The sequence below is a fragment of the Dipodomys spectabilis genome, unplaced genomic scaffold (assembly GCF_019054845.1).
Source record: "Dipodomys spectabilis isolate Male_0828 unplaced genomic scaffold, ASM1905484v1 ptg000174l, whole genome shotgun sequence".
In the NCBI taxonomy this organism is placed as follows: Eukaryota; Metazoa; Chordata; class Mammalia; order Rodentia; family Heteromyidae; genus Dipodomys; species Dipodomys spectabilis.
Window position 1 is genome coordinate 6,135,073 of NW_024870851.1, and position 288,358 is coordinate 6,423,430.

General features: G+C 40.1%; 2 protein-coding genes across 2 annotated transcripts; one reads left to right on the forward strand and one right to left on the reverse strand.

Annotated features, from left to right (window-relative positions):
* Window positions 1–33,352: 33,352 nt before the first annotated feature.
* On the forward strand, window positions 33,353–226,655 carry Lrp2 (LDL receptor related protein 2). Its single transcript, XM_042694053.1, has 79 exons — window positions 33,353–33,582; window positions 64,502–64,609; window positions 65,828–65,950; window positions 70,260–70,376; window positions 85,763–85,873; window positions 86,089–86,202; window positions 87,302–87,418; window positions 89,824–89,976; window positions 92,031–92,150; window positions 95,615–95,743; window positions 97,980–98,149; window positions 99,109–99,332; window positions 101,179–101,385; window positions 103,090–103,292; window positions 104,806–104,946; window positions 105,953–106,156; window positions 110,108–110,300; window positions 112,562–112,687; window positions 113,786–113,916; window positions 117,678–117,815; window positions 118,450–118,731; window positions 120,441–120,683; window positions 121,874–121,993; window positions 122,098–122,214; window positions 123,589–123,966; window positions 125,082–125,330; window positions 126,806–127,017; window positions 127,884–128,068; window positions 129,004–129,232; window positions 130,745–130,922; window positions 132,954–133,082; window positions 144,078–144,244; window positions 144,324–144,467; window positions 148,801–148,910; window positions 150,651–150,828; window positions 152,832–153,045; window positions 154,188–154,427; window positions 155,974–156,162; window positions 158,918–159,838; window positions 159,980–160,145; window positions 160,492–160,650; window positions 162,797–163,086; window positions 164,226–164,429; window positions 165,819–166,061; window positions 170,414–170,539; window positions 172,322–172,444; window positions 175,107–175,238; window positions 178,381–178,582; window positions 181,862–182,157; window positions 183,252–183,768; window positions 187,108–187,260; window positions 187,987–188,157; window positions 189,695–189,918; window positions 191,697–191,874; window positions 193,000–193,196; window positions 194,411–194,656; window positions 195,315–195,443; window positions 196,805–196,924; window positions 198,340–198,456; window positions 199,483–199,599; window positions 200,271–200,408; window positions 201,551–201,673; window positions 203,072–203,200; window positions 204,543–204,674; window positions 205,944–206,075; window positions 208,037–208,180; window positions 209,984–210,149; window positions 210,759–210,887; window positions 212,565–212,785; window positions 213,552–213,728; window positions 214,551–214,670; window positions 217,465–217,555; window positions 218,140–218,207; window positions 219,189–219,306; window positions 219,793–219,922; window positions 220,910–221,011; window positions 222,456–222,563; window positions 224,918–224,989; window positions 225,153–226,655. The coding sequence occupies exons 1-79, from the start codon at window positions 33,504–33,506 to the stop codon at window positions 225,312–225,314; spliced, it is 13,965 nt and encodes a 4,654-aa protein (XP_042549987.1). The 5' UTR covers window positions 33,353–33,503; the 3' UTR covers window positions 225,315–226,655.
* Window positions 226,656–250,563: 23,908 nt separating this feature from the next.
* Window positions 250,564–273,645, reverse strand: Dhrs9 (dehydrogenase/reductase 9). The gene is made up of 6 exons (XM_042694153.1): window positions 273,642–273,645; window positions 272,797–272,808; window positions 258,710–259,037; window positions 257,334–257,592; window positions 253,959–254,122; window positions 250,564–250,868 (listed from the first exon to the last, which is right to left on the reverse strand). The coding sequence occupies exons 3-6, from the start codon at window positions 259,020–259,022 to the stop codon at window positions 250,645–250,647; spliced, it is 960 nt and encodes a 319-aa protein (XP_042550087.1). The 5' UTR covers window positions 259,023–259,037; window positions 272,797–272,808; window positions 273,642–273,645; the 3' UTR covers window positions 250,564–250,644.
* Window positions 273,646–288,358: the final 14,713 nt, after the last annotated feature.

Sequence of the window (288,358 nt, forward strand, 5' to 3'; positions counted from 1 at the left end):
TCCAATTAACCAGCAAAAGGACAAAAAGTAGGCATGGCTCAAGTGGTGGTACAGTACCAGCCTAGAGTGAAAAAGCAGGTCTGGAACATGAGGTCCTCAGCTTAAGTCTCAGTACAAAAAACCAAACAAAACAAAAATGAATAAACCATAACAAGAGCATAAAATCATGTATAGGATAGACCACTTTTCTCTTTAAAAAAAGTTTACTTAAGCCTGTGTATGAATGTGTGTGTGTGTGTGTGTGTGTGTGTGTGTGTGTGTGTGTGTACACTTACATATGAAGGCAGGAGACTGAGGATATAACATAAGCCTAACATAAGCCCTGGATTTAATTCCCAGCACTGAAATAATAATAAAAAGTCTATGCATTGGATAGGTTACATGGACATGTAAAACCTTGAGGTGTCACATTTTACCCACATTCAAAGAAGAATGGAAACAAGTGGGGTTAGGACAGAGGTTAATCTTTTTAAATGGTCATATTTAATGTGGCAACTTAGTCTTTGAATGCTTTTCTTCAAAACTGGAAAATTTGTTTAAGAAATGTAGTAGATAAAAATCTACCCCCTGGGAATCTTGCTCATAGGGTATGGAAAATAACAGCGGGCTTCTGGTTTTTGCCATAAGCTCAGAGTAGACAAGCTTGTCCCCTCTTTGGTCACTGTATAACCTTTTTCTGTGTCTTTATCTGATCTTCTTTTGACCTTAGGCAGTAAAGGGGATGATAAGTCCTCCTTGGGCCTTGAAATACCTCCTAGGTGGATGGAGGAGGGGCAGAGGTATCAGAGATAGCGCTGAATTGAACAGAACTATTGCAGTGGCTCGGCCTGTCTTTGTGCTTGTCTTTGCAGTGTGGAAACCATGCATGTGTGAAGCAGGTCCAAACTTTTTTTTTTTTTTCCTTGAAATGAATGTTAGCACAGGAGGGAGTGGGAATTAATGGATTTTTATCAAAAACTACGAGGAGGAGGCTGCATGCTATTGATGTAGAACTGACCACAGCCTACCATCTAGCTCTCTCATTCTTTGATCTGCTGCCACAGGCTCCACCTTTAAAAGTTGTAATTAAGCTTAAGCAGAGCATGGCCACCAGAGTAAAATGTGGCTTTTGCAATTTCATAGACATCTGCATATAAAAATTACTTGTAGAAAATTGGGTCTATTTGATGCTTAAAATAGTTCTTGCTTTCTAGAAATAGCAGAGTTCTTTCTAGAAATAGCAGAGTTCTGGGCCTGGGAAGTTGGCTCAGTGGTATAGCACTTGCCTTGCATGGCTGAGGCCCTGGGTTCAGTTCCTCAGCACCACATAAGCAAAAAAGAAAAAAGCCGGAAGTGGCGCTGTGGCTCAAGTGGTAGAGTGCTAGCCTTGAGCTGAAGAGCTGAAGGACAGTGCCCAGGCCCAGAGTTCAGGCCTCACGACTGGACTCAAAAAAAAAAAAAAGAAAGTTTTATTTGGGCTGGGAAGGTGGCTCAGTGGTAGAGCACTTGCTTTGCATGCATGAGGCCCTGGGTTCGATTCCTCAGCACCACATAAGCAAAAAAATAAAAAGCCAGAAGTGGCGCTGTGGCTCAAGTGGTAGAGTGCTAGCCTTGAGCTGAAGAGCTGAGGGACAGCACCCAGGCCCAGAGTTCAGACCCCATGACCGGACCCAAAAAAAAAAAAAGAAGTATCAAAGTTCCACATTCCCATTAACTGGCCACTTTAAAAATAGGATTCTTGGGCTGGGAAGGTGGATCAGTGTTAGAATGGTTGCCTTGCATGCATGAGGCCCTGGGTTTGATTCCTCAGCATCGCATGAGCAGAAAAAAGCTGGAAGTGGCGCTGTAGCTCAAGTGGTAGAGCATTAGCTTTGAGCTAAAGAGCTGAGGGACAGCGCCCAGCAGAGTTCAGGCCCCATGACCAACAATGAATAAACAAACAAACAGACAAACAAACAGGACTCTCAGGCACTGGTGGCTCATGCCTATAATCCTAGCTACTCAGGAGGCTGAGAGCTGAGGATTGAAGTTGGAAGCCACCCTAGGCAGGAAAGCCTGTGAGATGCTTACCTCTAATTAGCCATTAAAAAGCTGAAAGTGGAGCTGAGGCACCCATGGTAGTGTGCTAGCGTTGAGCCAAAAAACTAAGAGATAGCACCTAGGCCCTGAATTCAAGCCCCAGTAGCCTTCTCCTCCCCCACCCCATAACACATCTCTATATCTATCTATCTGTCTATCTATCTATCTATCTATCTATCTATATCTATATCTCTATCTATATATATGTACACATCTATAAGTACATGAATATATTGGCATACAGAATTGTTCAAAAAGTTTTTTAAATGTATTGGAAATACCATTTATTTTCCTGTCTTTTTTCTGGCTAGAATAGAAAAACCATTATTATTTTTCATGGATTGGCTGATTTTAGGAATGAAAACTGCACTTGAAGCATTGGGAAGTAAGAAGAGCATTAGTGTCTATGTTTAGTTGGTTCATACAATCATTCCCTGCCTTTTGCTTTCTGTCTGAGTTGTGCTGAGTCCTAGCTCTCAAGGCAGACCAGACACCTATGAGTCAATGACGCTAGACAGACATTTCAGGAGCAAACACCTGGAGACACTAGTTATTAGTGTGCATTAGACGGAATAAATAAAATTGAGACACAAATATTGGCTTCTTTGAGACCCAGAGATTACTATTAAACCTCTTTTTTCCCCCATAGAGTGATTTTTAGGAAACTTCTTTAAAAAAAAAAAAAAAAGTAATCCACCCCCTTAACAGGGTATCCATTGACTAGATCCCGGAACTTCTACTCCCAGTCCTCATCCACATTCCAGCCCTATCTCTAGTTCAGAGATCTGAGAACCAGAGTTCAAGAGAGATGTTAGAAAATAGGAATTTTTCTTTTTCCTTTTTGCTGTAATGCAACCTGAGGGCTTTTCATTTAAGTTGTCATTCTTAGAGGGAAACAAAACTTACCTCTGGTCCTGATAATGCTTCTTTGGTCGGGGCAGATAAGACAGCTTTTGCCTTGAAGGAATGAGGTGATTGTGATTTCATTTTACACTGCTTTAGTGAATTTGCTGTCAAAGGAACTTTGTATACATTTCCTATAAGATCTATATTTGCAATAAGTGGTATACATTATTCTTATATGCTACCCCTTGTCATCAAGGCATAAAAAATCTTCTTTAAGATCATTAAAGGTTATCTTTTATGGTGTATATGAAGTGAGACTCTTACTAATTAATGAGCTGATGTTTTGCTCCTAAGGAGGACTTGTGAACATTGCCCTTTCTTTCACTGTGTGGTTTAGAAGTTCATTTACTTGTACCTAAACTAACTGTTACCTATCAGAAATGGAAAGATAAGAATATCAAATGAATCTCCTGTTCTTTTTCTTTGAAACTATTTGCACAGTTTAACTGCTAAGTTTTGTTCTACACAAAGTTCTTTTAAAACAATATCAGCAAGTAAACTTATTGCCAATATTTAGAAAGTGGATTGTTGCTCATAAGAAAACAGATTTCAAGTATGTGCTGATGGCTCATGCCTGAAATCCTTCGAAGGCTGAGGATTGCCATTCAAAGTCAGCCTGGGGAAGGAAAGTCTGTGAAACTCTTATCTCCAATAAACTACTCAGAAAAAGCTGGAAGTGGTGTTGTGGCTCAAGTGGTAGAATGCTAGCCTTAAGCGCAAAGAGGCTCAGAGACAGCACCCAGGCCCTAAGTTCATGCCCCAGGAATGGCACAAAAAAAAAAAAAGTAACAAAAGGGTCTCCTTGGCACAGGCTGAAATTTTCTTAATTGAGACCTGGAAACACAACAAATCAAAGAAAGGTTGGACAAATGGGATTGCATGAAGCTGCAGAGCTTCTGCATGGCAAAGGACATAGCTAGCAAGATCAATAGAAAGCCCATGGATTGGGAGAAGATCTTCACTAGCCATACAATGGACAAAGGTCTCATATCTAAAATACACTTGGAACTCAAAAAATTAAATCAACAACAAATCCTCAAAGAAACAAATGCTCAATAAATTAGTGGGCTAAAGACTTAAAGAGAAACTTCTCTGAAGAGGAAATAAGAATGGCCAATACACACATGAAGAAATGCTCAACCTCTCTAGCCATGCAAATCAAAACAACATTGAGATTCCACCTCACCCCAGTTAGAATAGCTATAATCAAAAACTCTAATAACAACAGATGCTGGAGGGGATGTGGCCAGAAGGGAACCTTACTGCATTGTTGGTGGGAGTGTAAACTTGTTCAACCACTTTGGAAAGTAGTATGGATGTTCCTCAAAAGACTTCACATAGAGCTCCCCTATGACCCAGCAATCCCACTTTTGGGCATTTACCCAAATGCTCACAAACAAGGCCATAAACATAAACATAGCACAGCTATGTTTATTGCAGCATTATTTACTATATCTAAGATCTAGAACCAACCCAGATGCCCCTCAGTAGATGAATGGATGAAGAAAATGTGGTATATATGTACAATGGAATTCTATGCCTCCATCAGAAAGAATGACATTGCCCCATTTGTTAGAAAATGGAAAAAACTTGGAAAAAATTATATTAAGTGAAGTAAGCCAGGCCTAAAGAAGCATAGGTCCCATGGTTTCCCTTATTTGCAATAACTAGTACATGTGTAGGACAAATAGAAAAGGTCAAAAGCTATGTACATATGACCATATAAGATGATGTTAAGTGAAATGAACCCCAAGATAGGGACACAAATATTTTTTTCTTGCTTGCTATTGTTTTGAATATATTTATAATGTACCAGGTGATTTTTTTTTTGTTTCTTTGTATGTTCCTCCCCCATGGTATAACCCCTGTTTTCACTGCATTTGATGTTGGTTTCCTGCATCTTGTATATACACTTCTTTTAATTCTGGGAGGGGAAGGGAAAAAACAAAATGCTTAAATAAGGATACAGGTTGACCTGTAACAATGAGATGCATAAGATGCTATGTTGAAAATGAACTTTACAACTTTGGTTGGGGGGGGGGGGTAATTGTGGAGGTGGGAGGGAAGGGATGGTAGGGGAAAAACAAAGGAGGAGGCAACAATACTGGATAGGAAATGTACTCATGTCCTTGCTCATGTAACTATAATCCCTCTGTACAGTATTTTTACAATAAAAAATGTACAAAAAATTTAAAAAACTCTTAAAGTCATATACATCCCCCCCCCCACACACACAAAGTAACAAAACAAAACAAAACAAAGAAACCCATTAGGAGAACTGGATGTCCTATGATTCACTTCTTCTGGTACAATAATTAGCAAATGTTGAGTAGTACCCAATTATACAGTAGGACAATGTAGATTTTTATCTTAAATATGACCCATATTAACTCATTCATGCTAGATTGAATTCAGCCTAGATTAAATTTGAGATTCCTGTGATTGAGGGATTAGGTTGAGGACAATATAAGACTGAAGAGAGCAAAAACATGTCTGGTGCTGTACCCCAAAGCTAGAACAACCTCAGAGCTTTGTGGTAAGGAGTCTAGACTTTGGATCAGATGGATCCTGGCAACCTGCTGCGCCATTTACTGTGTCTTGAAACCTGGGGAGAATTGCGCAAAATGGTCTTAAACTGCTTCCTCTTGTTTAACCAAAGCTAACATCAGCTCCCTCAGAGAAGAGATGGAGAGGTATCTGAGCGATTGTTTCCAGGATTAAAAGTTTCTCTAATTAAGGAGGGGAGGGTGGGAGTTGGGCAGGTGGGAGAGGGAAGGGATCATGGGAGAAAAACAAAGGAAGGGGTAACAATGTTTGACAAGGAATGTACTTATTACCTTACTCATGTAACTGTAATCCCTCTGAACAGTATCTTTACAATAAAATAAAATAAAGACCCTAGTTACTTTACAGAAGAACCTTTACTAAGATTCTAACCAGAAGGATGCATTTACAGATTTTAGACATGTATTCAATGTTAGTCGTATTATTCAGTTAGCAATAATCAGTTAAGTAATTTAGGATTGTTCCATTTAATCTCAGAGTCAGAATTTTAAACCATTTCCTCTTTGATACAATTCTTCCGTGAGAGGCACAGTTGTGGCTTTCTGGCTGAATAAAGCTTCCTATGGTGTTTGCCTGGGTTTTTGCATTCATTGTATCTATGCTTAGAAGTCACCAGAACTTTAGAGGTCTTTCTGGAGTGGACAATCAGAGAAATTTTTAAAAAGTAAAACCTCAATCTAAACTGCAGGGAAGGACTAAAAATCCTTTTTTTATGGAAGCACAGATAGGGTTAAATCAATTTGCTTGGAAAATAGAATTGACTTCTGTAACTTCGAGGTGCTTTTTCTCCTTACCTTGGAAACATAGAAGTCTTAACATTATTTTCTTGGCTGTACTGAGCTTTGCCAAAAGAAATCATAAATAGGGCTGGGAAGGTGGCTCAGTGGTAGAGCGCTTGCCTTGCATGCATGAGACCCTGGGTTCGATTCCTCAGTACCACATAAGCAAAAAGAAAAAAGCCAGAAGTGGCGCTTTAGCTCAAGTGGTAGAGCACTAGCCTTGAGCTGAAGAGCTGAGGGACAGCGCCCAGGCCCAGAGTTCAGGCCCACTACCGGAACCCCCCCAAAAAAAGTAAAACAAAAAAACAAAAAAATAACAACCAAAAAGAAATCATAAATAGGAAACAATTTTGTTGTTGTTGTTGGTCATGAGGCTTGAACTCTGGTCCTGGGCACTTTCCCTCAGCTCTTCAAGGTTAGCATTCTACCACTTGAGCTACAGGGCCGCTTCTGGTTTTCTGAGTGGTTTATTGGAGATAAGAGTCTCAAGGACTTTCCTGCCTGAACTGGCTTTGAACTGAGATCCTTAGATCTTAGCCTCCTGAGTAGCCAGGATTATAGGCATGAGCCACCAGTACCTGGTAGGAAACACTTAATGTTTTCTAGGACAATGGAACCCCGACTATGGACATAAAGACCTGACTGTTAAGCAGAAAAAAAGAAGATAGGAGGATGTTTCCACAGAAGCCCCAAAGACATAATTATTAATTAATTAATTAATTTTACAATCCATTCTGACACAGTGTAGGAAAGCATTTGAAGCCAGTGGAGTTGCTGGCTGTGGGGGCTTCCTTTTTCATCAGAATCAATCTGAAAACTCAAATAAGTATAATACTTCATAAGTCAAGATAGTGAAACAGTCATGGAAGAGGTTTGAAATTAGACGTGGTATCAAGCCTGATAAGTACAAATCCTCAATATTTGTGTTTTGCTGTTCTTTATTTGTTTGTTTTGCAGTGTTGGGGCTTGAACCTATGGCCTTATAGTTATCTTTCATAATATAGTTCTAACCAGGTATAATCCTAGCTACTGAGGATGCTGAGATCTGAGGATCCCAGTTCAAAGCCAGCCTGGGCAGGAAAGTCCATGAGACTCTTTTTTTTTTTTTTTTTGGATCCGATTGTGGGGCCTGAACTCTGGGCCTGGGCTCTCTCCCTTAGGCTCTTCAGCTCAAGACTAGCACTCTACCACTTGAGCCACAGCACCACTTCTGGCTTTTTTCTTTTTTGCTTATGTGGTGCTGAGGAATCGAACCCAGGGCCTCATGCATGCAAGGCAAGCGCTCTACCACTGATCCACCTTCCCAGCACTGAGACTCTTATCTCTAATAAACCACTCAGAAAATAGGAAGTGACACTGTGGCTCAAGTGGTAGAGTGCTAGCCTTGAGCTGAAGAGCTGAAAGAAAGCACCTAGGCCCAGAGTTCAAGCCCTATGACTGACAATAATAATATAGCGCTAGCCTCTTTATCACCTAAGAATGTGATAGGAATAGCTAGGAATGTGGCTTAGTGGTAGTTTGTTTGCCTTGCATGCATGAAACCCTGGGTTCAATTCCTCAGTACCACATAAATAGAAAAAGCCAGAAGTGGCACTGTGGCTCAAGTGGTAAGTGTTAGCCTTGAGCAAAAGAAGATCAGGGACAGAGCCTGAGCCCTGATTTCAAGCCACAGGACTGGTAAAAAAAAAAAAAAATTATGTATTTGTTTCTGCTGTGCTGAGGATAGAACCCCAAGGCCTGAACACATGCTAGCCAAGTACATTATCACTGAACTCTATCCCTAGCCCTTGGCTTTTGGAGATGGGGATCACTTTGTAGCATAGGCTGGCCTTGAACTTATAATTCTCCTATCTTAGCCTCCCAAGTGCTTGTGTTAGAGGCTAACACTTGCTGAATGCTAATACTTAAAAAAATCCCTTTGTAGAAAAACCCTGTTATCATTCCCATTTAGTGGCTGCATACAGCAAGTCACATAGAGGTTACAAACCCAGGTTTTGTTGTCATGGTTTCACAACTGAGGACATGGAGCTGTAATTTGTAGCTGGTTAATGGTGACAGAGAGGGGCACTGATTGTGAGGTGTACCCAACTTTCCCATTGGTGGAGCTGCACAACCATCTTTGCCAACAAACCCTGAAGCCCTGTATATTTTCATGTATACAAAGGCAGCCACAAGAGCTAAACCTTTCCTTTTCTAACTTCCTTCATGGTTTACCTAGTAAAACAGTTACCTTAATCATCTCAGGGTCCAAGGGTTGCAACTTTGGTTTTTTTCCCTAAGAGTTGCTTTTCTGGGAAGTCTGCTAAGTAAGAAAACATCTCGGCAAAAGGAGTAAAAAATTGACTACTCAGTGACCATCAAGTTGTGAGGCTCACAACCTTTGGACCACTGACATAGGTCATCTATTTTGGCAGTTATCTAGCATTTCTGGGGACCAGCACATTCTTAGGAACTGCCTTTTAAGCCACCAGACATGCAAATAGACTGAATGTCCTAAAATACAGTCATAAAATGTAGACTATTTTGTGTGTGTTCGTGTGTGTGTGTGTGTGTGTGTGTGTGTGTGTGTGTGTTTGCGTGGGTGGAGACAGAGTGGTATGTCTGGAAAATAAAATCTTAAAATCATAAAATAAATGTCATGTGCATCATCATGCTCCTTAGTCAAAGATTTTGTTGTTGTTGTTGATTCTAAGGATCATACCCACGGCCTTGTATGTATTAGCTAAGTGCTTGTCCATGTAACCATGCATCAAATTCCAGATGAGAGTGTTGAGTGAGAATTACTATATTTAGGCCAGGTGCCAGTGGCTCATGCCTGTAATCCTAACTACTCAGGAGGCTGAGATCTGAGGATCATGGTTCAAAGCCACCCGGGCAGGAAAAGTCATAAACTCTTCTCTCCAATAAACCACCAGAAAATTGGAAGTGGTGCTGTGGCTCAAGTGGTAGAGCACTCTCGTTAAGCTGAAGAGCTGAGGGACAGCGCCCAAGCCCCAAAAAGTTACTATATTTAAAATTGGTGGTTATTTACATTCTTTCCATCAATAATTCATATTTTTTTGTTTTTTTAAGGTGGTATGATTTGAACCCGTTCAAGTGTATACTCCACATTACCCTAATAAATCCTTTAACAATTTTTTAATGTTTTTTATTGTGAAAATACTGTACAGAGGGGTTACAGTTACATGAGCAAGGTAATGAGTACCTTTCTTATCAAGCATTGTTGCCTCCTCCTTTGTTTTTCCCCTACCATCCCTTCCCTCCTACTTCCACAACTACACTTCCCTCCTCCTCCTCCCCTCCCCCTGACCCTCATTACCTCTCCTACCCCCCACCATCCCCCCTCCCCGCCTAAATTGTAAAGTTCATTGTTCAACAGTGTCTTGTACATTTCATTGTTACAATGGGTCAACCTATATCTCTATTTAAACATTTTTGTTTTTTCTCTTCCCCTCCCCAAATTATACTGACATCAATAAAGGTGATACACAAAGGGGTTACAGTTATATAAGTCAGGTAAAGATTTCTTTTTGGACAATGTCACCCATTCCCTCATTCTCTCCCAGTCTAATAAATCCTTCTGATTGTAGAATTGGACCTTTTATTTTATTTTGTTTTATTTTATATATTTTTGTGCCAATACAGGCCTTGAACTTGGCCTTAGGATCTCACATGGTGTTTTCCCCTCAAGGCCAACTCTCTACCACTAGAGCCACACCTCTACTTCTGACTTGTTGGTGGTTAATTAGAGATGAGAGTCTAATAGATTTTTCTGCCTGGGCTGGCTTTGAACCTTGATCCTCAGATTTCAGCATCCTGAGAAGTTAGGATTACAGGATTTGAGCCACCAAATCTGGTTTACTCTTTCCTTTGGGTCAAACTCTCTCCTTTGTTTAGTCTTTTCTGAATCATTGTGTACTGAAACTCTTTCTCTCTGCCAAGAACCAGCTATGTGATGCTGTCTTTGGTCACACTGTTCTTTGCAGTCCCTCCTGACATTCAGAACATGAGTGTACTCAGACTTGGTGTACTTGCCTCAGGCAGGATGGCAAAAACATCTTGTAGTTGTCACCCACATGATGTTCACCCTGCTCTGCCTAAAGTGCTGGTATTTACACATACATTTCCCTTCACCTTCTTGGTCAGGGTCTGTTTATGGCCTCATAGTAAATATTTCAGACTGTGTACTCTGTCCATTCTCTGTTGTAGCTTGAGAACAGCCACAGTTAGGATAGAAACAAATGGACATAGCTGTACTCAGTAAGACTTGATTGTTAAACACTAAAATCTGAATTTCACATAAAATTCAGTGACATTATGTCAATTCAGTTCAACTTTCACCACTCCTTTCCATTTTCAGAATTTTCATCATCCCAAATGGAAACGAGACATGTATTAAGCAATGATTTGTTACCTCCTTCCTTACAGAGCCTAGTAAGCACCTTGCTATCTTTTATCTCTCTGAGTTTACTTATTCTGTATTTCTCATGTAAGCAGAATAATTTAATAGTTTTCTCCCTCCATCTGACTTATCATAATGCTTTTATGATTTATCCATGTTGTAGCACATCTCAGACCTTCATTCCTCTTATGTTTGAGTAATAGCCCATTGTACATAGATACCACATTCTGTTGGTCCGTTCATCTGTTCATGGACACAGGCTATTTCTACCTTTCAGTGATTGCAGTACTGAAATGAATTTTGGTGTACAGCATTTTTTTTTCAGTTGTGGGGCTTGAACTCTGGGCTTTGGCTCTTCAGCTTGAGGTGAGTGCTCTACCACTTGTGCTACAGAGCCACTTCTGGTTTTCTGGTGGTTAGTTGGAGATAAAAGCCTCACAGACTTTCCTGCCCTGGGCTGGCTTTGAACCATGATCCTTGGATTTCAGCCTCTTGAGTAGCTAGGATTATAGGCATGAGCCACTGGTGCCCAACTACACAGCATTTTTTGAGTTCCAACCTTCAATTCTTTTTGCTTTTATTCCCAGGAGTAGAATTGCTCAATCATCATCATCTATGTTTTGTATTTTAAGAATCCACAGAGCTGTTTTCCACAGTGGTTGCACCATTTGGTGGTATTCCCATCAGTACAAAAGTTCCTAGCCAACACTTTCTGTTTTGTATTTCCTATGATTATCCTACTATATATGAGGTTATATTCATTGTGTGTGTGTGTGTGTGTGTGTGTGTGTGTTTTGCCAGTCTTGTGGTTTGAATTCAGAGCCTAGGCACTGTCCCTGAGCTTCTTTTGCTCAAGGCTAGCACTCTACCACCTGAGCCACAGTGCCACTTCCAGCTTTTTCTGTTTATGGGGTACTAAGGAATAGAACCCAGGGCTTTGTGCATGCAAGGCAAGCACTCTACCACTAAGCCACATTCACAGTCTCATTGTGGTTTTGAGTTGCATTCCACTAATGACATTTTGCATTTTTTCATGTAATTTGTCATTTATTGTGTGTGTATATATGTATATATGTGTGTATATTTATGTATACATATGTGTGCACACACACACACACAGACACACACACAGAAGGATCTATTCAAGGTTTTTCCTCCCTAGTTCATATTTTTAAATTTGGTTGCTTTTTATTTTTAAGTTGTAGTTCTTATATATTTTGCAGTCTAGACCTTTATCAAAGATACAATTTGCAAGTGTAGGTTGCTGTTCACTGGTCATTCTCTTGTTCGTTTTGCAGTGCTGGGGTTAGAATTCAGGGCCTCATGCATGCCAGGTAAGTGCTCTACTATTGAGCTAATTTATCACCCTTACATAGAAGTTTTAAAATTTGGATAAGGTCTGATTTCACATTTTTTTATGTGCCTTTGGTGTCATAATTTAGAAACAGTTGTAAATTGAAAAATCACAGAGATTGGGACTGGGAAGGTGGCTCAGTGATAGAGTGCTTGCCTTGCATGCATGAGGCCCTGGGTTTGATTCCCCAGCACCACATAAGCAAAAAGGAAAAAAGCCAGAAGTGGCGCTGTGGCTCAAGTGGTAGAGCGCTAGCCTTGAGCTGAAGAGCTGAGGGACAGCGCCCAGGCCCAGAGTTCAGGCCCCACAACCGGACACACACACACACACAAAATCACAGAGATTTACTCCTGCATTTTTTTGTTGTTGTTTTGGTCAGTTGTGGGGCTTGAACTCTGGGCTTGGGAGCTGTCCCTGAGCTCTTCATTTCAAGGTGAGTGCTCTACTACTCGGGCCACAGTGCCACTTCCAGTTTTCTGGTGGTTAATTGGAGATAAGAGTCTCACAGACTTTCTTGCCTGGCCTAGCTTTGAACCATGATTCTCAGATCTCAGCCTCATGAGTAGCTAGGACTACAGGTGTGAGCCACCAGCACCCAGCTTCTTTCTTTTTTTTTAATAAAAGGTATTTTTTTGAAACAGTCCAATTATGTAGCCCAACTTGTCTGGAACTTTTGATTCTCCTGTCTTAGCTACCTTGAATGCTGGGATTACAGATGGGCAACATGCCCAGTATGCCTATGTTTTCCCTTCCCTCCCCTCCCCTCCTCTCTCACTTTTTCTCCTTTTTAAGATAGATGTATATAGCCTAGTTTGGCTTTCAACTTATGATCCTTCTGTCTCAGCTTCCTCAAAGCTGGGATTACAGATGCATATCACCATGTCCAGCCTCTAAACTCATTTCTTAAAAGTTATTATGAAGAGAAAAATAATGCTTGAGCTGGGCACTGGTGGCTCACACCTGTAATCCTAGCTACTCAGGAGGCTGAGATCTGAGGATCAAGGTTCAAAGCCAGCCTGGAGAAGGAAAGTCCGTGATACTCTTACCTCTAACAAACCACCAGAAAACCAGAAGTGGCAATTTGGTTCAAGTGGTAGAGTGCTAGCCTTGAGCTGAAGAGCTCAGTGCCAGTTCAAGCCCGTGATCGACAAAAGTTAATAAATAAATACATACATATAATGATGCTTGCTTGCTTGCTTGCTTGCTTGATTGATTTGGGTCCGGTCATGGGGCCTGAACTCGGCCTGGGCGCTGTCCCTCAGCTCTTCAGCTCAAGGCTAGCATTCTACCACTTGAGCCACAGCGCCACTTCCGTTTTTTTTTCTTTTTTCTTTTTTTTTTTGGGGTCCGGTCGTGGGGCCTAAACTCTGGGCCTGGGCACTGTCCCTCAGCTCTTCAGCTCAAGGCTAGTGCTCTACCACTTGAGCCACAGCGCCACTTCCGGCTTTTTTCTTTTTTGCTTATGTGGTGCTGGGGAATCGAACCCACGGCCTCGAGCACGCAAGGCAGGTGCTCTACCACTGAGCCACCTTCCCAGCCCTTTTCTTTTTTCTTATGTGATGCTGAGCAATTGAACCCAGGGCCTTGAGCATGCAAGGCAAGTGCTCTACCACTAAGCCACCTTCCCAGCCCCTTATTTTTTATTTTTGTTGGTCCTGGAGCTGGAACGCAGGGCCTGGGCACTGTCCCTGAACCAATTTGTACTCAAGGCTAGCACTCTACCACTTGAGCCCCAGCGTCATTTCTGGCTTTTTCTGTTTATGTGGTACCCAGGAATCAAACTCAGGAAACTCAGGATTTTATGCATGCTAGACAAGCACTCTACCACTAAGCCACATTCCCAGCCCAGTGCTTGATGTTTTTAATTTGCTGATGTTTTACATTTGTGAGAAATACAACATGACAAGTTTTATAAAAGGCAAATAAAGTTGTGATTTAAAGTTTTAATTTGTATGGCCCTAGGGTTTTTTTGTTTTTATTATTATTTATTTGTTCATGCCAGTACTGGGGCTTGAACTCAGGGCTTCATGCTCTTGCTTAATTTTTTTCTCTCAAGGTTCGTGCTCTACCCTCTTGAAAGCATGCTTCCCTTTCTAGCTTTTCTCATATAGTTGTATTTTAACAAGACAGAACTACAGAGAGAAGCTTCCTTGGCCAGGGAGTGAAGAGAGAAACCCAGATGAAAACCAGCCAACTCCCAGGCAGGGGAGAGAAAGATAGTCAGTATGGAAAATACTGTTCTTTTTATTCATCTACCTACTTAAAGGGACTGTGCTGGGAGAAGAGACTTCTTTGTAAAAGCTATTTTATAAAGCACTTCCAACTTTCCAGTTTGAGAGACACTAAGGATTTCCTCTGTAGAGAGTTATGTATGCAGTAAGTCACTTGTCAAGAGCTACTTGTTTGAAACTTCTCTGTCACTTTACTTACACCACACTCAGAGAGCATAATGGCAGAGGGCTATGTCTTCTGCCCTCTGCTCATCTAAATGCTGTTAATTGTACATGGTACTTTGCTTTTACTCTAATTAAAACAACTTTCTATTTAGCTTAATTTGCCTTTCAAGTTGAAACATTCTTAGGGTTAAATACTACTTTTTAGTTGTTATCTTCATGTTGACAAAATGAACAAATTTTAAAAGAGTAGAGGCAAGTTTATATTTATGATGGGTCATCCAAATGTTGTCTTGTAATATATTCAAGTACAATAGGGATTTTTGAGATTTCTGTGTTATTATAAAGCTTCCATAGTATTAGAGTGTTCTGTAATCCTTGGGCAGAATTTACAGTTTTAGGTGAAAAATTAGAATTTTGGGAAACTTAAATTTGGCTATTTGGTTCTTTCTTTACTTATTTCTATTTTCATTTATTATTATTATTATTACTACTACTACTATCATTGTCAATCATAGGACTTGAACTCAAGGCTTGGATGCTGTCCTTGAACTTTTTTTTTGCCAGTCCTGGGTCTTAAACTCTGGGCCTGGCCACTGTCCTTGAGCTTCTTTTGCTCAAGGCTAGCTAGTATTCTATCACTTGAGTTTTTTCTGTTTATATGGTACTGAGGAATCGAACCCAAGGCTTCATGCATGCAAGGCAAGTACTCTACCACTAAACCACATTCCCAGCCCCATGTCCTTGAACTTTTGTGCTCAAGACTACCACTTTGAGCCACAGCTCCACTTTCAGTTTGGGAGTGGTTAATTGGAGATAAGAATCTCACAGACTGTCCTGCCGGGGCTGGCTTCGAACACTGATCCTCAAATCTCAGCCTCTTGAGTAGCTAGAATTATTGGCGTGAGCCACCAGCACCCAGCTTATGTGTTTTTTTTTATTGTTAGTATGAAGGAGAGTGACACAGAGAGTGACAGTTATATATGTTAGGTAATGATACATTTCTTTTTGAACAATGTCACTCCTTCTCTCTCAGTTTTTCCCTCCTGTTCCCAACCCCATTTGATTCTTGACAATAATGAAATATATAAAGAAATTGGTTAATTTGGTGGCAATATTAAGAAATATGATTTAAAAATATTAGAAGGTGAAATATATCAACATTTAGAGGAACTAAATATTTTCCAAATGACCAATGCAGATGTTATAAAAATCCAAGAGTAAAAGACAAGCCAAAAGCTTTTGAAGGAATTGAGGTTGAAAAGAGTATTGATATGGTTTCAGATCCCATATTGCAATTAGCTTTTAACACTCACTTAATGACATCTGGTACCACATTAGAGAATAGCCACAATTATTCCAAAAATACATTTAAACATTTAAAATAGGAAACAACTGTTTAAAGGCATTGTAACTATAAGGCACCTAGCACATGAGAGACAAAGTTCCAAGAGGAAGGAAGAGTTATTTCCTCAAGGAATTTTGAATTTGTAAATTACCTTTCACTACATCTCGAGTAAAGTATATGTCAAGATACTAAAAAGTCAATCAGATTTTTGGTGAGATAAACACTGGAGTTCAGAGTCTACAAGGAAGAGAAGTTCTGGAGAACAGAACTTCCTTTCCCACTGAGATACTGAAGGAAAATCCTAGCAGTAATAGCAAAGCAGAAATAGTGGAGCTCTCTAAAAAGCTGAAATCCAGGGCTGGAGTATAGCTTATTGATGGGGTGTTTGCCACCATGTGCAAGTCCCTGGGTTTAATCCCCAGCATAGAAAAAAAAATCCAATCTTGTGACTACTCTCATTGAATCAAGGGTCTGTCTTTATTTCAGCTGCCTACTTAAAGAAAAAGAAACTCTCACTCCAGAAGATAGAATTATCCACAGCCTACATAATTTTTCATATGCAGTATAAATTACAGAAAACCACCAAGTTTCTGGTCTTGGTGGCAAATGCCAGTCATTCTAGCACTTAGAAAACTGAGGCAGGAGAATTGCCAGTTCTAGGTCAGCTTGGGCTACAGAGTACATTTCAGGGAAATCTTTGCTACATAGTCAGACGCAGTCTGAAAAATAAAAGTTAGTAGGCACATCAGGAGCTAGAATGAAATGCCTGAACACTAAGAGAAACTATAGGCAATCCATATATTAGTTATTAGGTACAGACTGTAATATAATCATGATTGACCTGTGCAAAAATAAATGACACAATGAAGGAGTTCACAAGAGAACTGATCTCTCTTAAAAAAAAGATTTGAGTAGAAATTTTGGAACTGAAAGCATGATGATTAAAATAAAAATTTAATAGGTTGGATTAACAATGTATAAAACTCCAAGTAAGTAGAAAAAGGATATAATAAAAAGAGATTATTAACGGTATACAAAACAAAAATATGGATACTAAATGATGATTAGTAGAAGTAGGAAGAAAGAATTTTGAAAGATTTTATTATCAAGAAATAGTAGGAGGCTTAGTGATAGAGTGCTTGCCTAGCATGCATGAAGCCCTAGGTTTGTTATTTTTTGGGTCCGGTCGTGGGACCTGGACACTGGGCCTGGATGCTGTCCCTCAGCTCTTCAGCTCAAGGCTAGCACTCTACCACTTGAGCCACAGCGCCACTCCCAGCTTTTTTCTTTTTGCTTATGTGGTGCTGAGGAATCGAACCCAGGGCCTCATGCATGCAAGGCAAGCACTCTACCACTGAGCCACCTTCCCAGCCCGAAGCCATAGGTTTGATTTCATAGTAGCACATAAACAGAAAAGGCCAGAAGTGGTGCTGTGTCTCAAGTGGTAGAGCTCTAGTCTTGAACACAGAGAGGCTCAGGGACAGAGCCCAGGTCCTGAGTTTGAGCCCCAGAACTGGCAAAAAAAAGAAAGAAAGAAAGAAAGAAAGAAAGAAAGAAAGAAAGAAAGAAAGAAAGGAAAGGAGGAAGGAAGGAAGGAAGAAAGAAAGAAAGAAAAGAAAAGAAAAGAAAGAAATAGTACGAGCCCAGTGTTGGTGGTTCATACTTGTAATCCTAGCTACTCAGGGGGCTGAGATCTGAGGATTTCTGTTTGAGGTCAACCTGGGCAGAAAAGTTCATGAGACACTTATCTCTAATTAATAAGCACACACAAAAAAGCTGAAAGTAGAGATGTGTCTCAAGTGGCAGAATGCCAACCTTAACTGAAAAAGTAAAGCAAGAGACTAAAGCCCCGAGTTCAACACACACACACACACACACACACACACACACACACACACACAGAAATAATAGGGTTGGGCTTTAAAACAGATCCCAGTATTGACAAAGAAAAACCAAAAAAATGATAATTGTTTGGAAAGATAGAACTCTGACTTAAATATTTTATAATGTACAAATATTTCAAAATACCATGTGGTATTCCATTAGTATGTATGACTCCCCACCTCTCCCCATCCCCAAGTACTGAGGATTGAACTTACACTTGCTAAGTAGGCACTCAATCACTAGAACCATACTTTCACTCTTCTTTTCTTTTTCCTTTCCATATAGAGGGAGAAGTGATTTTTCCTTATTTAAATCCATAGGTCCTCTGAGTAGGAGTTTGTCTTTGCTGATCAGATTAAGTTCAATTTCTAGGTCTGCTATGAACTAGCTGTACAATACTGGGGAAAACAATTTAAAATCTCTGCACTCAGTTTTCTTATCTATTAAAATCGGAATAGCTACAAAACCTATTACTTAAGAAGTAAGTGAGAATAGTTCGGACTTTGGTGGCTCATGCCTGTAATCACAGCTACTCAGGAGGCTGAGATCTGAAGATCGCAATTCAAAGCCACTTGGGGCAGGAAAGTCTGTGAGACTCTTATCTCCAATAAACCACTGAGAAAATGGCAAGTGGTATTGTGGCTCAAGTGGTAGAGCACTTGCCTTGAGCTGAAGAGTTGAGGGACAGTGCCCAGGACCAGAGTTCAAGCCCCATGACCACCACCACCACCATCAACAATAACAACAACAAAAAGAAATAAGTGAGAATTAAATAGGATCTGTGTGTGTGGCATGCAGTAGACATGACATAAATGTTACCTTTCCTACTGTTTCATAGATATATATTTTTCTAGTGGGGTGCTTCTGTATTTTTTAAAGAAATTAATTTTCGGGCTGGGAAGGCGGCTCAGTGGTAGAGCGCTTGCCTTGCATGCATGAGGCCCTGGGTTCGATTCCTCAGTACCACATAAGCAAAAAGAAAAAAGCCGGAAGTGGCGCTGTGGCTCAAGTGGTAGAGTGCTAGCCTTGAGCTGAAGAGCTGAGGGACAGCGCCCAGCCCCAGAGTTCAGGCCCCATGACCGGACCCCAAAAAAAAAAAGAGTTCTCAATGGCTAACCCTGGAATAAATTGGGCAATAAACAATATGGTGTGGCCATGCACTAATGGTTCATGGGCCTATAATCCTAGCTACTGTGGAGGCTGAGATCTGAGGATTGCTTTCAAAGCAAAGCGTCAGAAGTTGAGGTGCGGCTCAAGTGGTACAGTGCCAGCTTTAAGTGAAAAAGTTAGGGGACAGCACCTGGGTTCTGAGTTCAAGCCCCAGTACTGGCACGCAAACCAAAACCAAAACCAATAAAACAATGTATTGGTTATAAGCCACATTACAAAATAAATATATGATTCTATATTTATATAGATAAATGATCAAACACATTGGAGCAAATGGACAAAATTACCTTTTAAGCAGCTTTAAAAGTGTGGACTGTACCACATAGTGATTCATCTAGAATATAGACTATAAAAGGGGACAAGAAATGACCCTATAACAGAGAAGTCTGACAAACACTCCTTTGCCAAGTGCTTAAGGTTAACATCAACTTGTCAAAAGTCATGATTTAGCATAAGTCACACTGGTATGTACCCTTGACACCATGCACTTAACTCCTGTGGTCTTGCTCCCCAAACCCATCACCCCAGTCTAGCCATGAGAAAAATGTCAGACTAATCCCAATGGAGGGACATTGTATAAAATACTTGAGCCTGGTGGGGGTGGCTCGTACCTGTAATCCTAGCTACCCAGGAGGCTGAGATCTGAGGATCAAGGATCGAAGCCAGCCCTAGCAGGAAAGTCCACGAGACTCTTATCTCCAATAAACCACTAGAAAACCGGAAGTGGCGTTGTAGCTCAAGTGGTAGAGCTCTCGCCTTAAGCTGAAGAGTGCATGGACAGCGCCCAGGCCCAGAGTTCAAGCCCCACGACCGACGACAACAACAACAACAACAACAACAATACAACTTGAGCAGTACACCTCAAAACTGTTATGTCATCAAAGGCAATGAATGCCTAAGAAACTGTCAATCAAAGGAGAACGTAAAGAGACAGGATGACTAAAGGGAATGTAGTGTCTTAGATGGCATCCTGGAATAGAAGAATACCATTGGGTTTAAAAACTAAGGAAATCAGGGACTGGGAAGGTGGCTCAGTGGTAGAGCGCTTGCCTTGCATGCATGAGGCCCTAGGTTTGATTCCTCAGCACCACATAAGCAAAAAGAAAAAAGCTGGAAGTGGCGCTGTGGCTCAAGTGGTAGAGCACTAGCCTTGAGCTGAAGAGCTGAGGGACAGCGCCCAGGCCCAGAGTTCAGGCCCCACGACTGGACCCAAAAAACAAAAAAACCTAAGGAAATCTGAATATGGACCCTAGTTAAATAATGGAATGGCTCACTAATTATGAGGAATGAACTATTCTAATGGATGATATTAATGGTAGGTTAAGCTGGACGAGGAATATATAAAAATTATTTATACTATCTTGGCAATTTTTCAGTAAATAGAGTCTACATTTTTTTAAAGTTTATTTAGAAAAACATGCCTTTGAGGAGTGTAATTTATTGGGGAGATATGAATTCAACTAAAGTATTTATATCTTTTTTTTTTTTTGTCGGTCATGGGGCTTGAACTCTGGGCCTGGGCGCTGTCCCTCAGCTCAAGGCGAGCGCTCTACCACTTGAGCTACAGCGCCACTTCCAAGTATTTATATCTTGAGGGGAGAATCCTCCTGCTGTAAATATGTTTGGTAGAAGAATATTATTGAAAAGAGAGCCTGTCTGGAAGAGATGGTGGTTTTCTCAACAAAGGAGGAAATATTTGGGCTGGGGTTTGAGGAAAAAAATAGCCACTCTACTGAAGAGAAGAGAAAGAAGTACTTTTTAAATTTAGTTTGCATTTAAACAACACAAAATTGTGAGAACAACACCGTTTTGTTTTTTTTTTTCACTGTGGGAACAACACCATTTCTTTTTTCTTTTTCCTCTTTGGTGGTTTTGGGGTCTGAACTCAGAACTTGTGCTTACTAACCAAGGGATCTGTCATTTGAACAATGCCCCTACCTTTCCTACTTCAAAATGCATCTTGGGATATGTCTCATCTTTTTTTTTTTGGTCCGTAGTGGGGCCTGAACTCTGCGCCTGGGTGCTGTCCCTGAGCTCTTCAGCTCAAGGCTAGCTCTCTACCACTTGAGCCACAATACCAATTCCAGCTTTTTCTGCTTATGTGGTACTTAGGAATCAAACCCAGGGATTGATGCATTCTAAGCAAGCATTTTACCACTAAGACACATTCCCAGCCCTCATCTTAATGTCTGTTTTTTATTGTTGTTGTTGTTGTTTGTTTTATTTTACATAGGGTCTTGCTAGATGGTACTTAGGTGCTGGTCCAAAACTCAAGGGCTCAAGTGATCCTCTTGCCTCAGTGTTTTTAATAGTAGACTACAGGTATGTACCTTTCCAATCTGTCTCTTTCTTTTTGTTGGGTTTTGATTTCTAGAATTATGGTGCATTTCTCACTAAAGTTTCTAGTTATTACAATCACGAGAGTTCAAGATGGAGCTGAATAGTAGAGAACTGCCTAGCATATATGAGGCCCTCTCAATCTCCAACACAGTAAAAAATAAAAGCAAAGTACAAAAATAAGAGGATGACTGCACTGGTGGCTCATGCCTGTAATCCTAGCTACTCAGGAGGCTGAATTGAGAATCATGGTTCAAAGCCAGCCCCGGCGGGAAAATCTGTGAGATTCTTATCTCCAGCAAACAACGCAGAAAAAGCTGAAAGTGGCACAGTTGTTCAAGTGGTAGAGAGTTAACTTCAATCACAAAGAGGCTCAAGGAGGTGCCCAAGCCCTGAGTTCAAGCCCCAGGACTACCCCAAAATAAATAAATAAATAACTTAAATTACATTAAATAAAGGAAAAAAGAAAAAAAAGCAAAAAAGGATAAATTAATTCTTTGGTTTTAACTCAAAGATTTTGTTGTCAAATTCATAAAGATTTTGTTTTATTTCAGGATTTCTTGAACTTCTTGAACTTCTTGAACTTTTGGGCAGCTGGGCACCCGTGGCTCACGCCTGTAATCCTAGCTACTCAGGAGGCTGAGATCTGAGGATCACAGTTCAAAGCCAACTAAGGTGGGAAAGTCTGGGAGACTCTTGTCTCCAATTAACCACCAGAAAACTAGAAGTGGCACTGTGGCTCAAGTGGTAGAGTGCTAGCCTTGAACTGAAGAGCTCAGCGACAGTGCCTAAGCCCAGAGTTCAAGCCCTACAACCCACCAAAAACAAACAAACAAACAAACAAAAAGGTGCAGAGCTGGGTGCTAGTGACTCACACCTGCAATCCTAGCTACCTAGGAGGCTGAGATCTGAGGATCACAATTTGAAGTCATCCTTTTTGGAAAAGTCCACGAGATTCTTATCTTCTATTAATCACCAAAAAGCCAGAAGTTATGCTGGTAGCATGCTAACCTTGAGCACAGAAGCTCAGGGACAGTGCCTGATTTTAAACTCTAGCCAGCACAAATAAAATAAAAAAACTATTGGGGGTCTGGGAATGTGGCTTAGTGGTAGAGTGCTTACATAGTATGCATGGAACCCTGAGTTTGATTCCTCAGTACCACATAAACAGAAAAAGCTGGATGTGGTGCTGTGGCTCAAGTTGTAAAGTGCTAGCGAAGGAAGCTCAAGAACAGTGCCCAGGCCCTGAGTTCAAGCCCCAGGATTGGCAAAACAAACAAACAAACAAGTAAATAAATAAAATGAGGCAACACCATTTGTTAGGAAATGGAAAGACTTGGAAAAAATTATATTAAGTGAAGTAAGCCAGGCACAAAGAAACTTAAGTCCCATGGTTTCCCTTATTTGCAATAACTAGTATATATCTGAGACAAGCAGAAAACATCAGATAAGATGATGTTAAGTGAAATGAACCCCAAGATAGGGACACAAGTGATTTTTTTTTTCTTTTCTTTTCTATTTTTTTTTTGGGGGTCCGGTCATGGGGCCTGAACTCTGGGCCTGGGCGCTGTCCCTCAGCTCTTCAGCTCAAGGCTAGCGCTCTACCACTTGAGCCACAGCGCCACTTCTGGCTTTTTTCTTTTTGCTTATGTGGTGCTGAGGAATCGAACCTAGGACCTCATGCATGCAAGGCGAGCGCTCTACCACTGAGCCACCTTCCCAGCCCTGTGATTTTTTCTTTCTTGCTATTGTTTCTAATGTATTTATAAGGAACCACATGATTTTTTTTTTTGTTGCTCTGTATGTCCCTCCCCCACTGTATAACCCCTGTTTTCATTGTATTTGATGTTGGTATAATTTGGGGAGGGGAAGGGAAAAAAACAAATTGTTTAAATAGGGATACAGGTGAACCCATTGCAACAATGAGATGTATAAGACGCTATGTCAAAAAATGAACTTTACAGTTTAGGCAGGAGGTGGGAGTGGGGGTGGGGAATGTAGCCGTGGAGATGGGAGGGAAGGGATGGTAGGGGAAAAACAAAGGAGGAGGCAACAATGCTTGATAAGAAATGTACTCATTACCTTGCTCATGTGATTGTAACCCCTCCGTATAGTATTTTCACAATAAAAAACTTATTAAAAAAATGGGGCAGCCAATGCTCTTTGAGGGCATGTTTTATCATTGTAACATGTTTAGTAGCATCCTTGGCCATTACCCACTGGATAATAGTACACCCTCTACCCACTATGAGTCCCCCCATGTGTCTCCCTTCTTTTTTTTTGTACTGGTCCTAGGACTTGAACTCAGGGCCTGGAAGCTGTCCCTTGGTTTTTTTCTTTGCTTAAGGCTAGTCTTCTACCACTTGAGCCACAGCTCCACTTTTGACTTTTTGGTGTTTAACTGAAAATAAGAATCTCATGGACTTTCCTGCCTAGGCTGGCTTCAAACTGTGATCCTCAGATTTCAGCCTCCTGAGTAGTGAAAATTAACAGGGGTGAGCCACCTGTGCTCAGCTCTCCTGCCTCTTATGACAACTAAAAATGTATCAATATTGCCACATGCTTCTGGAGACATGAGAGAAATACTGCTGAGTTTTAGTGCACATTGCAGTTCATTGAGGTCCTAAAGGCAAGCGTTGGTTGCCAAGGAGAACTGATAACCCTCTGAGGACGCTTCTGCGGGCACTCATGATCTTAAGATCGCTTCAGCCCAAGTTGTTCCTTCAAAATTTAGTACAATATTAGAACTTATTTGTGTTGGAATGCCAAAAAATTAAGTGGAGGAGTATTTTGCAGTGATTTTGATGCTTTATTTCACATTTATTCAATCCCAAAATATTTATTGAGGACCTGCCATGTATTGGGTTCCATGCCATGTTTGCAGATTTGGTGTTTAACAACTTGGATCTAGCTCTGTTGCCAAGATCCTTGGCTCAGTTTTGTTGTAAGCCCCAGATCCAAGAACACTGAAGAGTGGATTTACATGAAATGGTAGGATTTTTTTCCTCCCTCCCTCCCTCCCTCCTTCCCTCTCTCCATTCCTTCCCTTCCTTCCCTTCCTTCTCTTCCTTCCTTTCCTTCCCTTCCCTTCCCTTCCTCCCTCCCTCCCTCCCTCCCTCCCTTCCTTCCTTCCTTCCTACCACTGGGGCTTGAACTCAGGGCCTGGTTGTTGTCCCTTAGCCTTGTTTCACTCAAGGTTAGCACTACCGCTTGAACCAGAGCTCGGCTTCTGCTTTATGATGGTTAATTGGACCTTACTGCCTGCGCTGACTTTGAACCACAAGCCTCAGATCTCAGTATCCTGAGTAGACTAGATTACAAGTGAGAGCCACCAGGGCTTGACTATCACAGAGTTTTCTATAATCTCCAACCCTTTCACAATCTCTGAGATAAGAAAGAGAGAGACTGGTACTCCTGGAATCCTACAGGCTTCTGGTCATTGACACTCATTATCAAGGTAGATAATTTCGCTGATCCCTACCTACAGAAACTGCTCGCAAGAGAGGAATTTAGAAGCAGAAAAGCTAATCATTTTGACCTTGATACTCTATTCCTACCTTTCCTCGCTACGTACTATGAAGTCTTTCTGTACAGGTGTGGACTCCAGCTTGCAGAATTGGTCAGATCAGGACTTTTGTGTTTGTCTCAGCCCCTGGTAATGCCCAGGAATTCCTGTGATGGTGTCTTTTAATCTTGTCTTTAAACAATTTCTTTTCTCATTTTATTCAACTTATTTTCAATCAGTGAGACTTGTTAGTCGCTGCTGTTTCCCTAAATCTTTGCCAGGATTTTTCCTATGACTTCATTCACAAATCAAGAAGTTTCAGTTGTCATATTAGACCTACAGTTTTCATTTTTGGTGCAGAAATTATGGCTAGTAGAAAGCTGTCCCTTTCGGTATTTGTGAGGCTTTCTTAGCTATGGTAATCCACCAGGAACATGCAGCTAACCAATAGCTCAGGACTGTTTCTGAGACTGACAAGTTGAAAGTTACTAGGCAAACATGCCATAAATTCTTTGGCTGTTAGTAGATGAGCTACCTATGATGTCTTCTCTTTAGACACTCTTAGTTGTTGCTGTTGTTGTTAGGGATTGAATCCAAGGTTTTGGACATGTTAAGCCTTTTTTTATTTTCTTGTCAGTTGTGAGGGCTTGAACTCAGGCTTGAGCTCTTTTGTTCAAGACTAGTGCTCTACCACTTTGAGTGCCACTTCTGGTTTTCTCATGGTTGATTAGACATAAGAGTCTCACAGACTTTCCTGCCTGGGCTGGCTTTGAACTGTGGTCCTCAAATCTCAGCCTCCTGAGTAGCTAGGATTACAGGTCTGAGCCACCAGTGCCCTGCAAGCCTGAGTTTTTTTTGTTGGTACTTTTGTTGTTGTTGTTTGGCTGTTTTGAGAAAAGGTCTTGCTACTTGACTCAGGGTGGTGTGTGCTGGTCCCATGGCTTGAACTCATGGCCTGGGTGCTGTCCTTGAGCTTCTTTGCTCAAGGCTGGTGCTCTAACACTTAAGCCACAGCTCCATTTTTCTACTTTTCTGGTAGTTAATTGAAGATAAAAGTCTCAAGGGCTTTTGGCTTTCCTACCCTGGCTGGCTTTGAACTGTGGTCCTCAGACCTCAGCCTCTTGAGTGAGCTACCAGTGTCTGACTGGTTTTGAAATGGTTCTCTTCCTGCATAGGCCTCCCAAATGATAAAATTACAGATGTGTGTCTCCATACCTTGGCCATTTTTGGAACTTTTTTTGGATTCAGCCTGGGTGTGTTTTACAAGGGGCACAAATCCACTCAAGCTCACTGAAGCAAGAGGAGGACTTTTGTAAGGATCCACTTGGTTATGAACTAAAACCTGGAGAGCTACCAGCAGGTTATGCAAACTATGAACCTATCTCTCTTGGTTAGGGCTCTTAATTAATGCCTTTAAGGCTGGAGATGAAGATAGTACATTTGCAGAACCCTGTGAAGTGTGGATGAACTGTCATGTGAGGTGTGGGAGGTAGACAAGGGCCAGGTCATGCAGGGGCTCAGATCTGAGCTGAAATTTTTTGGAATTTATTGTAGAAAACAATGGGAAAATATTGAAGAGTTATAATCAGGAAAGTGATGCAATCTGCTAAATGATTACAAAAATATGGTTTTGGCTATAGTGATGGAAGGCCAGGGAAAGTCAGGTGTGCTGGGCTGAGGGAAGTAGAGAGCCCTGGGGACATCTTCGATTTCTGATAATATCCTTTAGTGTTATTTTTAACCCCTATTGCAAGACCTACCTCAGGATTATGTGTTGCGTGGAGTTGTGATATCTCTAAGCACTTTCTCAAGCCTTTCTTTGTCATTTACAATCTTTTTTTTAATGTGTGTGTGCGTGCCAGACTGAGGCCATACTTGAGGCCAACTCAAGACCTGGGTGTTGTCCCTTAGCTTTTGTGTAAAGGCTGGTGCTCTACCCCTGAGCCATAGCTCTACGTCCAGCATTTTGGTAATTAGAGATAAGAGTCTCTGACAGATAGCTTTTGTTATTGCTGTTTTTGCATCTATATATTTTTATTAGCATACATTTGATGTACAGGGGATTATTGTAATATTTCTATGTATGCATCAAATGTATTGTTGCACTTACTTTGAACTCTGATCCTCAGATTTCAGCCTCCTGAGCAGCTAGGATTACAAGCATGAGGCAGTTTCCTGGCTTTTACAACCGTTTTTGAAGAATATAAGTTGGCTATTTCCCAGAATGTCCCTCAGTTTGGATGTTCTATAAAATGAGAAAAGATAGGTTTGTCTGATTTTGTTGTTGTTGTTATAGTTGTTGGTTGTGGGGCTTGAACTCTGGATCTGGGCACTGTCCCTCAGCTCCTCAGCTCAAGGTTAGCGCTCTACCTCTTGTGCACAGCAACACTCCCAGTTTTCTGGTAGTTTATTGGAGGTAAAGGTCTCATGGACTTACCTGCCCAAGCTGGCTTTGAACTTCAATCCTCACCTCTTAGCCTCCTCAGTAGTCAGTAGTTAGGATTACAGGTGTGAGCCACTGGCACCTGGCTTTTTTTTTTTTCCTGTGGTGGGGCTTGAACTCAGTGCCTGGGTGCTGTCCCTAAGCTCTTTTGCTCAGAGTTCCACTTCTGGTTTTCTGGTAGTTAAATGGAGGTAAGAGTCTCATGGATTTTTTTCTGTGTGGGCTGGCTTTAAACTGTGTTCCTCAGATCTCAGCCTCCTGAGCAGCTAGAATTTCAGGCATGAGCCATTAGTGTCCAGCTTGATTTTTTTTCATAATTAGGTTTAGATTATGTATCTTTTTTCTTCAAGTCTAAAAAAAAAGGAAGCTGGGCCTTGGTGGCTCATGCCTGTAATCTTAGTTATTCAGGAGACTGAGATCTGAGGATTGTGGTTCAAAACCAACCCGGGCAGGAACGTCTGTGAGACTCTTCAATGGCCACTCAAAAACCTGGAAGTGGTGCTGTGGCTCAAGTGGTAGAGTGCTAGCCTTGGGCTGAAGATCTCAGGGACAGTGCCCAGTCCCAGAGTTCAAGCCCCACAACCTACAAAAAACAAAAACAAAATAAAAAAACACTAAGTTTGGCTTTGAACTTCAATGTTTTTATCTTAGCTTCCTGAGTCTTAGAACTATAGGCTGATAGCACTATGCCTATTTAGATTGTGCATGCCTATCAGGAATATCACAGAAAGGTACCTGGGCCCATTGCTGTGTGTGTCATATTAGGACGCATATGATGTCAGTTTGTCTTGTATTCACTTTGTTAAGCTACCTTTGGTTCCTTGGTCAATGTAGTGTCTATTGTGTTGGTCATATTTCTGGCTTCCGTAAGGGTAATGTTTTAACATCTAGCCCACTTACAGGTATTAGGCATACCTCGTTCTGGATCTGCTAACAAACTTGCATCACTTTACCTTGACTTCTTGCCTGGTTTTTTATTTTTTAATTTAATTTTTAATTGTTTTTATAAAGGTGATATATAGAGGAGTTACATTACGTAAGTCAAGTAAAGAGTACATTTCTTTTTGGACAATATCACTCCTTCCCTTGCTCTCTCCATTTTCCCCTCTCATCTCCACTCACAAGTTGTATAGTTGGTTTTCAACATAGTGTCTAGTGAGTATTACTGCTGCATTTGTTCACCCTTTTCCTGCCTGTTTTTCAAATACAAATTTAGTCTATTGTAATTCTGCTTACTCTGCCATGTCTGTCCCCTCCCATGGAAAGTACAGTAAAGACATCTATTGTGATTTCTCCCTTTTGCAACTTCTGCCTTCCTATGTGGTCCTCTATGGCATGATGCATTCTGTTTCTCAGGATCTGTATCATTTATTATATTCTTTAATTTTTTCATTGTACTTGTCACTTTTTAATTTTCTTCTTCTTCTTTTTTTGTGTGTGGGGGGTCCGGTCGTGGGACCTGAACGCTGGGCCTGGACGCTGTCCCTCAGCTCTTCAGCTCAAGGCTAGAGCTCTACCACTTGAGCCACAGCGCCACTTCCGGCTTTTTTCTTTTTGCTTATGTGGTGCTAAGGAATGGAATCCCAGGGCCTCAGGCAGGCAAGGCAAGCGCTCTACCACTGAGCCACCTTCCCAGCCCACTTTTTAATTTTCCTTCTGTGATCTTTCCAGGTCTGACAGTCCAGAACTTCTTTGGTCAGTTGTTTGCAGTCATTGGAACGCTCTGGTGGATGTAGCTTGAGACTTGGGTAAAGATGGAGGGATTGTGGAGATGTTTGCACCTGAGAGCAGATCTGAAGCTGGCTGCACTGTGCACTTGCTAGGGACTGTTAGCAGCATGGTGACTTAGTGGTTCTTTGGCATCTCCTGGGTTTTTTGTCTAGCCCCTTTCCATCATCTGTAGGGACAGCCATGTTTGTCTATACTGTATCTTCACCATCAACTATATTTTCAATGGCGGTTTTCTTTTGATTTGTTATTTTTACCATGATTAAGCAGAAATAGAACCTATTAAAACACTTGCCAAGTTTCACTACTTATCATTCTTCTTTAGCTGGGTGTTGGTGGCTCATGCCTAGAATCCTAGGTACTTAAAAGACATGAGGATCACAGTTGAAAGCCAGTCCAGACAAAAAGTCTGTGAGACTCTTGTTTTCAATTAACTAGCAAGCTGAAAGTGGAGTATGGTTCAAGTGGTAAAATGCTAGCCATGAGCAAAAAAGCCAAGTGAAGGAGTGAGTGTCTCAGTTTGAGCCCCAATACTCTCTCTCTCACACGTTACTCTTCTCTCTCTCTTTTTTTTGGTCCGTCATGGGGCTTGAACTCTGGGTCTGAGCATTGTCCCTCAGCTCTTCAGCTCAAGGCTAGCGTTCTACCACTTGAGCCACAGCACCACTTCTGGATTTCTGATGGTTTATTGGAGATAAGTGTTTCATGGCTTTTCCTGCCCAGGCTGGCTTTGAACCACGATCCTCAGATCTCAGCCTCCAGAGTAGCTAGTATTATGGTATGAGCCACCAGTGCCTGGCTCTTCTCTCTTTTTTTAAGTAAAGATACCTCAAACTCTTTTGCCTGAGATATGTATGAGAGATATATTTTGAAAGGAGCTGAAGGTATGATTCAAATAATAGAGTACCTGCCTAAAGCATTTGATGCCCTGAGTTCAATACCCAATAGTGCCCCCAAAAAAGAATGAAGAAAAAAGACAGAAATGTATTTTACATGGTGATACATATTACCATATATATATGAACTCATGGAACTAATAGTTTTATGAAACAATACATAAGTTTTTCACATGAAGGTTATTTTGCTTTCTATTCTGTTCTATCACATTTGAAAGTAATTCTTAGCCTTGGTTTCATAACTTTGTAATGGAGAGACTTATCTAGGATTTCCCAGATATAAGTGACAGACATCACTTTGAATCATCTAGTTGCTGAATGGAAAATAGATAGCAGGCTAAAATTGACCTGAGGATTCGTTATAAGGATAATTCTGGTGAGAGAGATTGGTAACTGACAATAAGGTTGAGAAAAGTGGGTAGATCTGAAGCAGTGAATCACAGAATCTCATGCTGGTTGCATGTGGTTGTAGAGAAAAGAGTGAGGAGTCATGTTTCAGGTTTGGCATCTGGAGTGGATGGTGGTGCTGCTTCCTGAGACACAGAAGCTTTGCAGTTCAGGCTCCAGCTGCTAAGATAGAGGTATAGGGACACTAGATCAGAGCTGAGCTGTGGATAGTTGGGTGTGTAGCACTTAGGAAGAAAATCAGGGTTGGATTATTAAAACAAACACATGGAGATTTTTACCGCTTTATGGCCACTATAAGAAGCGTGAAACTTGTTCATGACAGACACAAAAGGTTTTGATGGCAGAAGTCTGTCACCTCAACTGATCTAAATGATAAGTTTGAGGCTAGTTTGAGCAAAATTAGACAAACCTATTTAAAAAACAAACTAATAACCAAAAGACTTGGGTGTGTTACTCAAGTGGTAGATTATCAAATGTAATTTCCTGGCTTCAATTTCTAGTACTGTAACAACAACAACAAAAAGTATTTCCAGTAATTTGATGTTGAGATGAGGAGGTTAAATAATATAGGTGAGAAAAATTTATCAAGGGAGCTGATTAACACAAATTGCTACAAAGAATTTAACTTTGTCTCATGTTCTCTTGTTCCTTTTGGTTGACTGTTCTTTAATATGTGTGTATGGAGAGAGAAAGAGGAAACACCATGCAATTACACGTTTGTATTACAGAGTGACTTAACGATGCTGGCCTAAATGACAGCTCCCTTGGTTTGGGCTTTCTCAGATGTTGGTCCATAGACTTAATCCTCTCAAATCTAGATGCTCAATCTAAATAAAATACGTGTATGGGGTGTTAACAAGAGCCACGGATTTGGGATCACTTTGAGAAAATGTTCTGTTTTAATCATGTGTATGTGTGTGTGTGTGTGTGTGTGTGTGATAAAGAGTGCTAAGGATGGATCACACTCTTAGTGGTCCTCTATCCCCACCCTCTTCTGATCTCCTCTTTTCTCCCCTTTCCCCCTTCTGCGTTATTCTGGGATTAACCGTGGGGTCGGCCCCATACACAAACGCAGCTGGCTCACACGCTCAGACTGAGCCCCGCTGTGCAACCTCGTCAGGAATTCCAGTAAGTTGGCAACACTGGAGCACAAAGACAACAACAATGAGGAAAACCCTTCAGTGCAGAAAGGAATGTTTGTAGCCCCGACTGCTACAGTGAAAGGACACACACACACATTCACACACACACGCACACACACACACACACACACACACAAATGCACGCTCGCGCCTGCGCACCCACACCGCGCACCGACCAAGCCCAGCCCCTCTTACACACGCGGTCCTCTCTCCCACCTGCCGGCCCAGGGCTGGCGCGCACCTCCTGGGCCTGGCGGCTTCTTTGTAACTCGGAGGTGCAGGGACGCCCAGTGATTCTGCAGCTTGGCCCCAGTGGGCATTGGTTCAGCCTGACCCCGGCGCGGTCTCGTACCATCGCCCTGGCCTCTGGCCGCCTGGAGCCCGCATAAATCACTGGAGTGCAGCGTCGGCCCCCTCACCGCTCCCCTCCTCCCACCCAGGCCGTCCCCTTCCCTCCCCAGCTCCCTCCAACCCTCGGGTCCCCAGCCCTCCCCCTTCTCGGCGCCGCACAGCAGGAGGCAAGGAAGGGTTCCAGTGCCTGTGGCCAGGTCACACGACTCTGGATCGCGCCCCCCCCCTTTCAAAAGTCCTTCCACATCGTGTTCTTTTTTTTTTAAAGTCAGCTCTCTCTCTCTCTCTCTCTCTCTCTCTCTCTCTCTCTCTCTCTCTCTCTCTCTCTCGTTTTCCCAAAGAAACACCTGTCCCTAAAAACTAAAGCCCATCAAAGCCACACAGTCTGGATGTTTGGAGCCCTCTGAGTCCCAGACTGTGGGTGATCGGGACAGAGGGGTTCTAGTAACTGGCAGGTGGTGTCCCCTGAAGAGGGGGGGGGGTAGTGGGACCTGGTCCGGGGACCACGTGGGTGTAGGTTTGCCGCCTCCACGCGTCACAGCCCAGTTGCCTGCGCTGGGGGTGGGGTGGGGGTGGGAGGAGGAGGAGGTTGGGTTTAGGACTGCAGGACTCGCCGTCCCAGACTGAGGCTAGCTTTCAGGGGCGGGGGCGGAAGATTCTGGGACCTCGGGCTCCTATAGAGCGCCTAGCAGCCCTCGGTTTTCCCCAGCGCGCGGGGACTCGTGTGAGGGGACGATCAGCCTCATACACTGGGGAGTCCGTCCCCGCCAGCCCGCGCAACAAGTCTCCAAAGAAGGAACCCGCCGCTAACTTTAAACCACTTGTAGCACTGGCGCCACAGAGACGCTCATGCTTTAATTTTTGAAACTTTTATTTCTTACAATAACACTTTTAAGAAGCGCGATCTAACCATGACACCTGTGAAGCTAAGCAAGTGAAACCTCGTCTCTTCCTCAATGTTCCAAACACCTCTCCAACTTGGAAAAAACACCACCCAACCAAGCAGTCTGAACTCGATTAGGAAAAGCAGGGGCTCAAAAGAGCCAAGACAGGGAATGAATGGGACAGATTTCTCCAGTCCGAGAAATCCTGCGCTCCCATCCTTGTCTCCTCTCCTCTTTCCTTCTGTCTTGTTTTTTTGCCTCTCTTTCCTCTTTCCATCTGTTCCTCCTCCCAGCCTCTACGCTTGACGTTTCCTTTCTGCATTCCTTCCCACGGCTCACTTGGTTTGTACGAGTGTGTCGGTGGGAGATTTCACGTGGATTGCCCGGCCCACTTCTGTTTGGGGACAAATTCTGCGGAGAGCCGAGGGCAGCGCGCGCCTGTCAGTCAAGATTTCCATGAGGCTGGAATGTGGGTGAATGAGGAGTGTGTGTGTGTGTGTGTGTGTGTGTGTGTGTGTGCAGGCGTGAGTGAGCGTGGGAGAATGTCAGTGTGTGCCGGGGAGGAGCGTGCGCTCTTGTAGCATTGCACAAGTGTGCGAGCGTGTGGAGGGCGCGCGTGTGAGCGCGCATGAGTTCGGGTGCCCACTCCTCCCCGCGCAGCGAAGTGCAGGGGGCGGGCCAGGCGGCAGGGGGCCTGCCCCGCTGGATTCCCGCATGCTAGTTCCGGGGCGGTCGGGTCTAAAGGGCTTTATGCACGGTCTGGAGGGTGGGGACTGGCGCTGCTAGAAAACGGGTTGCCTCAGGCGTCGGGGCAGCCTTTTCGCCACTAGGAGGGAGCTGCGGCACGGACGGGAAGGAGTCGCCGGGAGTGGAGACGCTGCCTGGTCTGTGTGCGGCGCGCGCGCCCACCTCCCGGGGAAGGAACGGCGAGGCCGGGGACAGTCGTGGTGATGGGGCGCCGGGCGGCGGCGGTGGCTGGTACGCTGCTGCTGGCGCTCGCCGCCAGCCTAGTGCCGGTCCGAGGCCAAGGTAAGCAACCAGTGGCTGGAGCCCTGCGCGCAGCGCGCCCGGTGGGGGTTGAGTCCACGGGCCGGCGGAGAGCGAGGCAGCGTGGGGCGGTGGCGTGGGAGCGCTCTGGCGGCCCCGTGAGCGGAGGTCAGCAGCGCCCCTTCTGCGTTCGCCCGGGAACCCAGCAGTCTCCAATTTGGAAACGCAATCCCGTGCGATTGCGTGACAGCGCACCCCACGGAGAGTCGCGTCTTTGTCCCCACGCGGGCTTGTTCCGACCCCTCACGGAAAGCCCTGTGGGCTGGAACCCGGAGGACGCGGAGCTTCCCGCGCAGGGCTGCAGCCTCGGCCGGCGGCCCGCGGGCCCGGCCCGGCGCTCCGCTCCTCCGCGTGGCCGGAGCGCAGCGCTCCACCTGCAGCGCCCCGCCGGCACGTCGGCTGGCGCGCCCGGGCGCGGGCGCCGGGCACCCCTCCCACCTCCGGCGAAACTTGGTCTCTCGGTGACCCCCAAGAGACCGCATCTCACGACACAGATCCTTTGCCAGCCCAGATAAGGCCAGGAGATGGGATTGGTTCAGAGAGCTGCTGATAGACTGGAGACTTTTTCTCGAAGGGTTTTCCTTTCCACCCCGGAGTGGAGGCTTTTGTGTTGATGAATGGGGCCCGTTTGCTCCGCCAGAGTTTGGGAGTTCGAATGCAGAAAGTTTCTAGTGTGACTTTAAGCTCTCTTTCACGTTGTCGGAGGCAGATTTTACAGAAACAGACGATAGGGACAGAGAGGAACAAGCGGGGGGGGGGGGGGGAGCCTGCAAGAAAGGGAAAGACAATCTTCAACTAAGTAGAAAGGAATGGAGAGAGTGAGCAAAGAGGGGAAGAGCAGGAAAGGGCGAGTGAGCGGGTGAGAGGAGGGAGGGAGGGAGGAGGAGAGGAGAGAGGGAGAGGAGAGAGAAAGAGATGGACAGAGAGAGAGAGAGAGAGAGAGAGAGAGAGAGAGAGAGACCCGGCGCGCGCGCGAGACCGGGAGAGGCCCGGGATGAATGGGCCGGGCGCAGGGAACCTGCGGGCTCTCTCCCTGGCTTTGCGTTGCTAGGTAGCGGCCGGGAGCTGCGTGTGACCCACCACCAGACAGACAGAGAGGACGCTGCTGCCACCGCGGTGACTAATCTGTCTGTGGGGACGGAGGAGTCCCCCCTTTCCCCTCCTGCTCTTTCCCGTCGAACAACTTAATTGCCCTACAATAAAAATGAAACCCCTATTGTTGCAGGATTAGCCAAAGCAATAAATTGATTTCCCTGGATCACACTTTGGGCTTGACTGGGGTGGTGGTGGTGGTGGTGGTGGTGGACGGTGGAAGTCCGGGCTTGTGGAGAAGAGAGGGGAAGGCTTGTGGATGGGCCGAGGTGCCATGTATTCAAATGGTTAATCTGCTTTCTTTCTCAATTCTTAGCATAAGCGCCTTACAGGGAATCAAGTAAGTAATTATACGGCAACTCCTAGCAGCACCCATTTCAGACTTCCTGGGAAGTTCAGGAAAGGCCAACAAACTCTGCCTGTCGGGAAGGGGGGTGGGCGTTGTGGGGGAAGGCAGGGTTTCTTGGAGCACCTTTCCTTAGTGCTGGAAACACGGAGAGAGGGTTTTGTTATTGGTGGGGGTCGCCCAGTGCTCAGGGGTCTACATGTCTGTAAACCACCCAGATCTTAATATCTACCTGTAAAATCCTGGTCATATTTAGCACATTATATACCTGTATCTAGAATGTTTCTGTCACTTGGAAAAAGAAAATCTTGCAAGACAGATGTGGAACTGTGGCTCAAGCAGTAAAGTGCTAGCCTTAAGTGAAAAACCTAAGGGGCAGTGCCTAAGCCCTGAGTTCAAACCCAAGTACTGCAACCAAAAAACAAAAAGTTTCTGAAAAAAAAGATAGCTGTTTATGTAGCAGGTAGTTTACCTTATATGGAAAAGACCCACTTGCGTAGTAACATGGGCAACCTGACATTTCTGGTGGAGCAGGAGGGAGAAAGAACTCACTTCAAAGGGATATTATGAAGATTAAACACATGGGACCTGCCATGTTGAAAGGGTATGCTATGTCATTATTACCATCCGTGTTATTACAAATTATTACATAGAATGGGATATCTCTGGATGTAAACCACCAAGACTAGCCTACTGGTTATTTAGTAACTGGACTATTAACCCAGGGAAAGAATGTGTGTTTAGGTGACACAGGGACATCTGTAGATGCACGTGTTTTATATGGTTTTTAATTTGTTCTACAACATATTTCAATTTAATGGTTTATTGAGAACTTTTCTGAAGCAAGTACTCTTATCCCAATGTTACAGATAGGAAAAGCAGAGGTACAGAATATTTTATCCAGGTCATACAGCCAGAAAATGGCAGAGGTCTGAGGAGCCTAAGGAATTCTAACCCTAGAGTCCTTAATATAACTGCTACCTAGTGTAGTACTCTCTCTCTCTCTCTCTCTCTCTCTCTCTCTCTCTCTTGCTCTCTCTCACACACACACGCACACATACATTAGAAATGTCTTTTCCATATAAGGTAAATTACCTGCTGCTTAACTGCATATTTTTTCAGAAACTCTGTGTGTGTATGTGTGCGTGTGTGTGTGCGTGTGTGTGTGTGTGTGTGTGTGTGTGTGTGTGTGTGTGAGAGAGACTATATGGCTTGAATTCAGGACCTCAGGACCTTAGGCACTGTACTTTAGCTTTTTCACTCAGGGCTAATACTTTACCACTGGAGCCACAGTTCCATGTCTGGCTTTTTGGTGGTTAATTGGAGATAAGAGTCTCATAAACTTTCCTGTCCAGGCTGGGTTTGAACTGTGATAATCAGATCTTAGCCTCTGAGTAGCTAGGATTACAACCATGAGCCACTGGTGCCCAGCTTTTTTTTTTTTCTGAGACCCTTCAAAAACCTAAATCCACATATGGCATTTGTATGTCTCAGTGTGGTATGCTGAGATCTTTTACTTATCCTATGAAGTAAAATATGATGAAATTGCAAATGTTTTTAGTAAAATTTGGCTTACTTTTTTGGTCTGTCACGGGGCTTGAACTCAGGGCCTGGGCACTTTAATTGAAGGTAAGAGTCTCACAGGTTTTCCTGACGGGGTCTGGCTCTGAACTGCGATCCTCAGATCTCAGATTCCTCAATAACTAAGACTACAGGTGTGAGCCACTGGCACCCTGCAAGTGTTCTTTTGATTATTTATTAATTTTTATTATTATAAAGATGATGTACAGAGGGGTTGCCATTTCATAGGTCAAGTAATGAGTATATTTCTTTTTGGACACTGTCACCTCCTTCCTTCATCTCTCCCAGTTTTTCCCTTCTAATACGCCCCTCCCCTACAAGTTGTTCAGTTCATTTTCAACACAGTATCTAGTAAGTACCACTGCTGAATTTGTTCACCCTTTGTTCCTCATTTCTATACCCCTTAACCCCCACAAAAACAGATAAATGAACAAACAAGACAAACTGAAAAGAAAAAAAAAAACACTTCTTGTTTCCTGCTTCGATTGGCTTCAAAGCATGATCCTCAGATCTCAGCATCCTGAGTAGGCCTGAGCCACTTGCTCCTGGCATGGATCAAATTTTTAATGATACAGTTGACATAAAGATATCCCAGGATATTTTATGAGTATAAAGACATGAATTATGTCAAGTACTTAGCCTGCTGGGAAGCATATATACAGCAAAATTAGCTAGTTACTGTTTTAGTTATCTTTATGGACACTGACAGTAGCTTAGCCTTTTGCTTACTGTTCATATTTCAAAGGTACATAGAAGTCTTCGTCAAGCACTTTTTTTTACTAGCAGGTCTTTGAGGAATTCAGAATGTACTCTTGATTTTGTTTTCAAGAAATTAGTATTGACCTTAAAGTTACATTTTTTGATCTAATAACATTTTGGTTATGTGTTTACGGAGTAGCAATAAGGTTTATCATGATCACATCTTGGAGTGGAGTTTCTATTTAAAAAGGACTGTGGGAACAATGTAAACATGTGGCATTCTTGACCCTGAGCATCTCTAGGACCACTCTGATGCTTTCTATTTCAGAGTTGCCTTCTATTTTTCTGTTCCCTTCAATCACTGTCCCTTTTAATAGAAACGGTAATAGAAACTTAGATATCAGTTTGTCTGCGTCTATTATTTTAAGATCATCAGTTAATTCTGAGGAAATTAACTTCTGGGAAGGCCTGAAAGCTCTGAAAGGGAAAGGGATTGAATACCTTGCCAAGGGTATAAAGTCTGAAGTAGAAGTAAAATCTAATTCTGAGTCTCTCATTCCTAGTCCACGCAGTGGCTCACATTTAGACGCGTGTCCTCTGAATGTCCTCTCTGTCCTTGTTCTGGTAGATGTCTAGATTCCTTTCTGGTGATCCTGACTTATCAGATGAGGTAAAGTATGTCAAGTAGTAGATGATCTTAGCGAATCCTTAAAAAAAATTGGATGTGCTTCTTATCTCAGGCCTAAGAGGAATTCTGTGATAGGTCAATCTAGTCACGTGCCAATGCTTTCAGCTAGGTCTGGAATTTGCCTAGTAGACCAACTACCAGAGATTATACCCTTTACCACCCTCAAAGACCATGCCCTCTATCCAGTTTTCAAATTGATGGGCCATTCCTGAAGAACTTTGTGGTTTTTAGTATACACCGCTGGAGAATTAGGCTTTATCTTCTTCAAGGTAATTAGTAGATGGTGGTTAATTACTGTCCATGTTCTCTATGCACGTAGTCATAAACATTTTATTATATATTTTCATTAAAGTTTAAAAAACATTGATGTCAAGAGCCTAAATGTATATCCTGTGTTACTAAAATCATAATGTTACATTGACTTTGGGGTGCCTGTTAAGTGCTAGTAGCTAGATCAGGGTAATTAGAAAGTAAAGGGTGATTACAAAAGATTTTATTATTTAACCTAGTTATTGTAGTTTTGGGGATAAAATCCAGGCCCTTATGAATGGGAGGCAAGCTCTCTACTCTGACCTAAATTCCCAGCCTACAAACGATAATAAATTGAAAGAGATTCTGTCTGCATGAACATTAAATGACTAAAAAGGAACTAACTGTGGAGCCCTATTTTAGAATGAGGGAAATGAATTATATCCTATTCCCCGCCCCCTCCCCCCCCTAGTCCTGGAGCTTGAACTCAGTGCCCTGGAGCTGTCCCTGAGCTTTTTTGCTCAAGGCTAGCGCTCTAGCCTCAACTCCACTTCTGGCTTTTTGGTGAGGAGTTGGAGATAAGAGTCTTCTGGACTTTCCTGCTGAGTAGATTCTGGCCAGGATTATCAGATCTCACCTTCCAGGATAGCTAGGGTTATAGCCTGAGACACTGCTATATCCTACTTTTTGATCTTGATCTTGAGGAATGTATACTACCATCTTGTATATTCCAAAGCTTTTTATAGTACTGAGTTCCTACAGTGTGCTGGTGAGCAGTAGTTCTAGTACTACAGAAAGGCAGAGGAGGGTGTGAACCCTCAGAGGAGTCTGGAATCCCACTTTGCTCTTGATTTTAGACAGAACCCATATACTATGTCACTGGCATGAGAAAAATTTAACAAGTTTCAAGATCAAAATTTTGGACTTCTTGTAAATGATCAAGTTAGTGGTTTTAAAATGTCAAGAACGTTTCTTTGGTATCTTAAATGTTCCCTAGAAGTCCTTGTATATGTTTGCTAAATAGACCTGTATTTGGTGGTACTAAGATTTGAATTCAGGATCTTGCACTTGCTAGATAGGCACTGTACCATTCAGCCACCTTCCCAGCCCCCTAAATAATTTCTTGACAACTCAGCATTATGAGAGGAAGGGGAATTTCTCAAGATCCGCAATCCTGGAATAATTCAATGAATTAAAGGGAGTAAAGTTCTAGACACATGAAGATAAAAAGACGTGGTTGATCTGTGTTAATGGCAGCATTGTGCAACCTTAAATTTAGAAGAGGAAAAGGAAGGATTAATAGAAGATTTATTTGGAGCCTAAAGGTTTTTTATTTGAAGTAGGTCTTTGTGATAAATAGGCAAGTTCTAGAAAATGAACTGAGAGAAATCAGGAGCAGGAGCTCTTGAGTCCATATCATTTTCCTGCGACATCTAGAACTTTATTCCTTTTTTTTTTTCTTTTTGTCAGTTGTGGGGCTTGAACTCTGGGCCTGAGTACTGTCCCTGAGCTCTTCAGCTCCAGGCAAGTGCTCTCCACTTGAGCCATAGTGCCACTTCCAGTTTTCTAGTGGTTTATTGGAGATAAGAGTCTCATGGACTTTTCTGTCTGGGCTGGCTTTGAACCATGTTCCTCAGATCTCAGCCTCCTGAGTAGCTAGGATTACAGGCATGAGCCACCAGTGCACGCCCTTTGCTCCTTTTCTAACTTACTTGATTCCCTTGTTTATGTATCTAAGATTTCATCCCTTTTCCAAGTGCTTGATCTTTGCCTAGAGACAAAGAGGTAAAGAAGAGAAAGTTTGGAGACAGGTTAAGATGCTTCTATGGAGCACATCTAGGAGCTTAATCTTCCATTAATGATAGAACAGGTTTTTTCATCCTTTACTGAATTAATTCAGAATATCAGAAAAAAATGCATTCTCTACCAATGATTACTTTGTTCTTCTTTAATTTAAATCTTGTTTCTAATAACAGGTGCTGAGAAAATGGAACCATTATCATTTCTAAAATAGGATGGTTAATTTATATTTGCTCACCTCTGGTGTAGTATAGCATGACATGTGATGAAAGAAATATGTCTCTTCTCTCAGAAGATGACAGAATAGACAATATGAAATTTCATGTTGAAATCTCAATACTTTTGGTCATTAGCTCTCAGATCATACTTGTCCCCAAGGTTATAGGAAACTGAGAAATGAATAAAAGTAGGAAATGTAATTCCTATTCTATGCATTAAAAAATTAAGCCACTGTTGCCAAGGATATAAGCTTTATTGCTTCTTTTAGGTTTATATAGTCTCAGCCAATAACACATAATTCCTCTAAACTTTGAAAATAAGCTTTTATTCACTTATCTATTGAAATATATTTGGTGACAGTATATCTGTTTTTGAGGGCCTAATGGGTATTTAGGAATCCTGAAAAGAAAAAAAGGAAGAGGACTGTAGCTACAATTTTGTTATATTATATATATATATATATTTTGGTGCTTGGCACTATAATCTTAGTTACTAAGGTGGTGAGATTTGAGGATCACAGTTTGAAGCCAGCCTGGGCAGGAAGTGGTGTGGCTCAGGTGGTACTGTGCTAACCTTGAGCACAAAGAGGCTCAGAGACAGACCTGAGGTCAAGCCCCCGGTCTGGTAAAAAAAAAATAAAATTAATTTTTTTGGTATTTTCACATAAAAATATGGAAATATCCTGTCATGGTGTCAGAGATAGACATACCACTTCGGATCCAAATCTTTGGTTTTTCAACTCAGCATGGAGAAACTTTTCTCAGTAAAGTCTGAAAAAATTTAAATCCTTCATTGCTTAAGGAAATACTTAAATTCTGTTCGATTTTAAGAATGGAAATATTTTATACCAGGAGTAGTAGTTCACATCTGTAATCCCAGAACTCAAGAGACTGAAGCAAGAGGATCATGAGTTCACGATCAGCCTGGGTTACTGTGACCCTATCTCAAAGAAAAAATAAAGCTAATCAAAAAATTGAAATAATATATATGAAATATATCAATTATACCCACAATTTAAACTTGTTAAAGGGGAGTTAAAAAAGCTAGCCTATACTTTGACACTGGTTTACTTTTAATGTAGGGAAGAGTGTGGAGGACCCTTTTTGTTTCAAGAAACAAAAAATAGAAAACCCAACTCAAATTGGCTTAAACAATACAGGCTATTTCTTGGCCCATGAAAGTGCAAAATCCTGAAGGCAAGTGGAGTTCAGGTGAGTTACAGTCAGGGTTTCCAGTTTCCTTCTTTCTTTGTATTTTTCTTGACTCCCTTCTCCTTGCTGAATTTTAGCTTTGTTTCTGTAGTTTTCCATAGGATTGTAATATGGCTGCCAGGGCAAATAGGGCTTACACGTTTCCTTGATCGTATCTGGGGGATTCAGCTTTACAAAGGGTTCAGTTTGGTTCTTAAAAGCATTGTTTCATCATAATAACTTGGAATGTTACAGTTTCTAAAGTCCTTGGATGACTGTCAGTCAGCTTTCCAAACTTGGCATAGCCAATAATTACCTGGAGAGTTTTATAAAGTATATAAATTCTTAGGCCATAACCCATAAATACTAAGTCAGGAATATGGTTAATCTATATTTTGAAGAGCTCCCAGAGGATGCATAGTTTGGGAACAACCAATTCTGGGTAGCCCCTCTCATGTTTTTGGTTTATAAATGGAGATGAACTGACATCACTGCATTCCTTCCTGTGACTAAGTGTCAAATTTTGCCTTCCTTTTATATAGGGAAGTTACAAGGAAAACTCAGTCTCTTTCTAATCTCAGGATGGCAAGAAGCTGTAGCCTGTTCCTGCTCATCTCTTCTGGCGACGATAGATCCTAAAGCGCTATCGCTGATTGTGTCTTTTGTAGATTTTGCTCTTTCTCTAGACATCCTTGAAGCCTTCTTTGCACTTTAGGGGGTTATGACTATTGAAGGTCTTCTACCTTTCTTACCCGAGTCAGGAATTTATCACTAGCGTCTAGAGCTAGTTTATAGTTGGAATGAGTGTATTGCAAAACTCTCTAGCTCATTTCCTTTATACCCTAAACTTAATCTCTGTTGACCTCCCTGGGACTTAAACTCCCCTGATCCTATTACCCCTTCACCATCCTAATCATTTATTTACTTCCTCAGCTTATATTTTATGGCCTATTGTTAAAATTACTTCCTATTGTCAGCAACTTGGCCCCTTTAACTTACATATTGTGCTCTGTAAAACTCTTGGTTAATACTCATCTGCAATGTTTTTCCACAGAATGGCTAAACAATATAAAAAACTATGCTAAGTATTCTGACTTTCCTAACTTGAAATTCATGAAATGAAAGCCAGCAGCCACCAATGACCTGTAATCCTAGCTACTCAGGAGGCTAAGCTGCGTGGATTGAGGCTGGAAGCCAGCCGAGATTGGAAAGTCTGCAAGATCTATCTCCAATTAACCAGCAAAAAGCAGGAAGTAGAATTGTGGCTCAAGTGGTAGAGCACTGGTATTGAGTAAAAAAGCCAAGTGAGAATGTGAAGCACTTAGTTCAAGCCCCAGTAGTAGCAACAAACAGTCATTTTTGGATTTGCTTCCACACTAGGCCATTCAGTTTCCTGCTTCCCTGTTTCTCCTCGAATTTCTAAGAAGTTCTGCTCAGATATTGATTTTTCTTTTATAGCGGTGCAAATAGAAACATTGAAGAGAGGATATAAGCTCTCATGACTCCCAGCATCATGTGTCCTTCACTGCAGTCTGTCTTTCTTCAGTGTTCTAGAAGAACTTGGCCATGCTCTTACATTCAAAACTCGCTCATATTCTAGATTCCATCTTCCCTATCTCTCAGTATGTTTCCTCTGTGTTTTACAAATCCCCTCTTTCTCCCTTTTAGGTACCAGCACAGTTTTTCTAGTCTTCTTTATAGAAACTTTGTGTGTGTGTGTGTGTGTGTGTGTGTGTGTGTGTGTGTGTGTGTGAGAGAGAGAGAGAGAGAGAGAGAGAGAGAGAGAGGGAGAGGGAGAGACAGAGACGAGACAGAGAGTGTCCTGGTGCTTGAGCCACAGCACCACTTCTGGCTTTTCTGTTTCTGTGGTACTGAGGAATCGAACCCAGGGCTTCATGCATACTAGGCAAGCACTCTACCATTAAGCCACTTTCCTAGCCTACAGTAACATGTTGATAGGCTTGGCAATATCTTCTGCCCTTTGCCTCCAATTTTTCCTCAATCAATGCTCTTCAGGATTTCAGGATTTTTTTTTTTTTGAGGGTCCGGTAGTAGGGTCTGAACTCTGGGCCTGGGCGCTGTCCCTCAGCTCTTCAGCTCAAGGCTAGCAGTCTACCACTTGAGCCACAGCGCCACTTCCGGCTTTTTTCTGCTTATGTGGTGCTGAGGAATCGAACCCAGGGCCTCATGCATGCGAGGCAAACACTCTACCACTGAGCCAACTTCCCAGCCCTATTTTTGACTTTTTATCAAAGTCTCTAATGACCTCCATGTTGTTAAATCCAAGGATTCATGTTCATGTCTGTTCTCTTTATATTTTTGTGGTGCTGGAAACTGCACTCTGGGCCTTGTACAGAACAGGCAAATGTAGGCAAGTGCTAGACTAGCTCTGGTCTTATTTAGCTAGTGAGCTTGACTGGACATAGTGTATCCTGTCCTGTTTCATGAAACAGTTCATTTGGTTTCCAAGAAACTACCTTTCTTTCTGCCTTCCTTCCTTTCTTGTTGGCCCCTCCTTATTATCTCCTTGGAATCCTTTGCCTGTTTCTATCTCCCTAACCTGTTTTCTGCTGTAAATACTCGACTTCTTTGGTAGCTTCATTCAGTCCCCTGGTTTTAAATACTATCAATATGGTGAGAAATTTCAAATTTAGGAATCTAGTCCAGACCACTGTTGAGCTACCCACTTGACATATCCACTTAGTTGTCTGATAGTCCCCTTAAACTTAACAGATTCAGAGTTGGACTCCTGATCTCCACTAAAGCCCTAAATCTGCTTTCTATGTGGAATTCCTTATCTCAGTGATGGCTGCTCCAATCCCACTCAGGCTCCAAACCTTTGATTCTGTGTTGACTCTTCTTTTTCTTTTCAACCCCAATATCTAATCTACCGGAAAATCCCAATGTTAGAGTTGGGTGTGGTGATGCACACGTGTAATCTTAGCACTTCAGAGGCAGAGACAAGAGGATCACAAAGTTCAAGACTAATCTGGGCTGCATTGTGAAATCCTGCCTGCCCCCCCCACAAAAAAGGCCGTGGATGTGGTTCAAAAGATAGAATGCCTGGTCAACAAGCTTGAGGCCCCTGAGTTCAACCCACTGTACTGCTAAATACCAACCAACTAAACAACAGCAAAACAACAAAGAAAGAAAAATAAAAGAAAAAAATAGAATGAAGGAAAAGGATAATAAACTACTACCACAAACAACAAAAAAGGTCAATCTTGAAAATACACAGTCAAATCTGTTTTATTTATTTTTATCATTTGGAGGGCTTAAACTCAGGGCCTGGGATCTGTTCCTGAGCTCTTTTGCTCAAGACTAGAGCGCTACCACTTTGAGCTGCAGTGCCACTTCCAGTTTTTGAGTGGTTAGTTAGAGATAAGAGTCTCACGGGGACTTTTCTGCCTAGGCTGGCTTCAAACTGTGATCCTCAGATCTTGGTTTCCTGAGTACCTAGGATTATAGACATGAGTCACCGGTGCCCAGCTGAGTCCAATCTTATAAAAAAATGTATTTTTAAAATTTTTAATCAATTAATCAATCGATTAATTAATTAATATTTTAAACCAATTTTATCTCCATTATATGGTCCAAGTGACCACTATGTCTTGTCTGGATTATTGTTCTTATGGTCATCTGCTTCTCTCTTTCTTTCTGTCTGCTTCCACTGGTAACTATAGAAAGAAAGCCTCTTCTAACATCACAACCTTTCACTGCTTTAAAACTCCATTGGCAGCTGCTCCAGAGGCTCACGCCTGTAATCCTAGCTACTCAGGAGGCTGAGGCTATGATCTGAGGATCACAGTTCAAGGCCATCCTGGGCAGGAAGGTCTATGAGACTCTTATCTCCAGTTAACCACCAAAAACTGGAAGTGGCTGGCTCAAGTGCTAGGGTGCTTGCCTTGAGCTGAAGAGCTGAGGGACAGCGCCCAGGCCCAGAGTGCATGCCCCACAACCAACCAACGAAACAAAACCAACAAACCAAAAAGCTCCATTGGCTTCTGTTACATACCAGTTGAGTGGTCCAGAAGCAGACACTGAGAATGTAAGTGAAGTATAAGACATTTATTAATGTCAATGCCTGTGCAAGGAGAGAGTAAAGAGGGCTGGCAGAAGAAAACTTGAACTGTGATAAGACGTTGGGAAATCTAGTTGAGGCTGTGGAATAAGAGCTGGCTGTCTTGATTCAGGTTGAAATGGCCTTGCTCAGTCACTGGACATGGCTGCGGCTTTCTCCAGCAGAGACAGATCCTAAAGGAGCTGATTGTAGGTGACTATCTTCCTCTGCAGGTTGAAGAGGAACCCTAGTGGTGCCTCTCTACTTTCTCATTTCATAAATCCAAGTCCTACAAGATTCTCCCTGTCTGGCTTCTACACTACCTCCCAGACCTCACCTCCTTTTCTTTTCCCCTGCTCACATGCTCCAGGCACTGTTGCCCTAACGTGATGAGTGTTTCCAGGCCTCTGTACTTCCTTCTCTCTTCTTGAATGCTCTTGGCTCTGCATATCTTATTTGTTTTACCTCCTGCAAATCTTTGCTTATAGGTCATCTTCTCTCATTCTTTGCTGATTTCTTTTCTTTCCTCCTCCTCCTCTTCTTCCTCCTTCTTCTTCTTTAAAAATACCTCTTACCATCTGACATTAGGTGTATTAAGTTACATACGTATTATTTATTATTATTTTTTGGAGGGTCTTGAATTTAGGGCCTTGCACCTTTTGTTAACTGTTTTGCTCAAGGTTGGCTCTCTACCACTTGAGCCACATCTCCACTTCTGGCTTTTTGTTAGATAATTGGAAATAAGAGTTGGGGATTTGTCTGATTTTGAATCTTAATTCTCAGGTCTCAGCCTTCTGAGTAGTTAGGAATACAGACATGAGCCATAATTGTCTCCCATTGTCTTAACTTCTTCCATGAGGCAGGGATTTTAATCTTATTCATTGCTGTATCCTTAGGATATTAACTAGGACAAAATAAGGTTGAGTGAATGAATGCATAGATGCCTATATTGATTTTAAGAAGACACAATCTCCTAGCATTTGGGAGGCTGAGGCAGGAGGATTACAAGTTTGAGTCTTAGCCTGTGCTACATAGCAAGACTCTGTCTGAAAGTAAAATATAAAAAAAGGGCTGGGAGTATATTGCAGATGTAGAATACTTGGCATCCTCATCATCCTTATGTGTGTAGTATTGGCAGTTCTAAATTCCCCCAGCCCCCTGGAGGCCCATCAGGATCTGATGGAGAAAAAAAGAAAATTGCTGTCTCTATCCAAGCAAGTGGCTTAGCAACGCTGTTTCTTTCCATTTGACTGTCCTCTTCTCTCCCTCCTTGCCCACCCCTACTGGTGAGCCCCGACGTGTTTGAGAGTAGCCGTATCTGTATCTGTCTTTTTAACTTCTCTCTCAGACCCTTGGTAACCCTCAGAATTCCCCAGTACATAGAGAACGGGTTATTCTGCTGTTTTTAAATCCCAGATTTTATACAGTAGCTCTTATAAAAAGATAAGCCGGAGTTTTTCCACATTATATTTGTGGACTGCCATTCTGTATTTAAACAGAACACAAAAGAAAGCTGTCTGAGACCACTGCACAGTGAAAACAGCCTGGATGAGACAAAAGGCCCTCTTTGAAGAGAGAGTGGCTTCCCAACTCAGGGAGGCCTTGAGACCCAGGACGGAGGTGGGAAGACCCTCCCATGTCCAGTCAGGACATTCATGAGTCTTGTTCCTGATGAATGAAGGAAAAATGGGTCCAACCAAAGGGCCTCAGGTTACTGAAAAAGGCCCGTTAGGTGCTTGTGCTATGGGCTGTTTTTCTTGATTCAGTTCCTCTTCTTTTGAGGACTCTAGTAAATAAGTTTGAGACAGAGGGATGGCTGAGTTACATGCATGCTCATGTAGAGAAGTTGGAGGAATGAATGAAAAGAATAATGACTGCAATTTTTAGTGTCTTCTCTGAACCCGGCCTAGATAGTCCTAAGTGTGTTTGAGGTATTAGTTCACCTGCTTTATCAACAGTACAACTTTTTCTGGGTAAAATACCAATGCAAAAACAGGTAGGGTCTTTGCTCAAAGGCATTCAGTTACTAAATGGTAGAAACAAGGTTTGAACTCAGAACCCTAGTTTGTGTTTGATGTTGCCCTGGTAAGTAGAAGGATTCCTTTGTACATGATCAAATAAACCCTTGATAAATGCTAAAACCCTTCCTTATGATAAAGTTACTCATCTTAGAGGCTGGTACCGTCTCAGCTCAGCCTTGGGACATTTTAGTGCCACTTTCAGAAGTTCTTTAATTCTTTCATCATATATTGATGGAGACCTTATGCTCCAGCCATGATATAGCTAGATACTGTGAGTATAATGTTTCCCTTGACATAGACCTTGTCCTATACAGCTTCATTTTGAAAAGAGTTCATTTCTCCTTCAACCTCACCTTCTTTTCTATTCTCTTTAGTACAGACTGATTTTTTTTCCTGCTGTGTTGCTCCTAAACTACCATGATATTATCTAGGAACACCATTTTCTCCTTAATTACACAGCTTTTAATTCAAAACACCCATATCAGAGAGTTCTATTTAAGGTTTAGTAAGGGATAGCAGAGACATAGAGATTTTCAAGGGATTTTCTTGCTTGATGTTGGTAGGAAAAAATTCAAAGTTCTCTTATATGAAGTGGTAGAAGAAGATAATGTACAACCAAATGAGAAAAGTCTCTCTGCACCCCCGAGGAGGCTGTTCTTGTGGGTTCAAAGACGTTATCTCTTCCTTGCCAAACACGTTTAAAGGTCTCCTGGCTCCATAGCATCTGTCTCTGTGGTCAGAGGTCTGTTCTGTCATCATTAAAGCTAGTTCTTCAGAGGAAGTCATTGGTTCTTTCTGAAACCTCTGGTTACAAAGCATAAATGTTTTCTGTAGCAGGGAAAACTCATTGGTTGAACTAGTAATTCATAATAATTGTCAGAAGAAGGCTCGGAGGGAATAGGACTCAAGCTGGGAGAAGGAGAGGTGGTGCCCACCGGTAACAGTGAGCATTCAGGAGGCTGAGAAGAGGATCTTGAGTTCCATGTCAACCTGGGCTATGTAATGTGATCCTGGAAAGAGAGAAGAGGAGGGGGGGAGGGAGGGGGAGGGAGAGACAAAGTTGGTATGTTTTGATAGTGTCTAAGAAATTTTTTAAAAGCCTAATAAGCAAAAAGGCACACACATAATTCTGAGTCAATTGTTAAATGCTTAACTGAAAAGTGGCTAATGGCTTTTGCAACAAAATTCTGGATGTTTTTTTCTAGCTCACTTCTGACATGAAAAATTTACTTCTTTAATATTTGGTGCAGTGAGGTGTTGAAAGAATTTGCTAAGTAATCACTGGAAGTTGAGAATCTAGTGAAAAACAAAATTCACAGCTTAAAAATTGAACCTACTAACTGGAAGGCAGTGAAAGTTTGATTCTCCCTGCTGTAAATAATTAAACCAACAAAAGCACACATGGTGTCAAGAGAAACTCCTTACTAAGAAGGATGCATTTGCAGTGGACTTGTGCACTTCTCTGCAAAGAAATGTCATCAGAGAGGTCTTTAACTGTAGATTCCATGTGCAATAAAAACCCACTGTAATCTAGATTAGTTTTTCAAGCATTTAGATGTGATTAAAGGAGAGAAGAAGAGAATGTAGAGGGACAAAGTTTTACTAAGGCCTTAACACTCTTTAGGAGGTCTAAGTGATTTGTCAAAGTGACCTGGAACTTTGGTCTCTTCCAGAGCTTTTCTGCTTCATGAACACATCAGCAGATCAAAGACAGCGGGCTCTATTTGTGTACAATAGAGCCACTAATTGAGAATTGGATGGACTGGACACATATAGGATGTATTTCTGATTTTTTCCCCCTAACGCTGCTAATTTTCTTACCTCCCCCTGTCATTTTTGTAGTGGTGGTATGGTGGTGGTGGTGGTTGGGGTTGACTTTAATTTTTCTAAATGTGAAGTAGAGGATTCGATGTTACAGTTTTCATAGAGGAAGGCTCTGAGTATTAATATTTGATATTTATTAATTTACCTATTTCTTTATGAGAAATGATCTTGCTATGTATACAACCCAGGTTGGCCTTACACTCATGATCCTCCTGCTTCAGTCTCCTGATGGCCAAGATTATAGCTTGTTACAACATGCCTAGATGAGTATTGGCACTTACAAAGTGTGTTGATTTATAAAGGAAACATGTAATTGACATGTCTGTGTACATTTTATAATAAAAAGTGTGTTTTTTTTGGTACTGGGGATTGAACCCAGGACATATCATTTATGCCCCAATGAACACCTATTTCTAGGTGTTGTATTTATTTGTATAATCATCACAATCAGGATTAGAACAATTCAACCTCCATCAAATATCCTGTGCCATTCCTTTATGCTTTTAAAGTTTTCTTTTTAGAAAACTCACTTTCTCATATGAAAGTTCCAATGACTTTCATTTGTTCATTTTCATTCAAGAAGTATTTCTTGCTCATTTTTGAGGCAACTCAAAATGACACAGTTGGTGAGGGTGCGTAGTTGGCTTTCTTTTATTATAACAGAGGGGATCCCCTACCTCCCCCTCCCAAGTGATGGCAGCTCTTTCAGAATAGCTACATAAGAAATGTTGCTTGTTGCTAGATTGGAATCTGCAAAGAAAACACACTCAACTATCTCCTTTGAAAGGAAGGACAGAGGTTTATTTTTTATTTAACAATTTACCCCTTGACACCTGGGAAATGATTAGTTGATGTTTTCAAAGAAGATTAAGTCAGTGTGGTTCATTAACTGTGGTAATCAGCTGACTTGAATCAATTAACTCTTTGTTAACAATTTCCATTAAATTTGTAAATAAATTAGTAAATTGCACCCTTAAGATTAAAGGCTACTTGCTGATTTATTTTGTTGATGACAAATTAGAGATAGTTTTTCTTTTCATCTCATACCCTCCCTGCCAGCCTTACGCTAATAAGGAGAATACTAAAGCCAATTTTAGTTTGAGAGTGACACTTGAGGATAATGTCTAATATATGGTTTTAAAGAAAAGTTGGACTTCAAGACTCCTTGCTTCTTCATTTCAGCCTGTTTTGAAAGAAAGACTTAGGAGAATGAAACTTTTTTTTTTCTTTTTCTTTTTTTTTTTTTTTGGGTCCGGTCGTGGGGCCTGAACTCTGGGCCTGGGCGCCGTCCTCAGCTCTTCAGCTCAATGCTGGCACTCTACCACTTGAGCCACAGTGCCACTTTTGGTCTTCTGAGTGGTTTATTGGAGATAAGAGTCTCACGGGCTTTCCTGCTGGAGCTGGCTTTGAGCTGTGATTCTCAGATCTCAGCCTCCTGAGTAGCGAGGATTACAGGTGTGAGCCACCAGTGCCTGACAGTTGATATTTTATTATGTGTATTTTCTAGTATAATTTATTACTACAACCATTACTTTTTTCAGCATTAAAATACCAAGATTCTATTTTAATGCATGTTTAGAATTTTATAATTGTAATGGTAACAAAAGTTTTTTTTTACTTTAACTTACGATACTAAAAACATAGATTAGGGAAAATCTGTAAAATACAGATTAGCAAAATATTAGGAAATCTATGCTCCTTTTAAAATTTCTGTTTTGGACAGTGGCTGCAAATAAACCGGATTTTCTTTAAGCTGCTACTAATATTTGGGCAACAAAAATTCTCCATATTTGGGCCGAAGCAGAGCATCACTTATCATAAGTAGGTATCAGTTGGTGACAATATAATGTTGATTCAGTGTCAACAAGCCTCTGAGTTGTTTTGCGTCATTACAACCCCATTATAACACTACGTGATGACATTTATAGTGCCTGAAGTGATTTGGAGGCCTATAAATGCCATCAGAACCCAGGCATGACAAGGCAGGGCCAAAAGACTCAGTACAACAGATAACCTGCCTGGCAGATAGGTCCTAAAGTTGTCTTTGCTTAGTCTGTGATGATTAGCTCAGTGGAAGAAATACAAGAAGTTTAGTATTGTTCTACCATAAGACTTTGCAAATACAGGGGCTGGGAAGGTAGCTCAGTGGTAGAGCACTTGCCTTGCATGCCTGAGGCCCTGGGTTCGATTCCTCAGCACCACATAAGCAAAAAGAAAAAAAGCCAGAAGTGGTGCTGTGGTTCAAGTGGTAGAGCGCTAGCATTGAGCTGAAGAGCTGAGGGACAGCTCCCAGGCCCAGAGTTCAGGCCTCATGACCGGACCCAAAACAAAACAAAACAAAAGACTTTGCAAATACAAACTAACAAAATCAGCTTTAGCTTTACCTGTGAAATTAAAAATTGTGATCAGGGTTTGGGGTCTAATTCAGTAGTAGAGAGCTTGTCTAGCAAGCTCTACTCAGGCTCTATATACCCAGCATCACACATACAAAAAATCATGATTGTACTTATTCACATATTGCAAAATTTTGATTTATAGAATCAAATGTTCTCTTGTAGCCAACCCTTCTTTTCTTTTCTCCCTTCCACTCGCTTCTCGCTTCCCACCTCTTTTCCTTCCTTCTTTCTGCTTCCAGGCTTTAGTTTACTAGATGATTGGTTAAAGTTTTGTTCAGGAGAAGTACCTAAAGCGTATTGGTGGAAATCTTTTGGCACCCTTGCTATGCAATATTTCTTTGTTCTGTTTTTTCATTGCTGGAGGTTGAACCCAGGGCTTGGCACATGCTAGGCAAACTTCTACTTATGAGTTACACTCCCAGCCCTTTTGATTTCTTTAACTAATTAATAGATAAATTAATTTTTATTAATGTGTTGTACAGAAGGGCTACTGTTTCATAAGACAAGTAATGAGTACATTTCTTTTTTGGACAATGTCACCCCCCACCCTTTTTTTTTTTTCTTATCCTGAACTCTGATCCTTGGCGCTGTCCCTGAGATCCTTTCACTCAACCACTTGAGCCACAGTGCTACTTCCAGCTTTTTCTGTGATTAATTGGAGATACGAGTCTCTCGGGCTTTCCTGCTTGGGCTGGCTTTGAACTGTAATTCTCAGATCTCAGCCTCCTGAGTAGCTAGGATTACAGGTGTGAGCCAACAACAGGAAAAAAAAATCCCTTGTTTCCATTTCTTGGAGTTCATTTCAATAAATAGTATTTTAAATGCTCAGAGAAGTAACACCTTTGAGTTTCTCCCCTAGGGTATCCTCCTTTAGTCTGTTTGTGTGTAGATGCCTAGAGTCTTCTATGGACTATTATGTATATTTATACTATAGATCTAGTTTCCACATAAGAGAGAAAACACATGTCATTTGTATGAGCTTGGCTTACCTCATTTAGCATGATTTGTTTTAGGTCTATCCATTTTCTGCAAAAGACATAATCTTATTCTTTCTAATGGATGAGTAAAAGTCCATTTTATATATATATATATATAGCACTTTATTTTCATGCACTTCTGTCATAGGGTATCTGGGCTGTTTCTATAACTTGGCTATTGTAAATAATTTAGCAATGCACATGGATGTGCAAGTGTTTTTATTGTATCCTGGCTTGTGGGGTTCTGGGTAGAAGCCCAGGAGTGTTATGGCTGGGTCATAGGGAAGTTCTATGTTAAGTTTTTTTTTTTTAAGTAACTTCCAAACTGCCTTCCAGAGTGGTTGTAGTAGTTTACATTCCCACCAATAGTGCATAGGGTTCCATTTTCCCCACAGCCCTACCAGCATTTACTGTTGTTTGAGTTCTTGATATTGGCCATTCTAACTGGGGTGAGATGGGATCTCAGTTGTTTTGGTTTGCATTTCCTTTATGGTCAGAGATGTTTGATGTGTCTATTTGCCATTCTTACTTCTTCTGAGAAGTTTCTCTTAAGCTTCTTTGCCCATTTATTAATTAGTTTGTTCATTTTGGGGGAGGTGTTGGTTTTTTGAGCTCCTTGCATATTTTGGATAGTAGGCTTTTATTGGATGTATTGCTAGTGAAAATCTTCTCCCAGTCTGTTGGCTGTCTTTCTAGTTTAGTAGCTATGTCCTTTGCTGTGCAAAAACTTATTTTCATTCAATCCCTTCTGTCAAGTCTCTCTCCTATTTGCTATGTCCCTGGGACTAAAAAAATTCTACCTATGCTATAACTTCTAATATTTCTCCTACTCCATCTTTTAAAAATTATTTATTTGAAAATGCTAAAACCAGAGAGATTCCAGTTACATAAGTCAGGAAAAGAGTACATTTCCTTTTGGACAATGTCACCCTTTCCTTGGCTATCTCCTTGTTTTTCCCTCCAACTCTATCTTGCAGTAGTTTCAAAGTTTCTGGTCTGATGTTGGGTCTTTGATCCACGTTGAGTTAATACTGGTTCATGGTGACAAATAGGAATACAATTTTAGGGATGCTTAGGTTTCCCAACACTGATTATTGAAGAGGCTATCTTTTTTTTCTCCTTACCATATATCTTTGGCTTTTTTGTTAAATACCAAATAACTGTAGATATATGACTTTATTTCTGAGTCTTCTAGTCTATTCCATTGATCTTCTGGCCTGTTTTTTTGTTCCAAGCTGTTTTTGTTATTATAGCTCTATAATAGAGGTTGAGGTTTGGGACTGTGATACCACAGCAATGCATTTTTTTTTTTTTTTGCCTAGAATTTCTTTGTTGTTCCGTATGAATTTTTGGATTGTTTTCTCTGTCTCAGTGAAGAACATCAATGGGGTTTTGATAGGGATTATGTTAAATTTGTAGATCATCTTTAGCAGTATAGCTATTTTCACAATATTAATTCTACCTATCCATGAACATAAGAGGTCTTTATATTTCCTGATGTCTTCTATAACTTCTTTCTTCTGATTTTTATAATTTTCACTATAGAGATCTTTGCTTCTCTGGTTAGGTTTATTACTAAATATTCTATTTTTGTTTTTTGAGGCTTTTGCAAATGGAATTGTGTCCCTAATTTCCCTCTTTGCTTTTACACTGTTAGTATACAGAAAGGCTTCTGATTTTTATGGGTTGATTTTTGTATGCTGCTATTGTGCCAAAGTTATTGATCAGTTCTACGAGCTTAGGGATGGAGTCTCTTGGGTCCTTGAGATATAAGATCATACCATCTATAAATAGGGATAGTTTGATTTCTTCTTTTTCTATGCGAATCCCTTTTATGTCCTTCTCTTGCTTGGAGCTAGGAGCTCCAGAATTATATTGAAAAGTAGTGGAGAAAGTGTGGACATCCTTGCATTGTTTTTGATTTTAGAAGAAATGGTTCTAGTTTTTCACCATTTAGTGTAATGTTTGCCGTTGATCTGTTATATAGCTTTTATTATTTTGAGGTATCTCCCTTCTGTTCCTAGCCTCTCCAGAACTTTCAACATGAATGAGTGTCAGGTTTTGTCAAAGGCCTTTTCTGTAACTATTGAGATGGTCATGCGGTTTCTTGCCTTTGGTTCTGTTAATGTGTTTTTTGATTTAAATATATGATCACACTATACGATTTCTATTGATTGGTTGTTGAATTCCATTGGCTAGTATTTTATTAAAGAGTTTTGCATTTATGTTCATCAGAAAGAGTGGTCTATACTGGGTCTTTACATGGTTTTTGGATGAGTGTAGTCCTGGCATTATAAGGACTGGCAAAAAAATGTGCTTGATCTTTCCATTTCTATTGCATGGAAATGTTTGAGGAGTATTGATTGGTGTTAATTTGTCTTTAAAGGTCTTGTAGAATTAAGCTGTGAATCTATCAGGACCTGGATATTTTCTTGCTGGATGCCTTACTTTCTTGATCTCATTGTTTGATATAGGTCTGTTTAAGTGGTTTATATCTTTTTGGTTCAGCTTAGGCAGCTTGAATGTCTGTAGAAATTCATCCATTTCCTCTAGATTTTCCATCTTACTTGTGTATAGTTTTTGAAAGAAGTCCCTCATAACCTTTTGAGAATGTTTATCATCTCTAGTTTTGTCCATTTGAATCATTTCTCTCTTTTTTTTGAGGGGGGGTGTCAACTTAGCTAAGGGTCTGTAAATTTTATTAATTTTCTCAGAGAACCAGTTTTTGTTTTGTTGATTCTATGTTTATTTTATTTTTGAGATAGGATCTCATTGCTACCTTTGTCCTGACTAGTGTTAAAGTCATGATCCTCTTGCTTCTGCTTTCTTGAGTGGCTGGGATTATAGGCCTGTATCATCACAACTGGCTTGCACAGTATTTCTTAAGATTTGAAGAAAGTTCTTACTTTGTTGACAGAAACCATGATGATCATAGCTAAAATGTCACTTTTCAGTCATAAATATGCATACTTCACTATTCTCCTAACAAACGAACTATTGATAAGCTCTATGTTTATGTAACTAACAATGTAATGTAATGATCCCTTCCAGAAGTATTAATACTAATGATGGTCATCAGAGTTATTTTATTGGTGTTGAAGCTTCTGTTGCATCGGTGTAACTTTTGCATACACACATGTACTTATATACATATATATATATATGTATCTTCTTCTGAAAATATACACAGACTGGGAAGTAACTTAGCTCCAAGCATGTGATTTTTGACTTTTAAACATACATAGAAATTATATAGTAGTCTAGTTTGGATTTGAGTCATAGCTAAATAGATATGTTGCTCTTTAGTACCATCTTGAAGTTAGGGTACAACATACTGGATATAATTTAAACCAAATTTGGGGCACAAGATGCTCAGTCTTATTAAAATTTAAGCTTCTGGAGAGTGATTGTAACCTTGAAACCTCTCATTTCTGCTCTCTTTCTCTCTCTTGTTCTGTTGCCTCTTTTTTCTCTTTTCATGTCTTTAGAGCTTGTTGTGTAAGCATTGTGACATAAGAACCAAATAAGACCCAAATAGAATAGAGTCAAGAGAGAAGGAATGCAGCAAGGTGTTCATTTGACTCGGCCAAAAGATCTTAAAGAAATTAGTGACTGTGGTGACTTTCATATCTACCAATTGAAAGTCAAATACCTTCTCCTTTACTGCTGTAGTCATAATTTGCAGTGTCAGCCATGGCTTATTTGCTAGTCAGGTGATATCATCTATTAAGATGACCAAAGTAACAGTGATGCCTGTGCTGTGACAATGTCATGTCAGTTTCACTTATAGTTCAACACCTGGGTCTAATGATTCAGAAAACCTGTGGTTAAACACTGCGGCTTGTGCTGAGAGCTGGCCTGTTGTATCATTTAAGCCCTTAGGCAAGAAAGCTCCCTGCCCGGAAATGTGTGAAGTCATAAATTTCTTGTGAGCATCTTTTTTTTTTTTTTTGTGCTTTAGTCCATTCAACCGTTTCCCCAATAATTTCCATTGCTGTAATCAAAAAAGACATATTGGAATCTTTTGGGTGGTTGAGATTGGAAATCAATTTTCAAATGGGAGGTGATTTACAGTTTTAGTATGGAGCATGAGAAATCATGAAGTGTTGAAGGGCTTTTTCCTCTTTTCTGAAGTAGTTTGATTCATTGGGTCCTTATTTATCAGGGCAGGCAGACCATCTTAAATTGTCTTCTGTTTAGATAGTGTTCTTTTCAACAACCTATAAGTGTAACTCTTGTGCCATTAAAGATGTAAATAACCAGTTAGTCTCTAACAGGGGTTGGGATGGGGTGGGGAAGGTTTGGGCTTAGCTTTAGGGGGAGTCTTTCTATACGACCTAGCATTTCCTGGGTGACTTAGGAGATAAAGCACAGCCCCGCATGAATAATTCACAGTAAGCACATAACTGCATATTAATGCAGTTTCAGTGCTTTGGTAGTTGCTGGAAGGAAGTTTCATTGCTGAGTATTAATGGTAACATCTTGGAGAGTCTTTTGAATGGGGCATGTGAGGGATTGTAAATTTATAATTAATTTTGTGAGTGGATATGATTAGCATGAAGAGGATAAAACTTAACCGATTGGTATGATTTTCTTCCGATGATTTTATGAACAGAAGAGGACTGCGTGACAAAGATGGTGTATTTATGGCTTTGTTTGTCATAGCCATAGTCCTTTTGCATTAATCAACTGCTTGAGGATTTTCAGCTTGTTTTCGCCTCTTGAATGGGGAGCATTCCAGGGCATTGCAGGCCTCCCTGGAACTTAGATTCTTTATCAGGCTCCCAGGGTAGTTCATTTGAAGTTGCTGGTACCAGTGGCTGGCTGCAGCATGATATTGCTCAATTCTAAGTCCTCTTATTGATGGGTAGAAAAGATTGAATTGCTGTTTAAGAAATTTTATGATCATAGGAAGGGAACAATTTAGTATAGGAGGTTTTTCTTAGATGATCCCTTTCGTGTGCTTAAGACACTTTGAACTCTTGACTGTTCAAGCTACTTAGAGGTTATGAGTTGGTCTTCACTGGGGATGGTAGCAACATCTTCGTGAGTGTATGGCCATATACAGGAGTGCTTTTTATTGTCACAGTGATGGGGGTGGGAGAGGGGAAGGAGAGCCAGGGGTGCTCCACATTCTGCTTTGCTTATTACAGTTCTACACAGTAAGTAACTATCCAAATGCCCACAGAACCCTGAGAAACATGATTCTGCTTATAGATAGTTTGTGTAGTACAAACAGCCTGACTTACAGAGGCAGGAGCTTCTCAATGAAAAACAAGCAGTATATAAGGGACCAGTGAATGGGAGAAAGGCAGGTTCCTGGGGGTTAAATGAACACAGAGAAGAATAGACTGGTTATGGAAGATGATAACTTCACTTCCTTCCAAGAGCATATAGAGACCATGCACAGAATGCGTCTTATTATTCTGCTGGCTTTTGGTCATTGAAAAGGCAGTATTTGAGTAAACAGTCTATCTGGCTGTCTGAATCCTATGGACGGGATGCACATTTAGCTTGGAGTGGATGGTGGGCAAATATCACTAGGGCTTGGGTGGTGGTACTCCGTGGAACCTGTTGGCAATATGCCATACAAGTGGAGGCTCGGATCAGGCCTGGGGGAATAGCAGGGGGATGCCAGGCAAGCTAAATCTCTGCTAGCAGCCTTTTGGGAAATCACCCTTCAGCCTACTCCCTGGCTCATGCTGCGGGCCAGGTCTTGGGGAGTGAAGCAGAGCTCTATGTCTCTCTCATGGTAACTGTCTGTGTGCTAGTTCAGGCTTTCTCTACCCAGAGTAGCCTTAGTTTGAACATAATTTCTGGCAAAGATGACTATTCTTTCACACCTTTGATGGTATCATTTAAATTAGTTAATTGGTTTTTTTTTTTTTTTGAGACAGGGTCTCATCTGTAGCTCTGGCTGTCCTCAAATTAGGAACCTTTTTGCTTCTGCCTCCCAAGGTCTGGGACTACAAGTGTGTCACCCAGCTTGGCAATGTTGATGTTGTCATTCTTTTGCTAGGCTTTTTCATCTTCTCAGCCTAGTTGCCCTAGTTTGCTAGATGTTCCCTTTGCTGGGGCCATAGAGGCCTGCTCACAATACCTTCACCCATGCTGAGCTATCCTTCTGATCCCACCTTACCCATTCAAGGAGTATGGGGCCACATTAGAAGAAAGCCAAGCAAGCACTGAAAAATCCTCAAGGGGAAGAAAGTGACCCTCTTTTCATCTACCCAAGTGCTGCTCATTCACAAATTCCTAGCATTGTCCTCCTTTACTCCAGCTGAGGTACTAGCCACACCATCTCCTGCAATTTTAGTTAATTCTAGGTATGTCTGGTTAAAAACCTACTACCATCAGGGGCTAGGAAGGTGGCTCAGTGGTAGAGCGCTTGCCTTGCATGCATGAGGCCCTGGGTTCGACTCCTCAGCACCACATAAGCAAAAAAAAAAAAAAAAAAGAAAAAAGCTGGAGGTGGCGCTGTGGCTCAAGTGGTAGAGCGTTAGTCTTGAGCTGACGAGCTGAGGGACAGTGTCCAGGCCCAGAGTTCAGGCCCCACGACCCAACCCTTCCCCCCCCCCCCCCCCAAACAAAACAAAACCTACTACCATCAGGCACAGCTTTGGAGCCAGACTGCTTAGGGGGTGGATCCCTGTTCCAGTATCTACTAGCTGTGAGATTTGTCTGTGAAATGGTTATGAATCCTGTCTGATCAAGTCCATGGAAATGATGTAGAACATCGCTGGCAAGTTCTGGATGAATGGGAGCGTGTCATTTGTTGCATGGAAAGCAGGATGATGAAGAAGCCTACAGGGACGAGAACCTCACAGGTTCTATATCTGAAGTGGAGTAACATCTTCATTGTTGTGGTTCTGAGGGAAGTAGATTATCACCGAGGCTCAGTTTCCCCTCCCATTACATAAGGATGACTCATTCTTTGTGTAGTTCTACATGGATATACATAAAACTTAGTTTAATATTGGCTCATAGTCGAAACACAATAGATAACAACTTTAGTTGCTGCATAGGGGTTTAATCAATAATGCCTAAGTAACTTTTCTTCCTGTAAAGTATAAGCTTTATGAGAAAAAGGGACCATATTTTAACTAACACAAGTACTGTTCAAACTTTTCCATGAAGTAAAAATGGAAGGATCACTACCAAACATACTTTATAAAGCAAGTGTTACAGTCAGCTCCAAGCCAGGTAGGAATCCAAACTAAAAAGAGAACTATAGACCAATCTCTAGGATGAATGTACATGCAAAGCTCCTTAATAAAATGTTTACCAACAGAATTCAACAACTAGACAAAAAACATACATTATGATCAAGCAGGTTTTATCTCAGAGGTGCAAGGCTGGTTTAATATACATAAGCCAATAAACATACATCACATTAACAGAACCAAAGACAAGAATCACATTGTACTTCCCTATGACCCAGAATATTACGTCAGGATACAGTAAATACACTTGCACATCCATGTTCATTTCTGCACTATTCAAAATACCCCAATTATAGAAATAGTCCAGATGCCTTAGAGTTGATGGTTCTCAGCTTCCTGAGTAGCTAGGATTACAATCATGAGCCAATGTTTCTCTGCTAGAATCATTTATTTTTGGGGGGTCCGATCGTGGGGCCTGAACTCTGGGTCTGGGCACTGTCCCTCAGCTCTTCAGCTCAAGGCTAGCACTCTACCACTTGAGCCACAGCGCCACTTCCGGCTTTTTCTTTTTGCTGATGTGGTGCTGAGGAATCGAACCCAGGGCCTCAGGCATGCAAGGCAAGCACTCTACCACTGAGCCAACTTCCCAGCCCCTCATTTATTTTATTTTATTTTATATTTTTGGTTGTGGGGCTTGAACTCTAGGCCTGAGCCCTGTCCCTCAGCAATTCAGCTCAAGGTGAACACTCTACCACTTGAGCCACAGCACCACTTCTGGTTTTCTGGTGGTTATTTGGAGATAAGAGTCTCATGGACTTCCCTGCTCGGGCTGGCTTTGAACCGTGATCCTTAGATCTCAGCTTCCTGAGTAGCTAGGATTAAAGGCATGAGCCACCAGCACCTGGAAAGAAATATATTTTTAATATTTTTTTGCTCTTAACAAAATATTACAAGCTCTGATAAAACAGTCTAATGATTTGTAGACTGGATAAAAATATGAGCTAATTTTAGCCCCCCTTTGGTAATCTGTTATCAAATCAGATAGAGAAGATATTCCATAGAAGTGAGCTATTCAATCCAGCACTGTTCCCTGCCTTGGACACAAGCTGCTGCTCCCTCCTCTTAGCACTTGCTGTTACCCTCATAGCTTATCTTAACATGTTCTTAGTCCAATACTGGAAACATGGGATATGGCCGTTTATAAAAAAAGATTATCCCAACCCTCCTTAAAAAAATGCATTTGATCTGGGCTCTGGTGGCTCACACCTGTAATCTTATTAGGAGGTTGAGATCTGAGGATCAAAGTTTGAAATCATCCGGGTTAGGAAAGTGTTTAATCACCAAAAAGTTGGAAGTAGAGCTGTAGCTCAAGTGGTAGAGCAAAGAAATTAAGAGACAGTGCCAAGGCTCTGAGCTCAAGTCCCAGTACTGGCATACACATACAAAATTACATTTGAGCTCTATAAGGTTTGGGAAACTATTGACATAAATTTTTTGGAAGGGATCAAAACTCGTGTATTTCTAATTTCATTTGTTGCTTTCATTGTCAGAATTTTTCTAGAGCTCAAGTTTTTTTAAGTGCCATATCAGTTGCTGAGTATTTTATTCTCCATTCAAAGTCTGAATGAGATGGATTCCATATCCGTCTGTCCAATGAATGAGCTCAGTCAAAATTGATACATAGTAAGTTTGGAAAATAAATCAAATTTTTACATTCAGTCTAGAGTTTAGTAGAAGAGAAAATTATTCTAGAGAAAAAGATCACTAGGTCAATGTGGTACAGATGCTGGCATAGAACTGGCAGGTGAAAATCCCTGCTTTCACTTTCTTGCTGATTGATTTTGGGAAAGTTACTGAACTGCTTTCTGCCTCAATTTCTGTGTTTGTAAAAAGTTTATAAGAGTGACATCTATCTCATAGGCTTTTGCTATGAGGATTGATAGTAACCGTTACAAGATTTCGGAGTAAAAACTACTTATTTAAAACACTACTTATTTAAAAAGCTATTTATTTAAAGCAGAAAATAATATATATCTAAACCAATTGAAATCAAAGCCACCTGCAGTCGTTATCAGATTCAACTTAGACCTTTTGACTATTTTTTTTTTAAACAGCACATAGTTTCTTTATAATAGAATGAATGATAAGCTTCTGACATCAGTTGTGGCTGGTTGCTGAGAGGCCACCCAGTAATGATAAAATAGCTGTTTGTTTTTTCTGGGGAGATATTTCCAAACAGTGGTCATTTAGGAGTTCTAACAGGCATGGAAGTTACCATGGAAAAGGTAAAGCTGACAAATGAATGATCATGGATCTCTTGATAAATTGAGTCAACTGGATATGATGCATGATTTTAGATAATGGAGTGATTGAGAAATAAACGGAAAATCAGTGCCTATAAAGAGTTACTTAACACAGCATTTTCCATCAGTTTCAGTTGTGTGTGTGTGTGTGTGTGTGTGTGTGATTTAAATAACTGGCATTGAGGTGTTTTAGAAATAGTTTTTGGGTCTGTATTTCATGCTCTTTTCATGATATATTTATAATGTATGATATATTTATAGTGTATGCTGCAAATAATATTTTAACAAAACAACCTGCCCCCTCAATCTGATTTGCAAATATAAGTTGCTTAAGAATTGACAATAATTGTATGTATTTTTCAAAGAAGGCAGTATAGTGTCCTGAGAATTGTCTTCTAGAAACTTAGTTTCTAAGTTTGTGCTGTTTTTTTTTCTTGCAGCAATATGAAGTATTTTTAAAATAAGAAGACTGTTCTTCACAGTTGTTATAATTTTTCAATCAGAACTGGTTAGATATTAAGGGAGACAAATGTGTTACATTGGCTTACTAACAATAGGCCTCATTGATAAAAGTGATTTAATGTATGTTGTGTTAATAGCTTAACCTCTGAAGCCCCTAATCTCCCATGGAAATATTGCTTTGTAGAACAAAATCCAATGAGAAGTTCTGGGATTCCAGAGTGAATTTGTACATTCCTTAGGGGCATTTTTGCAAGGGAGGTTGTTGTGTTTTAAAGGTAGTTGATAAGAGACCTGCACCACCAACCCCAGACCCGCACCACCAACCACCATCCTGCATTAGTCTATAGAAGGTATTTGGGTGTATGTACTCCTGTACCAGCCGGTACCACCATTTAGCCAAGTGAAGTTTCTGACCATTTGCAGCATACATTATAAATCAGGATGTCACTACCAGACAATCAGATTTGAGCATTCCGTGAACAAAGTAGCCTATATTTCCTAGGAATAGATCACTTCACTATGTTTATGTCACGCTGTCCATATGCCTGCATTTACACAAGTCAGGGTAACACATTGTTTATTTATTCTAGGAGTAGGTAAGTGATCTGTATATTTACCTAATTTGGGGTTCATTAGCCAAAAATTGAAGTGGGCAATTTAGCATGATTACTTTTATGGGGAGGAGAAGATAAAATTATTCTTCCAACTCTTGAAAGTGATTCCTCTATCCCTTGGGTTTGTGAAGCGATAATTTTGAGTCTTCTCCAAGTTGGGCTGGGGTTGGCTGTTCTCAAAAGAAATTTCCTATTTGGCACATAATGCGTGGGGAAGATTGCTGGCCAGATATATGCGGAAGCTTAGAGGATTTCCAACTGTCAAACGAGACCTCAGGAGAGACCCAGGAAAATAGCAGGATATGTTTGTTGAGTGAATGAAGTTAAGTGATACTCTTTCCAGTGACATGGGGGGTGTCCCTGCCACTTGGGGAATGTGATAATTTTAGGGCTAAGTTTGTACAGTCTAGTTAGTTGTTAAAAAATTGGTTTTGCTTTAAAATATATTTTCATGCTGGAGATATATTTTGGTAGCATACATAATTTAGAAAAATAATACAATAAAATATTTTTATTTGTGGAAATGACCTATTAGATTTGACATAGAAAATTGATGTTTCTCTTATTGTATATTTAGGGAGCTTGTAATTTTTTTTTTGATTTGGGTTTTTTTTTAAACAGTATTTTTTTTTTTCATCTTTTCTTTTTTGGTACTGGGGATCGAACACAGGACGTTGAACTTGCTAGGCAAGTGCTTTGCCACTGATCTACATCCCAGCCCTGTATTTTTTTTTTTTTTTTTTTTTAGCTATAAGTATTATTGTGATGAAAATATTTATAGTACTTAAACCTTTGTCAGTCCTGTGGTTAGAAAATTTTAGTTCTTGGTGCCTTTTATTTTCTTTTTCTAAGTAAAAATACCAAAACAAATACCTAGAGGTAAAATAAATCAAATAAATCATTGCTTTCTCCATTGGCCCATCAAGGTATCCTCTAACCTACTGTGCATGTAAATGACCTTTGTGGACACTGTCCCCTTCCCTCATGCTCTCCCAGTTTTTCCCTCCCATTCCCAGTAAATGACCTTCTTAAATTCTACTTAAATCTCAACAAATATTTTTATGTAATCATTATGAAAAATGTTTTTCTAATTTTTTAAACGATGTGCTTGCCTTTATTTATTGAAATCGTTTTTCATTTCTTCCCCAGGGTTTGAATTTCCTTCGTGAAATATTTGACGTTTTCTGAACTGTCATTCTATTTCTTGGGTGTTACAGAATGTGACAGTGGGCATTTTCGCTGTGGAAACGGACGTTGCATCCCTGCTGCCTGGAGGTGCGATGGGACCAGAGACTGCTTGGATGATACAGATGAAATTGGCTGCCGTAAGTAGGGATGAGCCAGAGCAAGGTCTGCTTCGGGTAACCTAAGTGTCGGGATTTCAGCAGTATCCAGTAGAGCTGGGAGTGCAGTCCAGAGCTGGACTCAGTTCTTTTGAGATTTATGGGAGTGAATAGACAGATGATGGCATCAATAATAATTTCACTCCCTTTTGAGAGAAAGGCTCAGGTTTCTTTTTGTTTTTTGTTTTGGGTCGGTTGTGGGGCCTGAACTCTGGGCCTGGGTGCTGTCCCTCAGCGCTTCAGCTCAAGGCTAGGGCTCTACCAGTTGAGCCACAGTACCACGTCTGGTTTTCTGGTGGTTTATTGGAGATAAGAGTCTCACAGACTTTCCTGCCCGGGCTGGCTCAGATCTCAGCCTCTTGAGTAGCTAGGATTATAGGCAGGAGCACCATCACCTGGCTAGGGGCTCCATTTTTTTTTTAATCAGTATCTTTCTTACCCTCACCCTATCTGTCATTGGCTGTTACTGATTATTCACTCTGGAAAATTTCTGAGAAGGCAAATGTAATTCTTACCTTTGCTCTTGTATAAACAAGGTTTTTGTCCTTGGCTTTCTTTCAAAAAATTTTTTTTTCTTTTCTTTTACTTTCCTTTTTTCCTCCCTTCCCTTCCTTTCCTGGTCCTTCTTTTCTCTGCTCTTTTCTTCTTTCTTTTTCTTGTCTCAGTAATAACATAATGCCAGTGTCAGTAATGATAGCAACTACCATTGCATAGCACTTTTACTGACATTTAACTTAAATTTTTAATAACAAACCATGAATTGAATACAATTCATTTATGATACAAATATTAAGATTCAGAGAAGTTGCTAAGGATCCTAAGGTAAGTAAATTGTGGAAATAGTAAACATTTGCCATGTTTCCAAATCTCGTGGATTTTTCCACTTTTGCAGGATACTCACATTTAATTTTTTATTTAGAAATATAATTGAATAATTTGTCCTTATTTTGTAGCCATACATTTATCTTTTATTCTCAGTGTGTGTGTTTTTTTTAATACTGCTCTGGATCCTTAGTTTGTTTTGATGCCATGACTGAGACTTATCTGACAGTAAATTTTTAGCAGACTCTACTGGAAAGGTTGTTGACTATTTGCTTTCATGTACATTGAGCAGGAACTGACATTCACTTTTTGGAAGCACTGTGATGGTATGAAGGCACAGTCATTTGCCATAATAGGTCCTGTTTTGGTCTGTTTTAGCCCACTCTTCCTGCCAGACGGGCTATTTCATGTGTCAGGATGATGGAAGCTGCATCCCTCACTCTTGGGTGTGTGACCAAGAGGATGACTGTACGGATGGCTCAGATGAACATCAGCATTGCCGTGAGTGTTTCTAGAGGAATCCTCCTCCTCCCCTTCCTCCTCCTCTGCTTCCTCCTCCTCTCCCGTCCTTCCCCCTCCCCTCCCTCTCCTCCTCCTCCCCCTTTTCCTCCTCCTTCTTCTTCTTCTTATTCGGCTTGAACTCTGGGCCTGGGAGCTGTCTGTCAGCTCTTCAGCTCAAGGAGAGTGCTCTACCATTTGAATCACAGCACCACTTCTGGTTTTCTGGGGGTTAATTGGAGATAAGAGTCTCACGGACTTTCATTCCCTAGCTGGCTTTGAACCGTGATTCTCAGATCTCAGCCTCCTGAGTAGCTAGGATTACAGATATGAGCCACCAGCACCCAGCGATGCTTTTGTTCTTGGGGCTCCAAAAATCTCACATGTCATAAGTTCTGTATTTTGAGATGGTTCTTCATGAATGCTCACCTGGGCCTTATGGATGAGGGAAGCTACGTATATTAGCCATCTCATTCAGAGCTTGGATCATGCTAGAAGTGTGTACCCACAGGTTCCAAACTGGGAGAGGTCCCTACTTGTTTGGGTGATGTTATGCTCAAGAAAGAAAACAAAATATTTCCTGGTGATGGGGTCTTCATCCATGTGGCTCTCTGCTCCATGTCTCCCTTTGCTCCTGTGCATTCTGCATTCAGACTGTCCATCCCTTCTCCCTCACCGCTCAACTGTCTTTCAAAAAAAAGGGAAGATAAAAAGGTGTGTTTGCAGATGGAGTGGAAGTAGGAGAGGGTAGGAGGCTCTGTGGGAGGCATTGTTGGTTTCTTCAAAAAGAGAATGCAGTAGTGTGGCTGGCTCTTGGCAAGTGCTTCATTCAGAGTACTCTCCAAGGGTAATGTTGCCATCTTTAAGATTTCACTGGCCCTCTGTGGGCTTATGCAACCCAAGTTTGTGCTCAGGGCCCAGATACTTGACTCTGGTATTATTAAAATGCATTTGTATAAATGACAGGAAAGGTAGTGGATACATCCAATGAAAGGATTTCACAGTTTGTGCTCTGGAACCCAGGCTGGAAACTTGGAAGCAATTCCTGATTCTATCAATTTTACTTTACTATCTATCTAGTCTTCTCTGTCACTGCTTGGTTTAATCACCAGCTTCTATCTGGTTTGCTTTATAAACATGTTGAAACTTAGCTTTCCTTTTTCATTTATGCTAATCATTCCATGTCAGCATCTCTCATCTGGGTGTCTGTAGCAGGGTCTGGACTGGTCCCCCTTCTTGTCCTCCTGGCTTGTTCAGGGTCTTCCTGACACTGATGCTGGAAAGATCCATCTCAAGCCCTTTGCCACCTCTAATCCAGGAGAAAAGTTCTGACTTCCTAATACACTTTACAATGGCTGCTGCTTATTTTTTTCCCATGGCATCCTCTGACCATTTCTGTCCTGAAATGTCCATTTTGAGGTCCAGATTGCTTACAGTTCCTTCTTCCAGTCTTTTGTTTCTGTGAGTGCTGCCTGGGTGCTCATTGCTAGGGGGAGGTGTCACCTCCTCAAGGAAATTGTCCCTGTCCCTTGCTCCTATCCCACAGAGAATGGGCCCCATGATACTGTTTCTGTAATTCCTATGTAGCTATGATACACTTCCATAATGGCTTTCTAATTATTCTCGCTTCTCCTCCAGAAGACTGTGAGCAACTTGAGGGGAAAAATATGTATTGTCTTCTTCTATTTTTGAGAAAGAGTCTGGCTGTGGAGCCCAAGCTGCTGGTGTACTTGGGATCCTTGTGCCTCAGTCTCCTGAGTGTAACAACAGGTGTTGAACTGTTTGACTCTTCTTCATCTTTAGGTTTCTATTGTTGGTGTACTGGTGGCACCTAGAATACCCTGAACAGATGTTTGCATAATGAATGAATAAATAAATGTCAGTTTTAGATTGGTTGATGGAATTATAGAAATTTACCTGGCCTTTTGTAACATTTGAATGAGCTTTTAATTGTTCCATTATAAACCTAATTGGAGATAAGAGTCTCATTCTCACTGGCTTTCCTGCCTGGGCTCTTGATCCTCAGATCTCAGCTTTCTGAGTATCTGGGACTAGAGGCGTGAGCAACCAGTGTCCCAGTCTTCTCATATTTTGTTTAAGACCACTCATGACAGGAATAAAAGGATGTTCTTTCGTTTTTGTGGAAATTGGCAATACATATTTTGATGAATTATATAGCAATTAAATGAGGAGGTATCTTTTGAACCTTCTTCATAAAATTTTGTCTCTGCCATGTGCAGAATTTAGACACTTAGTTCCTTTTAGAAGAGTCCACCTATTCTGTACTCACCATAAAAGTAAAATTGAGCCCATAGGTATATACTAGGAGAAAATAGGGAATCATAATATGAAAATATAAGAAATAGGAAGACTGGAAAAGTTTTATTTTCTATTCAAGAATTTTAAAATCACAATCAAACAAATGGATGGAAGAGACAAAGTGACAAGAAAGATAGAATTAAGCAAGTATAGAGGGATGTTTAAAATATTTTATGGGTCACATGATCATATTAATATTTGAATATTCAAGCACAAACTTTACAGCAGTCATTCTCATACAGTTTTGTGTGTGTGTGTGTGTATGTGTGTGTGTGTGTGTGTGTGTGTATGTGTGTATGTGTATGTGTGTGTGCATGTGCCAATCCTTGGGCTTGAACTCAGAGCCTGGGTGCTGTCTCTGAGTTTTTTGCTCAAGGCTGGTATTCTATCAGTTGAGACACAGCTCCACTTCCAACTTTTTTCATGCTTAATTGGAGTTAAGAGTCTCACAGACTTCCCTGCCTGGGCTGGCTTCAAATCCACAGATCTCAGCCTCCTAAGTAGCTAGGATTACAGCCATGAGCCACGGGAACCCAACTTTTCTTTTATCTTTTAGGAAGGTTTTTCTTGTTTAGCTTTCATGCCACATCACTTAACAGATGAATTTTTTTTTTTACTCCAGAAAACCAAGTTTTGCTAAACCTTATTTCTTTAGTATCTACAAAGTTCTACAAAAATGCAGAGGAACACATTTTTTTTCCATCAAAGATTATATTCTTCTTTAAAATGCCTCTCTCCTCTCTCTTTTTGCTGATCCTGGGGTTAGAATTCTGGGCCTGGGCATTGTTCTTGAGTTTTTTCACCAAAGGCTAGCACTCTACCACTTAGGCCATAGCTCCAGTTCTGCATTTTTGTGGCTAATTAGAGAAAAAAGTCGTACAGCTGGCTTTGAACCATGATCATCAGATCTCATCCTCTTGAGTAGCTAGGATTATAGTCATGAGCCACCAGCACCTGGCCTCTTCTATTATGTGCGATCTCTCTCTCTCTCTCTGTATTATTATTATTATTTTTTTTGCTGGTCCTGGAGCTTAACTCAGGGTTTGGGTTCTGTCCCTGAGCCTTTCTGTGCTCAAAGCCAGTGCTCTACCACTTGAGCCATAGTGCCACTTCCTGCTTTTTTTGTTTATGTGGTACTGGGGAATTGAACTCAGGACTTTATGCATGCTAGGCAAGCACTCTTCCACTAAGACACATTTCGAATCCTTTCTCTCTCTTAAAAATATTCTTTTATTGTTATTACTAAGGTGTTATACAGAGTGGTTACCATTTCATAAGCACTTCTCTTTTTTATGTGGACAATTAAAAGAATGATAGGATACTGTTATGAAGTTGAAGTATTTCCTGCTTCAGATTTGCAAAATAGTTTTCCTATGATGCTTGTAGGTATCAACTCATCTGATTGTCTTTTTCCAGAGGCTCATGTGATGAATTGTTAAAGCTTATCTGTATAGAATATAGAATATAAATATCCATAAAGAATATAGAATATCCATATAGAATAAAGTCATGCTTTGTGGCACATGATCAATGTTACAGAGTTTATAAAATAGAGAATGCAATAAAGGAAAAAAACCATGCATTCTCAAATTCCTGCCATTCAGGAATAACCAGTTATCACTTTGGCAAGTGTTCTTGTTTAGACAAGGCTTTGAAGGAAGTCAGTGGTGCTTCTCCACCTTGGTTGATACCCGTCTTATGTCATTCATTGTCCTTGCCATACATCGTTCTAACACATATTAAACATAGTGAAATTGTCTACCTTATCATGTTGGGCATTTTGGTTCTGTAATTTTGTTTTTGCTTTTTTAATGTCTGCTCAGCTTGGTGGTAGCTGGTTGCTGCATCTAACGCCATGAACTTTATGTTCAATATATGCTCTGTTCACCTTTGCTTTCCACATCTTCGTTCATACTTGGTAATCATCAATAGATTAGTCTGTGTCAGGCAGCAATTATAAACTAAGTGCTGTTTTTTCTTCCTCCCCTCACAGCTGGGGTAACCTGTTCAAGTCATCAGCTGACATGCTCCAATGGTCAGTGTATCCCGAGAGAGTATAGATGTGACCATGTGAGAGACTGCTCCGACGGATCAGATGAGAAAGACTGCCGTGAGTCCCTCCTCTCTGTCCTTGTGCTCTTATTTAATTTCACCCTTGTCCTTTGGCATTTTAATCAATTTGTTAGATTTGTTGATGGACAAAAATGCTTACAATATGCCCCTTGTTGTTGAAATCTCTTGGCAGATTCTTTTGTGGATTAGCGGTGATGTTCTGATAGGGGTCTATTTTTAACCAGACATTCTAAGTTTGTTCTGACTTACAGAACATCAAATTTGAAGTAAGAAATTGTTCACATTAATAGAGAATTCCCCAAACAAAGGTCATTGAATATATGGACTACAGGATTTAGTTTGGCTGATGTTAATTTTCATTACATTGCTATGGGAAGTTTCTAGGTAAAAAATCCTCATAATTCTTATTCTTGTGGGTTCAGATTACTTTTGGAAAATGTTACATTTTGAAAGTGGCTTTCCTGGACTGAAGATATAGCATGATGGTAGAACATTTGCCTAACAGGCTTAAGACTTTGGGTTCAATTTACAGCACTGCCAATAAACAAAAACAAAAAAAGGTAACTAGCTTTCTAAGCGATTGCCACAAAATAATACATACAAGATGGATGCCTGTAATCCTAGCTACTCAGGAGGCTGAGATCTGAGGATCATGGTTTGAAGCCAGCCTGGGCAGGAAACTGCGAGACTCTTATCTCCAATAAACTTTCAGAAGTAGCTGGAAGTGGTGCTGTGGCTCAAGTAGTAGAGCACTATCCTTGAGCAAAAAGAAGCTCAGGGATAGCGTCTAGGCCCCAAGACCAGTATTAAAAAAAATATACATCAGACTGTCTGTATAATATATAAATATAACTAATAAAAATGTGGAATTATGGTGCATTATAAACTAACACGTTAGTAAGGAGGAACCTATCTCTCAAGGCTTATGTAAACCTAATAGAACACAGAAACTAGCCTACTTCTCAGTCTAGTAGTTTTTCTAATTCTGTCTTTAATCTCGGAAATAACTCAGTTTCCCTTGAAAGGCTATCATTTATGGATTTATTTGCAATTTCCATAGGTATTTTTCCCTGACATTTCTTTTGGCTTAAAACCACATTTCCAAAGATTTGTTTTTCCTTTGCTGTTGTTTATGCTTTAAATATCAAGGAGTTTTTGTAGTATTCCAATAACTGGTGAACAGAATTTGTTCCTCCAACTGATTTTAGATTATAGTCTTAGCCTATTATTATGGGATACAACCTCTTTGTTTGATAATTTTGATTTCATTTTAGTTCTTTGGGCTGTCCTTAAATTCTCCCCTTTGGGGAGGAAGCTACAATGCTTGATAAGAAATGTACTCATTATCTTGCCCATGTAATTGTAACCCCTCTGTACAGTATTTTCACAATAAAATAAAATAAAATAAAATTCTCCCCTTTGGTCCAAATGATATATTTTATTCCTCTTCATGAATGCACCACCTTGTATAATTTTAATGAAATGTTTCAGGTTGGGAGCTGACCCATTCTGCAGTTTTCTTGGGTGGGGAGCTGGTACTGGAACTAGAACTCAAGACCACAACCCTTTCATGACTTTTGCCACTCAAGGCTGGTGCTCTACCACTTGAGCTATGTCTCGATTCTGGCAGTTTTGGCCTATCAGTTGGAAATAGCTTTACTGCTTAGGATTGCTTTGAACTACAATCTTCAGGTCTCAGCTTCCTGCATACTAGGCATGAGCCCCTGGCACCTGGCTCCTATTCTGTATTGTTAATGGAAGGAAAGTTTGCATTGTAAAAAGCAAAAGCATGTGCCTACATGGATTCAGATTCATGCTGCAGCCATACCATTACCATTGCTTGTACATTTGTATTTTATTGAATTTTTTTCTGGAATACTGGGGATCCAGTATGGTAGGCAAATGTTCATTCACTGAGCCATACCCCACCCTATACTTTTGCAATTGAAAGACAAAAACTTCTCTAGTCTTTCCCCTTTGCATGGTATTTTATTCATTTACTTATTCATTCATTCATTGATTTATTCTTTGAGAGCAAGTATAGGCTATTTGTCTTTCCATTTCCCATAAAAGAGTTCTTGGTATAGTTATATTCTGGGATGATTTCCATCATACATGCTCTCTTTTGAAAGAGATATGGTGAGAGAGCATTCATAGACAACACTGGCAATTGTAGAGAAGGCAGTATGTGTCTAGAGACTACATGTGTCATTGAAATGAAGAAAATAATTTGGATTAACAGTGGTGATAAATGATATGTTTTATATCATTTTGTAATTTCAGACCATCATATAAATTCCCCTTATCTTTATTAGAGTGCTGTATGAGAATAATGGGAGAGGCACTATTATACTCTCTTATAAATGCAGAAACTAAGCCCGGCACCAGTGGCTCATGACTGTAACACTAGCTACTTAGGAGGTTGAGATCTGAGGATTGTAGTTTGAAGCCAGCCTGGGCAGGAAAGTTCATGAGACTTTCTCTATGATGTCCATGAGACATCTCCAATTAACTATTAAAAAAGCCAGAAATGGAGATGTGGCATAAGTGGTAGAGTACTAGCCTTGGGCAAAAAAGCTCAGGAATAGTGCCCAAACTCTGAGTTCAAGCCCCAGGAGTGGCACAAGAAGGAAAGGAAGGAAGGAAGAAAAAAGGAAGGGAGAAAGAATTCAACGGCTGTAGACTGGCTTGTTCAGGATTGTATGGCAGAGCCAGGACACAGAATGTCTTTTGATCCTAAACTGTTCATCATGAAGGATTTTATTTACAGAAGGGGAAAGACCTATACCGGGTGCCAGTTTAACAGAGCACTAGAGGCTTGTGCCACCAGCCAACAGGCTGTGTCTTTATCCCTTACTTACAAGTGGATAAAAACGAATGTTTTATTGCAAATGCAGTGGAACAGAAGGTTGGGGAATGAAAGGCAGCTGAAATGCACTACTTGGAACTCTTCCATTTAAGCTCTCTGCAGCCAAGTCTAAAGCTGCTAGTACCATGCCTTCTGATTTAGCCAGTGGATCTTCTGGAACACATCTGGCAGGATAAGAGCCTACAGTAGCCATGATAAAAGAGAATGATAGGAAGCAACTGAGCTTTATAAAAAAAAAAATCTGAGTAAGAATCTTTAATAAAAATTTTTATTGAATTTTTTACTTTTGGTATAAGTAAGTGGTGAAATCAGGATTCCTTAAGGAAAGGAGCCAGATTTATAGCTCATTGTTTTTAAAATGATCAAGTTTTGCAAACTTTTGGGTTTATTGAGGCCCCAAAATGAATTTCACACATGTCAGAGACTTTACAATGAAGTTTTCTATTTATTGTTGATTATTGACGGATTGATTGAGGTTTGAACTCAGGACCTTCCTCATCCCTGCTAGATACCACTTGAGTCACACTCCATTTGCAATGAATTATTTTTCACTGTTTCCCTCAGCCATATTTATTTGTTGCTATGTTTTATTTTGGATGAGTATTGTGGAATGCTCATAAATCAGAGGAAATTGAGAAAACAGCTCTTCAGATTTCCTTGTTAGGGCTTAGATCTGGTCATAGCCAGATATGTACAAGGATATGAATGGGGGCTGGAAGTGTGGCTCAGTTGGTAGAGTACTAGCCAAGGGTGATAGAATGAGGTACTGAATTCAAGTCCCATTCTCTGAAAAAGAAAAAAAGAAAAGAAAAAGATTAAGGAAAAGACATGAATGGCCAAAGTTCTTAGAAAGCGACAATAGGAAGGGGACAGGCTGACCCTATTTTGTTTCCTCTCTTTGTCCATAGCACTTGTAAAACCCAGGAAAGGGAACTTTTACTCACCCAGCCCCAACCATGCTCTTATTCACTTTCCACATGAGCACTATGAATAGTGTAATAGACACCCTACTTTATAGAGATTAATCACCAATTAAAAAAAAAGCAGTCCTGAGGGACATGATACCTTTCTTCTAAAATAGATTAGGAGCCAGAATTTTAACCTAGATTTAAATTACCTGCCCTCCAGATATATACTTTAGTATTTATTTATTTTCTTTTTTTGAAACAAGTCCTCCTTCCCCTCCCCCGCCATCAGCCTCTCACAGGCTGGGCTCAAATTCCTGACCCTTTGGAGTGCTGAGATTACAGACGTGAGCTACCATACCTGACAGTATTTTTCTTTACCCATGGAAGTTTATTAAGTATTTTTTGCCTAAAGTTTATTTAAGTGCTTTATTGCTTTAAAAATTATGGCTTAATTTTTATTATGGAAAGTTTTTAACCTATATAAGAGAAGTTGATATTTTATGATCTCATTTACCTAAGTCTATTTATTCTTCTCCATTATTTTGAAATAATTCTCAAAAATAATTTTATCTGAAAATATTTTAATAGTTTATGACCCAGCAATCCCACTTCTGGGCATTTACCCCCAATGATCACAAACAAGATACTAAAACTACCAGCATAAGTTTATCATAGCATTATTCACCATAGCTAAGGTATGTAACCAACCCAGATGCCCCTCAGTAGATAAATGATCAAGAAAATGTATATATATATATATATATATATATATATATATATATATACACACACACATATATATGTATTTCTGTATGATGGAATTCTATGCTTCCATCAGAAAGAATGACATCACCCCATTTGTTAGGAAATGGAAAGACTTGACAAAAATCCTATTAAGTGAAATAAGCCAGACTCAAAGAAATATAGGTCCCATGGTTTCTCTCATTTACAATGGTTAGTATATGTCTAGGATAATCTTATCAGATGAGCAGAAAAACCCCAAATCTATGTACATATGACCATATAAGATGATGCTAAGCAAAATGAACCCCAACATGTAGATACAAGAGGTTATTCTTTGTTGATATTGTGATTTTTTTTGTATGTTCTTCCTTCTATGGTGTATCCCTGTTGTCACTGTATTTGATTTTGGTACCCTGCATCTTGTATATACGTTTGTCTAGTTTGGGGAGGGGAAAGGGAATAACAAAATGCTAAAACAGGATGCTAAAATAGGATGACCCATTGCAACAATGATACTCATAAGACACTATGTTGGAAATGAACTTTACAGCTTTGGGGGGGGTGGTGAGGAGTGGGAAGGTGGGGGAGGAAAGGGAGAGTAGGAGAAAAAAAAAGGAAAGGATAACAATGCTTGAAATGTACTCATTACCTTATGTAACTGTAACCCTTCTGTATAGCATCTTTTCAATAAAATAAAATTAAAAAATATTTTAATATTTTCCCTAGAATGTAAGGACCAAAGCATAACTACAATATCATAACATCATGCCTAAAATTAAATTCTATTCTTTAAAAGAATTATATATCCAAATCAGATTTTTTTGGCCATTGTTTTGGGTTTGCATTTGATTGTCAATGTTATTGATTGGTCATTTATTTAGAAAAATTGTTCTTCATAGTTGTTAGACTTATTAAGTTAAAATGTAAGGTTAGGGCTGGAGACATGGCTCAGGTGACGGACATCAGCCTGTGAGTGGAAAATGTCAGATCCAGAGTTCAAGTCCTGATCCTGGGGTGGAGGGGAAGGGCAAGCTGGGAGCTGGTAGCTCACATGTCCGTAATCTTATCTACTCAGGGGGTTGAGATCAGGATTGTGGTTCAAAGCTAGTCTGGGCAGAAAAATCCATGAGACTCTTATCTCCAAGTAACCAGCAAAAAGCAGGAAGTAGAGGTATGGCTTAAGTTGTCAAGCACCGGCCCTGAGTGGAAAAAGCTAAGCAAGAGATTGAGGCTCTGAGTTCAAGACCCCTCCCCCATCCGTGCACACACACACACAAAATGTTAGGTGCACAGTTGTATTTGAATTTCACATAAACAGCAAACCCTTTAGAGTATAATATTCCCAAATAGTACGTAAGTGTATCTGAAAACTCTTCTCCTACCCTGAGGTTATAAAAATATTTATTTGTCAAGGCTATAGCACATTACAGCTTCACTTAGTTTTTTTTTCAGTACTGTTTTTTTCTCTTTTTATTATTACTGTCTTCCAATAGTTGTACAGAGGCTGTAGTTTAACCTATCCGTTTAGGTGTGCCATGCATCTTGATCAGTTACCCTCTCTATCATTCTCCCTCACCCTGCTCATCTATTCCATCCCCATTTGTCTCTTCAAGATTCCCAGTTCTATCTTCACATGTCTACATTGACTATTACAACTGAGCTCTCCCTCCATTCATCTCTATTCATTCGCGCTCATGTGCTTAGCTGCCACTCTCCTCAGTTTAAAGCTGTTCCAAGCTTTTTGCTACTCGATGGTGAAAAATCTAACCAGCTTCTAAAAATTTCTCAAGTGTCTTGCTACTACTTTGGCAACCTGATTATTTAATTAAAAATCTAAACAAAACCTTTCTGTTGGAATTGGTAAATATAGCCCATAGGACTTTTAATTTGTAGATTTTGATCTTTCTTTCAGTTCAGTTCTTTGCCTTTTGCAATTTATTTGGTGGAAAAAAACAAGATCGCTTGTGTATTTGTGTGTGTGCATGTATTGGGGCTTGAACTCGGACCTCAAGCTTTTGCTTTTTGCGTATAGCTGGCACTCTACCACTTGAGCTGAATTTTTACTTTTAGCTTTTTTCCTGATTAATTAGAGATCAGGGAGTCTTGGATTTGTCTGCCTCCTCTGGCTTCTAACCAAGATCCTCAGATCGCAGCCTTTTAAGTAGCTGAGATTATAGGTGTGAGACACTAGCACTCAGCCAGCTCACTGGTTTTATAGTTTCCCACAGTAAGGGTTTTGCTTGTGGCATCTTCTGATACTCTTTTTTTTTTTTTGGATCCAGTCGTGGTGCCTGAACTCTGGTCCTGGGCGCTGTCCCTCAGCTCTTCAGCTCAAGGCTAGCGCTCTACCACTTGAGCCACAGCGCCACTTCCGGCTTTTTTCTTTTTTGCTTAATGTGGCGCTGAGGAATCGAACCCAGGGCCTCATGCATGCAAGGCAAGCACTCTACCACTGAGCCACCTTCCCAGCCCTCTTCTGATATTAACACGTTCTTCTCCCTTGTATTTCCTAGAAGTTAGTTAGATCTAAAGCAGGGGTTTTCACCTTTGTCACTAATGACATTTGGGACTAGATAATTCTTACTCTGCAGGGCTGTCTTACACATAGTGGGGTACCATTTATACACCAAAAGTCAGTAACACATCTCAGCTCAGACAACCCAAAATGTCTTCAAAACATTGTCAACTGTCCTGGGAGTAAAATCACTCTCTTTCTGCTTCTGTTGAGGGTGAGAGTAATCTAGAGGGTGGGTAGATGCTTGGATATCATTGAGGGGTGTTCATGAAGGCAATGAAACTTTATGTATTAGGGTGTGTGCCTCCTTCAGGATGCATTCTCTGCCTGGCCATCTTCTCTGTGCTGTTAGTGGCCATCAATGGTCATTGTTGAGATCTACTTTGTCATAGTACTACTTAGCTATTTAACTCTCACTTTCGACATAGCGGCTGGTACAGAGTGCTGGGAAGACAGATGTGAGCCACTACCCCCAGCTTCAAATTCATTTCAAAGATAATTTTTGATGATCAAGGGTTAGCTGAGACATGACCAGAAACTATGATACTTCACTCAGTTGTTATTACAATTTTGGTATACAGGAATAATCATTATGTGTGGGCGAACTTAGAATCAGCTTTGAATATAACTTTTGATTCTCTGTTTCTTAGAAATTTGCTGCAGAAATGAACACTAATACATCATGTACCTAGAAACTAAGTACAGATAGTAACAGATATTGGAGAAGCTCCAGAGAACTCTCTCCCTCCTCTCCTCAGTATTTGAAGGGATTATGAAGCTTGACCCTGTAATTTGTAACGTTGCCTGTCAGACCAGATCCCTAGGTTTATGGTCCCTACTCTCTCAAGCTTCTAAAATCAGAACATTGAGCTCCAAGACAGAGCACCTTGTGTCGGTTCCAGGAATTCCTTTCCAGAACAAAGAATGGTGTGTGAGTCTTCTCAGGGAGGTGGTAAGAGAATGAATGGTTGTGATAGTAGGGAAGGTCCCAAGAAGAAAATTATCTTCGAAATAAATTTGGGAAGTGGGTGTGGTGGCTCACTCCTGTAATCTCAACTCTTGGGAAGCCTGGGTTAAGAGGCTAGTTTGTCAATTTATGGAGATCTTGTTTAAAAGAAAAAAAAAAGCCTAAGTTAATTAAGAATAAATCAGTTGAGAGATTCTTATGTCTGACCTTTTTGCCTGCTTTGTTCTCATATACTTAAAGAACGTTAGAAGTATTTTGGAATGAATATATACATTAAAAGTTGTGCCACAAATTTAAGCTCATTTTCTCCCCCTGTGCTATTTCACCCATTAATCTGGTCATCAGAAACATCTGTAAACATCTTGTCAACTAAGTTGATTTTTGTTTTTTTAAATTTATTTAAAGGAACAGAGATTCAAAAGGGCAGGCCATTTTACTTCTAATGGGATTTAGCATCAAGGAAAATCCAGTCATGCAGAGTCTAAGATAAACATCGGAACAATGCAGCAATTATGGGCCATTCAATTAATATATCCAAGTGACTTTCAGTTGCTCAAAAATAGTCCAGTTCTGTTTTTTTTTTTTTTTTTTGTTTCTTCTTCAGTGAAGTAAAAAGATGATGTTTGATTGAGTGGGGATGAGAATGGTTTTGGGGTGGGCAAAATGATCGCTAATTATCCTTGCCTTGCCAATGCCTTGCCACGGGCCTTTGTTACTCCAGGAATGCCAGAGAAAGGGTAAAATCCTGCCACAATGGAGGCTTTCTTGCTGGTAATCAGCAGTGTTTGGTCTGCCTGCTACTGAGGCTGCTTTGTCCCTGGAGTTTCATTTCTACTGACTTTCTGTTCTTTAGAATTTAAACATTTTCCTTTATATATCTCACTGTGGCAACCCCAACGGGGGGCACCATTGGAAGAAGGGTCCGGAAGGTGGCTGAAGTCACTGTGTGCACTGTGGGAGACTCGTGGAGAACACATTGCTTTTTAAACTCGATTCCACACTTGCGCTGCCCAAAGAGCCTTGATCCTGTGAGCCGGCTGCATGTAGTTTAGTGCTCCCACAGTGGAGCCCCAAAACCTGGCACCAAGAGAGGGGGAAAAAAATCTCTTTTGTTTAGTCTTTGTCATATAAGCACTTTATAAATAGCTTCTGTCTTTCAAACGTTTGGAAGATCACTCTCAGCTTCTGCCCTATTTCTTTCCTGATTCACAATACAGATATATAAAATCTCCCTTAACAACTGTCTCCATTTACTCTCCTCACCCATATCCCCTTTTTTTTCTTGTTTCTTTTTATTTGAGATGAAAGGATGGGGTCTCACTAAATTTCTCAGGCTGCGTTTGAATTTGTGATCCTCCTGTTTCAGCCTCTGGAGTATCTGGGATTATAGGTGTATACTACTGTGCCTGCCTTGTCTTTTCTTTCAGACAACAGTCCTTTATTTTCACCAGCTTCCTGTGAACATTCTTGTCAGTGTCACCAATGACTGCCATTTTGCTATACCTAATGGTTCTTGTTCAAATAGCACCATACTGGAGAGCTAACCCCCACTCCATTGCTTTTCATCATTTTACCCTGATTTATTTCAGTAATGTTTTCCCCTCATGTAATATTTATTTTAGTCTCCGCTATTCCATCTCCGTTAACAAAAGATAAAAGTTCCATAACTACAGAATTTTTATTCCATGAATTATATTTCTTTATCTCTAGAACCTCACACACTTGTGTGAAATAGCTTTTTATTTTTTGGGAATGATTTTTAAGTCTATAGGAAATTCTATTTCACTTGTAATTTTTTTCTCTTTTTCTCTCCTCACCCCCCTGGGGCCAGTCCTGGGGCTTGAACTCAGGGCCTAAGCAGTGTCCCTGAGGTTCTTTGGCTCAAGGCTCGCATTCTACCACTTGAGCAACAGTGCTACTTCTGGCCTTTTCTCTTTATGTGGTACTGAGGAATTGAGCCCAGGGCTTCATGCATGCTAGGCAAGCACTCTAACACTAAGCCATATTCCCAGCCTTGAGACAAGATCTTGCCATATAGCATAGGCTGGCATTAAACTCATTATGCAGTATAGGCTAGACTTCAACTCTTTGGCTTTTTTGTTTATTTTTTAAATTTTGTTTTGCTTTTTGGTTGTGAAGCTTAAACTCCCAGCATGGGTTATCCCTGAGCTCTTTTTGTTCAAGGCTAGAGCTATACTGCATTGAGCCACAGCCTCTACTTCTAGTGTTCTGATGGTTAATTGGAGATAAGAGTTTCAGGAAATTTCCTGGCAGGGCTGTCTTTGAACCATGATCCTCAGATCTCAGCCTCTTGAGTAGTTAGGATTACGGACATGAGCCATTAGCATCTGGCTCCAGCTCATTCTTTTTTTTGGATCCGGTCATGGGGCCTGAATTCTGGGCCTGGGCGCTGTCCCTCAGCTCTTCAGCTCAAGGCTAGCGCTCTACCACTTGAGCCACAGCGCCACTTCCAGCTTTTTTCTTTTTTGCTTATGTGGTGCTGAGGAATCGAACCCAGGGCCTCATGCATGCAAGGCAAGCGCTCTACCACTGAGCTACCTTCCCAGCCCCTCCAGCTCATTCTTAAAGGCAATTTTTTTTAACAGCATAAATTATATGAAACAGTGTCATTATGATATTTACACACATATACAAATATAACATATTTTGATCAAATTCTAGACTCTAACTGCTGATGCAGTCACCTCAACCTCTAGAGTACTGGATTACAGGAATGTACCACCATTCTTGGCTTTGGCATATCTCTTAGCACATATCTAGGAAGTCAGATTTGAATAACAAACATTGAATAGAATACTGTATTAACTGAGAAGAAGGCAACACTGTCACTGTCTGGTTCTTAGCAACATTTAGTAGTAAAGTGTTTATGTGCAAATTTCCAGCAAAGGGTCTTGTCACACTATTTCTAGTTATTGGAAGGAGGCCAATTTTATCATCTGGGATACAGCTGGTTCTCCTGTCTCTTTTTACAAGACTTGCCTCTTTATTCTTCCCAAACAACTTGGGAGATAGGACTGGGACCAAGGTATTTGTATCATTCCCTCAAGTGACAGCATGAAGCTCCCATAACACCTTCTACAGCTAACCAGTGATATTAAATATGGTGTGTATTATAAACATTTATTCCTCTGGTGCATTTGATACATCATTTTTCCATCTTGTTTCTTGTTTACCCCTGTGTCAGAAAATTTATATTGGCTTTTTAAGTTTTAATTTTCTTTTTTGGTTGTTGCTTTAATTTGGAACTATACCAGTCTCAATCTACTGTTTACTTATTGGTTGTAGCTCTGTACATGGAAAGAAGGAGGGATTCTAAATCCAAGACCTTAGGAGCAGTGCTTTAGGTTACAGTCTATCTAAGATCTAGCCTCTGCAGATAGAATCCAGATAGGAATTTGGGGCTTAACACTCAGATCTTACAAAGGGACCTGTATAAAAGGATAAGGAGGACTAGATAACACATTGTGTTTCCCCTTTGGTCTTGGCTTCCTGAAAGTGGCTCAGAACAAATTTGACCTTCGTTCAATTCTTCTAGTCTATGGGGTGATTATGCTTTCTTTCTCTTTGCAAGGTGCAGATTACATATTTTCATTTTATAAACCTCATCATATATACCTTTTATTGAAGGTCATTTCAAATTGTATTTAGAAAGATACAAGAACATTCCTTTATTGTTCTTTTGTGTGTATCACTCTGCTCCCTGGGTGTTGGTTCTTTCTGGGGCTTAAATTGAGGTGGTTGGAGTTGGGCTGGGGAGTGGCAAGCTGCTACTTTATGGCCTGTTTTATTGACTCTCTTGTTTGTCTTGGTCCCTCTTTTGAAAGTTGGGATTCCTAACAGAGTTTCTTCTGGACTACCTAAATTGTTTCAGATTGACATCTTTTGTAGAATGCACCATATGGTTCAGAAATCTAGAGAGTTGCCTTCTTCTGGAGTTGGCCTCACCGCTGTAGGCTTCCCAGAGTGCAGAAGACGCTGACTGGATGAAAGAAAGCAGCTTTCCCCCTTTTCATATTTTTTCTGCAGTGTTTTCCGTCTCCATTTCACTTAATACTACTCTTTCTTTGACAATTTTTTGCTTCTTCCTCCTTCCTTCCCTTAGAAGGAGCCTCGAAGAATTCTGAGGGTCATGTGAGTTTTTAAGGTGGTTAGGAATGAGGTGTGGAGCTAGATTGCTTGAATTTGAACTTTATCTCTTCACTTCACAGTCCTTTAGCCCAGTTTTTTCAAATTCCTTAACCTGTTGGTGCCCCAGGCTCTTCAACTATATGACAGAAATAATCATAGTGTTTGCCTCATGAGGTAGTTATAAAGATGGAAGATACTCATGCATATTGAACATTCTGACATTATTGTGATGTATACTTTTCAATATATTATTGATTTCTTATTGATTGCTTTGTTAGCAATGGGTATTAGTGTTAACTAAGGGATGGCAGCCAAACTTTTTCTGGGAAATCATGGCATTGACTGGATGAACCTTTCTGAGAGCCAGATTAAGAAACTTGATTGAAGATGACTCTTGGACTTTGAAAAGCTCCTGGTATCTGGGCTGCTTTTGTCTATCAGTAACTTTGTTTTCTGTGCAATCTTGGGCTTCAGTTTCTTAGTCTATGATTAAGATGCTTTCTTTTTATACTGTTTGCTTTCTTTTATCCATTTTTATCATTGTGAGAAAAGAACATACTTACAGTATGTATGGCAAGATAATAAAGAATAGTGTCCTCTATTAGTATCTTACTTAGCTGTAAATGATTTCCATTCTGGTTGGTTTACTGGGACCTCAAACTACATTCCTCTGTTTTCCTCCTTGATTAAATAAACAGGACTATTGTGTGAAACTTACCACTACCATGAATTATTAGCAGAGATCACATTTTCCAAATCTTCAAACACCAATCTTTGTATATTTGGAGGCAGCTCTCCTTTTGGCAGGAACAAGCAAGTTTAGAACTGGAAGATATTAAGTAGAAGCAAGGAATGGTATGTGGACTGGTGTCTCACATTTTTGTGGCCGATAAAGATGAAAGGTTGCAGCCTGAGTTACTAGGTGCTTGTCAATCTTCTCCTTGGAGCGAATAGTCTCCTTCATGTCCTTTTGCATAGTTTCCTGTCATGTTTCATTTTCCTCACGCTTATAATCCTGCAGGACATTGACCCACATAGTAGATTTGGTCTATCTAGTTATATAGTTAAACCCAGGATCGCCAAGCAACTAGGCCCCCTGAACAAGATTATTTTAGCTTTCTCCCAATGGGAAGCTCATAGGATGGTGACTCCCCCCCACTTGCCCCCACCCCTGGATTACATCGAAACTCCTTAATGGCTTTAGCAGAGGAAGTGGTGGGGCTATTCATTTCTTCCTTTTCTCAGAGTGAGCAATTAGAATGGATCCCTCTGTGTGGATCTCCAAAGGGGGGAAAACATTTGATTTCCAAACAGTTTCAGTGTTTAGTGAAGATTTCAGTATAGTGTTTCCTATGGCTTTGCACCTCTGGGGATACAGGAGTTGAGGGGGTCCTCTACTGATGGAGAGAGAATCATAATCATTGTGGATAGAGACAAGAAGTCCAGGGTGACCATATAATACCTCCCTGATGACAGCAAGCTGGTCTTGGTGTTTTTTTTTTTTTTTTTTAATCCCTATTTTGTATGCACACACACACACACACACACACACACACACACACACAATTATCTTTAAGTAATTGTACAAAAGAGTTACTATTTAACACAGCAATTTATGAATACAATGCATCTTGATTAATGTCACCCCTTTCAACATTCTCACCCCTACCTCTCCTGTGTCTTTTTGAAGGAAGGAGCTGTCAGTAAACTTTTACTTGAGTCAGTGGATGCTGATTTATTGCTGAAGAAGGCAAGAGCTCTGTCCAGCACAACTCATAACTTACCCAGATCCCTCCTGGTTAGAACAACCACCTCTGTGGTAGCCACAATCTTAGCCCCTGTAAATTTCCCCTTGACAGCTAGCTTATCTAAGGCAGAGAGCTGCATTTTCTAAGATTTTTTTTTCTCTGCTTGCTGCTGTTCTTGAAAGGCTAGTTACCATACTGATTCCAGGAGCTGTATGGGGGTAGGGAATTGCTTGTTGGCCTCACCTGGTTTTTTGCATCCTCTTGAAGGCAGAATTAATAAACAGTGGAGTAACCAGTATAAAAGAACTTTGGCAAAGCTGAGCTTTTCCATGCTAGCGATGATATTGAGCACTAGCTTCTTTGGAACTATTATAAAATAAAGTTCAGAAAAATGCAATATTTTAGTCAGCACTTAAAAATATCTTCCATTTCGTTTATGTTTGATTCTATTTGTTTGCTATTCTTTTTGTTGTTGTTGTTTAAATGTTTTTATTTGGTGCCTGTCCTGGGGCTCAAACTCAGGACATAAGCACTGAACTTGAGCTTCTTTGCTCAAGGCCGGTGCTCCTCTACTTAAGCCACAGCTCCACTTATAGCTTTTTGGTGGTTGATTGGAGATAAGAGTCTCATAGACTTCCTGTCCAGTCTGGCTTTGAACCATGATTCTCAGACCTCTGTGATTACAAGTGTGAGCTACTGGCACCCAGCAAGTTTGCTATTCTTTTTTTTTTTTTTTTATTGTGAAACTACTGTACAGAGGAGTTACAATTACATGGGCAAGATAATGAGTAAATAAGTACATTTCTTATCAAGCATTGTTGGCTCCTCCTTTGTTTCCCCTTCCCATCCCTTCCCATACCCACCTCCCCCGCTCCCCTACCTGATCCTCTCCCCCCCAAAGTTGTAAAGTTTGTTTTTCGACATAATGACTTGTACATCTCATTGTTGCAATGGGTTCACCTGTATCCCTAGTTAAACAATTTGTTTTTTTCCTTCCCCTCCACAAATTATACCAACATCAAATACAGTGAAAGCAGGGGTTATACCATGGGGGAGGACATACAAAGCAACAAAGAAATCATCTTATAAATGTGTTAGAAACAATTGCATGAAAGAAAAAAAAACATTTGAATACTTCTTAAAGGAAACAAACAAACAAACAAATCAAAGAGACAAACAGACTTTGATTTGAGTGGACTCCGAAGGAGAAGCGCTTTAGAAGCACCAAGCAGGAAATCTGCTCTGGATGTTTTTCTTTGGCTTCCTTTATTCTCTTGGCCAAAAATGTTCAGCATATTCTGAAGCCTTTTCCTTGTTTTTACCTTACTGTAATTTAATTTTACAATTTTAGTACACTGTTTTTTAGAGAAATATGCTGGCAAGCGTGTTGAGGACTTGGAGTGACCAGATGCTGCATCTTGGTCGTAGGAGTCTTACCCTCTTTGTCAAGGGCTTATGGCAACATATTGGGAGAATGTCTTAATTTAAGGTTTGTTTTCTTTTTCCATTCTTTCTCAACATAGAATATCCAACATGTGAGCAGCTTACTTGTGCCAGTGGAGCCTGCTATAACACAAGTCAGAAGTGTGATCAGAAAATTGATTGCAGGGACTCCTCGGATGAAGCCAACTGCAGTAAGTCATGTGCTCGGGAGGAGCAGTGGTATGTCGATGTCTCCTTTGGAGACATGAGGCCCTCTTGGTTCTTGGAGAATTTGTTGGTTAAACATTTATCAGGAAACCATTGCCTAAGAAGAGTCACCTTGTAAACTTAAGGTAGAGATGAGATTAAATGGCTCGACTGGAAGTAAAATGTTTCTTTCCTTTTCCTTCTTGACTTTGTGCTCCAGCTGGGATGTGCACACACAGTGAGTTTGAGTGTGGCAATGGAGAGTGTATCCCTCGAGCCTATATCTGCGATCATGACCTTGACTGTGATGACGGCACTGATGAACATAACTGCGGTATGGTGGTTTCCTTTTTCTGGCTCATGTGGTTAGGGATATTTTTTGTTGTTATTGCTGTTTTTCTCACTGTTATACCAGTATAATTACTTCCCCCTCCCCCAAAGTTGAGTCACTAAAGTTGATGGCAGATGGAATCAAAACATTATATAGAGCTGGGTGCTGGCGGCTCACACCTATCATCCCAGATACTCAGGAGGCTGAAATCTGAGGATCTCAGTTTGAACCCAGCCTAGGTAGAAAAGTCTGTGAATCTCCAACTAGTCACCAAAAAGCCAGCAGTGGAGGTGTGGGTTAAGTCGTAGAGTGCTATCCTTGATTGAAAAAACCAAGTGAGAACACTACATCCTGAGTTCAAGACATAGTACTGGCATAAAAACAAACAAACAAAAGATCAGATAGGGCCAGGTAGTCTTAGCAATATTGTTGGGCCTAAGACTCTGTGTTCTCTAAGGGTCTGTACAGAGTTGAGGTGTTGCTGTTGGATGGTTTGCTGACTTTCCTTCAGCTACAGGGTACAGGTAGTATTTATCCTAAGACTTTTAAATTACCCATACTTCAGGAATAGATTTCTAATAACTTTATCAGACTTTTTTATAGACTATTTCATTTTTAATGTTGAGCAATAGAGACTGGCACCTGAGTTAATTTCCTGGATCCCAAGCTGCTGCTATCTTCTTTTTTTCCATTCTCTTTTACTCCAACCCCATTTCTAGTGCTGGTGTTGGGGCTTGAACTCAGGTCCTGGACACTGTCCCTGAGCTTTCTTTTTTCCTTCAAGGCTAGAGCCCTACCACTTGAAAAATAGCTCCTCTTCTGGCTTTTTTGGTGCTTAAAAATATAGATCTCATGCATTTTCCTGCTGGCTTTCAATCTTGCTCCTCAAATCTTAGCCTCCTGAATAACTAGGATCACAGGTGTGAACAACTGGTGCCCAGCTCCTTTCTCTTTTCCTTAATTCTTTTTTTTCATTTTGTCAAGATGTTAAAGGGGGTGATTGATAACAGAAATCTGCTTGGTGATCAGGGTAGGCAGTGAGTGAGTGCTTGGAATTTTTCCCAGGGATGATGTCTCTGATTGCTCTGTTGTCTTCTTCCAGAGTACGAGTCCTGTGGTGGCCATCAGTTCACTTGCCCCAGTGGGCAGTGCATTCATCAGAACTGGGTTTGTGATGGAGATGATGACTGTCAAGATAATGCAGATGAAGATGGATGTGGTAAGGGGTAGGGGTGTGAGAGTCCTGTAGAAATGTATTTTTCTTGAAGTTTTATTTCTGTTCCTCATTAGACATCTTTTGTATTATAAGCAAACCTCAGGTTTGAGGAGTCATGTAGGGATTTAGTGGGTGATGGCTCTCAGCCTTCCTAAAAAGATGGAACTCAGATATAGCATCAAAAAGCCTTCTTCCCATTACTAAGGAAAAATAGAATAGTTTCTCCTCTTTCTTTTTTCTTTCTTCTTAAATCATCAAATTATAGTACAAGAGGGTTATAATTTAACATGTCTATTTCTGTGTCCAGAGCATCTTGATTAGAGTCACCTCTGCCATCATTCTCCCTCATCCTACCTATCCCTTCCCCTTCAAGTCATACCAAATTTCCACTTCCTGTTTCTCTCTCTCTCTCTCTCACACCCACCCCCCCACATGTGTGTGCGCGCGTGCACACACACACACACACACACACACACACACACACACACAGTGTCATGATTGTATTTGTTCCCCATTCCCTTTTCCATTCATCTGCTTCTCTCAGTAACATTTCTACTTCCAGTTTAAGCTATATTTCACCTTTTTTTGGTTGGTTATGGGCCTTGAACTCAGGCTGTGGATACTGTCCCTGAGCTTTTTCGCTCAAGGGACTCTGCCTTGAGCTACAGCTCTACTTCTGGTTTTCTGGTGGTTAATCAATGATAAAGTCTCATAGACTTTCCTGCCCCAGTTGGCTTTGAACTGTGATCCTCAGATCTCAGCCTCCTTAGTAGCTAGGATTATAGGCATGAGCCACCAGTGGCCTGGCATATTTCAACTTCTTCTTTTTTTTCTTTCCAGTCCTGGAGCTTGAACTTAGGGCCTGGGCACTGTCCCTGAGCTTCTTTTGCTTAAGGCTAGCATGATGTGGTACTGAGGAATTGAACCCAGGGCTTCATGCATGCTACGCAAGCATTCTAACACTAGGCCATACTCCCAGCCCATATTTCAACTTCTTGATACTTTTTTGTTGAATTGTCTCTTCTGACCTGTTCCCCTTAAGACCACCCATTTTTTTTTTTTTTTTTTTTGGGTCCGGTCGTGGGGCCTGAACTCTGGGCCTGGGCGCTGTCCCTCAGCTCTTCAGCTCAAGGCTAGTGCTCTACCACTTGAGCCACAGCGCCACTTCTGGCTTTTTTCTTTTTTTGCTTATGTGGTGCTGGGGAATCGAACCCAGGGCCTCAGGCATGCAAGGCAAGCGCTCTACCACTGAGCCACCTTCCCAGCCCCAAGACAACCCATTTTATATATGTTAAAGTAGTAGGGTGGGAAATGAGGGAAAAACAGATTTAAATGTGATTTGTCTTAGACTTTACAACCTTGAAAAGCGATTGAACTGTGGTAAGAGTTTTGTTTTGATTTTTACAAATTCTGAACTCTAAATGGGTCAAGATCCCCTGTGATGGAGAGGCCAACTGGAAATATTTGGCATGAAGCTAGGGATTGATGGGTGCAGGACATGTCACTGCCCAGGGATAGGGTGAAGGGTTATTTGAGAAGGAATTGCCAATGATATTCATCTCCTCCCCTGCTGCTGTCATCAACAACACCTTCCAGAGTTCTGGTTTTTTTCTTTTTTTGTTGTTGGAGCTTGAACTCTGGGCGCTATCCCTTAGCTCTTCAGCCCAAGGCAAGCAGTCTATCACTTGAGCCATAGTGCCACTTCCAGTTTTCTGTTGGTTAACTGGAGATGAGAGTCTTACAGACTTTTCTGCCTGGGCTGATTTTGAACTGTGATCCTCAGATCTCAGCCTCCTGAGTAGCTAGTGTTACAAGTGTGAGCCACCGGTGCCCAGCCCTCCCACAATTTTGAAGTTACAAATACCCATACCATATAACACGTTACCTGTGCTGTTCTAATCCTGGACATAATCAAGGTGATGCTTGTTCTGAGTTTATGTTTTCATGTTTTCAGCACTGTTTTTCCTACATTTGAGTTATAGTTTTCCTTCTATTAACATTTCACTGAATACAAAACAAATCAAATGAGAAAGCCTCAAGCTCAGGAATTGTGGAGTTACCTTGATGGCCAGCCCTAGTTCTACACTTTATGAATAAATAACTGAATATTCTCTTAGCAGATTATGAATCTAGTTTGTTGATAATTCAGGCTCATATCTGCTTCTCACTCTTGTAGCCTATGGGGGCTATTTCCTCCAGAGGCAAAATTGCATTTTGTCATTTCTTAGACTCTCAGTAAAAGGCTAATGGTAGAGTTAGGAATGGAGTGTTTATTGTAAATTACAGAGTATTGCAAAGTATGAAGGATATAAAGATTTCTTTTATCAACCCAATCTTCTCTTAACCATGAATCAGAAAAGCCTCCTCCTCCTTGCAGTGGCCTGCAACTATCTCTTGTTCCTTCACAGAAAGCAGTCATCATCGCTACCACACATGCTACCCAAGAGAATGGGCTTGTCCAAAGTCTGGAAAATGCATCTCCATTTTTCAAGTGTGTGATGGGGTTTCAGATTGTCCAGAAGGAGAAGATGAAACCAACATAACTAGTGGAAGAAATTGTGGTAAGTGTGGAACAATTTTGGTGACTCCAAAAATACTTAGATTTTATTATTATGATTATTACTATTGATGGTGATGATGATGGTGATGATGATGAAATTTTTATAATGCTAGGGATTAATCCCAGGGACTTGCACATGCTAGGCAAGCAATCTACTCTAAGCCCTGTCTGGAACATTTAATTTCTAGTTTCATCATTAATAGACAAAGGCCTTATCTGTCTTTAGTGTCTCACATGAAGCTCCTAATTTCCAGGGTATGTACTTTGAATTCTTTTCTTTGTTTTTTTTTTTTTTTTTAAATTTTATTTTATTGTAAAGCTACTATACAGAGGGTTACAGTTACATGAGTGAGGTAATGAGTACACTTCCTCTTGAACATTGTTACCCCCTCCATTGTTTTCCCCCTACCATCCCCTCCCTCCCTCCCTTCCCCGAGGTTCTTTTTTTTTTGATTGTGATTAAATGATTACATAATTTCAAAGTCACAAGTTCATTCTAACTTCCCTGGAGCAAATTGTCTACCACAGTCTGTAACTTTTCTTTGTTTTTTAACTATAAAATATTTGTTCTTTATTTTTAGACTTAGGAAGCCTTTTCCATCTAGTGATCAGGTCTATAGTAGCTTAATTCTTTTTATAGCAGTGTCTTTTCATTTAAAATTTTTTTTTATTATCTTTAAGTACTTGTACAAAGAAGTTCCCATTCTACAAAACAGTATATGAGTACAAAGTGTCTGACAACATTGTCATCCATTGCTCCTAACCCATCCCTTCTCTCACTTTTCTCTTTTTTTTTCTAATTGAGATTAGGTGATCACATAAATTTCACACATTTCACAGTATTGTGGAATAGTGATACTTAGTTATAGTCACAAACACATTTTAACCTTCACAAGACAAATTGTCATTATCATGGTCTATAAAGTTTGTGAATTCTATGAGCTTTGACAATACAATTATATCTTCCACATCAGGTGATATTTACATTCTTTCCTTTTGCTTACTGTAAGCTCTTCCCTTTTTCCCTCTCATTCCTCTCTTCCCATTGCTGTCTTTGGGTTGCTTAGTTCATTTTCAGCTGATGGGCCCCTTTGTTGTATGTTTTCCCATTTCCCACTGATCCTGTGTCCTCCTCCTAGCTTCCCTCCATTGAGCACATACATAGACCATATATGTGGTCAGGAACATGGAGTCATTAAGCAATGATATGACAAAATGAGTGGCAGTCCTTTGTTTCTTGAGACCTGTTTACTTTGTCATATCTCCTTGCTTTGGCTTTGAATTGTTTTCTAATAGTAAAATTGAATTGATCATGCCCAGTGTTGTATGTTTTATTTTGTGGGGAAACTGTGTGGAGTTCTTTTCTTTTATTCTTTTTGTGGCTGTAGAATATTCCCCTCACCATTAACAACTCTGGACAGCTGATGGGCCTCTAGGGAATGCAATATATGGACTTGATTTAATTGGCTGTGTACTCTCTAAATCAAGATTGTCCAAATGCATCTATGGCACTACAATAACCCCAAGGATTTTTCCATGAAAAAAATCTAATATTTAAATATGTTGAGATGTTCCATCTTATGTAGGAACTCTGCTGAAAAGCTTTAAAATTAACAGATTTATTGTCATTGCTGAAAGGATTAAAAAATTAATGAAGGCAAATAAAAATGGAAACACCAACAAAAAAACCCACACAGAATCTCACCACTTGAAGATAGCCATGCTCTAACTTTTTTAGAGCATATTTGCAGTCAGTGCCTTGTGAATTCTTTGCCCCCTTTAATGCTTAGACACAATGATAGACTTAGGATATGATTTTTCCACAAATAGCATGTGCGTTGGTTTTGTAATTGCACCTAACAGCATTGGTAATGCTTTATGGACAAGGCTTTTACTGGGCAATATTGCAGGAAGGTTTTTATGGTGACAGACTTTTCCTCTTCTACCACATGCTTGTTTTGGCTTTTACTTACAGGAAAAGAAGCTGTTAGATAAACTGCTCTTTCTGGAAACTGTTCACTTAACAATGATTTTTTTCTCTCTCCTTCTGTTTAGATATGAGTATGTGCTCTGTTTTAAACTGTGAGTACCAATGCCACAAGACACCAAGTGGAGGAGCGTGCTTTTGTCCCCCAGCATCTATCATCAACCACAATGACAGCCGTACCTGTCTTGGTAAGTGACAGGAGGGAGCTCCTGGGAATCATCACAGTGTGCTGATAGGCTCTGTGACCTCTGACCTCCATAGGGGTGATGGTCTATATATCAAAGAGTGCTCAGTTCTCACAGAAAACCTGCAAAGTGGGAAGTGTGGACTCTGAAGAGCTTGTGTGAGGTACACGAAGTTCAAGAGTGGTTTCATACGAGGGGGTTGACTAGAGCTACATGGACCTGTCCATTCCCTGATGAAGGGAGTGGTATTTTATGTTTCTTTGTGTAGTGTTTGGAAGAAAGGTCAGTACCATGTTGTATTAAGTAAGGAAATACTTTCACCCACATGGTTGGTAGATATCCGCTGCCCTAAGTCCATCAAGTGCCCCTCCTGGGCCTGCTTTCTTGGCCTGTTTTCTAGGATGCACAAATGTCCATAAGATCCAGCAACTAAAGAGTTGTTACCTGATAGAGTGGAAGATCACCAGATGATTGCTCTGGTGATTGGCAGGGTTAGGCAAAGTCAGTGCCTATGCTCAGCTGATGGCTAATTTCATCAATTTCACCTCTGCTGGAGCTCACATTCAAGACAAACAAGTTTTGTTTTTAATTATGATGCTTCCAGCTCTGGCTACCCCTCACTCAGACACCAGTTCACCAACGATTTCCCCACATCTGTGCTATCTGAATCACAAGAATGGTTTCTCCAACTGGGACATTTTTGGTTCTGATTGCAGCTTTACGTGCTGCTATGATTAGAGTGGGGAAATTAGGCATGACCATGGATTACCAAATCTTAGGCTATGAACAATAAGCTTTAATGCTTTCATTTCCTTTTCCCTTTTCTTCCTCCTGGATTTTTGTTTTCTTTTATTGTTTTGTTTGTTTTAACCAGTCTTGCCTCTAGCTTTCTGTCTTCCTGCCTTAGCTTCCTGAGTGCTGACACACGTGCATGTGCCATCATGCTTAGCTCTTATTTCTGATTTTTTTTTTTTTTTTTTTAACCAGTACTGGGGCTTGAAATCAGGGCCTCAAGATTTCATGTGTTTTATTTTGCTCAAGGCTGGCATTCTACCACTTGAGCTGCAGCTCCACTTCCAACTTCAATGTTTTGTAACTTCTTAAATGAAAAGGTTATATTACACATACATATAACAAGGTTATTTTACACATAGCCTACTAATGAATACAATGAGTGTAATATAGAAAATGATACCATATATTGTGTACATGATCGTTTCAGAATTCATAAAAACACTTTTAGTTTGTTGTGACCCAACGCACATGGGGTATTTGTTTAGCCTTCACAAAAAACATCTTTTAGTCTTCCCAGTGTCTTTCTGGGACTTTTACTATGGACAACCTTATTTAGAGACAGGCTCATGAGTCCATATATACGTATTTTTTTGTCAGTCATGGGTCTTGAACTCAGTCTGGACACTGTTTCTGATCTCTTCAGCTCAAAGTGAGAGCTCTATTGCTTGAGCCATAGCACACTTGCGGTTTTCTGGCAGTTAATTGGAGATAAGAGTCTCAAGGAGTTTCCTGCCCAAGCTGGCTTTGAACTGTGATCCTCAGATCTCAGCCTCCTAAGTAGCGAGGATTATAGACATGAGCCACTGGTGCCCATCTCGATATTTGAAGCCTTTGTGAATGTGAGGCCCCTGCTCCCTACCTACTGAGATTGTTTTCCTGTGACCTTCCCTCTCCTTCAAAAGTGCTTGATGAGTTTTGAAGCTGGCTTAACATTTATTTCATCTTTGTTTCAAAGAAAACCGTATTTTTCTGTAAAGAGAACTCTTGAAATACATGATATTATGAAACCAATTGTACTTGTTTAACTAGCTAAATTATTGTTTTGGTTTGCTATCTCATGCACTTCAAACCAACACGTACTCATGAGAAGATTTCCTTGTGTATGGCTGGATCATGCCAGAAGCTTCTTGTGTTGGAAATATATGCAGTGTTTCTCATCTTTAGACATAGCTCATTGATGAAGGCCTCTAGGTAATCAAGAATAAAATTGAGTTGATCCTGACATGAGATCTAGCATCTTCCTGCCCTTTCTCTGCTCCTGGTAGTCTTGGCTTTATAATGGACCCTCTATGGCATGCTGAAGCAGTTTAAAGGCTCATTGTTTCTGGTTGACAGGACACACTGTTTGTTGATAGAATGACAAGGTGGTGCAGAGTTAGGGTTGGGCAGTCATTCAGCATGGAGGAGAATTATCCAGCAGAAGGTCAGAGATGCCTATGGTGGCCTAAACTAAAAACAGGTTTTAAATTATTTTCAGAGCAGTATTTGGTGGTAGGAGGAGGCACAAAATAAGAAGAAAACTATATAAAAATAATGGATTATGTGTGCATATAGTGTTTCACTTAATTTTCACTCCCTTTGATTCTCATGAAAAAAACTTAATTTCTACTCTCCTCACACTTTCCTTCTTCTTCTTCTTCTTCCTTTTTTTTTTTTTTTGTCGGTCGTGGGGCTTGAACTCTGGGCCTGGGCACTGTCCCTGCGCCCTTCAGCTCAAGGTGAACACTCTACTACTTGAGTCACAGCGCCACTTCTGGTTTTCTAGTGGTTTATTGGAGATAAGAGTCTCATGGACTTTTCTGCCTGGGCTGGCTTTGAACTGTGATCCTCAGATCTTAGCCTCCTCAGTAGCTAGGATTACAGATGTGAGCCACCGGTACCTGGCACGCTTTCCTTCTTATTTAACTGATGATACATATTTGTTGTGTGTACATGTGTTTCAGTGAGTTGAACCTAGGACCTAGCTAGGTAAGCATTCTACCACTTGGGCCACACCCTCAAAACCCTTTTGTTTTTATGGTAATATCTCACTAACTTTGCCTGGGCTGGCCTTGAACTTGTGGTCTTCCTGCTTCTGCTTGCTAACTGTATAGAGCTGTCATGTGGGCAAGTCAAGTCTTACTTGTTCTGAAATAATGTTGCCTAATAGAGCCTTCTTCAGTATGTATACATTCCTGCATGTCTACTCTAATACTCTCTAATGTGTGACACTGGAGACTTAAAATGTAGCACATATGACCAGGGAACAGTATTATTAATTTTATTTATTTTTTTCAAAGAAATGCCAAATTTAGATAAATATAGGGGCTACTATTTGAAAAGCAAAGTTTTAGAGGTAAGAATCTATACTAAAAGCCATATGTGACAAATAAGTGAAATCTGGTGCCACAGGGCTGTGAATCCGTGTTGTGATCTTCTGTAACAATAGCCTTCAGGTATTTTAACAAAGTGATTTCCATGATCTTGGGTTTGTTTCTTCTCACTGAAGGTGCCTGTTCTGAGTTCCTATTTTTAACAGTACTCCTGGAATTGGGGCCAACTGCTAGATGGGAGTCCTTTTGGAGAAGGGAATAACTATATTCTTCATCATGCTTTCCAGGATTTTGTCTGAGAGCACTCAAGAAACTCTTCTAAACATGATTATGCATGTGTTTGTTTTTTAAACATGACAGACTTTGATGACTGCAAGATATGGGGAATCTGTGATCAGAAATGTGAGAACCGATTTGGCCACCATCTGTGCCACTGTGAGGAGGGGTACATCCTGGAGCGTGAGCAGCATTGCAGAGCTAATGATTCCTGTGAGTAAACTGTGCACACTGTGTATCTCTTGACAGTTAACTTCTGTGTATCTTCCTTCTGATGGCAAAGAACTACTCACATTTATGCTGCTGGCAGGATTTTATCATCTCAAATTGGCATGTCCCCTGCTGCTGAGAAGGATGGGTCAATATTAATTTCATATCAATATATGTATTAATAGTGATCATTAATTTTTTTATTAGTTTCTTTATTGGCTTAGGCTACTCTGACATCCACCACTTTTAATTTTAGAGTAAGTCTTATGACTACATTTGACTGACTTGAACATTCAACTTTTTCGTGTGTGTGTGTGTGTGTGTGTGTGTGTGTGTGTGTGTGCTCGCATTGAGGTTTGAATCCAGGGCCTTGGTACTTTCCCTTAGCTTTTTTCCTCAAGGCTAGTACTCTATCACTTGAGCCACAGCTCTACATCCATCTATTTGGTGATTAATTGGAGATAAATCTCAAGAACTTTCCTGTCTGAGCTAGCTTAGAGCCATAGTCCTCAGATCTTAGCTTCCTGAGTAGCTAGGATTACAGGCAGGAGCCACTGACACCTGGCTGTTAACTTTAATTAATTTGCTTACCACGAAATTGAAAATAATTTTGGCATTACTCATACCACGTTTCATACCATGTTTCAAAATTTGGCTGAGAATTTTCATGTCTTCATTCTGGATATTTTGTTGGTCTCTGTCTAAGAGTACTGTAATCTCTCCAAACCGCTTTTGTTACTGTAGATTTCCACATCTCTATTTTAACTTTTTATTTTTCTTGTGGTGCTAGGAATTGAACCCAGAGCCTTGTGCACGCTAGGCAAGTGTGCTGCCACACACCTAGCTTTTACCTCTGTTCATCAGCTATTGTTTTATACTTGATTGTGATGTGCTTTTGTTGCTTTCTGAAACTATACGCTTCATCTGATTTATGAATGTCCCATTTTTTAGTTATTTTTGTCTTGAAATAACTGATTTCTTACGCATTTACTTTTAGGTGCAGCTGATTTTAAAATTTCTTTATTTTCTGAATGGGTAATATATTCATGTTCAAAACTTTCAATTTTTAAGAGAATATATAGTAAAGTGTCTCCCACATTCCAGTTTCCCTGCAACTTTCTACTTCACCTCTCCCACAAGTAATTTCTGTTTCATTATTCCAATTCTAGACATCTTTAAATGCATGAATAAGTATAAGTAAGTATAGATATTTAACTATTTTTACATATACAGCAACAAACTATGCAGTTTATTTTGCTGTCAATATATATTTTAAATATCATTTTATTGTTATTGTTAAGGTGTTGTACAGAGGGGTTACCATTTCTCAGATAATGAGTACATTTCTTTATTGGACAATGCCATCCCTTCCTTCACTTTCCCCTAGATTTCCCCTCCCATCCTTGCCCACAAGTTGCAAAGTTTATTTTCCATATAGAGTATACTGAATACTATGACTGCATTTGTTCACCCTTCTCTCCTTTTCTTTATCCCACTTTGCCCCTCTGAAAAGACACACACATACATATCCAAAGCATAATGTCAATATATTTTTGAGAGCTTTCCATAGGAGCACATGGAGCTCTTCTCTAATTCTTTATAGTGGCATAAAATTCCCTCTTTGGAAATTTACTCATTACTTTGCTCATGTAACTGTAACCCCTCTGTACAGTATTTTTACAATAAAAAATGTACAAAAAATAAAAAAGATTCCCTCTTTGTATGTACATAATTTATTTATTTATTTAATCCTCTTTACTAATGGAATTTTAAATCATTTCTTACTTTTAGCTATTGCATATAGACAGCCCACATTTGGACTTACCACCTGCCATATTTATATCATATATATACATATATATATATGATTTTACAGAACAAGGAATTCTTCAGTGATCTTTAAAGTATGTTCTAAATTTAGAGTGTGTTCATACAATCTAAAGGAGCACATGAAGATAAAGTGCCCTCTCTTTCATGTTGTTGATACTTCATTGGACTATTAGGATGGTTGAATTCTTGCCAGATTCTGATCCTAACTCACTGTAACTTTGGATATGTTTGCTAGGCGTCTTTGTGCCTTAGTTTGTCCACCAAAAAAATGGACAGAATGGTTACCATCTGTCTTTCTTAGAGATTTATTTTAGGAAGAACTAAGGTAACATAGAAGAAAACATTTGCAAATGCAGAAAGCATGTCAGTCCTTGCTCACTTGAAGGAGTGTTTCCTTCTTCACCTTTAGTTCAAGAGGCCTCCATTATCTTCTCCAATGGTCGAGATTTGATTATTGGTGATATTCATGGAAGAAGCTTCCAGATTCTAGTAGAGTCTCAAAACCGTGGCGTGGCCGTGGGTGTGGATTTTCACTACCGTCTGCACAAAGTTTTTTGGACAGATCCTGTGCGAGATAAGGTAAATAGAAATTTCTGGAGTGTAGCTTGGGAGCTGACTAGAACTTGCCAGTGAAAAGTGCTGATAGCTTCTCATTTTGGTGGGGGGGAGTTGAAGGGAAAGCGCCATTGTTTTCTAACAGAAAAGGCCCTTAAGATATTTTATGTTAATCAGCACCTTCTCCATGCTATACTGTTTCATGGGACCTATTACACAAAGCAGTCTATTATATGGATTAGGTTGGAGCAACTTTTAATTTTATTCCAAAATGAGTCCAAAAGCCTAATTAAAAGAAATAGTAGACATTCTTTCAAAAACGAGATTTAGTGTAGTCAGTTTTGAAACTTGATCATTTAAAATGTAAAAAGTACACTGCTTTTCTGGATGATAGAAATCAGACTTGTACTTGCATCTTCTAAGTGGAATTGTAATTGAGGATTGGGATAAGAAACACTGACACTATGTAATAGCCACAGTTTCATTACACTGTCTTATTTGGAAAGTGAGATGATTTAACTTCAACTTTGAGTTATGCAGTACAGATTTTTAAAACCTAAGTTATAGAGACCCCTAAAGAGGCACAGAATTTTATTTATCCTGTTATTTTTCCTTTAATATATTACATACTAATAAAACCTAATTCACTTAAATATTAATTTGCATAATTTTTCTAGAAATATAGATTACTAATAAATATAGAAATATAGATTACTAATAATTCAGATTTGATTACAACCAAGGATCAACACAAACCATCACCACCAAAATATCCATACTCTAATTAAACTTGACTCAGGACTCATGCTTGTTTGGTTTGTGTTGTACCACTGAAGCCACACCTCCAATCTTCTAATTAAACTTACGACAAACACCAAGAAGGTCTAGAAGATAACTGATTCCTACAAAATAGACATTCTGAATGAACTGGGAAAACTTCCCACAGTCATGCCTATGTAGTATAACTCTAGCTTTTCTTGTAGGTTTTTTCAGTTGACATTAATGGTTTAAATATCCAAGAAGTTCTCAATGTTTCTGTGGAAGCTCCAGAGAATCTGGCTGTGGACTGGATTAACGATAAACTTTACCTGGTGGAGACAAAGGTCAACCGCATAGATATGGTAAATTTGGATGGAAGCCAGCGGGTTACCCTTATTACTGAAAACTTAGGGCATCCTAGAGGAATTGCCTTGGACCCAACTGTGGGGTAAGTCATGTGAAAACGTACTAATTCCTGTATGTTCAGGTTTTGTTCCTCCCCCTAAATATGAAATACCTAGTGGATTATTTGGTGGTTAATCCAAATTTCTTTTGTTATTTTGTTGCTATTCATGAGGCCTTTAAAGAAATTGTCTAACTGTAATCTTATTTGAGAACACATAATACAAACACATCTACTGCTGTGCTAAATATACTTGATGCATTGAGATATGAACTTTATTTTTAGTATTTGCCATAATTGCTAGCCAAGAGTGAAGTCTAGTCTGATTCAATTAGTATTAGTTATTTAATTATTATGGTCAAACAATATTAAATTGCTCCATAATAAAATGTTGCTCTAACATGAGTTAGCTAATATTTTTTTTTAAAAAGAGAAAGGCAGTTGTAATGTTCCTTTTAGTGCTTGTTACAGGCTTGAGCTGAGATTAATGCTTATATCTCATTATAATGTGAATCAATCAGCTTTCCTTCAAGTTTCAATGCAAATGTTCCCAATCTCCACATGTGAGAAGTGTTTTAGAAGGTTTAAGTTTTCTAGAATTTTGCACCAGGGTCTTAGGTACCCTTGGATGAACTATAGGTTGCTTAAGTGTTGATGACTAGTAGTTGTTTGCAATTGTATTGTATCAGCTGTACTTGAAAATGGTACTGTCCAGTGGGTTATGCCACAGAGTGGAGGACTGAAGGAAATTATAACTTGATGGCTCTGTGTGTGTGTGTGTGTGTATGTGTGTGTGTGTGTATGTGTAAATGTGTGCACATGTATGCCATATTAGGGCTTGAACTCAAGGCCTTATGGTCTCCCTTAGTTTTTTCTCTCAAGGTTGGTGCTCTACCACTTGAAAAATGCCACTTTCTGGCTAATTGGAGAAAAGAGTCTTTTGGATTTTTCTGCTTATGCTGGCTTTGAACCAAGATCCTTAGATCTTAGCTTCCTGAATAGTTAGTTAATAGTAGTTAGAGATACCAGCACCCAGCTTGATGGCTCTTCTTAAACTGTATTTTTAAGTTTTCTTTCATATCAACAAGAAGTGAAATACAGAGCTAGGGAACAGAGGAGAAAGTTAAGGTAACTACACAATTTCAGACTGCTATATTAATGCATTTTACCAATTACTATTTAGAGTTTATTGTTTTTTAAAAAAATGAAGTGTATTTACTCCTGTATCTTAAAAAACATGGAGTGTTTATTTCTATATCCTTTTTTATATAGTGTGTTTACTTCTGTATCTTTTTGTTGTTGTTGTTTTTTGGTGGCAGTCTTGGAGCTTAAAGTCAAGGCTTGGGTGCTCTCTCTGAGCTTTTTTGCTCAAGGCTAACACTCTATCACTTGAGCTTTTATGGTGGTGAATTGGAGACAATATTCTCATAGACTTTCCTGCCCATTTTGGTCTTCAAACCATGATCCTCAGATTTCAGCCTCCTGAGCAGCAGGATTACAGGTGTGAGCCACTGATGTAGTGCTGTGTTTCCTTTTTTTTTGGTCAGTTGTAGCATTTGAACTCTGGGCCTGGGCACTGTCCCTCAGCTCTTTAGCTCAAGGCAAGTGCTCTACTACTTGAGCCATAACACCATTTCTGGCTATTTTTTCTGTTTATGTGGTGCTGAGGAATTGAACCCAGGGCCTCATGTATACAAAGCAAGCACTCTACCACTGAGCCACCTTGCCAGCCTCCTGTGTTTCCTTTTGTAAACACTTTTTCATATCTAATGCTTTATCCCTCCATTGGTAGTCAATGGTAAATCCCATTGATCCAAATACACTGAATAAATATTTTCTGATAACCTTGCGAAATGACAGAACCTTTCATCTTTGGCTTTTTCTTTTGTAGCTATTTGTTCTTCTCAGATTGGGAGAGCCTTTCTGGGGAACCCAAGTTGGAAAGAGCTTTCATGGATGGCAGCAACCGGAAAGACTTAGTAAAGACAAAGCTGGGGTGGCCTGCTGGCATTACTCTGGATATTGTATCCCAGCGAGTTTACTGGGTTGACTCCCGCTATGACTATGTTGAAACTGTAACTTACGATGGAATTCAAAGGTAAGAGGCATTTTTATAGTTTTACAGGTTTTGTTACTTTCTCTTGTGTTTTGTAAAGACAGTCATAAAATATTACATAGACTGATTCTTTGAACCTCCTTAACTCATGAAGCATATGTGCCACTTACCTTGAAGTTCATTTATTTCTCTCATGCTTTATTTTCCAAGACCACTTTACCTGATTTTTCTAATGTTTCTCAACAAACATTATTATCATTATTATTTGCTTTCACAGTATTGGGATCTGAACTACAGCTGAGCCATATCTACAGCCCATCTTTTTTTTTTTTAAATACTGCTTATTTTTGATATAGAGTCTTTCAGAAAAGACAGATGCATGCTTGGGAATACATCTGATCTATGAAATCAGTTTTCTGTTTTTCTCTGCATAGCTGGGACTCTCCATAGATTGATGCATAGCTTGGTGAATATGATGCATGCCACTAAACTCAGCTTTTTCTATTGAGATGGAATCTAATGAACTTTTCTGCCTGAGCTGGTCTGGAAATTTGATTCTCCAGATCTTAGTCTCTCAAATAGCCAAGATGACAGATATGAGCCATAGGCACCTAGCTACATTTTAACTTAACAGTGGGAATTGGTTGGATTTTACTCTGCTCATATGTATTTCAAGTTTATGTTTTCAAGTTTACGTTTGTTTTTGCTTCATGTCTCATACATGCTAAACATATGTTCTGACACTGAGTATACACCAATGGAGTATACTTCAAGTCTGGTAGAATTTTTTTTGACAGTATTGAGGCTTGGACTTAAGGCCTTGTGCCTCCTAGCCAGGTTCTCTACTACTTACATCATACCTCCAAAATCTCTCTCTCTCTCTCTCTCTCTCTGTGTCTCTCTATCTTTCACCTAGGCTGGCCTGAACTGATATCCTACATACATAGTACATATAACTGGATCACTATGCTCAGTCTCTTCAAGTTTTTTCTTAGAGCCCTATATGCTGTTTTAGCTAAGATTTTTTTCCCAAAAGAAAGACAGTGCCAAAATAAAGAAAATAAGGGAGTTTTAGTGAGATATAGTGAAATTCTATCTCACTTTATTCGTGTGTCTAATGGAATCATTGTTTACCTAGAGGTGGTCATGGTAGGCAAGGTGGATTTCTTCCCTTTGTTTAGCACTTTTTGGTCTTCTTAACTTCCTAATTAAGCAGCTATGTGCTGTGTTTCTACTAAAAAAATATGATCTAGTGACTTTTTTTTAATCAAGCAGATGCATAAGGTCTGGGTGTTTGCCGGGGCTGAACTTTTATACTTGTACAGTCTGCTCCCTTGTTGTTGAGAAGTGGTTAATGGGTACTGGGAGCATTTCCCACCAGACTTCCAACTTTTAGTATGCTAACCCATCTATGAAATTTAAAATACTGTCTTACATATTAGCCTTGTATATAGGAAAAAAGGAATACTGAGCAAGGGAGAAAATAGTAATTTTGCCTCCAAATCTAAAAACAAACTGGATGGTTGTCTAGGACTGGAATTTAAGTCTTCATGGCCTTTTCCACATGAATGTCCCATCAAATGAAGATGGAACTTTACATGTATCTTACGATGCATCTGTTCTATGTTTTCTATGTGGTAACAAGAAATGATTTAACTTTTTAGGCATTTCACTGTACTAGTTACACCTTGAATAAAAATATAGGAAAACAAACCAAAAAAATGATTTTTATATTGTTTGCAATAGGAAGACAGTGGTTCATGGAGGCTCCCTCATTCCTCATCCCTATGGAATAAGCTTGTTTGAGGATCATGTGTTCTTTTCTGATTGGACAAAGATGGCCGTGATGAAGGCTAACAAGTTCACAGAGCCTCACCCCCAGGTATACCACCAGTCTTCCCTGAGGACCTACGGAGTGACTGTTTACCATGCTCTCAGGCAACCCAATGGTAAGCGTCCAGCCACATAACTCTGGTTTCTGAGAACTATGGAAGTTAATGATGAGGAAGCTTGAGAGAATTGGGTAATATTCTCAAATATATGAAGGGCTATCTAGAGTATTAAGCCCTATGAAATTGACTTTGCTGCTCAGACATCTAAAGCAATGGATATATTTTGGAGTTAAAATGTTTATTGGTCTCTGCATTGTTTGAAGATGCTGGGGAATCTAGCAGCAAGCAAAGTAAATCCACATACCTAGTTTCATTCTACACTGAGAATTTCATCCATTTGAAAACTCTTCTGTTTTGTTTGGGGGTCAACAGAGGAAAATGACAAGTCTCCATGCTCATGCTGAATAGAGTCAGATCATTAAGATTTTATTTTGATTCAGATGTTATTTTAGTCCATTATCTTAAAGTTTTATTTGTGTTTTAAGAGTTTTAAATTGAGCTTTGATGTATCTATCTGAACAGTCTATGTCTCTTTCCTATATTTGCTTGTGGGCCAAAAAAAAGAGATACAATAATAAGTGAGGCTATGTTGGTAGACAACTTAATACTAGTGAATTATAATTTAGAGAAAGACATCTTTGCTTTAGTTCTCTATTAGGTAATGAGTCTGGTTAAATGGAGAAAGGGTATAAAAAAAACAGGGTATAAGAAAAAACAGAATGGATATATTTAGGTGACTATTCTTTAATATTACCATTTTGGGCAATAGTATGTTTATCTGAAAATGTTTTGGAAATCTCTATTTGGGATAGTTTTTGACTCAACTAAGAGCTGCTTATTTGACCTCTACCTCTACCTAAGTTTGATTATCCAGACTGTTCCTGTTATTTGGCTTAGAAGAGTTTCTGGTGTTGTTTCTCAAGCCTGTCAACCTGAGAAAGGAAAGTAAATTTTTGAAGACTAAGTCTCAGAAGAGAGTATAAAAATCAGGTAGAAGTGCTCTCTCTGTGGCCTCTCAGAGTTACTATCTTTTAGAAGCATAAAGTGATTTGTATGGCAGACATGTAGGGTTTTCAGGCAGAACTGGATCTGAATCCTATTTTAGCAGTTTATCTGGCCATTGAATAATCTTGGGTAACTTTTCTAATCCTTTGGATCTTTCTGGAGTAACAATATTTACCTCTCAGGATTATTGGTTGTACATTTGCTTGCTTAAAAAAATAAGTACCCAGGTGAGTAATAGTTATATCTCATAATTAGTAAAAATAGCGCTAACGGCAATTTTATTTCGTATTTGGTGGCAGTTATTTCTAATCATGGACATAGGCAGACAGACTCTAACATAATTATTGTGGGAGAAAGAATCCCATATTTATCCAGCTGTGGGCATCCCGCTGGTTTGAGAGTGGGTGGTGTGGCTAGCTCTGGATGCTTGCAGAGGTAGCCAGGAGCGATGGCTTTATGGAATTGAAACCCCATCTCTCACCAGCAGAGCCCACGTGGTCTTGCATGGTGTGCATCATTTATCCATTTTGAATTGTGATTTAGCCCTCTGCATTTTCCCTTCCAGCTAGCAATCCCTGTGAAGTCAACAATGGGGGCTGTGAGCAGATCTGTGTCCTGAGCCACAGAACAGATAATGATGGTCTGGGCTACCGTTGCAAGTGTACATTTGGTTTTGAGCTGGCCGCTGATGAGCGCCACTGTGTGGGTAAGATATCCATGACAATTTTAAAGTAGGTAGTGTAGGGTATGGTATATATGCACACCTGTACCCTGACAACAGCTCCCCCTCTGCCTTGCTCACTGAGAATGAGCTTTCTGTAACCCATATGGCATCTGGTTTTATAGGCACTACTTTTTCTGTACAAAGAGCTGTGTTTGACCAAGTCAATATCTGGTCTTTGGGAATTTCCTAAAATTGCTTGTTTAGAGGATTTTGATTGTGTGTGTTCATGTATGTGTGCGTGTGTGTGTGCACGTGCGCGCGTGTGCATACGCATGTGTGCATACACGAGCACAAGCACAGAAATATATGTGCCAATTTTGGGGCTTGAATTCAGGTCCTGGGTTCTGTCCTTTAGTTTTTTTCCCTCAAGCCTTGTGCTCTACCATTTGAGCCATAGCTCCACTTCTGCTTACTGGTGGTTAATTAATTAGTGATCAGAATCTCAGGGTGGCTTAGAATTTTGATCCTTAGATCCCAGCCTCCTGAGTAGCTAGGATTACAAGTGTGAGCCCCTGGTGCCTGGCTTCTAGTTTTCTTGATCTTCTTTTTCTCTTTGTTTCTTGAAACGTTAACTATGGCATTCAAATTTCATAGGATTGAATTTTGAGTTATTTTCTATTTTCACATTTTGTTTTTCCAGTGCTATAATAGAGCCCAAGGGCTTATGCAGAGTGGGTCAACACTCTCCCACTGAGCTATATCCCCATCCCTGGAAATCACTGTTTACATAAAAAACTCTTTCATTTACATATAAGTATATATATATATATATATATATATATATTGTACATGTATATATATATTCTGTAAGGAAGTGTTTCTTAGGAAAAAGTGAGATTAGAATACTTGTGTCACCATCATGGTTGCTTATCTTTTCTCTTTTCCATTCATTATTTCCAGTTATGACTTACACAAAATATAAAGTTCTGTGGAGCTTAGGGAGGCTAGAAATACACTCTGGCTGACTGTGATGTCCCTTTCTTTGCAGCTGTCAAGAACTTCCTGATCTTTTCCTCCCAGCTGGCTGTGCGTGGAATCCCATTCACGCAGTCTGTTCAGGAAGACGTCATGGTTCCAGTGACTGGGAGCCTTTCCTTTTTTGTTGGAATTGATTTTGATGCCCAGGAGAGAACTATCTTTTTCTCAGATACATCAAAAGACTTAATATATAAGCAAAAGATTGATGGCACAGGTAAGAAAATTGTGTGTGCATGTACATTTTGCCTATTTTTACTACTACTACTACTAATGATAATAGATTCATTCAGTATAATTTTGCATCTGCTCCTTAAACAATATCCCCTTATGAAGCTTGGCAAATACCTTGAGATCAGGAAAATAAATATATTTTTTAAAGAACAAATCAAGTTAAAACCAGTGTCTTCCTCTATTTCCAAAACATGCTGTAAATGAGATGACAAGAATTAACATGAAAGGAAGATGAAGTGTCTGGAAGTCCTTAATAGATAATTGACTAGAAACTGCTCATATTCAAGCAGTAAAATTTATTCGGTGGGCTATCTATATGCTAATAGTTTGGAATAATAATAACTTATGAATTTTAGATATTGAAAAGAATGACACTCTGAATTCATAAACAGCTTTGTTGAATGACTACTCCTTTGTACAACCCTTAAAGATAATAAAATATTAAAAAAGAAATGAATTTTAGGTAAATTTGAATATATCACTCAGTTTTTAGTTGTTTGGAATTCTGGTAAGATCTTCATCATCATTGCAGGTAGATATGTTATGGCCAATCACTTTACTTGAATGATGCATGATTTGTTGATTTTATACCAACTAGTGGATTGAAATCTGCAATTTGGAAATAGCTGTCTATATAGCAATATATCAATATAATAGAGTCACTAAGAGGGTGGATGACTATCTGTGTTTAAACTCTGGTTCTCTGCATTGTCTATCTGTATAACCAATAGGAAAAATATTTAAGGTCTCTTTATGCCTCTTCACACCTCAGTTTCCTAAACAGATAAGTAACAGGAGTAATGCTAGATATGCCATTGTTCATAGAGTTGGTGAGAAAATTCTAGGCTATCCCTAGAATAATGCTAGCTGGAAAACTTTTATGAAAATATCTCAGTTGCCATTCTTGTAGTATCACCTAGTAGGGATAAACATATGTTCAAATTGATATTTTGAACTAGAACTGATCTAGTCTGCAGCTCAGAGAACTCTTTAGCTGAGCTCTAAGCAAAAGACAGCCTTGAGTTTCTGAACCTCTTCTCTATGTTGTCCTGCTTTGCTTTGTTGATCTGCTGATTTGGAATTATCACCATAGGGTTTTTAAATTTTTTTCTTCCTTCTTTTTCCACGTGGAAAAAAAGTGCTGGGGATCAGTCCCCAGCATTCAGGACCTCATGCATTTACTATATTTTAAAAATCAACTTCAAGTATGTTAAGCAATATTGTAATTGCTCTATATTTTAAGAGAGAAGATTTTTCAATGGATATAGGCAGACAATGAGCCAGAAATCAATTAAAGTCAAGATGGGTTGAATGAAGCCTGTGAGGGAATTCTCTCTATCCATTATCCTTCTTCCTCTATACCTTCTTTTTTCCTTACTTCCTAGGCTACTTCTTATCAGGTATCATGAAGTCTCTTTCATTTTAAGAACACACAGCTCTATGCTCCCCTCTGCTCCAGTCCTCTTTCTTCATGGCCAACCATCTTTTCAGGCCCTTCTTCTACCTTCTACTGATTTCTCACCTCTGATTCGCCCACTATATCACAGTTCCGGAACTCTCTCATGGCAGTTAGCTGTTTGTTGCTAAAGAAATGCTTTTCTTATCTTTGGCTCTTTGGTCTAATAAAACATTCTCTCTTATGATGACACACTCTTGTGTTTCCTTCTATATTGTGTTCCTTATAATGACTATAATCCATAAATAACTGTGATCTCTGCCACCCCACATTAGTCTTTTTCTGCATAATTTCATAACGCTTCCCCCCCCCCCCGCCCCCCCGTCAGTTGTGAGACTTGAATTCAGGGCCTGGGTGCCGGCTGTCCCTGAGCACTTTTGCTCAAGGCTAGTGCGCTACTACTTAGAGCCACAGTTCCACTTCCAGTTTTTGAGTGGTTAATTGGAGATAAGAATCTCATGGGGACTTTCCTGCCCCAGCTGGCTTTGAACCACAATCCTCAGATCTCAGCCTCCTGAGTAGCTAGGATTACAGGCATGAGCCACCTGCGCCCAGCACTTTCATGACTTTGATTGCCATCTTTCTAGGAGCTATAAGTCATCATGGGGAGACTTTTAAGACTTTTACTGGATGTTTTCTTCCTAACCTGGAAAGTGAGGGACAGAGCAAGGCAAGCTTCTCTTGTGTGATGATGAGGATCATTATCAAGTTCTCTCTTTGAGATTAAGAACAATCTATAGTGCTAATTGTCTTTGGGCATCCTGGCATCCTGGGCATCCTGCTAACACCTCAAAACTTACAGTCCTCACAGATCTCCCTGTCTCAGAGAAAGAACACCATTCACCTTCTCCTACCTCCTTACATCCTGTGAACCAAAGTACACCCTTCTCCCTGTCCTTAACTCCATCTCCAGCCATGTCCAGAGCATTTGTGCCTCAAGTCTCATACCCTCCCACTTGCAAGTCTTTGCTACTCTCTAGCCCCTGACTCCTCATTTTTTTGGGGGGGGGACCTCTCTACTTCTACATTGCCCTTTGCTGTCATTCCACTTGTTTCTTTTTGTCTCTGGGCCTAATTGCTTCCTCTTCTCTTACTTCAACATTATTAATCACTGCAGGGAAGTGCCTATACTTCTTTACAAATGCTTCACTTCCCTGGGACATCTATAAAATAGACACATTATCAATGTGTCTTGGCTTGATCGAGTGGTGTTAAGAGGATGGATGAATGAATGCATGTAAAGTTCCTGTCCTAGTGTCTGGCTCCTAGTAAGTGCTCAATCCTATGGATATTTTTTTTGTTGTTTGTTGTAGGGCTTGAACTCAGGGCCTGGATGCTGTCCCTGAGCCTCTTTGTGCTCAAGGCTAGTGCTCTACCACTTGAGCCACAGAGCCACTTCCAGTTTTTGAGTAGATAATTGGAGATAAGAGTTTCATAGGACTTTGCTGCCCAGGCTGGCTTTGCACCACGATTCTCAGATCTTAGGCTCCTGAGTAGCTAGGGTTACAGGCATGAGCCACCAGTGCCTGACTTGCTATGACCTTTTTATTATTATCAGCATCATGTTGCATCAACAGCTAATAGGTAGTCTAGACCACAGAGGACTCTTTTTACAATTTTCTGGGGAGAAAATAGGAGTTCTTGTTTTTACTATTGCAAAGTAAGGCGATATGTTTGCTTATTGTGACTGAGATTTTGTTGATAAAAAGAGGAAGAAGAAAGAGAAGGAAGAGGAGGAGGAGAAAAGGAAGGAGGGAAGGAGAGACAGAAAAGAGACAGGAGAGAGGTGAGGATGGACAGAGAGAAGCAAAGGGAGAGGCAGAGAAAGAGGAGAGAGAAAGAATGAGAGAGAGGAAGAGAAAAAGAGAGTCTGAGAGAGAGAGAGGGGGAGGGGGAGGAAGAGGAGAGGAGAGAAGACAAGGAGGTGAGAGGGAAGGGACATAGCATTTCCCAGGCAGGAAAATGGTCTTTTTCTCCTGTACCCAGTACTGATTTTCTTTTTGGCATCGTTGCTGCTCTTCTCCAGTCTTGGCAACTTTGTGGCTGAAGTGTTGAAAGTAGTTGGGAGGGCTGGGCAGTAATGCCTCAGGTTAGCCCTGGTTGTACCTGGCAGTGTCAGCTCCTCAGAGCGTTCTGGGTGGTAGTAGGTGAACTCAGGTATCTTTTTTTTTTCAGATGTTCTGCAATATGAAATTTTTTTCTTGGAAGGATGAACAAGGGAGTAACTCCAGACCACAGCCCTCCTGGTTCTGTTTATCAGTGTCATAACTAGTCTTTGAGATCTAGACTTTAGAGAATAGATATAGCCAAAGCTTATCTCCTGCTGTTGCTTCAAAATGTTTTAATTTAAAATTTAACTCTTCCACATGTGTTCCTGCACTGTGTCCTGACTTTAATGCAACATTTAAATATTCAGCAGTAGAGAAAAAATTCCTATCTTATGTAATACGCTGAGTTTAATATTTTTTTTACTTATAGGAAGAGAGATTCTCCTAGCTAACAGGGTAGAAAATGTTGAAAGTTTGAGTTTTGACTGGATTTCAAGGAATCTGTACTGGACAGACTCCTCGCACCACAGCGTCAGTGTCATGAGGCTGGCTGATACATTCAGACGTGAAATAGTGAAGAATTTAAACAATCCACGATCAATTGTGGTCCATCCTTCTGCTGGGTAAGTGTGTTTATGATGTCCTAAGATCCTGGAACTGATTTGTTTTACTGTCATGGAAATGTACCACAAAGATCTGTCAGGTTTAACAAATAGAATGAACTGACTTGCAACCACCTTCAATTTTATCCCTTTTGTGTAAACTTAGGCAACCACGTTATTTCTTTCAAAAACGGTTCTTCTAAGTTACAGCTTTCCTGGTTGCTGAAGTGTAACTTTTCCATAATTGCAGAGGACCAAGCAAAGTGATAGAGTTTGGAGGAGGAGGAGCAACTAAACTGAATGCAGAATTATCTAGAAAGGCTCAGATTCCTGCCCTGTTCTAATGCATTGCTTATGAAGCTTTGTAAAACCTGCTTAGTCATTCAGTAATCCCCAGAATGAAGATTTCCAGATCACAGTTGCACCATTTTGTGTTATACTTGGCGCTGAAAGACCAGAAAGCACATACTAGCCTACAGTATTCTTTTTGGCTCTTAACTTTCTTAATTGAAGTATGTTCAATGGCTAATAGGTTTGTGTAGAACAAGTCTGAGATAGGCAGTTGCATAGAATGGAATAATGAAGAAGAAGGCTGGTGATTCACGTAGCCTGCCCTGTCACATAGTGAGCTGGGAACACATTACTCATCAATACAGAAATGAAAGGGTATGTGTGATACCCAGTATCAAGACAGTGAATCTGGGGCTCAGTGAGATCAAATGACTTCAGCGGGCTCTATTGTTAGGCAGGAGTTAGCACTCAAACTCCAGATCTGTCCATATACAGCTGTGAGCTTAACAAACTCCTTTGTTCATTTCAGTATTTTTATAGTTTTATTTTCCCTGAAAAATAATATAAGAAACAGACTTTAATAATAGTACTGTTAAGAAAGCCTAGATCCCTCCAGAAAGTTAATCTGTTCATTTTTCTAATGTCTTTATTTCAACCTAAATCTTGAGCTCATGGTTTTGCAAAAGCTGTTAAATTCCTAATGACTTTTTCATTTACAATGCCATAAAATAGCCACATAGTGGGCTGGGAAGGTGGCTCAGTGGTAGTGTGCTTGCCTCTCATGCACAAAGCCCCGGGTTCAATTCCTCAATATCACATAAAAAGCTGGAAGTGGTGCTGTAGCTCAAATGGTAGAATGGTAGAGTGCCAAGTCCTGAGTTCAAGCCCCAGGACTGGCAAAAAAAAAAAAAAAAAAAAGCCACATTATTGAAAGTCACATTTTGGAAAAGACTAAAAAAATTTGATTTCTAAGATTGTATGAGAGAGGAAAAGGGCTTTTTGGGGGAAGAGGGTGATTCTTTTTTAATATGTGTATCTTTTTGTCAGTCTTCAGAATGTAAATGTTGCATTGGTTACTGTTGATATGTTTCAGTGATGGATGTTTCCATTCATTACCCAGAATGAAATGTTTTCCTGTGATTTTATAAGTTCCTTATAAAAAAAAGGCAAAGATTGACCTAGAAGAGCCTGAACTTATATTTTTATTATCTTTAAGTAGTTGTACAAAGAAGTCACATTCAACAAGTCAGTTTATAAGTATAATCCATCCTAATCATTCTTCCCCCTCCTTCAACTCCACTCCTTCCCCCAATTTTCCTAGCATATGCATTGACTATTATGACTACATTCTCTTATTTCTTCTCTTCATTCATCTTCCCCTCTCTGCTTGACTTCCCCATCATATCTTTGAAGCACTGGTTTCTTCATTTTGTTGGACTGTGAGTTAGTTTTTCTAAGAAATTACATTGTTTGAATTCTCCCCTGCAAATTCCATATTTTGGTTAATGCATTTGCATTTACTTGCATATAACCTTGTCTGTGTTTATTTGTATATTTATACATTAGTTCTAGTTTCCACCTATGAAAGAAAATATGCTATATGGATGGCTTGAGGCTAGCCTAGGAGTCAGAGTGAGACTCTCTCAACAAACAAAACAAAGCCCAACAATACCCCAAAGTAACTCAAATGTCTTTTCAAAGAATTGCTGGGTTACCATCATTTTAGGTTCTAAAATTTAGCATCGTGTTTTTTTTTTTTTCTTTTTCTGCGTTGGGTCTTTATTTTAATGTCACTTATATTTGTAATGTTGAGAACAAGTGTCTGAAACTTTTAGAATTGGATAGTTATGCAGACTTCAAGTCCCATCACTTGTACAGAAAATGAAATTAATTGCAGCAAATTTCTAGAACATCTCTTTGTGCCCCATTCCTTCAAGCCAGGCAATTTGTGCAAGTGTTAAACATCTTCAACTTATTGCCTCTTTTCCTAGATACATCTTCTTCAGTGATTGGTTCCGTCCTGCTAAAATTTTTAGAGCATGGGGCGATGGATCTCACCTTATGCCTATAGTCAACACTACTCTTGGATGGCCCAATGCATTGGCCATTGATTGGGGGTAAGTTGAAGACATCCTGTATTACTGACTTCCCACTTCCTGTACAACACACAGGAGGCACACTGGATAACATGGTGACATGCTAGCTAGCCCTTAGAAATTTTTATCAACTAGTTGGTGATGGGAAAAGGATATTGAATGATGTAAGAACACAAAGAACACATAATTTGCCTAGCTACTGGTGGAACACAAACCAATGTAGTCTTAAATACTCTGAGGAAGGTGCTGGAAACAGAAGAATGACAGGACTTAGTGACGGGAGGATAGAGAAGGTGTTAGGGAGTCCCAAAGCCCACTAAAAGTCGACAGGGATATGCTGAAATGTAGGAGTTGTGTATTTCCTTCTGGGGCATCTTAAGAAGAGGGAATTCTGGAGATGCTCAGTCAACAAATGTACATTTGTTTATATGCACTTGGGGAAAAATTGTTTTTTTGTTTTGTTTTGTTTTGTTTTTTGGGTCCGGTTGTGGGGCCTGAACTCTGGGCCTGGACGCTGTCCCTCAGCTCTTCAACTCAAGGCTAGCGCTCTACCACTTGAGCCACAGTGCCACTTCTGGCTTTTTTCTTTTTTGCTTATGTGGTGCTGAGGAATCGAACCCAGGGCCTCGGGCATGCAAGGAAAACACTCTATCACTGAGCCACCTTTCCAGCCCGGAAAAATTGTTTTTAAGCATAAGTACAGTTCTCATGCACTGATAATCTATTTTAAAATACAGAAATTAAATAAGATAAATAACCTTAGATATAGGAAATACCAGATTAATTCGTGGGAGAGATAAGAGAAGAAATTTATCCAACCTTGTAAACATACATCATGATACACCAATATTTTTCTTAATTTGTTGGTTTCTCAAGGCAAATGAAACTTTAACATTCCTCACTCCAAGGTAGCAATGTAACAAGTTTGAGACAATTAATTGAAAGGCATTTGATGAAGGCTGTTTTTCTGGGAGAAATAAAACTCAAACTTTCAATGAATATAACAAGTTTTAAGGCCTTGTGTAAACATTCTAAATGAGCCCACAGAATTTAAATGTAGTGGCATGCAGGGACTTGACCATCTTCTGGATAACAACATGAATTATTTGATTATTCTAGAGCTTCACGATTGTACTGGGTTGATGCCTTTTTTGATAAAATTGAGCACAGCACCTTTGCTGGGTTAGACAGAAGACGACTGGGCCATATAGAACAGATGACACACCCATTTGGAATCACCATCTTTAAAGGTATGCTTTGAATGAATGCAAAGAATGTAAGGTCCTGTGCTTTGTCAGTTGTAAGAGTATCACCATTTGGTATTGTCGCAGTTCTGAAAAAGCTTGTTACTAAAACCTCAGAAAACCCACAGTAGTGCTATAATCTACATAGATATAACATTTGGTTTGTTGATGGAAAAATTCACTTTTAGAGTATGTTGTTTTGGATACATTTAGATAATGTTGACAGCTTTTATGGGTGCATCACTTTACACATTTCACTCATACAGTTTCTGAGTGTCTACTTGGTATGACACAGGAAATATTATTTTCTGTAAGGTTTTGCCTTCATTATTTTTCAGACTAATATAGTAAGAGCTGTTTATAGTAACTTGTAAAATTGTGTTGTTTTCTGATGTTTTAAAAACATCCTGAAAATCCTTGTGGAAAGGTGATTGCATATTTGTACCAACTGTATTCTCATTGGACGGAAGCTTTTTAATAAGAATGTTGGGTAACTGACATCACTGTTACAGAGAAACTATAGGCTCCAAATTAAAAAAAAAAAAATTTATTTAAAAGTTTTCTGGCAGTGGAGATTGAACAAGGATCTCAAGCATTGTTCCACTGAGTTAAATCTCCAGCACTGAGCTATAGCCCCAGACCAGGAGGAAATTTATGAAAAACGGAAACACGTTGTTTCTTAAGCAATTCTGCCAAATAGTCTTCATGTTACTAGTAAAGATTACCTGGAAGCATGGAATTATGGGAAAGTGCAACCACACTTACAGCCCAAACTCTTGTCTTCTCCCAGTACCCTTTTTTGGGGAGGGGCAAGACTAGGGTTTGAATTAAAGGACGCATACTAGCTAGGATGGCACTCTGTCACTTGAGCCACACACTTACCCCTTTTTTGTTTTTAGTTATTTTTCCAATTGAAACTTAAGTTTTTGCCTGGACTGGCCTCAGATTATGATCCTCTTATGTATGCCTCTAGCTGGTATTCGATGTGAACCACCACACATTTGCTAGGGTCTCTCTACCATTTTTCCCAGGCTGGTCTCAAATTGCAGTCCTTTTGAATTCATTGTGAAGTTCTCCTGAGTAGCTAGGATTATAGGCATGAGCCACTATCAACTCCCTTGTCATGCATAGGCATGCTTCTATGAGCAAGATTTCTGGGAATAAGAATGTGACCTGGCATCATGAAACAGGTGGCTCATTTAGTCTTGAAAATGGCTCTATGACTGGTTATGTAGGGTGTTCACTGCACAGAAGTGCTAGTCCAAGAGAGTAAGGAGGGATGAACTCTACCCTGGTTGTGTGTGACAAGCTTAATTTGAGGGGTGAGATTTTGTTGGAAGCTTTTGGAGGCCATATATATATGTTCTGTGTTTCTGGTTGAAACTTGCTACTTTCAATAATAAGCATAGTGTCTTATAAAAGTAGACATTAACTATAAATCAAGATGTTCTTTCACACATGGAGTAGAGATTAAATAATAAATATGTTCATATTCCTTCCTGATATCCATTTGTCTGGAGTAATATTTAAAACATTTTTCACTCATGGCTAATGCCCTACTTCTTTTCTCTTTTTTTGGGGGGGGCCCGGTCATGGGGCCTGAACTCTGGGTCTGGGTGCTGTCCCTCAGCTCTTCAGCTCAAGGCGAGCGCTCTACCACTTGAGCCACAGCGCCATTTTTGGCTTTTTTTCTTTTTGCTTATTTGGTGCTGAGGAATCGAACCCAGGGCCTCATGCATGCAAGGCAAGCACTCTACCACTGAGCCACCTTCCCAGCCCCTATTCAAAACATTTTTAAATGGTCTTGTGAAATTTTTGATGAGCTGAATCAATTATAAAACAGTATCCACTCCAATACATTACTCTTCTTTCTTAGGATGGTAGGCACAAGCCTACTGTATAAAAATACAGTTTTAGTATCTTTTATTTTCATCAGTAAGAAAAAGAATTTGAGTGCACAACACAACATACCCAATTATTAGTTTCTGGTAACCATGGAGGGTTAGTGATCTCTTCTCTCTATCCTTCTCTCCTTCCTGCCTTCCTTGTTTTCTTCCCTTCCTCCTTTCCTCTCTCCTTTCCATTTTCTTTTCCCTTACTCTTTCCATTTCCTTTCCTTCTCTTTCTCAGGTTAGCCTAGAACTTGCTGTGTACCCAGGCTGGCTTAAATTTGCAATCATTCTGCTTCAGCTTTCAGTGTTAGATTATAGCCCTCCATTACCATTCCCAGCCTCATTATACATTTCTTATTGTGCATTATATAATTTCATAGGAATTATGTAACGTTTTGTCCAAAGACTAGAACTTCTTCACTATACACAGCACACTAGTAAAAGTTGGATTGGACCTCTTATCTATTATCAGATAGCTTACTGAATGACTGGACTCTTAACTGACAGTAGAGATAAGCTTTAGTGAGTTCAGTGACCCACTAGTCATGGATTAAACCATAGATAAGGAAACTTGGTCTAATGATAACATTTATAACTATGTAGGCATTATCTGGTTAGCTGGAATTTCCAGTTATACAAAGAGAAGGTCCTTTTTCTTTTCTTTCCTTTCTCTTCTTACTTCCTTCCTCCTTCCTCCTTCCTCTCTCTCTCTTTCTCTCTCCCTCCCTCCCTCCCTCCCTGCCTCCTTTCCTCCTTTCCTTCCTTCCTTTGAGTGTGTCAAGTCTTTATTGGGGGTTGACCTGAAATTCAAGGTACTCCTACCTATCTAAGCCTACTGGGCTAGGCTCAAAGATCCACTTTGATTCAATTCTTTCTTTTGAAGATCGTTGAAATGATCTTTACTTTTTTGCATTTTTTAGTTCGTATAAACTAAACAATTATTTTTTTTCTGTGCAGAATCTTACTTTGCCTCTCTTTATTGTTCTGAGCACCATGGAACACTGGTATGGTGTAGGCATATGCAAACTTGTACTGATATTTTTATAATTTACCAAACATACACCAAAAGTTTTTTTTTTGACTAGATTATGTTTTATTTTCTTGACAGTGATTTATTGAAGTTGACTATCAGTCCCATATATGCATATAAATTGACATTATGCAGGTTATTTCAAAAATGATAATCATGGATGTGTGTAGCTCACACCTCTAATCCTAGCTACTCAGGAGATTGAGATCTGAGGATCATGATTCAAAGGCAGCCTGGCTTACCTCTAGTTAACCAACTAAAAGCTGGAAGTAGAGCTATGTCTCAAATGGTAGAGGGATAGCCTTGAGTGGAAAAGCCAAGCATGAACACAGAGTCTCAAGCTCAAGCCCCCCAGTACTGACATATTAAAAAAAAAACCCATCTTCCTGAAGATACAGGTTATGGTTATGGATTATGGGCTTGAAAAAGATTTTAGAGATGATATGGTTCATTTTCTTAACACAGTGAGGTATTTGCCTAAGAGCTTTCATCAAATTTGTGCTTTAGCTGGGATAAGAGCTGTCTTCTGAGGCCTGCACTATAGAATACTGAAACTTTTAATTTTATTTTTACTTATGGAAAATGTAACCTAATTACTACTAAATGCCACCATAAACCATATGTTTGCTTGAAATTGAGCCACGATATTAGTAAAATCCAGGTTTCTAGGAGCATTGTGAGTGATACTAGTCATGGAAAATGGTCCCAGAAACCAGTAACAGATGTTTGTAGGAGAAGATTCCTCAGCCTTGCAGGAACCATTAACAGTCTATTTCATTTCCTCATGTAGTTTCTTTGTGAGGAAGCTATAACTGAAAACACTAACTGCTCTGGTTTCTTCTTAGATTCTGTGTTCTTCACCGACTGGAGGCTGGGTGCTATTGTTCAAGTCAGGAAATCAGATGGGGGAGGCATGACCGTTATTCGAAATGGCATCACCAACATCATGCACGTGAAATCATATGACACTGACATCCAGACTGGTGAGTGACTTTGTTGAGGTTTATTTCAGCAAATGGAGGTGTGTACTTGGTATGGTGACTGCTTTCTCTTACAACCACTTAGGTACCACAGCATTTGATGGTGTCATTTGATTCTGTCATCCATGTTGTTTGACATTATGAGATGTCACATCTTTATTCAGCTGTGCTGACTCTAAAGGTGTTGAGAAAGACACCTTTTTTTTTTTTATTTTTTAGCACTTTACTGTACTTGACTGTTCTGTTTGTTAGGCTGATTTCCAAGAGGTTGATTGATACTTCTTTTTTTGGTTATTGTTCCTGGTACTGGGATTTGGACTCAGAGACTGAGCTCTTGGTGGGCTTTTTCACTCATGGATGGCACTCTACCACTGGAGCCACACTTCCACTTCCCACTTTTTGCTGATTAATTGGACTAAAGGTCTCAGATATGTCTGTTCTGGCTACCTAGAACTAGGCTCTTCAGAGCTTAGCCTCCTGAGTAGTCAGGATTATAGGTATGAGCTACCAGCTCATGAGCCACTGGTACTCAGCTTCTTGGTACTTCTTAATATCGGGGCTGGAAAACATACTTTATTCAAACCTGGGATCATATAACGGGGAACATGCTGACTAATCTCTGGCTTTGCCTTGGCAGGGTCGAACTTCTGCAGTCAGCCCACTCTCCCCAACGGCGACTGCAGTCACTTCTGCTTCCCAGTGCCAAACTTCCAGCGGGTGTGTGGCTGCCCCTATGGGATGAAGCTCACGTCCAATCAGCAGACATGTGAGGAAGACCCAGTTCACGAACCACCCACAGAGCAATGTGGCTCCTTTTCCTTTGCATGTGACAATGGCAAATGTGTACCGAACTTTTACCGCTGTGATGGAGTCGATGACTGTCATGACAACAGTGATGAGCGTCTGTGTGGTGCATTTAGTAAGTAGCTGTGCCATGGATATTTCTTCCTGGAGTAAGATTACACATATAGAAGCTTGGGATATGTGGATTGGAAAAATAGCTTTAACATTTTTAAAAAAGAATATCAGCCTTCTAACATGTACTATGAAGTCTTTTAGGAAACTAAGTCATAAACACTACTCCTAGGTAATGTTAGAGGTGATGTGTATCTTGCATGAAATTTCTTTAGACATGAACAGTTTAGATTAATGCAGAGTCATTGCATTTTGATTACATTTTTCAAAAAAGTTAAATGAGGGCTGAGAATAGAGCTAGGGGATTCAGCATTTGCTTGGCAGGCAGGAGGCTTTGGTTTGATGTCTAGTACTGAAAAAGAAAAAGCTGAAACCAAATAAATGGATTGGAACGAGTGTTTACAATCACAGACTTGGAAAGTCTCTTGGGTTGTGCTCCTTCCTTCCCCTTTTTGGAGTAAATTAAATACTGAAATTTTTTTTTTTTTGTCGGTCGTGGGGACCTGGGAGCTGTCCCTTAGCTCTTCAGCTCAAGGCTAGCACTCTATCATTTGAGCCACACGCCACTTGCAGCTTTTTCTGCTTATATGGTGCTGAGGAATTGAACCCAGGGCCTCATGCATGCAAGTCAAGCACTCTACCACTGAGCTACCTTCCCAGCCTGTGAAATCCATTTTTATGTTCTTCATATTAATCTGAGCTATGAGGTTTGAGGCTTAATTTAAAGCTATTGCAGAAGGGGTAAGTATTCTGATAAAGTTAAAAAAAATACAAGATACAAAAAAGATACAGGATGATCGAGAGGATAGAATAGAAGTAACAATAACCTGCCTTTTTGGAGAAACAGAAGAGTGACAGGGCTGGGGATGTAGATATAGAGCCACATAAATGTGTATGTATACAGTACTCGGTTTGTAATCCTTGAAGATGAGCCAAAACCCAGCTTGGGCTACATATGAAGACACTGTCTTAAAAAAAAAGTACATAGAGTATTTCAAAAAGTGTTTGGATCAGGCACTAGTGGCTCACACATGTAATCCTACCTACACAGGAGGCTGAGATCTGAGGATCAGGGGTTCAAAGCCAGTCCAGTCAGGAAAGCCCCTGGGGGCTGGGAAGCTGGCTCAGTGGTAGAGTGCTTGCCTTGCATGCCTGAGGCCCTGGGTTCAATTCCTCAGCACCACATAAGCAAAAAGCAAAAAGCCGGAAGTGGCGTTGTGGCTCAAGTGGTAGTCACTAGCCTTGAGCTGAAGAGCTGAGGGACAGCACCCAGGCCCAGAGTTCAGGCCCCACAACCGGACCCCCACTCCACCTCCCCCCCCAAAAAAAGGAAAGTCCATGGCCCTTTTATCTCCAGTTAACTACCAAAAAGCTGAATGTGAAGCTGTGGCTCAGGTGCTAGAGCACTAGCTTTAAGAAAAAAACAAAAAACAAAACATAAAAAACAAAAAAACCCAAAACCCTTCAAGGACAGCAACCAGGACCTGAGTTTAAGCCCCAGGACTGACCACCAGACCAAACCAAAAGGCATTTGGTATATGATAAATACTAAATAAATATTTTATGATGATGGTGGTAGTCATGACAGGATACACATTTCTCCTTATTTGTGTAATGTTCCACTAAAACATAACTTGGCCTTTAGAAGGTGACAACTGATTTAAATGGCAGTAACAACAAAATGTCTTCATGACCAGTTTGTGGCTATTGTAGATAACACCTGTTCATCTTTGGCATTCACCTGTGCCCACGGAGGACAGTGCATCCCTGGACGCTGGCGCTGCGACAGACACAATGACTGTGCAGATGGCAGTGACGAGCAGAACTGCCCCACATATGCACCCACCGTCTGTCCTCAGTCCTACTTCACTTGTGATAATAACCACTGTATCTCAAGAAGCTGGCTCTGTGACACAGACAATGATTGTGGGGATGGATCTGATGAAAAGAACTGTGGTAAGTTTGGAATGGATTTCTCGGTAAGCCTAGTAATCCATTTGCACTGTCAATAGATCTGTACTCGTTCCACTGAGCCTCACACATTGTAGACACTTCTGTTGTCATGCTTGTCAATCTCTGTATCCACAGACATGTATCTGCACATGGGAGGCTTTGAGTTCTCCTACAGATACTGAGTTTTATTTAAGCAAAACAAGACTGTCTCTGATGACACACGTTCTGATAGGAACTAAAAAAAAAAAAAAAAGACCTAGAACTAGGCTCCGTGGTGTGTACTTGTCTCAACTGCCTGGAAGGCTAAAGCTGACACAGGAGAATTGCTTGAACTCAGGCTTGGAGAAAAACATAATCCCCCAATTACTAATTCAGATATTTAGAACAATTTCAAAAATACCATATGAACATATGTGCACCACCACACCTGGCTTGAAATTTCTAATATTTTTACATAGATGCCTTTTATATTCCTAGTTGTCATTAGGTTATTAATATTCTCCATGTCTTAAATAGTAATTTAAGGTACATCAGAGTTCTCTGGACTAAATTCTAGTTGTTAATGACTAGCTAATGACTAATCAAGTCAATTTTCTTTTAAAGTCAATAGGCTTCGAAATAAATCACTTCTAAATTTTGAATTCCATGCGTCTTAAATAATCACTTCATTTTGTGACTTGGATCCAGCACATCTGACTTGAAGGCTGTGCCTTACTTAGTAGGTCTCTGGGTTTTAGAATTGTTCTGTTTAGACTTTGGGGTGAACTGTCAATGTGAGCTGTCTACACACTGTTGCTGTGGGCTTGTGGGTTGGGCTGACCATACTGCCTAGTTGGCCTCCATTGGATGGTTGGCTTTTGTCTAGAGTCATAGACTTACTGAGTATTTGTGAGCTGTAGTGCCAGCCCAAATATATGGTACTCATTTTGACTATCTTCTGTTTTACTGTCTTCTTTTGACTGTAATCACATTTTTGGACTCTTTCCTTTCATTGTTTCATTTTTGATTTCCCAAATTCTCTAAATTTTCAGATCTCTTGGTGGGCTGACTGACATTATTGCTGATTTGAAGGAATTTTGGACATATGTAAAACTAAGATAACTTAGGTAGCTACTTCCTGGGTATATTTTTGGTTTGATATCTATTGAGCAGGAAGTGAACTTAACTTGGCTTTATTTTTCTAATACCATTAGAAAGCTCACAGACTTGCCAGCCTAGTCAGTTTCGTTGCCCTGACCATCGGTGTATTGACCCATATTATGTTTGTGATGGGGACAAAGACTGTGTAGATGGATCTGATGAGATTGGTTGTGGTAAGTGGATTGCTTTTATTTATTTACTTTTTTTTTGCCTCTTAGAAGAATCTAGTCATTTTAACCCTGATCTAATTTCTAATGATCTTCTCTTTCATCCTTAGTATTAAACTGCACCAGTTTACAGTTCAAGTGTGCTGATGGGAGTGAATGTATTACCAAGAGCTATCGTTGTGATGGTGTTTTTGATTGTGCAGACAACTCTGATGAAACTGGCTGTCGTAAGTACTATGTACCAGCTAATTTCACACCAAGGGATCATTTCTTCCTTTTCTTTTCTTTTAAACTATTGTTGCTATCACTGCTCTGTCAAAATGGGGGAAAGACATCCTGAATTACAAAGTATTCTTAAAAGAATCCAGTACGTGTGTGTGTGTGTGTGTGTGTGTGTGTGTAATCTAGGAATTACCAGATATTTTGCAATTGGCAAATCAAGTATTTGTATACATGTGTCCTTCAAATAATATCTTAGGTGGGTTAAAACATGTTTTAGGCATTTTTAGTCTCACTTTTCATTTTTCTTAGGACATTCCAGATTAGTAGGTTTCAAACTTTTAAGGCTTTGCTGCATATCAAGATGTGTGATTGACTTCTTTTGAATCTCAATTGAGACATTTAACAATAAAAATAAAGAATTAGGGAACTGGAGAAAGTTCATGGTGGAGGGCCAACCATGAGCAAAAGGAGCTGGGGCTAGTGGCTCACACCTGTAATCCTAGCTACTCAGGAGGATGAGATTTGAGGATGGTAGTTTGAAGCCAGCCCAGGCAGGAAAGTCCATGAGACTCTTATCTCCCATAAAGTTCTCAGAAAAACTTGGAAGTGGCACTGTGGCTCAACTGGTGGAGTGCTAGCCTTGAGCTCAAAGAGGCTTAGGGACATTACCCAGGCTCTGAGTCGAGCAGCAGCAAAACAACAACAACAAAACAGCAAAAAAAGGATTGCAGAAATTCAATGATGATTCTCATAGAGAGATTGATAAATTCTGTTATATAAAATCTGCAGTTGAACAAATATTAGACATGTAGGAAGTAGTTTGACTCAGGATCTTATATTCTTTGAAAGAGTTATGTATTCTGTACTTTTTGTAGTCATATCCACGAATCTCACATATAGAACTATTTCTGTGTACCACAGTGTGGAAGACTCTATAGCATGTTAATCTTTAACGTTAATTTTGTCATAGTCATTATTCTAAACCTACTGTTGAAGCTGGGGGCTGATGACCTGCAATTCTAGTTACTCAGGAGGCTGAGATCTGAGGATCCAGGTTCAAAAACAATCTGGGTAGGAAAGTCTGATATTTTTTATCTCTAATTGACCACCAAAAAGCTACAAGTGTAGCTGTAGTTCAAGTAGTGGAGCATCAGCCTTGAGTGAAAAGGCTAAGGGATGGTGTCCAGACCCTTGAGTTCAAGTCCAAATACAGTAAACACCACACCCACACCCACACCCACACACCCACACCCACACACACACACACACACCCCACACACACAGCCCTATCAATTTTTGATCCAAAGTAATTTTCTCTGATTTCTAGACTAGACAAAGGATTATAAATGGCTACTTTTCCTGTGCTTCTTTCCTTCTAGCAACCAGGCCCCCTGGTATGTGCCACCCCGACGAGTTTCAGTGCCAAGGTGATGGTGTGTGCATCCCGAACACTTGGGAGTGTGATGGACATTCAGACTGCATCGACGGGTCGGATGAGCACCATGGCTGTGTCCCTAAGACTTGCTCTGCATCTCAGTTCCGCTGTGACAACGGGAACTGTATCTTCAAAGAGTGGATCTGTGATGGGGACAATGACTGCAGGGATATGAGTGATGAGAAGGACTGTCCTCCTCCACCCTTTCGCTGTCCCAGTTGGCAGTGGCAGTGCCCTGGCTATAGCATCTGTGTGAATCTGAGTGCTCTGTGTGATGGCGTCTTTGACTGCCCCAATGGGACAGATGAGTCCCCACTTTGCAGTAAGTTTTCTGACTACACCTTACTGGCCACAAATTCATTCTGAGCAGCAGCCTTGTGTGCCCTGTGTCCCCTGTCACAATCCCCAGGAAGCTTTTTAGGAAGGGATCTTAGTTCCTCTGCGACTTTAAATCTGTTAGGGGTAAAGAGAATTGAATTTAAGTAAACCATCAATGGACAATATTTCTCATTAAATCCTTTGCACTTGGCTATGTATTTTTCCTTCATTATATGTCATTGTGTAGAAAAATGAGGTCAAATTAGGCTTTTTAGAAGGTCAAATTATTTGGGTTCTGTTGGTAATAAGCTCGTGAAGTTTTCTAGCTTTAAAACTTTGTAATTTCAATCAGAAATTGCCACAAAATAAATGAAGTCTGGGGATTTGTGTTTGCTGTGATTAAAATGCTGTGATTGGCATGTGATCCTAATTACTGTCCTTTCTTTCTTTCCTCCTTAATCAATGTTCACTCTCAGATGAACTGCAGCCAGGTATGATTGTAAAGTATTTAGATTCTTATGATTTCATGTGTTGTGTTTGTGCTAAAAGTGTCCTGATGGTCACAACTTCCCCTTCTAGTGCATGCTATGTGTTGTGACTGTTAAGCTACTCACAGCAACAGAAGGTACTTGCATCCCAGGCCTGAAACCTGTCCTTGGGTGGCTTTGATTGTTGCTACTTTGTCCCCAGGTATAAGGAATGTTAGTGGATCTGTGCCCTTGATTATTCCAAGTACTTTTCTTTTCCCTGTGTTCTCATTCCTAGCCATTTCACTCTTTCTTTCACACATTTAAGTCCTGTCCTTCATTTTTACATAAGTAGAAGACTGTCAGCAAGTTAGCTTTCTTTGCATGTGTTATCAGTGATCATTTTGTGTACTGATGGCCACAGTTTTTCTCCAAGATTCTCTTATTGTACCAAATGGAGTTATATCGGAGAGTTGTGATGAAGCAAATGATCTAGATCCTGTGCATCATGCTCATCTGAGCAACTGTGGTCCTTAGTTTTTATCTGAGCATCATAGTGAAGGTAGCATGGGACATGACAGATATTATATCAGAATGAATTAACGAAGCAAAAATGATTGACTTTTTCACTTTGTGATTATCTTTATTCTAGACCAGGACAGCTGCTCAAATTTCAATGGCGGTTGTACTCACCAGTGTGTTCAAGGGCCTTTTGGGGCTAGATGCATATGTCCACTGGGATACCAACTTGCCAATGATACTAAGACATGTGAAGACATAAATGAATGTGACGTTCCAGGCTTTTGTAGCCAGCACTGTTACAATATGAGAGGTTCTTTCCGGTGCTCTTGTGATCAAGACTACATGTTAGAAGATAATGGGAGGACTTGCAAAGTTATAGGTAATTAATTGCTAAGCTTAAAGGTGAATCAACAACTGCCAGTTTAATAGCCCATCCCAGAGCTTATGATCATCTACTATTTATGAGTATGTGTTAGCATTCACTAGGAGTTAGACTGGAATCCTGGACACATTATGTAATATCTTAAACCTCAAAAGTCTTAATGGACTTTGGAAAATAGTAATTGAAACAATTACAGAAAGGTGATGATTTACTTATTATTTAAAGGAACAGAATGTTTTAAAATATTATTTTAAATGATTTCAATATTATTCCTAATAAACAATATAATATGAGATATTATACATTGAAGACAATTGTATATATAATTTTATAAAATATTTAAAAAGATAAAACTGTACATAAATTTGTAAATATATAAATATATATTTACATATATACATTTTTGCAATACTGGTTCTTAAACTCAGGGCTGGATACTTTCATTGGCTTTTTTACTCTTAGCTTGTGTTGTATTACTTGAGGCACAGCTCCAGTTCTGATTTCTATATTATATTTAAGTTTAATTCACTAAGTAAGATACTTAGTGAATTCACTAAGTAAGATACTTAGTGAATTAATTCAGCCAAAATGAATTCAGTTTCCAGTTTATGAAAGTGATTATATTATGCATTGGAATTTTGATGTGGCTGTTTTTAAAGTGGCCAAATAAAGGAGGATAAAGATAGCAAGTTTCTTTATTGGACAAATAGCTACACAGAGGGTAGGTAGCCCAGGGTGTGGTACTGTTACCTTCATGGTTCCATCCAGGATCCAGTGCTGTTGTTGCAATCTTTCCTTCTTCAGAAAGTAAGAAAGGGAAAGGGAAAGAGGGAGAGCAAGCAGATTTCTTTTAAGGATGCATTTTGGAAGTGGATAAATCATTTCTACTCACATCCTACTGATCAGATCTTAGTCATGTGGTCACTAGAAGCTCATTGGAGTCAGAGACCCTATTCTAGCTGAGTGGCCTTTGGTAGAACTACTATGCTGCATGCCTTACTGCTACAAAGAAAAAGAGGAAAGAGGAAAGCAATTAGAACTTTATGTTGCAGCTAAGTACCTCAGGGAAAACTAAAAAGTTTTAAGACATGATCTCTGCTGCAAAAAATATTTAAGACATAACTTCTATTACAGAAAAGTCTACATTTTAGCAAAGTAGATAAGTAAAATACAAAAATACAGAACAGGGAAGATGCTAAGCTCCCTTCATGTTGGTATTTACCCTTTGAAAGATAATTCTGGCAAGGAAGACATTTCAGAAAGAATTTGTTTTAAATACTTATTAAAATCATCTAACTGTTAAAGTTAAGAATAATGTGATTAAATAATTTTTATTAGGGCTTTCTCTCCCATTACTGTGGTTTGGAACCATAAAAGTTAGCGAAAATATCACACGATGTTTCAGAGAGCCTGGATTTGTTTTGTTTGCCCAGTATCATTGACACTTTTGCCTTTTTTTTCCCCTTGGACAGCATCTGAAAGTCTGCTGTTACTTGTGTCAAGTCTGAACAAAGTTATTGCTGACAACATCACCTCCCAGGTCCACAATATTTATTCATTGATACAGGATGGTTCTTACATTGTAGCTATTGATTTTGATTCAGTCAGTGGTCGGATCTTTTGGTCTGACTTACGGCAGGGCAAGGCCTGGAGTGCATTTCAAAATGGAACAGACAGAATAGTGGTAAGTCTGTTTTCTGTACACCTTTGGTATATGTAGCTCCCTATCTTAAGTCTGTTTTGCTGCTGTTCATGAAGGTCTGACCTTCCTCACCCTTGACAGTTCTTAGAGTCCTTTCTGGGATTGAACTCAAGGCCTTGTGCTCGCTAGTCAGATACTGTACAGCTGAGCCATGCCAAGAGTATTTTCTGAAGCTTAACACACTTATCATGAGGTCTGGATGTTTATGACTCCTATCTGTGGGTACTTAGATTAGAGTGTGGACTTTTAGAGATGGACTGTCCATGATTCCATACTGTCACATGGTTCAGAGACTTTTCATGTCTCTTAGGTTCCTTTTCCATTCTTTTGTGAGTGTGAGCACAGGAAACTATGAGAGAGTCCGAGGGATTATTTTTTCTTCACTTTAATTTAGTTAAATATCTCAATCCATTTCCAAGAGTTTCTCCTGACAGTTATGTTTCATCTGCCCCTCAGGACTTTATTTTTGTTGGCACTTAATCAATAGAGAAACTGCTCTTGGCATAGGAACATTATAAAGGATCATAAGGTTGCCAGTTTAGCAAATGGGTAGAGTTCTTAGATAGTGTAAGTGCAACAACTTTGGAAATCAAAATGGAGCTAATGGAATATTAGAGTTATTATAGAATTCCCACTAATTGAATAATAGAGTTATCTTATCATAGTCAGTGTTAGAAAATCTTGTATATTTTCCCTCAGAAAATCATACAGTTAATTTACTGGTTAGCTATGTAGACAACAGCTGTCATAGAACATGTTGTATGCTTTCTTTAGATTTTCATATGATTTCTATATTTTCACTCACTGTACTCTTTAGTATTCACCTTTGATTTTCCTTCTGTTTTTAGATCCATGACAGTGGCATGTTTGTTACTGAAAGTATTGCAGTGGACTGGATAGGTCGTAATCTTTATTGGACAGATTATATTCTGGAAACAATTGAAGTCTCAAAAATTGACGGGAGTCACAGGACCGTGCTGATTAGCAAAAACGTAACAAATCCAAGAGGACTAGCATTAGATCCCAGAACAAAGTAAGGGTTTTATTAACTTGGCAACGCTAGTAATGAAATGATTGCTATGTATTTATATAATTAAGTTTCTAATTAATGGATGCAATAATAACCCACAGGCAGACCACTTAACAATGACTTTGATACCACAGAAAAATAGCCAGATTTTTCTGCTTCAGTTTCACATTGTTTACTAGAGTTCCCTTTTAAGTTGTATAAACAAGAAAATTTTACCTGATGATGATAAAGAGAAGAAAGAATTTCTCCCATGTGTTTAGGTATCTTGATAGGGCTTCCTTCTTGGAATTGAGCTAGTTTCTAGAACTTAAGATTCTGTTCTCCATAATTGTAAATTATGCAATTCATGTTCAATTGAGGCAAATTCCTAGATAATGTAAAGTATTACCTACCAGTGATATTTATGATGAATCTCTGAGGAGGAATAAATTGATTCTCTTATCTAAAATGTATCAGGGTAGACAAACAAGGACAGAAGGATTTTTCTGGGTGAACTATTTATGGTTTAAACACAAACATGAATCAGCATTGAGACATTCCAGTGTCATTATGTACTGCTTGTTTTATGAATGTTATAAAAACACCCAGAAGGCCTGTGATTACATTTTGATTATAGTTTTCCTTTGTGGCACATAGAGGAAATACGAAGCTATGTGTATTCATTCTGAATTGGAGACAATGTATTTTAAGCAAAGCATGAAAAGGATACATATTGTTATTATTATTACTATTCCTATTAGAGTAATTATAGTGTCCTTTATTTTGGTTGGGAGTAGATTTCTTTTCAGATTTAATGGGAATGGTTTTAATTAGCTGGTCATTTTCCATTGAGATTCCAGGCTTTATATCTGAGCTGAGAATGTTGCATTATTTTAAGTAACAGTTATTTGTTTATTTTGAGCTATGCCCTCCAGTTGGTAACTAATGTCTTTTCACAGTGAGCATCTGATGTTCTGGTCTGACTGGGGCCGTCACCCTCGTATTGAACGTGCCAGCATGGATGGCACTTCACGCACTGTCATTGTCCAGGATAAGATCTACTGGCCCTGTGGCTTAACCATTGACTACCCCAACAGACTGCTCTACTTCCTGGATGCCTATCATGATTACATAGACTTTTGTGATTATGATGGACACAATCGGAGACAGGTGGTAGCCAGTAGTTTGGTAAGTTGACAATGAAGGAAACCAAATTAAAACTACCATAGTTGCTCGAGTATCAAGAAAACTCAAGAAGTTAATTTTCACATCAGAAACAACATCAGGCCAAGCTAGGAAATATCAACAGCAGAAAGGAACAGCCTGTCCTCTGTTAATTGGAGGAAAAGAAATATTTTGTATTATAGTTCATGATCAGCTTGTGCTATGATATATTAATTGTTTATGACCAAATCAGTTTGTAGATGGTGATCTCTTCCTCGTCTACCTTTAAAAGTTATGGTTAGTTAACTCAAAGACAGCCATGGGAGGGAAGATGAGGGAAAGAGGGAACAGCTAACACTAAGCAAAAGGAAAGAAATGTACATACCACTTGAAGTGGAAGAAATGGCTGTATTGTCAAAGCTCATAGAATTCACAAACTTTATAGACCACATTAATGACAATTTGGCTCATGAAGGTTAGAATGTGTTTGTGACTTTAAGTGTCACTATCTCACAATACTGTAAAATTTATGTAATCACTTAATCACAATAAAAATTACTTAAAAAGTTATGCTTAACAAGAATTAATCATCTAACTAGTTTTTAAATTTTCCAATTAGTTTATAGCTTGGTGTATGTGTGTGTGTGTGCTGGATTTTTTTTTAAAACAGTACTAAGGTTTTAAGTTAAGGCTTTCTGCTTGCTAGGCAAATGTGGAGAGCACAGTGTTGTGTACCTGCCATCCTTGTGACAGTGGGAAACATGAATGGTAGGACTGTAGCAGAGACTGAACCAGGCACGAATCCCAGATCCTATCTTGAAAATAACCAACATAAAAAGGGTTGGTGGAATAGCTCAAGAGGTAGAGTCCTTGCTAAACAAGTACAAGGCCCTGAGTTTGAATTCCATATTTCAAATAAGCAAATAAATAAACTGTTGAATTAATTTTCATAAGTTAAATGGACAAGTTCAAAGCAATGTACTTTTACCAAAAGTTGTTATTGACTTTAAGATTATTGTTGTTTATAGTTCCTGTGCCTTAAAGAGATCCTGAGAGGCCTCCCTCCTTTCAGGAAATATGTACTTAAGCAATAACAGGTTGATGGGAACCAGTGAGTGGCTAGATAGCACCAGGAAAGGAGCGGTGAGGATGTAGGGGCCAGGTAGGGGAGGGGTGCCTGGGGACTGGCAGTTAGCCATGAGGAGCTAGGGTTTTAGTTACATCTTAACCTCTAGCTAATTGGTGATCTGGACAGGACTTATTGCTTTCTATTCTTTTGTTGTATTCTCATTGTAGAATAGGCAGCCAGTATCATTAATAGAGTAGAGACGTGTGTGTGAAATTATGTTGAGTGTTGTCGTGAGGTTTTTGGTTTGGTTTGGTTTTGCCTCTTTCCCAATTACTTCTAGATGTATTTACTGATTTCTTAACTGCTGAAGAAAACCATCTTCTTAAGCAGCTATCTATTTTAAATTAGTTCTCCTTGGCTCTCACGTGTGGGTGAGAATGATTCTCATTGTTGATTCTTCTTCTCAGGTCCTGGTGCATCCCCATGCCCTGACTCTCTTTGAGGATTCTGTGTACTGGACTGACCGTGGTACTCGGAAGGTGATGAAAGCCAACAAGTGGCATGGGGGAAACCAGTCTGTTGTAATGTACAATGTCCCCCAGCCACTTGGGATTGTTGCCATACATCCTTCAAAGCAACCCGACTGTAAGTGATCACACTAAAACATCCTGCCTGGGCGCTGCTTACAGATAATTTCTGGGGATGCTAAGTACAGGCTGTTGCAGCTTATTTGTTTGTTTGGGCAATAGCTTTCTCTTTTCTTTTCTTTTTTTTTTTTTTTTCCCCTGCTTATGTGGTGCTGAGGAATCGAACCCAGGGCCTCATGCATGCAGGGCAAGCACTCTACCACTGAGCCATCTTCCCAGCCCCCCCTAGCTTTCTCTTTTCACTCACCACACTGCTCCATGCTCTCACCAGGCCCACACTGCTATGTCTTTCCTTTACGATGGGAAACTCAAGCCTTGTAGATCGTGTAGAAAATAGCACATCTGCATTGGGTTGTTATATTCAGCAATTAGCTACTGCTGCTGTGATTTTTCTGAGTCTCAGTGTCTTAGCTGACACATAGCACCTGAGATCCTCTTACCCTACCCCTGGATGGCTCAAAGCAGCTTGTTGTGGGGACTCATTTGTGTGTGTGTGTGTGTGTGTATGTGTGTGTGCATATACGCACACATGTACTCACTGGTACTGGTACTGAGGCTTGAACTAAGAGCCAAGGTGTGTTCCTTAGCTTTCTAGCTCAAGGCTGGTGCGCTACCACTTAAGCCACATCTCTCCTTTCACCTTTTGATGGTTAATTGAATAAGAGTTTCACAGACTTTCCTGCCCAGGCTGGCTTTAACGCATATCCTCAGCTTTCAGCCTGAGTCTCTGGGATTACAGCTATGACCACATGTATCCAGTTTGGGACTCTTTTTTTTTAAAAAATTAAATTTATTTTATAGAGTACTGCCTTGAAGGTACCACCCAAGTCACCCTTGTGCATGAATGTGGTATGGGTAGCAACTTAAAGATTTGGTTTTAGTTGTATTCTTCCTGGTGATAGAGGGAAGTAAGTGAACTAAACTTCCCATAATCTTTCCTCAAAGCCCTCCACTTTTATGTTTGTTGGCAATACTGGGGTTTGAACTCAGGACTTTGCATTTTCTAGGCAAGCATGCTACCTCCTTAGCTACTCCTGTAACCCCTCTCCTCACACTTTAGAATCTTGCCTTCTCTGCCTTGGCTTCTTCTCCCGCTTACTTTCACCAACTCTGGACTACATACATCATGGTCCAGCGGCCTGCTAGGCCCACCCGTGAACTTTTGAACTAGCTCTGCATTCTATCTGGAACCTTTCCCTTCCAGGTCTCTGCATGAGTTGCTTTCTTATATCATTTAAGATTCTTCTCAAATAACGTTTTCTTAGAGAAGTCCTTCTTGACTGTCCTATGTAAAATAGTCATTCCTCTAATAATTAATTCTTTTGTTCTTTACCTTCATATTATGAACTTGCATACATACATGTATCCACAGAACTAAACTATAATTTTTTGCCATGTTTGTATTGTCTCCAGTGCTTAGAATGGTGTTGGGTAACTATCTAGTTAATACTTGGTGTGTGTGTGTGTGTGTGTGTGTGTGTGTGTGTGTGTGTGTGTGTGTGTGTGTGTGTGTAGGGGAGGAATGAATGGCTTAATAATCTAACTGGCATGTGTAGCGAGTACAGATAGTATCAAGAAACATCATGCAAGCTTGGGATGCATACAAGGTCTCTTTTTCAAGGAGCTGAGACACACAACGATGTCATCAGTGGAAAAATAAAAGATTATTATCTAATCAAAAACTTGGACAATGCTGTGTAAAAGTCAAGGTCACAGAGCAAACATAAACTTGGTGTAAAAAGATATGTTTTAGGTCAGGCAAGGAGACATTATTTAGCATCATGTTTCTGTTACTAAGTTCCAGATCACACAGTGTGTGTGTTCTTTACTAGTTATAGACTATATTGACCTGTGACTTTGGGTACACTGCACTCCTCCCTTGAGTGCTTCCAAACAGAGGTTGCTTACAGTGTTCATGGCTCCTAATACTGGGAGCCTTTGGGAGGATAATCACAGCCTGGCTGTGCAGACTGCAGGGCGGGGGATTTTCCACTCACAGGTGTGTTCTTTTCTGTTCTTTGTCCTACAGCCCCGAATCCATGTGCTTCGTCCCCCTGCAGTCATCTCTGCCTGCTCTCTACACAGGGGCCTCGCTACTATTCTTGTGCTTGTCCTTCGGGATGGAACCTCTCTCACGATTCTGTGAATTGCATGCGAGGTACAGTATGTCCTGTACATGTGGTCTGAAGATAAACTTGTCATAGTTTGTGCAATCTGTGGAAATTCTCAGTCCACTTGTGACTGAGCCTGTGCATGTTCCCTTTGATTCAGCAGGTGTGTGGAGTGTGAGTTTTGTGAGGTAATTGGAACACCTCAGATGTAATCGATGTAGAGCTAATGTTATCTGTGCATAGGATGGAACAACCTTTGACCTCCTATATTGTCACCCTTGACTACAGTTAGATTTTTTTTTCTGACAAGCCATGATCATGGAAAGTCTCAAATTTGACATGTGATTTTTTGGGTCTATTATCTCATTTTTTACTGTTATAACCAGTGATCAGCAGTCTGTCCTGCATCTTCTAACTCCAATTTCTTTACCTTTAATATTACTATCTGGTACTTTAAAAATCAGAATTGTCTCTGTGTGCAATATACAGGTGACTATTTGAGCAATTTAATCTTTATCTCATCCTGGACATATCTTACTAGGTTGATTGAAGAATATATGAAGGATTATTCTAAGAATTCTAGGGAGTACAGAAGGAAAGAAAATATTATTATTATTGTTATTACTAAAATGATTCCAATCCAAAAGTTGAAAAGAGATTTCTTTGAGAGGGAGTGTGCACTTGTATGTAATAAACACTTTAAAAAACACTTAATGTGCTTAACAATCTACAAGGTCACTTGAAATCTATTTCTGTGAAAAGGAAATAGCACTGGTGGCTCACACCTGTAATCCTAGGTATTTAGAAGGTTGAAATATGAGGATCTCATTCAAAGCCAGCCAGACCAGAAAAGTCTGAGTGATAATTTTTTCCAATTAACCGGCAAAAATCTGGAATTGGAGGTGTGGCTCAAGTGGTGCAGTGCCAGCCTTGAATGAAGAAGCTAGGTGACAGCTTGAGGGCCAAAATAAGCCCCAGTAATGGGGGGAGGGGAATTTTGATAGTTAGCAATATTGCCATAGACAGTTGCAATTAAATGGCTAATGATCGTATATTCCTAAATGAAGGGATAATAGTATATTCCTAAGTGAAGGGATAATAGAGTCAGCATCTAGAGAGAAATTCTGTCTGCAAAAGGAATTTTGAAACCTGACTGCAGCAAATATATAGTGCCTACAGATTATGAAGATGTAGGCTAATAAAGATCAAAATTCCATCAGAATGTAATATTTAACAATGGGACTTCCATGATGAAAGATTTTTAATTATTGACAATGATTGCATAAGGGTTTGGCAGTCACTGTTTTTCTCCAGAGACTTATTATGCTCCTAATCCTTGTTGACATTGTTTAATTTAGTGTGTCCTCAGAGTCCATCAGGAGAAAATTAATCTGGGCTATAGATATATTTGGGTACAAAGAGTTCTTTCTCCACATACAATTTGTTTGCTGGGCTTTGGGGATCTGTGTATTCCCTGGTGCTGCCTGATGGAGATTGCTAAGTGCTCATTTGAAGTAGACCCTCTTGTTTCACAGATCACTCTACTCATGGGTTCCTTGTGTATTGACTTTACTGAGATAGGCCTTTCTCAGTGTTTCCCAATTGCCTTTTGAATACTAGTGAGATAAGTTGACTAAACAGCTGCTCATGAAATAATGGTTACATAGGTTCATTTTTATTATCTTTAAATTCAAGGTTCTTTGTGTAAAAGAAGTTTGGAAGATAATACTATATATAATTGAAAACACATCTTCATGTTAGCCACTCAGTAGCCTTGAAAACAATATTTTTATATGTCTGGAATATCTTTAAGAATGCATGAATGATACTGCTACATGAAATGCAGATGTAAAAATATGTGAGGAAACACAAATGCTAATAGTGGTTAGGATTGCATAGGGGAATTATGGGACTCTTTTTTTCTAGTCTTATATTACAAATTTTAAAGCTAGAACTTTTTGTAATTTTTATTCTTTTGATCGTTGTTTATAAAAAACATGTTTCATTGAGGTTGGGAAGGTGGCTCAGTGGTAGAGTGCCTGCCTTGCATGCCTGAGGCCCTGGGTTTGATTCCTCAGCACCACGCAAGTAAAAAGAAAAAAGCTAGAAGTGGCACTGTGGTTCAAGAGGTAGAGCGCTAGCCTTGAGTTGAAGAGCTGAGGGACAGCACCCAGGCCCAGAGTTCAGGCCCCACAACCGGACCCCCCCCCCAAAAAAAAAATGTTTCATATCTTAGCTATGGTAAATAATGCTGCAATAAACATAGTTGTGCTGGTAGCTTTAGTATGGTCTTGTTCGTGACATTTGGGTAAATGCCCAAAAGTGGTATTGCTGGGTCATAGGGGAGCTCTATGCAGAGTCTTTTGAGGAACCTCCATACTGCTTTCCAAAATGGTTGAACAAGTTTACACTCCCACCAACAATGTAGTAAGGTTCCCTTCTGTCCACATCCCCTCCAGCATCTGTTGTTATTAGATTTCTTGATTATAGCCATTCTAACTGGGGTGAGGTGGTATCTCAGTGTTGTTTTGATTTGCATTTCTTTTATGGCTAGAAGAGTTGAGCATTTCTTCATGTGTTTATTGGCCATCCTTCTTTCCTCTTCAGAGAAGTTTCTCTTTAAGTCTTTAGCCCACTTATTTATTGGGCAGTTTTTTCTTTGAAGATTTGTTGTTGGGGGATTTAATTTTTTGAGTTCTAGGTATGTTTTAGATATGAGACTCTTGTCCATTGTATGGCTAGTGAAGATCTTCTCCAAATCCATGGCCTTTCTATTGATCTTGCTATCTATGTCCTTTGCCATGCAGAAGCTCTGCAATTTCATGCAATCCCATTTGTCCAAACTTTTTTTGATTTGTTGTGTTTCTGGGTCTCTATTAAGAAAATTTTGGTATGTGCCAAGGAGACCTATATGGAACCAACCCAGATGCCCCTCAGTAGATGAATGGATTAAGAAAATGTGGTACATATACACAATGGAATTTTATGCCTCCATCAGAAAGAATGACATTGCCCAATTTGTTAGGAAATGGAAAGACTTGGAAAAAATTATATTAAGTGAAGTAAGACAGGCCCAAAGACACATAGGTCCCATGGTTTCCCTTATTTGCAATAACTTAGTATATGTCCGAGTCAAGCAGAAAAGGTCAGATAAGTTGATGTTAGGGGAATGAACCCCTAGATAAGTATTCAAATGTTTTTTTTTTCTTTGATGAAATTGTTTTTAACAGATTTATAAGATGATTTCTATGTTGCTTTGTATGTCCCTCCCCCACGGTATAACCCCTGCTTTCACTGTATTTGATGTTGGTATAATTTGTGGAGGGGAAGGGCAAAAACAAATCGTTTAACTAGGGATACAGGTGGACCCATTGCAACAATGCAATGTACAAGTCATTATGTTGAAAAACGAACTTTACAACTTTGGTTGGGGGGGGGGGGTTGCGAGGATCGGGTTGGAGGAAGTGGGGGGAGTATGGGAAGGGATGGGAAGGGGAAACAAAGAGGAGGCATCAATGCCTGATTAGAAATGAACTCGTTATCTTGCTCATGTAATTGTAACTCCTCTGTACGGTATTTTCACAATTAAAAAAACAAAAACAAAAACATGTTTCCCACAATATGAAAACCAAGTAGACAGAGAATACTTAAACTACTCTCCCTTCTAATGCCCTTAGATCCCAAGGAGACTTCTGACTCAGTGTAAGGGAGCTGGCCTTGGCTTTCAATACTCGGTAAAATAAGAAAATCCTCCTTTCGACCTGCCAGGCAAAGCCACAGGATAACTTAGGTTAGGGTCATACATACCATCTTTTTTTTTTTTTGGCGCTGGTACTGTGGCTTGAACACAGAGCCTGGGTGCTGTTCCTGAGATTTTTTTTAATGTTCAAAGCTAGTGCTTTACTGCTTGAAACACAACTCTACTTCTAGTTGTTTTTGGTGGTTAAGTGAAGATAGGTGTTTCAGGTTGGTTTTGAACCATGGTCTTCAGACTGCAGTCTCCTGCATAGCTAGGGTGACTGGTGTGAACTACCAGTGTCAGCATAAATACTATCTTTTCACATTTATTCCTCCTTCCTGCTAATAGTGCAAACACTAACCTTAGTGGGATCCTGACATAAAAAGGCTATCTCTGAGACAGATTTTAACTCTTACTTCTCCTGAGCTCCCCTCCATCCAGCCTTAGGCACTCCTGTTTTCCGCTTGAACAGTGAACTATAGTCTCCATGCCTGGTCCCAGAGCAGCTAAAGCCTGTCTTCCTGATTTGTGCACATATGTATATTGCCAGTGGTGCTTTGTGGCACAGTAAATGCTTTCCTGCATTTTTCTCTTTTCTCCCAGGCCTGTGTTTTTCACTCATTTTCTTCTCAGGTTGGTGTATAGATAGGAGTTATGACTATTGTTCTTCCTATTCTCTTCTGGGTCACTTGCTGTTTTTCTCCTTACTTTTCTGTGTATGCTTGTACTGGGGCTTGAATTTAGGGCCTAGCACTCTTGGTTGGCCTTTTTGTTCAAAGCTGGTGCTCTACCGGTACAGCCACATTTCCATTCTGACTTTTTGGTGGTTAAGTGGAAATGTCTCATTGACTTTTCTGTCTAGGCTGGCTTAAACCCAGTATCGTCAGATCTCAGCCTCCTGAGTAGCTAGGATTTAGGATTATAGTTGTGAGCCTTTGACACCTGGGTACTGCTTACTTTTTTTTCTTGCACAGGCTGTCATGCTGTCAGTCAGTAAAGTTTTAAATGATATCTTACTCTCTGGTACATTGGTAAGCCTTCTGGAATATTCCAGGAAAAAAAGGCCCCAGAAGGAAGCAATGATGAGGAATGATTAGAAGGAAGGTGCACATTTTATGAAGCTTTCGGTCCTTAGCAAGGCTTTAGTGGAGAATTTCTCCAATTAAGCAAAAAGAAGACCATCCATCACAAAAAGCAGTACTAGGGTTGGAATAATGAAAATTTCAAATTCCCCTAGAAGAACTGAGTAATAGCTCGGTTCTGGTGGCTCATAATGCTAGCTACTTTGGAGGTTGAGATCTGAGGATCGTGGTTCAAAGCCAGCCCTGGCAGGAAAGACTCTGAGACTCTTACCTCCAATTAACTACCAAAAACTTGAAGTGGAACTGTGACTCAAATAGTAGAATGCTAGCCTTGAGCCAAAAAACTAGGGGTAGTGCCAGGACCCTGAGTTCAAGCCTCAGTCCTGGCACAAGAACAGAAACAAAACAAAACAAAAAAAGAAATTGAGTTATACCTTTTTTTTTTTTATTGGTTGGTAGTAGGGCTTGAACTGGGTACTGTCCCTGAACTCTTTTGCTCAAAGCTAGCACTCTTCTACCATGAGCCACAGCACCACTTCTGGTTTTCTGGTGATTAATTGGAGACAAGAGACTAAAGGACTTTCCTTGCCAGGGCTGGTTTTGAACTGGGATTCTCAGATATCAGCCTCCTGAGTCACTAGGATTATAGTTATGAGCCCCCAGCCTAGCTGGTGGCTAGCCACTTGGCATAGCTTTTGTTTTCATTTTGGACCCATAAGCATTTACAATACATAACAATGATTGAATACCAAGGTACATCTGAATCTTATAATCTAGATTTCATTTTTTGTTATTGCAGTCAAGCTGAAGGCAAATCAGTATATAGTCCCTGACTGGTAGAGCATGAAGAAAAACATAGAGTTTTGGAGCCCAAGAGACTTGCTGTGTGACATTGGTTAAATTGATAAATTGTTTTGTTCTTCGTTTGTGAGTTGGGAAGATAACTATCTACCAAACATGATTGTGTAAAGGCAGGAAGAATAAGTGATACAATACATCTGATGCATGCCAGGTGACATATAGTTTCAATTAGTGAGGGGAGGGCTGTTATGTCTTTTGCAGGTGTTTACAAGCAAGGAATAGTGGAGTGTGGGCCAGGTAGGAGGGCCATGGTTTAGGAGTTACTGATCTACATCTGATTACATTGTTCCCTGTGGCAGTGACATATATCCAGGAAGTCTCCCTTGCCCCAGCTGAAAGACACTTTCTCTGAAGGCTTGTTTCCAATAACAGAATGCTATATATCACTATGCTTTGTATAAGAAAAAGCACTGGTAGTTGCAAAATTTACTTCCAACTCAGTTTAAATTTGTGCCAGTTCAATCAGTGCTGAGTTATTTCTCCATAATAAAAATATGCTAAAACAAGGAAAAGTTCATAAGGTGTAAAAATGAAGAACAAGTATGAACCTAATGCTTTTGAGTATGTGAACTTTCCCAGATTATTAAAATAATGAAAATATTTTTACTTCATGAGAGGTTTTTAGTGGCTAATCATTTATACTTTGTTTTGAAATATGACATGCATGTATCTTAACACAGAACTTGCATTCAGAAGTTTTCCTTTCCTGTGGAGTTTTGAAATGAAATTTCACTCAAACTTTATTGGTCTGTATATATAGATGTATATCATCTATGTATGTATGCATGCATGTATATATGTATGTATGTATGTTTGTATGTGTGTATCTGTCTGTCTATCTATGTATCTTTCTATGTATGCAGTGCTAGGGTTTGAATTCAGGGCCTCAAAGTTGCTTGGTAGACATTCTACCACTTAAGATATACTCTTGCTATTGGTACTTTAGATTATTTAAAATACAGTCTTGTGGTTTTGTCTAGTACAACTATTCATGCTTCTTATGTAGCTGAGATGACAAGAAGTTTGACCACCACACTCAGCTTATTCATTGAGATGAGATCTCACTAACTTTTTGCCTGGGCTGGCCTTTAACTAAGATCCTATCAGTCTTCACCTGCTAAATACTGGGATAACAGCTATGAGCTATTGTGCACAGACTAATTTATATTTTTAGGAGAAGTGATGATAGCCAGGATAAAGATTAATTTGTTTTGGGGAAAAGCATTTTATCATCTGTTAAGGAAGCTAAATGAATAGTTTCAGATATTATAAAGGCTATTTAAATTGCAATTAAAGGTACCTAGAGAACTTTCTTTTTTTTTTTAATTGTAAAGGTGATGTACAGAGGGGTTATAGTTACAAAAGTAAGGTAGTGAGTAAATTTCTTTTTCTTTTTTTTATTGTGAAAATACTGTACAGAGAGGTTACAATTACATGGGCAAGATAATGAGTACATTTCTTATTAAGCATTGTAGCCTCCTCCTTTGTTTCCCCTTCCCATCCCTTCCCTTCCTCCCCCTCCTCCTCACCCACTCCTCCTACCCCCTCCCTCCCCACCAAAGTTGTAAAGTTCATTTTTCTACATAACGACTTGTACATCTCATTGTTGCAATGGGTCCACCTGTATCCCTATTTAAACGATTTGCTTTTTCCCTTCCCCTCTACAAATTATACCAACATCAAATACAGTGAAAGCAGGGTTATACTGTGGGAGAGGGACATACAAAGCAACAATGAAGTAATCTTATAAATGTGTTAGAAACGATCGCATGAAAGAAAAAAAATATTTGAATACATGTCTTAGGGTTCATTTCCCTAACATCACCTTATCTGACCTTTTCTGCTTGTCTCAGACATATACTAGTTATTGCAAATAAGGGAAACCATGGGACCTATGTTTCTTTGGGCCTGTCTTATTTTACTTAATATAATTTTTTCCAAGTCTTTCCATTTCCTAACAAATGGGGCAATGTCATTCTTTCTGATGGAGGCATATTTCTTTTTGAACACTGTTACCCCCTCCCTTGTTTTCTTACACTTTCCACCCCTCCACTCTTCTCCCTTTCAAGTTGTAAAATTCATTTCCAACACACTGTGTAAATATCGCTGTTGCATTGGTTCACCCTTTGTCCCACTGTTTCCATGCTTCCTCTTCCTTTCACCCAATCAAATAAACTTACATACTAGACAAAGGGTACTGAAATCAGAAACAGTGACCCTGGGGAATAAACCAGAGCAGAAATAAAGAAAGACAAAAGAAATAACTGCAAACAGTACACTAAAAAAAGAAAAACGAAAAACAATGCAACCACCCTCTTGTTTCCATGTCATGGAGATCATTTTGATTAGCATCATTTTTATATGGTCATATGTACATAGTTATTGGGCTATTGTGAACCTCTGCTAGGACTATCCTAGGCAGATACTAATTACTACAAATGAGGGAAATCATGAGCCCACATTTCTTTGGGTCTGGCTTATGTCACTTAATATGATTTTTTCAAGTCCTTCCATTTCCTTACAAATGGGGCAATGTCATCCTTTCTGATGGAAGCATTGAATTCCATTGTGTATATATACCACATTTTCTTGATCCATTTATCTATTGAGGGGCATCTGGGTTAGTTCTATATCTTAGCAATGGTAAATGATCCTGCAGTGAACATGGTTGTGCTGGTAGCTTTAGTATGGCCTTGTTTGTGATCATTTGGGTAAATGTCCAGGAGTGAGATTGCTGGGTCATAGGGGAGCTTTATGTTTAGTCTTTGAGGCACCTGCATACTGCTTTCCAGAGTGGTTGAACAAGTTTATATTCCCACCAACAGGGTAGCAGCATTCCTTTTTGGCCATATCCCAGCCAGCATCTGTTATTATTTGTTTTCTTTATAATGGCCCTTCTAACTGGAATTTCAATGTTTTTTTGATTTGCATTTCTTTTATGGTAAGAGATGTTGAACATTTCTTCATCTGTCTATTGGCCATTCTTATTTCTTCTTCAGAGAAGTCTCTCTTTAAGTCCTTAGCCCACTTGTTCTTGGGGTGGTCATTTCTTTGAGAATTTGTTTTTGGGAGGGAGTTTAAATTTTTGAGTTCTAAATATATTTTTGATATGAGACCCTTGTCTGTTGTATAGCTTGTGAAGATCTTCTCCCAATCTGTGGGTTTTCTATTTATATTGCTAGCTATGTCCTTTGCCATGCAGAAGCTCTGCAGTTTAATGCAATCCCATTTATCCAACCTTTCTTTTGTTTGTTGTGTTTCTAGATATTTATTTAGGAAGCTTTGACCTGTGCCAAAGAGTCCCAGTGTTTCGCCTATTCCCTCTTGCAGTGTTTTCAGAATATCTACTTTTACCTCGAGGCCTTTGAACCATTTGGAATTGATTCTGGTGCAGAGTGATATATAAGGATCTAACTTCAGTTTTCTACACATGTATAGCCAATTCTGCCAATACCATTTATTGAAGAGGTGGTCTTTCTTCCATCTGATGTTTTTGGCTTCCTTATCAAAGACTAGGTTGCCATAGGTCTGTGGGATCATTTCTGGGTCTTCAAGTCTATTCCATTGGTCCTCAGGCCTGTTCATGTGCCAGTACCAAGCTGTTGTTATAACTACAGCTTTATAATTGAGTTTGAAATTTGATATTGATATTCCTCTAGCACTGTTTTTTCTGCTAAGGATTGCTTTTGCTATTTAGGGTCTTCTATTATTCCATATGAGTTTTTGGATTGCTTCTTCTATTTCATTAAAAAATGTTGGGATATTGATGGGTATTGCATTGAATTTTTAGATCGCTTTTGTCATTATTGCCTTTTTCACGATGTTAATCCTACAAATCCAGGAGTATGTGAGGTTTTTCTACTTCCTTAAATCTGTTTTAACTTCCTTTTTTAGGTTTTTAAAGTTTTCATCATAGAAGTTCTTCACATCTTTGGTTAAGTTAATTCCTAGGCTGAAATCAGGAAATCAATCCTTTTGTAATAGCCTCAGAAAATAAAAAAGATAAAATATCTAGAGAATGTTTGAAGACATTGTTCACATATTCACATATCCATCCATCAGTTTACTCTGCTGCTTGGTCATTATTTACTAAAAATTCTTATTGGGAAATTAATTTATGTCAGACTCTCTACCAGTCTCTGGAAATAGTAAGAAAATTAAATATAATCTCTGCTAGTATGGGAGTTATAACATAGCAAGAAAGACAGATATCAGTTAAGTAACTGATGAGATTGTAAATTGAATTTATTTTCTATAAGTAGTTAAAGTCTATAATATACACTAGACAATTTTTTTGTTTTATTCTTTAAAACTGGTAAGCTGCTATTCACTAAATTCTTTTTCATTTTTTTTTTTCTCTCAAAAACCCAACTTTTCTGGAGTTCTTCAGTGTTAGGTTTGTCTGTGTGCAGAAATGAAAGATCTTAACAGACTAAGTAAGGAATTATTGAAGAGTAAGGTAAACTAAGCATGGTGACTCACATATATAATCCTAACTACTCAGAAGGTGGAGAGCAGGAGGAGTACAATTTGACGTCAGTCTGGGCAAAAAGTTGGCAAAACTTCTATCTCAACAAAAATAAGCCAGACATGGTAACACGTGTGTATAATCCCAGCTCTGTGTGAAGCATAGGTAGGAAGATCAACATCATAGGCTAACCCTTGGCAAATATGAAGGCCCTCTCTACAGTGAAAAAGTATTGGAGGCATGCTCAAGCAGTAGAGCCTCTCCCTAACAAGGCCCCAAGTTCTAACTACAGTATTGAAGAAGAAAAATAAGATATTATCTTTGTGTTACTGTTGAATTAAATGTAGAAAGCCATGGTCAAAGTCATGCAATTACACATGGACAATGCAGATCATTGCATGTTCTTTTGCTAGTATCAACAGTTTAGGTGAGACAAACATGCCATTAAAAGAAGCATTCCATGGGATGTTTTACATAAATGAATGCAAATTGAACATTTATTTTATATGTACTGCCATAGAGAATCTCTAATAATGCGTTAGGCAAATAAAGTAAGTTGCTGAATATCATTTATCCAGGATGCTATTAATTATATATAATAAAGAAATGTTTATAAACTAAAAAAGTGAAAGTAAGGTATTAAAATATTCACTTGCCTTGGAAAAGGGCACACATCATTGTATAGGGTCTTTGAAGACCATCGTCCCACTGATCCCCATAGAAAGCCAGTAACTTGTTAGCTGATGAAATATCAGCTATGTGGTTTATATTTATTACTACAGAGCTATACTTTTCAGCTCATATGATAATGACAGTCCACTGCCTCCCATTACTCTAAAATGTCTGGGAACACCATGATTTAAGTTTGACTGATGGTGAGCTATTTTCACAGGTGATCAACCTTTCTTGATGTCTGTACAAAACTCCATAATTTTTGGAATCTCCCTTGATCCGGAGGTGAAGAGCAATGATGCCATGGTCCCTATAGCAGGGATACAGAATGGTTTTGATGTGGAGTTTGATGACTCAGAGCAATTCATCTATTGGGTTGAGAATCCAGTAAGTTATAAATAGCATTCAAAGTCTATCACTTAACCTCAAAAAGTGCATCTACAGACCATCCTTGCTTTTTTTCCAGGGTGAAATGCACAGAGTGAAGACAGATGGCACCAACAGGACTGTGTTTGCTCCTCTCTCTCTGCTTGGGTCTTCTATGAGCCTGGCCTTAGACTGGATATCAAGAAACATTTATTATACCACGCCTGCAAGTTATTCCATTGAGGTAAAGCTCCCACAATACAACTTAAACAGACAGTGGGTTTGGACTCACATAAATATCTATTCTTAGGAAATGCTGTCATACGGATGTTGAAATTATTTTTCAACAAGTAGGAAATGGGAAGAAAGAATAGTTTTAACTATCAAAGTCTCTGAACCAAAAAAGGAAAATCATCTTAAAAATAGAGCATTGGAACTCTGTTCTATCCTGTTTTATTTCCTCCTATTTTCAATACCACTGTGTTTCTATAAAGACTATTAGGGAGCTAGGAATGGTGTCCACACTTATAATCCTAGTACTTGGGAGATGATTCAGATTTAGAAGCTAAGTCTGTCTCAAGTGCCCCCCCAATATATGTATATATATATATGCATATAAAATATATACAAATATACAACATCATGCAATATGTAAATAAATGTTTATATACACATATGTATATATTTATACATAGTTATAGTATTTATGCTAGTTATATAAATATATAACTTATTTATATATTTACTTATATTTACAGTGCATATATTTTTTCTATAAAAAGAAACTGAGATCCTGTCCCAAAAGCAAATACATAGAAATAAATTAAAATTCTGTAAGAAATTTGGCCAACAGTAAGGCTATAGCAGGCAAGAAATTTTCATTAGTTTTCTTCACCTAATCTCCAGTGCTATTTCAGTTCTCCACTGAATTTCTGGGTTACCTCTGTTCTTAGATGGAAATCTCTCTATAACTACACTATAGTTTTTCTAACAGTGAAACAGAAAGTAGAAACTTGATTCTAATGCCTTTGATATTCTCCTCTGTGAGATAAGTGTTCTTTAGTTCCCAGAAGAAATTCTAGATGGGGTGCAGGCTTGGAATCATATGAAGTACAACCAAAGCACCTTGATTAGTACTGGATTTCTCTGCAAAAGAATTATTAATTTGTCCTAAGGTAAAAGGAGGGTTTTAGGAGAGGGAGAGTCAGCAGGGTTCTGCAGAGTGGCATTCTACTGCTGAGGGGCATCAGATAGGGACTTGGCTGCCCTTGGGAGCATTTGGAATGGAAGATGCTGGAGAAGAGGAAGGCACAGGGCAGCCTGGTGTCAGGCTGGACAGGAAGAACTCCCTTGGGAATGGTGCTTCCTATCATACAAAATCTTTTCTAAGAACTCTCTCCTTTAATTTTCATATCTATGGGAGTAAAGAGGTATATGGGTGCCATTCTCAGGAGAAGGGAATTTACAATAGATGTATGTGTTAACTCAGGGAATATTTCAAACCAGATAGAACCAGTGGGTGTTAAAGAGATCTAGGAAGATCTGGTTCAAGCCTTTTGCTTTATACAAAATGAATTAAAGACAAAGTCCAGGTGGCCAGTGGCTCATGCCTGTAATCTTAACTACTAGGAAACAGACCAGAGGCAGAAGGATTACAGTTCAGGCCAGTCGGGGCAAAACATTCTTGAGACTCCCTCAATCAATAGCTGGGAGCAGTGGTGCACGTTTATCATCCCAACTACTTGGAGAGTGTAAATAGGAGGATTGAGGTTCAGGCTGGCCCCAGGCTGGAAAATAAAATAAATAAAGCAAAAAGGGTTAGGGGCAAGACTGTTTCCTGAGTGCCTGCCTGGCCAGGTCCAGGCAGAATCTAATCCCAAGTATTACAACAACAACAACAACGAAAGCAAGCAAACAAGCTAGAAAAATAGAAAATTGGTTTAAATGATTGGTTGTTATATGTATTGTCATAGCCACAACTCCAGTAATCCAGACTCTTTTAACCCCATTAATAGATGGAGAAGATCTTGCACAATCTTAACTAAAAATATCCTCCCATGGAAACACGGGGAAATCTCATTTCTGTTGTGGCCACATAGTACAAAGTTGTCTCCCTCCCAAATGAAGATTAATAGGCACTTATTCTGTCTCCTACTTTCTTGCTTGGTACATGGGGAGGGAGAAGGAGGGTGTCTTCTCTGTTAAACTGAACGTTTTCCCAGAGTAGCAAACAGTTCTACCCTGGTGTCAGGCACCATGGCAAGGAGCCCCCTGGAGAGTAATGGAGTGCATAGCGTGAGTTGGCAGAACCTCTTGTCCACATTAACCTTAAGTTTGGGGTTATGTCCTGATTGGAAAGATAATATGACTGGAGTCCCAAGACCTGACTTTGGGTGCATCTTGCTTGCTCACTTGATTCAGTTGTTTAACAAGACTTAGGCAATATGGATCAATCTGATGGGTAGACCTGAGTATTCAAAGGTGAAGAAAGGTGTTTGCCTTTTAAGTAGCACACATGTCTGAGATGGAGAAAGGAAAACAAAATGGAAATCATTAGAAGTGAATTTGGTAGGAACAGTGAATGTGAAGGTCTAGATTAGGAGGCAGAGCTCAACCTGAGGACTTCCCTTCTCTAGAGAACAAGAAAGGCAAATTCTTTTAGTGGTTATTTGAGAGTTGAGCCTTGAATGAAGAGCAATATTTTATTTCTGCCAAATCAAGAAGTAGGGAAAAGGGATTCCAGGCAGAGGGATAATGATCCTGAAATACAAAAATGCATTTTAGGTAGAGACAGAACTGGGTTTCCTTCACTCATGAGCTCTTTGACTTTGGACAAATGACTTAACTTCTCTGAGCCTCTGCTTTCTTATTTGTAAAAAATGGATCATGACAGTTAGTACAAGTAGTTCATAACACTGAGGCATCTTATGACTCCAGAGTGCTATTTCCCTTAAATTGTCAATGTATTTAGAATATCCATAAAAGGCTTATGAAAATAATGACCCAAGAGTAAATGAGCCTTTTAAAAATATTTATATTCATTTCTTCCTAAGGTAATAAGTTTAAACAAGTCTAATAGGTGAATGATAAACTAAGATAGTAGAAACAATTCCCACTTACAGTTTATCTATATTCCAGCATGAGCAATTCCCATTTATTTCCAACTTGAAAACAGAAATGTCAAAGAAATTATTTTCCACTAGGGGTAGCTGTGTGCCAGTTCACTGAAGGAAGTGTATATGAAAACATGTCACCTATAGTATGTGAAGGAGAGCTTGATAGAGACCCCCCAAACAAGGAGGGGAACTTAACTTTGAACCAGAGGTCCTTTGTCCCAGGAAAAGGAGAAAGATTATAGCAAAACAAGAGCCAAACTGAGAAAAGAAAATAAAAAATACAGATAGGAGAGAAGAGAATAGGGAGAGAAGGATGTGTGTGTGTGTGTGTGTGTGTGTGTGTGTGTGTGTGTGTGTGTGTGTATTAAAGTGAGAGATGAGGGAAACAAAGTCACATAAATAGCTTATTGCCTTGAAAAGCAACTTTATAAGAAAACCCTAGTGCAAATCAAAAGGCATTTTCTGATTTCCCGTCGCATGTATTATAGTCATATTAAAATGGCCCTGGTTCCATATGAAATTGGCTCCTAGGTCAGTAATCTTCACTTCTATTTTACCTAATAAACACTGTAAATCCAACATTGATAATTAAAAATGGATAAATTTGGGAAAACCACTTGGTCTCCTTTACATTACCTGTAATATGAGCATAACAATGGTATCTACCATAGCATTACTGGGTGGATCAAATGTGATGATTCTTAGTTTAATGCCTATTGAATGGCAAGTTTCCAGTAAATGGTCCGATAAAAGTATGGGCATCTATGAAGCATACTGTACTGGTGCAGTGTTAAGTGATTTCCTTGTATTTAATCTCTTAGCCCTGTGATTGTATGCCGAAAGTACCACTAAAATCCACATCTTAATAGTGAAGATACGGGATTCAGAATTGGACTTAACTTGTCTCAGGCCATATAGTCGTGGCACAGCAAGGCATAGCTTTGAACCCATGTGTTTAAAACTCAGGCTGTTGATTTGGAGCAGAATGCACTTAACATTGTGTGAATCTGATCTGTTTTGATCAACTGTGTTTGCAATGATGGATCACTGAGTGCTTTGGCCCAGTCTCTTGGGATGCAGGAGGACTGTAGTGGTTCTATTTGTCTTCTAGGGGTTTTCTTCTTGCTCTGACTGGAGGCATTTTTGCAGTATATCCAGGCAGTGGTTCTGCTTGTTTATCTATTGGAATCTTTCTGTTATCCATCTAAATTTCTTTAGAAATTTTAGGTGAGTTGGAACTAGGTGACTTTCCTCTTTTAGCTCTCATTTCTCATGGAGCTGATTCCTCATCACTCTGAAATATAATTCTAGGTTATCTGTTTATCATGAAACACTCATTCCTACTTCAGCATTTGTGGTTTTTTTGTGTGTGTATGTGTGAGTAAATTCTCCTTCACCTCAGTGGTCTTTGCTTCCCTGAAAAAAAAATACTGAATTCTAATAAATGATTCTGTGCTGTAGGTGTTGACACTCCGGGGTGACGTCAGATACAGGAAAACACTGATAACCAATGATGGCACAGCTCTTGGAGTTGGCTATCCAGTTGGCATAACTGTTGATCCTGCACGTGGGTGAGTGTTCATAGTGGTATCATGCTCACAGTAGTGTTAGTATCCTGGATAATTTCTAATTTCCTATCATTTGCAAAATACAGATCTTGGTGTAGCTCCAAGTTCTATTCAATATGAGGAATGTAGTTTGTATTTTGTTCTATGTTCTTCAAGTTAATAATACCAAACTTCAAAACCATATAAGCAAGAGTTCCAGGAATTTTGAAAAACAGAATTGTAACACTGGATAATATATTCTGACTTTGAATGAGCACAGAAAGCTTTTAGGTAACGTCTGTACTGGGCCTTGAAGGAAAGAATGGATTGCATCTTGGGAATGGTGGGGAGGAACTTTGTTGCCTCCTTGACCTACCTCCCATCCTAAAACGGAGACAGGAGAAGACAAACATTTCAGCAAGTCAGAGTTACACATGATTAAGTTGGGCACAATGGGTGCGCAAGAGAATAAACGAAAATATAAATGAAGTGGCTACATACGGGTTCTAGTGGAGAGAGGCTGAAGGTTTTGGATATTCAGGTAGGGTTTAAGGTCAGAGAACAAGTTCGACAGGGAAAATAAAATCGAAGCATAGAAGAGATGAAAGAATTTGGTCAAATCAGAGAAATTCAGTATGTGAACTTAAAGGCTGAGATGTGTAGCACTGAAGATAAGGTCAGTGGGTGCATATATTGATTTAATGTTGGAAGAGGATGAGTGAAGATTTTTTACTTAAAGGCTTCCAAGGACTTTTGAGAAAGAGTAGAAATGCTGTCTAGTGAGGCTACAGCAGTAGTAGATGAGATAAAAAGGAATTAAAATTTCAACAGTGGAAATGGAAAGTAGCCCTTTAAATACCTTAATGAATTTGCATTCCATGTGCGTAATAATGCTCAGTTGTCATTAATATGTGTAGTTATTGGGGCTTGGAAAGTGGCTCAGTGGTAGAGTGCTTGCCTTGCATGCATGAGGCCCTGGGTTCAATTCCTCAGTACCACATAAGCAAAAAGAAAAAAGCCGGAAGTGGTGCTGTGGCTCAAGTGGTAGAGTGCTAGCCTTGAGCTGAAGAGCTGAGGGACAGCGCCCAAGCCCAGAGTTCAGGCTCCACACCGGACCCCCTCCCCCCCAAAAAATAAAGTCTACTCTCTTAAAAAAAATATGTGTAGCTATTGAGTATTGTTCATTGATATCACTATGAAGTAGAACAAAACATTTTAAAATATATCTCCTAATAGTATCATGCTAACTGGATTTGACATCCCCAGGAATGTGTTATTTATTAATTTGCTTACTTTCTGACTTAAATTTAAAACTTTTCGTTTTCATCATAGATATTAGATTAGATAAGAAAGTAGTAACTGGTCTTGTGTTGGATGGTGATTTGGAGAGGAATAAAAAAGTGAGGAGGGAGGTATGGGAACTTTTGACACTAACCAGTGTCCTGGTTAGCATGCGATGCTCTGAAGGATTAGTGGTTTGTGGAAGCTTTTCCTTTCTCATAAGCCTCCCACTTGTCTGACTAAATAAAGCTTTAGCCACCAACAGGTTAGCCTCTTGTTTTAAATGGCCTCTACCCCCAAAATGACTAGGAAGCATACCAACTTTGATGAAATACTATATGTGACAGGTATTGATGCTTCAAACCCCTCTCTTGGATTGTATCTTGAAGACAAGAAAAACATATTTCTAATGAAGTAATGAGGTTCCAGACAACATTCCAACTTCTGTTTGTTAAATGCTTTTTATTCTCATGGCTATTGCAGGAAACTGTATTGGTCAGACCAAGGAACAGATAGTGGAGTCCCTGCCAAGATTGCAAGTGCTAACATGGATGGCACGTCATTGAAGACTCTTTTCACTGGGAATCTTGAACATCTGGAGGTTGTCACTCTTGACATCAAGGAGCAGAAACTGTATTGGGCGGTCACCAGCAGAGGAGTGGTATGGCATCCTTTGGTCTTCATTACTGAGCTTCAGTCCTGGTTCTCAGTGTTCTGACTTGTCTAGAAGAAGTTCTTGAGTAATCTTTTTTGACAACTTCTTCTTGTGTTTTATTGCTTTTTCTTCCAATAATTAATCTCCACTGAGTGAATCTCATCTTGAAATCCCATTCTCTGTGGTAGAGCGTATGCATGTGCAGTTCCTGTCAGATAATGTTTATTATTCCCCACTCAAATTCTGCTTTTCTTTATGATGAATAACTCAAGTTGTTATTCCTTGTATTTTCAAAGACATGTATGTAATGTTTTGTGATCTTAGGTTTTTTTTTTTAACTTTGAAATGACTCAAGATTCTGCAGTTTGCACAGAGCAGACAGACAGAAAATAGACTGAGCAAGCATCTAAGCTCAGCATCCTTTCATGGCTACACATTACTCTTCTCCAGTATCCCAACATGACTGATAGACACGCAGAACTTCCTTTACTGGTAGTTTAAACTCCAGTATTGAGTTCATCATATTTTTCAGAAATGATAAAGTTTCATTGAAATCACGTTTGACCTTTCCTGCTTATGCACCTGAGCAGGTGTGAGAGACACGGCAAATGATTATTGTCAATTAAACATTGTTTTGTATGTTGGATTTTATACATGCTCGACTCTTTCTTGCTTTTGAAGCAGAGATTTCAGGTCCTTGGCATTGATGTTTTCCATAATACTGTGTAGTAGTTTAGCTTCAGTTCATTGTGTGTTCTGACTCCTAACATAGATTTAGAATTATAATAAGCTTTAAGAATTAGAAAGAAGTCGTGATGTGTGCAACAGTACTTCACAGGTGTGTGTGAAGCTCTTGCCACATGAAACCCTTGTCACATAATATGGTTACTACATATAAGGTGCCATATACCAGACAGGACTTACGGGTTCCCTCCCCTACTACTGCACTCCTGCTCTGCTCTCCTGAACTCCTGAGCTTGCTAGTGGTGCAACTTTCTGTCCTTTCCTCCAGGCCAGGGTCCTTGTAGTTCTCTTTCTCTTTCCTTCTTTAGTTATCACAAAGTCCTGCCATTCATCCTTAGCCTCTTCCCTTAGGTCTTTCCCTTGCCATCTCCACAGTTCCTGGCTCCCATTACTGAACCCTGTTTTCATGTTGGAGACACAAACCCATAATCACCAAGTTTGATCATTGCTCAGCTGAGGCCCTTGGACTGGAGGAGTAGCTTCCGACACTCCAGTTGAGTTGCTTGGCTAATCTGCTCTGGTTGTCTGCAGCTCTACAATTCACATTCCCTATGTTCTAGCTTTCTGCCATTTCTGTCAGTTTTGGAGACTTAGTCTTCTCTTGGAATTCTGTGTTTCCTTGTCCAGTAAGGCAGTGAGCCAGACTTCATGTCTCCCCTTGACCAATACCTAGCTTAGCTTTGGTATAGAGAAAGCCCTTGAGCTTTTGGAATTAAGCCAGCCTACATGTACATTTTATTTTGCTCACAGAGGAGATTGCTTGCCATTTCCTTTATATGAGTTCTTTTTCAGTGAGTCAAAGTTATTTTGACTAGCACTTGTTACCTGTTCTTACATAACAGCATCATTCTTAGCTCTATCTAGTCTTGCTGCCTTGCGATCCTGGGGCCATGCTTCTTACTCATAATATGAAAATTTGGGTGAAGTTGTTAAAGCTAGGGCTCATCATCTCCTGTGTGATGATCACAACTGGAGTTTTCCATACTCCTTTGAGCAGAAGAGCACATGCAGGGGCTATAGCTTTAGTCTTTTTCTCTTTGCCATGCTGTCAGTTTCATTATCAATGAAACACCTATAGGGGAATTTACCTGACTTTTGCTCAGTTTACCTGTGATGCTCCAATCTGATAGTAGGTAAGAAAAAACTCTAGAAAAGATGGTGTGTAAAAGCAATATGAAATATTATTAGTAGGAGAATATTGTTTTTAATATCTTCTCACCTTTTACTATGAATCACTGAAACTAATGAGAATTCTGACCCTCCAGATTGAACGAGGAAATGTGGATGGGACCGAACGCATGATCCTGGTGCACCATCTTGCCCATCCATGGGGACTTGCCATCTTTGATGCTTTTCTTTTTTATTCTGATGAGCAGTATGAGGTTATTGAGAGAGTTGACAAGGTCTCTGGAGACAACAAAGTAGTCTTGAGAGATAATGTTCCAGGACTGAAGGGCCTTCGAGTTTATCACAGACGCAGTAAGTATTGGTCATTGAAACACATTTGGAATGTGTGATTCATAGTCATATCTCTGTATACACTGAACTTCTGTAAGTGTAGCCCTTCCCTCCAGTCTCCTGCATGCATGTAAGCATGTAAATTACTCAGTTATAATGATGGGTGCTAGTGGCTAATGCCTATAATCTTAAAAGCTATACTCTTAGATGCTGCCTATTGAAACATAATTTTGTAGGGACAATCTAGTTTGATTTACTCTTCTAAGTTAGCATTGTAATGTAGAGGTTTTTATGGTATTGGAAGGTTTTTTTAAAAATTTAATCTAATTTTTTGTGGTACAGGTGGTTGTGCTTGCCTGGAAAGCACTCCCACTTGGACCACACTACTCAGCCTGTTTGGCTTTCTTTTTTCATATAAAGCCTTTTTTTTTTTCTCTAGAGGGTCATGTTAATGCTGTGGCCAAACTGGACTGTGACTGTGGTTTACATTTCTCATTTGGCTGGGATGACACAGCGTTCACTTAGCTTTTTATTATTTGCATAGTTCTTTTTGGATTAACTTTTTGTCCTGGCTGGCCTGGAACTGTGATTCTCCCCATTTCTACCTCCCAAATAGCTGGGATTACAGGCACAAGCCTCTACAACTGGCTAGAGACTTATTGATAGTTTTGACCTTACATAGTTTTTAAATTACCGAGGATTGATTATCAAGAAATTTATTTCCAATTTTATAAACTAGGTATACCATTTGGTATTATTTTTTTTTTATGTAAAAGAGCATTTTTAGTGCTGTTCTTTTATAGGTTTGCAACAAATATCCATACCATTTTTCATCATGTAATTAAACTAATAGATGTGCCACCACATAGGTCAAGAGGTTAAAAAAAAGAACAACAGATTTGTACATTGACTGACCTATCTAAATTACTTGCATGCTTTGCAGAAGAAAAGCTTCATTAAAAAAAACAAACTACTATGCAATATTTGGGGTACTCATTATGTTATGGTGTAAGCTCTCCTCTCAATATTATTTTTTAGTTTAACCCAGCAATTATATAGTTATTAATTTTATAATACATTATTCAGTAACCCAATTTCAGATATTTGAGTTGAAGTGGCATATAAGCATAGTCAAGTCACAAACTGATTTTGGTTTCATTTAGGCATTGGCGAATCCTCAAATGGTTGTAGCAACAACATGAATGCTTGTCAGCAGATTTGCCTGCCTGTACCAGGAGGATTGTTCTCCTGCGCTTGTGCGACTGGATTTAACCTCAATCCTGATCATCGGACCTGCTCTCCATATAACTCTTTCATTGTTGTTTCCATGCTGTATGCAATCAGAGGCTTTAGCTTGGAATTGTCAGATCATTCAGAGGCCATGGTGCCCGTGGCTGGCCAAGGTATGCCAACTCAGAAACAAGTAGCATTTGACTTTAGCTGATGCCAAATTGAAATCCTCGGTTCAATGAAAGCATTTATTTCTTCATGTTTGACTTCAGCACATAGCCATGCTTGTCTTTCCCTTTAAATAAATTGACTCAGACTGGAGTGGTTTAAAAACTTAGTGTACAAGAAGAATGATCTAGGGGACTGTTAAACACAGAGCTGAGCCCTATCTCCAGATTCTTCTGATTTAGTATTCTGGAGAATCTGCATTCTTAACCAGTTTCCAGGGCCTGCAAATGTTTATGGCTTATGAGAGCCATGAGCTAAAGCAAGTGAAGAATGTAATATGGATTTGCAAGAAGTATTACAGAACTATGTCTGTTATTTCAGTTAATAGAAATTTAATTTAGTAATAAATTAGTCCACAAGTGTTTATTAGTATATAGTTGGTAAATTGATGTAATCAGTTCACAGAAGTCATCACTCCTAAGCATATTTGCAACACATCATGCAGGAATCCTATGAATGTCTCAAGTGTTAACTTGTCTCCTAGATGAACTACGGTTTGTAAGTATACATTACAATGAGAAGTGTTTGTTCAGGAATATACAGAAGTAGAAGAGAAGAGGGTAGAAGGGAAAGAAAAAGGATTAAGGGATTGGAGGGGATGGTAGAGCTCTTGCCTAGAAAATTCCAGGCCTTGGGGTATACCTTCAGCAGTGAAAAAACAAAAAAGAATACTTAATAGGTAGTTCTCAGTACTTGATACAGACTACTGACCTTAGTGATGTTTAAGTTTGATCACTTGAAATTCCTGCCTTTTTAAAGTATATATATAGAAATAGAATTTCACCATTTGCTACAAAAGAATTGCCTAACACACAGTGTATAACCTCCAAAATATAATATTCAGTGCTATTGCCTAAGCATATTTTGGATAAATATATTAACCTGTGAAAAATCAGTTGACTTTAAAAAAATTTTTGTATGAAATCTATGAAATTCAGCTTTGACTTTGTTGTGAATATCTTGCTTCTCAAGCATCTTTTGCACATTACAAATGGTGATTTTCTTATTCTGTCACTTGTCACATTTGTTAGATAACATGTTGGTAAAGGGAAGCTCTCCCTTAGTCTATCTAGTTTATATTATAAAGAATTCTTATCATTTTGGACTCATTTAAATTTTTTTAAAAAATTAGTGGGTTATCAATAGTTATATTTGTTTCTTTGATACCTCAAATGGTCAAATTAGGCCAAGGAGAGCTTTTTAAGCAGATCCCTAAGTTTTCTTCCCCTCTCTCATCATCATCCCATTGGTACTGAGTACTTCCTTGCTTTGTGGTGCAATAAGATGTTGCAGATTTACCTTATCTTCCTTGTCCACACCTATAACCAGCCATTTCTCATTGGAATTGAAGCTCTTTAATGTGGGGAGTAGTATTTAGTAACCAAGATCTGGATTGTAGATATGTTTATTGCAAGTGGTAAACAGTTTGGACATTTTAAAGATCTAGTTCTAGCTTGAACATAGTTTAATGGTATTTTCTTAAAATTTTAGGACGAAATGTACTACATGTGGATGTCGATGTGGCTGCCGGCTTTATTTACTGGTGTGATTTTAATAGCTCTGTGTCTTCATATAATGCAATCAATAGAATCAAATCAGATGGGTCTTCTTTTACCAACATTGTTACCCATGGTATAGGAAGAAGTGGAGTTCGGGGTATTGCAGTGGACTGGGTAGCAGGTAAGTAAGCAATGTGCTGATTTTATTGAAAACCCTTTTGTTTTTCATCTCTGTTGTCAGGCTTTATGTGGGGGACTAAGCACAAGTTATAGTTTTGTTTTTATATATCCATATTTAAGATAAATTGAATTGCATAACTAGACTAGGCTCACTAAGCACCATGTTTATTGAATAAACAATAAGATGTTTTGGTTGACAAATTCATTACAGATTAATTATCTTTGTTATTAACATAATCAAAACTTCAGGCCAAGTGTTTAGACATACGTTGTGTTCATTCAGATGCTGTGCAGAGGGGTTACAGTTACGTGAGTAAGGCAGTGAGTACATCACTTGTCAATCATTCTTACCCCTTCCCTTGTTGTTGTCCCACAATTCCTTCCCCATCTCCCCCCCCCCCCCCCAGTCCAAAGTTGTAAAATTCACTTCCAATATACTGTCCTGTGGGTATTGTTATTGCAATGGGTCATCCTGTGTCCTTGTTTCAACATTTTGTTATTTCCCTTCTCATCCCCAGATGAGACAAATGTATGTACAAGTTGTGGGGTACCAAAATCCAGTACAGTGACAATAGGGGGAAGAACATACAAATGAAACAACAAAAAATCATATAGTACATTTAAAACAATAACAACAAAGACAGACCTCTTGTGTCCAATCTTGGGGTTCATTTCACTTAGCATCATCTTATATGGACATATGTACATAGCTTTTGAGCTTTTCAGCTCATCTGATAAGATTATCCCATATGTCCATATATACTAATTATACTAATGTCCATATATATACTAATTACTGCAAATAAGGCAAATCATGGGACCTAAATTTCTTTGGGACTGGCTTACTTCACTTAATATGATTTTTTCCAAGTCTTTCCATTTCCTAACAAATGGGGCGATGTTGGTCTTCCTGATGGAAGCATAGAATTCTATTGTGTGTGTGTGTGTGTGTGTGTGTGTGTGTGTATATATATATATATACACCACATTTTCTTCATCCATTTATCTACTGAAGGGCACTGGGTTGGTTCCATATCTTAGCTGTGGTGAATAATGCTGCGATAAACATAGTTGTGCCAAGAGATATGGATATTAAAATATAATGTAAGCTTGGTACCAGTAGCTCACAACTATCCTAGGTACTCATAGCTGCTCAGGAGGCTGAGGTGAGAGGATCAGGGTTCAAAGCCAGCAGGGGAAGACAAATACTAGAGACTATTATCTCCAAGTCACCAGCAAAAAGCCAGGACTGGAGCTATCATTCAAGTGGTGAGAAAAAAATGAGGTGAGAGTTCAAGTCCTTGAGTTTAAGCCGTTGTGCTGGCACATACATGTAGGTACAAAAGTATGCACACATACATCCCCATGTACATATACAAATTATGTTGTATCCTATATTATATATTATGTACATTATGTATACATTTTATATGTAATATAAAACAAAGTAGCATGCATTTATTTTAAAACCAAGCAATTTTACTTGCAAATTCTTGATTACTTTCTCTTGTTAATAAGAAAGAACTTTCTCTTGTTCATAAGGTGCTCTTCTGTTAGTAGTTATATTGACATACTTGACTCAGTGTTATATTAACCTAATTATATTGATTAATGCACTTAAATTTAAATTACCATTCTTTTTTTCCCCCTAGTCCTAGGGCTTGAACTTAGGGCCTGGGCTCTGTCCCTGAGCTTCTCTGTGCTCAAGGCTGCCACTTGAGCCACAGTGCTACTTCTGGCTTTTTCTGAGCAGTTTATTGGAGATAAGAGTCTCACGGATTTTCCTGCCCAGACTGGCTTTGAACCACCATCCTCAGATCTCAGCATCCTGAGTAGCTAGGATTACAGGTGTGAGCCACCAGAGCCTGGCTACCATTCATTTTTAATGATACTCTGGGAAACAAATGTATTGGAATTTAAAAAAAAATATAATCCAATTTTGATCAAAACAGTAATCATTCTAAATTATTGAGCTTAGTACCAATCTTTTAGAAGATGAACATAAATAAGAGGATCATGGTCCAGGCATAAATTTGAGACTGTATCTCAAAAATAAAAGAAGTCAGAGGAGTTGGAAACATAGCTCCAGTGGTAGAGCACCCGCCTAGCCTGAGTTTAAACCCCAATATTGCCAAATAAAAATATAATGACAGACTTTCTATTACATGGAATCAATAATTTGGGATTACTCTCTTTTTGTTACACTATCTTCACATGATTGTTGTTTTACTGTAGCCTTTGTGATGTACTTTAATACCAGGGAAGTGGATGTTGGTGGTTTTCAGAATGACCTCATTTTAATCTTAAGCGCAGGAATATTTGATAATATTGGTAACAACTCAAGATATTGCCGGCTCTTCCTCTGTGCTTCTTTCACCATGTTTGAGTAGAAGTTATAACATGGTAATCTATAGTTAGTCTTTCAAGTGGGTGGTAAACGTTCAGTACTTCAAGGGGGAGTGGAAGAACATTCTGGAAAATTTACCTTTTAGTGACCTAATGTTTACTATGAAATCTGATCTGCTTTAGAACCTGAAAATGGATCCATTTTTTTTTCTAAATTGAAAGAAGCACTCCCTTTAGTTCCAGAGAATGTATACCTATGTATGTTTTAAAGCTTACACGGAGATACTTATTTTCTTAGAAAAATAACATATATTGACCCAAACTGATTTTGATATGGAATTCCCTTCTTTTCTCCTCTTCATTTTCCATTCTTCACTATCCTCGCTGATGATGATGATTATTATTTACAGGAAATCTTTATTTCACCAATGCCTTTGGATATGAAACCATGATTGAAGTTCTACGGATAAATACCACCTACCGCCGCATTCTCCTTAAAGCCACAGTGGACATGCCTCGGCATATTGTTGTAGACCCTAAGAACAGATACCTCTTCTGGGCTGATTATGGGCAGAAACCAAAGATTGAACGTGCTTTTCTTGACTGTACCAATCGAACAGTACTAGTGTCCGAAGGCATCGTTACACCACGAGGTTTGGCGATGGACCATAGCAATGGCTATATTTATTGGGTTGATGATTCTTTAGATTTAATTGCCAGGATCCATCTTAGCGGAGGAGAATCTGAAGTGATTCGTTATGGAAGTCGTTACCCAACTCCTTATGGTATCACCGTTTTTGGAGATTCTATCATATGGGTAGATCGCAATCTGAAAAAAGTCTTCCAAGCTAGCAAGGAACCGGGGAACACAGACCCCCCCACAGTGTTAAGAGACAATATCTCCTGGCTCAGAGATGTGACTGTCTTTGACGAGCGTGCCCAGCCCCGGACACAAGAGGAGATCAACCACAATCCTTGCTTGGAAAATAATGGTGGATGCTCCCATTTCTGCTTTGCTTTACCTGAATTACCCACCCCAAAATGTGGCTGTGCTTTTGGGACCTTAGAAAGTAATGGCAAGAACTGTACCATTTCAACAGAAAATTTCCTTATCTTTGCTTTGGGCAATTCCTTGAGAAGCTTACACTTTGATCCTGAAGACCATAGCCCACCTTTCCAAGCCATAGATGTGGGAAGAGCTGTGGTGGCTCTGGACTATGACAGCATAAACAATAGAGTCTACTTCACACAAAATACAGGCCTTGGACTTGGCCAGGTTTCCTACATCAGCTTGTATTCTGGCATCCATTCTCCAACTGACATTGTTTCCGGTAAGTGCACTCCAGGTGGAGTTTACTTTGGAAGTAGTTACACAAGGGTCAAGACACACACATGACTATGTGTTTGTAATGCATATTGGGATTCTAACATCTTTGTGGTGTTTTTGTGTATGTCTGCCGGTGTGTGTCCAGATGTAGGGACTGCTGATTGTATTGCCTTCGACTGGATCAATAGGAGAATTTATTACAGTGACTTCCTCAACCAGACCATTAATTCCATGGCCGAAGATGGATCTCAGCACACTGTGGTAGCTCATTCTACAAGGCCAAGGGACATTGTGTTAGATCCTTGCCGAGGGTATGCTGTGGTCTTCTTTTCTTGTATTTCTGTCTGTTCATTTTAGGAGGAAGTGAGGCCAGGAAATATTTTATAGGCTTATAACACTATGGCTACATTTACAAAGGTGAAAGTGATGTTTACCTAGGAAGGAGAAGTCAGTACATAACACCCTTTAGAAGGGAGGGTGCTTGTATTCTAAGCAATTGATGCTGCATCTTAGTAAGTCCCCTTTGAGCAAGTTGTATGTGTGTCTATTAATGTCAATTTGAATATGAAGAGTATTGATACTTTTTAAAGGAAAAAGGTGGAAATGAGTATCAGTTTCCTTGTGGTAAATTCATTATGCTTTCTTTTGGATGTCTAGGTACATGTACTGGACTTCCTGGGGTATCGTTGCCAAAATTGAGAGAGCTACACTTGCAGGAAACTTCCGGGTTCCCATTGTGAACACCAGCCTGGTTTGGCCCAATGGGCTCATTCTGGATTTTGAGACAGACCTTCTCTACTGGGCAGATGCTAGTCTGTATGTATTTTGCTGACTTTTGTGTGTTTTGAAGAGATATTCCCTCTGTTTCCAAAGTAGGAAGATTCCTTAAGATGAGAAAAATATAACATGCCAGAAAGATATTGCCTAAACATAGAATCATTGTTTTAGGAACTAGTCTCTATTCTAGCTTGGTGAATGTATTTGTGAAAATTTATCTGTATCATGAGATTGAGTAATTATGAACTAAAAGACATCTGAAGCTGCATCACTAAATGTATCTGTAATTTCAACTATAATTGCAAACGTAGTTATTCACTTTATAATCAATAGGCCTTAGGTAACTATTATAAAATATGAATGGCTTTTAAATGATAATAATTTTCTTTCTGGATTTTATTATTGTTTCTTTTAAAACATTAGTTTTTTTTTTAGTCTAACTTTTGGAGCATTTTTTCATATGAATGACAATTTATGTATGAAGAATGCTGCAACTCAAATAGATCCCCTTTCTTTTACAAAAATCAATATATCAATTTATGAGCGCAATGCATCTTGATCAATGCCATCTCTTAAATAGATCCTTTTTATCTGCCATGCTTCTCAGCAAATTTCATAATATTTTCATTGTAATTTTTTGTTAACCCTAAATTTTTTTTTTTTTTTTGGGTCTGGTCATGGGGCCTGAACTCTGGGCCGGGGCGCTGTCCTTCAGCTCTTCAGCTCAAGGCGAGCGCTCTACCACTTGAGCCACAGCACTACTTCGGGCTTTTTTTTTCTTTTTGCTTATGTGGTGCTGAGGAATTGAACCCAGGGCCTCAGGCATGTAAGGCAAGTGCTCTACCACTGAGCCACCTTCCCAGCCCATCCCTAAATTTTTTAAATTTTTTTTAATTTTTAATTTTTTATTGGGAAAATACCGTACAGAGGGGTTACAATTACATGGACAAGATAATGAGTACATTTTTTATCAAGCATTGTTGCCTCCTCCTTTGTTTCCCTATATCATCACCCCCTCCACCTCCCTACCTACCCTTCCCCCACCCCGCCATAGTTGTAAAGTTCATTTTCTACATAACATCTTGTACATCTCATTGTTACAATGGGTCCACTTGTATCCCTATTTAAACAATTTGCTTTTTTCCCTCCCCCTCAACAAATTATACCAACATCAAATACAGTGAAAATGGGTTATACTGTGGAGGAGGGACATACAAAGGAACAAAGAAATATCTTATAAATATGTTAGAAACAATAGTTAGAAAGAAAAAAATTTTTTCCTTATCTTGGGGTTCATTTCACTTAACATCAACTTATCTGACCATTTCTGCTTGTCTCAGACATATACTAGTTATTGCAAATAAGGGCAACCATGGGACCTATGTTTCTTTGGGCCTGGCTTATATCACTTAATACAATTTTTTCCAAGTCTTTCCATTTCCTAACAAATGGGGCAATGTCTTCTTTCTGATGGAGGCATAGATTTTCATTGTGTATATATACCGCATTTTCTTGATCCCTTCATCTACTGAGGGGCATCTGGGTCAACCCTAAATTTCATGTTATGTTTACACATAATTTCCAGTCATCTCTCATTCCATTTAGCTATTTTATAATTGAAGGGAAAATGATTTTGTTCATTGTAGTTGGTGTCTACATGTCAGGAAGCTTAACTGTTGATTTCCTCATGATGTTGGCTTGTGATGACAAACACCTAATGTCTAGATCTTTCTCTCTGGATTTCTTATCTTATTTGAAACACAGCAATGATGTTTTGTATCTGATTTTGGCTCATTCTAGTAAATACCTCATTGTAATATATGTCAGATTGAGAAAAATCATTCAGGTTGTGGAGGGACAGATAATGGACACTTTGTGGAGAGTCAGTTGTGTGTTCCATCCTTTCATAATGTTGTCTTGTTTGTACTATCAGCCTAGTTCCTTTGGTAGTATTTCTTGTAGGCTATATTATATTTATTGCAGTGTATATTAATTAGATAATAGTGATAGATCTAGGCAATTGAGTGATATGCAAATAAACTTCCATTACCAAGAGAAACATTTCTAGCTGCCATATGCCTCATGTAAAAAACCAGTTCAGGGCCGAGTGTAAGAGAACGCTTGGGCCTAACCATCATTCTTCTTTCTGGATTTCAGTAATGCTTTCTATTTTACTTCATTTCAGGCAGAAGATAGAGCGCAGCACTCTCACAGGCACGGGCCGTGAAGTCATTGTTGGTGCCTCCTTTCATCCTTTCCGTCTGACTCTCTATGGCCAGTACATTTACTGGACTGACTATTTCTCACAAAAAATTTACCGAGCTAACAAATATGATGGGTCAGATCTGATTCCAATGACCACGAATTTGTTTTTCCAGCCTAGGGATATTTGCGTAGTTAGGAAAGATGAGCAACAGCATTGTAGCAATCCTTGTGATCAGTTCAATGGGGGCTGCAGTCACATCTGTGCACCAGGTAAGGCATTGCCCATGAAAATGAAAACATGTATAATAATAGTAGTAGTAGTTATAACATCTAATAAGGGTGTCTATGGGAATAGTCATCTCTAACAAGAAGAGAAAAACATATGGTTGTCCTTGATTTCAGAGAAGTTAGTTGTTAGCAGATTTCTTTTTCTGTTCTACATGAAACCTTTTTTTGTGTTCTTATTTGACTTTTCTGCTTGTCGCTGACCCTCTACCACTTGAACCACACTTCCTCTTCAGGCTTTTATTTTCTTGTTTATTTGAGATAAGAGTGTCTAGTTTTTTTCTGCCTGACACTAAAAGCATGATTATGGCTCTGATCCATGATTCTTAGATCTCAGCCTCCTTAGTAACTAGGCTTTTAGGTAAGAGCCACAGGTGCCTGGCTCAATAGAGCTCTTTTATTAAGGCATTGATGAAATGAGAAAATAAAATGAGAGCTAGGCTGCCTCACTCCATGACTTGAATAGAGTTTACCCTAATGTGCTTATTTCCTAAGAAAAGCATTTGATTTTTTTCTGCTGAAGAGGTATTATTTATAATTTAAAGTATTTTCTGTAACTGTTTGGATGAGATAATTATGTTTCATATTTTTCCCCATTGTTTCTGGGGCTTGACTTCAGGGCTTTGTGTTCTGGCTTGTGTTTTTTGCTCACTGCTGGAAATCTACCACTTGAATCACAACTCCAGTCTGGCATTTTGCTGATTCAGTCTCCTGGACTTTCCTGTTCAGGCTGGATTCAAGCCAATATCCTCAAATCTCCACCTCCTGAGTAGCTAGGATTACAGGCATGAGCCACCAGCATCCAACCTCATGATGTGTTTTACACAGAACAAACTCATAGGAATATGTGTCTTTTGTCACTCTTTGCAAATTCTGCTGAGAACAATCATTGCTATTTCAGATAGGAGTGGTTGTTTGATGATTAGAGTATGTCAGCACATTTATTTAGACACTGGTAGCTGTTCTTGATGGAAGAAAGACTCAGACATAGTGAAAAGGTTGATGGACAGTGTTTCCATATTTGTTGTGAGGAGCATTTCACATGAAACTGTTGGAATGCTATTCTACCATGAACTCAATGAATGGTTGCTACACTAAATCTTTGGTTTATTTTCTTGTCCCAGGTCCCAATGGAGCTGAGTGCCAGTGTCCACATGTAGGTGACTGGTATTTAGCTAATAACAACAAACACTGTATCATGGACAAAGGCTCTCGATGTGATGCATCACAGTTCACCTGCCTCAATGGGCACTGCATCAGAGAGCAGTGGAAATGTGACAATGACAATGACTGTGGAGATGGCAGTGATGAGCTGGAAAGTGTCTGTGGTGGGTTGGATTCAGTGCTGTGTGTGTGTGTGTGTGTGTGTGTGTGTGTGTGTGTGCTCTCGCACACACCAGCCAGTCTAGTCAGAGTGTGCCAGGATGCCAGTCAGAGCCTAGGAGCTGTCCCTGAGCTTCTTTTTGCTTAAGGATGGTGCTTTCCCACTTGATTCACAGCTCCACTTCTGTTTTTTGGTAGTAAATTAGAGATAAGAGTCTCACAGACATTTATGCTCCAACTGGCTTCAAACTGTGATCCTCAGATCTTAGCCTTAGCTAAGTTAAAGGTGTGAGCCACTGGCACCTGTCTAGATATAGTACTTTTGTCAGGAGCGAAGTGTATCTTTATTCCAAGTGTTTTTGATGCAGAAAGAGTGGGTTTGAGGTTTGTGTACAAGAATTCTATTAGAGTTGAATTACATTCACTCTGAAAGCCAGACCACATTTGTTTAATCATCTCTGGAGTGGGTCACAAGTAAAGGTTTTGGATTTAAATCCTGAAAATGCCATTCACAATCTATAGCTCAGGGAAATTTAACAGACAGCTAAATTAGTGGTTATTAGGGTTCTTGTAGGGAGTGAGAGAATATCTTAAAAACACTTAGGAAAGGATATGGTACATGCTAAGCAGGACTTACTAGCTTGAGAACAAGGGCACTACTGGATTACTGCTGTCATTTTATTAATCTTCATAGCAGATAGGTTACCAACATAATCATTGTATTGAAGTCACTGTCAATCTTTAGTTTTCATGAGAATGAGACCAAGTAAATATTTTGGGATTTTTGAGTTTGAGTATCTTAATATTAAGACTAAAGACTAGGAGGTTTTTTTTTTTTTTTCCCTTGGTGTCCACTCCCAACCTCCCTGCCCCCCAGTTCTGGGGCTTGAACTCAGAGCCTGAGCACTGTCCTTTAGCTCTTTGTGCTCAGAGATGCCACTCCACTATTTGAGGCACAGCTCCTTTCCAGATATTTGGTGGTTAATTAGAGATAATAATCTCATGGACTTTCCTGTCCGGGCTGGCTTTGAACTTTGGTCCGCAGATCTCATCATCTTGAGTAGCTAAGATTATAAGTATAAGCCACCAGCACCTGGGTAAGACTAGAAATTTTTGTTTTCCCTAAGGAAACTGTATTTTTATGCTTTTCAAAATGAGATACTTTTAAATTGAGATTATAGAGAAATAGAGTGACTTTGCTTTCTGCTTCAAACATGTCTTTGTTTAGAAGAGACCTAAAGCATATTTTTGCTTAAGATGTCATCTTGATTTGCAGTACAGTCTGATTTGCAGCTATTTTTGTCTAGGAAGGTGAACTCACAGTATACAATTGTAGAAATAAGGATGCTGCTTGGATCAGGGGTTTCACTTCAACCTGTTTTGTCTTCTCTTAGCCTTCCACACCTGCCGGCCAACAGCCTTCACCTGTGGCAATGGGCGATGTGTTCCCTACAATTATCGCTGTGATTACTATAATGACTGCGGTGACAACAGTGATGAGGCTGGGTGCCTGTTTCGCACCTGCAACAGCACCACTGAATTTACTTGCAGCAATGGGCGGTGCATATCTCTACAACTGGTCTGCAATGGGATGAACAACTGCTTTGACAACGACACTTCAGATGAGAAAAATTGCCGTAAGTGTATTCTAAGTACATACTGTTCTTTTGTACATGAAGTCTTAAGACCATCAGAATGGAATTCTAATGGAATTAAAAAAACCACCCTAAGTATTCATCTAAAACATGAATAAAGTCATTTGATGTAATCTGGTCAGTGATTTTTCAAAACAACTATACTTAATATTTGAATTACACATTTAAATGGATGGATCTGTGGAATTACTGAGCATTTTGACTGAAATACTTTGCTCCTGCTTGACTACCTGCTAGATTAGAAATTTCACTTTATAAATTTTTTTGTTTTTTTTTTTTAAGAATGAGTTACCTTTAGCTGGACACTGGTGGCTCATGCCTGTAATCACAGATATTCAGGAGGTTGAGATCTGAGAATCATGGTTTGAAGCCAGCCTGGGCAGGAAATGTTCATGAAACTCTTAACTCCAACTAAATACCAAAAAAGCTGGAAGTGGAACCTATAGCTCAAGTAATAAAATGCTAGCCTTTAGCAAAAAAGCTCAGGGACAGCAGCTAGGTCCTGAGTTCAAATCCCTAGACAGGCACACATGTGCATACACATACACACACACACACACATACACACACACACATACACACACACACGCACCCCCCACCCCCCACAAGCTTCACCTTTAGTTACAGACAAAAATTACTAAATAATGCACTGTGGTTAATGCGTTCTGTGCAAAAACCTATATAGTTTCTGTTGACTGCAATATTTTTCTTCAGTTTTTCTAGTTAAGAATTTTAGTAAACTGATTTTCCTAAGCTTTCTGGGACTTGTACCTTAGCATCTTAGAGAACAAAAAGAGCAGAATATAGGTTCATGTTTGCTGTTCTCAATTTAGATGTATTTACTTGCTTTGCTGCATAGAATCACACACAATATTTACTTGGCTCAGTTACTCCCTACCCCTTGGTGCTGGAGATTGAACACACTTCAGGCAGACACTCTGCCACTAAGCTATACTCCCATCTGGGTCTGTATTTTCTTAAAAAGTTGTAGAAAATTTCAAACATATACTAAATTAGAATAGCAATGTACTTATCACAACAACATCAACAATTATCAATCAACCTTGTTTCACATATCTCAGATTTCTTGCTAGGGTTTTTTTTTTGCGGGTCATGAGGCCTGAACTCTGGGCCTGGGCACTGTCCCTTAGCTCTTCAGCTCAAGACTAACACTCTACCACTTGAGCTACAGCACCACTTCTGGCTTTTTCTGTGTATGTGGTGCTGAGAAATCGAACCCAGGGCCTCATGCATGCAAGGCAAGCACTCTACCACTGAGCTACTTTCCCAGCCCACTTTTGCTAGTGTTTTAAAGCAATTCCTAGACTTGAATTTCACAGTCATTTCAAAATATCAATCATATCTATTATAAAGCAAAAACCCAACAATAAAGTCCTAGGGTGCCCAGTCCATCTTTGAATTTTGTCATTTTCTGTTAATCTGTTAAATTAAGATTCAGACATGATTTTGATTGAGTTTAAAAAATTGAACATTTATGATTCAAGAGTTTAATCTTTTTATGCCATAACCATTCCCACTGTGTGCACGTGCATGCGTGCAGGTGCGTGTGCGTGTGCGTGTGCGTGTGCGTGTGTGTGTGCGTGTGTGTGTGTGTGTGTGTGTGTGTGCTAGTCCTAGTGTCTGAACTCAGAGCTTAAACATTGTCCCTGAGCTTTTTCACTCAAGGCTAGCATAGTTCCATGCTGTCTTTTTGGTGGTTAATTGGTCATAGAATCTCATGGACTTCAGTGGCCCAGCTGGATTGAACCTCAATCCTCATAACTCCCCTCCTGAGTAGTTTAAGATTACAGGCTTGACACCTGGCAAGTTCCTATTTTTTTATGCTACCAATTTGTGGATTTTTTTTTTTTTTTGGTCGGTTGTGGGGTTTGAACTCTGGGCCTGGGCACTGTCCTTGAGCTGTTCAGCTCAAGGTGAGCACTTTACCACTGACCGCACTCTACCACTTGAACCACAGTGACACTTCTGGTTTTCTGGTGGTTAACTGGAGATAAATGTCTCGTGGATGTTCCTGCCCTGGGCTGGCTTTACACTGCGATCCTCAGAACCCAGCTTCCTGAGTAGCTAGGATTACAGGTGTGAGCCACTGGCACCCTGCTTAATTTCTTAGAAAATTTTATGAGGTGATTTTTCTTGTGAAATACCAACATTTTGGATTTGTAATTGATCTGTCTAATCGATCCCATTCTCTTATTTCCTATGAACTATAGACCTATAGGCTGTGAATAGACACACCTGTGTAGATTTCTGTGTAAACGTGATTCCTCTCTTGAGTTCTCATCAGTTTTTTATTCAGTGGTTTTTAGCATTTGTGGGTGATTCTGTAAATCCAATAGGATATCAAATGTCCATTGTACAACTGTATTATTTCTTCCATGTCTGTTACCTGAAGTTTTACAAAGGAGAAATTTCTCTTATTAATCAGCTAGCTTGTAGTAACTACAAGTATAGGATAAACATATAATTCTTTAATTTGTAAATTTTCAGAGTAATGAGTTTGTAGGAAAAAACTAGTTTTGTGTAGAATTATTGAGCTCATGGATGTATTTGATTTGCTTTAGTGCAATACCACCATTTATTCTTTTTGGTGTCCAGTCATCCTATCTTAGGCCACTAAGTTGAATCCTTTGTTCTTTGACATGATTGTGCTCAGCATTCTATGGCTTTGATGTGCCTTATACATTTCTAGTCCTAAAGTTAGAATTGGTCCCTTATCCTAGGAGATAGCATCCCTTATTTGGTATTTAGAAATTCTCATAATGTTGAATGCCCATTTTTTTATTTTTTTAGAACAGTTTTTTGGTTTGTTTGTTTTGGTCGGTCAGGGGTCTTGAACTCTGGGCCTGAGTACTGTCTCTCAGCTCTTCAGCTCAAGGCAAGCGTTCTACCACTTGATCCATAGCTCCACTTCCGAATGCCCATTTCTGTGTGATTTCATTGATTCCTGGGCCTATTCAGTAGACAAATTAGGAAATACAGTGTTTAAGGAAAAATATTTATATTGACATTTATCATTTAAATTAAGATTGTGGGTGTTTACTTCATAGATTTTATACTTATGCCATTTCTTGTGTTTTCAGTTCCTAATAACATTAACTTACATTGCTTATTTGCTTTAGTCTATAACAATTTCCAAAATACATATAACACACTTTCTAAATTATCACAACCACACAAACGGGACTACTGATGATGAATATATTGAATAAAAGATACTTCTTGTTCTTATATTACATCCCATTAGTAATATACAAGCAAAGTGTTGTCTTAAAACATCTGAATTTTTTTTTATCTGTAGGGTTATGATATCAACTCAGCTTACAGTTACTCAGTTATTAGTCTTGCCAAATTTTAAGAGTTAGTTTTTCTTTTTACCATCGTTATTTTGTTGTTTTATTTATACAAAATTAATGTACAAAATAATGTTCAAAGTTAATGCTATATGATAGGATACATTTACCCTCTTTCTCCCCCCTTCTCTCTCTCTCTCTCTCTCTCTCTCTCTGTCACACACACACACACACACAAACACACACACACACACACACACACACACACACACACACACACACACACACACACATTGAGCACCATTAATCCAAAATTTGGAAATCCAAAATCTGAAACTTTTCTGAGTGCTGACATGAAGTAGGAAATTCTACATCATTTCATGTCAGAATGATGAAAAACATTGCATGAAACTACCTTTAGGCTGTGTGTATTAAATGTACATGAAAAACAACAACATTAGTATTTACACTTGGGTCACACTCCTAAGACAACTCATTACATATGCATAAGTATTCAAAAATGCTATTAACACTTCAGGTACTAAGCATTTAGAACAGGAGGCACTCAACCTTAATATCCTTTGTCTTACAGATAGCCTACTATTTTGAGTTTTAGTTTTATTCTATTGCCAATATATCTTGGAGACTGTTATTCCTTGAGCACATACAAAAATTGCCTTTCTTCCTTTTATACTTATATATTGCTCTATTGTGTGGATATACCATAGCTTCTCTAACTGAGAGTTGGGCCTTTTGTTGATACTATTACATAAAGGAAAGTGTAAAGAAATTGCAATTCCTCATCTCTCCCCCACCCTGGGATCAATTGGAACTATCTCCTTACTAGAGAGACTACAGGTAACATAAATATCACAGGTTGCACTTCTCTGATATCTCTGAACATGCCTTCTAAGCAATGGTTTGAGTTCTGCAGTAGATCTGCAGGACATGGATGTTATAATGATACGGGTGGGTGGTTATAGTGGATCTGTTCCAAATGTTTCTCTGGTTTTCTTTTTCAAGCTGATCGGACTTGCCAGTCTGGATATACAAAATGTCAAACTACAAATATTTGTATTCCTCGAACTTACTTGTGTGATGGAGACAATGACTGTGGAGATATGAGTGATGAAAACCCCACTTTTTGCAGTAAGTAAGATAAAACTGCCTCTCTTTCTGTGACTCCAGAGACACTTATCTTGAACATGCATCAACATTTATAGCCCAGATGTGCTAATTTTGTCATCTAAAGCTGAGTTTGTAAGTGGGTTGTAAGTGCTTTAGGTTGTGATGGAAGGGTGGGAGAAAACCCCAGACCCCAAATCTGCAAATCCACTGTCATTGGAGAGATATTTTTTCCCTGAGTGTTGAAGGTCTTTTGTGTTCAAGTCCTTCAGGCAGAATTTGCCATTTAGTTCTTTCTATTTACTCTGAGTAAGATGGTAATGGCCATTAGTACAGGTATTTTAGTATCCCTTAATATTTGAATCTCAGAAACTTTTATTTTATATTTAGCAGATTGGTTCATTGAAACAATTTCCTATACTTATAGCTCAAGTTAAAAGGTCTTTCTCAAGTTTGATAACTTTGAGATTGTAAGTATAAATAGACATGTGCTTTAAAAATTTAGTACTTTCCTTTCCTTTGTTACCTGGGCAGTTGTTAACAATTGTCGCTAGTACTCTCCCAAGGAAACCACAGAGCATCATAACATAATTTGTCACCAGACTAGGCTGTAGTCCAAGAACAGGAATCAGTTATGGTAACAGCATAACTAGGAAATAGAACTCAGGCTGCAGCACTCAGCTGAGACTGAGCAGATTGGAGTTATTGCTGAATTTTGAGGGACTTCTGCTTTCCCAATAATTCCCACCCCTTATCCATTCAACAAGCCATCAGAATCATGGGCCAGAATAAGGGAGCCAGTAGATCAGGAGAATTATATGATTTGATTTGTATCCACATACTAGAAAATATGTCTGACCAGAGCTAACTAAATCTACTTGAGGAGTAAGTCTATATTCAAAGGCTGATAGGGTCTCCCATTTACTCAGATTAAAATTTAGCATTGCAAGGATGAATAGAGAACTGTTAACTCTCAGAGTCATGGTTAATATATGTATAGGGGGCAAGCTCAGTACAGTTATATTATTGTTTTTTATCTCAATAGAATTTGTTTTATATATATATGTAGCAGAAAAAGTATTTATTGCTATTTATTTATTTGTTTCATTATTTATTGGTTGATGACATGGATTGACTTAACTTGAGGTTCGTGATCTTGCTGTGTTGTCCAGGATGCCCTGAACTCGTGCTCATGTGATCAGTCTGTTCCAGCCTCTTAAGGAGCTGAAACTATTGTCATATGCACTTATACCAGACCCTCTTCAGTATTTCTATGAAATAGAACATTTATTTTTAATATCTGTAACAAAAAATTTGGGAGATTGGGGCAGTACTGCTCTATGTTGGTAATAATCTTCCCTTCCTGTGGAAAGTTTATATAAAAGTCTTTTTCTCAGGCCCCCAGACTTCCTTTTGTGGCAGCTGTTTTCCAGTCTAAAGATTGAGACAGCTCCTTAAAACTGATAAACAGTCAGGTGCTGGTGGCTTATGCCTGTTGTCTTAGCTACTCAGGAAGCTGAGTTTTGAGGATCACAGTTCGAAGCTAGCCTGGGCAGTAAAGACCCTGAGACTCTTACCTCCAGTAAGCTATTCAAAAAAAGCTGGGCGTGGAGCTGTGGCTCAAGTGGTAGAGCACTAGCCTTGAGCCAAAGATACTCAGGGATAGCACCCACACCCCAAGTTCAAGCCCCAGGACTGGCAACAAACAAACACATGAACAAAAACCAAAAACAAACAACCCCTCAAAACCTGATGTGAATCTTGCTGAGGTTTGCTTATGGGATTTATCTTCTGTCCTCCTTCCAGCCACACAAACATGCAGCAGTACTGAGTTCCAGTGCACATCTAGTTGGCGTTGTATTCCACACCATTGGCACTGTGATGGTGACGTAGACTGTCCTGATGGCTCTGATGAACCTGCTTCCTGTGGTAAGAAAACCAACAACCTTGAAAGGCAACAGCAAAGAGCTCGAGAACCTCACTCTCCTCCAACCACTGCAAATGCAACTCAGGGTCAGGCTGCTGCATGCTGGTTCTCCCCGATTCCCTGCCCTCCCAGATGGGGTGGAACCAACTAGCAAATGTTGATCCAAGCCCTGCTAGTTCATAGCACTGTGTGCAGAGCTGATCAGAAAACCACAGCTGCTGGTTGTTGTGATAAAATGAGGTTAGGTTGGTGATGTATATATAGCACGTGGCTTGCAGAAGTCAATTAATTTTAGTTGATTCAGGTGGAATTTCCAAATTTGGCTGAGTTGTGTTTCATGACTATGGGAAGATCCTGAAGTAATTGGAATCAGGACAAGGGACATGTAGGCACATGTACTCTTTCTGTTTTTTTTTTTTTTTTTTTCTGTGCCATTTTATATGGAATGAGGTCCTCTGGCCACTGAGCTGCCTGAGAATTTCCAGGGACCCTTTTGCATGTCTAGTTGTTGTGTCTTGTTTGCATTTGGAGACTTATTTATTTACATTTGCAAATTCTAAACTCTATCCTTACACACTTACAAATTTTAAGCATCTAAAGTAACAACTACTTCTTGTTTTAAGTCTGTTAATAAATCAAATTGCTATATTAAAGGGCCTTAAGCTCTTTGTCAGCTTTTTAAAAATTTTGTTGCTCATGGCTTTACCATTTCCATTTGACCTATACCCCCATTTCTGGCTGTTTGCTAGTTAATTGGAGATAAGAGTCCTCAGATTTGTATGCTGTGTCTAGCTTCGAACCTGATCCTCAGATCTCAGCCCCTTGAGTAGCTAGGATTACAGGTGTCAGCCACCAGCATCCAGCCTCATAGATAGTTTTAAACACACACACACACATAGATCGTGCTAAATGGTTTTGCAATAAGCTTTTTTTCCTGTTTCATATGTTAATATCCCTTTCCTAACTGTTGGACATTTAGATTTCTGTCATTTTTCCCTAATGAAAAAATAATGTTGTATGAGCACTATTTTAGAAACTGCTTTGTGTGTGTGTGGAAGCTTTAAAGTCTAGATCTCTAGAAGTATGTTGCTATGTCAAAGCAGATGAATCTCTTCAAGAAAAGTATTTTTCAGTGGACATTCTTCAAACCAGATTTTTTCACTTAAATTTTTTATTATCTTTAATCTTTAGTTGTACAAAGGAGTTGCCATTTAACATAGCAGTTTATGAATACAATATATCTTGATCAATGTCACCCTTTTTTCCCCTACCCAACCCTTCTTCACTCTTCTTAATTTTGTAGGATATTCATTGGATTCTTTTTCAGGCCCAGAGACACAAAGGATCCAGATCCATGTTTTTTCTTATATGTGAAAGCTAGATTTAGCTTACAAGTGTATCTAAGTAAATACGTTGGATGGTATACAAGTGTATACAAATGTATTAACTGAAATACAGTAGATTTAAGGAAGATCTCAAATAGTAGTTCAGCAAATCAAAATCAAAGTTCAGCAAAATAAAACATCAGGAAGTGAGTTCTCAAAAAGGGTAAGATAGGGTTATGGAGAAAGGGAGAGATGAATGAAGAGGAAGAGAGGGGGATTATGTAGACAAGAATCCAATGTATGTCCTACAAAATTAAGAAGAGTGAGGGAGGGTTGGGTAAGGTAGAGATGTGTGAGAACATTAAAAGGGGTAACTTTGATCAAGACATCTTGTATTCATTAACTGCTTTGTTAAATGACAACTCCTTTGTAAAACTACCTAAAGATTGAAAAAAAGAACTTTTCTGACACGAAGCAAAACATTTTGTTGGCCATAGCAAATAACCTAACTTCTAGAATAACCCAACTTTTAGAAGGTAGAAAAATATAATTCTCTCAGAAGAACAAGAAGTATTAATAAAAAGTTCTAATTGTTAAAAAAGGAAAAGAAACCAGCTTTTGAAAGGTTGTTGTTGCATATGTGTATGTTTTTTGCCCCTTACTGCTCTCATTCTGTTGTGTCTTTAATGATTAAAAATTCCTATACTTTAGTCTACTTCTTGTGGGCCTTGAATTTCTAGTTGAAGGATTTGAGTCAGGGAGAGCTTATTTAAAGTAGAAGGTTGACATGTCACTTTAATTCCATGTTTATTGAGCACCTATATTCTAGGCCCTTTGAAACTGAATCAATAAGGCAAAGTTTTGTGCTCAGGTGGAACTTATTCCTAATGAGAGGAAACAGGCAGCAAATACAATAAAGGAGGAAATTGTATAGTATTATGAAAGGTTTTCGACATCACACAAATGAGGAAAATGAGATCAGGACAAGGATGGGAAGGGCTGGGGAATAGCATGCACACTAGATTTTAAAATGCAAACACATGCAATAGTAGGTGGTTCATATTATTCCTTGGAAAAACTTGCTATTTCTCTATTGAATTTTCTATTTCTTGATTGGATGTTATCCTAGTCACCAGAGACCGTTAGGACTTTGCACTGTCAGTGGACTGCTTTACCTTTGCATCCTGTCACTGGCACACATCTCATTGGAGGCTCCCTCTAGCTGTACAGGGTGAGGTCATACGAGGCTGCACATTTTCTAGACCTGCGGTACAGCCTGCTTCAAGATTTCTGGACTGCAGAGCACTCTTCACTGAAACTGCTTCTTATCTCCTTTCAGCATATGCTGAACGAACGTGCTTAGAACGTGAGTTTAAGTGTGATGCTGGCAGATGCATCCCAAGAGCCTGGATCTGTGATGGAGATAATGACTGTGGGGACATGAGTGATGAGGATGAAAGGCACCACTGTGGTAAGTGAAGCCAGTTAATTCCTTCTTGCTGGAAACACAGTAGAGTTACTTTTCTGTTTGTCAGGAAGATTCCTGTTTAACTGAATGTGCACTAATAGAATGTAACTTTTCTGTTTTCCTCTGGTCTGTTTGACACCATCTATTTGCATGCTTCACAATGAAGGAAAATGACTTCATGTTTGCTTTCTTTCTCTTGCGCTTAACTGATGGAAATAATGTCCTAGGTTTCTAGAGCAGAGGAAGAGAAGTCAGTTTGCCACTCAAACTGTAATAACAAATTATGCTTCCAGGTTCACTGATAGCCTTAGAGCCGGGGTGGGGAGAGTGAATTTGGAGAGGGGTGTTGGGAGGTTTGAGTTAGTCCTTTTCAATGGATTATGGAACATTATTTTTACCAACAAAACCTTATGTTTTCACGTGGAGTGTCTTAGTGGAATGTCTTACCCAGATAAAACAGTATGAAATCAGTGGGTTCCTGGCTTACAGAGGTAGAAAGTGGTCTATAGACAATGGAATAGAACTGAAGACCCAGAAATGAACCCGCAGACCTATGGCCACCTAATCTTTGATAGGATGGAAGAAAGACAGCTTCTTAAACAAATGGTGCTGGAAGAATTGGCTTAACACCTATAGAAAACTAAAGTTAGATCCTTATATATCATCCTGCACCAGAATCAGTTCCAAATGGATCAAAGACCTTGAGGTAAAAGCAGATACCCTAAAAACATTACAGGAAGGAATAGGAGAAAGACTAGGGCTTCTTGCCACTGTTCAAAACTTCCTTAATAAAGATGAAGAAACACAACAACTCAAAGAAAGGTTGGATAAATGGGATTGCACTAAACTGCAGAGCTTCTGCATGGCAAAGGACATATCTAGCAAGATAAATAGAAAGCCCACACATTGGGAGAAGATCTTTAGTAACCATACAACAAACAAGGACCTCATGTCTAAAATATACTTAGAACTCAAAACATTAAGTCCTCCCAAACAAATCCTCAAAGAAACAGCCACTCCATTAGTAAGTGGCCTAAGACTTAAAGACTTAGGACTTTGCATTGTCAATGGATTGCTTTTCCTTTGCATTCTCAGTCACTGGCACACATCTCTTTGGAGGCCCCCTCTAGCTGTACAGGGTGAGGTCATGCTAGGTTGCATACTTTCTAGATCTGTGGCACAATCTGCTTCAAGATTTCTTATTTCCTCTGAAGAGGAAATAGGAATGGCCAGTAGACACATGAAGAAATTCTCAACTTCTCTGGCATAAAAGAAATGCAAATCAAGGGGGGTGGGAGAGGCTGGGAAGGGATGTGAAGGGTAAACAAAAGGAGGAGGCTGCAATGCTTGATAAGAAATGTACTCATTATCTTGCCCATGTAATTGTAATCCCTCTGTACAGTACGTTCACAAAAAAAAAAAAAAAGAAATGCAAATCAAAACAACATTGAAATTCCACCTCACCCCAGTTAGAATGGCCATTATCAAGAAAACAAATAATAACAGATGCTGGCTGGGATATGGCTAAAAAGGAATGCTACTACACTGTTGGTAGTAATATAAACTTGTTTACCCACTCTGGAAAGCATTATGGAGGTGCCTCAAAAGACTAAATATAAAGCTCTCCTATGATCCAACAATGCCACTCTTGGGTAAATGATCACAAACAAGGCCATACTAAAGCTACCAGCACAACCATGTTCATTGCAGGATCATTTACCATAGCTAAGATATAGAACTAACCTAGATGCCCCTCAGTAGATGAATAGACTGAGAAAATGTGGTATAAATACACAATGGAATTCTATGCTTCCATTGGGAAAATGGCATTGCCCCATTGGTAAGGAAATGGAAAGAGTTGGAAAATATCATATTACGTGAAGTAAGCCAGACCCAAAGAAACATGGGCTCCATGGTTTCCTTCATTTGTAATAATTAGTATGTGTCTAGGATAGTCCTAGCAGAGGATCACAATAGCTCAATAGCTATGTACATGACCATATGAGATGAGGCTAAGTGAAATGAACTCCAAGATGTGGAAACAAAAGGTTTTTCTTTGTTGTTGTTTTTAATGTACTGTGTGAAGTTACTTTTTTCTTTTGTTTTTCCTCCTTTGGTGTATCCCCTGTTGTCACTGTATTTGATTTTGGTACCTTGTGTCTTGTATATACATTTATCTGGATTGGGGAAGGGAAGGGGAACAGCAAAATGGTGAGACAAAGGACAAAGGTGAACCAATGCAACAGCGATACTCACAAGACAATATGTTCGAAATGATTTTTACAACTTATGGTGGGGGGAAGTGGATTGGGGAGAGGGGAAGTGGGAGGAAAAACAAGGGAGGGGCCAACAAAGTTCGATAAGAAATGTACTCATTACCTTACGTATGTAACTGTAACCCCTTTGTACATCACCTTAACAATAAAATTAAACTAAAAAAAGCGGTCCATAGATCCATGTGTGTTCTTCCTATTGAGATGAGTGGCTGGCACATGAATTGTAACAACTTAGCCCCCTTCCCCTTATCTCTCATTTATCTACAACAGGATTGGGGAAATAGTTGTTCTGATCTTCAGCAAACATTAAAGATTCTGAATCAGCATCTCATCGCTTACCTCTTACTGGCCTATACCTCACTACCCACCCTCATTCTATTGAGCATGTAATGAAGTTATAAAGGCTTCAGCTTCAGAAGAAAAAGATGTGTGTTGGAAGCCTTAATTCTTTCCCTATTTAGTTCTCTGCCTTTGAGTCATCTAGTATTCCCATCAGTAGAATTTTCATAAAATACCAATCATATTTTCCAATTGCACAATTACACTTCACAAACTAAAACATGATAACAAAATTAAGACATTTGATATCAAAGTAAAAAAAAGGAGTGAATCTCTGAAGCCTTGAGGAAAAAAGATGTTCTTACATTAATTCTCTGAAAAAGTAAGTGAGGTATATTATGATATTCATTTCTTCCTTGTGAAAAAAAATCCAGGGTCTAACACAATTAAGATGGAAATATTATGATGTTATTCCCACAGCAGTATGATTTCCTTCCATTCTCCTTCCATTTCCTTTAAGGCAAGAGAATTGAATGCTTACAAAGAGCTCTTTGATGGTTTCTTATATTGTTTGTATGCTTTGGTTTCAGAGAATCAGACCTGCTCAAGTTCCGAATTCCTCTGCGCAAATAACAGACCTCCAGACAGAAGGTGCATCCCCAAAGTCTGGGTCTGTGACGGTGATGCAGACTGTTCTGATGCTCTTGATGAGCATCAGAATTGCACCAGGAGATCTTGCTCTGCTGACGAGTTCACCTGTGGTAACGGGCTGTGTATCCGACAATCATTTAGGTGAATTGGGGACTGAAAATTTCCCAGCCAATTCTAAATGTCTGTAGAGGGGCTGGGCTGACTTACCCATTAGGCCTAGTGTCCTCAGTGCTTAGCACTCATGATACTTTTGGCCATGGAAATGTTGGGAGTCTTCTGAAATCAAATGAAAAAGAAATTATAGTTTAAAGAACATGTTTTAATATGTAATATTCACTTACGTACATTTGTACCTCTTTGTCAGTTTGGTCACTTTAACTTATACAGGGAACTCAGGATCTTGTGCTTGCTAGGTACGTGCTCTGCCACTTAAAACATGCCTTTGTTTTTTGGTCTGGAACTGAGACTTTCACTCGATACCTGATGCTATTGCTCATTGGTAGCACCTACTAACTGGGTCATGGCTCCAACACTGAACATGACTTTAGCTCCTTTTGCCCTGGTTGTTTTCCAGGCAGGGTCTAACTTTATGCTCAGGTTGACCTGGGAGTGTGATCCTCCTACTTATGCTTCCCTGTCACTGAGGATGACAGGTGAGAGCCATTGTACCCAGTCATTAGCCAAGATGGAGTCTCACCAAGTTGTTGTCCTGATTACCACCTCCCAAGTAGTTAGGATTACCGACTTGAGCCACTACACCTGGGCATGTACCTAATTTTCCATATTTTTAAGGATGAAGGGACCCAAGAAAGGCATCATATTGCCTTGCAAAGATGAATGAAGTAAGTCTGATAGATGAAAAGTTGCCTTTGAAATCAGTAACTCTCTTGGTTTTCCATGGTATAAGCATAGGTACAAGAAATATTTTAATATCCTTTCTCTACTATAAGAAAAATAATAATGAAACATGATGAAGAATAGAGCCTGGTACTTAGTCTCCTGGTTAAGGCGACAACCAAAGAGACAGGTGAGACAGAGCTGAGATGCAGGCTCTTGTTAAGGAAGCAAATACTGGTCAGTGTCCTGGAGAAAAGGCAGGAGGGGCAAAACTTCTGGTACTCTTAAGGAGAAGCAGGAAATCAATTGTAATGTAGAAGATGCCGATTGTAAATGCAGGAAACAAAATCTGAGGTTCTTAGCCCAATGGGCAAAATAAAGTCAGCTCAAAGCTTGCCAGTTTGGGAGATCATCCCTGCTTGGTTTCTTCCTATTTCTCCAAATAGGCTACTTCACATGATTTGTATTCTTAATGTCTCAACCATGTACTCCCTCCACTTACCAAATCTTGGGATATAGAGGGAAATGTTGAAGACTGATGTGTGTGTGTGTGTGTGTGTGTGTGTGCAAGTTTCCATTCTTATGGATGAGGTAAATAAGAACATTCATAAAAACGGAATGGTGGGTGCTGGTGGCTAACACCTGTAATCCTAGCTTCTCAGGAGCTGAAATCTAAGGATTATGGTTCAAAGCCAAAGCAGGCAGGAAGGTTTGTGAGACTCTTACCTATAATAAATTACCCAAAATGCCAGAACTAGAGCTGTGGCTCAAGTAGTAGAGTGCTAGCCCTGAGTAAAGCACAGAGACCACACCTAGGCCCTGAATTCAAGCCCCAGGATGGCATGCACTCTCTCTCTCTCTCTCTCTCTCTCTCTCTCTCTCTCTCTCTCTCTCTCAGGGAGCTCTGAAGAGAATCTGCTCAAGGGGAAAGGTAAGGTATTTTGGGTATCGTAGGACATCCTCAGGTACAAATAGGCATTTGAACACATGGACCTAGAGTGAAGGAGAGATTTGGTGTATGCCAAATGGCACCCATTCATACCGAGAGCAGGAGGAGCTGAGAAGGAAATGATGAGATAGAGGGACAGGCAGCAGAGGTCCCGGGAACCTTTGCTTCAGTGGCAAAATGTCAAACAACAGGCCATAAGTACCGGTGAGATAAAGTACAATGCACAATTGCTTGTGAGTGAGGGAAGCTTGAAGGAAGAAGAGAAGGTTAAATTATGTTGTATAAAGGTAGCAAAAGGAGCAGGGGCTCGGCATCTGCCAAAGAAAATGTAAGAACAAAGTAACTGTCATCTAGAACATGTAGGTATTCTGTGGGATGATCTGTCTGTCCCTTGTCGAGGCCCAAGCAGCTGTTGCTGAACAGACAGCGCCAGTGTTGCACTGAAAACTCGGATATAATAAATTCTGAAAAGTTAGGCAAAGGATCCAAGGCATAGAGCTGTAACGCATCTTAATGAGGACTTGTCTGATTCAAGAGAATGAGATGTCTCTTTCTAAGCTTTGCCTTTATTATAACTGTGCTCTTCTAGCTAACTTGGACTTCTAGGGATTTCATTCATCTTTGTTCTCTCCCCTTCCTCCCTTCTTTCTTGTTCTCCATCCCTTTCCATGTCTCATTCTCTCTTCCTCACTCCCTGACTTGCTTTTGCCAAGGTCTATTACAGAGCAGAATATATATTATATATATATATATATTATATTATATTTTTGGGCAGGGAGAATTAAAGTTGCAATCTTGTAATGTTCTGCCTCTAGCTCCAAGGCCTTTTAGGCAAATTTGTTCTAAACGATGGTTATATATTAGCTTTGTGTGTCTGAAGCTTATATTCCTTTATTCTGATGACACCTTTGTTACTGACAGCAGGACCTCCTTCAGTTAACATAACCTGTATGGGATCTTGGGGTACCATAGAGAAGAGACCAGTCTGGCAACAGGAAATGGAATTGTCCTCACTATGCTTAGGAATGTTAGGTTCTATAATAGCTTCTAGAACAACAGACCTCCTTCCTTTATCCATTTCTTCCATGCTAAGTATGCTAATTTACTAGTTTGAGCTGCTTCTTGTCACCATACCAGCTTTGCTTCTCACAACAGGCAGTAGTAGAATTGTATATAAGATAGAAGGAACAGGTTGGTCAATGTGAGAATCACTCTAGTGAAAAGTAATATATATGTTCATAAGGGACACATCCAATAATTTTACCTTTTTCAGCTTACACCACTTACCTCAAAGTTTCCATGTAGGTACAGGTACTTTTATCATATGGCTACTTGGGATATTGCCAGTGCTTATAATCTTACCTCATTATCTGATGAACAAATCAGATGAACACTGGAATTATAAACACATGATAGATTGTTTCGTGTAGCTCTAGGTCATCATTTCTCAGAGTCACCACGGGCACCATCTCTTCCAGAGATGGAGGTTGATAAGGGCGAGAGGATGTATCATATTAACTATAGTAGTCAACCTGGCATTCAGGTAAATAGAAGAGACAGCAAAACCCCACATGGGTGAAAGCTAAGACTTACTGCCAACTTGTCTAAAAGTAGTCCTGGGTCTTCTAACACAGGTGTGACCATCGCAATGACTGTGGTGACTACAGTGATGAGAGGGGCTGTTCATACCCAACCTGCCCAGGGACTCATTTTACCTGTCAGAATGCTCGCTGCGTCTATAAGCAGTATGTCTGTGATGGTGAAAATGACTGTGGAGATGAATCTGATGAGCTGGATCACCTGTGCCATACCCCTGCACCCACGTGTCCTCCTCATCAGTTCAAGTGTGACAATGGGCGCTGCATCGAGATGGGGAATGTCTGCAACCACGTAGATGACTGCACTGACAACAGTGATGAGAAAGGCTGTGGTGAGTGCCACAGGAGGCTTGGGAGGAAATCTGGGGACTGGATGTAGAATCTCAGCCTTTAAAGCTTATGTTGGCTGTCTAATCTGTCTTCTCTATAGAAAGCTTACAGACTTTTATTCTTGCCTTCATAACAAAAGCAAAGATTTCTTGGTAGATAGTACAAAACATTTTGGATGAATTCTTCAGTCAGGCAGAGAGAATAGATAATGAATACCATTCAGGCCATTATTCAGGTTGAGATCTGAGGATCACAGTTTGAAGCCAGCTAAAGCAGGGAAGTCCATGAGACAGACACATGATCTCCAATTAGCCATCCAGAAAAAAAAAGCCAGAAGTGGAGCTGTGGCTCAAATGGTAGAGCGCCAGCCTTAAGTGAAAAGGCTAAGGGGCGGCGACCAAGTTCGAGTCCTAATACTGACATGTGTGTGCACACGCACACACACATGTTGCTAATTAATGTTCCTAATAATAAAAATAATGTGCTGATTTTCCTTGGACTCTTAGAATGTTCCTTGCCTTAAACTATCTGGAGTGCCTAGAAGTCCCTATCTTGCTCTGTTACCCATCAGTTCCATTCTCAGGTGATGGATTGTGATAGTTTTAGTTTCCTTGATGCTCCAGCCACAGTAAGTGAGCCAGCTGAGTTTATAAAATGAGCATTGTTCATAAGTATTAATCCTGGTCACCACTGGTTTATAGAATGTTATCATTGTTCCCATGGTAAAAATTTAAATGCTTGGAAGGAAAGAACCTATCGATTTTATTTCTATTTTGTTTTCTTCCACTGGTTTATGTCAGTACTTACTACATGCTTCTGCCTAATTGAAATTTGTATACGATACAGTTTCTGCTCTTTAGGAAGCAACATGGAAACCAAGTGCTAGACAGACAAATTCAGAATGAAAAGACTGTGTGAATGTGAAAAAGGTACAATCCATGCAGTTGAAAAGTTAGCGACTTTTGAATAACCTAAGCCATCAGGAATCCTCATGATCTATCTTGTCCTGGCGTGATTTGTTAAGAATTGTCCAGTAGACCATGGTGAGTTCATGGCTGGAGTTTTAGATTCTGTAGTAACTGTCTTTCATCTGCAGGAATTAATGAGTGCCAGAATCCTTCAATCAGTGGCTGTGATCACAACTGCACAGACACCCTCACCAGTTTCTACTGCTCCTGTCTCCCTGGGTACAAGCTCATGTCTGACAAACGGTCCTGTGCTGATATTGATGAATGCTTGGAGACACCCCACGTGTGCAGTCAGAAGTGTGAGAATGAGGTGGGCTCCTACATCTGTAAGTGCGCTCCAGGCTACATCCGCGAGCCAGATGGGAAGACCTGCCGGCAGATCAGCAACATCGAGCCCTATCTCATCTTCAGCAACCGTTACTATTTGAGAAATCTAACCACCAATGGCTATTCTTACTCCCTCATCTTGCAAGGATTGAGCAATGTGGTGGGACTGGATTTTGACAGAGTAGAAAAGAGGTTGTACTGGATTGATAAGGAGAGGCAAGTCATTGAGCGAATGTTTGTCAATAAGACAAACAGGGAGACCATCATAAGCCACAGACTACCAGGGGCAGAAAGTCTAGCTGTAGACTGGGTTGCCAGGTAAGGAAACATGCATGAGTTTTCTGAAAGTTCAAAACTAAAAATAAGTCTAACCATGTTTTTATATTGATAGGAAAGTAATCATTTCATCTTGGGTTAGCAGGTAGATACGTTTATCATTCTATATACTTTCATCTGATTTGCACTTAATACTGAAATGGGATACCTCAGAACCTAAAAGCTAGTGACTATAACAATGTGTGGTGTTATATTATGGAGAGGGGCATTATAAGGAAGGAAAGAACTCTACTCTTCCTAGCCCCTCTCTTAACTGGAGATGATATTAGAGGACCATCCATGGAATCATTGGTGCATCCAGCCCATTCGAAATGCTGACTGAGGAAAGCCTACTTTAAGGCATGGTGTTGGGCCCTAGAGACTTGGAGATGAGCACAGTGTACCCAAGCATTCTTGTCTTAGAGTCCATGAGTGAGTCATTCCCAACCTAGGCTTGCTCATGGAGCAATGGAAAGCTAACTTGAAACTCTTGTTTTGAGATGGCCCTTCTAGAGAATGAGGATGTGTCAGATGGGCCAGTGATGTTTTAACTAGAACTTTACCCCTTTGCCTACACATCTATGTGGTGTGGACTCTATCAGATTCTTGGCAGCATAACTGAGTTAGCTTTGTGTTTAATAGACATGGAAGTATGAGCATGCATGCTACAAATATTCTTGCCATGGACATCATGGACCTCAAGATGGCTTTTTGCCATGTGACCATTTTAAAGATAAAGGTTCAAAAATTGGGAGGAGAGTTTGTTATCTTGCTCTCCCTGAGCAGCTAGACTGCTATAAGTGTTCTAGCATTGCTTGCTGAGAACGAGTGAGCCATTGGCCACATGTCTAAGACAACTGTGTTCTACTCCACCATCAGAAATGGTGATGAGTGATTGGCAGGAACAGAGTTTCACATGGTACAGCTGCTGCCCCAATCTTTGCTCTGGTACAAAGGAAGAAACAGTCCTTCAACCCTTTCTCCCCAAAGTGATAGTGTTATTTTCCACTGGATTTTAACTACTTCTCAATCATGGTATGTTGGCCAGAGGGGAACTTTACATAAGTGTGTTCCAGTGAGAAAAAAAATGGAGTAAGCAAATCTGAGTGAAGGTAAAGAGGAGTAGCTCCCACTAAGGCATTTTCCTGAAAATCTAGGAAATAGTAACACCAAGCTAAACCTTCCTCAAAATGCAAAGGGAAAGAAGAGTCCTGTCACATTTCATTGGACAAGGACATTACTTTTCCTCCTCCTCCTCCCCCTCCCCTTTCCCCCTCCTTCTCCTCCTCCTTCTCCTCTTTCTTCTTTTTTGCCCATCCTAGGGCTTGAACTCTGGGCCTGGGTACTGTCCCTGAGCTCCTTTTAGCTCAAGGCTAGCACTCCACCACTTGAGCCACAGTGGTACTTCTGGCTTTTTCTGTGATTAACTGGAGATGAGTCTCACAGACTTTCCTGCCCAGGCTTGCTTTGAATGGTGATCCTCAGATCTCAGCCTCCCGAGTAGCTAGTATTACAGGTGTGAGTGAGCCACCAATTCCCCTGGCAGGCAGGGACATTTCTAAGATACTATATTTAAAATGAATTTAAAATGAATTTAAAATGAATTTTCCTGAGATTTAAAATGAATTTTCCTCAGTATCAATATTGCCAACATAAAGGGTGTTTGATTTCCAAAAAATCTTAAGTTTGCTATGCTATTTTTTTTAAGTACCACTGTGCATATTGGAAGACAGCATTGGTTCCCAGTCCTCTTTATTTTTCCTCTTTATTTTTCTAGGAGAGGAGGTGAAGAAACTCTTAATGTTTTCATGAAAAGAATCTGATTGTAGGATCAGTCTTTTGTTAGAAATTAGTGGGGAGACAAGAAGTTTACGTGGGTAGAGTGCCCTGTGGCATAATGCGTCAATATGCCAGGACTTGAATTCTTGCTCTTCCACTTACTGATTTTATAACTTTGGGGCATCTATAGCTTTCTTAGGAAAACAGGATAATAAGCACCGCTGTCCAGGGTTCTTGTAATCTTAAGTAATAAATAGTCTTATGAATGTGTAGTTTGCAAGGGAGAAGGAATGCCCAGCTGGCGGGCTACGTGCAGCTTCTTGTGAAATCATTTGGTACATGATGTATACTACTTATATGCTTCTCACTGGCTTTTATAGCCTTCTACACATGTTGATAATTTTACATGACCTATGGATGATGTTCTAAAAATCTAGATGGCCCTTGGCCAAAAAATGGTTGCCCACTCTTGGTAAGACCTATCATTTAGTAAGTGTTCAATAACTACTATTGGCTGTTTTTTTAATGTATATATTTGAAGTATCTTTAAGTAATTGTATAAAGCAGGTTAGAATCTTGTCAAAGATGGAGCCATGCTGTGGCCTGCTCTCCCATCGAAACGTACCCATGCATTCATCTAAGAGTATGCTCCTGTTCCAACAGTTAAATATTGTGACTTCTGACATGGTTGGATAGGGGCTTACTCTTGTAAAGTGGCATTTGAGCCTTTTAGTAGAGAAATCATATATATTCTGACCAGTTGGTAATGATTATCAGACTATGATCTAATGAAATCCTACAGCAGAACTTTCAATTCTCGGAGTATAAAACCCTTTCGAAGGTTTGGGAAATTTTAAGAATGACTTTAAGGATTATAGCACTTATAAATTTATGCAAGGTTAAGACCTCAGGTTAAGAGCACTTGTTCTATAGAATATAAATAGAATGGCAATATAAATACAAGTGGAATATACATAGATTTTATTGACCTGCAGAGTATTTGGGGCTTGGAATAGTTCTGAAGCAGGAGTATGTAGCAGATTCTACTGCATTTGTAAGACTTCTTAAGTTTGATTAAGTAAAATATATGACAGGGTGTAAGGTATTCATTCATTTTGCCAGCCAAGTCTGATAGGGCCAGGCACATGTAAGGTTTCATTATATTAAACCTGTCAAAACTCAGAGTTCTTTCCTTTGACGATGACATTTAAACTGCATTTCATGGCAATCAGTTCTGCTTGCTTGTTTCTCTTAAGCCTGTGTTGCTTGGGAAGGATGCCTTAGGCTGTATTAGGAGAGTAAAAACTAGACTCCTGGGGTGAAGTGTGGATCCAGACTTCCCCATGTAACATTACGTGAACGAGGGGATCACAGGCACATGTTTGTGCATCTTCCATTGCTTCGATTGCAGCAGAGCCCAGCTCCTGTTTGTCCTGTCCTCATTTGGTTGGGGAAAATTACCTTCTAAGAGCAGCTGCCTGTGAAATCCTCAGGTTCCTTTGCTAGAAAATTGAGTTGCTAAATAAAGTGACTAAATAGGTAACTCATGGCTCTCCATTTCAGAAAACTCTACTGGGTGGATGCCAACCTGGATTGCCTCTTTGTCTCCGACCTTGAAGGTCGATACCGCCGCACTTTGGCCCAGCACTGTGTGGATGCCAACAACACTTTCTGCTTTGAGAATCCCAGAGGAATTGTCCTTCACCCTCAAAATGGGTATTGTCTCCTTGTAATCTTGGGCTCTTCCTTTATGCCCGTATTCTACCTCTTTCAGTACAAAAGGCTGCTCTATGATCTTAAGGCCAGTATCTTGCTGGAATTTGTCTTCTACTTTGCTGTCTGGTAACTGGTTTAGTATAATAATAGAAGCTTGGCTTGACCACATGATTTTCATTTGCTACTCTCTTGTCTTTGCTATGACACATCTTTTCACTTTTCTGAGTCACACACTTTGGTTACATGCAAGGAGAGATGTGGTTAAAAAGGAACACCTCTTTAATGGACTTGAAATCCAGTTTATCCTGTTCATTTTTTTTTTTTTGTCCTGAGGCTTGAACTCACAGTCTGGATACTGTTCCTGACTTTTTTTTCCCTCAAGGTTAGGTGGTCTACCATGAGAGTCATAGCTCCACTTTCAACTTTTTAATAGTTTATTGGAGATAAGAGTCTCACAGACTTTCCAGGCTGGCTTTGAACTGTGATCCTCAGATCTCAACCAAGTGGCTACAATTAAAGATGTGAGCCATCGGCACCCAGCTAATTATGTTCGTTCTTGATCACTGTACAATATCCCCTCCGGCTTTTTTCTCTTCTAGATATTTTCTGTTGGATTTCTTTCTATTCTGAGAGGTGCTGCAGGATGTAAACGCCATTTCTTTGTAGCCTTTTGTCAAGTGACTTCCTTTGGCTTTAGGACTTCACCTTCTGTGTTTACTCTCACAGGCATCTCTACTGGGCAGACTGGGGTTACCGTGCCTACATCGGAAGAATCGGCATGGATGGAGCCAATAAGTCAGTGATTATCTCCACCAAATTAGAGTGGCCCAATGCCATCACCATTGATTACACCAATGATCTTCTGTACTGGGCAGATGCTCACCTGGGTTACATTGAGTATGTACATAGAAAAAAGATGAAACAACTGCAAATCTGTGCTTCCATTATACTCATCTCATCTTCTAACTATATATTAGAAGTCACTCCAAGGTTACTTCCAACTAAAACTGCCTAAATGCAGTTTACTAAGCTCTGTGGTGTTATGTAATAGAAAGAGAGTTTATAGCCTGGTACTTTTGTTTATTTTTCAATATTCAATCCATGTTGCTTTCTATATTCCTTTTTTTCTTTCTCCCCTCCTAAATATATAATGAATAGATTTCAGTATGATTTTTCAACAACCATTGAAAAGGCTTTCCCTAAACTACTTTGGTGCATTTGTTGACAAGTATAATGAAATTGTTAATTACTAGTAGAGTCTGTTCACATTTATTCAATCTGACAATACATTGAAATCCTGGGATTTTTGTAGGGGAGGGGAAGTGCTGTTGAGAATAGAACTTAGGGCCTTCCTCATGCTAGCAAATATTCTACCACTGAGCTATATTCCTAGCCTTAGGAATATATAAAAAGTGTGTTAAAAGTGTGTTAACTCTTACATGGTTCAGTAAAGATAATATACATTATCATCCAACCAGAACATGTTTATCTGGGGCATTGCTACTTATGGTTAGTTGTGATATAGTAATGTCTTCATGCATATCCTCTAGGTTCAAAAACTTGGAAGTACCATTAACTTGGCAAAGGTGGACAGAGTGCTTTTAGAAGATCTGGTGACTTAAATTCTGATTGTTTAGCTGTGTGTTTTATCAACAAACACCAAGTTTTCCGTGGCATCTGTAAATGATGGTATTTGGGGAAATATTTTTAATACTGCAGGACTAACATTGCCAAGTCTCTTAGTTGCTAGCGCCACATATTTTTGGATTGAACTTTAGGAATTAAAAAATATGAAAACACCAATTTTAGAAATGGCTCCCGACATAACTTCACAGTAGTAATGCATGGACATGGGCAATAGGAAATGTGGCTGAATTTGCTGTTACACATTGAAATTCGAGAAACTTTTTGAAGGTTCACTCATCTGCAGAAGTATTCAGTAATAATACCCATGATGTGATTAATAATAATAATATTCTGCTGGAATATGCAAAGTTAATTCTGCTAGCCTGTAAGGTATATTCCCTCTAGATTATTCCCTCCAGCTTCTCTCCTGGAATTTTCAGGAGAAGACAGAATTTAAATTTTAGTTTGCTGTCTTTCCTCTCCCAATGATTTAGCATTTTAAGCAGGAGCATCATCATGAGACTGTAAACCTGCAACTGTTGTACCACCTGCAGGACAGCAGCTGTGGTTAGGAGTCAGCCATTGTTCCAATCCCTGTGGCTATTCCTAAACTGTAAAGCCTGCTTTGTCAACTCAGATGTCTTTTGTTCAACCAAAATTCATCCTTTAAATTTACTTTTTATTTTTATTAGAGACTAAGAAGGGCAGAGATTTTTAAAATTAAGTGACAGTAATAATTTATTTATAATGACAGCATTAGGGACACAGGATGAGCTTTTTCATCGAGTGATTGTTCTTGCTGCCCCAGGTACTCCGATCTGGAGGGTCGCCATCGGCACACGGTCTATGATGGCATTCTGGCTCACCCCTTTGCCATCACCATCTTTGAAGACACTATTTATTGGACAGATTGGAATACGAGGACAGTTGAAAAGGGAAACAAATTTGATGGATCTGGTAGGGTAGTGCTGGTGAACACAACACACAGACCTTTTGACATCCATGTGTACCATCCGTACCGGCAGCCGATTGGTAAGTGGATGATGGAGGCAATGGAGGAGTTTGGCACTGTTGTTTTAGGTTCTGTCCATGTTGATATTTTCTAAGGATGAATGCCAAGATTTAGAAGATTGTTTAGTTTTACATATCAATGTTTTCTTAAAAACATATGCTGAGAATATGGAAATATCTTTAGTTTGTTTCCTTTCCCCTGAGAAAGGTTACTTTTAAATTAATTAATTAATTGATTGATTGATTCTGGGTTTGAGCTCAGGGCTTTGTACATGCTAGGTGAGCACTCTACTATTAAACTTTATCTCTGGCCCCCCTCTCCCCCCATGTCTCTCTCTCTGTCTTTTGTGGTGATGCTGGGGCTTGAACCCAGGGCCTTGCATTTTTACTTGATATTTTTCACTCAGGGCTGGCAATCTACCACTTGAGCCATATCGCCAGTTCAGCTTTTTACTGGCTAATTGGAGATAAGAGTCTGGTCTGGCTTTAAATTCTGATCTTTAGATTTCAGCCTCTGAGTCTCTAGGATTATGGGTGTGAGCCATTTTATTCAGCTTGGGTTCTTTTTTTTTTTTTGTCTTTTCTTTTTTGGTACTGGGGATGGAACCCAGGATGTTGCACTTGCTAGGCAAGCACTTTGCCACTGAGCTACATCCCAAACCCTCTTTTTTTTTTATTTCTAATATACAGTGTATTTTCATTTACAAATCAAAGATATGTATTTCTCATATTATTATTATTAATTATTATTATTATTTGCCAGACCTAGGGCTTGAACTCTGGGCCTGGGCACTGTCACTGAGCTCCTTTTGTTCAAGGCTCACACTCTACCCTTTTGAGCCACAGTGCCACTTCCATTTCTTTGAGTGGTTAGTTGGAGATAAGAGTCTCACAGGAACTTTCCTGCCTGGGCTGGCTTTGAACTCCTATCCTCAGTCTCAGCCTCCTGAGTAGCTAGGATTACAGGCCTGAGCCACCGGCACCTGGCTCTGACTTACTTTAAAATAAATGTTTTAAATAAAATGACAACCATTGTAAAACAATTATTAAATGTCTTTTACATATGACATTGTATTATATTAAGTAAATAGTATTCCTGGCTTCTAGATGACAACTGGCAACGACAGCCGCTTTAGTGTCTTCTGTGTTAGAAAATCTGGTGTGTGTGTGTGTGTGTAAACTTCTATTAACACTGTGGCATATTTTAGAAATAATCTAGGTAAGGCCAGTTGTATACTTTAGGGATACATTTCATTTTTCTAAGTCTGCTTTGTTTGCTGTGATGTCTTGCTAAGTATGCAAGGAGTAAGAAATTAGCAAAATAACAGTATTCCAGTATTATCCCATGCTTCTCTCAGAAGTGAATATTCTTCATATTATCTTAGTAAGACTGAAGTTAATCTTCATCTTCACAGCCCTGCTCAGTGTGTTCATCATGTTTCCAAACATCTGTGGCCTGTCTTCTTAGGATAAGAGACAAGGACAGATCTTCTAGAAATTAAAACTTCAACTCAGATTCTGGCATATGAATATGATCTTACATATCCAATATTCTGAGAAACACACATCTTCTAGTCATCAAAACCACTAGTGAGTGGGCCTCAAGTATGAGGTTATTGCTTGGATAACTCCTGTCATTTGTCTTACTTATGAACTTTGGAAAAGGACAAAACTAGGATAATGAGTTTTCTTAGTCTCTAAGCTGTGATTAATTCAATGTCAGCAGAGGTAGCCAGATAATCTGTGCTTAATTTTCCCTTTAACCAACAGAACCTCAATTTTCTTCCTTTCCTTTCTAGTGAGGAATCCCTGTGCTATCAACAATGGTGGCTGTTCCCATCTATGCCTCATCAAAGCAGGGGGACAGGGATTCACTTGCGAGTGTCCCGATGACTTCCAGACCATTCATTTGAGTGACAGAACCCTGTGCCTGCCCAAGTGCTCCAGCACCCAATTCCTGTGTGCTGACAATGAAAAGTAGGTGCCCTTTCCTTTCTCCCCACTCTCTGGTTCATGTAATGGAATGCCAGTCTCCAACCTCAAAAATACTTCCCTTGACTAGAAAGAATTTGTTTGCCAAATTGATCATATATGTATGTGTGTATATATGTGTGTGTGTATATATATATATATATATATATATACACATATGTATATATATATATATATACACACACACACATATATACACACATACATATTGTGAGGAAGAAAATTATTTCTTACCTCAAATAAATCGTATATATATTTATCCCATATAAATTGTATGTATGTATATATACATATATGTACATATATACTCATGTACATATATGTACATATTTATGTATATATATTATGAGGAAGAAAATTATTTCTTATCTCAGATAAATTGTCCTGAGTATTAGGGCCAAAGTATATATACATTTGTACTGAAAAGTAGCCTTCACAGAAGAAAGAAAGACACTGTCTTTTTCCATACCTGTTATAGTCTACTCCTTGGTTACCTATACCGAGATCTAGGGTGACTTGTTTAAGTCCACTTCTGATTTTCTATGTTTGCTGTGAAACAGGACTATAATTATTTACCTAATAATGGTCACAGGCCGTTGATGGCTATAGGAAGTGAGTCAGAGATTCAAGTGGAGAGGTGTATATTCATGCAGATCACACCAGAAATACAATGACAGATTATTTTGGGGATTAAATAAAATATCTGAGATTAAGAATGTAGTATACATCTCTCATAACTTAAGCACTTAATAGCTTTCCTAAATAATAGTCAATCTTTAAGAAATGCACCTTGGCATACAACCTTTAATTACTGGCTTCCAGAATTCCAGATCAAATACTTACTCCATTGTTTTTTGTGCAAGGAACTTCATCACCATAACCCAAATCATGTTTCAGCTTTCTTAGCTCACCTATTCTATCAAGTGATCTTTTCGATTAAGATTCAGCATAGGTAGCGAGGATTTAATTGATCTTCTTCTAGGGCCATGAGAGAATTCACACATGTTATATGGTGTTGATTTCTTCTCTGATAGCTGTTGCTTACTTCTTTCACCCTGCCCTCCTCACCTCCATTATTTTCTAGAGAAATACTGTAATGTCTTTGCGTAGGTGTATTCCTATCTGGTGGAAATGTGATGGCCAGAAAGACTGTGCCGATGGCTCTGATGAATCAGCCCTGTGTCCACAACGCTTTTGCCAGCTAGGACAATTCCAGTGCCGGGATGACAACTGCACCAGCCCCCAATCTCTGTGCAATGTTGACCGGAATTGCCCCGATGGCTCTGATGAAGACTCTGCCCTCTGTGGTGTGTTGAGCTGATTTCTCTGTTGCTTAATTTATAGTTGATTGTATACCATGATGATACTGTAGTGATCTCCTCACTGGCCTAAACCAAAAGCTTATCTAAAGTCCTAGAGGTAAAGTTGAGACCCAAGACTTACAGTTTTAGGAATAGGATTTCTAGCCAGGTGTTGGTGGCTCGTAACTATAATCCTAGCTACTCAGGAGGCTAAGATCCTGAAGCCAGCCAGGGTAGAAAAGAGACTCTTATCTCCAATCACATAACACACACACACACACACACACACACACACACACACACACACAGCTGGAGGTAGAACTGTGGCTCAAGTGGTAGAATGCAAATCTTAAGCAAAAAAGGCTTAGGGACAGACTCTTATCTCCAATCACACACACCACACACACCACACACACCACACACACCACACACACACACACACACACACACACACACACACACACACACAGCTGGAGGTAGAACTGTGGCTCAAGTGGTAGAATGCAAATCTTAAGCAAAAAAAGCTTAGGGACAGACTCTTATCTCCAATCACACCCCCCCCCCCCCCACACACACACACACACAGCTGGAGGTAGAACTGTGGCTCAAGTGCTAGAATGCAAATCTTAAGCAAAAAAGGCTTAGGGACAGTGCCCAGCCCTGAGTTCAAGCCCTAGAACTGGCAAAAAGAAAAAAAAAAAGACTTCTAAAAATCTTTGCAAAGGAAATGGTTGTGGGAGATAGTAAGTTGTTTAGATCAGTGGTTCTTTGTCATGTGATGTTAAACCTAAGTTAACATTTAGGGTGAAATGAGGAATTTCTTGCCTTCATTTAAGCAATCACTGTTGACTGGAATATTCATTATTGCTGTACTTAAAAAGACAAAAAAGTCTTCTTAACTAAAAACAACAAGGCAATAAACACAAAGTTAAAGACCATCGTTTAGCAGGGGTACAGAAATAAAAGGTGTGTTTAGTAGCTAGGTCATTCAGTTCCTGTCTCTTAATTTTACAAGCAAGGAAAAGATATTTAAGAACCTGGGAAACTGTAATTGTCAAAGGAATAACAACCAGATACTGGTAATGATCGATAATAAGTATGATAGGATTTAAGTCTTATGGAAAGAAATTAAGTTTGAGTTCTCTAGACTCCATGAGAATAAATTAGAAACTTTCATTCCTAATGCAATTTAAGCTGATAACTAATTTTTTTGCTTGCAGAGAATCACCGGTGTGAGTCCAATCAATGGCAGTGTGCCAACAAGCGTTGCATCCCTGAGGCCTGGCAGTGTGACTCAATAAATGACTGCCAAGATAACTCAGATGAGGATAGTTCCCACTGTGCCAGTAGAACGTGCAAGCCGGGCCAGTTTAAATGTGACAATGGGCGCTGCATCCCTCAGACCTGGAAGTGTGATGTGGACAATGACTGTGGAGATTATTCAGATGAGCCCATTCAGGAATGCAGTAAGTACCTTGGGGAGGGGGGGGGGGCCTGCCTGTGCATGGAGACAGGACCCAGAACCCTCTGCTTCAACACGTAGGACACTCCTGTTTGATTTGCCACATGAACATTGGCACTACAAGGCAAAGCATAGCTGGGTGGTTGGAACCAGACTCTGTGTCTGAATAACTGACACCTCCTTTCATCTAACCATGCAGCCCATGACCATAAGAACACTCACATTTTGTATATCTAGTATGTTCTCATTTGAGAACACGCTGAAGCAGGGAAGTTGAGAGCTAGGTAATGCTCCTTTTACATGTGAAGAAGTGAAGGTTGTATTCCAGAAGTGTTAGTGGCAGGACAAATCCTTCAACTTATATATTTTACTTCAAACCTACTTTTCACTCCCCCCCACCCCCTGCCAAATTACACTGCAAAACAAATGCATGGTGCTGAGATAGAGAGCAAATTTAGGACTCAATGTTTTGAGTCCTGCTCATAGTAGTTAGATCACACCTAAAGCAGATGTATGGCCCTGTCATCCATTTAGTGGGTGACATGGCTGCAGTTACTCATCAGCACTAAGACCTTGAGGAACCACTGGAAAGATGCCTTCCAGTGCCATTTCCCAGCAGACTGAGACCTCAAGTCTGACTTTGCTATCTTCCCCCTTTTCAGTGAGCGCTGCCTATAACTGTGACAACCACACAGAATTCAGCTGCAAAACGAACTACCGTTGTGTCCCCCAGTGGGCTGTGTGCGATGGTGTGGACGACTGCAGGGACAACAGTGATGAGCAGGGCTGTGGTAGGAGGGGCTGTAGGGGAGTGAGGGTTGGGGGGGGGCTGTAGGGGAGTGAGGGTTGGGGGGGGGAGCTGTAGGGGAGTGAGGGTTGGGGGAGGGGAGGCAAAATCATTCCGGGGTCAAGAGTGGATTTCCTGTCATTGGTCCTGGTTTGTTTGTTTTTGTTCTGAAAAAGAATAATTTGTTGATCCTTTACAAACATGTTACATTTTTCATAGCAGTTCGAAAAATTATTAGGGGAATGTAATTTATCTCATCTCAAATGATATCTGATCCCAAATGATGCTGTAGTTGAAAAAGATATTATCAAGATATTGGAGCAAGGTACCTGTGGCTCATGGCTATATTGACTTCTTAGAAGGCTGGGTTGGGGATGATCACAGATCAAGGCTAGCCTGGACATACAGATACAACTTTTTCTCAACTAATAGATGGGTACAGTGCCTGTCATTCCAGGTACATGGGATGCTGAGGTCAAGAGGATCATGGTTCTAAGCTAGCCCAGGCAAAACAGTTCATAAGACTTCCCATCTCAACAGAAGAAGCCAAGCACAGCAGTGTACACCTGTTGTTCTAGCTATGATGGGAAGTATAAACTAGATGGAAGATGGTTTAGGCATGTGTCCTAGACCACGTCTAAAAAATAACCAGTGCAGAAAGGGACTAGAGGCATGGCTCAACAGTAAATACCTGCCTAATAAGCATGAGTCCCTGAGTTAAAACTGCAGTACCACCAGGAGGAAAAAAGTAAATGTTAGGAACTTGTGTAACTTCTCTTAAAGGTAGAATCCTTATTTATAATTGAAATTTTGATTTAGTAAAATTTTATAGCTTGGTTGAAATTGGTGAAAGGCAGTAAAGACTTGATATATATATATATATATATATATATATATATATATATATATATAATCTCCAAAGAAACATTTCCAAATCAGAATGTATCTTATTTGATGCCTGTCACATTCTGAATGTCTTTCTGACTTTTCTTCCAATCATCTATTGGATTGCATAGCTGTGGTCATTTAATATGTGCCCAAAGCACCGAAGGTAATGTGATCATGTCTTTCAGTCTCTCTTACCAGGCCTTTGTTGTAAATGATAAACCAGACACCAATTTATTTTTGGAGCAGTTTCTATAAAAAGGAACAGATCTAATTTCAGGGATTAGGATAGGTTCAACTTCAGCTTTTTAGTTGAAGTGAGTATTGATTGACAAATGAATGTTGCCGGCATTCCTTTCTCTGAAAGCTTCAAGAACATGGTAGCATAATTTCCAGACTGTCTTACAAGGAGACCAGTATGACTTAGTACATTTCTTGACCATTGGCTTTTGGAGCCTTGACTGTGATTGTTTTCTGCAGAGGAGCTAACATGCAATCCTTCGGGGGATTTCCGCTGTGTAAATCACCACTGCATCCCTCTTCGCTGGAAGTGTGATGGGCAGGATGACTGTGGAGACAACTCAGATGAGGAAAACTGTGGTAAGTGATAAGGGTCTGGTGATCCTGAGTGCTATTAGGGCTGGGCATCTGCTTTGGCCCATAATTCATCTGTCTGTGCCACTCATCCTCAAAGAGCAGGAGGATGCATTTCCTTCTAGGATAATTTTTAACTAAGCTTCAGGAGGATGATATTTGGTGAAGTATAGTTTTGGTCAATCACATTTATTTACTCAACTTTTTTAAAATTGCTTAAAAAATTGTGCCAGTCCTAAGGCTTGAACTCAGTGCCTGGGTACTGTCCCTGAGCTTCTTTTGCTTAAGGCTGTTGCTCTACCACTTTGAGCCATAGCTCCTCTTCCAGCTTTTTTGGTAGTTAAGTGGAGATAAGAGTCTCACAGACTTTCCTATTCTGGCTGGCTTCAAACTGTGATCCTCATATCTTAGCCTCCTGAGTTACTAGGGTTACAGACATGAACCACTGGTGCTTAGTGTACTCAATTTTTTTTTTTAATCCGAAGAGGTAACTTATGATAAAGGACAAATATAAGTGAGACAGAAATAATCAGTACCAAGAAAAGTAGAAGGTAAGGCCCTGCTTAGTAAGGTTTTCCCTAATGACCCTAATGATATGTTTTAAAATTTCAAAATTCCAAAGTACAGCTTAACTTTAGCTACCATTTGGAAGTAAGGAGTGATATCATTATGCAATATTGATTATACCTGCAAATACTAGTCACCTAAAAAGTTCTTTTTTTTTTTTTTTTTTTGGTCGGCCGTGGGGCTTGAACTCTGGGCCTTGGCACTGTCCCTCAGCTCTTCAGCTCAAGGCGAATGCTCTACCACTTGAGCTACAGCGCCACTTCCGGTTTTCTGGTGGTTTATTGGAGATAGGAGTCTCACGGTCTCTCCTGCCCGGGCTGGCTTTGAACCGCGATCCTCAGATCTCAGCCTCCTGAGTAGCTAGGATTACAGGCGTGAGCCACCAGCGCCCAGCACCTAAAAAGTTCTAGTTCTTATTCAAGGACTAGGAGCATGACTCAAGTGGTAGAATATCTGTTAGTAAGCTTGCGCTTCTGAATCCAAATCCCTGGGCTATGAACAAATAAATACATAAATATTTTTTACATGAGAGCTTGATCAAATGTTAACATTTTGTTGTTCATTACAAAAAACAGTCCTATTGAATCATATAAGAGGTAATCTCAAGTTTTATGAAATAAAAAATTATCTTATAGTCAAATCACCTTTGGATGAACTTCTTAGAGACCCTTCTGTATAAGCCTTAAAATTAAGACAGACGTCTTGTTTTAGAAGGTGAATGTTTTTCCCAAACAGACTTCTGGGCCTGGAACACAGAAGGGTATTGGGCATGAATGTGGAACTACCAGCTTCCGGGCCTATCTTCTGTGTGTGATTCCTGGTGCACACTCACGGCCACATTCTTTCTTTTTCAGCTCCTCGGGAGTGTACAGAGAGTGAGTTTCGCTGCTCTGATGAGCAATGCATTCCTTCTCGATGGGTCTGTGACCAGTACAATGATTGTGGGGACAACTCAGATGAACGGGACTGTGGTAAGTGTTGGAGGCATATATTTTATAGAATCTTATACTGTAACAGAGTAGGGACTTCAAGCTAGTGTTGACAAGGTTCTTTAGAAGAATAAAATGACCTTTGTATAATTTATGTAACATATAAACCTTAGCATGTTGTAGTGTCTTCTATCTTCTTTATTTTAATTAAAAAATATACTTTTGCCATTATGAAGGTGTTGTACAGAGGGGTTGTCATTTTATAAGTCAGGTGATGACAATGTCACCCCTTTCACTAACTCCCAGGATCCTCTTTCTGTCCCTGCCCACAAGTATAGTTCATTTTCTTTGCTTTATTTTTTAACCTATAGCAGTTTAGACCAATCCTAATAGAAGAAAACAGCCAGGAATTTTGAAAGTCTCATTTAAAGCTAGCCATTCTTTAGGATATTTTTATCTATCCTCACCTTATAAACAAAGCCATTGACCTTCCTACTTTTCCTCAAAAGATTGTCCTGGCATATCCCAACTTCCAAGTAGTGTGTGTGTGTGTGTGTGTGTGTGTGTGTCCACGTCCTCGGGCTTGAACTCAGAGCCTGGGCACTGTCCCTAACTTTACTTCTAGATTCTTTTGGTAGTTAATTGGAGATGAGAGTCTCAGTGATTTCCCTACCCAATTGGCTTCAAATCAAGATCCTCGGTTCTTAGCCTTCTAAGTAGCTAAGATTACAGGCATGAGCCACTGGTGCCTGGAGATATTCCAAGTAATTTTTATAATTTTGAATGTTGGATCTGAGGGAAGTCAGGTGACAGGAAAAGTTGGGGAATTCTGGTATCAGAGGGAAGGCTTTGAGAACTGGAAATGAGGAAGGTGAGGAGGTTTCTATGTCAAGTGGAGATGGTGTGAATTTTGAGAGTCTGTTTATTTGGTGACTACAGTTGTGGGCTTGCTGTAAGTTAGGTACAAGCTGTGGCTAGACAGGGGATGAAGTCCTCACTATACACTTTGTATTACTACCTGTCTGCAAATGACAAGGCCTTAAGGAATGATGGTCTCTTTTTCTTCAGAGATGATGACCTGCCATCCTGAAGATTTTCAGTGTACAAGTGGACACTGCATTTCCAACCAACTGAAATGTGATGGAACAGCTGACTGTTTGGATGCCTCTGATGAAACCACTTGCCGTAAGTTCCTGGCTCCTTGGGATCCTGTGTGACAGGCTGTGTCGACGGCATCGTTTAGATATCCAGTACCTACCACTTCGTAGATGAAAAAGACTGGTGTTTTCTGTTCACCTGAGATCTGAGTCATACCATTTTCATAGTGGTCATTCAAGTTCATTTCATTAACAATGTTTTAAATATCTAGTAGTCGGGGCTAAAAACTGCATGTTATTAGTTGCTATATAAATCATTACTTAAATAAAACATCTGTGGTAAAGAAAGTTTGGACAATGAATAAATTAGTACAAATAATTTATGCTGAGTAGTAGGGCTATATGGAATTTATATCATCAAAATTCTCTAAATTGCATGAAGATATAAAAATGATTTAAATGGGGAATTAGTATGATTTATTCAGTGATTCACCTTTAAAAATCAGAAAGAGTATGTAAAGATGATGTAAAGAGATGAGTGTAAAGTGAGTTTTGAAATGCATGATGTTTAATGTCAGTTCTGGTATAGTTGAACATTTAGTTATACTTGCACATTTAAGACATACCCTATTAAGGCTATGAGGATGAATCCATAAGGATGAGTGGGTTAAAATAGAAAGATCTAAGGGACAAAGACTGGAAAAGCATCCCCAAACGAGTAAATTCATCTCATAATTTTTGTCTCCTCTTCTCCAACAGCTACTCGCTTTCCCAATGGTGCATACTGTCCGGCTTCTATGTTCGAATGTGAAAACCACGTTTGTATCCAGCCACGTTGGATATGCGATGGAGATAACGACTGTGTCGATGGTTCTGATGAAGAGCTTCACCTTTGCTGTAAGAGCAGAGGGAATGGACTGCATGGAAGTGATATTGTCTGGCACAGTCTTGATGTTTCTTACACGCAGTGTGCTACTGTGGGGGGCAGTTAGATAGTCTTTGAGAATAAGATACATAATCAGTATTGATGGGATTTCACTTGGTCTTCATTTCTCTATGTGGAATCGGAGAAACTTGAACTGTGTTCATGGATTTAAACATAAACAATTTATTCACAAGAAATCCGACTTGGCAACACAATGTGCCTAAATGGAGGCAGGTCTCTTGAAGCTGAAGTCTGCAGAGGAGTAAAGGGGTAGATTGCTGCTCTCTTGCTCTGTCCTACTTGGTGCTCTTTAAAGTCCATTCTCCAAATCCCTGGACCTTTAGACAATCCTTATACTTACTTATATAGTCATTTCCCATTAATTTCATAATTCAAGGCCTTATAATTCTCTCTCATTGTGGGCTGTGTGTGTGTGTGTGTGTGTGTGTGTGTGTGTTTGTTTTGTGTGTGTACTAGTACTGGGGCCTGAACTCAGGGGCTGGGTGTTGTTCCTTACCTTTTTTACTCAAAGTTGGTGCTCTACCAGTTGAGCCACAGCTCTACTTCTGGCTTTTTGGTGGCTAATTGGAGATAAGAGTGTAATGGGGAATTTAGACTAAAAATCTGATTAATACTTAATGCTCTGGAGAGTCAATGGCAGCTGGAAATCTGGAAGACCAAACAGGCTAGTATGGTAGAAGTCCATCTTCTACTAGCCTCTCCTCTCTCATGATCATTGCTGTTCTCCTCACTCTGTACTCTAGCAACAGAGACCTTTCTCAAGGTCCCTATTTTGCCATGTTCCTCCTCCATGGAGCCTCTTCTGACCCTTCCTCCCTGCATAGAGTATGAACTCTCCCATTGAATGCCCCTTAGTGGTCCATGTGTGAAGTTTCTTCCTGTTGGAATAAAGTTCCAGGCAGACAAGGATTGTGTCTTTCTTGTTCCTCATTGGTGCATAGTAGAGACTCAAGATGTGCTTGTTGATTGATTCATAAGCAAATGAAGGAAGGAAGGAAGCAATCCCGGAACTGGACAAGCACGGGGTTCTGGGTTTTAGGTATTCATATTCTCCTCTTAACTCACAATTTCATCTCTCCATCTTTCCTTTCAGTCAATGTTACCTGTGAAGCGCCTTCCCGTTTCCGGTGTGACAATGGTCGCTGCATTTATTTTCACCAGCTGTGCAACACTCTGGATGACTGTGGAGATGGGACTGATGAGAAAGTGGAGCACTGTAAGCAAAAGGAAAAGGGGGGAAGGATGAATGAGGGCTGCCAATTGTCTGCAGTTTGCAAAATGTACCTGTGGGACAATTAGGTTCATTCAGTGGAGGCTCAAGTGGTGCCTATAATCCGGTGACACAGGTGTTTGTAAGACTGTAAAACACATGTATAACTCAGGTGAAGTCCTGTTATCTCATTTGAGCAAGAGGTTAGCAAATCCCTTAACATTTCAATCTTTTTCAACATTGAATACTGTGTTTTCTTTTCCTTTATCATCTATGAAAGCAAGCCTTAAATATTGTTTGTGTCATACTCAATAAGGTAATTCGTTCTTTTCAACAATGAGGCATGGTCTCATTGACAGCCTGTCAGTTGCTAATCTTGCAGGTGAATAAATATTCTTTCTCATCTCCAGCTGGAAAGATGAAGCCAAGCTGTGTCACCGCTGGTGTCATCTAATCTTCTTGAAAAATGGAAATTTAGTTCCCGGAAGAGAAAAAACATAGTAGATTAGTTTTATAGAGAAGTTTCAAAGTGGCTGCATTTAATCCTTTAGGCATTGGACCTATTTGTACTGTCCTTCTGCTTTGAGAATGTTTTAAAATAAATCCATTGTGGGAAAGAGTTGATTTAATTTTCTGGATAATTTAATTTGCCTGACAAAGTTAGGAAAATTATTTCCCCTGACTCAATGACCCTTTTCTTTCTTTGTTTTTTCCTGAGGAGATATTAGTGGGAAAATTGATATAAACACCTAATTGTTTTCATTTTTCCATTCCTTGTACTGATGGGGGTCTTAGCATGCCCTATCTTAGAGTATTCACTGCCAGTTCCATCCCAGCAGGGATGGTGTTACCCTGGCAACATTTCAGTTTGTACTTTTATTATCTTTTTTGGGGCAGAAATAAATCTATGATTATAATACTGTTACTATACTTATTTGAGACCTTACACAAATGGACTTTAAAAACTTGGTTTCCCCCAATTTTTCTCCCCATTTCCCTTACTAATCATGCCATAACTTGTATAAACCAAGGCAGCTGCAATTATCATCAACCAACAAATCCCAAAATCTCAGGGGTGTGACACACACAGATTTCTTTATCCTCTATATAATGGTCATCTTGTAAACTATGCCTCTGAACATACCTGGCAGCAAGGTGTGGCAACAGCAAAAGAGTCAGACACCTTGGAGACACCTGAATTTCAGCCCAGAGGTGGCACACATCGCTTACAACTTATCTCCCATTGGCTGGAGCTAGTTATATGATAACCTAGCTGTAAGGGATCCTGGAAAATGTAGGGAAGCATGCATTTCTTTAGGAAGTCATAACTGCCTTTGTCATAGAGGGAAGCATCTTGTTTCACAGGAGAAAAGGTTTGGATTTCAACCTGTTCTTAAATTACAGGTAGAAAACCAACTCCTAAGCCTTGTACAGAAGAAGAGTTTAAGTGTGGCAATGGAAATTGCATTTTACAGCACTACATATGTGACAACGTCGATGACTGCGGTGACCGTTCAGATGAAATAGGTTGCAGTAAGTAAACACATTTTTATGTTTCATTGTAGTAACGCAGGTTTACAGAATTGAAGCATGCAGTGACATAAAGCAGATGATAACCACATAGTTTTCTGAACTGCAGTCATTCCCACAGCTAACCATCATTGAGTACTTGTTCTGTACCAACACCGTACTAACCCATTGCATTGATTATCTCATTTCATCCTTGTAACAATCCCATGCCTTAGATATTATGAGCTCCCCTACCCCCTTTTTGGTGACAGTACTCGGGCTTGAACTCAGGGCCTGGGCTATTCCATACCTTTTTCACTCCAGGCTGGCTTTTTACCAATTGAGCTACAGCTCCACTTCTGGCTTTTGGTGGCTAATTGGAGATTGAGTATCATAGACTGGCTTCAGACCCTCAGATTTCAATCTACTATCACATAAAATGGTGGTGCATCAGAGATGTCTTAGATATGAAAAAATATAATATAACATAATTTATTCTCTATGATTCAACATACATTTAGTTGTGTTCAATAATTTTTTACTATAATGTCATAATCCTAATAAGCACAAATCATAGTGCTTATTTATTAACTTATTTATATTTTTTCAGTGCTGAGAATTAAACCCAGAGCCTTGAACATGCTAGATAATTGCTCTATCATTGAGCTACATCCCCATCCTATTATGAATATTTTAGAAAGTTCCTTTCCATCTAGTACCAGTTTTTGGTTCTAATAGCAATTGTATAACATGACTATTTTATTACACCCTAACCAATGTAATATATGTAATTGACTTGTAATATATGGCAAATTTGTTATTATAATTTCCTCTTATTTGAGGTTTTTTAATCTCATTATGTCTTCTACCTACCTGCCACCTACCTACCTACCTACTACCTACCTACCTACCTACCACCTACCTACCACCTGCCTACCTACCTACCCACCTACCACCTACCTACCACCTGCCTACCTATCACCTACCACCTACCTACCTACCTACCACTCACCTACATACCTACCTACCTACCACCTACCTACCTACCACCTACCTACCTACGTATCTACCTCTATAGAATAGAATGAAAAATTAGGAGAGCAGGTGGTTTTAGTTGTGGAGTCCCTGGGTCATAGTTCTGAAGTACAGAAGTGAATGCTGTGAATGTGAGACTGGCAGTGCAGTGTATAATGGGAAATGATATTATACACATTTGTGTAGATGACATTGTGTAGGCCATTCAATGGCTTTGGGAAGAAGCCATCTCAAGATGCTATCCAGTTGATAATAGGCAGTTGCTTAAGGTTCATTTGTGACTGATCTAGCTTGTATGACTCATGAATGATGCTGGGATTTTGTTTTTCAGATCTGGGAAAAGAAAGAACATGTGCAGAAAATCTGTGTGAACACAATTGTACCCAACTGAATGAAGGGGGATTTATCTGTTCCTGTAGAACTGGGTTCAAAGCTGATACTTTGGACAGAAACTCCTGTCAAGGTAGACTAGATTTTCTCTCATCCTTACTAAGAGAACCTTATGAATACTTCATAGGTTCTTTACCTATTTTCCTTTACAAATTACTTGTAATGCTTTAGTCATTAAAATACTCAAGAATGAGTTGAATACCAGTGGCTCATACCTGTAATCCTAGTTATTCAGCAGACTGAGATCTGAGGATTTTGGTTTGAAGCCAGCTTGAGCAGGAAAGTCTGTGAGATTATTACCTCCAAATAATCACCCCAAAGCCAGAAGTGTAGCTGTGGCTCAAGTGGTAGAGTACTAGCCTTGAGCCAAAAAATAAAAAAAAGAAGAAGCTCAGTAATAGTACCCAGTCCTGAGTTCAAGCGCCAGGACCACCCTCCCGCCCCCTGTACTCAAGACTGCCAATTACTTGCTTTCTCTGCATCAAACCGTCTTGCTGGTCCTTAGTGAACTGTGTAGCAGATAGTGCACCCAAAGTAACATCTGCAGATTTGATAGGAATAATGAAAGATTTGATTATGAGGGCTGCTTTTGTACCCATGCATAAAATAAAATTTAAAAAATCAAACAGGATTTCTGTCTTGATCTTAAGTCAAGAAACCTATTTATTATAGATCTACTTAGCAAAAGCATACACAAGTTTTAGGGTATGGAGATGGAAAATAACCATCAAGGTTGTCAATGATGACTATGCATTTTAAATGTCTCTTTAATGTAAAATTATTTAATTATGAAATTATTTTATTAATTAATTTTTATAACAGAATAAATAATTTAGGAAATACATTAAAATTTAACAAAATTTATTACATTATAATTAATAAAAGACATAATAATAAAGTATTGTCTAATTTTTATGTCATACTCAGATTATTTGAAGAGTTCTTTGGTATGCTGGAGCTTAAAAACTCAATTGGAATAGCACAGCAGTGACTCTTATTCCTAAAACTAGTGAAGTACCAACCCTACAGATGTTTTCTGAAAGTGAAAATCTGCTATGCTGTTTTAAAAAATCATACTGCTTCAGTTCATGTTGTTTGCATCTGATTAGTTTGGGGACCTTTTGGCTTAATGATAGTATATATTTGATGGATTTCCTTTTCCAGATTAAATGAGAAAAAGACGTGAAACACTATCTGAAACTTAAATGCTAGTGTTGTTGCTTGTCTTCATCTGTACTCTTCTTGTTCCGCATTGCTTAGGAATATGGATTTAAATTTTTAAAAATGGGGTCTTGGAATCGATTGGAGCAGTTGTTAATATTTAGTTTCATTTTGCCTGCAGACATCAACGAATGTGAGCAATTTGGAATTTGTCCTCAGAACTGTGAAAATACCAAAGGAAGTTATGAATGTTTCTGTGCTTCTGGCTTCCAGTCTATGAGCACTCATCATGGAGAACGGTGTGCAGCTGATGGTAGGTTGCATTCACATCAACATCAAGTGACTTTGGGGAGAGAGAAAAGCTGATGAGTATATGATATGAGGAAATAAACCTTTGACTCGAATCTTCTTTTTAATTTGCCAGCTACGTCTTTTCTAATACCTGCTAGTCTATCTCTTCTTGTTCTCTCTTCTCTTCTGCTAGTTTAAAACACTAACTACCATCTCCCAACAAATAGGTTTGGATAGAGATAAATCAGGAATTCCTTATTGTTCTGGATATAGTCTCATTTCCATTGTGATAAAATTGTGAAAAAAAAAATGGACAGAACGTTACCTTCCAGAAGACTCAAAACAATAACATAAGCTTGTCAGAAGATAGTTATCAGTAGAAAGAAATGAATGAGACCCTTCTACTCCTTCTCTACTGAGATCTAAAACTAAATAATTCAAGAGGAGCACAAAGAATTTTGAGTTAGGGCAGATCAAGGACACTGCTGACCTAGCTCCTTGCTATTGTTCATGGATCACTGAGCAGACAGAAAGGAGGCCTTGCCAGTGAGAACTTCAGTCATTAGTTTTACATTTCAAGCTAATGTTAGTATCTGAGAATCAGGCTAGATGAAAAGCAGTAATGAATTCTAGATTGAAAACACAAGAAGAGAAAGAATGTATCTTCTAAATTTCAGAGATCAGATCTAAATCAGCACATCCCAGTGAAAGGGTATATAGGCCTTTGTTTGGGACTTGAAATTTGTACTAGAGTTTAAGAAAATTAGCAAGAAAATAGCTTTTACTTTCTACATTAAGGGTAAAATTGCCGTACAACATAGTTATATAAATTGGACATGCTTCACATGCATTTGACTAGCATATTTAAATGTTTTATCTTCCAAACATTTCTGATAGTGGACAGAAACTGGAGTTAAAGCATGTGAACAGTTGGTCTGTATTAAACAGGAAATTAAAGAAGTCCAACTCTTAATTAAGGGGATGAGTGGCATAAATTAGAATAGCCATATGACACATAATGTCAAGATTTAGAAAATATATAAAATGAACTCTTAAAAGTTACCTAAATTGCCTTTAATCGACATTTTGCAAGTAAATTACATTTTAACAATTCTAGACAAGCATCTTAGAATGAGTCACTGTTGAAAAATCTACTTTAGGTAATTTTTTTAAAATCAAGAATGACTTTTTTCCTCTCTCTCCTCATTAGCTAGAAGCTAAATTTCATTATGGAGATAATTACTTGCTAAAAGAATCATGAAATTTGTTAGGAAAGAGTGAGAAGTGAAAACTCCCTTAGTAAAGTTTTATGAAGCTGTGAATGTTCTATTTCTCCTGTGAGACAGAATAACTACAGTAGAATATCTACAGTCTTATCTGTTTTCATTTTTTAGTTTTTGATGCCTGGGGCTTGAACTCAGGGCCTGCATGTGCTGTCCCTGAGCTTTTGTGCTCAAGGTGAGCACTCTACCACTTAAGCCATTTCCAGCTTTTTGGTAATTATTTGGAGATAAGCGTTTCACACTTTCCTGCCTGGGCTGGTTTTGCACTTGTGATGATCCTATCTCAAGTTGAATAGCTAGGATTAGAGATGTGAGCCACTGGGGCCTGGCAGTCTTATCTGTTTTAATGTCAGTGGGCAAAGTAGAAACTTGTAGTGAAAACAAGGTTTCTCTGTAGGCATTGCGGCCTTGCTTACACTTCCACTAAGGATTACAGAATAATGTCCCTGGCAGAAGTACTAGCTTTCCATTTGTACTGGGGCCTAAAATGTCCACAATCAGAGGTCTCCTAAACCAGTAGGCAGCCAGCCTTGTTTATTAACAGAGATGGGCAGATTCCTATTTTTTAAAAAATCCATGTTTCTTTTTTAAAGGATAAAACACTTGCAATGCATTTTATAGCAGTGTTCACATCTTAAAGTTTGTGAAATTCAAACAAGATAAAACAGCTCTTGATTCTCCCCCATCCCCCCATCCCCAGGGGACCCACCTTTGTTTCTTCTGCCTGAGAATGTTCGCATTCGAAAATACAATATCTCATCTAAGAAGTACTCAGAGTACCTTGAAGAGGAGGAACACATCCAAAGTATCGACTATGATTGGGATCCTGAGGGCATAGGCCTCAGTGAGTATAACATTGGCATTGGTTGTTGATACAAATTGACTTTATTGACTGTTTCATGTTGAATTTTGGAGTCTTTATTTATTTTTAATGAATGAATGCATAAGGAAACTCCCAATGGGCATGCTCTTGACAGTGTATAGCAGCTGTAGATTCTTGTCAACCTTTTCTGATTTCTCCAAACCTGTCCCCACTTCTTCCTATATTTTATTTCTTCCTCATCTTTGCTTGTGCAGCTCCTATTCGTCCCTATCATTTTATGCTTGAGAAATTTCTACCTACTTTCAGTGCCCCAGCCTCTGACATCTTGGATGGTTGCTCTCAGCAGAGTTCCTATGAGCACAGCAGTTTATACAGTCCTTGCCAGAGCATATTACATTGAGCCATACAGCTAGCTGTCCACAGTCCCTAAATATGTACTCTTTGGAATGAGATTTGATTCATTTCTACATGTCTAGCATCTGGCTTAACATGGAGCACAACATATGTGGTGGCTGCTCAAAAAGCTTAGCTGCTTGACCTTACCATTGACCTTTGTTAGTCTATGAACTTGTCTTCTATCCTGGCCTCCCTGGTCTACAGATTTGTGACTTTAAGCAACTGTAACAATTCTCTGGGGCTCAATTTTTTCCCCTTTACTTCTTTATTTTATTGTTAAGATGTTGTACACAGGGGTTACAGTCATGAGTAAGGCAATGAGTGCATTACTTGTCCATCATTGTTACCCCTTCCCTTCCTTGTTGTTGTCCTACGATCCCTTCCCTCCCCCAGCTCCCCTACTCCTCCCCTCCTCCCCCAAAGTTGTAAAGTTTGTTTCTAATATAATGTCCTGTCCTGTGGGTATCCTTGTTGCAATGGGTCATTCTGTGTCCTTGTTTTAGTGTTTTGTTATTCTCCATCCCCTCCCCAGATTAGACATATGTATATACAAGGTGCAGGCTATCAAAATCAAGTACAGTGACAACAGAGGATATGCCATAGTCTGGAGCTCAATTTTTCATTTGAAATTTAATGTAGTTTTGCTGTTCTTTATACCTACTTCTGTGAGGTGTTTTGAAGATTGGATGGAAGAATACATATGAAATACATACTATTCACATACATAATAAGCTTTTCTGCCCTTCTTTGTTCCTCTATTTCTTTCTCCATTCATTCATTCATTCTTTTTTTACAACAAGCTTTTCAAGAATGCTGCATACCTAAGAAAGCAGCAGGCGCCTAATATATACCTTAAAAGTCATAGTCTTATGCCCAGGGTTGTGTCATATGCCTGTGATCAGCTCTTAGGATCCTGACTGGGGCAGGAGGATTGCCAGTTCAAGACTAGCTTAAGCTATATTAGCAAGGCCCAGTTTTCAAAAAAATCCACCACAGTCTTCCTATGCTTTAACGATATGTGTGGTATACTGCTCTTAAAACTGTACATGAAAAGGGACTTTTTGTCTACCTGGCTTTTTTTTTTTAATTGACACTAATACTGAGCATGACTCCAAACTGTCAGAAGTCTAATATGGTTTATCTATACATTCTATTTTGGAAACTATGAAGTCAATAGGCTTTTGGTCAAAGTATATATATTAGTACATTACCTTCAAGTAGGAACCAACAAGTGATCTGTTAAATAATGTATAGTTATGATAGGTTTTGATATGGTAGGTTTTGAGGCTTGATCATTTTGATAATGGAATTGTTGGTATTATGAAGATGAGGAGGTCAAGATGTCAGTAATTGAATCCCTGGCTAGATTCCAGTTCCACTCTTACCTGCTCCTAACATGAGTCTCTGTGTGTGTGTCTTTCTCTGTAGGTGTTGTGTATTACACTGTGCTAGCACAGGGCTCTAATTTCGGTGCTATCAAACGTGCCTACATCCCCAACTTTGAATCTGGCAGCAATAATCCCATGCAAGAAGTTGACCTGGGCCTGAAATATATAATGCAGCCAGATGGATTAGCAGTGGACTGGGTTGGAAGGTAAATTTGCCACATGTCTCCCTCTTGCCTATTCTGTCTTCCTGGCAAGAGCTGTCTACTCTTCTGCACCATATAAGTAACGTATGGGTGCAGCCTCTGGTGTAGGTCAGTAATTCCTGGGCTTGCCCTGGCCCTGGTGCCCACCTCTGTTTATCCCAGTGTGCCTTGGACATGAGATTATCTCTTGTCTTCTATGTGTGACATGATTGAAGAGGTTGAAAAGCACGCAGGCCTGGCTTCTGGATTCCAAAATTATCTTTCAATATTGCTCATTGTACATTTTGTGAAGAAATCAGAGGGCCTCACGATTCTCCCAGCAAAGCAGTTGAGATCAAAATTGTTTTTTCTCGTAGTAATCATTTAAAAAAAAATCTAGACGGATCATTTCAGGGGAAGAGGTTTGAAATGAGAAAAATTTTCAAAGTTCTAGCCAGTGAGACAACTACTCAAGATTGCTAGTCTCTTCAGCCAAGGGGACATCTTTGGAACCTTCCAGGGGACTCCTGTGTGATCAGCCCAAGCCACCAAATCAACCATGACCAATCCTGGTTGCTGAAGAGATTAGCAATCTGATTTTTCTGTTGTTTAATTTTGCTCCTTTGAACTCAGGCATATTTACTGGTCAGATGCGAAGAGTCAACGGATTGAAGTGGCTAGACTTGATGGAAGGTATAGGAAGTGGCTGATTACCACCCAACTAGATCAACCAGCTGCAATTGTTGTGAATCCCAAACTAGGGTAAGTACTTAGAGGAATTGTTTATATTTTGGAGAGTCTCTCTCTAGATTCTTATAAAATTACATGTGTGCAACGTATTTTTCCTTGTTGTATTGAAACTGTCCTTTGATTTAATTAACTAACTAATTAATTATTTTTTTGTGTGCTAGTCTTGGGCTTCAACTCAGGACCTTCGCACTGTCCCTAAGCTTTACTCGTGCAAGGCCAGAGCTCTGCCACTTGAGCCACAGGTTCACAGCTTTTTAATGATTAAATGGAGATAAGAGTCTCATGGACTTTCCTGTCTGGGTTGGCTCTGAACTTTGATCCTCAGATCTCAGCCTCCTGAGCAGCTAAGATTATTAGGTGTGAACCACTAGTACCTGGCAATTATCTTATTTTTATTTCCTACTGTCTTGGCTTGCTTCTCAGCTGGAGTTCTACCACTTGAGCCATAGCTCAGCCTTGGTTTCTATTGATTATTTTGATTATGTAGTCTCAGAGACTTTCTGCCTGGGTTGACTTCAAACTCTCTGATTCTCTGATTTCAGCCTCCTGAGTAAGTAGGATTACAGGTGTGAGCAATCAGCATACGTCCTTCAATAATTTTTTTTTTTTGGTCCGGTCGTGGGGCCTGAACTCTGGGCCTGGGTGCTGTCCCTCAGCTCTTCAGCTCAAGGCTAGCACTCTACCACTTGAGCCACAGCGCCACTTCCGGCTTTTTGCTTATGTGGTGCTGAGGAATCGAACCCAGGGCCTCTTGCATGCAAGGCAAGCGCTCTACCACTGAGCCCCACGTCCTTCAATAATTTTTTAGAGTGGGTTTTATGATGGTTTAGACCATGCCATGGGATCATGTCGGACCAACAAGTTTTGATAGAAAAATTCCTTTGAGGATACACCTGAGAAATCTTTCTGAGGACCCAAATTTCTTGTCTGAACTTTAGCATTGTACATTTAACTGCTTTAAGTGAAGGTTTCAGCAGGATTGTTTTTTTTACATTTAGATGCTTTAAAAATAATCTGATTGCAACAGCTAAGAATTTGATCCCATTTTATTGGCTATAAGAAGCCTTTATTCCCTCACTATTAAAATTCATAAAATAACACATCTGTACAGATATACTATTAATTTGTAGTTTGTTTGAGAGCCATCTCAGTATGAGAACTAGTTTGGTCATTTTTTTCTTCATTTCCTGACATTTATTTGGATAATTATATACATACTTAATTTCAGAATAGTGACACTATTGACATTATTTTTGCTTTGTTTGTTTGATTGGCCACAGATACTTTCCCTATTTAGACAGGCCCAGTATGTCCTTTTGTAGTTACAGTAATAGTTGTACATGAAACACGATGAGTTGTTGTTACTTTGGTTCTGTTACTTACATATGTTAACTCCTGTCCTCAGAACCTCAGCAGGGACGTTTGGAAAATGCTTGCTGATAAAGACTAACTTGCAATGTGGACTTGATCTCAGCATCAGTCTTTGCTTCTTCTGTCTTATACATAGAACTGCTTAGGAGCAAAGAGGCTCTCCTTGTCTTTAGTAGAGTTTAAAACCAGTGCCACTTAGCACTCATATCTCTGTGCAAAAGCTGTTGATCAAAAAGCTGTTGGGAACAGTCATGGCTCTGTGGTAGGAGCGGAGCTCCACTGGTTGAGTTAGTACAGTAAAGAACTCTTTGGTTGCAGGCTTATGTTCTGGACAGACCAAGGAAAAGAACCTAAAATCGAGTCTGCCTGGATGACCGGAGAGCATCGTGTAGTTCTAGTTTCCCAGGACCTTGGTTGGCCAACTGGTCTTTCAATTGATTATTTGAACAATGACCGGATCTATTGGAGCGATTCCAAGGAAGATGTGATTGAAACCATAAAATATGATGGCACGGATAGGAGAACCATTGTTAATGAAGGTAGGAAATGAATTAGGATTTGATATAGTAAATAACTTATTAACATAGTTTGAATGTCTTTGTCTATTTTCTCAAGAAGCAGCCACGGTTTTTGGAAGTGGTTTATACAGTGTCTGAATTAAATGGAAATTCATCCATTAGTCATGATTAAATCTTAGGGGAGGGGGCATGCATAGTTTTTAAAAAAATGTTTCTCAGGAGCAGACACTGAAATAATTGATGTTTCTGTCTGTTGTCCTGAGGTGGTGCTCATGTGTGCATATGAACTGCTTTTGGACATGTTCATTCTCCATGTGCCAGGTTGCTCATTATGCACAGCTGGAAACATCAGGAAGAAAAGCAGCATTTGGCTTCCTTATCCAGAGTCTGCAGAACTGCAGTGATCTAGTACATGTCTTTGTATCTGACCAGCATTGTCTTATGTTCAAAAGAGTGAAAAAAAGAAAAATCTCTGCTTTACAAATTGTTTTTCCTAAGTGGAATAGAATTAGCAAATTGGAACTGAGCTAGTGCCCTATAATTGATGTCAGACAGTATGCATTTTGTTTCATTAACTTGTTTTGTTTAATTTCTATCATCTTAAGCTTGCATTGTAGAACTTTCTCAGTCATATGTACACAAAGTCTGTCCCTGAAAAACCTGGGTTTTCCAGCCATTGTATTAAGACATAATTGAAGCAGAAAACCATCACACATAGAAAGTCATGCTGGGGTGTTGGATTTTTAAGAACTATGTTTTGTTTTGTTCTCCCACACTGGATGAGCAGCAAACAAGCCTTACAATCTGGACATCTTCGAAGACCAGTTATACTGGGTAGCTAAGGAGAAGGGAGAAGTGTGGACACAAAATAAATTTGGACAAGGAAACAAAGAGAAAATGCTGTCCGTGAACCCTTGGCTCACTCAAGTTCGAATCTTTCATCAGCTTAGATACAATCAGTCAGGTAATTACCAACCTTGGAATAAATGCCCTTTGTTATCATTTCAGAATAATGGCTATAGTGTTGGAAAAGGGTAGGCGATGATAATAGGCCTCTTTTGATGCACAAAAGAGCTATGTGTGTGTACAGTATGTGGGTGTCAGTATGGGTAAGTCGTTTAGACCATTGGGCCCAAAAGGTAAAATTGGAGATCAAATGCTATTACATGAGGAGCTTTTAATGTTAATATTTGAGCTCCAACCCAGACCAATTTGAATTAGAGTTTGCGGGAATGAAGATTTATATTTTGAATAGCTCCAGTGTGGTTCGGATGAGTCACAGCTACAAATTTCCTTTTGTTGTAAATATGGAAATTAAAGCCCAAGTCTCCTTGGAGGGCTACAGTGGAAATCTTGTCTATTACATGGGCTAGGCAGGCCATCTATGTAACTTATTTGGATAATGACAAATCTTGACCTAGTAGTGGTTCTTACTGGTCTTTTGAACCATCTCAACTTATTTATCACTGATGAGATTTTGAAGTGAGGCAGTGAACCAAATAGATGACCACTTTCTTGGGCATCTCTCCAAGGCCTAGAGGAGCTGAGCGATGCCAATAGAAAATGGGAGTCGTACAGAAATGGCATAGAGGGCCTGGGGAGAGACTGTGCGTGGGGAGCAGCAAGGATGGTGGTGAAAACGAGGGTGACTGTGATGGTAGCACAAGGCCTGGAGCTGTTCGGATGTTACCTGGGCTCTGCTATCACCTCACTCAATTGGTGGGCTTACCCTCAGTTGAGTATTCAGTCTCCTAGGAGCTAACTGCTGTTCTGGTCTTCTTTCCAGTGTCCAACCCTTGCAAACAGATCTGCAGTCATCTCTGTCTATTGAGACCTGGAGGATACAGCTGTGCCTGTCCCCAAGGCTCCAGCTTCCTAGCCGGAAGCACTGTTGAGTGTGATGCAGGTAGGGGACCACCTGAGCAGCCATGGGGCTTTCAGGAGCCAGAAGAATCCTGTGTGCTGGGTTCTATGCAGAGGAGAGTGGGAATACATGGAAGGGGAGGGATGAGAAATATGAACAGAGTCGAGTGGGACCTGGGATTCTGGGAATTATTTGTGAAGATCTGCAAAGGTTTGTGTCCCAACTCTACAGTTCTATTGTTTTGCAAAGATGCCTTGAAGAGTGTTTTCTTCAAGGCCTCTTCCTCATTCCTTTATCCCACACTGCATTCTTGTCTCAGAATTTACTCAGCCTTCCTTGAGGTCTTCTGGGCTGAGAACCATATTCCTGAGGAGGGAAGAGCTTGTGCAGTGAATATCCTGTTCACTGTGTTTGTCACATATTTATTTAAGAATTTTAACAACTGTAAAAGGCCATATTTGGAAGATGCCTTATGCTATTAGGAAACAAAGACCAGAATTAGAAAGTAGTGATTTAATTCCCATACCACCTCTTTTTGGAAAGACCTTTTCTCAATAACTCTTGAATTAAACAATTAACAGGTCACAGAGAATAATACGAATGTTCCCAACTACTGTGCTAGCTAAACAAGCATGTTAAAAAGTCATCCTGCAGCTCATCCTGTAGCTTGTTTATGACCAACACGGGACGTTTACAACTTTAGTTGGAGGGAAACTAAAGTGATATAACCACCTTCTACCACCAGGGGGCAAAAGTGGCCAAATAAGGAACTACCCTTTGAACCTTCATCCTAACCAGATTTAAAAATTGTCAGTTTGTAACTCCTCTGTACAGTATGTTCACAAATAAAATTAAATTAAATTAAAAAAAATTGTCAGTTTATGGGCTGGGAAGGTGGCTCACTGGTAGAGTGCTTGCCTTGCATGCATGAGGCCCTAGGTTCGATTCCTCAGCACCACTATAAGCAGAAAAAGCTGGAAATGGTGCTGTGGCTCAAGTGCTAGAGCACTAGCCCTGAGCTGAAGACCTGAGGGACAGTGCCCAGGCCCAGAGTTCACGCACCATGACTGGCAAAAAAAAAAAAAAAAAATTGTCAGGTTTGGAAAGTGAACTCAAGAGGGGAAAAAAAATCTCTTCCTTTCTCCTCTTTTGCCTTACCTCTGTGGTCATACTAACACAGCTAGGGAAATATTGGTAAGCGTCCAATACTAAAATCAATATTTTGAACAAAATAACCTTAGAGATCTGCTCTGTGCTGAGGATACATTATTCTGATGTTTATTGTAGAGGAGCTGTTGGGTAAGCTGTCACTCATGCATTACTATTTATGTATTTTTGTTGTTGTTATTGATCATGGGGCTAGAACTTAGGGCCTAGGCACTGTCCCTAAGCTTTTTTGTTGAAGCCTAGCACTCTACCACTTTGAGCTCTTACTTCTGGTTTTCTGGTAGTTAATTGGAGATAAGAGTCTCATGGGCTTTCCTGCCTGGGTTGGCTTTGAACTGTGATCCTCAGATCTCAGCCTCCTGAGTAGCTAGGATTACAGGTATGAGCCACCAGCACCTAGCAGAATTTTTTTTTTTAACCAGATGGATTGTATTGAGATTCTCACCTAAAATGACTTTAATTAAGTCCATTAATGGTGGCAGTCATCCATGTAGGGTCTTGGTTTGGCATTTGACTTAGTCAGTTCAGTCAGTAATAATTAAGTTCTTACTATGTGGATAAAACCAAGTTCCTTGGTGTCATTGAGCTTAGTTGTTAATAAGATAATAGAGAAACTGCAAACATATAATAGGTCAGGAGGTAAAGGTGCCAAGAGGACAGAGAGGGATGTGGGTAGCATGACTGTCCTTGCTCTTTTAGGGAGAATGCTCAGGAATAGCTTCTCTGATAATCAGAACCCAAACTGAAGGACTAAGCCTGGGAGGTAGGGGTGGGGAGCTAAAACCCACTCCTAAATAAAGTCTTCAAGTGTCTTTGAAGATTTTGAAGCATACAGGACCCATCAGGCATATTCAGGGGTATGGGGAGGTTTGGGAGGGGTGGGGGAAACTGAGCGGGAGCAGTGACCCAGAGAATGAAGATTAAAAAATCAGATGGCCTTTGGTTACCTGCGTACCAGATCCCTGTGTATCTGTGTCTGTGTCCACCGGTTGACTTGTCTCCTTGTGATGCTCTGGAGCCTCTTATTTGTTTGCTTTTGTTTTTGTGCCAGTCTTAGGATTTGAACTCATGGCCTGGTCACTATCCCTGAGCTTTTGTGCCCTAGGATAGTGCTCTACCATTTTGAACTACAACTCCATTTTTGGCTATTTGGTAATTACTTGGAAATAAGAGTCCCATGGATTTTCCTGCCTGGGCTGGCTTTGAACTAAGATCCTTGGATCTCAGCTTCCTGAGTAGCTGGGGTTACAGGCGTGAGCCAACAATGCCTGGCACATTGCAGCTTTGAAGCTCTTGAGCTTAATGGTTCTCAGAGGGGACTTTGAAGACCTTCAATGTAGATATAAAAATCTTAAGAGATTTTCTTACCACAAAGTAGCTTTTGGTGATGAGTCTAGAACTTAGCGTCTCTCCAGTCTTTGACAGGGGTGAGGGAGGATGAGATGCTATAAACTGCCTTTTTCTTTCCACAAAATGCCCTCTGTCCAATTGTATTACTGATATAGGAATTTCCTTGATTTAGAGAGCAGAGAGACTAGCTGCCCTGCCCGCAGGCCTCAGTCCCAGCCTCACCCCTAGACAAACAGCCGCAGCCCTGGGCAGGTCTGGACGGCGTAGGAGCTCTGCTGAGCATGCAGACTTAACACATGTCTGACTTTCCCTTTTGCAGCTATCGAGCTCCCTGTCACCATGCCTGCGCCGTGCAGGTGTATGCACGGAGGAAGTTGCTACTTTGATGAGAATGACCTCCCCAAATGCAAGTATGTCTGAATGCTGAAGTTCCAACTGTAGGCCTTGCTGTTCTGGGGGAATTGAGATGTTAACAGTAGCTAGAGAGAAAGCACAGGAGCCTGGCCCGCTCACTTATTTTCACATTTGAAGCAGTGGGTCTTCCTTTAGGGGAGTCCATGGAGACTAAGGCTGTGCTTCTCGGATTAGATCAGATGTTACAAAATGGCCTGTGCAGCAGGTGCAAATGCCCGTGCTCATTCCCAGGCTCTCTGTGTTCTGAACAAGCTTCATGAAAGCCTGTCACAGGAAAACACCACCTTGGGGCCCATCTTCACTCCCCGGGGAAGAATTCTCCGGTATAAGGACAACTCCTGTAGGTTTATTAGATGTGACTGGCCCTGTAGGTGTGGCAGTTACTCCTTTGAAAGTGAATTTCTGGAATCAGACCACTGCTTTTTCAGCAGGATAAGCAGAACTTACCTTGCATGGGCTGCAGTGCTTGACCGACAGGTCATTTATTCCATCAGAACTCTGTGGCCCAATGTGCTAATAAAGTTGCAGTAAAACCCCCAACAAGGCAACAGGAACACTGAAGGTTTTCTTTTTCTTCCAGGTGTTCCAGTGGCTACACAGGTGCATATTGTGAAATTGGGCTTTCCAAAGGTCTCCCTCCAGGGACAAGTAAGTGTTCAGAATTTGAGCAACCTGTAAGGGAAATAAGCAAAGATAATGAATTTAACCAAAGCCTTCTTGTTCAAGAACACTAATAAAATAGACAAGGCTCTATGTAGACTGAACAGAACTAAAAGAGAGCTGTAAGAAGTTGCCATCATGTGAACTTGGCGGGTATGGGATAATGTCAGAGACTTACAAGTTCAAAGCTAGCATTAAAAAAAATCCTGTATTTGGAACATGCAAGGGACTATCACGATATATTCTACAACTGTTAACACAACAATAAGGAAAGGAAGTAGGAGTGGCACATGGCTCAGGTGGCAGTGCACCTGCCTAGCAAGAGTGAGGCTCAGAGTTTACACCTTCGTGTTACCAAAGATAGGTTTCTAATAGTTGTAACCCCTAAATTGAAAACTGTCATACATTATTTCATTGCTGTCCTTTGTTTGTGCTGGTATTGGTGCTCGAATATAGGGCCTCGGGCTCCTGATTGACTTTTTCTTTCAAGCTAGCACTCTACTACCTGAGCCACAGATCCACTTCTGACTTTTTTTTTTTTCTGGTTAGTTGGAAATAAGAATCTCATGGATGGGCTGGCTCAGTGGGAGAGCACTTGTCTTGCATTCATGAGGCCCTGGGTTTGATTCCTCAGCACCACATAAGCAGAAAAAAAAAGCCGGAAGTGGCACTGTGGCTCAAGTGATAGAGCGCTAGCCTTGAGCTGAAGAGCTGAGGGATAGCACCCAGGCCCAGAGTTTAGGCCCCACGACTGGAACCAAAAAAAAAAAAAGAATCTCATGGACTTTTCTGCCTGAGCTGGCTTTAAACTTTGATCCTCAGATCTTTGCCTCCTGATTGGCTAGGAGTGCCGGGCTCTTTTCAGACATTCTTTCCTAAAGAATGGATTGGTTCTAGCCCTCAGCTTCCACAGCTACGTTCTTTTTCCTTGTGTTAATGGCTCTTTGTTTCTTCCCTCTCCGACTGCAGCGATGGCTGTGCTGTTGACGTTCCTCCTGATCATCATCATTGGAGCCCTGGTACTTGTAGGATTTTTCCACTATAAGAAAACCGGCTCCCTTTTGCCTGCTCTGCCTAAGCTGCCAGGGTCAGTTGCATTCTATGGAACATCTGTTTGAGAAGCCTGGGGTGAATATGACCCAGTGGATGAATTGTTTTTGTTTTTTGTTTTTTTAAATACAATGCTTAGTCCAGTTTTTCTTCAGAGACAAAAAGAGGGGAGGGTTTAAAGCAGTCACCACACAGCACAAGGTCTTCAAGTCTGAATGACAGATCATGTTTTGTAGCCCAGGTGGTTGTGCCCCCTGGTGGTCACTGGGCCGGCCTGCAGCAGAACCAAGCCTCTAGGTATCCCTGGGCTTTGTCCCTGGATGTCTTGGATGTCTCAGGTCTCAATGTTTGGGAATGACCTTGAATGTGATCAGGCAGACCAGGGGACCTAGTGGCCAGAGTTCATGTGCACACTGAGTGGGAGTTGCATATTTCCTTTAAGATTTAGCAATGGGGGGTGGGTGGGAAGGAGCTATTGCAAAGTTTCTTTTAAATAACAGGAGTTTGTGTTGGTTACTTCCAGCTTAAGCAGTCTTGTCAAACCATCTGAAAATGGAAGTGGGGTGACCTTCAGATCAGGGGCTGATGTTAACATGGATATTGGAGTATCTGGTTTTGGTCCTGAGTCTGATATTGACAGATCAATGGCCATGGTAAGTCTTTTCCCAGTGATGATTTGAAGGTTGCCATTTATTTTAGCAAAGAAACACTTTTCATAAAGATGTATAAGTAACCTTGGGAATATTGAGATAAAGAATAAACTCTACGTTATTTAAGCCAGGTTAGAAAATAGTTCGCTGCAAAAAAAAATGTGTCTAAACATATCAGTAACAGTAAGAAAATTGAAATTTATCCCTACTCTAAGCCACACTGCTTAATCAGAGCCATAATGAGCCTTAAGCTTAATTGGAATCTTAGTGAACTTTATGAGTAGTTTAAGAGTGGGGAGGGAGCATGATGTTTTATTTTTATTTGATGACTTTTTGTATACACATATTTATATGCAATTCCCTACTCTATAATATCACATTTTTTTCTATCATGTAGAGTTGGCAAATAGTGTTTTTTGGGTTGATTGAAACCATGGCTTTGCTACTTTTGACGTTATAAAAGGCATAGAGTTTGTGTTTTGACCTCCTATCTGTAGAATGGTACAAGCACAGATCCTGGGAGGGTCAGATGAGTGACTTTATAAGAGCCTAGCACAGAGGGAACTGCGCATAATCTGTTCTGGGAACCAACTTCCAGTATTTCATCCTTCCCCTGAATTTTTCAGGTTTTGCCATGCCTGGAGGATACAACATTACCTGTTTCTCTCTTATTTTTCCCCTCTCCTTTACTCTCCTTTTTTATTCTCCTTCTGCTACCCACCTTCTTCTCTACCGTCCAAAACCAATCCCAAAGTGCATTAAGGGGTCATAGAGAATTCAGTTATAGGAAATCTCTCTTTTTCTAGACCTGATAACTTAGCACCTTTATGTTACTTTAAATAATGGCTGGCCATTTGGAATCGTGGGTCTCTTCTGCCACCCCTCTGTTGTTCCCTCCTCCAATTCTCTTAAGCCCTCATTGTTTTTAGTAACTTTGGTAAAGTTCCCTGCTTTCTATGTGGCCTGACCTCTCTTCCCCTCCCCTGTCAGAGTGAGCATTTCGTCATGGAGATGGGAAAGCAGCCGGTGATATTTGAAAACCCAATGTATGCAAGCAAAGACATTGCCGTCAAAGCGGAGCTGCCAGCCCAGGTGAGGCCCCATGCACCCGTCCTCTCAAGCCATACTGTTGCTGGTCTCACTGTATGACTGGATAACATTGTAGACATCTCCAGATGCTCTTTCCCCCATGCCTCAGCCTTCCTCTCTGCAGTAAAGGGGATGCCCCGGACACAAGCCCTACAAACAATCACTACACAGCCCTGATACTTGGCAGCCACGATGGGGGTGCTCACCATCACACTCTCTGAATCACACATTTTGAGAGGTGTCCTAGGGTCACGTACCCTAGGGGTCTAGAGTGGGCAGAGGCCTGGGAAACACCCTGACTGATGCCACTCTGAGAGGTGTGGTCTCAGTGAGTGAGGGAGTAGCTGGTCACACAGCTGTGGTCTGAGCAGGTTAAAGGGAGGGGAGTCTCCCAAGCTTGCCTTTGCTAGACTTTTCTGGAAATTACAGAGCTCTATCTATCTATCTATCTATCTATCTATCTATCTATCTATCTATCTATCTATCTATCTATCTTCTCTCATTCAGCCCTTACTATTCAGCATCTTTAAGAACAGCTGGTGCAGGTAAAGGAAAAGAACTTTTCATATCCAGAACTTGCCTGTGTCCACCTGCATTTGTCCAAGCAACTATGACGCTATTGACAATGCAGAACTTTCAATGCTCACACCCATACTCCTTTCAGATCCAACATGTGGCATATTTTAGTAAAATAGAAAGAGTTTTCCTAAGTATAGAAATCTTTGACTCTTGGAGTCATTTTGCCTGATTCTTTGATAATAGACAGCAAGACTTTAATACTTGATGAAATAGATGTGACATTTCATGCTGACATGTTCAGTTAAAATAAAATGAGGCCATGCATACAAACACATAGACCAGTTTGAGAAGAAACAAAATGATTAGTGTAAAGTGTTAGGAAAGGAGAAAATTACACGTTCTATAATTTGGATATTCAAGGTAATTTGGGGTTAAGGAGGAAACTTAGAATCAAATGAGTATTATAAAAATATGTAAAGGCGTATTCCACTATGCCTCTTCTTTCAAAAATCAGTTTTTAAGCGGCCCTTTGAGATCATTAACTTTATCCTATACATTTAAATATAAGATTCTCTCTCATGAGTAAATTTGGGCCCCTGTCCATGCTGTCCTTCTAGTATTGGGCTGCCAGTATAAAATGAGGATATCTTTTATTCAAAAATGTGGTCAACAATGGGAATAAAGTCACAGAAATTGTAGGAATTGTCATTGGATTGTGGAAGATATTTGCCTTCTAGGATTAAATGATGTGATTTAGTGGCTGGTGTTTTTGATTTGGGGGTCTAGGTTGCCAGGTTTGTTTGTCTGGTCATGTCTGTAAGAGAACAAGGTACACACAGAATCAAAGACTTTATAAAGAATTTTATGGCAAAGTTGCTTATTACTGAATTATTTCAAAATTGGATAAGCACCTTTGAAATGTTCACAGGTGACTGTATCTGAAAATGTGGAAAACAAGAATTATGGAAGTCCTATAGATCCTTCTGAGATAGAGCCAGAGCCAAAGCCAACTTCCCCCAGTGCTGATGGGACTCAGGTAACAGCGGTTGACTCCTGAAATAACCCTTCCTTAAGACTTTTTCTTTAATGATGTATGGTCTCAGCTCTGTTGTTATTACTCATAGTTAGCACCAGATGGCACTAATTTACATTCTTTTCATCTAGTCATCTGACTTCATCATTCCTGTGTTTGTTAGACCGTTCATCCTGTAACATTATTACCCTCCCTGCGCCGTGCAGTGTGTAATACTAGAGATTAAAAGAAGAAAAACACTACTTGATGGAGTTTATCACACCTGCTGGAGTGACCTTTGCAATTTTAGGCTGACATGTAGAGAGAATTTCAGTGAACACATTTGATGTAAAACTCAAATGTGTTAATGGACAGTCTATAGCTAGTCCGAATGCACACGTATGTATGCCGTTGTGCCAGCTCCAGCTGCTTGATCCTGATAGACTATTTTATCTCAGAGCATCACAGTCCTTATGGGTGCTCAGAATATTAGGTACACAGTTCCTTGTACCTCAGAAAGTGCTCTGTGAATTAGAAGGCAGTGCGTAATCCCTGGCCCTCTCTAAAATCTTCCAGTAATGTATTTTCTAATTCAGGGTAATTTCTAGAGGCAGGGTTCTGTCTTCCTGTCTCCTCTTTCCGGGGTGGTATCCTGTATAGAATAGGGGCTCCTTAGACGTGGGTTTGTGAATGGCGCTGTCCACTTGTGCTCCTCACCTTTCCCAGAGTAAGACTCCAGAAAATGTGGCAGGAGTAGGGTGTCTGTTCCTTTGTCTCCTCCCAGGTTTTGTAGTCAGAGCTGTGGCTAGCAGGACAGGCATCTTTCCACGAGGGATGGGGCCACCCACCATCACCTAGGGAGTTTCTCTTTGGACTCTCCAGATTAGAGTCCTCTGAGTCCCTTGAGTACTTGTGGCTGGTTCTCATGACCACAACTGAATGACTTAATCTTTATGACTCTTATCTTACAAGGATAATAAAGGGACCTTCCTCAAGGGGTTGCTGAGATCAAATCAGAAACTTGTAAAACTCTAAGAATAATCCCTGACACATAGTAAGCACTCAGTAAGTTATAGTTGTTGTTGTTGTGATGGTACACAGGAGAAAATGAAGTGAGAGTGGCTATCTGCTGCTTTGGTGCCCTTTCCCCTTTGGTGCTTGAATTCAGGGCCTTGTATTCTTTTTTATTTCTTTTTAATTTTCCTTTTTTTTTCTTTTTTTCTCTTCTTTTCCTTTCTTCCTTCCTCTCCTTCCTTCTTCTTTCCTTCCTTTCTCTCTCTCTCTCTTTCCTTCCTCTTTCTCTCTCTTTCCTTTCTTTCTTCCTTTCTTTCTTTCTTCCTTCCTTCCTTTCTTCCTTCCTTCCTTCCTTCCTTCCTTCCTTTCTTTCTTTCTTTCTTTCTTCCTTCCTTCCTTCCTTCCATCCTTTCTTTCTTTCTTTCTTTCTTTCTTTCTTTCTTTCTTTCTTTCTTTCTTTCTTTCTTTCTTTCTTTCTTTCTTTCTTTCTTTCTTTCTTTCTTTCTTTTCTTTCTTTCTTTGCCTGCCCTGGGCTTGGATTCAAGGCCTGGGCACTGTCCCTGAAATTTTTTGCTCAAAGATAGCCTTCTACCATTTGAGCCACCATTTCACTTCCAGCTTTATCATTATCATTGTTATTATTATTGCTGGTTAATTTGGAGGTAAGAGTCTTACAAACTTTCCTGCCTAGGCTAGTTTTGAACCATGATCCTCAAATCTCAGCCTCTTGAGCAGCTAGGATTACAGGTATGAGCCACTGTCATGTGACATAGGCCTTGTATTCTTGCTCAGCTTTTCAGCTCATAGCTGCACCATTAGAGTCATGTCTCCAGTTCAGAATTTTTGCTGGTTAATTGGAGATTAAGTCACAAGTACTTTTCTACTCTGAGCCTTGATCCTCAAATCTCAGACTCCTGAATAGCTAAGATTATAGATGTGAGTCACTGGTATCTGGTTGAGTGGCTATTCTTGAATTGACCAACTTAGGAAAGGAGTTTTACAATTTATCTTTTCCCTCTGGTTTCTAGAGAGCTCTAGAAACTTCTTTCCCTCCCAAAAATGTGTATATCTTAGCTTCATTTGTCTTCCTTGTACCAAAGTAGTCACAATTATCTGTGTGGCAAAGCGTCTAGATTATTACAGGTACAGATTATATGAAAACAGCCTGAAGAATTTCAGTTACTGTTCAGGGACTCTAGGAAGAATTGAAAATCTATCACATGAGCCTTGTTCCAAATGATTGCTTTTATGGGAAGATAGCTTACAATTTGAATCAAAAGAAGAGAAACCTATGAAAAACTCCATTATTCAAGAGTTTTATTTCCTTTTTCTTCTTCTTCTTCTTTTTTTTTTTTTTAATTCAGGCCTCAAAATGGAGTATCTTCAAACGAAAACTCAAACAAACCAGCAACTTTGAAAATCCCATCTATGCAGAGGTAATTTTTAACCATTGTCCTTAGCCTAACACTGTTAGAAACAATTTGAATAGCCTCTTAGATTCTTGCAAGTAATCTGGCCAAGATTCATCTTGGCACAAAACTGTGACTGGTGTGGTTGGTTGGGACTAAGGAGTTGATTCTCATTTCATTGTGATTGCAGATGGACAATGAGCCAAAGGAAGGCGTGGCTGTGGCCCCTCCTCCATCCCCCTCTGTCCCTGAGAAAGTGTCTTCCAAAAGAGACCCCAGCATAGGCTACACTGCAACAGAAGACACGTTCAAAGACACTGCAAATCTTGTTAAAGAAGATTCAGAGGCCTAGCCACATTGGTTATTTAGGGAATAATTAGAAACACACTTTTGCACGTATATTTTTTACAAACAAATGAAAAGAGATAACATTCAGTACTTTATAAAAAAATACTGTACAAAAAATATATTTTTCTCGGGTTGCCTGGAGTCAGATATGTCTTATATATGTGTGTTTTTTACTCATGCTGTTTCATATTTTTACAAATAATTATCACGATGTACTATATGTATATCTTTGCACTGAAGTTGTCTGAAGGTGATGCTATAAATATATTGTACATTTGTAAATTTTGGGAAGATTATCCCATCACTGAATTTGCAAATAAAATTACCTGTTGACTTGGTTGGTGATCATTAGAATGGACTTAGACCTTTGATCATGTCTAAAGAAAAGATATTATTTGTGTTTCCTTTAAAGCTATTCAGGAAAGGAATCCTTTCTTGGGTTCATTAATTCAGTGCATCAGCAGTTAATTACTGCTCAAAATTACATGTCGGCTTGATTAATAGGTGCATGGCTAGAGGCCATAGTCTCTGTATAGACGTCTGGATTTGCCTAGAGATGCTTCAGATGATACAGAAGTTAGGGGTTGTGAATGCATTTCACCTCTCTGTACATTTCTGTTGTCTCACCAGCTACAGCTTCACGTGTTCTCCGACTAGCTGCCAAGTCACCACTCTTATTTGTAATGTCTGAAGGAAATCCCCATGTGATAAAGCAAACATGTCACCTACACTGAGTTGGTATTCGACTGAATGACCTTTTTTCCTTAGAGCAATGTAAGCCCTTGCCCAGCATTTCTGGTGGTGACCAACCCCTAGTGACTGGAGCTCAGTAGCTGAATGACTAAAACCAAATCCATGTCTGCATAAAGCAAGGTGCAACACATTCCTAAACTGCAAAGCCTCAGCTAGGTTTTGCTTTCTGTGTGTGAAGATAGCATTCTATTGACTATTTATTTCCTGAGTTGAACATGAATAGAAAGGGAAACCATTCTTACTGAGCCTTTTTTCAGGTCCTTTGCCTAAATCTGTCCATTGGAGTCAGGATGTTCCGTATAACCCTGATCTTCTCATTGTAGCTGGTCTAGTCTGAAGAACAAGAACCATGACAGGAATATACAGTTTCCACAGCCAGCAGTGTTCCTGCCTCTCTGTGCTCAAATTGCACATTTGTTAAACCGAGAATGAATGGGTGGATGAATGGATGGATGAAATGTACTACTGATTATTTTAATCCTGAGCTCTCAAAATATTTGTATTTTGAGTGTTGATTGTAATTACTTTGATTAGACATGCAACTGGAAATGCTGCTGCTGAAAATTTTCTAATAAATGTGTATTTTATCAGACTGGTGTATTTCTTATGTCTCTATCACAAATCACTCGTATTTTACTGGGGAAAAAAGAAAGCTTGATTGCTTTCTGCTTCACTAATTCCTTGCCATTGTTTTTTTTTCTAGACACAAATCCATAAGTGAGTTGCTTGAAAAATCCACAAATCTCTGCATTCATTTTGGTGGTGTCCATGATATGTGGGAGTAAGTTAAGAGGGAAGAAAGCAAACAGGACTCTAGGAAGTAGCACGAAAGTCAGATTCACGATTAGACAACAATTGCTGTCAACAATTGCAGTCATTCACTGAGATGACAGCTAGTGTTCCTATGTCCTAATGACACAGTCATTTGTCAGGAAGACCACTTCTCAACATTACTTTCAGGGTAAGGGTAGGGCCATCCTCCTGATGTTAATCTCAATGAGCTATGAGAGTTCTGTGTGAAACTGTGGGTAAGGAGTGTGGCCCACAGCCTGGTGTAAAGTGTGTTTTTGATCAGTAGTGGCCATGATTACAATGATTGATGAGGAAGAAAGAAAGGGGAAGAGATACCTGAGTCATTTTAAACTTTCTTCACATTGATTTGTTGAATTGAAGCCCTGTTATACAACTACTTATTGGCAATAATTTAAACAACTTCCTCAAATGATTTTAATGTATAGCCAGGGTGAGAAGTCCTAGTTTAAGCAGAGAAGCTAGTGATTGTTTTTCCCCCCTTTCCTTTCCTTCTTCTTTTTTTTTTTTTTTTTTGTTTTAATTTAATTTTTTGGGGGATAGGGTCTGTCTGTAGCCCAGGCTGGCCTTGAATTTGTGATCCTCCTACCTCTTTCTCCCAAGTGCCAGTGTTACAGCAGTACACCACTATAGCTGGCTTTTCGTGTACTTGTAAATGGAGAAGATGATGGAGATGATGGAGTTTTTAGCAGGGCTTTTGATAGAATACATGTTTTTAGTTTGTGAAGGAGTGGAAGTAGTCATGATTGAAAAAAAGTTTAGTGTCATCCAGTCACCTGTGGCTCATGGCTATAATCCTAGCTATTCAGGAGGCTAAGTCCTGGAGGAATGTGGTTCAAAGCCAACCTAGACTAGTGGTGTGGCTTAAGTGACAAAGTGCCAGCCATAAGTAAGAGAGCTAATATAAAATGTGAAGCCTTGAGTTCAAGCCTCATAACTGGCAAACCCTCCCCACATTAGGTAGTCTTTTCTAGGTGATTGGAAGGGTAACCAACACCCCTATCTATGGGAAAACCTGGGCTGAGAAAGATGGAAATGCAGATTCAGGTCACAGTCTGGAGAGCAGAACCACACATGACTGAAATCACCTCTCCTGAATGCTTCCCTGGCTCTTGTCTTACGCCAACAGTATTTTCTCCAATTCAAGGATTAGGGCCTCTTGCATTAGCATTCCCTGTGTCTAGAACCTGGCCCCTTTCCTGTGTTCCAGCCTCCACCACAAGGATGGTTTGTTACTTAAGCAGCAATTGCCCTGGGAGGACTTTTAGCGCCAACTCCAGCAGAAAGGATTAGAAAGTCCTGTATTTGCCCTCACAGTGTAGGAAAAGTATGTTTCCAACATGACAGCTGCATGTGTGCTTTTAGAATATTTCTTTTTGAGGGGACGGGGCGGTGGGCAGGGGGAGAATAAAGCATTGAGAAAGACACATTTTGGAAGATAAGCACCCTCGAGCTCTTCCTGCTACAATACTTTACCGTCACTTTCCCCCAAATGTAAAGGGACGAGATTTATTCTGGGAAAGGCAATGGAGACTTTATTTGCGAAACAAAAACATGGTCTTAGCCAGGTGCTGGTGGCTTATGCCTGTAATCCTAGCTCCTCAGGAGACTGAGATCTGAGGATCGTGGTTCAAAGCCAGCCCGGGCAGGAGAGACTATGAGACTCTTATCGCCAATAAACCACTAGAAAACCAGAAGTGGCGCTGTAGCTCAAGTGCTCTACGCACTCGTCTTGAGCTGAAGAGCTGAGGGACAGCGCCCAAGCCCAGAGTTCAAGCCCCATGACTGACAAAAAACAAAACAAAACAAAAAAAAACCCCAAAACCATCAAAAACAACAATAACAAAAACCTGCATGGTCTTGTAAATTACAGAGGTAGGATGTAGGCTTTGTGCTGGAAAGTCCATTTATCTGCCTTGGCCTTTGCCAACAGCCTTGTTCAGAACAGCATATACAGACTCCAGTCACAGAAGCAAGTAGGATTTCTCCCAGAGCCACTGACCACTGACTAACTGACTGGAGGTCAGTGTCCCCTCCCCAGAGGTCAACAGCTCGGAAGGAAAGTGAAGGAGCTGGACAAGTTTAGCTTCAAGTTCTCCTCAAACTTTGAAGTCCAAGAGCTCAATAATTTATCTCCCTTCCAGTCTTCATTTGAAATTCAGTTAATTTCAAACTCACTGTTAAAAGTAAATTCTAAGCTTGTTATAAGTAACTTCAAAGAAACCAGACTCCATGATAACATTTTTCTTTTTATCTGCAAATGCTCCATCTCTCTCTGGGTGAATTGTCAGAGGGTGCACTTTAGAATTTAGTACTGTTATTCTTTTTAAGTATCTGAAGGCCTGGCCTGGCGATTTCAGAGTGAAAGTTGCTCTATGTCTGTGAGTATGTCCTTTTCCAGGGGACTCATGCAAATGTCCTTATAGATCCAAGGTTCAGGAGACTTTCATGGGATCCTAAACCCACATGGAGTTTCTTTAGATACAAGAGAGACTTAACTGCCTCTCTTATCTCTTCCTCCTCCCCTGGGTGAGCATCTTGGGAAGGTGGGTAGCACTCACACATTGCCCTTGATAGTGAACTTGGTATAATAGGTGTTAGCCAAGTAGGGAAAAAAGAAAGGCAGGAAAGAAGTCCTCAGCCTCCAGAGGTAGACAAATGATCCCATGGATGCTTGTCTAGCTCACAGGACTTATGGTGTGAGGAGTTAGTAAATGGAATGCTACTCACTATTGGGTGGTAGCATCCTTTCCCCCACTGAAAGAGATCATACTGAGTATGACACATACTACTGCTGATATCCCTCTCTTCCTGAGGAGGGCAACCCCCAAAACCAGCTGATGGAGCTGATGAAGCATACCATATTCATGGTGGAGAAACACCTTGATGTGGAAGAGAACTTACTAGTAACTCTACTCTTTCCATTTAGTCAATATACTCTTTGCCATTACATACTGTGAACGATGCTTGGATGCATCCTTTTGTGAAACGGTATTAACTCCATAGGACTTCAAGAGTTTCTGGATGCATGGATACCGCTGTAAAGGTGGGAGGAAGGAGGGAAAAGAAGGGTAGATGAAAAGGCTAGGTTGTGAAGCCCTGGCTGCAGAGGCCTCAGCCAGTCTTTAGGATGTTTGGGAGCTTGGAATAGTACTTCCGAGCTGTCCTGAATGGAGGCAGAGAGCAACAGTGGATTTCTTTGTTACTAGGCATTGGCCATGGACCACTCCCATAACTGTGGTGGAGAAATGGCCTGGATAGGGTCAAGTCCACTGAGAAGCACAGCTCTAAGTCTTATGCAGCTGGGGTGGGGGCAGTGTCTAGGCCCTATAGAGAGACCCAGAAGGCACATGAAAGTGGCTTCCCCTTCCGTCTGATGCTGCCACCAAGTGCTAACATTTGACAGAGAACAGAGAAGAGTTGCCTAGTCAGGATGATGTGGCATTTAGCGACGGATGGATTAACCTACCAATGACTACCAATGACTTGGCTTCCATTTGCCAGATCTGCCCATTTTAGAGCAGCTACCCTAAGATTAAGCACCTTGAAGATTTCCAAACCCACACCCATGTACTCTCTCCGTCTCTCTGTCTCTGTCAGTCTCTCTTATTCACAGCATGCCTTCACTCTTTTTTTAATCCTTTTTTTAAAAAAATACATTTTTTATTGTAAAAGTACTGTACAGAGGGGTTACAGTTACATGAGCAAGGTCATGAGTACATTTCCTATCAAGCATTGTTACCTCCTCCTTTGTTTTTCCCCTACCCTCTCTTCCCTCCCATCTCTACAACTACACTCCCCCCTCCCCTTTTCCTCCCTCCCTGCCTAAATTGTAAAGTTTTTTTTTCAACATAGTGTCTTCTACATCTTATTGTTACAATGGATCAACCCGTATCCCTATTTAAGCATTTTGTTTTTTTCTTTCCCCTCCCCAAGCTAGAGAAGTGTATATACAAGATGCAGGGCACTGACATTAAATACAGTGAAAAAAGGGGTTATACCGGGGGGGGGGGGGGGTAGCATACAAAGAAACAAAAAAAATCACATGGTACATTATAAATATGTTAGGAACAATAGCAAGAGAGAAAAAAACACTTGTGTCCCTATCTTGGGGTTCATTTCACTTAACATCATCTTATGTCTTATATACATAGCTTTTGACATTTTCTGCTTGTCTCAGACATATGCTAGTTATTGCAAATAAGGGAAACCATAGGACCTATGTTTCTTTGGGCCTGGCTTACTTCACTTAATACAATTTTTTCCAAGTCTTTCCATTTCCTAACAAATGGGGTGATGTCATTCTTTCTGATGGAGGCATAGAATTCCATTATATATATATATAAGCATATATATATCACATTTTTTTGATCCATTCATCTACTGAAGGGCATCTGGATTGGTTCCATATCTTAGCTATGGCAAATAATGCAGCAATAAACATAGTTGTGCTGGTAGTTTTAGTATGGACTTGTTTGTGATCATTTGGGTAAATGCCCAAAAGTGGGATTGCTGGGTCATAGGGGAGCTCTACGTGGAGTCTTTTGAGGAACCTCCATACTGCTTTCCAAAGTGGTTGAACAAGTTTACACTCCCACCAACAATGCAGTAGGGTTCCCTTCTGGCCACATCCCCTCCAGCATCTGTTGTTATTAGATTTCTTGATTATAGCCATTCTAATTGGGGTGAGGTGGAATCTCAATGCTGTTTTGATTTGCATTTCTTTTATGGCTAGAGAGGTTGAGCATTTTTTCACATGTATATTTCCCTTCAGAGAAGTTTCTCTTTAAGTCTTTAGCCCACTTATTTATTGGGCAGTTGTTTCTTTGAGGATTTGTTGTTGGGAGATTTAATTTTTTGAGTTCCAGGTATATTTTAGATATGAGGCCCAATCCGTAGGCTTTCTATTGATCTTGCTAGCTATGTCCTTTGCCATGCAGAAGCTCTGCAACTTCATGCAATCCAATTTGTCCAACCTTTCCTTGATTTGTTGTCTTTCTTGGTCTCTATTGAAAAAATTTCAGCCTGTGCCAAGGAAACCTAGGGTTTCTCCTATTCCATCCTGTAATGTTTTCAGGGTGTCTGTTTTGACTTCGAGGTCTTTGATACATTTGGAGTTGATTTTGGTGCAGGGTGATATATAAGGATCTAACTTTAGTTTTCTACAGGTATTTAACCAATTTTGCCAGCACCATTGACTGAAGAGACTGTCTTTCTTCCGTTCTATTTTTTTAGCTCCTTTATCAAAGATTAGGTGGATATAGGTCTGTGGGTTCATTTCTCGGTTTTCAATTCTATTCCATTGGTCCTGAGGTCTGTTTTTGTGCCAGTACCAAGCTGTTTTGATTATTATGGCTTTGTAGTAGAGTTTGAAATTTGGTATTAATATTCCTCCAGCACTGTTCTTTCTGTTAAGGATCATTTTTGCTATTCAGGGTCTTTTATTGTTTCATATGAATTTTTGGATTGCCTCTTCTATTTCCTTGGAGAATGAGATTGGAATATTGATAGGTATTACATTGAATTTATAGATAGCCTTGGGAAGTATTGCCATTTTTGTGATGTTGGTCCTTCCAATCCAGGAGCATGGGAGGTTTTTCCACTTCCTAAGTTCTGCTTGATTTCCTTTTTCAGGTTTTTAAAATTTTCATCATAGAGGTCCTTCACTTCTTTAGTTAACTCCTAGGTATTTTATTTTTTGTGGGGCTATTACAAAAGGAGTTGCTTTTTTGATTTCAGCCGTGCTCTTCTCATGGTTGGCATACAGAAAAGCCATTGATTTTTGAGGGTTAATTTTATACCCTGCTACTTCGCCAAAATTTCAAATCAGCTTGAGTAATTTGGGAGTGGAGTGCATGGGATTCTTTAAATACAAGATTATATCATCTGCAAAGAGGGAGAGTTTTACTTCATCTTTCCCTATTTGGATCTCCTTTATGTTTGCATCTTGTCTTATTGCTGTAGTGAGGCATTCTAATACTAAATTGAAGAGAAGTAGAGAGAGTAGACATCCTTGTCTCGTTCCTGAGTTTTGAGGAAATGGCTTTAGTTTTTCGCCATTAAGTAGAATGCTATGCCTTCACTCTTATTCTTTCCCCTTTCTCAGATGTCTGAGGTGACTTTGAGGGTGGGAAGTTGGTCCTTTCTGTGATGCCTTGAAGAAAGAGAAGGCAAAGAAGATTGGTGCTTGAGCCTTGGGGTAAGGAAGGAGAATCTCAGTGGGAAGGAGGGTTGGGAGGCAGCAGGCCGCTTTCTGAGTCCTAATCCTTTGGTCACCAGAACTGTGAGAAAGGAGATGGCTAGCAGTCTTCTGAAATACAGAATTTAAAATGGAGCTAGATGGTTCCTAGAGCTTTGTAGTGCGGAAAGAGAGATATTCCAGTCTTGCTGACAAAAAGGGCATTCTGAGGTCTCACGTTAGCTAAAGAAGCATGGCCTGGTGGTTCCCGTTTGCTTTGGCAGGGCAATGAGCCCGAGAACAGTGCTTATTCTAGAAAGGTCAAGGCTCTTGGAGACTGTGCTGGCCCTGAGCTATGGTGACTGCTTTCTAGCATTTTCAGGAACCCTAGCCACCTTCACACTATCATTAGTTGCTTCTTTAGCTTGTTGACTAGTGAACATTGCCTGTCTCACAATAGATTGTAAGGGGAAATTCATTCCTAATTTTACACAGGTAAAATGTACTCACCATTTAGATTCCAGGTAAGAGCCATTTAAGAAATTTTTTGTTGTAAATGATTTTAAGGTGGGATTGTCTATACGACAACTTAACCTCTTTGGTGATTGCCCTTCTTGAAACTGTGAGAGGGCTTCGGAAGGCTCTGCTTGGATCTCTGGGATCTGCCACCCCGAAGGCCACCCCTAGTCTCCACCCATGGCTCCCAGACTTCCTCCCCACATCTTGGCTTGGGGGAAATGGGAATGGAGTCTCTGGAGAACCGGAGATTTGGAAGACAAGAGAAGAAAGACATAGAAAAAAGCAAGAATAAATAGGACTATTGTGTCCATGATTTGGACCTTGTCTGTGGTGGGGAAGTCAGGGATCTGGTTCATAGAAGACCAGGCCCAGGGCTCAGGCACTACTAAAAGCTTGGTGTGGAAACCTGATCTCATGATTCCACTAGCCATGTTCTTGGGGCATGTTGTTTCCTGTCTTTATACTCAGGCATTTTCCTGAGAGAGGAGCTAGGACAGCACCAGCTTCTGAGGTTACTATGAGCACTAGCACTGAGCTCCACGAGGACGGGAGCAGTTGTTCCAGTTGTACTGGAACCTTGAGTACCTTGGAACTGCATGATGGTTATTGGTGCTCAAGTATTTGCTGAATACGTGGCCAGTGAGAAGACTACTTAACAAGGGTGGGAGCTCAGCCTGAGCTCAGAGCAAGATGGAAGGTGTTTCTGCCATGGTCTCCTGCACCCTGCTCCTGCCTCAACCCTTACCAGTACCGTGGACACTTGGCCCTCTCAAGCAAGTCTGCCTGTGCAGCTGTGAGGCAAAGGAGACTTAATGGTGCCTGGAGCCCACTGAAGGGTGGGCCACGCCTGTGTGGAGTATGGGCTGTGAGCTTTCAGAGCTGGGTCCTGGAATGCTTGAGAAGAAATCACGAGGTGCTGGAGAAGGGGTCCGTGAGGGAGTTGGCAGGGAACTAAAGATGCAGGTGGCTGGTTTGTTTCACGAACTTTCCCAGGACTAGGCCAGGAGCCATTCTTTTTGCTTTCTTTTGCATTCTCTTTTTGTCTCATTGTGTGGGTTTTCTCTGGCCAAATCACAGAACCAGGCTTCTTATAGCAACTTCTACAGCTGAGCCCCGCTGCGGAGGCAGCAGGCTCTTGCTAGCCAGAAGGGGACCCCAACCACCAGTGGGCACATTGTTTCTGGGAGAAATTCCCTCTCACTTCCAAATGCTGATTAATGGTGCAGGTCTTGGAACAAAACCCAATCTGTGCCCTTTCTGGAATCTGGACAAATCAAGCTTGTCTTCGGTGCCTATAGATTTGGGGAGACTGGGGGTTCTATTAGCATAATAAAAAGCTTGTAGAGCCCTGGAAGTGGAAGGTAAACTCTGAGGCTAAGAGTCAAAAGCCCAGGATAGAAAAATTCTTGAACAGATAGGAAGGAGGGAAGGAATAGAAGCCAAGGAGACTTTTACTCTGTAATATCCCATAAAGCAGTCTGGCAGGGGAAGAGCTCAGCTGGAAAAGAGCATGTGCCCTTGCCCCCGTTTGCAACTTGCCCTAGCTCCTCTGGAGGCTTGCAGAGTAAAAGGGGTCTGGCATCCTGTCTTCCCTCCCAAGAGGCTCCCCAGAGGCATGTGGCAGGGTTCTAGGGAAGAAGGGTGTGAAACTAGGTGAACACCCAGGGAGGGAAGACTTTCTCTTTTTTGGCACCTCCATTTGTCCACTTTTTGTCACTATAATAAAATACCAGGCATGAGACACTTACAAAAGAAAAGAAGTGCATTTAGTTCCCAGTTGGAGAGGTTCAAAGACACGATGCATGCTCTTCTTTGGCAAGGGCAAGAGTGGGAACCTGTATAGGAAAAGAGAGGGAAATTCAATTCAGGAAGCAAAGAGGATGGGCAGAGCAGGCAAGCTCTTTATAGAACATCTAGAAGTCTCATGATAATGACCGTCTAAGAGCCTCCATGGCTTGAAGATTCCCACTAGCGTCTACCTCTTAAAGGACCCCCTACCTCCCAATAGTGCCACTCTGGGAACCAAAGCTTTTCCATGTGAGTTTTTGGGAAGGCAGGATTAAACCCTATTCAAAGCACAGCAGGACTCCATCAACCATGATGGTGAGAAAGAGGTCTTCTCCCATCTCAGGGAGCTGTAACTATGGCTTTGTCATGGTTGAGGGAGGGGAGAAAAATGATCAGGTCATTGTTTGGCCAGCAAGAACTAACCAGATCACCCAGGAGAACAACCCAGAGGAGCAAGCAGACGATTAATGACCACAGCCTCCTCACTTCCAGATGCATCCAGAGCTCCCACACTACCAGAATGCAATCTTCTTGGATGGTGTCACTTGGGGAAACTTAGACCTAGTCTCATAAAGAGAATTCTACAGTAGGCAACTTTTGTAATTTAGTGATTTATTCCACACTTTGCAGCTTGAGGTCACCGCCTATCTTCTCTGTAATGAGGATAAGAAATGAGGAGTGTGAGTTGCTGTCCAGATGGGTACAAATGTTAAGGGATCCATCTACTTGCCAGGCATACAATTGTTCCGAAGACTTCCCTGCCTCCCTTCGTATCCACAGGAAACAGATTTCAGAGTTTCACTTGGAGAACTTCCAAATTGCTTCCCCCTTCTCTGCCTGCAAAAAGAATTCTGGAAACTGTTGCCCAAGGATAGAAAAAAGAAATGCGATTTGGAGGAGTGGCCCTACCCTGTCATCATTCCTTTTATGAACTGTAAGATAGTGGATTATCATTTTAAAAAAATGCCACCAACTGTCACCATCATCCTCACTAATGGGAGGAAGGCGGAGAAGTCATTGCACAAGAGGTTAAGTTAAAGGGTAATTCTGAAGTCTAACATCAGCTACACCTGGCCCCCACCCCCACTTTTAGAGAGATGCCACTGCCTAGTGGAAGCACTAAGGGAAATCAGCACCTGTGTAGGAGAGGGCAAAGGAGCAAATGCCCACGGTACTCCACAAAGTCAGCCAAGAGCAGTGGCCTACCTGCTGGGAGCAGGAGAGCTTGATGCCCTGTGTTGCCTTGATACTCAGTGTCCTTGGGAAGGTCCTTTGTGGTCACTTTTCCCATCTAAAACATGTGATTCCTCAACCTACCTAGCAACCAATGGGTGGATAAAGAAAATGTGGTACATACACACAACGGAATATTATTCAGCTATAAAGAAGATTGAAATTATGCTAGTCATAGGAAAATAGCTAGCACTGGAGATCATCATGTTAAGAGAAATAAATCAAACTGAGAAAGACAATATTGCGTGTTCTCTCTTGTATGTGGAAGGGATCTGGGCCTTAAAATGACCCATACATCAAAAAAGGACTATATTGGGGGAACCCATTGGGAGGGAGTACAGGAGAGCGTGACAGGGAGGAAGAGGGCAGTGAATATAATCAGAGCACTTGATATGAGTGTGTGAAGGTAGAATAATCAAAGTTGATAAAAATTGTTTTCAAAAGAGGGAAAAGAGGAACAAGAGTAAAGTGTACATGTGTGTATATCAAATGCAATCACAAGGAATCCCATTTGTACAATCAATAACAAAGTCAAAATTTAAAAAAAAATGACTCCTAATACCATCCGCATCTCAATAAGAAGATAAATTCCCCCAAAGTGCTAGAAGGTATTGTGTTACCTTAGAGATTTCTTTCCTTACCCATTGCTGGGGTCATGGCTGGGTCCCCTATAACAAAAGGCAGGTGAACAAGAGAAAACATGCGAATCAATTTAATGTAAGTTTTATATGATGAGGAACTCTCCAGAAGTACAGACTAAAGAAGCAAGGTAAACTTGTGTATTTTTTCTTTAGGTCTGAGGAAAGTGCACAATTGTGAAGTATAACTGGAGACTGGATCGACATGACTTAATGACAATGGGTAGGGGTGGGGAGCAAGGCCCGTTAGTCCAGATTCTTCTCTGGGTCATTGGTCTCTGGCTTCCGTCTATCCCCTCACATGAGGGTCTTCTGATTTGCTACATGGGAAAGCCAGAAGGTCCTTGCTGGGTTTTATAACTTGCTTCTGGGAAAGAAAGCAGAAGAGAATAGATCTTTCTGCTTTTCTTTCCTCAAATGCCAATGGACCATATTTTGTAGTAGTATTTCTAAACTCCAGCAATGGACAGGGGTCCCGGAAGCAGCAGATACATAACTATTTGTGTGTCACCCCAGAGCAGAAAATGGCCTGGGAGGTGACCAGAAGGATGGGGATGGACTAGAATTTTTTGAAAAGGCTGCATTCTCTGATTACTCACAGCACTGTTTTTTGTTATTATTATTATTAATAATAATAATTATTATTTAATCCCTTCACCATTCTGTGGTGTGCTTTAGGTTTAGTTTGACAGAAGATACCAATTGTACCAAATTGTAACTCCTCCACTAGCCAGGGGGTTTTGCTATGGGGTTGGCTAGCCAATTCTTGTCCTGTGCTGGGCCTTGTCCTCAGAGCACCAGGCTGGGAGACTCCTTCCACTCAGGATGGAATCTCAGAAAAGCAACGGGTAATGAGGCAAAATTCTTTCTCATAATTACGTTTCGTCAGCGAATTCCTCAGATTCATTGTCACATCTTATTATGAAGCCATGCCTGCCTCTGAGCTGCCTCCTGCAGCCTGTGGGGGGTGGAGGTGGACAGGCAGACAGGCAAACAAAAGAAGAAGTATGGAAGCCAGAGTGGTTATTTGGAGCAGTATGGCAGGACGGACAGTCTGTAAGGAAATGATCTGCACAATTAGTGGCCTGGCAAGTTTACAGACACAGTCCTGTTAAACCTCCCCATGGCTGCCGGAATACACTGAGAAAGGCTTTGTAGAGGACTCTAGCTTTTTATACCTTTTTATAGCAATGAAAATAGAGCAACTGAAGTTGATTGACAGAGCCAAGGAGGGGCTATTTAGCCCTCACAAAGCTTTTGTGAGAGAAGGTGAAAATGTCCTGTGCATTAGCAGTCTCTGGCTCCTGGTTTTGCCTAGCCAGCTCTCCCTGGTCTGAAAAATGCCTTGGCTCTCCACACAGAGAGGTCACTGGGGGAAATCAAGCTAAAGTCTTTTGCATTTCTTTCTTTCTCCTTTATATTTTGTTAGTCATGGTTAGTGGCTGGATTTTTAAAAAAAAGACCCCAAAGCATGAAGTAGGGGAACTGAGCATTCTTATTTGCATATTAATACCAAATCTGTGTGGCCTGTACCCAGTAATTCCAAAGGCTGTTGCCAAGAGCCTAGCTTTGACAGGCCTCCATGTGGAGAGGGGGCTTTGCCGGCCTCTGAAAGGGGCTTTTACAGAATGAGAACACCCTGCCTGCCCTGCCCGGGCCCTTCCTGCTGTTGCCCTCTGGGCTTCTCAAGTTCAAGGAATGAAAGATTCTCCAAGTGGAGAAGCTCCTCCCTCCACATCCAAGGGTTTGAGGCACAGTGAGCTGTGGGTGCAGGAGGTAGGTAGGCAGGACTCTTCTGGGATGTCTGGTTATTTTTCTATTTTGTGGAGGACCATTCTTGATCACTTGGCTTTTTACCACATTTACTATTGATTCACTGCTTTCAGTGTTGTTCTGGATTACCCTAAGGGCTGGTTATAACTGAGACAGGGCAAGTTTGGTTTTCTAGTAGACAGGTGCATGTCGGGGAGTGTGCTTTATTGTGTTCTCACAGTGCTATAGTTGAGATAGGTTGGATTTAGGTTGAGTGAAATAGCTTTTCTATTGGGAATGAGTTTGTTTCAAAACATGACAGACTTTGATCCATTTGTAAGTGATACTTGGGGATAGGATGGCCTGCAATGCCTAAGATCAAGCAGGGGCCACAGGTCCCTCCCTGAGGGAGCCTAGGAGTCTTATGAGCATCAGGTGCCCCCTTGTGGCCATGTGGTGACACTGGCCAAATATTTATTTTCTTTTTACATTTATTATTATTATTTTTTTTGTTTTTAAGTAGTTGTACAAACGAGATGCCCTTTAGCAAAGTAGTTTATGAATAGAATATATCTTGATCAAGGACACTCCTTCCAACGTTCTCACCCATCCATGCCCTACCCACTCCTTCCTTCACTCTTCTTAATATTGCAGGATATGCATTAGAGTCTTGTCTGCATTTCCCCTCTTTTCCTCTTTATCTATCTCTTTCCCCTCGACCCCACCCTACACTTTTTGAGAACCTGTTTCCTGGTATTTTGTTTTGCTGAATTTTGATTTTAGATTTCTAAGGAATTATACTCTTTGAGATCTCTCTTGAATCTACAGTACAATGCATTTGTTAATGCATTTGTATACACTTGCTTACCACCCGATGTATTTACGTATGCGTTTGTAAGCTAAATGTAGCTTCTAGATATATGGGAAAACATGGGCCATTTGTTTCTCTGGGTCTGAGTTAGTCACTTAACATATTTTTTTCCCAAGTCTTTCCATTCTTTACAAATGGTACAATATCATTCTTTTTAATGGATGAGTAAAATTCCATTGTGAGTATATACCACATTTTCTTGATCCATTCATCCATTGAAGGGCATTTGAACTGATTCCATATCTTCGCCATAACTCGTTTGTGCTGGTGTCTTCACTGTATCCTGATTGGTACAAAAAAATGGAGCACAGATGCTGGAGGTAAAGCAGGAAATCACACTTGATTTTTGTTTATATGCTGGGTCTGTGACATAATGGAGAGGGATGTGAGGAAGGAGGGGACTGGATTCAGGAAGTAGCTCTCCCAGTCCCTTGGAAGCTGCAGCATCTTACACTCAAACCACAACTCTGTGGAGGAAGGGCAAGGACTTACTTCCTTAAGAAGGGACCAGGATCATGTGGTAAGACGAGGTAGATTTGAGAATAAAACAGACTACAGACCAGTCTGATAGCAACCACTAGCCAAAATCCCTTATTCCACTTGGAATTAGGGCTTAACCTTTCTGAAGGTTATGCCTTCAAAATGGTGGCAGGATTGAGTATATCTCAGGGTTGTTGGGAGCCTCCTGGGAGAAGAGAATGCACCCTGCCTCCTGGTAAATTCTGGCTTCTATTTAGCTGATGCCCATCCCTCATCAATTGGGTTGTGTTCATGAATATATTATTTATGCTCGCAGAAGTAGATATAGAGAGGATATTTCTGTCTTGATTGGTGTGTGTGTGTGTGTGTGTGTGTGTGTGTGTGTGTGTGTGTGTGCGCATACACATGCACTGGAACTGAGCTTTGAACTTAAGGCCTAGACACTGTCTCTCAGCTTCTTCACTCATGGCTGGCACTGTATCATTTGAGCAACTTCCACACTTTTTTGCTTTTGGTGGTTAATTGGATATAAGAGTCTTATGGTTCCTGCCTGCTCTGGCTTCAAACCATGATCCTCAGATCTTAGTCTCCTGAGTGGCTAGGATTATAGGTATGAGACACTGGAGCCTGGCTGTATTTGAGTAGGTTTTTGTTTGTTTTACCTGTATTTTAAAAACATTTTTTTTAGTACTGAAAATTGAACCTAGGACACAGCACTTGCAAGGCAAGTGGTTTTCTACTGAGCTATATCCCTCCCTTGAATTGATTTTTTTAAACCATTCTGGGACTTGAACTAAGGACCTGGGTGCTAACCCTGAGCTTTTTTGCTCAAGGTTAGCATTCTACCATTTAAGCCAAAGCTCTACTTCCAGATTATTATTATTATTATTATTATTTTGGTAGGGGTGGTGTGCGGGAGAGAAGGTGATTCATTGCAGATAAGAGTTTCACCGAGCCGGGCGCTGGTGGCTCATGCCTGTAGCTAGCTACTGAGGAGGCTGAGATCTGAGGATCACCGTTCAAAGCCAGCCTAGGCAGGAAAGTCTGTGAGATTCTTTTTATTTGGGGGGGGGGTGGTCTGGTCGTGGGGCCTGAATTCTGGGCCTGGGCATTGTCCTCAGCTCTTCAGCTCAAGGCTAGCGCTCTACCACTTGAGCCACAGTGCCACTTCCGGCTTTTTTCTTTTTGCTTATGTGGTGCTGAGGAATGGAACCCAGGGCCTCATGCATGCAAGGCAAGAGCTCTACTACTGAGCCATCTTCCCAGCCCAAAGTCTGTGAGACTCTTATCTCCAATTACCTACCAGAAAACTGGAAGTGGTGCTGTGGCCCAAGCGGTAGAGTGCTCACCTTGAGCTGAAGAGCACAGGGACAGTGCCCAAGCCCAGAGTTCAAGCCCCATGACCGACCAAAAAAAAGAGTTTCACAGAGTTTCCTCCCTGGGCTGGTTTCAAACTGTGATCTTCACATCTCAGACTCCTGAGTAGCTAGGGTTACAGGTGTGAACCACCAGCACCTGGTTTGAATTGATTTTCAGTGGTAACTGTCTCTTAAAACTTTCTCTTGATAGGTTGTTCATGCAAACATTTACAGTTTACCTTGGCAGTCATGAGAAGCTGGGTGTCAGCATGAGGACTGAGCTGCTCTGGGGGCCCAGTGAGAGAACAGAACCTGGCTCCCCGAAAGTCAGTGTTCCTACAGGTCCTACAGGTCCTACAGGTCCTACAGGTCCTACTGGTCCTACAGGTCCTACAGGTCCTACAGGTCCATCGCACAGTACATTCAAATACTTTTACCTTCTAGTTTTCTTTCTTTTATGTTCAACTAAGCTGGAGGCAACCTTCTTTTAGATCGCAGAAGGGTTTGGCTTCACGATACAAATTTGTCTTCCTTTTAAGAATTTTTAAATTTATTTTCGGTGAGTAGCTGCACAAAGGGGTTTGAGTTTAACAGGTCAGTTGATGAGTCTATCACTTCTTGAACAATGTTATGTTGATCATTCCCTCATCTATTCTAACCCTACCCATCCCCTCATGCTTCCTGGTCGATTTTCACATATGTACATTGAATATTATGACTGTACTCTGTTGTGTATTTTTGCTGTAGTCAGAGAAAAAAGGAATTTTTTTCCCCAGTCATGGGGCCTGAACTCTGGGCCTGGACGCTGTCCCTCAGTTCTTCAGCTCAAGGCTAGTGTTCTACCACTTGAGCCACAATGCGACTTCTGGCTTTCTCTGCTTATGTGGTGCTGAGGAATCGAACCCAGGACTTCATGCATGCGTGGCAAGCACTCTACCTCCAAGCCACCTTCCCAGCCAAACAAAAATTCCCAGAGCAATTATGGGTAGCCCAGGTGGTATAGATAAACATGGGCCCATGTAGCGATCAGTGCAAAGCACCTTGCAGACTATCTGTTTTTAAGGTAGTGTTAGTTGTAAGAAAGAAGAATGGATTTGAATACATGACTAAATCATTTTGGAAGCTTGCCCCGTGAGTCAAGGAAGAGGTAGGAGAGATGGAGGTACTCATTATGGTCTGGTGAACTAGAATGGAGTCCCAATTAGTCACTTGTATGTATGTTCCTAAACATCCCTGAGCTCGACATAAACTTTCCCAGATCCCTGGATTTTCATCTGTAAATTGAGGCATTGTGGTAGCTCCAAAGTCATATGAGTGATATATTGATAACATACATTACTCACATTTCCATGAGCTCTCAGCAAACGCAATACCTTTCTGTGTCACTTACTCAATTTCTTCCCATGTGAACTTCCTTTGCATTCATACTGAGCCTTTTGCAAAGTTCCTCCTAAGTTACAGAAGTGTAGGTGGTCTTACTTCACTTCCTGTCGACCTGGAAAAGCAATGGCTGCTTTCGACATCTAGGGATGAAACAGGTCTGATATGATCGTGCATGGAGACATCTTCACTTTCTCTTAGTTCAGGTTGAAGTGAAAACATTTGCAATGCAGAGCCCCAGCTCAGATCCTGCAGTCATTTATAACTATTTCTTTTGTGCGTCAAGCACCTGGTTGCTTTGTCACCTACAGGAGGTGACAGAAGACCCTCCCTATTTTATACATTACTCTGTTTTATTCTCTAATACTGTTGTCACAGTGTTTGGCTTTGGGCTGAGAGTGAATGCTGACCGCAGTGTTTCCTGTGGCCGTGGCTGCATTTCATTGCCCTGTGCTGAAAGGTTGAGAGGAAATGCTGCAGTGTCATTTCCTGGGAGGAAAGTGCTGCTTTCAGCCAGGTCATGGTGGCAAAGGAGCAGTCAGCCCCAGACTCCAATGCACCGAAGACCGCGAGAGAGCCTGATGGTTTTTCAAAAATGTTTCCAAGTTGATTGAGCTCATTAATTTTGATAATGATAGTGTTTGTAATTCAGCTTTTTACATCCAAGACCAAATGAACCAACTTCACAGATAGAATGTAAAACTTCTGGTGGTTGTGACTTGAAGGTTCTAGAACTATGTAATCACATAGCAAGAAGGACCCTTGGCAGCACTGCTAGTGGCCAACTCTGGGAGATGGTCCAGAGTAGAGGCCGAGGGTCCTGACTTTGACCCCTGGATCTATGTAAGATGCAGGGTAAATTGCACAACCCATCTGAGCTCTGCTCTTCTTCATAACAGCTTTTCAAAGTTGTTATGTGAAGGTTAAATGATATAACCATGTGCACAATCAACACTGTTAACTTATCAGTAAACACACAATATTGTTATGTGACTGTTGCTCAATATTAGGTGGCAATCATTGTCTTCCTCCTCATCTTCTTTCTGTCTTTTTTCTTTCTTTCTTTTTGTCGGTCGTGGGGCGTGAACTCTGGGCTTGGGCACTGTCCCTGCGCTGTTCAGCTCAAGGTGAGCGCTCTACCTCTTGAGCCACAGTGCCACTTCCCTCATCTTATTTCTGAAACTGTTCAGGGAGGACAGGGTTGGTCTCAGTTCTCATCATTCTTTTGGGTCAATCTTCCTGCTATGCAACAGAACAGAACGTTCTCATCTTTCTCAAAACAGAGGAAGGCCATCTCCTCCTAGCCAAGTCTTGCTCTATGCAGAATCTGACAAATAGGATTCCAGTCTTTGCCCTCCTCCTTCACCTTTCAGGGCCTCTGTTCTTGTTTCTTTGGAATAGCATGGCACTCATTTCTTCCAGATCAGTAGTTAGGCCACAGACCTGAGAGGCCGTGAGCCCTCTACTCTGGATGGAAAGGTCCTTCCAGTAACTGAAGTCCTTCTGGGACAGTGCTCTACCCTATGTGGCCACCACAGCCCCACATACACTGTGGGGCTGTGGAGAGAATGGTGACCCAAGGACTTCGGTGGGGTGGTGAGGTTTTTTCTTTTAATTCCTACAGATGTTGATTCTTTTCCTTTCACCATTCCATGCTCCTTTTGTCACACTTAGATGATAGAGAAGAACAGAAAATCAGGAAAAATGTTCCTCCTGCCTCTCTCTTTGGCCAGTCTATATAAATGTGGGGGTGACCTACATGAACCGGAATTAATTTGAGATGGTGCTTACCAAATGAAGAAGACCAGCTGGCATGTACCAAGCTTTGCTCAGCTTTGTTTGTCTGAGGTAGGCACCCTTCTTACCCTCTGTCTACAGTGATGGTTTAGAGAATTAAGTCATCTGCCAGTGGACAAGGGCAGATGCTAAGGACAGAGCTGAGTTCTTGAACCAAAAGGTTTTCATCTTGACCTGTTATGAAGCATTTCCAGACAGATCCCCTCCATTCCTGTGCCCTCTCCGCCTATCCCTCTTTCCTCCTTTCCTTCTCTCCTTCCTTCCCTCCCTCCCTCCTCCCTCCCTTCTTCCCTCTCTTCCTCCTTCCCTCCCTCTCTCCTTCCTTCCTTCCTTCCTTCCTTCCTTTCTTCCCACCTTCCCGCCTTCCTTCCTGCCTTCCTCCCTGCCTTCCTACTTTCCTGCCTTTCTTTTCTTCCTTTCCTTCTTTCCTTCCTTCCTTCTCTCTTCCTTTTTGTTTTAATTAATTTTTGGATAGGGTCACACATTTTTATCTGGGCTGAGCTGGGCTTCAATCTTCCTACCTCAGCCTTCTCCTAGCTGGGTTACAGACATGTCCCACCAAATCAGGTTCATTGGTTGACTTGAGCATCTTGCTAAATTTTTGCCTAGGCTGGCCTCAAATTACGATTCTCTTGAGGTCTACTCATGAGTAACTGGGATTGTAGATGTGAACTATCACATCTGGTCCAGACAGATTTCTTACAAGTTTTTCTTCTTAACAATACTCATGCTGGGCGCTGGTGGCTCACGCCTATAATCTTAGCTACGCAGGAGGCTGAGATCTGAGGATCGTGGTGAGGATTGTGGTTCAAAGTCAGCCCGGGCAGGAAAGTCCGTGAGACTCTTATCTCCAATAAACCACTAAAAAACCGGAAGTGGCGCTGTGGCTCAAGCGGTAGAGCACTCGCCTTGAGCTGAAGAGTGCAGGGACAGCGCCCAGGCCCAGCGTTCAAGCCCCAGGAATGACAAAAACAACAACAACAATAATACTCATGATGCTTTTGCTCTATGAATTCACCAAAATAATACTACATTCAGGTCACCGTGTGGCTCCATGCTAAAGTCCTACAGACTGGTGGCTTATACAACAGAAATCTACCCTTATACTTCTAAAAGTCAGAAATCAAGATGGTAGCAGGGCTGGCTCCTCTCAGATTATGAGGGAAAGGTCTTTTCCAGGCCTCTCTCCTTGGCTAATAGATAGCCATCGTGCCTGTGCATCTTATTATTTGTGAGCCTGTTTTTCTTTGTCCAAATATCCCCTTATGAGGACATCAGTCATATTAGATTAAGACCTACTTTGATGACTTCATTTTAACATGCTTATGTCTGTAAAGATCATACAGCCATACACCTCCCTTCTGTCCTGTGTTTTAGGGTTCATGTCAGCGTGGTGGCTCCAGTTCCTCTTTAACAGAGAACTGTCAGAAAGACTTAGCTTTTAGAATCAAATAGAGAAAGTTTGTTGATGCTGTTATTAGCTAATTGTCAAGTAAAAGGATATCTGAGCATCCATCTACACAAACAGAACAGGCTTATGAAATAAAGAAGTGAAAGGAAGTTTCAGTCAGTATCTAATTTTTGAAAGTATTACTGTTGATATCATGGGACTGACTCTCAGTAAATCAAGAACTCAAAAGGTAATGCTGTGTTTTAGAGTGGCTTTCTGAAAGAATGAATTGACTTTGTATAGGGGAGCAACACATCATCTACTTGTAACAACAGTTGTTGATAAATGGCATTCTACTCTTAAGAACTGTTCACAATGAACACAATGACCTCCATTTCTATCTGAAGAAAAGATGATTATTGTACTAAGAGAGGAAACAAGAGTGTAGGAATACCGACTTCAATATGTGTTTTGTGAAAGGGTAACTGCTTTGTTGTATAAAACCTGTAGGTGTTGTCTTCTTAAGTCAGGCAGGATAAAATGACCTGAAGCAGTCCTAGTCCACTATTGTGTAAAGTGGGCTGGACTCGAAAAGAGTCACTATGAGCAGTATGATGATGATGATGGTGATGATGATGATGATGATGATGATGTTTGTCAGTTATGGGGTTTGAACTTTGGGCCTGGGTGCTGTCCCTCAGCTCTTCAGCTCAAGGCTAGTGCTCTACCACTTGAGCCACAGAGCCACTTCCGGTTTTCTGATGGTTTATTGGAGATAAAAGTCTAGTGGACTTTCCTGCCCAGGCTGACTTTGAACCATGACTCAGACCTCAGCCACCTTGAGTAGCTAGAATTAGAGCCATGGTACCTGGCATGAGCCACTGGCATGAGCATTATTATTATTAGAATTATTAGAATTATCAGTCTTTCGTCCATTACAATTTGTGACTATATCATACAGCAAAATAGAGAAAAGTTGTGCAGTGCTGCTACAATTTATGAGGCTGTTCTTTGTGCCTCCAAATCTAGACATCTCAGGGGAATGCAGGAGGAACTCCTTGCTAGGAACTGGAGTGTGTGTGTGTTGGGAGATGGGAAGAATTATTTTACACCTTCACACAGTTCTACTGATTTATGTATTCCATGTCTATTTATAACACCCATTTTAATAGGTAGGCCACAACCTCGCACTGACATCAAAATCAATTCTTAGTAGAAAATGCCAGTTATTTACATATAATCTATACACATCCTTCTGAATACTTTCAGTTATCTCTAGATGTAATACCTAGTACAAAGCTAATGTGATGTAAATAGACTGACAGATAAGGAATGATGACAAGAAAAACCCAAGTTTGTATGTATTTAGCACAGATGCAATTGTTAAAATACTTCTAGTCTGTGATGGATTGAGTCTGAAGTTTCAGAACTTGTGGATATAGAGCTCTGGACAGACAGCAGAGCTAGCCAAGGACCTCAGGTTGTAAATTGCTCTAAAAATATTTCCAGTCTTTCTTCTTCCTTCTCTTCCTCCTCTTGCTCCTTTTGTTCCTCTTCCTCCTCCTCCTGTTCCCCTTAGCCTTCTCCGTATCTTCCTCTTCCCCCTCTTTCTCTTCCCCTCCTCCTCTTCCTCCTCCTCCTCCATCTCCTCCTCCTCCTCCTCCTTCTCCTCCTCCATCACCTTTTTTCTCCCCTGAGCTAACTCTGGGGCTGCCTCTGAGCAAGTCTGAAGTTTTGTTTAAGTTCACCTTGATTTCTGTTTCCTTCCCTGGTGGCTCCATCCCCTTTGTTAGAGGCTAAAGAAAAACTGAAAAATGTAAAATCTCTGGTTTTGTGAGAACTGAGACAAGAAGCATTTGGCTCTTGTTACTTCCTCTGCCTTTGGAGACTAGGAATTCTTGCCTATGTGTGCACTAGTGTGTGCCATATGACCAGAATGCAAGGGGAATTTAGGAATCCTAGATCCTCAGAGATGAAAGAAGTTTGAATATTAGGCTCCTAGCTTATAAAACAAAACAAGAAAATGCCTGCTGTATGAAAGGTGTAAACACTGAAGTAAATTCATGGATGGCATTGTGGGTAGTCTGGCTCATTGTAAAGGTCTGATGAACAGGAACAATTATTATTATGATGGCAGCAGAAGTGACAACACTTTCCTTTCCCCTCACCCCAGATATTTTTACTAACGTTAATAAAAAATGTTCTAGTAACTAGAGCTAATCATCAAGGCAATTAGAAGGTGGTGACCTTCCATTCTTCAGTAGTATTGGAGCAGAAACGTGTCACACTGGGAATGTTCTGAGTGAAATGTCTCATGACATAGATGCTGGGCTGGGTGACCTCTTTTAGCCAAATTGGAAACTCCAGCACTGACTGCAGTGGGGTGGTGCTGGGAGGCCCTGACCTCATTCTGGCTGGGATCCCCTGCTTCCCTCATCGGAGCTCCCGGGGGAGGGGGGGGGGGCGCTCTCCACACTGACCAGACAGTCCTCACAATCCAGTCATCAAGAAACAGTATTTGTGGCATTGTGATTTCAGATCCTTAGTCTGTTCTTTAAAAGCTGAAAGATTCAAGTGTCAGTCCTGGGTCAAGAGAGTTGATCCAAAGGCTTTATTGACATTACCAACAAATGCTTACAAATGTATTTCTAAGACAACTAACAATACAAATTCACAACAACAACAAGAAAAAACAGAAAAGAAAGAGTAGGGAAACAGAAAAAAAGGAAAACATACCAGGAATCTTCAAGGATCTAGGAATTTAAATATAACTGCTTATATTGTTTTATCGTAAGTTAGAGAAATTTTAAAAAAGCAGAAAGATATCCTTGAGCCAGGTGCTGGTGGATCATGCCTGGAATCCTAGCAATTAAGACTGAGATCTGAAGATTACAGTTCAAAGCCAGGCCAGGCAGAATAGTCCATGAAATTCTTTTATTTTCATTTAATTAGCAAAACACCAGAAATGAGGGCATGGCTCAAGTAGTAGAACACTAGCCTTGAGTGAGGTCTTGAGCGCAGGCCCTACTACCAGCACATACAACAACAAGAATATCCTTATTACTCAAAATGATACATCACTTGTATGCATTATTGGCTGGGCAAAGCTAATAAAGGTTGACTTTGTACAACCAGATTCAAAGTTTAGAAAGATCATCTGGAAGACTCTGATTCTTTATTAGGTAGCACAGTACTAGGAGCATAGTCAAGACATCAGCTGCTTGGGTTGGTGCTGGCCCATCCCTACTGGTAGGATAACCTTGGGAACATTGCTCACTTCTTTGTGACTTCATTTCTTCATCTCTGAAGAACATCCCCAACTAAGAGATGGTTCAGGTTAGATGAAATCATGATGTAACACGTAGCAAATGAATTAAGAATCGGACCTATATACGAAGAGTTAAGAAACACCATGGCTATTACTTTGACTATTATACCAGGGGAAAGACAGTGTTTTTGGATAACCTAGGTGAGATCTGAACACATTGTAACTGTAAGACAACCTTTAAATTTAGCCCTTTATCTTTCTGGAGATCTAGTGACACCCCAAATACAACATTTCTAACCAATGTCAAATGTGAGGTATACAGGAAGTCTTGGTCTGGTTACAAAGTAAACATAAATATCCTGTGTGTTATCCCTTTGGAAGGATTGACTTCTCTGTGATTTCCATCCTCCCACCAGAAAACTGGGCGAGTCAAGGATCAAGGGGCCTTAAACAGGATGCAAATCCTTGGGAGTGCCCTGTCACATGGGATGCTTGCTTTGGGGCCCCTGCCGCCATGTGTGTATCATTTCTACAGTCCCTTTATCAACGCTCCTTTTTCTTTCCATTGATGTGCATTTCTACCTACTTTTGTTTTCTCCTGTGCGTTAGTTTGTATCAATGTCACATAATGAGTTAGCTCTCTTCCTTTTCTTGTCACTCTCAAAGGTGATCAAACTGAGTTCCAGTTCCAAACGAGATAAATAAACACATTGGATCTGTTTATGAATGTAAGTCTTTCAATCCTACAAAACAGGCAAAGCCTCCTCTCCCCTACGGATGGGAAGGGGAAACAAAAGAGGAGGCTACAATGCTTGATAGGAAATGTACTCATTATCTTGCCCATGTAATTGTAACCCCTCTGTACAGTATTTTTCACAGTAAAAATAAAAAAAAAAAACAGGCAAAGCCTCGATATTAGGCAGGACTGGTCTACGTGATACGCCATCTCTGTCCCTTTGAGTTTCAAAAGTGACTTGAAACGGGACCTAGAAACAGTGTTGGGGATGGTGAGATTCCTTTTATCACCTTGCATTAGTTGATGAATTGCGAAGGGCTGGAAAGTTGTGTCCTTGGAGGTGGCCTCTCGTGGCCTGGGGCGGGTATTTGTGGCCAGCTGAGTCACACTGCCTTGGGATTAGCCAGCTCTACTTTCTGTTTCAACAATAAAAAGTCTTGAAACATTGCTGGCATATGAGACAGAGGGATCCAAAAAGTCTTGGCATCTTTTCCAGCAGTGTAGCGAGTCTTCGGGAAGAGACTTGTGAGAGCATGGTCCATACACTCCACCACCAAGGACAAGTCCACGTTTACAGAGGCTGTAGCTCTCTTCAGTCCTTCTAGACCTATTCAAAGAGACAGAAGCATACTGAGTCTTGGAGAAGAGAAAGAGCAGAGGGGAAGCGAGGGTGCAAAGGGGAGGGACTCTATTTTGACTTTGCCATTAGAATTGAGGCCCACTGGTATGACTTTCTATCTGGTCCCCAAGGAAGGAGGCTGGCCAAGTTCAGGTGGCAAACCTAGCAGGTTTGTTAAAAATCAGATTTCTGGGTTCCAAATCTAGAGTTTCTGAGTAAAAAAGATGTGAGGTAAGGTCAAGGCATTTGTATTTCTTTTTTTTTTCTTTTTCTTTTTTTTGGTTCTGGTCGTGGGGCCTGAACTCTGGGCCTGAGCACTGTCCCTCAGCTCTTCAGCTCAAGGCTAGCACTCTATCACTTGAGCTACAGCGCCACTTCTGGCTTTTTTCTTTTTGCTTATGTGGTGCTGAGGAATCGAACCCAGGGCCTCATGCATGCAAGGCAAGCACTCTACCACAGGCCACCAGCCCTGGCGTTTGTATTTCTAACACATTTCTAGGTGAGATGCTTGCTGAGGTCAAAGGACTCTATTTTGAGGACTATTCCTTCAAGACAATAGGAGAAAGATACTTTATAAGGCCCATGAAGTCCCTAAGCCTAGGAAGTTATAGGTTTGGTTCCTAAATTGTCTTAGAGAAGTACTGTGAGTGTGCACGTGTGTTTTCTGTGAGTGTGTAGGAACTCATGGATATGAGAGTATGGACACAATACCACAGGCCTCCATAATTCTGAGAGGAAAGCGTGAATCATTCCAAACATTCTGAGTCAAGAGGTTTGAAGTATCTCAGGAAATGAGCTAAGATCCTTTCTGAGAGATAGGTACCTTACAAGCAATCAGTCATGGTTTGGAGCCCATCTCTTCAATAAAAGGTGTTGGGAAAACTAGATGTCCATATGTAGAAGCGTGAAATTGGACGCCTGTCTCATGCCATGTTCAAAAGTTAGTTCAAAATGGATCAAGGACATGTGTAAGACCTAAAAGTATAAAACTATTAGGAAAAAAATGTAGGGTAAACCCTTTTTGACATTGGTCTGGGCAATAACTTTTTGGCTATGACTCCAAGATGCAGACAACAAAAGCTACAATAGATGGCATTGTAGAAAATAAAAACTTCTGCACTGAGAAGGCATTAGTTAAAAGAATGAACAGACTGCTTATGGAATGGGACAATTATTTGTACACACTACATTTGATGAAGAATTGGTAAACAATATGAATTGTTTTAATATTCAACATCACTACTCACCAGGGAAATACAAATTCAATGAGCTAGCTCCTTGTACCTTTTAGAATGGCTATTGTAATAAGACAAAAGATATGCTACATATATGTGTGACACATGCATGTGTGTGTGCTTTTGTGTTGGGGTGGTGGTAATTGGGGGTGTCAGTTATTTCAAATTCCTCCCAAGTGTATCTGACTTGGCTTTTGCCTTTACCGCAAAACTTCTGACCTTGAACTGTGCCACAGTAGTGTCTATATAACTTAAAGCAAGAGCTCTATAAATGTTTGAGGAACAGGAAAATCAACATCAATAGAGACAAAAAGTGTGAGGTAGGGGCTGGGAAGGTGGCTCAGTGGTAGAGCACTTGCCTTGCATGCCTGAGGCCCTGGGTTCGATTCCTCAGCACCACATAAGCAAAATGAAAAAAGCCGGAAGTGGTGCTATGGCTCAAGTGGTAGAGTGCTAGCCTTGAGCTGAAGAGCTGAGGGACAGCCCCCAGGCCCAGAGTTCAGACCCCACGACTGGACCAAAAAAAAAAAAAAAGTGTGAGGTAAGTCTGACCAGTGTCCTCAATGCATTGTTTGTATTATAGTGCAGTGCCAGTTGCAGTCAGGCTGGCGGGGTTCAAATCTGGCTCTTCCACTTACAAGGGAAGAGCTGTGCAATTTCAGGTAAGTTTCTTTCCCAGGTCTTTATTTCTACAAAATGCAGGAGATCATAGAACTGTCTCTCCAGTTTAGGGATTGTAAATGAACAAAAGCTTGTGAAGCACTTAGAATGGTAATAAATGCCTAGTAAATGTTCACAGAAGTAATCATCATTATGTAATCTTTATTATTATTCTTCCTCTCTGACTCAGTCTTTTGACTCATGACTTTTTTTCCCCCACCAGTACTAGTTTGAACTCAGGGCCTTGAACTTGCTCAGATTGCTTACTCACCTTGTTTGCTTACTAGACTGGTGCTCTATCACTTGAACCACACCACCAGCCTGGTTTGAGGCTGGTTATTCTGGAGATGGTGTCTGATGGTTTGTCTGCCTAGGTTGGCTTCAGATGCAATCCTCTGAGTCTCAGCCTTCTGAATAGCCAAGGTTTCTGGCGTGAGCCACCAGCACCCAGCTGACTCATGACTTTTATGACCTATTTCCCTCTCCATACGTTACTGCTCCTAGAAGTTCCATCTAAATAATTTATTCCTGTTTCTTAGATGTTATTCAAGCCTGACCTGTTCCACTAAGACTTTTTAAGCAGCAGTGCACATTTTCTGCTCTAAATCCCTTGAGCAACTAAATACCATACTATCGAGTAATACTTCTGGGATTTGGGTTTACAGCTAAGAGGCTGTGTACTGTAGTTTCCTTGTTTCACAATCTCACTGTTTACATTTTGTTGTATTATTAGATTGTAAGGGTCAGATTCTGAGTCTTCTTTATTCTTTTATAACTTCCAGAAATCCTCCAATAACGTTGAGTGAACGACTGGTGCTTTTTGTAGAGATGAGGACCACGAGCCCTAGAGCAACTTACGTGAGTCCAGGAGTGGTTGCGTAACTTTGGTTGGAACATTGCAAAGCCTCTGTTCACTATTCCAGTAGTTCTTTCAAGGAATAAATTATGTAGTTAGATGGTCTTACCATAGAACTTGCTACTTAGTGAACATACAGTGAATTTTATAGGCTCAGAGAAGCAAGAGATGGCGTTGGAACTGATAATGACCTCTGATCCAGTTTTAAAATCTCAGTTGGTGTATTATTCTGAGAACATTAATTTATGGTTAGGTCTCCTTCATGCTGGCTAGGAGAGTGGCCCCAGACAATGCCCCAGAGGGCACTGGCTCCACCCCGCAACTCACATTTTTCAATGTATCCTTCTCCATACTGCTGTCTGATGTCTGGAGACAGATGTTTCCAAATGGCAAACTTCTTTTCAGTTGTCTTTATTGGATCTGACAAATGTGTTTTGAACAATCCTGGTTCAATGCATGAGACGTGCACACCAAAAGCTTTCATGTCCCGTCTGTGGAAAGAATAGTTGAAGATGTTTTCTTATTTAAGGATTTTTTCCCAGTGCTCAGCATTGAATCTAGGACTTCATTCATGCCAGGCAAGCACTCTATCCCAAGCCCTAATTTTGCTTTTAATCTAGATTTATTTGTAGGATGTATGCTGTTTTTCTGACTATTTTCTCATAAATCTTTTCATGGAGCCACAGAATCGTGTGTATTGGAAACAAGCATCAATCCATTTTTTACCTTGTCATTTAGCAGATGAAAAAAACAGGTCCAGAGAAATTGGCTTGGCACACCACCATTCCAGTGCTTTACCTTTGTAAGCCACACTTATCTCAGGAAACTGATAAAGAAATGGGGCTAAGACTGTTTCTTCGCAGTACACAAAGTAACTTATGGGGAAGTGGACCAATAGCCATTGACTGGCTTGGATGGAAAAGTTTACCTTCATTTTATAAATATGCAGAGACTATTGCACAAAATGAGGATGCTGAAGGCCACAACACAACCATCTCTGATGGACCTCACCGGGTCCCTAGGCTGTGGAGCAAGCTTTTATATCATGTCACTACAGAAAACCAAAATTCTACTCATTTCCTGGCTGTCAAGGATTTGGAAGCCTTGTGGTGCCCCTCTCTTGAAAGCAAAACAAGGCATGACAGACCAGTAGAATCCTTTCCTAAGTTTAATGTGTAATCCCATCATGAATATACAACAAAGGAATGACTCATTTTGAAGAGGTCTTCACCATTAAGAGTTTTTAAATGCTCTAGTAGTGAACTTAAGATGTGATTGAATCCATTTTCCATTGTTAAAAATTATTTTTATGAATTTCAAAAGGTTGTAATTTTACTCCCCCAAACCTATTGTATAAGTTGAAATATACTTTATTAAAATGGATATCAGCTTGACATAGAAAGATTTTGAAAGACAGTTAACTTACATTACAAAAAGGTTATTTTCTGGCTTAATTATATTTTATTCACCTGCCCGCTGATCTCTGTTGGATCTTGGAAACAAAAGTTCCAAGAGAATATTTGAGAACTTCTATTCTCTCATGAAAATAACATCTTATCTAGAGACAAGCCACCTAAGCTTACAAAGTAAACAAAATCAGTAGGAAATCAGAATGTGTGTTAGGCAAATGCAGCTTTCAAGAATCCTGATCCTTTCTCAGACTATTGCCCGTAAACTCTACTATAGGTAGATATTTTGGAACTGGACTGTTTCTGAATGCAAAATACCACTTCACATACCAATCTCATGATTCAGGTATTGTATAGATAGACTGAAAATTCCACAAATCTGTGAACAAAGGGCTGGAATCCTCACTACTCAAAAGGCTGAGATCTGAGGATCGTGTTTGAAAGCTAGCATGGGCAAGAAAGTCTTGAGACTCTGATCTCTAAAACTGGAAGTGGAGCTGTGGCTCAGGGGGCAAAATGCTAACCTTGAACAAAAGACCTCAGGGACAGTATGTAGGCCCTGAGTTCAATCCCCAGAACTGGGGAGTGAACAAACCTCTAAATATACTATTTTGAAAAATTTCTTTTACAATACTGCTGCTTGTAGACTGCAACCAATGGTCAACTAATGGGACTAACAAAGGTTCTCCATGACCTTTCTACTCAATGTGTTAGATTGGATCCATCAGGAACATTCTGGTGGGTTCAAAAACCAGAAACTTGGGCTCTACTCCAGGCCCACTCCATTTTGCATTTTTCACAACATCCAAAGCTAGCGACTCAAATTCACATCGAATGTTTTGTAAACATTATTCCAAGATTATTCATTTATTTCCTGGGAGAATCAAACTTGGCAACATGATCACATGGAAAAATGAGTTATTTCATCTTTAATTTCATGGAGTTAATCTGTCCTTTTGCTAGTAAGCTACTTCTAAATCTATGGCATAGATGACAAACTCTAACACAGGTCTTCAACACATACTAGTTAATTAAATAAAGAGATGAAATGAAGGAATGTCATCTAATATTGTCTTCTCTCACAGTATACTTAGCTGGCTATTTTCCGTTTATTTCTTCAGTCCCTTTTGCCAGCGCCACATTTGTGGTGGTTCACCAATTTTACCTATACCTTGGCTTCCAATGGGAACACTGATGTGCCAGAAGGATATCAGAGATAGAGAGAAGGGGAGGGAAGAGAGAAGAGCTAGTTATTCTGCCTGTGTTGTCAACATGAATTACTTTATCCCTCAATGGAAGCTGACAGCCTTTTTGTCTCCGTGTTCTGGAAGCTTCCCTGACTCCTTGTCTTCAGTCTATGCATAGAAATGTCCCTAGTAGATACAGATGGACCCATTGCAACAATGAGATGTACAAGTCGTTATGTCGAAAAACGAACTTTACAACTTTGGTGCGGGGTGGGGGGGTGAGGTGAAGGGTGGGAGGGGGGAGGAAAGAGGGGGGGGAGGAGTGGGGGGTGGGGGGAGGATGGGAAGGGATGGGAAGGGGAAACAAAGGAGGAGGTTCCTACAATGCTTGATAAGAAATGTACTCATTATCTTGCCCATGTAATTGTAACCCCTCTGTACAGTATTTTCACAATAAAAATGAAAAACAACAATGTCCCTAGTATCATTAACTCCTAAATACTACATTTAGGATTTCCTTCTATGTCACCTACCTGACTGAAAATAAGATAACTCTACTTCCTTTACCCAATTTTAATATGTTATCATCTCTTGTCAGAACCTCAACTGAAAGAACCACTTGCAATTATTTCAGTGATAAATTCTGATTTCAGATAAAATCCATTAAACACATCCTTCTCTCCTCCTTCTGTAATAGGTGGACTGAGTACATTGACCAGGTAGGTAAGAATGCATACTTTTCTACTGAGGGTTTAAGTAAGATTATGTTGTATCTCAAATGACTAGTAGCAACCATGGTGAAGCCTACCTTGATTCACTTTCTCTAATTTCCTATCCTTATCTGACAAACTGACCCACTGAATATTAATTCACTACCATTATTAGTATCATGCATTAAGACAAAACTTAGAATTAGATGAGTTCAAATCTCAGTTGTGCCACTGATTTATGGGTGACCTTAGCCAAGATACTTAATTATTTTAGCTTCAGTGGTATCATTTATAGAGGAGAAATAATTTAAAGTACTAAACAGTGTGTCTGATAGCTACTAAACATTCAATCAATGTTCACAGCTAATATTTCTTAAGTCAGTTACTTTACATTACCTTAAGCTGTCATTGAAGCCCTCCACTGCGTATTTGGATAGAGTGTAGCCCCCTCCACCAAATGCGAGACGACCTGCAATGCTGGAGACATTGACAATCCTCCCTTGAGCTTTTTTGACCAAAGGAAGCATATTTAATGTCACACTGATGAGTCCAAACAGGTTCACTTCAATGGGTTCTCTGTAGTCCTCCACGGTCAGCCAGTCGGTGGGAGCCAGCACACCAAGAATGCCGGCATTATTGATCAGACCCCAGAGACCTAGAACAGAGAGGGAGAGAAGGTAGCATGTGTAGGGCATCTTGTTGGAAGCTCATCTTCTGCTTTCTACAATGAAGTCATTTCCTCTTTGTAGTCATATATCTGCCTTGAATGACTTTGAAGTTTGGAGAAGTGATAACAGAGAATGGGAGGCTAAATTGTAATCGTTAAAGTTTGGTTCTTGGGTTTAGTCTCACTGTTATTCTATTTAGGGTTCTGAATTTCAAATACTGATACTTTCCAAGTGAGACTATCTTTTTTTTCTCATGGCAGATGTGTAAGTCTATTGGTCTGGTTTTCCTACCTGGCTGGATGACAAATTCATACTATATTTATAAAATATTCTGTATGGGCAAAGAATAGTAATATGAATCTACTCTATATTTTTAGTAAACATGTTCAGTCATTTATGAAGCTTATTTTACACTTAGTGTTGTTAAAGGTGTTTGGAATTAAAACATTAACCATTATCTGGAGCCTTATGAAATCATATTCTCAGATACAGGATAAAGATGTAAATGAGAAAAGAAACACACATCCTTTTGTGAGCACTAATACTTTCCTCCATGGGAGTATTTCTAATTTTGATCAAAGCTGATAAAACCCTTCCAGTTCAGAATGCAACCATCTTAGCAGAACCTAGTGTAGAGAATGTCTGATGGCTCATACACACTCGACTGTCTAAGACTTAAACTAGCCCCTTTCTGTCTGACCCACTGAAAATGTATAGCCTCTAGAGCCATTGTGGTAGAAAAGTAGGACCCAAGGATCCAGCTTTGAGGGTTGCTCTCATATTCTACTGGAAATTTTAACCCTGATTTCTTGTGCCATGTATGTGGCCGGAGTGGTCCTTCACAGGAGACCAGGAAAAGTCAAGATTCACATCTCTGTTCTGAATTCTCTCACTGTGACTTAAGGCTGAGCACCATCTGGGTGTGTCTTACACACACAGAGCCCCTGATGTGCAATAACTCCAAATTTCTGCTGAGTTTAGATAAATACACACCTTGTGTTCAGGAGCCATTTTCTGGAAAGGCTGTTTTACAATGCTATCCTATTTTATTTTGTTTTAGTTAGGTCACTGCCCTGTATCTTTACCATCTTGACCTTCTCTCACCTTTTTCCCCAACATGATTTTTCACCCACTGGGCGGTGCTCTTGACTTTCTCTGGGTCGGTTACATCCAGAAGCACAGTGTGGAGTCTCTCGGAAGTTTCTGCTTTCAAAGCGGTTGATCCCGATTCAGTTAGACAGGCAGCAATTACACGAAACCCCTTTTTATCAAAAGTTTTAGCTGCTAAGTTTCCAAATCCAGTGTCACATCCGGTGATGAAAATATACTTCTCAGTGATGTCTGCAATCTGCAGTTGTTCTTTGTAATTCCACAGGAAAGCACAGAGGATGAGGAAGATCAACACCAAAAAGAACATTCTTTTTGTTCCTGTATATGATAGATAATCAAAGATGATGTCTTAAGTCTTCAAAGTAGAAAGAAAATTCAAATTAGAACCAGTAAGGTTGGTTAAATTTGAGGTATTTTGGGAAGATAAATAGGAAGTTGAATTGAAACCCCTTTGTGCAACTCCTTAAAGAAAATAAGAAAAATCAAGCTAAAAAAAACCCTTAAAATAATCTTTAAGTACTACTACAAAGAGGTTTCAACATTTTAGTTCATGAGCACAATGCATATTGATCAATGTTACCCAATAATTTGTATTTGGATTGTCTGTTGAGAAGATGGTCACTGAAATGATAAACTATTCTTCTAAGGAAATGCACAAGCCAACAAAGTGGAAATCAAATAATTGGGAGGTGGAGAAGGTGGTGATATAACAGAGCAGACACAGGCCACTGGATGGAGCCCAAACAGAATGGTGACATCAGTCTCATACATGAACTTATCCATCTGAGAGACAGGCTCTCACAGTAAAACTTACTTCTTGCTACTCGGTAGGATTCAAGAGCAAAATGGGGAGGGGAAGGGGAATAATAAAACGCTGAAACAAGGACACAGGAGGACCCATTGCAGCAATGATACCCATAAGACAGTATATTGGAAATGAACTTTACAACTTCTGGGTGGGGGGGAGGAGTGTGGGAGCTGGGGGAGGGAAGGGATATTGGGAGTACAACAAAGGAGAGGTTAAGGAAGCTTGACAAGAAATGTACCCATTGCCTTACTCATGTAACTCTAACCCCTCTGTACAGCACCTTTACAAGAAAAATTAAAAAGAAAAAAAATCTGTTAGAGTGTAACTGTCTATATTCTGTGGCACTCTCAATTATGTTCAGATTTTCAAGAAAGGAAAGCATTTTTGCTATTGTCACTAAGAAAACATTTTCTATTCCCTTCCATTTTCTTGTTTTCAAAAGGCAAGTGTCAGCCTTTTACTTATCTTTGAGAACATTACTGGTCTGGGAGGTCCTTGTGCTCCTAGCTGGGGGGTGAATTGAACAGGAAGAGAATGAGAGGGAAATGCTGAATCTTAAACCCCTATCTCCAGTGCCTAATTTCTAAATGCCAGCTTCTTGTGAGAAAAATAGCCATGTGTAAACCAAGTGATCAAAATCATGCTGTAAAACAGGCTTTGATGGTAGGTGTTAAGGATAGGAGTAGCCATGGGCTTATCATCAAGCATGAGGAAGACATCTTTCCCCCTTGCCTCTGATGCCTGCATTTATCCTCAGCACAGGCCACCATGATGCCCAGGGAAGACTAAGCCTACCCCATCAGAAGAAGGAAGTGAACAAGAGGTTGAGGGCAGACTATGCTCCATGGCTGCCCAAGTACCCCACATCTTGGAGGCCCAGCTATGTGGAAAACCAACCTGAGGGAAAGAGGTCATTAGCTCCCTCCCCACCCAGGATCATTGGCTCCCTAGTCAGTGGAGGGAGGAGCAGGGAGCCAAAGAGAACAAACATACGCAGGAAAGGCCTTCCCCCATGACCCAGATAGTTTCCAGCCCTGATCTGGGCCCTCCCTTAGAATCACAAGGGCCAGGACTGCCTCACCGAGGAAAATGAGTAACTGAAGTTCAGACTTGTGGTCATGGATACTATGTTCAAAAGGCAGTTTGGAGCTCCAGCAATTTTGTAAATTTGGACTTTATTTTCTTTTGATAATTTCTGATTTATCATTTGAATCCTTTAGTAATTTGTTAATTCAGGTTGTGTTTCTCTCTCTCTCTTTCTTTCTTTCCTTTCTTTCTTTTGCCTATAAGCAATTTATACTCCAAGTGAAACAAAAAGAACAAGTACAGAAAAAAATAAAAGAAGGTAACAATGATAATAACTTTGACTCAATATTTTAGTGCATACATTATATTTTTGTCTATATAAATATTTTCCTAATAAAGAATATAAATATCCATACAGAAAAACCTACACACACATATACTTCATTTCTATTGGTGTGCAAGTAATAGATAAAATAGTTCAGTATAATGTACCTTCTTTATGTCTCAAGAAAAAATTGAGCTTGGCTTTTATCTCTTCCCTTCTAAAAGATCCAAAGCTGGGGGCTGGGAAGGTGGCTCAGTGGTAGAGTGTTTGCGTTGCATGCATGAGGCCCTGGGTTAGATTCCTCAGCACTACATAAGCAGAAAGGCCCTATGGCTCAAGTGGTAGAGCGCTAGCCTTGAGCTGAAGAACTGAGGGACAGCACCCAGGCCCAGAGTTCAGGCCCTACGACCACACTCTGTGTGGTCAGTTTCACCAGAGGCCATCTTGGAGTCATATAGCTCATGGCTTACATTCCAGCACTATACTTAACTTTGTATGCAGTTTCATTTGATCCTCTCACTCACCTTTTCATTAGAGAAGGCATATTATCTACTTCATTTAATGAAAGATAATACAGATTTAACACCATAAGGTGATTTGTCAAAGCCACTGAGGATGGGAGGATGAGGGAACTAGAATCCCTGCCCCTGGTCTAAGGGTGAGCAGTTTCTAACTTGCAGACAGGGTCAGCACATGGTACTTTGCCCATGGTGGCTGAAAAATTGAGATAAAAGTCTGTGAATCCAGAGCAACCTCTAATGTCTGGCATAGTGGTTGCTAAAATCATCTTGTGTCATGGCCTCCTCTGTTCCAGACCAGTACAGTAATTGGGAAGAGGAAGGCCACAAGGAAGAGGCTTGAATTCAGGTGGAGTGATGATTTGGGCATCAATGGAAGTTCCTCAGGCCAAGAAGTTCCATAGAATCTTGAGTCCACATGTCTATTAGGAGAAGAAAGTCTATATTTTCTCTAAGCTATAACTGCAGTGTACATCTTTCAATTATGAAAGTAATGCTAAGCTTTAACACCATCTGTGTACATACATGGCTTTATCATCAGTAGAAATCACAGGTATTGTTTAAATTCCACATTGCTATTGTTATCTATCACAAAAATATGGTTCTTGCTCACCACAACTTCAAAATCATGATAATTATCCTGCCACCACATATGGCTATTCAAACTTAGAAGGTAGCTATGGTAATGACAATCATGTAATCATGTAATCCAAATTTTCTAGAGCATAGATATAACATGCATGTGTGCACACATATATGCAACTCAACAAGAACAAATAAAATCACAAGAAGTCTATGACTTCACCACCACTACAAAACACAATCCTAGAATTTCAAATTATTTAGGAAATCAACAAATATATTGTGGATGATGGAAGCCAGGTTTCATGGCTAGGTAGGAGAGTGGCAATGATGGAAAAGGGGAAGTGGAATTGGATTAGCTGGAAGAATCAGTTTCAACCAATGGCTTCAAATATATGAGGGTAGACCGAGAGATAGGTAAAGAGCTTTCTAGCAATTCCTGGTGAACTATAAGCAGTGAAGCTCTAATAACAATGAATATACTAGGGAGTCAGATTCTCTGCTTTCTCTCTTTTTTCCTTCCCCTCTCTTCCTCCCTTCTTCCTCCCTTCTCCCTCCCTCCCTTCTCCCTCCCTCCCTCCCTCCCTCCCTCCCTCCCTCCCTCCCTCTCTCTCTCTCTCTCTCTCTCTCTCTCTCTCTCTCTCTCTCTCTCTCCTTCCTTCCTTCCTTCCTTCCTTCTTTCTTTCTTTCTTTCTTTCTTTCTTTCTTTCTTTCTTTCTTTCTTTCTTTCTTTCTTTCTTTCTTTCTTTCTTTCTTTCTTTCTTTCTTTCTTTCTTTCTTCCTTTCTTCCTTTCTTCTTTTCTGAGGTACTAGAGTTTGACTTCAGGGCCTCATGCTTGCTAGGCAGATGTAGTACCATTTGAGCCATGGTTCCATCAATTTTTGCTCTGGTTGGTTTTGAACTAGGATCTTGCATTTTGAAGGTTAGCCTACACCAAAAACCTCCTATTTATGCACCGTACAGTAACTGGAATGACAGATATACACTACCACACCTACATTTTTTTTTCTGTTAAGATTACAACCTCATGTTTGTCCAGGCTGGCTTCAAACCACAATCATCCTAGCTTTAGCCTCCAAGTAGCTAGGATTACAAGTTTGAGCCACTGGCCTTTCTGCACAGCTTGATTTCTAGGTTTCATATTTATAATCTTTGGTAAAGTTAATGTTAGAGGTGAGAAAGTACAAAAATGAACTAGGAACATATGTTACAAAGCAAAAAAGTGGTCAAAGAACATTGGAGCATATCAAAAGCGGAAGGGTCTTTCACTAGCCAAGTAGATAATTTGTGCCTCAAAGCAGATGGACATTACTATTTCTGGGACAAACCATTGCCACGGAGCAGTAGGAAAGGCACAAGACTTTTGTGTGTAAATCCAAGCTTGTTACATACCCTTCAATTCTGTAAAATATGTGCCCTGTGTTGCTCAAAAACATGAAAATCATGAAAGATGAAAGACAAGATTTCCAGATCAAAGGAAACTAAAGAGAAAATGCAGCCCAATGTAGCACATGACAGTAGACCAGAAAATACTTTCAATATGTCCAGAAAGAACATTATTAAGTTAACTAATGGAATTTGAAGATATATACACTTAACAAATAAAATGGCACTGATATCAATTTTCCTATTTTGATAATTATACTATAGTTTTGCAGAAAATGTCCTACTAATTAAGGAAATATGCATTCAAATGTTTGATAAGGAGCATGATGTCAAAAATATTAGAAAATAATAACATGTACATAAACATTGAAAACAACAGATGGAAATAAAAGGAGATGAAATGAAAATGTGAATCGCTTATGTTAGGGAAACCTAGATTGATTCTTCCTTTAGCTTTTCCCTAAGTGTGAAATTCCAATTGGTCCTCCATGTCAGTATTTTTTGTATCTGAAGATTTTGAAAATAGTTTTAAGAATTGAATCTGCACTGAATGCGTGTAGACCTTTTTTCCTTGTTATTATTATTTCCTAAGGATTTACAAGCCATTTGTGTTGTACTAGATAGTCCAAATAATCCAGAGATGATTTAAAGTGTGCTGGAGGATATACACAGACACAATTTTAGACCAGAGAACTGAGCATCTGTGGAGTTTGGTGTCCATCGAACAGTCTCCTACATATACCTACTGACAGATGAGTGTATTTCAAAAAAAAGTTAAAAATTTGGCAAAGTAAAAAATAAAAGCTGTTGTTTTGAGGGGCTGGAGATTTAGTTCAATGGAATAGCACTTGACTTGAGTTCAGTCTTCAGCTCTACAAAAAAAAAAAAAAAAAAGTTTGCATTGGATTGCTTTCAGTTCCATGCACAAAATAAGTAAGAAGTCCAGGATTTCAGAGTCTAGTTAGTGACGCTGGATACCAAGGTGTCTGTCTTCTACTCTTTAGTAAGTTTACCCATACAACCTCCGGAGAAAATGGAAACTCAACTAAAATAGCTACCATCTTCTCCTTGACACCCCCCCCACCCCCCCTCCTTCCCTACATAAGTCCCTTTTCCTGGTAACATCAAAGGAGAGTAGCTAAGGACAGGCTCCCATTTGATCGTGGCTGTTTAATTAGATGCCTGCCCCAATGGTTGAGGGCTGTTGCAGAGGGTTGTGTCTTAGAGTGTAACCTGGATGCTAGGGACTACTTCTGACCTATGGTTTTGAAAGCCTGTTCTTATCCCAAATATTATTGTCCAAAAACGATAGCTCTGACTCTAAATTCCACAATCCTGTAGGTCATTGGACTAAGTTAGCTACAAGCCAATACTCACCTTTGACCTCTGGTAGTATTTTAGTCAAAACACCATCTGGGAGCAGCAGTACTGAGTCAGAGGAATTGAGAACATGACCTGTACACTGAGGCTGATTGATGGCCAATTGGTTCATATGAGTAAATGAGTAACATCAACTTATAAGGCTGCCTCAACCACAGTCCATAACTCTGGTCCCTCTCCGTGGCTTTCTGCTTCCAACAATTCAGACTTGGGGCATTGACCCGAGTTGACTCAGTTGCTTCAGTTGTTTGCCTATGTGCTGTGCTTTCAAATTGATCTCACAGCAAACTGTTTAGTTAGAGTTGAAACCTCTTGGCTCAAAGCAGGGGAGTTTGGAGTTTAGGAGTCTGAACTTCAGAATCTGGTAGGCAGAGGTGTATTTATCAGCACTGAAGAGATTTGAATAATTGACTCATCTTTCAACTAGCCTTTTCCTATCTGCAAAAAGCAGTGACATAATATCTACCTCCAAAAGTGCCTGGCAAACTAACTTGACTGAACACTTGCACTTTGCCTGTTCCATATGTTGCTAATATCTAGGTCTGTGCTTCTCAACTTCGGGCCTTCTGACATATTTTTAGTGTTATTTGTGTTTAAACTCAGGGGCTTACACTTGCTAGGCAGGTGGTATACCATATGAAGCAGGCTCCCAACTGTTGTGGCTTTTGTTAATTTTCCAATAACATCTTGCCTTTTGCCTAGGTCAGGCTAGACCACAGTCCTCCTATCTATGCTGCCAGCTCTTGGTTGAAATGGGGTATCACAAACCGTTTGCCCAGGTTGACTTCAAGCCAAGACCTTCTCAATCTCAGCCTTCTGAGTAGATAGGATTATGGGTATGAGGCACCCATAATCCTCTGCCTTCTGACATTCTGAGCCACATAAAGACTTCTGTCCTGTCATTATGGCATGCGCATTAGCATCTTTGGCCTACATGCCAGCAACTCTTCTTCCCAAGAAGGATGTCTTCAGATACTGCTTAAATCTCTCTCTCTTTATTTATTTATTTTCAGGGCCTGGGCGCTGTCCCTCAGCTCTTCAGTTCAAGGCTAGTGCTCTACCACTTGCACCACAACACCACTTCTAGCTTTTTCTGTTTATGTGCTGCTGAGGAATCAAACCCAGGGCCTCATGCATGCAAGGCAAGCACTCTACCAATGAGCCATCTTTATTTTGGTAAATATTTTTATTTACCAAAATATCTATTTATAAAAATCTTTATTTTGGTAAATATTTTTTACACAATTATTATTATTTTTTATTTCTTTTTTTATTGTGAAAATACTGTACAGAGGGGTTACAATTACATGGGCAAGATAATGAGTGCATTTCTTATCAAGTATTGTTGCCTCCTTCTTTGTCCCTCCTCCCCGCACCCGCCAAAGTTGTAAAGTTCGTTTTTCGACATAACGACTCGTACATCTCATTTTTGCAATGGGTCCACCTGTATCCCTATTTAAACGATTTGTTTTTATTCTTCCCCTCCACAAATTATACCAACATCAAATACAGTGAAAGCAGGGGTTATACCATGGGGGAGGACATACAAAGCAACAAAGAAATAATCTTATAAACATGTTAGAAACAATTGCATGAAAGAAAAAAAAACATTTGAATGCTTATCTTAGGGTTCATTTCACCTAACATCAACTTATCTGACCTTTTCTGCTTGACTCAGACATATACTAGTTATTGAAAATAAGGGAAACCATGAAACCTATGTTTCTTTGGGCCTGGCTTACTTCAATGAATGTAATTTTTTCCAAGTCTTTCCATTTTCCTAACAAATGGGGCAATGTTATTCTTTCTGACAGAGGCATAGAATTCCATTGTGTATATATACCATTCATCTACTGAGAAGCATCTGGGTTGGTTCCATATCTTAGCTATGGTAAATAATGCTGCAACAAACATAGTTGTGCTGGTAGCTTTAGTATGGTCTTGTTTGTGATCATTTGGGTAAATGCCCAAAAGTGGGATTGCTGGGTCAAGGGTGGTATACAGAGGGGACATAGTTACATGAATCAGATAAAGAATACATTTCTTTTTGGACAATATCACCCTTCCCTTGCTTTTCCCAAGCTGTAAATGTCTCTAAGGTTAAAAAAAAATTAACCTCAATTAAGAATCCTTGTTTCACCTTGCTCATGTAATTGTAACCCCTCTCTATGGTATTTGCACAATAAATAAATAAAAAAAAAGAATCCTGTTTCAGGGGTCCAGAACTTCATAGCACCCAGATGTACTGCTTTGGAAATTCCATCACTGGTTTCTTGGTAATGTTTTATTGATAATAGTTTTTATGTTTTTGGGCTGCTACTGGGTTTGAACTCAGGGCTCTCAGCTCTATCCCTGAGTGGTTTTGCTCAAAGCTAGCTCTCTCCCACTTCAGCTCCATTTGAGGCTTTTGGGTAGTTCATTGGAGATAAGCGCCTCAAAGATTTTCCTTCCCTGGGCTGGCTTTGAATTGTTTACTCGAATCCCAGCTTTCCAAGTAGCTAGGATTACAGGCGTGAGCCCCCAGTGCCTGGTTGAGGTTTTTGGTTTTTAATGGCTTAGCAGGAAAAAATTTTTCACCTGTAAGCTATTGTTCATATCCTGTGACTAAAAGCATTAATTTCTATGATTTTGAAAAATACAATGCTTGATAAGAAATGTACTCATTACCTTGCTCATGTAATTGTAACCAGTCTGTATGGTATTTTCACAATAAAAAAACTTACTAATAAAAAAAGAAAAATACTTTTCTTATCAGAAGGATAGAAGGCAGTGAAGACCATATTTATGTATGATATCATTTGTGATTTTAGAAATGACCAAAGTAGCACGCATGGTAACGGTGAGGTCTGGATTCTGGCTGAGCCTTTTGACCAGGTACCTTTTGGACCCTGCCAGGTTCTTCTCGTGTGCCCTTCACATGGAAAGCACAGGAAACCCATAGTCCTTGAGATTCCTAGTTCATTCAGTCAGGTACAAGTGATAGTAACAGCTATGGTTGGTGAGTGCTTAGCATTTTCTAAGTCTCTGCAGGATCTACAAATATTTACTACATTTAAACCCCTGATAAAATGATCTCCATTTGGACCAAACCTGGTAATTCATTTCCATAATCCCAGCACCTCGGTGTCTGAGACCAGAAGATGTCAGGTTTGAGGCTGGCCTGAGCTATGTAAGTGTGACTCTGCTTCACAGTAAAAACAAAACAAAATAAAATAAGAACGATTTCTCTTTTATAGATGAGTGTCAGCTCAGATATGTAGGCTAAGAGGGTGAAGGTGACATATACACATGATTTGGGGATTGCTGTCCAGACACTGTGGCCCTATCCCTGTTGTCTTCATTCCCACCTAACTCTGGGGATTGGGGCTGGGTTGTACTTTCCAAGTCCTGGTGTCTGGCATTAGGCTCTCGTGCAGTATTGTTTCAGGAAAGAAGGAAGAGAGGAAGGAAGAAAGAAGAGGGAGGGGAAGAAGGAAGAAGGGAAGGAAGATGGAAGAAGTCTTCACTCTGGCTCCAGAAATCTGATGATAACTTGATACGTCTTTGTTATTCCAGGCACATGGCACAGAAGGATGATGGGAATTATACTAATATTATATTCACATTACAATTGAGATAATTTCCAAGCACTCTGAGAAGCATTCATGTTGTATTTATCTGTTTAACTACTGAAATGTTTCTGGGATAGGCTAGGTATCATACATAAAGTCTTTTGCCAAGTAATGTCTAGGGCTCAAATATCTGAATGCTTTGATCACGTGAAAAGAAGGGAAAGAGCTATAAAGACAGAAACCATCAGCAGGTGGCAGGAGGAATGAAAATACTTTATCAAAAACATCCTATCAGGCCTCAGTGATTTGGAAGCAACAAAAAAGGAGAAGTATTTTTTTTTGCCACACAGGATGCTTACATAGGAGCTACTTGTCAGCAGCTAGAAGAAAATACTGTACTGCCCTGACCTACTTCTGCTTCTCTGCAGTTTCTCTTCCTGGGTCTCTTTTCTTAGTGAGAAACTTAAAAACACAACTCATACCTGTAATCCTGTAATCCTACTCAGGAGGCTGAGAGCTGAGCATCATGGTTTGAAGTCAGCCCAGGCAGGAAAGTTTGTGAGGCTCTTATCTCCAATTAACCACCAGAAAACCAGAAGTAGAGGCATGCCTCAAAGTGGTAGAATGCTAGCCTTGAGCAAAAGAAGTCAGGGACAGTGCCCAGATCCTGAGTTTAAGCCCTACAACCAAGGATAACAAGAACAACAGAACCTCCACCCCCACCCCCCAAAAAAAACCCCAGAAAAAACCACCAACAATAAACTCTTAATCTTATTTTTCTTATCTACCTTCTTCTGATCCTTAAAATGTGACACAGTTAATTAAAAATAGAGAGTAATGTTTCAATTACTGATACATAGTTTTTTTTTTTTTTTCCCTTTTTGAGACAGGGACTTTGTACAGTCCAGGGTAACCTAGAACTCTGTCCTTTTCCTCAGCTTCCCAGAGCTGAGATTACAGTCTAAGCCATTGAACCAGACTATAAAATAGAAATATAAAAAAAAGTAGTAGGGTTTTTTTTCTAGATAGTTGAATTATTTTTTTAATTGTGAAAATACTGTACAGAGGGGTCACAATTACATGAGCAAGGTAATGAGTACATTTCTTATCAAGCATTGTTGCCTCCTCCTTTGTTTCCCCTTCCCATCCCTTCCCATCTCCCCCCACTCCCCACAGTCCCCCTTTCCCCCCTGCACCAAAGTTGTAAAGTTCATTTTTTGACATAACGTCTTGTATATCTTCCTTCTAGACCATTTCTTTTTATTTCCAAATAACTCCAGAACAGATATTATTTCAGAAAACAATATCAAAACTAGGCAATCATATAAATAAGTTTGTTTAATCTGTATTTGCTTTCAATTTCTGCAAAAAATTATAGCTCACGTTGAGTCGACAGCAGAAATACATCAAACAGTAGTTAGCAACAACTGAATATTTTCTTTTGCAGATTACCTTACTAGAGCTTTCTCATATTGACTGCAGAGAACATACATGCTCCTCATATATTTAAATACTGTAAAAGTGGTTAAATCACACAGAACCCATTATTTTTTTGCCTTCTTAGTAAAGGAAAAGTTGTTTTTTTTTAACCTAAGTCGCTTTTCAGACTTCTATTGCGTTTCTCCTTAAGGAAAATAAACAGTGAAATCTAATGACAGGATAAATTCATAGAACTAACGCATTCTGTGAAATAAAATATTCACAGAAACTGGAAACTCAGAAACCTAATAAAGCTAAAAACATTTAAGATCAGGGACCATACATGAAAGATGGTTGCAGGTTTTAGGACTGATTGAAATACTGCTGCTGCTGGTGATGACACACCTGTGACTGTATTCATCATCGCAGGAAGCTCACTTCCCCCAGTCAATGGGATGAAACAGAGCCTGTTTAGTTATATTTCTCCCGAATCATGATTCCAGGAAAGAGGGAGGCAGCCCTGGGTACCGAGGCTGGACCTTGGGTGGTAGGACAACCAGGTGTGGAGGAGCGTATGCATGCTTCCTCTGGGGGTACAATCAGTTTTCTGGTACCACAGCCTCAGTGTGTGTGCAGGTGTGCTGGCCCGCTTCTACATAAGGAATACTTGCCTCATTTATCTTCGGCAGATTTTGGCCTAAGGATCAAAGTATCTCTGATTTTCTTTTTCTCTCTTCAAAACACTTAAATCATAATTTATCATATCATTTTCAATTATTAATGTATTATTCCCAGTCCATTCTAGGTTTATTATTTTGCCAATATAGATACAGTTCTGGTACGTGAAGAATTGCTATGAAACCATGGTTACTTTATGATCACTGAGGTCTGCAGTGTGGACCCGAATGGATTATATGTTGTACATTGTTCTAATTTAGGGTCACCAGACTTCAAAGAAAGTTAATAGAGAGAATGTCTGCATAGAGGCAGGAAGTATGTTTAGCTCTTCAGGTTTATTTTCATGCAGTAGAAAAGTATCGATTTTACATACTGCCTTTTTAACAAAGTAACATTTGTGTCAGTGGTTTCAAAATCAATTTCCCTTTTCCTCATTTGAAATATATGAGGCAACAGTTTTTCTAGTATTTAACCACCCACTGATATTTATTCTAAAATAGGACATCTTTCTTAAAACTTAAACAGCTCCAAGACCTTAGGCATTTTGCTTTCATCATGAAGCCCAGGATATATTTAGATCATCTAATATAGGCCAGGCAATGCTCAGATAAAGTACAATCCTTATCTTTGGGCTAATAGTGTCATGGGACATTTCAGAGACATTTAAATGACCCTAAATTGACTACGTCTCTTACCTGAGAGAGAGGGGGAGATGCATGCGCGTGTGCATGCACGCGCGTGCGCACACACACACACACACACACACACACAGTCGAAATACCAAGTCACTGGATCATAAAAACAAAAACAATCCTCTCATATCTGAGAGGGTTGTATACTGTCCTCCCAGTATCCAGGAATCAAATGATTCAAATTTGAAGTCTTCTGCTTCCTTTCATTATTCTATCTCTCCTTCTCTCCTTCTCTCCCTCCCTGCCTCCTCCCTCTCTCCACATGTTTATGGAGCCACATTTGATAACATATCTAAAGCAAGTCACAAACAGACCAGACTTGCATTTGGCAGTACATCCATTGCTCCAGTAAGAAACTCATCTAAGATTCATAAACCTTTTGGAATTCTCCTCTTTCCAGTTGCCACTTAACCTTAAGATTCACAGGAGGTATCACATAGGCATGGAGTGAGGGACAAGAAGTGGTAAGGTTGGGACTCTTGAGTGCTAAGGACATTCACAGAGACTCCTGGAAGAGGTCAAGGCAGGATCTGGACTATACTGACAACATTTCTTGTTGAGACACACTTAGCTCACATCACGGCCTGCTAATGGACTTCATTAAAGAAGTATTGGTAGTTGATCACAGCCTGAAAGACAACTTGATTCATTCTGTAGGAGTGAGGAATGCCAAAGATAGTTTAGGTTGATTTGATTATTGAAGAAGTAGACAATCAAACTCACTCACCGGTTAACTTACAAAAGATGACTTGAGGCTCGTAACTGCTGCAGCTCTTCTTGCTCAGTCAATCGCAATCTCCCTAAGGTGCCCAGGGGAAGGCAGCGTCACCTGAGCACGCTGATCCTCTTGTGGTTGAGGTGCCTGGGCTTCTCACAACTCTGAGACCTACGGGGGTGAGTCCTCTAGTTCTCTCCTCGTTCTGTGAGTTACACCCATTATGACACTGAGTGATGACTAAGCTTCTCCTCAGTGGATGAAGGAAGCAAAGCAGCTGGAGGTCACAGGTTTCCAAAGGAATCATCGCTATTTTGAGAAATTAAACTTAGCTAGCTGCAGAAGGAACTTCAATATGACCAGAGCACTCTTGTACCTGTGATTACAATCTTTTTACTACATAGAACAGATGAAGTAATATGACAGAGAAACATTTCATAAACTGCCTGGTACATCAGGATAATATTTCAATTTGCAAACTAGAATTATTGTTAACCATCTACTTTCATGTAATATTTTTCTTTTTTCTTTTTTTGGTGTCATTCCTAGGGCTTGAACTGGAGGCCTGGATACTATCCTTGAGCTTTTTCATTCAAGCTTAGTGTTCAACCTCTCAAGCCACACCTCTACTTCTGGCTTTTTTGGTGCTTAATTGCAGGTAAGAGTCTCACGGGCTTTCCTTCCTGGGCTGGCTTCAAACCATGATCCTCAGCTTCCCGAGTAACAAGGAATACAACCATGAGCCTCCAGTGTCTGGAACGTGTAATAACGTGTAACAATGTTTTCTTAGTAAGTTAACTATGAATTAAGATTATTGTTCATGACTTAGCATTTTCTTCCTGTTACCATGATTTTGACTATTTAGTGTCCTTTCCTGCTAAGAGAATAAGTAGGAAAACTCAGTCTATGATGATTCTAACATATTTTTTAAAAGACAGTCAAGCAAGAAGATCAAAAGAATGTAATGAAACTAGGTTTTGGTATTATTCTTGGTTCCTAATTGTGACAGGTACTTCCTCAAGTGGTCTTTGGTGCTGAGAAGAGGAAAGGTTGCTCCTGCAGGGGGTGAAAGACTGGAGCTTTTCTGAAGCTTTTCCCCAGTGGGCCTGTTTCTCCTTGGGACTACAATAGGAGGTGCTGAGGTTGCAGTTGATGGGGGGACAGGATGGTGCACGCCTCTCCTTCCAAAGGCTAGAGGAACAGATACCTAAACATACTCACAGTGTAGTTTTAGCCCAACAACGAACTCACTTGACTGACTAGCATGCTTTTAGTTATGTAGGTTTAAAAAAAGGTAATTTTTTCTTTTCTTTCTCATTGTCTTTTCTCCCTTCTTCATCTCCCTTTCATGTGAAAGGAATGGAAGAATTACAATTCCATGCAAGGCTGCTCTCTTCATTTCTCTGACCATGGGAATGCAGGAGCATTTAGGACTGCAAGAAATATAGCTCCAGAGACTGACACCTGCACAGCAATAAATGAGCAGACTCAAAGCCACCATGTGACTCATACCAAGTCTCAGTGAACATATCTGGAAGTTCATGCTGCTGCATCCTTTAAAAAAAGTCTGTTTTCCTACCCCTGCCTGTTCCAAGACTGGATAATTATATATATATATATATATATATTACATAATATATATAAAATATTTTTCTTTTTTCCCCTGAAGATAGCAGTAAGTGTAGGTTTTCATATTGCCTGGAAACACCAGTAAAACCTCACTTCCTTTGCTCCAAAGTCTTGTTCTCATTATTTGTGACATGGCATTGAGTTCAGAGGACTGAATTTCTGGTCTCACAGCCTGCCACGCCTCCCCATGCTGAAGTCACACAGAGAAAACTCCACCAATGTTTTCATTTCCATTTCCTGTACACCTATTTATTCCATCTTCAGATTTTCCTGGCTCTGTGTTCCTTCTTTGGAAAATGTAGTTCATTACAGTTTCACTGTAGTGAAAGGAATGTCCAGTTAGATGGGGGCTAGACAATGTGCTCTCACTTTAAATTAAATGGCTGGGGAACATTGGTAAAGAAGTGGAAAGGCTTGGAAAAAGTCATATTAAGTGAAGTAAGCCAGACCCAAAGAAACCTATGGTTTCCCTCATTTGTAGTAATTAGAATATGCCTATAAATCTACAAGTAAACACAATGGATGGTAAAAGACAAAAAATTACACTGAGACATGACAAATTACAGGGCTCTAAACATTCACACAGTGAGATCAAAGGAACATTTTCTTAGGAGAGGATTACAAGAGCTCAATAGCTATGTGCACAAAATGAAGTGTATCAAAATGAACTCCAAGAAATGGAGACAAGGGTTTTTTAAATTTTACCTTTTGTGTTCCCCATCCCCTTTGTTGTTGTACTTTTTTGTCTTGTAAGTTTATCTGTTTTGAGGAGGTAAGGAGGTGAACTAATGTGGCAGTGATACTAGACAAGAGGCTAAAAATGAACTATACAATTTGTGGAGGAAGAAAGTTGGGAGGGGGAAAACCGGGAGAAAACAAGGGAAGAGGTGACTGTTAAAAAAGAAACGTATTCATTACATGACTTACATAACTATAAGCTCTTTGTACATCATTTTTACAATAAAAAGAAATAAATGGGGGGAAAGTCTCCTTTGTCTTTAAAAAAATGAAAAAAAGCCCAAGAATGAAATTTACTCAGGTAAACTTTGATAAGCCCAAAGTGGGTCAGACATACTTCTTTAAGAATTCACAGGTCAAATATAAAACTTTAAAGAACACATGCCCTTAAATCCACCTAAAGAGAGTTTATCAAATAATTAACACTGCCCCTTCCCTGTGAGCAGGTTTTTGCAACTGGAAGGTGAAGAGAATTCAGGTACCTGGGATCCTGGAGTACATAAGGGAATAGGGTAATAAAAAACTTACAAACAGAAAGTTCTACTTCCTTAATAACCTTGCCTCATAAAACTTTCAAAACTTTCCAAGCTAGGCATTTTAAAACAAAGCAGATGTTTAGAATAATTATCAGAATTCTTGCTATTGCGCTGACAAACCCAGCTGAAGAGTTGTTCCAGTCTCATGACACTAGGGTTGGCACACTCCCCTTCTTATTGTCAGCTGGTCCACTTAGGCATTAGTTAATGGAATCTTCTCCTAGTGGTACCTCACCCAATGTAATCATGTCCACATAAAAATTCACATCTTAGCTGGGTGCTGGTAGCTCATGTCTATAATCCTAACTACTCAGGAGGATGAGATTTGAAGATGGTGGTTCAAAGCCAGACTGGGTTGAAAAGTCACTTTGAGACTATTATCTCTAATTAACCACTAGAAAACTGGAAGGGACACTGTGGTTCAAAGTGGTAGAGTACCAGCCTTGAGCAAAAGAGCTCAGGGACAGCACCTAGACCCTGAGTTCAAGCCCCATGATGACACAAAAGAAATCATATATTAATTCTTAGGTTGTCCTTCAGTCCACCCTTTTTTTTAATTGTGAAAATACCATACAGAGGGGTTACAATTACATGAGGAAGGTAACGAGTACATTTCTTATCAAGCATTGTTGCCTCCTCCTTTGTTTCCCCTCTCATCCCTTCCCATCTCCCCCTCCTCCCGCCCCCAACAAGTTCACCTCTTTAATATGTAACCTTCGAACTTTCCCTCCATTGGACTTCTTGCCACTAATGTCAATCTATATATCACCAAATTACCATTTAATTTTTTCACCAAGTTCTTATGTAAAACAGAGGGTTGCACTGTGGATTTTACTCAAATATGTATTACAGTTGATAACATGGGCTAAAATTTCATAGGAGCAAGAGTAGATACTGCTGCAGACAAACTCTAAAGACATGGCTGTTATTTTTCTTCTAAAGTTGTGTGTCCTTCATATTCCTGCCCAAGGGCACCTTCTCCATCCATCCTTTACTTTCTTTTATTTGTGTGTGTGTGTGTGTGTGTGTGTGTGTGTGTGTGTGTGTGTTGTTTTGGGTTCAAGACTGAGACTGGAACTTGGTACCTCACACTTTTACTCTTTGACTAGTTCTCTATCAACTGTGCCATGTCTTCAACCCTCAATCCATCCTTTTCGAACACCAAAGCACAAAGACAATGTTCAAGTCCTCGAGTGTCCCTAAAAATGCACATCAGACATCTTGTACCTGAACTATGCCAGAGATCTGTGGTCCAAATCACAAAGGATCCTGTGGAGAAAAGCACTTACCTACAGCAACTGCTGGAGTATATCTGCTGTCACTTTCTTAAGGTTGTCTGTGGCAAAGCTGGCTACAGATGTGACTGTTGCCCTTCTCCGTCCCAGCAGTGTAATGTGATAACATTCCCCACAGCCACTTAGATTTCCTGAGTAACTTTGAATTGGTATTATGACCTCAGGTTTTCAAAAGTATATTGTATTTTCTTCCACCTCCCTTTGTCAACAGACAAACTATAAAGGCAACCTACCCTGAGATCTCACTTTTTACACCACTTTTGTTGTGTGGGCGTAGGAGGAGCTAGGCTTGACTCAAACCAGGAACTCTTTTATCATCTTGGCTTTTCATGACCTTCCTGACTGTAAGCTGAGGCTGGGCTGATCTTTTCTTTCTTTGCACTTTTTGGATTTTCGGTACACTAGCAGCTGGGGATTGAGTCATGGGAATGTTCCGTAAAGTCCTTCAGAAAAGACTTTTTCTTATTTACAGAGCATACTTCCTTTAAGTTTACTCACAGGGTCCTGGATTGAAAAATGGGGTGAGGAGTATTACAGGGGATCATTGTTCTGGGAAGAAAGACGGAACAAGAAAGACAGGTGGTAGGGAGTGGAGGCTATGGATGACCAGGAACAATGGGGATGCCTGGCGACAGGGAGGCTTACCAGAAAGAAAGGTGGGGGCTGAGTCAGAAAATTGACCCTCACAGCGGGAGGGAGGTAGTAACCTTTTAATGTGGTCACATTTAAGAAATCTCCCTGAAAGCAAGCTATCACACCCCCCTGGCCGGTCCTTAAAGAAGGTCATAAGATCCTCATTTCAGAGCCACCCCCATCCTGTGAGGAAAGAGGTGTCCTTAACCTTGAAGACCGGGGATCCAGATGAATCTAATCAAGACAGGCTTGCTAAATTCCCTCACTGGGTCACCATATGCTCACATCTCCTTTGTCGATCACTCAACCGCACCACCACCTACTTCTTCTCTGTTTCTTGGGGTCTACATTCCGGACACTTCCCATGTCATGTAAAACTTACATTAAGTAATTTGTATGCTTTTCATTGCAATGGACCTAGCAATGAGTACGGAAAGACATATTTCCTTCCTTACATTTCATAGCCTGGCACTGTCAACATTGCTCATGAAAGCTACCAAAAAAGCGAGGACATCTGTTTGTAACACCCTCTTGATGGGATGTAGGCACAAAATATGCCCACAGAATTGTTGATCTGTCCTGATGCAGGCATTTGTTGGGCAAATGTCCCACACGAATACCTTGTGCTGTACCTTTATCATGTACTGGAAGTTCTTCATGACTGGTGGTTTCTCAATGTGGGAGGCCTATTTTTCAAGCTTCTCTCTGAATAAAGAGCCTATATTGCAGTCTGAATCAGCCCTGCAATACTGATTTCCACTCAATTCTACCTGCGTACAACCTTTAATGACTCCTTTTAGAATGTTGATAATTATTATTATTTTTAGTATTGGGGATTGAATTCAAGGGCTTGTACTTGATAAATAAGTATTTTACCACTTGAGCCACACTTAGTCATTTTGCTTTTAGTTTGTTTTTCAGATGAGGTCTGATGCTTTTGCCTGGCTGGCATCAGACCATGACCCTCCTAAGAAACTGGAATCCCAAGGTATATGTCACCATGTGTATATTTTGTGTGCATCTGCGATAGGTCAATAAATTAGGCCATATTAACTAGTTTTGCTAAGAAGTTGGTCCTTTCTATCTTTGTCTCTTTAGTAGCTGAGATTACAGGTGTGCACTACCACACCTAACCTATAAATTACTCTTTATTTAACAGGCCAGAGTCATTTTAATAACATTTATTTACTAGGTACTACTCTGCATGCATTTTCTTATTTAAAGAGCCAATCACATTCAATTGCTCCTGTTCTAATTTGTATTTGAGAAAAGTAAGACTCAGAAGGGCTAAATCCTTATCTAATTATTTAAGTCTGTTTTACTTAAGGAAATTGTTATACTCTTGATCACTGTTACATTTAAAAGTGGAACTAGAGATCATCATGCTTAGTAAAATAATCCAGACTGAGAAAGTTTCACATGTTCTTTCTCAAATGCAGAATCTAGCTCTTAAAAATGAGTGACAGGAATGTAAAGCAGGTTCTGTTTGTGGATGGGTGGCACAGGGGAAATGGCAGAAAGAGAGGGTATCAGGGGGGTGAATATGGTCAAAGTGTTTTATATATGTGTGGAAACAGAACAATGAAATCTGCTCAAATTATTCCAAGAAAAGGGTAGAGTGGTGGAAGGGATGGATGGTTTTAATTGATGTACATTTGTATGCATGTAAGTAAGCATCACAACAAAATTCTTTTGTACAATTGATACATGGATAATAAAAATACATGTATTCTTAACTCTGAGGTATTTCTTAAAAGTTGGTTATAAAAAAACTCAAACATTTTTTCCCCTGGTACTGGGGCTTGAATTCAGGGCCTTTGCTCAAGGCTGTCCTTATAATTTGAGCTACACCTCTTCTTCTGGTTCCTTACTGTTTAATTGGAGGTAAGCGTTTCACATACTTTTCTGTTCAGGTTGGTTTGGAACCACGATTCCAGATCTCAGCCTCTTGAGTAGCTATGAGTATAGGCATGAGTAACTGGACCTTAGCTCAAACACTTCCTTCAATAAATGAACATTGTTTTACTCAGTGAATTCTTTTCTTTTCTTTTCTAGTGGTATGGGGATTTTTGCTTGCTAGGAAGACACTCCACCATTTGAGCCACATTCATATCCCATATGTGCTTTAGTTAGTTAGTTAATTTTTGTTTATGTCGTCTTGTGGTTTTGCTTGGAACTGGCTTTCGACTGTGATCCTTGTGCCTATGCCTCCTTCTAGCTGGAATTATAGAAGAGAAACACCATGCTAACTTTGTTTATGGAAATGTGGTCTTATTAACTTTTTTGTTTAAACTGGCCTGTGATATAGATTGAGATCTGAAGCTAAGATGACCTAAATTCTTAGCTGACAGAACTGCTGCCAGGGCTCAGAACACAATGCTCCAAAACATGCATGCTCACATACTTTGAGTATTTGTAGGGAAAGAAATTCAGAAAGCCACAGAGTCAGGAAGACCTCATTCTGATCTCCTGTTTTTCTTCCCTGAAACTGACTGTTAACAGATCTTCTGGGCTACTTCCCCTGATGTAGACCATGAGATCCTCATTCCAGTGGGATCTTGTTCTTTACCCAGTGGCTAAGAAGAATTGGAACAACCAGGCCCTGCTAAATCCCAGGTTCACCACCAACAGGTCATACTCTGTTATCCGCCAATCACACATTTTTTTGGAGGGTCTGGTCGTGGGGCCTGAACTCTGGGCCTGGGCACTGTCCCTCAGCTCTTCAGCTCAAGGCGAGCGCTCTACCACTTGAGCCACAGCGCCACTTCCGGCTTTTTTCTTTTTGCTTATGTGGTGCTGAGGAATCAAACCCAGGGCCTCAGGCATGCAAGGCAAGCGCTCTACCACTGAGCCACCTTCCCAGCCCTCCAAGCACACTTTTGTGTAACTGTCATAAAAACTGTTTCCCTGGGTGGGTCTTTCTTCTCTCTCTTTCTCTTTATGAAGTCTGCTTTGTCCTGAACACTAATCTCTTGCTAATCTATTCTATGCTATCCTATTTCCAGCCATGTCCCTTGTGACAGAGGGAGGGAGAAAGACAAAAGATATTGTCATTCCTCCCTTACAGCAGCTGGTTAAAAGCTTGTTGTTTTAAGCCACTGAGTTTGAGGATGGTGTGTTATACAGCAATAGTGAATGTAGCGAATGGATACATGCTGGAATAGCAGATGTTTATTTTTATACATGATTACTATAGAATCATTGCTATGGATCAGCTGTGTCAAAGATGTAAAGCTGTCTCTGAGGGAAGATGGTAGGAAATTGAGGAACACATACACACACACACACACACACACACACACACACACACACACACACACACACTTTAGAGAAAGCTGGGACCAGGTGGGCTGTCAGCAACCAGAAGTCTATTTATTTATACAGATTTTTTTTTCATAAAGAAGGGAAGGGGCAGATCAAGATATTAATAAAAGTTGCATTCAGCAGGTACTGGCAGCTTTGGCAATATAGGAAACAGTAGGTTTGTGATTAGAGATAGCTGAGCTCAAGCTCTAGCTTAAATGTTAAGATAGAGAACCATCCTCTTTCTATGCCTTGTGGCCAGCCAGCTACTGCCTCTTCAGGCCACACACAGGTGTGCTGGGCTCAGGATTGTGGCCCCAAGAGCTCATGTCTCTGCCCATGCATAGGTGTGACAGGCTTTTGTTTCTGGCTCCCAACAAATCATTTATAATTCCATGATGGTCCATGACACTGCAAAAGCTTGACATTGAGTATTTCAGAGGATAATGTATTGGTCCTTCCTAATTAACAGGTCATTTAACAAGTGTCTTAAAGATACAGAATAGCATATGTTTTCAGAAAAGCCCCCTAATTTATTTTGCACTAAGCAACTGGTTATTGCTTGAATATTTGAAAAGCCAGCATTTACCCAGGCATGATTGTGAACACTTGTAATCCCAGCACTGGGGATGCTGAGACACTAGAACTCATAGTTTGAGGTTAGTCGGTGCTACATAGTGAGACCCTGTCTTAACAAAACCCCCAAATATCAACCTTCCTGCCCAAACCAAAACAACAACCTAACCCAACCAATTCTAGTATGATTCCCCGAGAAAATATAACTTTTACACTTGTAAGGAATTGAAATTTCTAATTGATACCATCCTGTTTTCAACATAACAAAGGCAATATTATAAAATAATAAATATGGCAAGTAATTACTCATTAATAATCTAAGAGTTTTACTTTTGGGGGGGTCTGGATGCTTTTAGAATTTTATTCTTCTCTAGCCTTCTAATTTGAAATTGTTGTTAAGAACTAATCAGGTATTTTTCTGTCTTAATTGAACTTCAATCTTTATATTTGGGGTTTTTTTTAGCAGAAGATATCCTTTGCTTTCCTCCTTCTTTGTTTTTCCCCTACCATCCCCTCCCTCCCACCTCCATTACATAGGAAGTAAATTTATTGATATCATGATTGCTTCCACACCATAGGTCTTGTGTCTTTAAGAAACCTCACTCAAACAATGCTCCATAGGAAATGTACTCATTACCTTGCTCATGTAACTGTAACCCCTTTGTACAGTATTTTTACCATAAAAATGGACAAAAAAGATAAAAAGAAGCCTTACTCTTCTAAGCCCCCAATTTTTATCCTTTATACTACGAATCTATACTTCATAATTTTTGCATTTTGCCTTTTTTCTCAGGAGGAAGTCTGGAAGAATTCTCACATTTGAAGCTGAGTGTGGTGCCTTATACCTAGCTCCTTAGGAGGCTAAAATCAGGAAGATCACATTTCAAAGCCAACTCGGACAAAAATTAGTTTGTGACACCCTTGTCTCAACCAATAAAAGTTGGGTGTGGTGGATGCATTTGTTACACCAGATATGTGGGAAATATAAATAGGAGGATCATAGTCAAGGCTAGACTGGGCAAAAAGGGAGAGCCTATTCATCAGATAAAGAATACAGAAAGAGCTGGAGGTGTGGCTCAAGGGACAGAGTGACAGCCTGGCAAGGGTGAGGCTCTGAGTTCAAATCATAGTACCACTAAACAAACAACGGGACAATTCTTACCTTTGTACAATGATTACTTCTTAATAGTGAGGATACATTTTGAAAAGCATGTCATTAGGTGCTTTGTCACTATACCCATCACAGAATTTATCTAATCAGGCAAAACCTGGGAGCAACACTTCTTCACTTTGCTGGCATAGCAATTCGGGAGGGTGTTGTGGGAGAAGACCTCCTACAATCATCATCAAGGTTCCTTGTTTGTCCTGTGCGCACCGGCAGTGTGTACTTATTAATCACTTGAAGGCCTTGGGTTCTCACTGTGTCCAACAAGAGTTTCAAGGTACAGCCTGCAGTGTTGCCTCCAGGCAAAGCTGTTTACTGTTTCTTACAATGTGGCATTGACCAAGCCTCCTTTCATTTTCTGTTTCTGGAATCAGGAGGTTTCATCTATATTGAATATTTGCTCTAGCAAGTTGTTTTCCACTATTATCAGCGTGTCTAGAATTTTCAAAAATTCTTCAGCTGACTTCAAACGAGTCCCTGCAGACTTAGCTCTCACTCCCTGAGTCATTTGAACCAGGGAGGTCACAGTATTCAGCAGTGCCAGGGGCCCAGCCTTTTCTTTCACATTGCAAACACATGATTTGCTTTGGCTGTGACATGAGGTGCTGTATGGGACTCGGTCTGAGCCTGGTCTTCAGGCCATTCCCACATATTTGTTAGTCTCATTGCCATCCATAAAGTATGTCCTGTAGTAGCTTCTGAGACCATAGTTATGGTGGAATGGGACATGACTCACTGGAAAGAAATTATCTGTCACTGACTTTCCACCTTTATAGACTTTCATAACTTTTGGTTTTGTTTCCCAGCCAGTCATTTTATGTGGCCAATTTCTGGCTACATTAGCAATGGATTTTGTAGCTTAGTATCATAAGGAACAAAATATGAGATTGATCAAAAGTAAGGAAATGGTATGAGCAAGAGATAAGCAAGTCTGTGATGAATGAAGCTGCCGCATGCAGAACAAAGCATACTGTCTTCTAGCAAATGTTTTGTTAGTAGAAGGTCTAACCTAAAATCACAGCAAAAAGTATTGTAAATGCACAAGTCAGGAGCAGCACTCTATTGTCATGTTCACTCTGTATCTTAAGCATACTTATAGGCACTGTATTTTTGTCCACTGGCAGCACAGTAGGTTTGTTCGCTTATAGCATCTTCATCACAGACACACAAGCAACACAGTGTGTTAGGACCTGTCACCACTGTAACATATCTTGGCAACAGGCATTTGTCAGATCCTTTATGCAATCTGTTGTGGAACAAATATATGCCACCTGACTGTCTACCTGTTTTTTAGTTGCTGTTAGTGTTGCCTTGAGTTTTACTCTTTACAAGGAAGATTTCAATTTTGATAATGCATTTTTTGCTTTTCCTATTCTTCCTTATCTCATCCCATCATCTTTTCACTTAACTGTTTTCTCTCTTTGTGTTGGCCATTTCTATTTCACTTAATCTCTAATGCCATGCTTTCTTTTTTTTATTATCTTTAAGTAGTTGTACAAAAAAGTTCCCATTCTACAAAACAGTATATGAGTACAAAGTGTCTGACAACATTGTCACTCATCTCTCTTAACCCATCCCTTCTCTCATTTTTTTCTTTAATTGAGATTAGGTGATTACATAAATTTCACATATTTCACAGTATTGTGGAATAGTGATTCTTAGATAGAGTCACAAACACATTTTAACTTTCACAAGGCAAATTGTCATTACCATGGTCTATACAGTTTGTGAATTCTATGAGTTTTGACAAAACGAGTTATTTTTTCCACATCAGGTGATGTTTACATGGCTTTCCTTTTGCTTAGTGTAGGCTCTTCCCACTTATTCTGTTCCTCCTTAATGCCATGCTTTCTATGTGGCAGTCCAAACAATTTTCTAAATGTTTCTTTTTTTCTTTTCTGTGGATTGTATCACTTTCAGGTCTGTTGTGGCTGTTCAGTTCCCTAGGGCTCCCACGACAGAACACTATAGACAGCATGCACATAGAAATCAGTTTTCTCACTGTTCTGGGATCATTATCAGCTTTATTTTTCTGTGAGGCTCTCTCTTTCACATGAACGTCCATGGGCTCTCACATGGCCTTTTCTTGCTGGGTGCACATTCCTGGTGTCTGTTAACATGGTGCCTATTACTTTCTTCTTCTAAGGATGCCAGGTGAGATTGAATTAGAGCTCATCCCAACAGCCTCATGTTAGCTCCTTTAAAGGCCCTATCTCCAAATATAAGCACCTTCCAAGAATTAAAGCTTCAAGATATACCTTTGTGGCAGAAAGACAATTTAACCAAGGCAATATTTCACCTGACAGATGATATCCCCCTTTCCTCACGAAACACTCTGTGAGGGATAGTGCCTTGTTTTTATTTATTCCTGCATCATTGTCCTTGCACCAGAAAAAGTGATGTTTGAAATGACATAGAGGTTTATCTTAAAAGCATTTTATGTTCACTTGGATTTTCCTTTCCTTTCCTTTGCTTTCCTCCCTCCCTCCCTTCCTTCCTTTCTTTTCCTTTCCCTCCCTCCTTCCCTTCTTTTTCTTTCTCTTCCTTGCTTTTCTTTGTTCCTTCCTTCCTTCTCTCCCTCCCTCCTTCCTTTCTTCCCTCTCTCCTTTCCTCCCTTCCATCTTTCCTTCCTTGCTTGCTTGCTTGCTTAATAAGTATGCTAGGTTAAAATATAGACAGGCTTGTATCTTTCTCCAATGTTATAATAAATTAATAAGCTATGTCAATTTTATTGACATGAATTTGCCAGGAACTGGCTTTGCTTGATTGCCATGAGCCAATCAACAAGTAGGTTCTTTTACTCCAATCTTAATTACTGATATTAAGTCTCTGATCTCACATTATACTCATGATAATATAAAGGGTACAGGAAGCCGAGAAGGGTTAAAGTAGCTGTAGGTACAAAGAGACATTGCTGAAGGCAAGGACAGAAAGCTCATACAAGCACAAAGATAGTCACTATAAGTAACTAAGAGTAAGATGCTAGTATGAGCCCTGTCAGAGGTATTGAGGCACTCAAAATTCGGAGCTAGTTCAAAGTTCAATATTGACCAAGGTGCAGAGCTGATTCCAGGTGCAGAGCTGATTTCAAGCCTACTGGATTCATCTGGATGGTGCTTTGAGTGGATAGCATCAAGTAGAAGATTCAAGCTCAATTGTTTACCATAGCCAAGATATGGAATCAACCCAGATGCCCCTCAGTGAATAGATCAAAATGGAATTCTACTTCACCATCAGAAGAATGATACTGCACCATTCATAAGGAAATGGAAAGGCTTGGAAAAATTACACTAAGTGAAGTATGCCAGACCCAAAGAAACATAGGCTTCATGGCTTCCTCATTTGTGGTAACTAGAATATCCCTATAAATCTACACGCAAACTCACTGGATGGTAAAAGATAAAAAATACACTGGGACATGATAAATTATACACCTTTTGACTCTCCATGGTGAATCCAAAGGAGGATATTCCTAGGAGAGGATCACAAAGGCTCAATAGCTACTTGCATATGATCATATAAAATAATCTATATCAAAATGAACTCCAAGAAATGGAAACAAGGCTTTTTTGGTTGTTTTGTCTTCTTTACCTTCTGTCTTGTTGTACGTTTATCTGTTTTGGGGAGGGTAAGAGGGGGAACAGAAAGGGTCAGATAAAGGGTGAACAAATGCAGCAGTGATACTTACTAGACACTATATGGAAAATGAACTATACAACTTGTGGGTAGAATGGGAGGGAAAAACTGGGAGAGAGGAAGGGAAAGGGTGACATTGTTCAAAAAGAAATATACTCATTACTTGACTTATGTAACTGTAACCCCTGTGTACATCCCTTTCACAATAATAATAACAATAATTATATTATACAGAGAGAGAGGAGAGAGAGAGAGAGAGAGAGAGAGAGAGAGAGAGAGAATGAGAGAGAGAGAGATTGAGCTGAAGCCCTGGAGACAGAATTTGGAATGGGTAACCTGTCCATCCTTAGCACCAGATGGTCTGATGAGAGACTGGTGTATGCCACCATACACAAGGGTTAGCCGTCTCTCTTTATACTCACTCTGTATAAAAAGTTATTCCTAGTGTGTTTTTTAAAATATGGATTTGATATGACCAGTATTCTTGTGTTTCTTATTTAGTTGGTAAGGTAGTAGGAAGTAATCTTTCGTTTACACAGGTAAGTTATTCAGTAGTCTGTCCCACGGTTTGCGGTGCACAGACGGCGGCTGTTCGTTTGTATAAACAGATGTAGTCATTCCGCCTCAGCATTTGCACTCAAAGTGGTGCAACCTGCTATTTCATAAAATGAAATCCCTCAGGGTGAAAAAAGCAGAGGCTGAAAGTTACTGTTCTATACACTTTGAAATAACTTTGGAGGAGGGTATAATCTGATTTCCACAGTTATGAAAGTAAGCGGAAAAGTGCAATCAAACAAATATTGAAAATCCTTTCAACATGCATCCGGGAGGCCACTATGGAAGCAGAGCTGAAGCATTATCACAACTGATGGCTGGAACGTGCACTTCATCATTTCTACCTTTTGGCACCCCCCCCCCCCCGGAAGAACCTGGATATGACTAGGCAATTACAGTATGCCCATAGGCTCAAGATAAAAATCAAGACATCCTCTGTCTTTCTCTGTCTCTGTCTCTGTCTCTGTCTCTGTCTCTCTCTCTCTCTCTCTCTCTCACACACACACACATCCATGTCTCTCAAGCTAAAATTCCTAAAAATAAAGGTTTTTTTCATTTTCTGAGTCTGAATTAATCGAATGGTAAAATAGATGACACACGATACTTACCATTTCAAATTTTAAAGTGCACTATGGAGGCACTCTGTGTTTTTATGAAGTTGAACAATCAGCACCACTATCCAGTTCCCAAAAACTTTTATCATCCCAGTGGAAATACTAGGCTCAATAAATAGTTTCTCCCTTCTCTTAGTCTCTGTTTTCTTTCTCTATGGATATGCCATTTGACATCTTTCCTATAAAGAGAACCACGCAACTGTGGGCTTTTGTGTCTGGTTGTTTTGTACTTACTGTCGTGTTTTCCAGGTTCATTCATCTGTGGCATATATGAACACCACTTCATTCCTTTCTGTAGATGAGGAATGTCTCATTGTATGGGCATATTTCATAGCAGCTAAATATGAACAATGAGATGCCAGGAAGAAGGACAAGATGGAGAATCAGAGGTCTGTTTTAAGGAACATTTCCACTCAGTTCCCCCTGGCCTAACTCCATGACCTACTTACTGTATGGTTCATGTCAAACTCAGAATGCCCCAGTCCCTTGTGATTCATCCATCACAGGTGACAAGGCTGACCCTGATGTGCCTGATAGAAAAGACACTCCTCACACTAACAGATTCTCACTCGTAAAGACTGAGCAGGAATATATCAGCAGCTGACTCCAAAGGGGGACATCTGGCCTCTTAAGAAATAAAAATGAAGCTAAAGGGAACCCAAAGCAGCACAATATATTTCAGCTCAAATCAACCTGATCAATGGAAAGTTCCCCTTTGGTTCACTACCATACAGTAATAATCACATTGTACTTTTACAGTTTCTCTCCCTGTGGGTTTTCCCCACATGATTATGGGTAAAGACATACACAGTAGGGACTTAGAAATTGGACCCAAATGCAGCTGTCAGTCTAGAGCTAGGATGTGGCATCTGGGCAGGAATCTCTAGCAATGTCCCGTAAAGCCTGAACTGATATGAGTGAAGGTCCACCTCCTCCCAGAGAGGACCTGTATTCCTCGAAGGGAGTGTATTCTTCCTTCTCTTAATAATTTTTATTCTATTAATAAACATCCTTATTACTTCCATTATGTTTCCTGCCTTGTGTGGATTCTCTCAGCAGAGGCAAGAAGGGGAAAGCTGAACAGAAACTCCTCTCATGTCTCTTGGTGCTGAGACTTGGATGGACTGAGAGGTAACTCGCCCCTTCCCTCTTGCATGTTTTGGTTAGAATGATCTGAATTACGCTCTCTCTATACTACAAATACTTTTGTGTCTCTGGACTCTCCTACTTTCTTGTTTCTGACTAGATCTATCTCTGAGCTGACTTCCTTTATTCAATTTATATTTCAGTTCTCCAAATTGCTGCCTTTGGTGTGCTTCTTAGAAAAATAAATGTTCTGTAGCTGAGTGGCAGTGGCTCAACCTCAAATCCTAGGTACTCAGGAGGCTGAGATTTGAGGATCATAGTTCTAAGCCAGACTGGACAGGAAACTCATGAGACTCTATCTCCAATTATCTACTAAAAAGCTGCATGTGGAGTTGTGGATGAGTGCTAGCCTTGAGCAATAAAGCTCAGGGACAGCATCCAGGCCCTGAGTTCAGGCCCTGGACTGGCACAAAACAAAAGTAAAGCAACAAAACATGGTAAATGCTCTGATTTTCCCTTCCTGATTGTATATATAATCTCATAACAAGAGAATCCAGGAAACTCTGTTCCTCTATTTCTTGCTCTGGATGTATGGTATTTACCTTTCACTTTACAGAAGTAGATTTGTCTTTCTCTCTTCTTGTGTGCTTTTATAAGATGGAGTTTATGTTGAAGGGCTGTTAAACAATGTAAAACTTGGTCGCATTTTTTGTGGAGATCAAACTTGTGAAGGTTAAATACTGTGAAGGTTAAATACTTGTGAAGGTTAAATGCTTTGCCCATTTCTTGTTAAAAA

Excerpts from the sequence above, each read along its gene's own strand:
- Lrp2 (XM_042694053.1), top strand. The coding sequence starts at position 33,504 with ATGGGGCGCCGGGCGGCGGCGGTGGCTGGTACGCTGCTGCTGGCGCTC. Across the intron at positions 195,444-196,804 it reads CAGTGATGAGCAGGGCTGTG|AGGAGCTAACATGCAATCCT; the intron begins GTAGGAGGGGCT and ends TGTTTTCTGCAG. Across the intron at positions 200,409-201,550 it reads TGAAGAGCTTCACCTTTGCT|TCAATGTTACCTGTGAAGCG; the intron begins GTAAGAGCAGAG and ends CTTTCCTTTCAG.
- Dhrs9 (XM_042694153.1), bottom strand. The coding sequence starts at position 259,022 with ATGTTCTTTTTGGTGTTGATCTTCCTCATCCTCTGTGCTTTCCTGTGG. Across the intron at positions 257,593-258,709 it reads AAATCATGTTGGGGAAAAAG|GTCTCTGGGGTCTGATCAAT; the intron begins GTGAGAGAAGGT and ends TCTCTGTTCTAG. Across the intron at positions 254,123-257,333 it reads GGCTTCAATGACAGCTTAAG|ACGGGACATGAAAGCTTTTG; the intron begins GTAATGTAAAGT and ends TTCTTTCCACAG.